The sequence below is a fragment of the Arabidopsis lyrata genome, assembly GCF_000004255.2.
Source record: "Arabidopsis lyrata subsp. lyrata unplaced genomic scaffold ARALYscaffold_4, whole genome shotgun sequence".
In the NCBI taxonomy this organism is placed as follows: domain Eukaryota; kingdom Viridiplantae; phylum Streptophyta; class Magnoliopsida; order Brassicales; family Brassicaceae; genus Arabidopsis; species Arabidopsis lyrata.
The window spans coordinates 23,020,219-23,280,645 of NW_003302552.1; the positions used below are offsets into that span (position 1 = coordinate 23,020,219).

The following is a 260,427-nucleotide window of genomic DNA, read 5'->3' on the forward strand; positions in this document are numbered from 1 at the left end:
ACAAAGTGGAATTATCAATCCAAACAAAACTCTCAAAAATCGCATTCAGATAAATATCTTGCGACTTAAACAATGGTCTAGCTAGTCCAGTCTCAACATCAGCTACCCATACTACTGGCTTACTACTATTTCCGTTCTCATCGACCCGGATGCTGAACGCCAGATGCTTACCGTCATTAGACCATGTAACAAAGTTAATCTTACCACCATCTGGAATGCCAGTGATCTCCTTCTCTGGACTCAATGTACCATCAGGCAATAACTGATGGATTCCTAAACCAGTATAGAAAGACATCCTGCTTCTGGTATTGCAGTGTCCATCAATTCGAACACCAGCAAGCTTTTCCTCTGGTCTAGCTAAATCAGCGAGGGGAGGCAATGCTCTCCGCTTGAGAAACAATATCTTATCCCTATGTGGTGAAAATGACAATGCCGGGACTGGTGGAGCATCTACAATATCTCTGATCTCAGGTGGAGGCAGACGATATCCAGTGCCTAAAGCCAATTCTACATAGTTCAAACACAGACAAATAATCAAAAACGATTTCTCAGATTTCAACTGAATCCTACAAAATCTGAGTGGCGTCAATTGAATCGGCTAAAAAGGATGTATTACCATCATCTTCAGTTGCAGTAGCAGAGGCTGATACTGAGCCATTAGAGGTTCCACCACCGTCTTCAGCACCTCCAGGACAGACAGATGCGAGACAACGAAGCCTAGCAGCAGCACGTGAAGACATGACAGTGGTCAATGGGTTATCGGAGAATCGGCGAACTCTTGCGCAACGGCGTGTACACAACGTAGAGAATCCGGAAAGCTTGGGAAGTAGAAGGAGAGAAGCAGCCGGCGACGGAGACGGTGGAGATAAATGGCAGAGAGGTGAAAGAGAGAAACGATGACAAGCTTTGTGAAAGCGCATCATCTTTTTTTAATACTTGACTTTTTTAACCTTTTTAAAGTGCTATCACGAATGATTCCCTGCCTTTTTCTATTCGACGGTTCACTAAAACAATACGACTACTGTGGGTATTTTTTAACCACGAAACAAAACTCGGGAAATTATCGGCGGCAGTGGTCACTGGTTATGTGGGCCTTATCTATGGCCCAACTAGCGCTTATTTCCTAGAATATGGCCCATTATAAGTCAGTCGTCCTCCATCTCTAGAGAAGTACAAATGTAAATGGGTCATGTCAAAATCAGAAAATTGACCCGAAATTCTGAAATCGGATCTTTGAAATTTTTTTGGAATATAAATTCGAATTAATAATGAAAAATCGAACTAAAATCAAATGTTTGTGGAAATCAAATAAAATTTGATTGTACTTAGAAAAAATTTAGAGATTATAATCTTATATATCATTATATTTATAAATATTATAATTTCATTTATTAAAAGTTTTTCAAACTACCACATGTTGAATAAATTATATTTTTATCAATAAATACTATCATGCGGGTTGATCCGCCAACCCGCGGATGAAAACCGATGACCCACTGCGAATCAATCCATATGGCCCGCTTATTTGCAGGTTTAATATATTTTCCCAATCTGCTTAATAGTGAGATGATTTGGGTTCGACCCGCGGTTTTGGACCTATTTTGACTGCTTTAATTCTCATGATTCGTCTAATTTTTGAATTCTAAAACACAAAATTTCATTTTGTAAATCATAATTAATATGATTGGTTTAATTATAAACAATTTCATATTTTCTTTACAATTTGTTATTAGGAATATTTATAAGTACACTATACGATTCGTTCTATTAAAAACATGCACAATATTAAAATCAACGTATGTATAATCAATATTCTCCCGCGGTGGACCGCGGGTCCGATCCTAGTTTTTCTCAACAAAATGAAATACTCAAAAATAATTATGCTAATTTTTATGAGTAGTTTATGTCTATGAAAATTACAGAAAAGAAAATGAACAGAAACTATGACGGAATACTTTTTGTGAAAAAATCTAAATACACGCGGCAGAATATGGTTGGTTCTTAGAAGATAAGAGGATTGTGTTCACAGAGTTTAATAACGTGAACGAGTATATTTATCTTCTTCATCTCTTTCCATCAAAAAAATCTCTCCTCCTCCATCAAAATCCTCCAACGATGACAACCATAGCTGCAGCTGGTCTCAACGTCGCTACTCCACGAGTGGTCGTTCGACCGGTGGCTCGTGTATCCGGTCCGGTCCGGCTGAATTACCCGTGGAAATTCGGTTCGATGAAGCGGATGGTTGTGGTTAAGGCGACATCGGAAGGAGGGATATCGGATAAGGTGGAGAAGAGTATACAAGAAGCGAAAGAGACATGCGCCGATGATCCGGTGAGCGGCGAGTGTGTGGCGGCGTGGGACGAGGTGGAGGAGCTGAGTGCGGCGGCGAGTCATGCTAGGGACAAGAAGAAAGCTGGTGGCTCCGATCCTTTGGAAGAGTATTGCAGTGATAATCCTGAGACTGATGAGTGTCGTACTTATGATAATTAAAAAAAAAATTTGTTTTTGATGTTCGAATTATGAAAGTTTAGGTATGGTCGTCAGATCGATGTTTGTTCTTCTTGTCCTTGTTGTTGTGTTTGTGTTTTTGGTTTGGTTGATGATTGTAATGTGATAAATGAATATGAATATGAATAGTACAATACACAACATATGTTTCATAATTTGTTTTGTTCGATTACATTTGCAGCTTGTGAAATTGATAATAATCTCAACTATGTTTTGATGAGGCCGGCTGTGATGATCTTAGGCCTCTTGTATTTGCACTCGCATATGTTCCTTTTTTTGTGTGGATGTGGAGAGGTATGTGTCAAAATGATGTGGAGTCGAGGGAAAGATGAAATGATTAGACAGTTTTGATCGATTGTAAAAGAGCTGATATGGGGATTAATCTAGTTTCAACAAGATGGGTAACAACAACAACAAACAAGCGCAGCATGTAATTCTTTTCCTAAAGAAATTATGTTGATGCAGTATAAGCATGGGCCGATGTGCAAATTTGACATATAGAATAGAACCAGTTTATGGCAAGCCTCATGGTGATGACTGATGAGAAACAGTAAATATATTAAGGAAATTACTACCCACTAGATTTTAACCTGCGGTATACCGCGGGATGATTTAATATTAAAGTTAGTATAAAAATATTTTATAAATTGTATCTCCTTATAAAATATTTATTTATATTATAGTTTACAATTGTTATTAAGTAACGGTATACCACGAGTCCACGAGATAATTATTAATAAACTGAGGATTTAATCAGTATTAAAGCGGTATATAAATATTGATTCAAATTCGTCCGCCATATAAATCATTTCCGAAATATAACCCGTTCCGTAATTTCTTAACCCGTCCTGTGATTTGTATTAAAAAAAATAAGGATTAAATCCGTATTGAAGCGGCGGATTAATGATATTTTAATTTTTTTATTATTGTTGATTCAAAAACCCGTCCCGCCAAACCCATCCCGCCAAAAAACTCATTTATTTTATTAATGTTCTTATTTATGATATGATTCTGAATCATTGTCTAAATATTTTAATCGATGTAGAACGTTGAACACACATTTTCGTCAATTGGATAATATATGTCCATTTTTAAAATTTCGAATCACAGTATATGCAGAAAAAAAATTGATTTTTTTTTTACTTTATGTATTATATGATGATTCAAAACAGTTAAAAACAAATCAAACAAAGATGATAGGAGAATCATAATTATAAATCTTAATCAAATCTTCTAAAAATCTAAATTATTAAATATGGAATATCCGGTGTATGAGTTGGGTTAAATATAACCCGACCCAACAAATTTTTTGTGAAGGAAATTTTAAAATGGGTCGGATATCCGATATACCCGAAAGCTTTTTTACCCACCCGTCACAAAAAGTGCTGCGATTATACTAGTATAGATGTGAACTAATTTGACCCAAAAAATAAATAAAAGTGAACTCAAAAAAAAAAAAAACTGAAATATATACAATTTTATTTTCTTGTAACAAAAAACACCAGTGAGAAAAAAAAGTGAAAGGATTCAAAATCGTTTATCTTTTTGCATTAAATTGATTTATAAAAAAAATGAAATAACATGAGTGTGCTTGTTTGATCTTCTGTGTTATTTTGCAATTTTGAATTCGTTCACATATATAATTTTTGGCGGTTCAGAAAAGTAGATTTTAACAAGAAAAATGCATCGGTACGGTATCACCAGTTAAAAGTCTGAAGGTAAAAAAATGATTATTAATAACAAAACGTCATTTATACCCTTACAATTCTCAGGCGGTTTAAAGAAGGTGCAATAACAAGTAAGGGGTATATCTGTCTTGTACATACGTAACGGAGTTTCCTTTTTTCCCTGCTTATTAAAAACTCTCCGTATTGTTGTTTTCTTTTCTCAAATTTGTATTTTCCAAATTTTCCAGAAAAATATCACAGCGGTAAAAAAAAAAAAAAAAAAAAAAAAGAGAGTCACTGGTCTTGTTGTTTCGTTCTTCCTGGCGATGTCGTACCAGGACCAGGAGCGCACACAATTCGCAGAATGTAACGTTGGTTACTCTTCTTCTCTCGTTTTCGTGACCTAAGAATCCTTCGAATTCTCTGCTCCGTCTCTCTGGTTTCGTCCTTCGAAGATCGTTGAATCGAGATTCCTTTCTCTAGCCACCCATCAAGTGAGCTGTATCTTTGTTGACCTAACTAAACCCTAGCTTCTTCGAGGTTTGCTCTTTATTCCCTTGTCTTTCTAGCTGCCTAATTTGCGAGTTTTACTTGATTTTCATTTTTATGTATGATGTGTGTGTTTTCCATGTAATTGGATCTTAGGGGTTTTTGATTCGGGAATTACTCGTTTGAAATCGCATTTAAGATTGCGTCTCAATGCTTTTTTACGATCCAATTCCTTGTGATGTTTATTCCTTGTGATGTTTTGTGGATTCCTTTCAGTCGCTTAGTTAGGGGAAGCTCTCTTTCTGGTGCAGTGTAAGGTTCGATTTCAATACAGATGATCCTCTACTGTGTAGGAAAAACAGATAAAATTACCTCAGATTCCAATTTTAAAAAGAGAACCCTAGTTTCTTATTAAGTAAGTGGGCGATTCTATTTCATATGATATGTCTTGGTGTTCAATATTTCTACTTTCAAAAAAAAAATTATATGTCATCTGTGTTTATCTTGTCGTTGCTACTCTAAAACTGAGTCATTATATTCCATGCTTTAATTGAGGAGACTATCTTTCACTTTCGCAGTGGCATTTTGTTGACGAGTGCTTCTCTTCCACACGCTGCCTTATCATGGACTGGATACACAAATCTACTCCTTTTTTGGAAACTTCGAATTTGGCAAACCTGGTTCAAGGAAATGTTCCTCTTGCGCCACATGAGAGCCATTCTTCGCTAACTGATGTAGATATGGACCTTAGAGAAGTCTATTTCCTCATTTTACATTTTCTTTCTACTGGCCCCTGTGAACGAACCTTTGGCCACTTGAGAGACGAAATTTTGGAAAAAGGCCTTTTGCCCCGTAGATATCATTCCTGGTGGTCAAGAAGTGGCACTTGTAGTGGGCGTGCTGACGATGATGGCATCTCCCTCCCCTTGAGTTATGATAATTTGATAGAGAGGTACTGTTTCTTTTCTTTCTTTTTTTTTGCTTACTCCACTCTTCCGTTGTCGAGTTACTATGGATGCTTATTGAAATGTTCTGTTACTTGTCTCTCAACATGTGTCTTGTTCATTATTTTATTTGAGGGTTCCCACCTCCGTAATTGTGCCCAAGTTTTTTTTTCCTTTCATGACTTCTGTCATCATGTTTCTTTTACTTACAGGTATCCTCATATCGAAAAGGATCACTTGGTGAAGCTTCTCAAACAACTAATTTTAAACCCGTCTTTCCCTTCACACATGAGAGTTGAAGGAAATGGTCCTAATGCTGCTGATGTTCCAACACTATTGGGATCTGGCACCTTTTCACTTGTCGATCGTACGTATAATTCCTATTCATCTACTTTGTCATGCCTGAATTTCAAAAGCTTTTCCATGAATTGATGTTTGGAAATCAGGATATGTTTTTTCTTTTAACTTTTGCATGCTATTCATTTGATTTAATTTCGACCGCACATTGTTTCTAGAATGGATCGCTCTGCAACATTTTCCTTTATATCTGGGACTTGAAAAAATCCCATATATGCATAGAACCTGATAGTGGCTCTAGGGCTGTGCATTTTAGAAATTTGTTTTTCTGGCTTTGGTAATCTTTACTTGGTATCATGACTTGTATTGGGAATTCTGGTGAAGTAGCTCATATAGGAGAGGTTAAGTCCAGGGATGCTTTAACTTGGAAAGTCTCTCTAACCTCTCTAGTTCTTACCCTAGGTCTTTGATTAAGTTGATTCTGAATCGTTAATTTTGTTTTTTTCTCTGTTAAGGTAAAAATATAGTCTCTCAGAAAGCTAAGCATGTTGCGTCATACTTACGCTGGCCGCATATGCATGCCGATCAAGTGCGTGGCCTAAGTCTCAGAGAAATTGGAGGAGGTTTCAGAAAACACCACCGTGCTCCGTCCATTCTTTCAGCATGTCATGCTATTGCAAAACCATCAACAATGGTTCAAAAGATGCAAAATATAAAGAAGCTCAGAGGACATCGTAATGCTGTCTACTGCGGTATGATCTTCACAATACGTCCTTTGTCTTGATTCTCTGGTTTGTGGGAATTCTATACTTTGTTTTGTTACATGTGCAACCTTGGAATTTATACCAGTCTGTTTACATCTTCTGATTAGAGTATCTGGAAGTTGTAATGTAGTATGTCCATCATAGGAGAACTTTTCATTGTCACAGGATGTTTTTGTTGGGTAGAATAGTAACTGTATGGTTATTTATACTTTTGTTGCACAGCTATATTTGATCGTTCTGGAAGATATGTTATCACTGGTTCCGATGACCGGCTTGTCAAAATTTGGTCAATGGAAACTGCGCTTTGCTTGGCTAGCTGCCGCGGACATGAAGTGAGCTATTGTTTTTCCATATTTGTAAGACATAGGTTGTCGACTATTCTATTAAAATTAGCCTCGCCTATGCATGTTTCCTGTAGGGTGACATTACAGACTTGGCTGTTAGTTCAAATAATGCTTTGGTGGCGTCAGCTTCAAACGATTTTGTGATTCGAGTGGTAAGAATACAATTCTAGTCTTTAATGTCTTACTTGTTTTTATTTATTTGTCAGTTAGATAGTGTTGATTCTTATGACAGTGGCGGTTGCCTGATGGAATGCCAATTTCTGTATTGCGGGGCCACACTGGAGCTGTTACCGCAATTGCATTCAGTCCCAGACAGGCGTCTGTTTACCAACTTTTATCGTGAGTTCTGTTCAATATGTTTTCTATTTTAACTAGTTCGTTTCGCTCTATTCAAGACCCCTGGATCTTTAGTTGGGAACTTGGGATGTTTTATACTGCGTCTGGATTGGTAATCAGTTATTTGTTGTTTTTTATAATCTATGTAGGTCATCAGATGATGGAACCTGTCGTATCTGGGATGCTAGGTATTCTCAGTGGCTCCCACGAATCTATGTTCCAAGTCCTTCAGATGCTAGCACTGGTAAGAAGTGGTACATCATCATATTTTGTTCAATGTTAAAATATGTTTGGTTATAGAGCTCATTGGAAGTTTATCTCTTAGGCAAAAGCACTTTTACATCTTCCAACACGGCATCCACAAGCAATGCATCTCAGAGTCATCAAATATTATGTTGTGCATACAATGCCAATGGAACCATTTTCGTCACGGGTAGCTCTGACAGCAATGCAAGGGTCTGTGTTAAACTTTCAACTTTAGTTATCCTCCTCTAATTATGCAGAAACTGTGGGATATGTTATTTGGTTTTGGTTTGCTTGTTAGTCTTGATTGTCAGTGTTTCCATAATCTTGCAGGTTTGGAGTGCCTCAAAACCTAACTTGGATAATGCTGAACAGCCGACTCATGAGCTGGATGTTCTACGTGGCCATGAGAATGATGTCAACTATGTGCAATTTAGGTATTTTCCGGTGAACATGGTGCCTCTCTTAGATTGTGCATTTTGTTGGTTGGAGAACATGAATAGATATCTAAAAGGGTATTTTATATTTTGTTTTAGTGGTTGTGCAGTGGCTCCAAAATCTTCAACAGCTGATACTCTGAAGGAAGATAGCTACCCAAAGTTTAAGAATTCCTGGTTTGTTTCACGTTTTAAGTGTTAGACTTATCGTCATTCCTCTATCTTCCTTTTATTCTTAGTTAAGGATTAATACTTTTGATTACTAGGTTTTGTCATGACAACATAGTAACCTGCTCTCGCGATGGTAGTGCAATTATATGGACTCCAAGATCACGTAAATTCCATGTAAGTAGTTAATCAACCACAGAATGCAATGGTGCTTTGCAAGTTATTGACAGCAAATATCCGATTCTATCATCATTTCCCTCGATTTTATATTTCCAGGGGAAATCTGGACGCTGGATGAAAGGATATCATCTCAAGGTTCCACCTCCTCCACTTCCTCCACAACCTCCTCGAGGAGGCCCACGTCAAAGGTTTCTTCCAACACCACGGGGTGTTAATATGATTATATGGAGCTTGGATAATCGTTTCGTACTTGCCGCTATCATGGGTAAATACTTAATCTTAGAGGAAATCTTATGATGCATAGATTATCATTTTGATGAATATCTCTCAGTCTCACTGTGTTCCAACCATGGATAGTAAAGTACATGAACGTACTACTCTCTTCTGTTTCCCTTAAACTGTCGGTGTATATTCAGATTGCAGGATTTGTGTTTGGAATGCTGCTGATGGTAGCTTAGTGCATTGTTTAACTGGTCACAGTGAATCGGTAACAATCCTCTAAAATTTCTACTCCATCATTTAGTTGGGCCTTATTTCTTTCCCTTTTTTTTTGAGAATTGTGTGCTTCATAGTTCATTGTATATTGCATCTATCTTCAAGTTTTGTTGTTCATCCCCGACTTTCTTTTGGGAGATACTAATATTGATATAAATGATCTGTTTCACTCATCTTCTCTTTGTAGTCCTATGTCTTGGATGTCCATCCTTTCAATCCTCGGATTGCTATGAGCGCTGGCTATGATGGGAAAACAATCATCTGGGATGTGAGTTTCATTTTTCTGGATAGGAATAATCCTTGGATCTTATCAATAGTTGTACTTACATCCTTAGATTTTTTTTCTAGATATGGGAGGGTATACCAATCAAAGTATACGAAATCGGGAGATTTAAGTTGGTTGATGGAAAGTTTTCACAGTAAGTAACCAATGAAATTTCCAGGACAAGATACTCTATATTTTTCTGTTTTGTGTTTTGCAAATGACCTAACTCCAGTTAAACATGCACATGACTATTGAGTCTGAAACTAGAAGAAACAGTCATGTTAATCATATCCAGTTGGGTATACAATTTAATATTTCTTTCAGTAAGACATCTGCTTCTAAAGCAGTTATTTAGTCACATGAAAGCTATGGAATCAATTTTTTATGATACTATTTCCCTGGCACTGTGTAGAGATGGGACATCTATCGTGCTTTCAGATGACGTTGGCCAGATATATTTTCTAAACACAGGACAAGGAGAGTCTCAAAAGAATGCAAAATACGACCAGGTATGGTGGATTTTACATCTCAAACGCATGATCATTTTCTGGTATATGGCTGAAGTCTCTATTGCTTTCTGACCCTTTGTCTTGCTTTCTTTTGTTTAGTTCTTCCTTGGTGATTATCGTCCTCTTATTCGAGATACCAATGGACATGTTCTTGATCAGGTGTGTTTCAAATACTTGTTTCTTCTGTTTTCTTTCTAATTTCTGTTGCGTTCTTTTTAATAGACCTCACCAAACTGTGCATACTTTTTATATCTTTGCACCTGCTATATTGTTAAATTAATTTTAAGCTTTATAATTTTCATGGTGCAGGAGACGCAGCTTCTTCCTCATCGGAGGAACCTTCAGGATCTCCTTTGTGATTCAAGTTTGTTTCCAAAAGCTCATCTTTATTTTAGTTATGCAAGATGTTGGTTATTCAGGAAACATTTCCTGGTGTTTTATTTTAAATTTTCAGGTATGATTCCGTATCCAGAACCTGACCAGACAATGTTTCAGCAACGCAGACTTGGTGCACTAGGAGTTGAATGGCGTCCTTCCTCGATAAAGTTTTCTGTTGGCCCTGATTTCAGTTTAGGTCAAGATTATATAATGCCTCCTTTGGCTGATCTGGATAGATTGATCGAGCCATTGCCTGAGTTTATAGATGCTATGTACTGGGAACCAGAACACGAAGTTCTGAGTGACGACAATGATTCGGAGTATAATGCTGAAGTTTCCTCTGATGGAGCTAGGGCAAGCCCATATTCCGACTCGTCAAATGAACTTGAGTGCAGTTCCGAGGACAGTGAAGTTGAAAATATTCACGAAAATAACTATCATTGGAAAAGAAGAAGAAAACATCCTAGGGTATGTTTTGCTCAACTCATGCGATTTTGTTTGTCATTATCTATTAACTAACTCCCGTTTTCTCAGGCTGAGGTCTCTACTTCATCTGGAAGACGTGATAAGAGGATTTTGGATGAGAATGATAGCTCGAAATCTGGACTTAAGAAAAGTAAGAACCGGAGAATTGTTGTGAAGGCTTCAAAAAGAAAATATTCTGATGTCAAAGCATCACGGCCACAAAGAGCAGCGGCTCAAAATGCTCGATCCTTGCTTTCTAAAATTTCTGGAAGCTCTTCGGATGAAGTTGATGATGATAATGATTCATCCAACAGTGAATCTGATAGAAGCATACCCACTTCGCGACAGTTGGACAACCCATCTCATATGCTGGAATCTCTTTCAAATGACAAACAGAAGAAAAGATTGATTGTAAAGATCTCTGTTAAGAAGGCAGCTGAGTCTGTGGAAAGCAAGGGAGATGTAATAAATCAGGCTGATTTGGAGCAATTATCTTTTAAATCTTTGGAGGAGAATCACAGAGTGATTGGTATATACTCCAGAGAACCCGGGTCAGGTTCTGTAGATGCAAAAGGCGATTCATGGTGTCAGAATATTCCCTACTCTATGAATACGCCACAGAGAGAAAAGGCCGATAATCAGTTGATAAAATCTTCAGATCAAGACCAGAATATGTGCAAGTGGAGGGACGAGATTCCTGTTTGTGAACCTAACGAATTAACTGTGCCTGAGAACGTAGAAGAAGCCCAACCATTTAATGGGTATGGGAAATCAGACTATAATGGGAACGTTTTGTTTGTATTAAATTTCCACAATATCTAATTCATCGTATTCTCTTGCAGGGATGAAGATCTGTCGAGAGTTGAACCCTTGTCTGGTCAGTCAAGACATTGTGATATAGATACTTCTATGGAAGCTGATGAGATTCTTCCAAAGAAAGTTCGACGACTGAGATTAAAGCTTCGGCATCCCAACAGTCCTCTAAAACTAGAACCTGATGAGGTAGCAGATGATTTGGCAGATGGTAGAGATGGATTTGCATCCATAGCTCCCTCTTCTGTGAATCCGATTATGGATTCTGAACCTGTGATAGATAGTGTTAGAGATTCTTCTGCACATGACTTTGAGTTTGGAGAATCTACAGCTGATGTGAGACGTAGGAAAAGATCCGTAAGAAGTGAAACTAGTACAAGAAATAGCGCATTACGCATAAGGTTGGGCTCTGGGTCTGTAGATAAAATAAAGAATCAAGGGATGGCTTCCACAAGCGAGTATGATGGTGCATCACTTGAAGAATGGCCTTCTACCTCAAAAGCTGGGTCCCGGTCTAGATCTGCAAGCACCAGCAAACCAAGTCTGCATACTGGGATAAGGTTGAATAGTGTCTCAAGAAAAATCTCATGGTTATTGTTGTCAGAACACGAGGAAGGCTGCCGTTATATACCCCAGCTAGGAGATGAAGTTATTTACTTCAAGCAGGTAGGTCCTTTTGGCTGGTAATTCGTTGTTCACTTCCATGTATTAATTTGCCAAATGTGGAGTTAATAAACTTTCCTTGACTGTCGTTTTCAGGGTCATCAAGAGTTCCTTGAAACTAGAGAATTAAATGACAGGGACCGGTCAAGGTACCTTCCCCGAAACCTAGGAGCTGTAGAGATTTGCAAAGTCGAGAAACTTAACTACGATACATATCCTGGTTCTGGGGAAAGCTGCTGCAAAATGACCCTCAGGGTTCTGGATTCTTCTTCATCACATGCCTCCCGCAAAGAGTTTCAATTGACACTTCCTGATCTCATTAATTTTCCTGATTTTATTGTGGAGAAGACTCGATACGACGCTGCAATTCAAACAAACTGGGAAATTGGTGATGAGTGCCGTGTATGGTGGAGAAATGCATCCGGTGAAGGCGGGGCTTGGTGGGCAGGTAGGATTGAGTCTTCACAAGTAAAATCCACTGACTTCCCAGAGAGTCCATGGGAAAGATACAGAGTTGACTATGAAACAGGGGACACAAGTCTTCACAGCCCGTGGGAGTTTGACAATCCCCAGTTTCCCTGGGAAAAATCTACCATCGAAGAAAATAGAAGAGAGAAACTGCTTTCATTATTTGCTGGACTAGTAAAATCAATCAGCAAGCATCAGGTTTGTCTTGTCTCCCGAAACTATCATTTCTCATCTTTCTGTTATCCTCTCGTAACTGTTATTTGCTTTTGTTATATATTCTTCAGGATAGTTATGGGATCCAAAAGCTAAACGAAGCTGCTCAAAAGATGGATTTCTGCAATAGGTACGGTACTTCACAACACGTAGCTCTCTGCAGTTGATTGTTTCAAAACCTCCCTAGTCCTATAAACTTAAGAATATTCCCATCTGGATTTGTTCAAAAAAGGAAACCCATCTGGTATACTTGGAAATCAGAAACGATAGTTGAGTGGGTGCTTATTTAAGTAACTCATATGATCAAACTGGTGGATTCTCTTATGTGGCAGTAATGACTCATGCATTGTGTAACTCTGGTTAAAATGGCAGGTTCCCGGTTCCTTTATACCCTGAGCTGATTCACCAGAGACTAGAGAATCAGTACTACAGAAGTATTGAATCGTTTAAACACGACGTGGATGCAATGCTCTCAAATGCGGAGTTGTATTTCGCTAGAAACGCACATATGCTTTCGAAGATGAAGCGACTCCGAGAGAAATTGACAAAAACGTTAAGAAAGCTGATCTGAGGATAAGACTGGTATATGCTTCTTTTGGTCCTTTGCTGAATATGTATCTTGTAGGCTGCGGCAGTGTTTTTTTTTTTAATTATATAGCGAAGAAAGGAAAATTTAAAAGTTTTCACTCTACAAAAGAAGTCGGTTTTGTTTGTAGTCACCCGACACAGGTTTCAATGTTTCATGTATAGTTTTAGTACCACAAGACTAACATGTCTGTAACAGAAATTTCACTCTTTTGTCACAAGAATGACATCATAAGTCTAATTTTATTACAAAAAGATTATTATTATTCATTTGCAACTAAACTTTGTTTTTCTTTTAGTTAACTACTAATATTAACATTATACTTTCGTTTAGAAAAGCATGTGAAATTGAAAACGTTATTTTGAGTAGAAATATTTAAAAAGAAAAAAAAAATGAAACCGGACCAAAAAAGAATAAAAATAATAACAGAATACGTAGTAGGTTAAATAAATAGAAAACGCGGGTGGAAGAAAGTAAGAAGAAAAACCCTAATCATCATATCTTCTGCCGCCGTCGTCTGTTAGAGGGTTTCGAGAGAAGCAAAGTGAGCAAGAATGGCGGGAGGCAAGATGAGGAAGGAGAAGCCCAAGGCTTCGAATCGAGCACCGTCGAACCATTACCAAGGAGGAATATCGTTCCACAAATCGAAAGGGCAACATATCCTTAAGAACCCTCTGCTTGTGGATTCGATCGTTCAGAAAGCTGGGATTAAGAGTACCGATGTGATTCTCGAGATCGGTCCCGGTACTGGAAACTTGACCAAGAAGCTTCTAGAAGCTGGCAAAGAAGTTATCGCCGTCGAACTCGATTCTCGTATGGTTCTCGAGCTTCAGCGCCGTTTTCAAGGAACTCCCTACTCTAACCGCTTGAAGGTACTCTACTGCTTTTTTTGAGATTGTTATTGATTTTGTTCATTTTTCTAAGCTTAAGAAGTATATCTGTTGAGATATATACTGGATTCTAAATTTGAGAACTTGAATTCCAGCATCCTATCTAGCTACTCATTTTGATGATTCATGTTTGGAATATATTGGTTACTGGCACATACATACACATATGCTGATTGTTCTCCTTTGTCTCTTTTAAGGTAATTCAAGGTGATGTGCTCAAGACCGAGCTTCCCCGGTTTGACATATGTGTGGCTAACATTCCCTATCAGATATCATCTCCTCTCACATTCAAACTTCTCTTCCATCCAACAAGCTTCAGATGCGCTGTCATCATGTACCAGAGGGAATTCGCCATGAGACTCGTTGCCCAGCCTGGTGACAATCTCTACTGCCGTCTCTCTGTCAACACTCAGCTTTATGCCAGAGTCTCCCACCTCCTCAAAGTCGGCAAGAACAATTTCCGCCCACCCCCAAAGGTCGATTCTTCGGTTGTCCGCATCGAACCTAGGAGGCCTGGCCCTCAGGTTAACAAGAAGGAGTGGGATGGCTTCTTAAGAGTCTGTTTCATCAGAAAGAACAAAACCTTGGGATCAATTTTCAAGCAAAAGTCTGTTCTTTCCATGCTCGAGAAGAACTACAAGACTCTTCAGGCTGTACTAGCTTCTTTGCAGAACAATGGAGATGCTGCTTTGAACACCTCCATGGATCTTGGTGACCAGAGCATGGGAATGGAAGATGATGACAACGAAATGGATGACGATGATATGGAGATGGATGACGGAGAAGGAGACGGAGGAGAAACATCAGAATTCAAGGAAAAAGTTATGAATGTGTTGAAGGAAGGTGGTTTCGAGGAGAAGAGATCTTCAAAGCTATCACAACAAGAGTTTTTGTATCTTCTCTCCTTGTTCAACAAGTCTGGTATTCACTTCACATAATTGTTTTGTGGTGGGAAAGTTTTGTCCTTTATTATTATTCAAGTTTAACATTTGGATGTGAAAATCAATCAAAGTCTTTGAGGTTATTGACGCTTTCTTCTGCTCATAGTTAAAAATGAATCAGTTTTTTCTGTTAATCTTCTAAACATCTAAGCTCAATGCAGTGTCGTTACCCATAAAAGATGCAATGTTTTGTTTCCTTTGGCTGAACATCTTTTGGGACTTTAGACTAGTTCATCTGTTTTGTGTCTGAAGTGGCATATTCTTCTCAAAAACAACGGGAAGCTTAGAATAAACTGAGAAGTAAACTGCTATAACATGGTACTAGCAAAATGCTGCATACTGTCAACTTATACAATACTAGTGCAGAGTAGTCGTCTTGCTCTCGATTTCTCTAATGACGTTTGCAAGTTGATTCAAGCTTTTATCTAAGAAGGCGTCCATCCCAGCTTGAACGGTTTCTCTTGCTTCTCTTGAACCAGGATCATGACCAGATACCGCTATAACTGGTATACGCACCCCATAACTTTTCTCCACTTTCCTAATCTCTCTAGTTGCTTCATATCCATCCATTTCTGGCATCTGTGCATAACATTAAAACTTATTAGGAGTAAACTATTTGTTTTTGTGTTATGGAAGGTTAGTCAATTAAACTTACTTGGCAGTCCATGAATATGTAGTCAAACGGAAGCTTATTTACTGAACATTGTTCTTCTTTTTGTGTAAGCCCTTCAGTGACTAATCTCAAAGCTTCTTTTCCACTGTCGCATTGTAAGACCTCGGAAACTCCCATCTTCTTCAGCTTTCCTGTTGCAACTTTACGTGTTAAAAAGTTATCATCGACCACAAGAACTCTCTTTCCTCTTAAGAATTCATCGTCACTCGGCTTGGAAGTTCCTTCCTCGTCCTCTGCGTTTCCAATAGGCTTTCGACCACTACTCACTGACTTGATCCTAGTCTCGCTCTCTGAAGCTGTTGGTGCCATTATCGTCTTACCTAACTTTTTGTTAAACATTGAGCATGGTCCTTCTTCTTGGAATTTATGTTTTGGTGATCTCTCTGCAACAAAAGAATGTCTCAGCAGTGATTCCCTTTGCAGCTCAGTAGGTGTTTCTTTTAGCACAGTTCCTCCAAATTCAGGCAACATCTTCAAGACTTCCATAAGACGTGATCCGTGCAAGGGCCTCGAACAACTAATGTCCCCTCTCTCACTTACACGAGTGCTCGATTCGTTAAGCCAAACAACTTTACAGGTTATTCCATGGGGCAAGCCTTTACGAAACTGTTTGACAATATCGTAAAGCTCAAGAAGTGGTCCAGTTTTTGCATCAATCACCAGAAGGACAACTGCAGAGAAACTGGTGCTTCTCCTTTTAGGAAGTTGGCTTCTTGAATCAATACCATCCATGCCAATCAAAGGTAACTCTCTTGAGCTTGGACATGACAAACTACTCTCTGCTCTTCCCATGGAACTCTGAGGTGAAAATCCAAAAAGTCTCTCCAAGGCATAACTCAAATGCTCCCATTTCTCCACCATTGTAACTTTAATCCCAAGATTCTTTATGTATTTCTCGGTAACTCTCCTACGTTCTTCATTTTTCAATAGGAGAACCACTCTAGAACATTCTTGCTTCGGACTTGAGCTGAGACAATTGTTGAATCTAGGACTCAGGTTGCGTATATTCATGCTACCTCCCAGTGAAGTGTTTATAGTTAGCCCGAGGTCTGGCGTGGATATGTAATCGCCTCCTGCTTGAATATCTGGTCTCACTTTCATGTCACTCACTGGAGGAGACTCTAATGTTGTCAATAAAACATTGAATTGGAAACATGTTCCTTTCTCCCCCATGGCCTTGTCTGTGATTCTTATCTCCCCTCCCATTAATCGTACCTATAATAATTGATCAGAAACGAAAACCATTTAGATGCATTGCCATTCACTTGTTAAGAGAATCAACATTTTCAGTTTAGTAGCTTACCAAAGACTGCACAATCCCAAGCCCTAAACCAGTCCCTTGTTGTCCTTGAGCTGTTTCTCTTACTTGAACATAGTTTTCAAACACCGATTTACGCATCTCCATAGGTATCCCTTTACCTGTATCATCCACTTCAAACACAAACTCCATCGTGTTGGCATTGTTTCTTATGGAATTCGAAATTTCTGCTTCGTAGTTTGATGACTGGTCTTTATTCTTGCATAACATACTCTTTAAAAACTTGGACACACCTTGAGGGTCTGATGCAAGGATCACAGAGCTTTTGGAACCTGGCCTCTGAGCCCAAGCTCTGATCAAAATGTGCCCGTCGACTGTGAATTTGACAGCATTGCTGACAAGATTGTTGAGAATCTGCTTCAGTTTGCCACTATCCCCTCTCACATTCGAGAATTTGAAAATTGAGCCATCGTGTGAATCCAAAACTACATCCACCCCTTTCTTCATCGCAACGGGATGGTAAAAATCGGTAACGTCTTCAAGAAGTTTTGACAAGTTGAAATCTTCTTCCACTAACTGCATCTTCCCGCTTTCGATTTTGCTCATGTCCAAAACAGAGTTGAGCAGAACTGTTATTTTAACAACATGAGGAAGACAAATCTGTTAGAGAGACAGTGAAGAAAACGCATAAGAGAAAGCTAAAGAATCAGAGTCTTACCAACCAAATCCTTGGAGCAAGCATTCACTTGCTTGAGAGTGGTGTCTATGTCGGAGCCAGGTTTAACTTCATCACGACATATATCTATCAGACCTTTCATCGCTGCAAGGGCACCTCTAATATCGTGGCTAGCATTTGCAAATGCTTGACTCTTGTTCATGCTCTTTCGCTCAGCCTGTTGTGTTGCTTCCATTTGGTTTATCAGCATTGCACGCATACGCATCTCTCTCCTTGTTGCTTGCATCATAAACCACACAAACCATACAGGCCAACCCAAGCCAAGAAATATCACAACCACAATAAGTTGATACATTGCCTTATCCGCTTGGTGCTTGATTCGTGTTGCTCCTCCTTCGTTGGGAAACATGAGTGTGTATCTCTGGTAAAAAAAAACAAAAAGACCATTGGAAGAAGCTGAGAAACAAATCGATGCATTTTTACATCAAAGTGAAAAAAGTTTCAGTATTTACCAGAGGAACACCCGAAACTTCAAGAACAGAGCAAAAAGCTTGATATGTTGATCTTTTGATCTCCACCTTGTAGCCAATGGTACTGCAATTTTCAGAGATGCATTGAGACCAGACGGATTTAGAATCTCTACCAAAGCATATCGAGCCATTGGAGATGAAGAAAGAAGCATTCAGTGAACCTTCACGAACAAGCACCGTCCCGTCCTTTGTCCACATGTAAAGCTCTTCGCCGTGTAGATTCAAACTGTTCAAAACATCGGTTAAAGTCTTAACCGGAAACCCTAGCGAAACAAGACCTTTCTTGTTGTACAAGCTAACCACGCTCTGAATCAGAGTCTCGTTATCTTTTTCTCCCAAACTCGTTCCTAGAAAGGTGGTAGTGTAATTATTACTTTGTGCTGCTTGGAACCAATCTGTATGGGTTAAATCTAACGGCTGAGATTTCGTTGCGTTCCCGTTGAGACGACCGGTTAATTGATCAATGTTTTGAGTGTACCAAGTGTAGTCTCCACCACTTGAATTTGACGACGAATTGGCAAAAACAGCGACACTTGTGTTTGATTCTGCAATGTAAGAAAAGAAGAGACCGTCCCTACTAATGTAGGAAACTTGTGAGACTTGAGGGATCGTTGAATAAGCTTCAAACAACAATGGTGCAATCTGAAGAACAACAACAACAACATAAAATTATAGTTAATATTATAACTCAAATTAATCCTAAGATAGTGATTAAAAAAAAAGAATTGATGTAAATTACTTTTAACAACCTGTGTTTGAATCTCTGCGAAACCAATGTCGTTGTTGGTGAGATAAGAATCTATAACTCTCGCTAAGCCGATTGTAGATAAGTTTGTCTTGGGATATGTGAATTTTCCGATGTTTTCAATCTCGGAAACTATACTTGTCCGGAGATCTTTGGTAAATGAAGCGACGTCTTTGGCTACGTTATCCGTTGTTGTTCGCCACTCCGAGATCGTTATGCACCCAAAAACAACCACCAAAAATGCCTATATTTATAACATCTAATGGATGATATATACATAAAATAATTATATCATCTAAAAAACAAAAACGAGATGAGTAGACATGTAGAATCATCGTATAATTCAACAGAAAAAAAAAATTACCAGGACGCAAAAGACCACAATTGGACGTGAAGCCACAAGCTTTGTAACTTTCACCATCACTTCAGTAAATTTGTAGATCCACAAAAAGCAAAAAATCAAATTCATTATCTCTTCATCCTTTATAACTTTGATTCTAAAGATCAAGACTCGTCAAAAATGGCAAGATTACCTAGAGCGGCTATCGTTTTCAGAAGAACAGATTTCTGTCTTGATCAGTCTGCGAAGAGAGAAGCTGTTGCAAAGGAAGCCACTAAAAAAAGCTCAGATTCATTTCCCTAAATATGTTGGACTATATATGACCAATAGTCATGTGAATCACGGACCATGAGCTTCAACAAATGTTTATGCAATTCTACGAGGAAGCATATTGTTAACTTATTGTAGGAAGCGATACATATAAAAAAGCAACAAAAAAACAACGATCAAAGTGCCTTACATTTCACGTTTTGTAAAGTCAAGGAGAATGATAAACCCTAAAAAACACTTTTCTTATTCTCACTTCTTCTTCCTCGGAGCAAGTCGATACCCTTTTGAAAAAAAAAAAAAAAAAATTGATTCTCAAGATCCATTTCTATATATTTTATCTAGGATTGAACTATACATATAGGGGTGTATATATATATATATATATACATGCATATATAATATACTATATGGAGATGAAGAAAAGAGTAAAATAATATAGATATAGATACCTATAGATCTTCCACCAAAGAAAATCATAAACTCAAATGCAATAATAAAATTAGGAATATTTATGAATATATTTTATGTATTGCAAAGGGGGAAAGGAAGCTTAGTACAAACAAATCATGGTAATAAATAAAAACAATCATCTCATTTTAGGAAACAATCTCAGCCATTCGGATTTTAGTTTTAACCTAAATCTATTACATCTAATAGATATTCATGAAAATAATTATACATAACAAATTTTAAAATTAAACGTCAATATAACACGAAAATAGTATTTAGATTTCACATAGAAGAAATATAGATTCATCAAGAAAGTCTAGAGAAAGGGCTAGTGAAAACGATATAACCTTTGTGAAATTGAGCGAAAGAATTAATGTGAAATCGAGTTATCCATAAAACAAAAGGCAAAGCTGCGGACATCCTTTACATATTTAGAGATTTCTGTACATAAATGGTCATATGTATATATGTATGTATGTATGTTTTAGGATTTGTATATATATAAAGATAAATTATCTTTAAATTTATGGAGATCCACGAACTAGCTTAGAATTCCATACTGCATGTCTGAGGTAAAAAGAATAGTTTGGCTGAGAAATTTTCTAAATCATGGCAACAATACCACCACTTCACTTAAATCTACAATTTTAGATGTAAATTCACGACTCAAACTTACATCTAAAATTTTGATTAAAAGAATGATTTGACTAACAATTTTTCTAAGAATCTTGGACGATGCACCATTTTCACTTATGCAAATACGGTCATTTAGTCATATATACTACATACACCATATATAGATTAATTAGATTTAAATGGTCACACCATAAATATATAACATTTATGATATAAACTTGTTTGACGATAATCTTTTATAAATGTTGAGATTACATATTAAATACAGTAAAAGTGAAATTTAATCCAAAAATAGTTTTCTTTAAAAGTAACATATGCTTTATTATATATTTAATTTAATATCATTATAATTATAAAAGGAAGTAAAGATTGTGACTTATTAGAAAGAAACTTACAACATATAACCCAAAAAAAAAATGTTAAAGCTTTATCCAAGGAATTAAGTTTAATTATAACACTATTTTTAGTTTTTCAAATTGAATTTTGTTATTTAATTATGATAATTAACATATAGTTTTCAATGTTTGGTTCCTTACAAAAAGATAGGATGAGGTCACCAATATGACGGTTGGGGGAGGCGGACATACTCCATGATATTCAAGTTGTCGATAAAGTTCAGCTTCTTCTTTTTTTCTTTTCTTTTTTGAGCTTTTCCTAGGGTGAATTGCAAAACTAACACTTTTGGATAAAGTTATTAAATATATAGCACTATAATGTAGAGAATTAAACAAGTAACGTAAGAGGGAGATGAAAAGTCCATTCACTCTTTCTCTTTTGTTAGAAGAAACGGACGCGCGCGTGAGCGCTTTGGTATGCAGTGTAACGTGGCAACATTTAAAACAAAGAAATTCTCTAACAACTGACTTCTAATTGTCCAGTGGTTGTTTTAGCGGAGATGGTGGTGGTGGTTGTGGAGGTGATGGTGACGGCCTGGTTGTGGTGGTGCCGTGGTGGTGGGATTGTGGCGGGTTGGTGGTGGTGGAGGTGATGATGATGGTGACGGCATAGTGGTGGTTGTTGCGACAGTGGTGATAGTAACAACAACACAGCATTGTGGTGGTGGTGGTCGTGGATGTGGTGACAACTTTAGCTCTATTAGCTTCATCATCATCATCTACTATTTTCTTCAACGCCAGATTGTTGGATAATGAGAAGAGGCAACCAATTTGAGAATCACTAACTTATATTCTCTAAATATCAAAAAAGCAGAATCAATATCTGCAAATAGTAGATGATTGCTATATAGAAATAGTATACTATTTACATAGAGTCTATACTATTTGATTGAGTTAATGATAAATTCATCTGGAGAGAGAGAGAGTAAGACACGACAGAGGAGCGGTTGGACATCATCTAATGAAAGTGGGGAGGAGAGAGATGAGTGAACGAGAAGTAGAGAATGACGATTGGAGGCTCGAGAGGTAGATTCAATGACAAGAGAATAAATTCTTGGGGATGGGGGATATAAAGAAATCTAGTGAAGGAGAGCTTGGTGGGAAGTGGGAAAGAAGGAAGTCCGGTGGTAGTGGTCACGGTGGGAACTGGGAAAGAAAGAATCGTGAGAAAGAGAAAGAAAAAGAAGATGAAAAGAAGAGTGTGACACATAAGGTAAAATAGGAATTAATATATAAAATATACAGAATATTACTTTTTTTTTTGTGAGGTGTTATAAATTTAATTCCTTCGTTTTTTTGGTTACTCTTGCAAATTTCCCCTTTTCGTAACAAAAAAAAAAAAAAAAATGAACTTCATATGAGCATACAAAGATGTCATTGTTTGGCTTTCAGGTTTAAATTTTCTATAAAAGTAGTAAGGACACAAAAAATCATTTATGTGATTAGTTAATCAAGTTAAAAGACAAATGGTTGTATAATATAATGATAGCGTTAATTGTAGTAAGAAAATAACTTTATTGATTTCATTAGAAAATTAAATTTGGAAAATATTTCATTAGAAAATTAAATTTGGAAAATATTTGATATGGTAATTTCGGTGAAAACATTTCTAAGAATCGTGGAGATGGTCATTTGTTCTGTGTCTGCTGAAATGGGCATATTCTCACCTTTTATATTTTGGTGATGTCTCTGCAACAAGAGAATGTCACAGTAGCTGATTCCCTTCAGAGATGTATAGGTGCTTATCTCTTGACTTAGTTCGTTCCAAATTCATGTAACATCTTCAGCACTTCAACATCTGCAGCATCTTTTTTTCTCTATAGGTTTTTAGAGATCTAAACTATGATACCATATAGGAGATGAAGCTTAAGTTTATTTTTTTTTTTTTTTTGGTAAAAAAGCTTAAGTTTATTGATATGAAGATACGAGTATATATATACATACAGGAAAAAAACCTAAGACTAGCTACTTGTGCAATACTCGTAAGATACAAGAGAATATTCACAAGTAATAGATATGGAATGTTTCTATATAACTAGATATCATATTCATATCCTAACACTTCAAAAAAATATGCTAAGAGACGTCACTTTTTTAAAACTGGAAGGGAATTAACGTCGTTTTTATAACCGACAAAAAAAGATGGCGTCTAAAATAAAATTGAAAGAGGATATTTTTTAGGTTTGCGATTACTCAGAAACTCTTCACTTTGCGTATTGATTCAGATTTTTGGAAAAAAAATTCAGAGATAAGTCTCTCTCGATTTTGTTCTCCATCAACGCTTGCTCTCTCTAAAAACGGAAACGATGTCACGCAGTGGCGGAGCCAGGATTGTTTTTAACTGGGGTTAAAATAAATATTAAAAAAAATTGTTTATAAACTGTAAAAAAAATAATCTATAATTGCATTCTACATTCATTCATACCTTTTCTAAACAAACGAATCATATTACAAAAGTATAAGACATTTTTAAAAACAAAAAAAAAATAGCAAAAAAAGCATTACCTTGATTTAAAGATGCCATAATTTGGAGTTTTTTTTCAAGCGGCAAAATTTTTAATTGTTATTTAATTCATATAAATCATTAAAAGTTGTATTATTGTTTTGGGTTTCGTTTGAACGTGGGTTCAATTTCGAAAAATATTGCACTTTTTATATGTAAATTAGTTTTTTGATTGAATCAATGGGGTCAAGAGATAATTTTAATTGGGTTCATTAGATCTAATGGTAAGACATATGATAGAATTTTAGAAAGTAGTTGGGGTCAGCTGACCCCACTACCTATAGTGTGCCTCCGCCCCTGATGTCACGGGACGAATCAATCCGCCGGAAAACTCATCTTTTGGTCGTTTTTACGGCAATGCAAATTAGTTCGAATCTCCGGCGATTTAATTGGGATGAGTAACATCGAGCTTCTCGCCATCAAGCCTTTGGACCTTCAATTTCCTTGTAAGCTTCTTTACATCCATTACTTCGCTTGTCTTCTATTTCTAGATCTACATATTTTGGAATTTTTCCTCTCCGAGTTTATGTAGTTGAATTGAAATTTTTGTATGGTCAAATTTTCAGACTTTTTTGTAAAATTTATTACATATAATTAATAATTATTTTTTCTAAAGTGTTGTATGAAAAAGAAAATCTCTTACTAATACAGTAAAACCTCTATAAATTAATAATGTTGGGACCAAGAAATTTTATTAATTTAGTGAGGTATTAATTTATCGATAAATTAATAATTATTAATTTATAGAGATATTTTCATAATTTTGTAATTTCTTACAAAAATTTCTATCTAAAAATAAAATTTTACTTTATAAACAATATCTTTTGAAAACTAATTACAAGTGGAGAAACAATTATTAAGTTAAAAAAACAACACAAACTTTTTACAAATAATAGAGTCATATTTCATCAAATATTTTACATATAATATATTAAATATATATTATAGTAATTCATATATTACATATATAAATTTATATAATGTATATATATATATATATTGAGAAGTTAATACAATTATTAATTTATGCTATAGATGGGACCATATGTTTACATGAGATTTTCAAAAAAATTATTATCTTATTAATTTATCGATTTATGTCATATTTTACACTAGTCCCAACTCGGAATCGGAAAAATTTATTAATTTAGAGAGGTTATTAATTTATAGAGTATTAATTTATAGAGGTTTCACTGTACTAATAAAAGGAACTAATTGAAGCCTCTCCAGCCATCCACATCAGCTTTTCTATAAAATCTTCTCATGATGCCACATCAGCACATTTATGTTATTCGTTTGCGTTAAACAATTTGAAAACCCTCCACATAGACAAAAGAAATTATCGGCCAATCAGAAACTCTAGAACCATACACGTCACGGTAACACGCCACATCAAACATGCTCAATCCTATCTCTCTCTCTTCCCTTACTACTTCGTAACGACGACGATCTACATTCCGATGATGTCTTACCAAGATGGCTATCGTTCAATAGGAACAAAAGTCCGATTTCATCTCTACGTACCGTTCAATAGTAAGAAGGTCGATTCTATAACATCGTTTATACAATTTGTTCTACACAATGAGCTTTTTTTTTGCGTTTGTGAAATAAGTCGGATTGCGATTTGACTGAGTAGAAGATGTTTCAGTTTGGTACAGATTCCTTTAACTGGGGATAGCCTCCATTCATCTCTATACCCACTGATTCGACCGACACGCTTCTTCGATATCATCTATGAGGTTTGACCTTTTTCCCACTCACATATCTTGGTAATTAAGAAGAATTGCTCCACTGTTTTTCATTATCTTGAAAATCAAACAGATGGCATTTCCGTTCCGTATTAGAAAGGAAACAGCACTTGGAACTATGGTTTCTTAGGTATTTAGCTGCTTCTTTGATTTCGTTTAGTGAAGCAGAGTTTTTAGAAGATAAGATTACAAAACTGACTCTTACTTTCCTTCAATTTTCTATTAACCTTCTTTTATCTTCCAGACCATAGTGGTTAATGTAAAGAGATATAGATATGGTTAATCAACTAAACAGCGCTCCAATGCATGGGTTTTATCCAATTACTCAAATTTTTAAATTGAGTTTTGGTACATGTTTCAAGCCATTCGATAACACATAGCACAACTCGAGCCATTTTCCCGAGTTTACGGTGCTAGATGGCTAGAGTTCAACGTGTATGTTTGTTTTTTTTCTAAGATTGTTCTTTCGCTAGGTAACTATGTCCAGCAAATGTTGATGTGATTTAAGGAGAATGAAGTGATATTAGGGTTTAAAGTGAACTTCGTTAGTCATTTTATTACCATGGTTATTTAACTACTCACATGAAATATTTTTTATTTGGTTTCCTCAACCACAGGTACAAGAAAAGGTGAATAAATGAAGTTATAGATCATGAGTGATAATATTAATCTCCATCGTTGACCAGATATCACCAAACACTAGAGGAGTAATAAGGAACTAAAGAAATCATCCAGCGATATCAAAAGATGTTCTTGGTAAGACCCATGAACTTTTTTGATGATGTTTTGTGACTTGTGAACACAACTAGAAACTTTAAGGCATTTGAGTTGTCGTCCAACCTTAAAGATCTACTCTTTTTGGTAAGAGTCTTCACATAATATGAATGTCAGACCATCCCTGATGACCAAAAAAAACAATGGCTGCGGAAGGGCAACTAGAAGGGTCACCACCAATGAAATAAAACGTCACATACAGAGCCATACAAATTAAATCAACAAGAGAGTAAAATTCCAAACTTCAAAGAGTTTGCTTGAAGATCGTACGAGTAGTTGGCACATGAATAATTCTGGTGACAAGGGGACAATGGAGTTAGTCTACTGCTATGGTATATGTTCTCAAAGAAGAACAAGGGAATGTATCAATGTAACGAAGCTGGGTCACATGATATATATAACATGACAATCAGAGGCTAATATTTTAGAAACCTTTCATAGTATTTTCTACTTTATTTCATTTGTTTTTGTAGACAAAATTCTAAATAAAATAATTATTTTAATGGTTTCCATAAATCTTGACACAAAAATCTACTTTGATTCTATAGTGTAGCTTTAAATTTTAAATAGAAAAAAATCTAGATGAAAATTATTACTCATATATAGATAGCTACAATTCAAATATAAAATTATAAACTTTACTTTGTTCATATACTCATAAAAATTAGTTTTCATTTGCAAATGTAAACGGCGCGTCGAACCCCTAGTTTGTACTAATAGAATAAAAATGTAGATGCACTACACGTCGGCTATAAAGTCAAATTCAAAGCGTTGTTAAATTGCTGAAAACCGACGTAAATAAAGTGACGTTAAACATGGCGTCATTTGTTTAAGTGACATTAAAAAATTTTACGTCGGCCCATGATAAGACGGATTTCAAACCGACGTGAATATATTTGCTTCGGTCTATAACCGACGTCAAAAGCCTTCTTTCTTGTAGTGGCAAAGTAAATAATAGTTCCTTCCAAATTCATTCAACATCTTCAGCACTTGGTTAAGATTTAAGACGCGAGTCACACGATTTCAACGTTCAACATCTATTTAGTTATATGACCAATGGAATTGATGCAGTTCTTAGAAATTGTAAATTTTAATACGTGAAATACGTGTTTCTTCTTTCTTTTTCTCGTAAACTGATTTTTATTGATGAAATTTTACAAGTCCAACAAGACAGCCCAATTACAACAAAAGCTTACACAGAAGCCCAAGCACAATACCAAAGAAGAAGGTAAGCTTCAAGGGACGTGTCAAAGGATAAAGATGAGTAAATGGACACGTGTTGTTCCAACAACCTCCGCCGGACAAGAGTCCAATTCCCGTGAATTGATCGTCACCGGAAAATCTATCCTAACAACGAAACTTTGTTTGCTCACCGGTGAAATACGTATTTCAAAAGGGACAAAAATTAGTTTAACAAAAAAAAAAAGGTACAGAAATTTGGTCCGTTCACTGTTGTTGTTTTTTTTTCTGTTTGGCCCAATGCCTTTAAATTTGACCTTTTCCTATCCCTCACCAACACAAATTTAACCTTTAAATTAGACCTTTCGACCTACACAATTAGGATTTTAGGTCCACTCTAATTGGATGTCGAATCTTTTTTTTTCGCCCAACCAAAATATTTATAATGTTCATCATTCCATACTTCCGAAATGGATTTTTAGGGAAATATTAATATGTTTGGAATCATACTCGATCCAACAAGACTTTAGTCCCAATCTTTTTATAGACTCTCCCAAGTGGGGCTAATATATGAGTGTACCATGTGAAATAAGTTTTGACATACTCACAAATGTCCTACAAGCAACACATTGAGGACCATCCACTTATGTGATATACATGTGACTGTCTCTATTGTTGTATCTTTGTGCTTTTTACAAGTGTCCCACTCTCGATATATAAAACACACTTCAAAGTAATTCTAAAACGCTAATCGTAACCGCCAAACACAGTGCATATTAGCGGCTGCTACTATTAGATAAGATTCTGTGTCCTGAGAGAGAGAGAAAGCCCATGAAACTATATACTATCAAAGTCTGTGAATTCAGACTTTTATCACATGTTTGCCCAATTATTGTCATTCCCTTTTTATTTTTACTTTCAAGTCCAGAGTACACCTTTGGCTCGATTCTTGTTTCCATAACTAAAATTAAATAATTTCTTGATATTCCTATTCGAATTTCTTTAATACTTGTTTAATTACTTTCGTTCGTTTTTATTGCATTATTCACAACTTTTCAGCAAAGCATTGCCAAGCTGGTGTCTGGCCCTCTTTTTCGATGCTTTCTTTTATTTCTTTTCTTAAAAATATTTATTTTATGATAAATATTACTGACGATTTGGAAAGACGTAGAAACAAATTATCATTCGGTTTATGATTCTTTTTTTTTTTTGAAAGAGGTTTGGTGAGAAGTTTGGTCTTCGTTTTAATATAAATCATTGAACGTCAGAGTCAGAATGTATTTTTTATGAATAATTCTAAATCAAATCTAACAACCTCGTTTTCATAAGCAACTATCTATTTCAAAAAAAATTTAAAAAACGAATAAAACAAGGCATATATTGCATAATGTATAGATCAAAAAGTATAAATAACAGAGTAAAAAGAAGAAACTGGGAATTTAGTATTATTAGTTTCTGAAAAATTAGGGAATTTATTGTGGAATTGCACATGGATAACTCATTCCCACGTGAAATCTAATCCGAGAACACGTGCCTTTCCGCAGAGGTCTCTCTGACTTCGTTGATTAGTTTTCAGTTCCAGCAGATAACAATTAATTTCAAATTTCAAAATGGTCTAAATTGTGTGAATTTGAGCAACTAGCTAGATGCTTGGTTTGATGCCCAACGTTAATATTCTTGGGCATGTGAATTTGAACAAAATCATGACGTTTTTATTTGCTAATTAGTAGGAGTACAATACTTATAATTATTTTATTGACTTTAATATCATTCCTTCGAACACTTATTTTGTTCTATCTAAAACCCATGTATTGGGATATGGTTCCATTTGCCGAGCATTTTGCAGTCAGCACCACTTTAAATAGTACTACTAATTACTAGTACTAATTTAATGTATTTTCTTGTACGCCAACTTACTATGATAAAAGGTTTTAAGTTTTCTTTGGAACCATACAACGAATTATGCCATATGGTATCACCATATATCCTACTAGTATATAGTATGTTGACTATGAGATACTTGGATATTACTTTTGTAAACTTTATCGTTAGAAACTTAGAGTATGATTATCAAGAGGTCTAAGTAAGATCTAAAGCAAAAATGTCTAAAATTTAAATCAAAAACAAAAGAAAACATTAGACTCATGTCTAAAATTAGACTTTTAGAGTGTCTAAATTTCAAATTTTGTATATATAGACTCCTAATGTGAGTCCAACCAATAATCATACTCTTAGAGCCAGATTATATATTATTTTAGTCTTTCGGAGTTTGTGGACTTAAACTTGTATCTATTAGAGTTTTATATAATAGAGAGATTCACGCCGTACGTCCTAACAAGTTAAGGAAAACTAAATTATGACTAATCTATATTGTAGTAACCAATTGTAGTAAGTAGTGACCAATTTTTTTAACTGCTATTGTGTGGAAATATTTATGATACTAATTAAAAATGATTCATCTTTGAATTTTTAGACTAAACTGAACCTGAAAAGAAAGAAATAAAACTCAGATTTCATTTTTTTAATATCCATCGTTACAGAATAGTAACCAAACATAGTAATTGCTCAAAGAACTTAAAAAATATGTTTCGTTTACCATACCAAATCAGAAATGATCTCAGAATAAATATTGGACATATATTCTCGATCGATCTCATATATAAAAAACTTCAACATAATACTATTTCATCTTCCCCCTATATACATATTCAATCATTGCAGAGTTCATATAATGATTGTATAAACTTTGATAAATACTCATTATTTTTCTCTATTAAAAAAGTCTAATAAATACGAGTTTAGATCTACAATATAGATTAGTCACAATTTTGTTCTCCTTAATTTGTTAGCACGGCGTGAATCCTACTAGGGGTTTTTAATTAAACGAGATTTTGTTATGGCAATGTCGTATATATATTCGTGTATACGTATACGTCATTGTGTGCCTCCTCGAATACAAACATGTTTAAAGAATGGGGACCGTTAATCAAACCTAAAGCTAGCTTTAAAAATTTGTACAGTATTTTAAAACATATGTAATGATAATAAACTTAAATTAATATAGTAAAATATCTTCTTGATGTCATTATAATAACAGATAGATTCCCAGTGCTTTAAATTTACTCGAACCATCCTGGCAAAATCTGTGACCACTAGCTTTAAACCTAACGTCTCGATCGATGACAGAGTCTGGTATATCATATATGTATATACATACCCTAATACAATATATATTTATAATTTATTCCCTGTTAACGTTGTGTCTCAATGTAATATAATTACTCTTAGCTCACGTAATGAGTGCAGGATTTAGATTATTGAGATTCGAATTGAATACTACTAATTAAAACTCTATGTTATACATGAATTTTACTTAGATATATTTGAATTCACCCATCTAACATATATAGGTCCAAATAAATGCGGGAGGAAGTTGTATAAAATAATCAATTAATCATTTTCTTCTTTCTTCTTGTTGGATTATAGTGATTTTCCTATCTAGGAAAATAGAGTTCCCAATTATAAGGGTTAACTGTCCCTTGACGGAAGAAATTGAATTATTTGCATCTAATCGTTTGATAAATTCATTTTGATTTTATTAATAGCACCAAATTTATTTGATTTAATTCAAAGGAAGTTGAGGCAGAAGAACATGTGTTTTTTCCACTTCTGCATTTATTTCTTTATGATGAGCCTGTCCTTTTTGTTTTTGCTCTCTTCTTATTTAATGTACCTCAAACTCCATCAAGGATATATTCATATATCACGGGTATTAATTTTTTCTATTGAATTTTTTTTTTATTTTAATGACATTACGATGAAAAATTGACCAGTACTTTTAAGCTAGGAAAAACTATTGTAACTAGCATTATACAAAAAAAACTTTAAAATATATAAATTTTTAAAACCAATAAGTTTTTTCAAATTACTGTTTTAGTGTAATTATAAAATTGTATTGTGTAAAAGGATATTTTATATAACGACTGTTCGTTTCATACCACTTACTTTATTCCTTGATACGAAACCTTTTTCAAGTATAAAAATTATAGACTTAATCCTATGTCAGACTAATAAACACACACATAGTAAAACCTCTATAAATTAATAATGTTGGGACAAGAAAATTTTATTAATTTAGAGATGTATTAATTTATCGATAAATTAATAATTATTAATTTATAGAGAGATTTTCCTAGTTTTGTAATTTCTTAAGAAATTGCTATCTAAAAATATATTTCTTTTCTTTATAAGCAATATTTTTTTAAAAAAATATACCACCTAGTTGTACCACAACGTAGATGTACTAGAATATTCCCGAATATTCCCTACTTGTACCAGTTACAACCCGTATAAAAGGATTCGAAACCTGGAGGCGCGTGCGTGCGCATGGAGCTCGCAACCACTGAGCTATTGTGTTTTTCGTTGAACACTTACCGATTTAATTGTATTTAACCCTTATCACCCGAAATCAACCTTCAATAAGGGTAATTTTGTCTTTCTACCATTGAAGAGTATTTGAGACTAAATTTTGAATCTGAGGAGTATATGAGAATTTGATCGATGGAAGAATTTATTAATTTAAAAAAGTTATTAATTTAAAGAGTATTAATTTATAGAAGTTTTACTGTATATGTGTTTTTTATTCGGAATTAAAAGTTTACTATTCAGTTTAGTTGACTTTTCTATTTTTCTAATATATCTCATGATATAATAATTTTTATCAAAAAATATTATATCAGTGTTAGCTCACTTTAACAAGAAAAAGAAGAGAAAAATTATAGTAAAGGTTTTGTTGTAAGAAATTGTATCAAATAGTAACATATTTGCATTTGCATGTGCTGTTATAAAAGCAAACTTATGACATCTCGTGTTATTATTCTGATTTAATAAACCAAAAACTAAAAAAGAAAACACACGATGATTTGAATATGTAAAATACAAACAAATGAAGCAAAAGAAATTAAGAGAGTTTGGTAATGCCAAATAGGCAATAATTAATTATGTGTGGCAATGAACAAAGCTGAGCTGTACATGTACCACACCTTTCATTCATTGGTTACCCTCTAACTGAAAGTGACACGTGTCTTAAAAATCAACAGGGCTTTTTCTGACGTGGCTGTGCATTTATTTATTGATTTGACAAGTTTAGGCTATCGTTGTCAAACAAATTAACTTAAATTTTTTTTTTGTCATATGAATTTTATTAGTAAATCAAAAAAAGATACAAGATAAAATACATATGTCCGTGGACAAAAAAAATGTCCTTAAAAACATTTGCCCAAATGAAGAAAACAAAGCCTTAAAGTACGAAAACTGATTGAAACCAAACATGAAGACAAATTTCTAAAAATAAAAATTACGACAAATAGAGAAAGCAATCTAAACACTATAATTGAACAAAAGCACGAGAGACTCCCACAATGCTTCCTTATATAACTTGTAAACGCCGGTAGCACCAATAAGACCGGATTGACCTCACACCGAAGATTAACCAGTAGCATACCGACAGAGAGGAAAGCAAGAACCTAACGCGACCAAAAACATAAATATAACTACCAACACTACTCACCAGCCAATCGAAGATAGCAAGAAACACTAGGTTCAAGGCAAAAACCTTGAAATCGACTGGAGACAAACCACGTAAGATCAACAATTCTTACACGCGGACACTCGTCGAACTAATTTCAGCTACCTACAGACATAAAGTTTACGACATCTTTGGAAGAGAAGAACTAGAGAACGATTCCACTGTTTCGACTAGAACCTAACTCCAAAACTTCCAAAGAAAACTCAAAGATAGGCTAGTAGGTGACTCATCAACAAAATCCCATCAAGATGGCTCACACCAAGAACGAACCAAGAGAAAAACGCAACCACTAACCAGCAAGAGGACTCGAAGGAGAGGTAGAACAAAGATCCAAATTCAAACCCACGAACATAGCCATCTCCATCAAATTGAGCCTCACAGACCATAACGAACTTAAAAGTTGCAACCTAAAATGATTCCATCTAACCCATAGAAATAGAAGGCATGCTTACCGGACTAGAGAACTGACAAGACCACGGTCATTGATTCGTGAACCACCAAAACTCGAGATCTGTTTATTAAGTAGAGCCACACAAAAAAAAAAGTAAGATCCGTTTCAAATTTGCTCTCACAGTACGTAATTCTATTTTATGTTTAAAATCAACCGAGACACTAATATCCTATTTAATTATCTCGAAATAAAGACAAAAAAAAAAAAAAAACTTTGTGTTTAGTTGATTAAAAATCAAAAATTAAAGCACGATTCTTGTCTTGCTCCTTACAGCTTACAAGATAATTAAGAACCAAATCACTTTTTTGGTTAAAACAAATCATAATGTTAGAGGCCTTAGATGTTAGAGATACTGGTGATGTTACCAATTTCCCCTTAATAATCTACTTAATTACAGTAAAACCATACTTTGATGTGCCTATTGCGGCATCCATTCTATCCAATGACCTTATGCACTACTTTATTTACAGACAATTTTATAAAATTCCATAATTTTAAGTTTTTATTCCAAAATTTTTTATTCCAAAAATATCATTACTAGTTTTTTCATCAAATTACTGATTTAGTGTAAGTAAATCGACTCAGTTTTTTAAATAATCTTTTGGACACACAGAACACATATATACAGACACACGTCCATTACCCAAGTATCATGTTGGTTTGCATATACTCTAGTTTTATATATATATATAATCCGGGTAAAATTTCAATTTAAGTAAACGCATGCATGAGATACCTAAATGATAGATCATGAAACAGAATTAGGGTATATATATCCATTGTTTATGAAATTCAACGTGTTCGATATTCATCGTTGAACTGGTATAACATGCAAAAAGATAATGTACCCACTATCTAAGCATTATAAAGTGCCACTATTAGCAAAAATATTCACATGGCCAAGACTCAAACGTCGCATTACCAAAACATTACATGCTCAATTGTTGAATTTTCTAGCTAAATTGATAATTAATATCAAGGAGGAAAAATAGAGGTAAAATAATTGGCAATGATCATAATCGATATGGGTGTCTAAAAAAAAACGCAATCAGATCGTGCGACAAGGTTACAGTAATATAGATATGTTTCTTTCAAAAATCAAAACGACTAAAACGTAGAAGTTTACAGAATTAATTAACGAGTAAATAGCATGTTAGCGAATGTTCTTTAATTTATACACTAGCTAGTACTATAAATCACATCTTATTTCATCAATAGTCCAAATTAAATTTATATGGTTTAGATCATAGAGACCCTAAATATCCAAGACTAACAAATTCTAAACCTCCAAAGTTATTTTAATTAATTGGGAGTATATGATAATATAAAGTCTTGACATTGAAACGAAATCTTAGTCTAAATTACTACTTTCCCTTACAAGGAAAAAAATTGTTAGTTATATGAAATGTTGAAAAATACATAGTCACGCATGCTAAAAAAAAAAAAAAAAAAAGTTAAAAAATACATGGTCACGCATGCTAAGTATATTATTGTATTATCAACTACACAAAATAGATGTTATGTACTATACGACATCATGTAGTTAAAACCATAGACATACAATTCCAGTACAACGATCGATTGATAACGGCACCGTTAAAAAAAAAGAAAAAAACTTGTTAATTTTAAATGGTGGATGCATTCATAGGTTAAACCTAGAATGTTGTTAAGAAGACATTATTTGATTAGTTGATTGAAAAATTAGGGAATGACAGTGTGAAACCTAGAATATGGCTATGTAGATATTCATTGAAGAGAGAGAGAGAGAGTAAGAGAGAATATGTGTAAAAGAGAAAATGGTGCCAGCTATGAATTTGAAGGATCAAAGCTTTCTCTTATTAAGCTGTCATCTCTCTCTCTTCCTTATAGGGCTCTGTTTCTCTCCACATTCACGCACACAGTGTCCCTCTCTCTCTCCACATTATTAAATCACTTGTCTTTCCTTTCTTCAAAACTTGGAAGAGAAGAAGCAAGGAATTTCGAGATTTCTTTTTTTTGATGATGATTTAATCGGTGCATCAAATAAAAAGCTTCTTCCTCCAAACAAACAAACAAACAAACATCAATGGCGGACGTTAATGGCGATAAGAAGCACTGGTGGTTCACTCACAGAAAGGTAAAAGGGATCTCTCTAACTAACTTGGAAATAATTTCTCGATTCAAAGATCATCAATCATTTTTCTTCCTTTTGTGTGTGTGTCTCTCTCAGCTTGTTGATAAGTATATCAAGGATGCAACAACTTTAATGGCAAGTGAGGAGGCAAACGACGTCGCTTCAGCTCTTCCTTTACTAGACGCAGCGTTATCCATATCCCCGCGTTTGGAAACTGCGTTAGAGCTTAAGGCTAGATCTCTGCTCTTCCTCCGTCGTTTCAAGGATGTCGCCGATATGCTTCAGGATTATATCCCCAGTCTTAAACTCTCCCTCAACGACGAAGAAGGATCCGCTTCTTCTCAAGGCTCTTCCTCCGACGGACTCAACCTTCTCTCCGACGCCTCTTCGCCGGGCTCGTTTAAATGCTTCTCTGTTTCCGACCTGAAGAAGAAAGTCATGGCAGGGATTTGTAAAAAATGCGACAAACAAGGGCAATGGAGGTCATTTTTCAACTCTTTATTACTTAATTACTTTCTACCAAAACGCGGTCGTTGTTGATTTTAAAACGCTGTTTAATTCAGGTATGTAGTGTTGGGTCAAGCTTGTTGCCATCTAGGACTAATGGAGGATGCCATGGTTCTGCTTCAAACCGGTAAACGCCTCGCCTCCGCCGAGTTTCGTCGCCGGAGTATTTGCTGGTCCGACGATAGCTTCCTTCTCCTCTCCGAATCCTCCTCTGCTTCTTCTCCACCACCCGAGAGCGAGAATTTCACCCATCTCCTCGCTCACATCAAGCTTCTTCTCCGTCGTCGCGCCGCTGCAATCGCCGCTCTCGACGCCGGACTGTTCTCCGAGTCGATCCGTCACTTCTCCAAGATCGTCGATGGTCGTCGCCCTGCGCCTCAAGGATTCCTCGCCGAATGCTATATGCATCGAGCCGCAGCTTATAGATCCGCCGGTAGAATCGCGGAGGCGATCGCCGATTGCAATAAAACCCTAGCTCTTGAACCTTCGTGTATCCAAGCGTTGGAGACGAGAGCCGCGCTCCTGGAAACGGTTAGGTGTTTTCCAGACTCGCTTCACGATCTAGAACACTTGAAGCTTCTCTACAACACCATTTTACGCGATCGGAAGCTTCCAGGCCCGGTGTGGAAGCGGCACAACGTGAAATACAGAGAAATTCCTGGGAAATTGTGCGTTTTGACAACGAAAACACAGAAACTTAAGCAGAAAATCGCAAACGGAGAAACTGGGAATGTCGATTATTACGGCTTGATCGGAGTCAGACGCGGATGCACGAGATCGGAGCTCGATCGAGCTCATTTATTGCTGTGTCTCAGATACAAACCCGATAGAGCCTCGTCTTTCATCGAAAGGTGCGAGTTCACCGATCAAAACGACGGCGATTCTGTTAGAGATCGAGCAAAAATGTCGTCTCTATTACTTTACCGTTTGATTCAGAAAGGATACTCTGCCGTGACAGCGATCATAGCCGAGGAGCAGAGGAAGAACACCATTGCTCAAGCTCAAAAGATTGAAGAACGCAAACCGGTGGAAAAATCAGTTCCCATCAAGATAACCGGAAACGCTGAACCGAAACCGGTAAATTCCAATGCGTACCAAGGAGTTTTCTGTAGAGATCTCGCTGCTGTTGGGAATCTACTAACCAGGGCTGGTTTTAACCATCCAATCCCGGTTAAATACGAAGCTCTCACCTGCTAAAAATGTTCTACCAAGTCAGCGATCGAAAATGACGTTTCCGTAGATTCGTCTTCGTACAGAAAAACAAATCATTCAGCCGTCAAAAATAAGAAATATATATACATTTGATGTATGAATACAAATGAAACAAATGTATTTATGTTTGGAAGATTATTCCACTACAGGAAATTTTTGTCACTTATATCTTCTTCAATGTTCGTCTCTTTGTTTCTTCTTCTTCTTCATGTGCATATATAATGACAGAAGCTTAATTTGTTCACGTAAATTAAAATACTATCAAAACTTTTTTTCTTATTATAATTAAGCCAATGAGCTCTACTTTAGGTTTTTTCTTCTTCTTTTATTATTGAGTTCTCGAGATTTGCCTAGAAAATTAGTCGATGAGTCTGACTCACGTCAGTAATATTCGGAAGAGTCCTTATCTATAAAGTTTGGCTGCCATTTAACGGTATAGGGATGATTAATTAGGCAAATAAAATAAAGATGTCAAAAAGTGAGACTAAATAAAACTATACACTTGCTGTATAATCATATTAATACTCCTATCATGTAAAGCTCTGAATATTTATATAGTGAGATGGGGGTTGGCATTATATGGGGAAAACGATCTATTTCCCCACGAGAACTATTCACATCACACCAGATCCACACCAATCTATGATCTCGTTCTAAATATCCCTAAAAAAATATTTCTCAATCTATATCATTCCGAAACTATAGTTTAAAACTTATATCTCCCCAAAATAAAGAGTTTTCACCTAATTACCCACAAACATCGGTTTTGCTCGGTTTGTTATTTTTTAAACCGACTACTAAAACACTAAACCGAATAAAACCTAATCTAAACCAATTACACCATATTAAACCGGACCAAGAAAATCCACCCAGCCCAACTTTCTTCTTCACCCAAAAAAGACGAAAAAATTCTCTCTTCTCTACACTCATCTTCTTCGACAATCTGTTAATTCCTCTTTTCCCTTCTCATTGGTTCTTTTTAACGTATTTGATATTTCCAACAAAACTTAGAGATTCGTCCATTAATTGGGCATGGATATACTCCATTTTCTCCAGTTTGACAGAGAATTAAAAGCGACTCCAATTCGAAGCGACTCGACAAAACCCAGAAAGTCGTAATCATGCCGGAGATTCTGAGGTGGAGCTTCAGTAGATGACGGAGACGGTGGTGGCGGCGGTGACATTTGATTGGATATACTAGACGGTGGCGGTGGAGCAATTACCTTCGTGAATTGACATGAAGGAAGAGAACATGGTGGTGGCTGTGGTAACGTCTGGATATGCTATTGATGTGGAGAGATGGAGAAGAAGAAGAGGACAATGATGAAGAAGAAGATGATGGAGACGAGGTTATCTAACAATGATGGTGGATGCGATGTATGTTCGATTTTGGAAGATGATGGCAACAATCAAACAAATCTGAGCTCGTAGAGTATCATTCTTTTTCATCTTCATCCGCTGACATTTCAATATTTCATTGTCAATTTCAATCACAGACTCATCGATTTCTTTTTCTTCCTTTCAATTTCATAGATATGTGGTTTGTTTCTAATTAGGTTATGGTTTTTTGGTTCTTAGATGTTTATGAACATGGATGCTTTTTTTTTATGAGAATTTGTTTGAATTTTAGTAAATTTATGAAGTTTTCTTGACTAATTATCATGTTCAAGTTTATGGGTTAGTTTTAATTTGTATGATTTTCTCGTTAATAAACGTTTTGTTGCTTGAAGAATCGGGTGAATAAGAAGAAGATAACAGGTAGGATCATTTTGGGTCTGGTCGGATTTTAATTTGGGTTGATATCAAATTTAGGTAGTTTGGTATTCGGTTTACAAACTAAACCGATTAAATCCACACTTGTGGAGATATAAGTTTTAGACTATAGTTTCGGGGTGATATAGATTGAGAAATATTTTTTCAGAGATATTTAGAACGAGATCGTAGATCGGTGTGGATCTGGTGTGATGTGAATAGTTCTCGTGGGAAAATAGACCGTTTTTCCGCATTATCTGATAGGAACAATTTGACAAAAAAAATATATTTGATACGAACAGTAATTGTATGGTTATAATTTTCACAAAATTTATTTTTTTATTCTTTATAAAACAGTTTTACAACTACTTATTAGTATAAAATACGGAAGATGCAACTGGCCATTGCCGAATACTTTTCACAGTATATTGCTCATCAACCGCATGATGATCATCACTGGATTGCACAAAATATTTTGTGATTTGTGTGAATAATTATTTGATTAATATGTTAACTAGTATAATATCGTGATTGTTTTTATATATTATATGTTAAATATATATTTATCGTATCAAACCAGTTATCATATCAGATAAACCAGTTTTCATGTCGGTGTAGTTACACATGTGCCAAAGGTACTGTATATGATTCTCTAAATCCGGATGAGCAAATTCGTTGGCATAATGTACCACCATTAGCCATTAGGCTTATTACAAGTCCCGGGGGCGCTCTGTTGTATCTATATCGTGACATGCTGAAGGCCTTCGAGGAGACTTTCCCATTGATATTCCTGTATAAAAACATATTTTTGGTTAAAATTTCATATTTCTGTTTTAATTATATACTATACTATTCAGTAATGCTTGGGTCTTGTTCAGTTTTTACTCTTTCAAATTAAATATCCTTTACAAATTTACAAAAAAAGTTTTTTTTCCTTGTAAATTTTTTTTTTTTTTTCAAAAAAAAACTGAACAAATAAATTTGCTGCACCACATTCCACACACACATATATATATATATATATATATTTCCACGGAATTATTTTTTCAAAAATTTCTAGAGGCAGACATCTAAAAAATTTTCGAAAATGATTGGGTGGCTAAGATTTCTTATCCACTAGAAATCCAGTGAGTCTCGATAACTCTCTTCTCTGCTCTAGTCTTGTCTTCTATTATGCAAAAGGTCTTCTTGGCCATGGATACTTGTGCTCTAGTTATCCATCAGTCTCTGTCTCGCATCAAACTTTCTCCTCCCAAATCTTCTCCTTCTGGTTTCTCTCTTGAATCTTTACCGATCAGACGGATCCAGCTGTGTTTCCGAGGAGCTATATGTGCCGCCGTACAAAAAAACTACGAAGAAACGACCTCCTCAGTGGAAGAGGAAGACGATGATGATGAGTCATCGTACGGAGAAGTGAAGAGGATCATTGGAAGCCGAATGGCGGCGGAATTAGAAGCCATGGAGTACCTTATCGAGTGGAAGGACGGCCATTCTCCGTCGTGGGTTCCATCGAGCTACATCGCAGCAGACGTGGTGTCGGAGTACGAGACACCCTGGTGGACGGCAGCTAGGAAAGCCGACGAGCAGGCCCTGTCACAGCTTCTGGAGGACCGAGACGTCAACGCCGTAGACGAGAACGGCAGGACGGCTCTGCTTTTCGTGGCAGGTCTGGGGTCGGACAAGTGCGTAAGGCTTCTGGCGGAGGCTGGAGCTGATCTCGACCACCGAGACATGAGGGGGGGCTTGACGGCGCTGCACATGGCGGCTGGTTACGTGAAGCCGGAGGTGGTGGAGGCGCTGGTGGAGCTAGGCGCTGATATTGAAGTGGAAGACGAGAGAGGGTTAACGGCGTTGGAACTAGCGAGGGAGATTCTGAAGACGACGCCAAAGGGGAATCCGATGCAGTTCGGGAGGAGAATTGGGTTAGAGAAAGTGATCAATGTCCTCGAAGGACAAGTGTTCGAGTACGCGGAGGTGGAGGAGATCGTAGAGAAACGAGGGAAAGGCAAAGACGTTGAATATCTGGTCAGATGGAAGGACGGTGAAGATTGCGAGTGGGTGAAAGGCGTACACGTGGCGGAAGATGTGGCCAAGGACTACGAGGATGGGCTGGAGTACGCTGTAGCGGAGAGGGTGATCGGGAAGAGGGTGGCAGACGATGGGAAGACCATCGAGTATCTTGTCAAATGGACTGATATGTCTGATGCCACTTGGGAGCCTCAAGACAATGTCGACTCTACACTTGTTCTACTCTACCAACAAGAACAACAACAACAACAACCAATGAACGAATGATTGATTTTCATGATGATATTCTTCTCAATTTGCCTTTTTCTCATATGCGTTGGTTCGTCTCACCGGTTCGGTTGGTACGTACCGGTACATTTTCATTTTCTTTTTAGATGTTATGGCTTTTGGGGACATTTATTTGATTTTAAAAGTATACATCGTCTTAGGATTGTCTCATAGCCCATTTACCTTTAATTGGGCCTATAACTATCATATAAGTAGTTATTTGATTTTAAAAGTATACATCGTCTTAGGCTTTTCTTTGTCTCAAAGCCCATTTACCTTTAATTGGGCCTATAACTATCATTACCAACCCTACGAGTACGACGCGGTGATAACGACAACTTCTGAAGAGAGATAATGTATAACTGCACTTTGCGATTAAGGAAATTATAGAAAGATACAAAGTCTGAATAAATGACAAGAAAATATGAGTTAGTAGTATCCATTCTTCTCCACTTTCGACATCAATTTTTTTTTTTTTTTTTGACGATATTCAATGCATTGCGTCTGTATGAGAGAAATTTTGGTTTGTCAGTTAAATGGCTACACTTTTATTATTCTGAGCATCTAGATTTTCAGTGCATGTGATGTTACGTTGATGGACATAAGGAGACAAAAAGGACGGAGATGATTAGTACACAGTTTCGTTTCTTTATGTATACAACGATATATCGCCTATTTTTCCGTTTGTAATTTTCCTCTTAATTCGAGAGGGGCCTCTAGTCATGTGTCACTTACAGTGACATGAACGGATGAGAAAAGTTTCTTTTTGTAAAACGACATACGTAAATCAACTAAATAAATTAACTTAATGTAACAACCAAATAACTTTTGTACAACAGCCAAACAACAGTTATGTATATATAGATTAGAGAAAGAGAAAACAAGGAATTAGGTCGATTAACCGCGACCACCACGGCCACGACGACCACATTCGCCACGTCTTCCATTCGATTAATATACATTGATGCCAAATATATATTTTCACTGGGTTTTATACATACTATCAGACCACAAAAGACATCACGTCACAGTTTACAGTTAACAACACTACATATTCCAGATTTTGTATGAAACGTAGGTTTATATATGAGACCATTTAAACCGACAAAAATGAAGCAATTAAAGGATAGTGATATGGTTTGTAACTTTGTATTGTATGTATTTTAGTTGATGTGTGTAATTGGTTGGTAAGGTATAAATTAGTATTACGATAAATGACTTTTCTTCCTTTTTTCTTTCAAATTGAACGAATCTCTATTTCACTTTTTTAAAAAACAAATTTTAAGTTACTTAAATTACAAAATACCGAGTTTTTATATATATATATTAGAAATTAAATTGGGTTTCAGTCCAAAATTTTCTAGTTATAGCCTTATATGAAAGAAAATGAAAGAGTTGCTTTGAAAATATTGAATCCATTTTTATATTTTTTAATATTGAATAGTATGTACTAAAAGTCTTTCTTTAGTAGTCCAATCTAAATACGAACGGGAAGTACCAAAACTATACGAAATGGCAAATAATGACATGTGGGGAACACGTAGTTAGATGAGCAGTAAATGGGAAACATATTTTGATGGTTGTCCTCATATTTTCGTGTATCGAGTTAGATATGGAAACCTGTGATATTTGATTCTCAAAGATTCCATACGATTCCGTCGAATATAATTGATAGTATTTCAGTATTTTTGACTGGCAGAAAATATGGTAGACGATACAAATTGATCGCCCTAGGGTGTTGTATATATTAACAAATTTAACTTGTTTGCTTAATTAGGACCATCTGATGACTTTATTTTAAGTTCAAATTTAATGGACCTCTCTTTCTTGAACATTTTGTGCATATATACATATTACAAAGTAAAGACTTAGAGTTTTACACGAAGAATAAATTATATCTTTGACAACAAAAAAAATGAAGAATAAGTTATAGAACTTTTTTTTTTTTATTAAAATTTTTATAAGAATTTCCTTTAATTATTTTAGTACAGACCAAAAATTTTATAATATTTCTGGTAAGATCCATAATACATAAATCATCGTTTTATAGAATTTGTTGGTTCAATATTATCCTTTTTGATCTCTCAGAGTGTAATTTTCGTTCTTTAACAAAAATAATGTAATTTGAGCTTTAGAGTTCTTTTGTGTGTGTTAAGAGAATCAATACTTTTTTACTAGTTTGTCACGACATCTCATAACCTAATATCCATCATCAGGTATCAAAAGACAAAATATAATGTGTTTTTGTGACTTTAGTCTCTTTTGTTCAAACTTCAAAGTACTGTATATCGTTTGTGAGTGCACTTAATTCCTTGTGTTCTTGCGATATTTAGATTAGTGAATTTTGTGGGAATCGTTAAGAGTTAAGATGCTAACGAAAATTTACACGTGTTTACGAACGCACACGTGTTTTGTAGCTCGAACAAAAGACCATCTGGTCAACAGACTATGATCCGGCTAATTTATATATAATATCTATATATACATTTTTGGATGACTTTTAGCAAATAAATCCTGGAGTTGGAATGTATTTACGGATGAATGCCATTGGCATTAATTATTTAAATTTGAAAAATATTAATTAAAGATATTACCAACACGATTTCGAGAATCATAAATTCATATCTTCCTTAATTTTCTGAGTCATTAATGTGATAATCTTTAGGAAATATTTCTCTGTAATGGAGCAAATCAAATAGAAAAATATAATATTCGTTAAAACCGAAGCAAATACCAAATACTGTTTTTTTAAAAGTTGGGTATTTTTTCTATATATATTAGAATATATATATATATATATATATATACATATCATAGTATAGTTTGTGTATTTGTATATTTTGGGCTTGTGTTTTTTTTTTTATTTTTTGGGCTTGTGTTTTTTTTTTTGGTGAGCTTATGAGCTTGTGTTTGGGATTTATTTAAAAAATAAAAAATCAGCATCCCTTAAATATTAAATAAATAATAAGAAGTGGACCGTGGACGATTCAGTTTCTCAAATTTTAGCATTTTCTTCCTGGATTTACACAGAGTTATGTTTTGATTAGTGGAATTTTAAATTATCGGGTTTTGGTTTTTGGAATTAGTTTGATGGCATGTTCTTGATCGGTGATATCAACAATGGTTACGTTTGTTTTTTTGGAACTTATTTTGAAAATATGTCAAACAAAACTTTGAATATATGATATTTTGTTATTTTATATAGTCTACAGTTTTTTTTAATATTTAGATGTACCGAAGCGGATATCCGTAAATATCACAAAAAAATCCGGATATTCGAATTTCCGGATATCCAGAAATTTCCGAATCGAAGCAAATCACAAAATCAAGTATTTGGTTGAAACGAATCGAATATCAAATATCACAAAAATTCCGGATATTTGATTCGTGCCCAGGCCTACTACGTATTCACGTGACCATCAACAATTAAAAAAAGTGATGTCAATGATCTCAAACTTAAGCGCTCACGTCAGAGAAGAGAACCTGTGAAAGGCAAAGGAGAAGGAGATAAAGAGAAACATAAAAATATCTAATGTGTTAAAAAAGTGATGTCAATGATCTCGGCACACACTAGAATTAGTGTCTACGAGAACCACGACGAGCCTGCACGGACCGATCACGAGTCTCTCGACGGTGAATAAGCCACGACTTCAGTCTCCTTATAACCCAACGTGGCCCTTCTTACACCGCACACGTGTCATCATCTCCTTCTTCCTCAAACCCGCGAGCTCTTTAATCCTCTTTTAATTAATTAATTGTATGTCTATCGTCTTCCCCTATATATACCTAAATCAGTCGCTTTTTGCTTCTGCTGTCTGTCACTCAGTAACTTCTCTTTCTCACTTACACACTCTCTCTCTCTCTCTTTCCGTTGCTTGACTTTGTGGTCAGCGTAATAAATACATATAACCGCCGTATAAAATGGGAAGAGCGCCGTGTTGCGAGAAGGTCGGTATTAAGAGAGGGCGGTGGACGGCGGAGGAGGACCAGATTCTCTCCAACTACATTCAATCCAACGGCGAAGGATCTTGGAGATCTCTCCCCAAAAATGCCGGTAATAACATTTTACACATTTATTAACAATATCATGCAGCACTAACTTAATTTAAGCTATAACAATGTATTTATGAGAGGCAGAGTGAACTAATCGTGGTTCTTGTCGTAATCTTCATGAAACATGGATTCTTAGTCAGTTTTTTTTTTTTAATAATAAATTTTAGTAAGGTTAGAATATATAGAAGTTAAATTGCAAGCCTAATTAATATTTGTTACCATTTTATTTCAGGTCTTTGGTTTTTTTTTTTTTTTTTTTGTTCTCACAGTCACAGTCACGGTGGGTTGTGAAATGTACGTATATATAAAATGCTGCCAAGTGCATGCTTTAAAGGGTAGGGTTATGTTATAGACTTATAGTATACGGACAAATGTTTAAAATGAAATATAAACAGATGCGTATTTATGTATTTTTGTCCGTTGCATTTCATTTCAAGAATCAGATCAAAACCATATGAGTTGTTTGATTTGATTTCTAACCGCTCTTTTACTACAAGGTTAATTAATGCAGTAGTTGAGAATTTTTTTGTAGTTGTGATATATGCATAAGATATACCAATACAATGATCAAAATGCTAAGAATCTCGTGAGCAGTCACACATCAGACCTGAGTTTAAATTAATAAATACCTTAAAACTATATAAACAGATATTCTTCTTACGTCTGATTCTATATCTAAAATATGACGTGTATTATTATATTGTTTTCTGGAAAAGGATTAAAAAGGTGTGGAAAGAGCTGTAGGTTGAGATGGATAAACTATCTTAGATCCGACCTCAAGCGTGGGAACATAACTCCAGAAGAAGAAGAACTTGTTGTTAAATTGCATTCCACTTTGGGAAACAGGTACTCTATTATTTTACTTTATTTTCCAAACCTCTATTCGTTTAACTTGTTTTCATTTTCCCCCATTTATATTCGTACAAATTGTTTTTATGCAATGTATCATATAATAATAATATCATGTCGACCAAGTAAGTTAAGCTTTGTTATTAAGATGGGTTAATGACAATTATTCTCTCTATTACTTTATAATTTTCCAAAAAAAAAAGCACATTTTTATGGTTGGGAAATTTAATTTAAAGTCGATTACAGAAGTTAGAATGGTAAAAGATTATTTTATCGTAAAAAAAAGAAGAAAAAAAAAAAGATTATTTTATCGTCGTGGGTCTCTCTCTAACCATTGGGGTGTTAGACTTTTTCTCTTTTAGTTGAGACAAACTAAATGTACCCTTATTATTTCACACTTCGTATATTACATAAGCATTAATAGGAACACAGTTGATATTACACATGTGCATCTGTATTACAAGTTACAACACTTCAAATAAATCAAATACAATGACATATATGTGTTGCAAATTTTATTTTTAATAAAAACTACAAAACATAATTAATCTTCATTAAAAAGCGAGGATCTGTGTTTTTTTTCTTTCATTATTACTCAAAACGTTAAACTAGTATAAGTAATCGATAGTAGTGTCCGCTAATATAAATCCAATATTGGAAAGCGGACAAGGAACCCAACGAGAGTAGTACGAATTAGTAGTCATCGTCACTCATTATTGACAATGCTTGAGGGATTTCTAGTATATGTTTTGATTGTAATGAATAGTAATATATTTTCTAGAAAGCATGATTCGGTCAGCAGTCATATCAACATGGCAAATCATATTTAGAACTATTCTAATGATTCCCATTGGGCCACGAGGTTCTCTTATTCCCCGGAAATATATTAAATTCTATTAAAAGCATCTCTAATAGGAGAGTTCTCTCCGTGAGCTTTCCCAAATTTTTTATTATAAATTTTGAGAAAGTGTTAGATAAAAACTTGATTTTTTTAAAAAATTTTTTGTGTCCAATGGTAGGTTCTCTAGTGAGGTTCTTAGGAAAAAAAAATTTATAAAAAATTGTATATCATAAAAATTAATAATTATTGTATTTCATAAAATATTAAACATACATTATTTTCAAACATTTTTTAAAAAAGTGGAATACTACACTTAAACATATAGTTGACCATTGCGATATTTTTGCCATATATGCTCAACCAACTAAGCTTTCAATGCAAACCACGATCACGAATTTGATTTCAAATACCCATCATATTCCCGAGATTTGTAGGCATCTCTGTAGAATACGCTAAATCGACTTATTAAAGAACTAGTTTTTGATGTGATAATTTGATGTCTCCCAAAAAAAAGCTTATTAGCTAGAGAACTAGTTTTTGTGGGAAATTGTTGGAAAAAAAAAGGGAAAAACAAGAATAAGAATAGCAATAGTATTTAGGTGATCGTAAAAAAAGAAAAAAAAAGAACAATGGTATTTTTGGTTGGTGCCTTCTTGTAAATTTTGGAGTAACAATAGAAAAAACAAATAAGAAGAACAATGATAATGGAATTTTGGTGTTCTTTGTAACAAGAAAAAAAAAAGAAATCGCAATAGAGGGGAGAGAAAAGTTCCGAAGAAAACAAAATAAAACGAGACAGCTTTTTTTTTCTCTTTTGTTTTACTGCTCCACCCACTCTTTTGCTGACACGTAGGAGGTTCTCTTCATTTCTCAAAAGCATCCGAAGAGAATCATTCTCTTCTATTTTCCTCCTTTTGAATTATTTTTGGTCAATTATTCAAGAGAACCCCTAATTTTTTTTAGACAACCTCCATTGGAGGTGCTCTAAGGTTGCTTAAAATTGTGAATAGACGATTACTAATTGATTAATGTAATGCATGTAGGTGGTCACTAATTGCTGGTCATCTTCCAGGGAGAACAGACAACGAAATAAAAAATTATTGGAACTCTCATCTCAGCCGTAAACTCCACAACTTTATTAGGCAGCCGTCCATCTCTCAAGACGTCTCCGCCGTAATCATGAACGCTTCTTCAGCGCCACCGCAGCCGCAGGCAAAACGCAGACTCGGGAGAACAAGTAGATCCGCCATGAAACCAAAAATCCACAGAACAAAAACTCGAAAAACAAAGAAAACATCTGCACCGCCGGAGCCTAACGCCGACGTGGCGGTGGCTGAGGAAGGAGCATTAATGGTGGAGTTAAGTGGAGCCGAGGCTGAGCTAGGACCATGTGACTACTATGGAGATGATTGTAATAAAAATCTCATGAGCATTAATGGCGATAATGGAGTTTTAACGTTTGATGATGACATCATCGATCTTTTGTTGGACGAGTCAGATCCTGGCGACTTGTACACAACGTGCGGTGGTGATGGGGAGTTGAATAACATGCGAGACTCTGAAGGAGCCAGAGGGTTCTCGGAGACTTCGAACCAAGGGAATCTCGACTGTCTTCTTCAGTCGTGTCCATCGGTGGAGTCGTTTCTCAACTGTGACCACCAAGTTAACGATGCGTCAACGGATGAGTTTATCGATTGGGATTGTGTTTGGCAAGAAGGTAGTGATAATAATATTTGGCATGAGAAAGAGGGTCCCGACTCAATGGTGTCGTGGCTTTTGGACGGTGATGATGAGGCCACGATCGGGAAAAGTAATTGTCAGAACTTCGGAGAACCGTTGGATCATGACGACGAAAACGCTTTGGTCGCTTGGCTTCTGTCTTGATGATATTGATTGATCCGTTAAGTAATCTTTTTTTTTTTGTGTATTCACAGTTTGAATCTATTCCACGTCGCATCATATCTTCAACTTATGTGCGTATGCCCTTCTCTTCGTTGTTTGGTTTATTTTGGAAAGTTTAGGATCTAAATATTAGTCCATTAGTTAGAATTATATGTATAATGCAATAAAACTCATGGGATGCTTGTATTAGAAGGTTAAAATATTGCATTCGTTGTTTTAGTTGAAGAATTCAATTAATCTGGTATTTTTGTTTGTAACGTATTTACTATTGTCATGTAATCTAATAAAGAAGGTACGAAATGTAGGTGAACATTTGTTTGGGTTGTATATTTCTATTGACATTAAATACGCCAAATTAGAAAAGAAATCCTTTAGTCGGAAGCATAAAGTTGTATGTACCTCTATCGGAAAGTAAAATCACGTGTTCCTGAACTGGTAATCAACCTCATCTCCTTATACCTAATACTACATATCATCGTCAAACAATAGGAGTAACCACGACAACTATCATTGTTTTTCTCTTTTGATTGCCGGCCAAAAATTATTACCTCAATCATTCTGAAGCGAGTAAACATAGTTTTTTTTTCTTGTAAACCAACATAAAGCTGCATCACATGATTCACATCTGCGAATCATCAGTTCATCACGTGCCATTCAAGTGACTATTGGAACGTCAAACGTGACATGATCGAATCTTCACATTGAGTACTGTTCTAACTTCTTTGTACGAAACTCGAAACAAGTAGATATTGAATTAATATGGACGTTGGAACAATAAAATTAGTTCTTGTCCTTCTTATTGTAGAGACATGAAATTAACTTAATTCTGTAAATGAGTAGTAAGTAATCTATATATATATCTATATATATTGACAACAAATAATACTAATAGATACGACCATTCTTTTATAATCCTATATGCGACCTTCTAATGTAAATGTAATCATGGTTTAAGAGTTTAGAATCTTGAACTCCACAATTTTTTTATGAAAAAAAAAAACATTTTCAACCATTTCTAACTAGTGATTAGATGACCACTAGCAAGCATATACATCAACGACTTAATTTTTATAAACGCTATAATATAAAAGGGACCTAGACGTGTTCATTTTGTGGGCAACGGCCTACGCATTAAATTTATGTTTCGAAGATTTATGAACAGAAGGCAACTTGGCATGTAAAAATAAAGGAAAATGTTTTTTTTTTAATAACGCATAATACAGACAATAAGGGAGAAGTAAAAAATTGAAGGAAAAAAAAAGGGTAAAGTAAAAAGATCGCTTTCTCTTAATAAGTCCGACTTGGTTCCACGGTATGTGGAATGCCCACGTGATGTCATGTACTTCTACATCTTGTCTACTCTAATGTTTTTTTTTTTTGAAAAACCTCATAGTGATATCTAAAGTTTTTAAAAAGTTCCTGATATCTCTCTAAAAAAAAAAAGTTTAAACAAAGTTCCTGATATCTCTCTAAGAAAATTATTAGTATGCCTTAGCATATAATTTTCTCGACACGCAAACTGAGGACATTGATAAAAAAATAACTGAATTTATATGGTAATGGCATACTAATATATAGGATATAGTTCATACACAGCCAAACTTTTGTAATTTTATCTGTGTATTAGGAGATCTGTGTATTAGGAGAATCTTCAAAGGGAATGCACCTTAAAGTCATGTTTTTTGAGTTTTGATTTTGGAGAGAAGACTAATTTTACATTCTTTTGATCTTCCGCCGAAGAAATTATTGGCCAGATTTCAAAAACATTTCTTACTATATATCAAACTTTCAAACTTTTAAAAAGAAAATTTCAATCAAAGTCTCTTAAAATAACAATGTCAAAAAAATCTTCCCCATGTCGTTTTTGGGCTTCCTTACTTACCGTAAGCCCATTAATCAGCCTCTTATGAATGCGGATTAGATTGTCAAATTCTTAAAATAAGGGCGTATTAACGCAAGTAAAGAAAACATAGGGACTTCCTTTCTCTATTTAGGAAAAGACTTTTTCAATTGTATTGTCCGTGAAATTATGTGGAGAGCTAAGCCATTCATAGTCCGCCATGTAACCCAGCCACGTAATTAGAACACTCCATCACCGTTCGTTTTAATATGTGATTAAATCGACGATTGAGATCACGCCATGTCATTGTCTTTTTTTTGTTTTCCTTTGTATCTTCTTCTCTAAGAGAAGAACGTTTTTAATAAACAGAGAGAGAGCAGAGAGCACTTGTTTGTTCTAAAGATCAAAGCGAAAAAAAGATAATGGCGAAATCTCAGATCTGGTTTGGCTTTGCGTTACTCGCGTTGCTTCTGGTTTCAGCCATAGCTGACGATGTGGTTGTTTTGACTGACGATAGCTTCGAGAAGGAAGTTGGTAAAGATAAAGGAGCTCTTGTTGAGTTTTACGCTCCCTGGTATGATTCGGATGCGATCCTTTTTGCTCTGTAAATCTTCTGTTCGAGAAATGTTTTGATCTGTGATTGCAGTCTTCTGGATTAATAAGCATGATTTCGATTAGTATCGAGGTTTTGGAATTGAAATCGATTTATATGTTGAGCTGAGAGAGGTTATCGATTTCTCAACTTTTGGAATTGGACATGGTTTTAATTATATAGGTGTGGTCACTGCAAGAAACTTGCTCCAGAGTATGAGAAGCTAGGGGCAAGCTTCAAGAAAGCCAAGTCAGTGTTGATTGCAAAGGTCTGTCTGATTCTGTTTCTCTATTCAGCTCCAAATGTGTACCCTTAAGAGATTGATGAATGATAGATTGTTTCAACTTGTGTACTGTGGTGAAGGTTGATTGTGATGAGCAAAAGAGTGTCTGTACTAAATATGGTGTAAGTGGATACCCGACCATTCAATGGTTTCCTAAAGGATCTCTTGAACCTCAAAAGTATGCTTTTACTGTTTATTCTCTTTAAGCAGATTACTTTATTGGATAAGTTTTTGTTTATAGATAGTGAATGGTTTTGGTTTTTTTCATTCATCTTATTAAATAGGTATGAGGGTCCACGCAATGCTGAAGCATTGGCTGAATACGTGAACAAGGAAGGAGGTATGATAGTAGCTAAGCTTGTATCATTGCGGATTATAGATATTTACTTTTGTGAGAAACTTGTTTTATCATGGTTTTTGACTTAAATTTAGTTGGCGACATGTACCAAAATTTGTTTCTGGTGACTTTTATTCTCTGAGATGCAAGTGCGAAATTGCTGGAAATACACTGATTGACGTCACTTTAGGATACATGCTCGGCATTTGTTTTCTCGTACTTGTTCTCTTTATGATTCTTCTTCGATAAATTTTTCTAGTGTACTTGCCTATGTTGCAAACACCTTACATATTGTTGAACAATTATGTTTTCAGGCACCAACGTAAAATTAGCTGCAGTTCCACAAAACGTGGTTGTTTTGACACCTGACAATTTCGATGAGATTGTTCTGGATCAAAACAAAGATGTTCTAGTCGAATTTTATGCACCATGGTAACAATACTTGTTATCTCTCCCCTCACCGTCATGGTTTTGCTTTCATGCTGCTTTCTTCTAATATCAAGTTTCCATCTTCCAGGTGTGGCCACTGCAAATCACTAGCTCCTGTAAGCTCAACTATCTGTTAACTTTTAATATTAATATATATAGTACTCTTTGCTTCATAACTAATGCTTCTTCTTTATATCATCAGACATACGAAAAGGTAGCCACGGTGTTTAAGCAGGAAGAAGGTGTCGTCATCGCCAATTTGGATGCTGATGCACACAAAGCCCTCGGAGAGAAGTAAGTTGGACAAGCATTTATTTTTCTTACCAAGTTTACTGTTTTAAGTCATTTATGTTTTATAAAACCAAAACATAAAGACAAGTACCTTATATTCAGATATGGAGTGAGTGGATTCCCAACATTGAAATTCTTCCCAAAGGACAACAAAGCTGGTCACGATTATGACGGTGGGAGGGATTTAGATGACTTTGTAAGCTTCATCAACGAGAAATCTGGGACCAGCAGGGACAGTAAAGGGCAGCTTACTTCAAAGGTTCGGTAAAAACATGTCTTCTGCAGAATCACCATTTCCCACTAAATTTGATAACTTATGTTGATTCTATCACTCTCTCAATAGGCTGGTATAGTCGAAAGCTTAGATGCTTTGGTAAAAGAGTTAGTTGCAGCTAGTGAAGATGAGAAGAAGGCAGTGTTGTCTCGCATAGAAGAGGAAGCAAGTAACCTTAAGGGCTCCACCGCGAGGTATGTTAGTAGTAACGCTTAATCGATACAACTACTGAGAGTGTTGAAAGTTGTCTCTTTAATTCTTGGGCTTTCTCTATAGGTATGGCAAGCTCTACTTGAAACTCGCAAAGAGCTACATAGAAAAAGGTTCAGACTATGCTAGCAAAGAAACCGAGAGGCTTGGACGGGTACTTGGGAAGTCGATAAGTCCAGTGAAAGCTGATGAACTCACTCTCAAGAGAAATATCCTAACCACGTTCGTTGCTTCTTCTTAAAAGTCATATAGCTTCAAGAGCGCAAAGAGAATAGGAGTCGAGAGACTGTTTTGAGATTTTAAGTTTGTCAAGATCAACATCTGTGGTTATTTCTGGTTAGTTCTGAAACTCTTTTGGACCAAGTTTCTCTGTCTCTGGTGAACCAGCCATCACGGTAATCATAAATTTAAGTAAACGTTTTAATATTTCGTGCTGGCGTAATGGGCGAGGCTCGTGTTCATAGTAAGTCCGTAATGGGTCATTGAGGTATATGTCATTTTTATTTCTGTTAAGGTAAAATAAAACATTTTTCATTTGTATTATTATTCTATTCTTTCAACATCTTTAAAATCTAAACTATTTTAGTCATTGTCCATGCAAATATTAAAAAGTACATCATCTCCGTTACTGTTTCCGTCTATGAAAAAAGTAACTTGAAAGCAATGTGATATACTAGCTAATCAAATAAATTAAGTACGATTATAACGAAACATAAACAAAACAAAAAACTCTCATATTCATGTTTTTTACCCGACGACCACCGCATGCACCAAGAACAGAACTCGTCGAAAAAAAGTCAAAAACGATGAGAGCATTTGTTCTTAATCCATCGGAATCCATTCTTCACAGTCGATTTAACTTTACCTTCAACCGTATAAGCTTTATACCTCGCGATTCTCTTCTTCCTCTTCATCTCCGCATCGCTTAAACCCCAAGACAGCTTCGTCGTCGACGACGCGTTGCTCTTACGCGCCGCTACTTCTCCCGGCGGCGGCGGCGGCAATGACGGAGGATAATCCTGAGTCCCGTAGATCTGATTACTCTTACCACTCACGATTTCCGTACTCCGATCACGAGTCCCGTAGGTTCTCTGATCCGACCCGTACCCACACCCATCGTGACTATCCATTTCCTTTTACCCCGGAGCTCCGACCGGATTATTTATTTCGACTTGAGAAGAAAAAAAAAAAAAAAAAAAAAAAAGCAAAAAGTGAACAGGTGGTGACTTTATTTCTTTATTTTTTAGTTTTATCTTTGGTAAAGAATACAACTGTACACTTGAACAATGTTTGAAATCGGCAGCTGCTGTTAGTTTGCAAAACAAAATTATTGAAATATGCTAACATGCGCATATAAGAATATTAGGAAAGCAACTACTTTGTACCTCCTGCTTTAATTAACAGTCAGATCAGATCCGATCCCTCTTCTTCTTAAGTGTAGAGATAATAATCACGACATACATAATGGGCCAGGTCAGACATTAGGCCTTTTTCCGAATCACACATATGGGCCAAAGTGGATACTCCGGCATCACATAAATGACGTGAGAGGAAGAAAGAGTAGGTGTTAGTTTGTGAGTCTGTCGTCACTCTTTTTATACTTTTAAACGAACAAAAAATATGCACAAGAAGCAGCGTGAAACATTCAAATTTTGTTGGTCCTTTGTTTCTTAGTCTTAATTAAAGTCTGCATCTATATTTTTACGAAATTGTCTGACTATAGTATGACTTTCATTTCCCAATTAATTACGATTCGAATAGGTCCTAAGAGAGACACACACACACAAATCGTCAATCGTCAATTTAATTTTTTTTAAAAAGAAGAAAAATCCTTATCATGCATGAACATTATGTTTAAATTAAACCTTATAATCACGAAAAGAGATCCAACGGTCAGGATTTGTTGAGGGGTTGATAGTGTTACTGTTACTACATCTTAAACACATCTCGCCATTTATTGCAACAGCAAAAACTCTGTACGCTTCATAAATTTGAGTATTGACTTTCCCATTTTGGATATGATCATTTTGTTGTTGTCGGATGAGAAATTAGTCCGTAGCAATTATTTAATGTTTTCCTACATGGATGATTAATCCTTTCGGAATAAACAAATACAATATAGTAGTATATAACTATCATATATCGAATCGAATGCATATCGATCCGTGCTCTTTATAATGAAACCTAGAGTGTCTCCGTCTCTCTCACTAAAATTCTCCACCGCTCACATTCTCTCTCTAGATCTCTAGACACCAATATATATTAATATATATATATAATAAAACACATTGTGATCGAGCAGAGATTGCGATGGAGATAAGGTATTGGCGGAGGTTAAGAGGATACCAAAGGCTAGATGGGTCTGCCAAGAAGGCGAACTCGGGTCGGAGAAATGTGAAGCGGGTCAAAATGGATCCGACCCGGAAGAGACAGTTTTGGAGGATCAAGATTGTGCCGAAGCTAAGGTTCTTAAAAAAGTCGTCGCCTAAGAAGCTTTTAACGTGGCTTCGAGATGCTTACGTCAACATGATGCTACGCCTCGCGAATTCTCGGGTCGTCGGGTCATCGTACGGGTACGGCGAATATGGGTACGGGTCGGGTTTGGCGTCGAAGGAGTATGACGAGAAGAAGCTGGTGGAGATTTACAAATCGATATTGATGGCACAGGGGAATCTCGTGCACCGCGACGTACCTAAACTTTCCTCCAATTCGATTCTACTTTCACCCCTTAGATAATTTAATTATACACATAATATATAACAAAAACGTTGTCGATGTTAAAGTTGTGATTGTGATCTGTATTAAACTTTTAACTTCTAACGACCTAAATTTTAAATTCTCAGTTCAACGGGACGTGTTGTGCCATTGGGAGATTAATGCGTGTTTTTTTTATAATAAATATAACTTTTTTTGGTTGACTTCTTTTTTTGCTTGACTTGACCATTTATGCTTTTAAATTTTAATTCGTATCTTTACGTATGGTTGTGATTGTAAACCGTAAGTAACGACCAAATTTAAAACATTGTACAAGTTACAAAGTAGTACAATCTCCAAATTAGAAGACATCTTTGGGGCATCAACATCCAATAATCAAATTTTTCAAAGTCTCAACGAACCGTCATTGCTTACATCATAAGCACGTAAATGATAAGAAACCTAATCATCAAGCCTTAATTATGGTTGTCTAATCTTATCGTAATTCACGATTCAACTAAAAAAAAACACATATCGATTGAGAGAAAAAAAAAACAAATGGAATAATAGACATTTCACTGTTCCAGTCTCGTCGTCTTCGTTGGTGATAAGCAAAAAGGCCTCGCTCGTCAATTTTAAAATTGTTATCTGCTTTGTAAAACTATATTAATTCTATAAATTAAAGTGTAAACTTTATAGCCAAACAATGCCAAACTATCAACAGTCTGTCCTACATTCTACTAGTATTAGATTCAGTCTTATGTTGCTCAAGGTTTCCCGCCTTGGCTTCTTGGTGTCTTTAGGGATGAGAGAGTTCTTACCTCTGTGGGCTGAAGTTTGTCCTGCTTTTGGCTTTGTGCTTGTTGGAGTGTAATTCTTTTGTTTTTTCCCCTGGTGTTTTATTCACAGGGCTGGTCTGGTTTGGGTGTTTCTTCTACCCCATGGTATTAATTTTTGGTATGACTTCCCTCAAGTCATTTGTAATGTGGTTCTCAGTAATATATAAAGAAATCTACCTTTGTGTCAAAAAAAAAAAACCCCCACATGGCCACATCGACAGTTGGATTCCACGTGGCCATGTTCTGTAATACCCAATTGAAAAATGTGGGTCTGGGTTATAACTTTCATCAAAAGAGCCAAAGCTTGTAACAACATGCTCAGGTGAGGTCCATTGTGCCAAGCCCGGCTCACACATCCAAAAAGAAAAAAAAGAATATTGCATTTTATTTTATTTTAATTAAAAACGTATCAAGTACAGTAGTACTAAACTACTAATAATATGATGGCAAAAAAAAAAAGAACTACTAATAATCATTAGTTGTTAGTTTGCACGAGTAGATAAAAAGGTTTTACTGCTGACCAATGATCCAACTTGTAACTAGAAAAAATCGAGGGTCTTATTAATACCTTATACCTTGTGCTATAAATATTTATTAAAATTTAGTGATATATGCGTAATAAAGAGTCCATAATAATAAATACTTGTAGCAGAAAATATAAAAGATGATGGAAAAGAAGACTTTTAATAATTTGTGGTAATGTTAATAGGGAAAAATGTCGTTAAAATCCCCAACTTATTCAAAACGTTGATTTAAATCCTCAACTCACGACGAAACGAAATAAATATCAAACTTATGTTGACTTTCCAAATAAATATTAAACTTATGTTGACTTTCCAAATAAACACCAAACTTTCATTGACTTGGCCATATTAGGCATGACATTAAGTGAGTTAACAGACAATGTTAACGGGATTAATTCTCTGTTAACAGACCCGCTAATTAAAAATGACAGTATTGTTGAACTATAATCAAATCTCATCTAAGTCATATAACCTAAATTCGTATTCATATAAATTAGTTATTTACGTAAGAGTCACGAATGTACGTACGTATAATTGTGTCTGTTCGTAAAGTTGTGTCTTTTCGATTAACACATGTACGTACACGTTGTTTCGTGTTGTATAAGTAGATCGAGTCAAACTCAATAACATCATTGTGTGTAATACATTTTATCTTATCAATAAAGATCAAGTTTCTTCATACTCTATTTTTCATTTTGGTTTTGTTCTTCATACTCTGTTAAAACAGAGTTCGTTTGTTGATCAAAACACTAACAAGTATTCCTTCTAAACATAAAACGACGTTGTTTTGTCGTAACTGTTCAATAAAATCCCGAGTTTCAAATCATACTCTATTTAGGGTTAGGGATTTTGCTCGATTTGGGGATCTAAGATTGTCTTTAGGGATTTAATTCAATCGTTACGACAAAACGACGTCGTTTTGTTGTTATCTGAAACAATATCGTTATCAATTAACATATATGTTAACAGAAAATTACCTCCGTTAACGAGATCTATTAACCCACTTAACGTCGTACCTAATATGGCCAGGTCAACAGAAGTTTGATATTTATTTGGAAAGTCAACATAAGTTTGATATTTATTTGGAAAGTCAACATAAGTTTGATATTTATTTCGTTTTGTCATGAGTTGAGGATTTATTAACCCACTTAACGTCGTACCTAATATGGTCAGGTCAACGGAAGTTTGATATTTATTTGGAAAGTCAATGAAAGTTTGGTGTTTGTTTGGAAAGTCAACATAAGTTTAATATTTATTTGGAAAGTCAACATAAGTTTGATATTTATTTCGTTTCATCATGAGTTGAGGATTTAAATCAACGTTTTGAATAAATTGGGGATTTTAATGACATTTTTCCCAATGTTAATATGGCAATTACGGCATGCTGATCAGCTGATGGGACCAGAGTTTGGTTGGTATGATTCGTCTGGCTGAGAAAGAAAGTATAAATATATTTTTTTAGTAAACGAAATTGATTATTAAAAAAATAAGAGCCAAGTAAAAATATTTTAAATCTGTATATATTTAAGAAAAAAACGATTATTATTTATTTTTAGTTGTGATATATTTCTCCCTCTTCCGGTAAACAAAAAAAAAAAAAACAGCTTTGTTCTGTTTCTCTGCGATTTCTTCGATGTTCTTCTTCTTCGTTTTGATTTTCAGATTTGTTTAACTCGGTCGCTGCGTTGACTTAAAATTCTTGAGAGAGAGAGAGAGAGAGAGAGAGAGAGAGAGAGAGAGAAAGGAGAATTAAGAGACTCAGAATCAGTCAGACTCGGGATCTTTCTCGGCAATGCGACGCTTGTTCGCCGCGAAATCCCTCTCCAGAGAGGAACCAACCTTTTTGTCATTCTCTTCTTCTTCGGCGACGCGTTTCCACAAGGCTCTTCTTCTTCGCTCTCGTCTTCCTCTCCGTTCAGATCCAAGACATGTCCGCTAATTCTCATCCTCCTAATTCCAAAAACGTCCTCTGCAATGCAGCCGCCGGTGCTGCAGCCGGTAATTATCTGATCTGCTTCCTTCGAAACTTTTGCTTGATTTTGTTTTGGTTGATTCAAGTTTCAAAATTTCTGACAGGGGTTGTTGCGGCTACGTTTGTGTGTCCTCTTGATGTTATAAAAACGAGGTTTCAGGTTCATGGGCTGCCAAAGCTTGGTGATGCAAACATCAAAGGTTCGTCCTTTTTTTTCTTCCTTTAAATCATCTCGGAAATTGGATTCCATTGCTGATGTTAGTTTTAATCATTTCTCGTTTTTGATCAGGTAGTCTAATCGTTGGCAGTCTTGAGCAGATCTTCAAGAGGGAAGGGATGCGTGGCTTATACCGCGGACTTTCCCCAACTGTGATGGCTCTTCTCTCCAATTGGGCAGTGAGTTTTACTTCTTCTTGGAGCTATCCTCTTTAATTCGTATTTCTTGTATTTGGGGACTTATTTGGACTTTCGCAGATTTATTTTACAATGTATGACCAGCTCAAGAGCTTTCTTTGTTCAAATGGTTAGTGCTTTTGAACTCAAAACCTTCTTAATAGCTGTTTAAGTGGCTGTTTCTGCGTCATTTTTAAATCAAAACTCAAAACTTCTTCTCTGTTTGTAATTAGATCACAAACTCAGCGTTGGAGCTAACGTATTGGCTGCTTCTGGAGCTGGAGCTGCAACTACCATTGCCACAAATCCTCTTTGGGTTGTCAAGACTAGACTTCAGGTCCGTTTTTTCTTTGCTTGATATGTGCAATCATAGAATTGTAGAAAGAAACAAAGGGGAACGTTAATTAGTTAGTATAGACCTGCCTTTCCTTTAGCTATTTGGTATTATGCAATTTAGTCCTGAAGAACCTCACCAAACATTGATGTAAATTCGTGTTACAATAAGAATCTATTTCCAACACCTTTTTGACTCTTCCTCAGACTCAAGGAATGAGAGTGGGTATAGTGCCATACAAAAGCACACTGTCTGCTTTAAGGAGAATAGCTTACGAGGAGGGAATTCGTGGATTGTACAGGTTTTTCATCTGGCCTACACTATTTTCCTGTTAACTGATCAAATGTCTTTATTAAATGTCTTCCTTTCTCTCCCTCTTTGTGCTACAAAACAGTGGTCTTGTGCCTGCACTAGCTGGTATCAGTCATGTTGCCATTCAGTTTCCTACATATGAGATGATCAAAGTCTACTTGGCCAAGAAAGGTAAATTGATCCCATAAATCTTTGTGAATTCGATGAAGTAAACAAAAAAAAAAAAAAAAAAGGTGAAATCTTTGTGGAGATATGATAAGATAAAGATTTGTGAACTCAACAGGTGATAAATCAGTCGATAACCTCAATGCTCGTGACGTAGCAGTTGCCTCTTCGATTGCAAAGATATTTGCATCCACATTAACTTACCCGCACGAGGTATACAAACCTCTACTCCTATAGTTATCAGTTTGGTTTTTGGGTTTATTTGAGACATGTTGATCTCGCGGCGTGCAGGTAGTACGAGCTAGGCTTCAAGAGCAAGGGCACCACAGTGAGAAACGTTACTCAGGAGTAAGAGATTGCATAAAGAAAGTGTTTGAGAAAGATGGGTTCCCGGGTTTTTACAGAGGCTGCGCCACAAATCTCCTGAGAACAACTCCTGCAGCAGTTATAACTTTCACTAGCTTCGAAATGGTGCATCGTTTCCTCGTCTCTCATATACCTTCTGAGCAAAGCTCTATACTTTAAATCTCCTTGGTTTTGGTTTTTTTGATGATGACGATTAAAAGTTACTTTACACAGTTAAAAGAGTTTCCCCAAACCTTTTGGGAAATGATTCAAAATAGAAGTTCTTTTATGGGGGAGAAATCAGAATCTGAAGAATGGATTGAAACCTGAGAGACCCACAAAGAAGAATATTAGTGTAAAAAAAAATAACTGATTCTTTTATTTCTCTCTTTTTGGGCCCTTTTTATGGTCTCTCATCGCCATGATCGTCGAGTGTCTGGGCTTCATGCTACTGAAAGGAAACATATATAGTAGATCTTCAAGGACCAATGATTATATATTATTCCTGGTTTTGTTATGAAATTTTTGGGCCTTATGGATTTGTCTATAGGCCTATAGCTGTTAGATGAGCTTTGGATCCATGATATTATATATATTTAAAATTAAATTAAATGAAAAGGAAAAGGCCAATGAAATCGAATAATAATGAAAATGATGGGTTGTTGTTGCACTTTGCTTTTTCCTTTTTGATATCTATGATCTATCTATCAAAAACATGGGATACATTTTTCTTTTTCTTTCACTGGTCTTAAATTGTTGTAAACTTGTAATGTGATATAAAAATGAATCTCTTACTTACGGTTTCATCCATTTTAAAGGCAAACAAAAAGAACTCATTTCTATGGATGCAAAAGGTGTGTTTGTTTGGTAAATGTATTTTGCGTTGATATTCAACAAATTTGTATGGCTAACTGCACAACCACTTACCCTATGTATGCAAATAGTTGTACTATAAGTTAAGTTTTATCAATTCATACAAAAAATATATATGAAAAAATGTTTTAATTTATAATTTTATATTTATATTTTTGAAATAGATAAAAGTTTTGACTTGCTAATAAATCATCATTTAATGTTCACCAAAAAAAAAAATTCATCATTTAATCACTATTTCGTCCATTCATACTAAGTGCATTTGTTCGAGATCGGTTTTACATTTTTGTTTTCTTGGTTGCACACCACAAAGGAAACATATGAATCGAAGGTACATCTTTTGTGACAACATGTGATGGCAGCAATTTGTAATTCCCCCATACGATTTCAATCATGTTTGTGGGATCGGATTACATGTGATCTCACTGCGGTGAGTTTAATTTCTAATACAAATACTCCTTTTTTTTTTTTTAAGGATGTTTTACAGTAAATAAAGTCAATACTAGTAGTAGTTAGCTAATGCATTAATTAGTAGTATGACTAATCATCTCCCATGTCGTGATTCCAGTTCAAGAGCTTAAGGATGATGGGTAAAATTTAGCTGACGCACGCCGTTATGTTTTACCATAATGCTTTTACTTCAAATTTGCAACAAACCTTTTAACAAACATATAGTATTATTAAAAATTGCAACTCCCATTTCATACAACAACAAAAGATTGCAACTCCTAGTCCTAGCTAGCTATAATAATCTAACATTTGATTATAAGATTTTCAGGTTAGGTCTCATTTTATTTTTGTGCTAATCCCTTTAAAACAATGGAATAAAAGGTAGATAATTAGGGGATAAAAGATGCTTTAGTCACTTAGAAAAAAAAAGCAAAGGTATTGAAACATCAAAAACTGTCATGGAACTATGATTGAATCCCACATGCTCTGTTTTTCATCTTTATTCTTTCTCCTCAATTTTGTTTAATCAAAAGTTTTTTCTAAAGGTAATTAATTACAGTGATTTATAATGTTAGATAATGATGATATATTAATGGTTCTACTATTTCATCACCAAATTAATTATTATGTTTTACATTAGCCGGCTCCTCTGATATGGTTACATTTTGAAATTTCAAATTTTCAATTTGGAGAAAGAAAAACAATCTTTATGCTTATTTTGTTTGGTTTGGTTAGGCGTGAAGGAAGCGTGGGTAAGACACGCGCCAACGTAGGCGAGTGGTCTTTTCTCTTGTTCGTAAAAAAAGAAAATGTAACCGAAGCCACGTGGCAGTTAGCGATTCGTTCGTGTAATTGACTTGGGTGACAGTCGGTCGTAGCACCAACCACATTCGATTTTCTTTGTGAGACGTGGGTCCTCGTCAAAGACGCTCTACGTGGGGTTACAGGCTAGGCTCGGTATTCCGAACCTGATAAGGTCCGGCTCCGAGGCGCTGATTTGAATTTTTTGAACGTTGAAGCTAACCCACTTTGGTTCGTCTCTCTATCTTTACCATATTTTTCCTTTATGTAGCAATTGTTTTCTTAAAGTTGAAATTATTATTATTAATTATGATATGTACATATATAATCTTAGAAAATATCGCCGTCAATGTTTGGTGGTATGGTGATCTCATTTGACACCGTAGGATGTTGACACGTTGCCCATATACATTGTTTATTATCGATCAACATGGAATTCAAAACCGTGATTATATATATAACTCCATGTCCCTAAGTGCGCCAGTTATGTTATGAGAAAACTGATCAATATTAATTACATGATTAATTCTTTTAATATTACTCGAGTTACTTTTTAATGATCTAAAGTCAAGTCTGAAGATGATTATATTTTAACGAGAATATTACGTAACTAGATTTGAACCCGCGGTACACCGCGGGGCTATAATTTTTTTTAAAAAAATCTAAATATAATTAGTTTTGTTTATTAATAGAGAGTATAATATAATATTTCGACCTATTTTATAAATGTATCATCCATATATCTATATTAATAGTTTTGAGTATATTAATTGTGTTTTAGGTTTAAATGGTATATCTATATATACACTTAAACGACATTTGACTTTTTTCTTCTTCTTGCCTCAGTTTAGGAGAAAGATTTTTCTTGCGGTACACCGCGGAGCTATTATTTTTAAAAAATATTTTTCTTCCTTAAACTTCCAAATCTAGATTTTACCCCGCGGTACACCGCTAGTCGATTTTTTTATAACTAAAAAATTATTTTGCAAAATTTTAAGTTGTATTTGTTTTGTTAATATTGTTATTTTGTTTAGTGTTTCTGATTTTATAATTAAATTTTGATTTTTAATTCTAGGATTTCATCCATAGTATATTGTTTAATATTAATATTGATCCAAACCCGTTGCACCATATAACTCCGTCCCGTAAAATTAAACATCATTTGTTATTTTTTTAATAATATTTTTATGCACTACGGGTCGCAGGTTCATGCGGATAAGCCCGTAGAGAGTTACGGGTTTGCGGGTAGACCCGCCAAAAGAGAAGCTATCGTTTGAAACCCTTTGTTTTGTTTAGAGGTTTTAAGAAAATATCCCTAAAAAATAATTTTCATTATATGAAAAAAAAGAAGTAGAAGAAATTGTAGTATCAACATTCCCGATTTTTACATCACTCGTTACAATTAATTTTTTTTTTTGCAGATAAAAATCAGAAGTTAACTAAGTCGAAATTTTCAAAAAGATTGTGTATAGATTTTTGGTAAATTGTTGAGAACATATTTGATTTCAAAATCTTTACTTAAATAGATAAGGAAAGATTTTGTAGAGACTTTTGCTAAATATATGAGAAATAAATTTCAAATAAAAATCTTTACTTAAATAAAACAAATCTAAATAATTAATGCTAATGGCATGTCATTGTAAATACTTCTCAACTTCATGATTTATTTGCTAATTGTGATCCAAAAATGTATATATAGATAAATACAAAGTCATAAATTAAACAACCGTTATATCACATAATTTTGATGGGAAAGAATCCTATGTTAGTGTTTTTTTTTTTTTTTAATGTTAGTTACCAAATAATGAAATGGATCGGATGTTTTATTAGGCAAAAAACGAGAATAAAATAGTAATTGGGTAATGGACCTAATTTCAGTAACTTTTTTAATGTTAGTTGCTAATGTCATTGTAAATACTTCTCAACTAATTTGGAAAGGAATGTCTCGCCTAACATTCTCCTTTTATATAACAACATTATAAAAATAACAAATCATTGTAATTAATTTTCTTATTGTTAAAGGCTTTTATTGTAAGTAATTGTTGTTTCGCTCAATACTAAAGTATCACTTTTATAAATTTTCTTTCTTTGCTTCTAAAGCATTGCAAAGACGCATGGAATCAACTAATTCACAACTACGGTTCTACTAGCTACATCGATTTGTTGCCGGTTTTAACGATCCATCAGTTATCTCATCTTTATAATAACATTACATTAAAAAAGAAGAAGCTTATATTATCTTTTCACGAGCTATGAAAAAAAAAATAGAAAATAAAGTAATAAATGTTTATGTAAATTTGGAGATCCATTCCTACAAATAAGTTTTAAAATACTAATAGAACATACAAATGAATTATTATTTTTTTTTCAGCACAAATGAATTAATTATATAGAAAAATATACAATCTGGAGTGTGAATTAATTATCACACTACAGTTTCCATGGTTACTAATAATACAAACAAAACACGATCCCACTAAATTTTCTTGAAACGGCAAAACTAATTTGACCATCTTCTAAGAAAAGTATGCAATGATCTTGGATTCAATTAAAAATGATACTAGTAATAATGAAATCGTAGTAGTATCATCTAGTAATAAAAGGAACAATTATCATTGATAAGATGATATAATCCAAATTAAGCAACAATAATATCATAAATGGTAACGAACTTAAATAGAGATATAAATAGCAAGGTTTTAATAAAATCCAAACGGTAGAGGCTAACCGAAATAGATTCTCGCGTGATCTCGTGTCAAAAGAGAAAAAAAAATTGGGTTTGGTTAGGGAGGGAAAAAAGAACGAAGCTAGAGGTTCGGAGTAATAGAGAGAGAGAAGGAGGAAGAGTGAAGAAGACAGAGTATAAAGCAGTTAGCTTTACAACCTTGTATTTGTGAGACCATTCATGGAGATTATGAGTTCACAAATTTTTTATATTTTCTTTTAAATCTCTCATTACCTTTTAAAAATCACTCCAAACTTGTTAACGAGGAAACAATAAAACAAAAAAAATCTCTATCTTTTTTTTCTCTATCTCTCTCTGATCTTTTTTGGATCGGACTAGTGTCATTCGCAGTGAAGTTTCCTACTTTGGGGTTTTGTTTTTTGATGCTGTGAGATTATTATTACGGAGTTGATCATGGCGGCTACTGCGACGGAGGATGGAGGATTAAGCTTCACGGTGGCTTCGGTAATGGAGGATGTGTTGCAGCAACATGGAAATGGGCTTAGAGATCATGATCTAGTGTCTCGTCGAGCTGAAGAAGCTGGTATCTAGTCATTTTCTTGTTGCCTTCTTCTTTTCGTGAATTGTGTAAAGCTGCTACTTGAGCATCGATGATTAATTTAACAGAGAATGTTTGAACTTTGATCTGATTTAAATTGTTGTTCTGGGTTTAAAATTTTGTTGTAGAAATTGAACAGCTTTCTTCTTCCTTAGTGTGACTACTAACTAGCTTTTAGCTTTGGATAGTTTTGTTAAATTGTAGAGAATTAAAGAGCTTATGGTTTATCTGCATTTGCGTAGCATCGAGGAGATATGAGGCGGCTAATTGGCTGAGAAAGATGGTTGGAGTTGTTGGAGCTAAGGATTTGCCTGCTGAGCCAACAGAAGAAGGGCTTAGGCTTGGATTAAGAAGTGGAATTATCCTTTGCAAAGTTCTCAATAAGGTTCAACCTGGAGCCGTTTCAAAGGTGAAACCATAATCTTCCTTTTTCCTTAAATCCTTTTTTGAGATATGGTTTTAGCAGCAGGTTTTGAGAAATTTGATCTCTCGTCAGGTTGTGGAAAGTCCTTGTGATGCCGTTCTTGTTGCGGATGGAGCTCCGTTATCAGCATTTCAGTATTTTGAGAACGTTAGGAACTTCCTTGTTGCTATACAGGAAATGGGGTTTCCAACATTTGAAGCATCTGATCTTGAGCAAGTATGTAGCAGGAATTTGACGATTTTTGAGATTTCTCAGAGAATGTTCAAGAGCTGCTCATGAATATGCATCTCTCTTTTTTTGTAGGGAGGAAATGCTTCTCGAGTTGTGAATTGTGTTTTGGCAATCAAATCCTATGATGAATGGAAACAAAGTGGTGGAATTGGAGTTTGGAAATTTGGTGGCAACATAAAGCCTCCTGCACTTGGGAAATCCTCATTTCTGAGAAAAAACTCAGAGCCATTCATGAACTCTTTATCCAGAACCTCCTCTATCAACAATGAGAAATCTCCCTCTGAGAATGATTCTAACAAGCTGGTTGGCCTCTTCAATTGTCTCTGGTTGGTTTTGTGTTCTGAAGTGGAATGTCTGATGTTTATGTGTCTTTGTGCATATGTTTGCAGTCCAGTCCCGGTTCCTTGAGCACACTTGTTCGCGCTGTTCTATCAGATAAAAAGCCCGAGGATGTGCCCAAAGTAAGTTTCAGACTAGTTCACTTAGCTGCTCTGCTATATATAAAGCTTTTTCTGTTTCTTATGATTACTTTAAATCGTCTGGCTTTGTGTCTTGATGTAAGTGCTTAATGTTGTGGTTAACAGCTGATTGAATCTCTGCTGAGCAAAGTAGTCGAAGAGTTTGAAAATCGAGTTACAAATCAGTATGAGTTGGTTAGTCTCTAGTTTCTTCTGTCTCTTGGTTCATTGGTTAGTTCACAAAATATCTTCTTCACTTGTGTCAAAATTCTTCTAATCTAATGAATTCTGTCATGTGAAGGTTAGAGCAGCTCCAAGAGAATCAACTTCGTCACAGAACAACAGATCATTTCTTAGACCTCTTGGAGAAAGAGAGGTAGAGTCTTCAATATTTTCTGTAAAAGATAACTTAAGGGATTTTGCTGATTAATGAAGTGCCTTTGTAGAGGGAAGAGAAGAGTTTCAAAGCAATAAAGAAAGATGAAACCAATCACAAAAGTCAGATTCTTGACGAAGAGATGAAAAATCGACAATTTAAACAACTGACAATCTTCAACCAACAACAAGAAGATATAGAAGTAAGCACTACATTGCTCCAAACTTCTCGCAATTTCTTTGAGTTTAGGATAGAACAGAATCTGAGAGTATCTGCTATTCTTTATGTTTAATAGGGACTAAGACAGACACTCTACACAACAAGGGCTGGTATGCAATATATGCAGAAGAAATTTCAAGAAGAGTTCTCTTCCCTTGGTACTTAGATCTTTCTTCTTACTTTCTCAGATAGTTTTTTGGATATCCAAGAATTTGACACTAATGGATCTATATCTGTCTACAGGTATGCACGTTCATGGCCTTGCTCATGCTGCTTCTGGCTATCACCGAGTTCTTGAAGAAAACCGTAAACTTTATAATCAAGTGCAGGACCTCAAGGGTAGCATCCGTGTTTATTGTCGGGTGCGCCCATTTTTGCCTGGACAATCCAGCTTTTCTAGTACAATTGGGAACATGGAGGATGATACCATAGGGATTAATACTGCATCTAGACATGGAAAATCACTCAAATCCTTCACTTTCAACAAAGTCTTTGGCCCATCTGCAACTCAAGGTAATGGAATTGAAATGCCTTGCTGTTATTCTCCAGTGATTGAATTTAACCTGAAGTATCTATCTTTCTCTTTGTAGAAGAGGTATTTTCTGATATGCAGCCATTGATCCGTTCTGTTCTTGATGGATACAATGTCTGCATATTTGCATATGGTCAAACTGGATCAGGAAAAACATTCACAATGGTAAGATTATAGTTGACGCTATAAATTTTGAATACTGTAACACTTTGAAGCTAGAAATTATAATGTTTCCACTTTTGTAAATTTTCTAGAGTGGACCAAGAGATCTAACGGAGAAGAGCCAGGGAGTTAATTACAGAGCACTTGGTGATCTGTTTCTTCTTGCAGAACAAAGAAAAGACACATTTCGCTACGATATTGCTGTTCAGATGATTGAGATTTACAATGAGCAAGTCAGAGACCTTTTGGTTATTGATGGAAGCAACAAAAGATATCCTTTTTTCATAAATTGTTATACTTCTTAATGTTCTGATTAGAGAGGGAGATCATTTTCATGTGTCAGTTTCATATTCCTTAACACTTTTGGTACGTTAGAGATCAGGAATAGCTCTCAAAAGGGTCTAAGTGTACCGGATGCAAGTCTTGTTCCAGTTTCTTCAACATTTGATGTTATTGATCTAATGAAAACTGGGCATAAGAATCGAGCCGTTGGATCAACAGCCTTGAATGATCGAAGCAGTCGTTCTCATAGGTAAAAGCAAAATATTTTCAAGAGCAGTGAGAACAAATTAGTCTTACTCAGTATAACATTTTTCAATCTAATTTTTTTGCAGCTGCTTGACTGTTCATGTTCAAGGAAGAGACTTGACTTCAGGAGCTGTTCTTCGAGGATGTATGCATCTTGTGGATCTAGCAGGCAGTGAAAGGGTAGACAAATCCGAGGTTACTGGAGACAGACTAAAAGAAGCACAGCACATCAATAGATCTCTCTCTGCTTTAGGAGATGTGATTGCTTCGCTAGCTCACAAGAACCCACATGTTCCTTACAGAAACAGCAAACTCACACAACTCCTTCAGGACTCTCTTGGTAAAAGGATACTAGTAAAAGATTCCCGAATATTTGCAGCTAAATAATTACTCACCTTTTTCTTAACTTGGGATTGCAAATATGTTATATCAGGAGGACAAGCAAAGACATTGATGTTTGTCCACATTAGTCCTGAGGCAGATGCAGTTGGGGAAACAATAAGCACTTTGAAGTTTGCAGAGAGAGTAGCTACGGTTGAGCTCGGTGCTGCACGAGTGAACAATGATACTTCAGATGTTAAGGAACTCAAAGAACAGGTTTTTTCTCTTTTTGCTTTATCTGAATCTGATAGTTTTACTTTCTTGGTTGATAGTATTTGATTGTCTCACACACATGGGCTTTGCTTTGTTTATAGATTGCTACTCTAAAAGCAGCACTCGGGAGAAAAGAAGCAGAGTCACAGCAGAACAACATCTTGACAACTCCTGGTGGCTCTGAGAAACACAAAGCCAAAACTGGTGAAGTAGAGGTGATTCTTCTCTTCTCAAGCACCATCTCTATGATTTGAAATCAGGTCTCAAACTGGACATTGTTTTCTGAGTGATTGCAGATTCATAACAATAACATCATGACAAAGAAATCTGAGAGCTGTGAAGTGGAGGAGATTACAGTGAACTCACCACCTTGGCCACCAGTAGCAAGTCCAGGGCAAGCCTACAGAGAGGATGACCGAAGTTTCGGGTCCAGCGAGTGGGTTGATAAGGTGATGGTGAATAACAGGCAAGACGAGATGAGAAGAGTGGAGAGTCTTTGGGGAGGAGCCACAACAGACAATGGGATTGGTATTCTGCCGGAAGATTTTTACAGGAGAGATTTGGCTTCAGACACTTCAAGAATATTCTCTGAACATTCTTACAACATCTTCATGGGAAACAACAACATCACAGACGATCTAGATGCAGCCACAAGTGACTCATCTGAGCCAGATTTGCTCTGGCAATTTAACCAATCCACCAAGATACCTACAAGAAGCAATATTGAGTCAAAACCGAAGAAACCCGTCTCAAAACCGATAAGAAGTCCTCAATCCAGGTAAGTGTCCTTTACTTGGTATAAAACCATATGAAACAACAATATAGAATCTTTAACAGTTTCTTTTGAATGTCTCCAAAAAAAGCAGGAACAACTCAAACAACACTGTTTCACGCCCTTCAGCTTCACAGAAGGTAGGGAATGGTCCTCGTGGCACGAAACAGTTAGGTCCTACTGATATGAAGCGGAAAGCTACTAACGCCAGACATTGAAAGCCAGTCACTCACACGGATACATACATACACACTCACATGGCTTTTAAATTCGTTTTGATTTGTTTATTTTTCTTCCATTGGTTTTTTATTGTTTCTTCTTCTCTCTTTTGGTTGTGCGAGTTTCTACATACATAACACAGACAAAGACAATAGCTAGACAATGCAACAACAGTTTCTTCTTGTTGCTCTCTTTCTTGGGTTTTGTTTTACTTTCTGTTCTATGTATATTCTTCCACTAGCTGCTGAACATAAAACTATGAAAGATTTGTATGTAAACTATTTGCTTGAGAGTTTTTTTTTTAGTATATTTCTATATGTTTCAAATCAGAGACTTGTTGCATTGCTTCTAATTTAGTTTCAACTTTGGCTATCTTTAGTAGTACAAAAAATGGATATAAAAATATTTTATTGGAAATATGTAAAATCTGTTGTAAAATAATGGAAAGTTATTTGGGAAAAAGCATTGTATTGTTATTCAAAAAAAAAAAAAAAATTCTTTTCAAATATCGACCAACCCAGTTGATTGATTCGTTGAATCGTTTCTCTAATATTATAATTTGTTTTTTTTTTTTTTTTCTTTGTGTTGCCCTATCTCCTCCCTCTCTCTGTGCTCTTCTGCGACTTGATCCGTCGTCTTCTCTCAACTCTCCATCTTCGTCTTCCAAGGTTTTTGTTTTTGCTGTTTACGCTTACAGATTCGTAGTGTTGTTATTCTGGTTTGAGAAATGCGTAATTTGATGATTCTTCGCTCGCCTCTTTGTTGACTGCAGTTTTACAGTCAGGTAGAAGAATCCATGGCGATTTACGTCGCGTCGCGGCGGCTCTCCGGCGGAACAACTGCGACGGCGCTGCGTTATGCCACCTCGCTGAGATCTTATTCGACCTCGTTTAGGGAGGAGAGGGATACCTTCGGGCCGATCCAAGTTCCTTCCGATAAGTTGGGGATCTGATCTTTACCTGAAACGTTGATAAGTTCCTTCCCGAGGTAAAAGTTTCACCGTGTTTGGTTTGTTGTGTGTCAGATTGTGGGGAGCCCAGACGCAGAGGTCGCTGCAGAACTTCGAAATCGGTGGTGAGCGCGAGCGAATGCCTGAACCAATTGTCCGCGCTTTTGGAGTCTTGAAGAAATGCGCTGCCAAGGTAACACTCTAGCTCTAGGTTTTGCGGTTGCCTCTGAATTCTCTCCTTTGCTTTCTCGTTTTTGGTTCGTGATGAATCGAGTTAATATAATTTTATAGGTTAACATGGAGTATGGTCTTGATCCAACTATTGGGAAAGCTATTATGCAAGCTGCTCAGGAAGTAGCTGAGGGACAGCTCAATGATCATTTCCCCCTTGTTGTCTGGCAAACTGGTAGTGGGACTCAGAGTAATATGAATGCTAATGAGGTAATTTCTTTGCAGTTTTTTGAGACTTGTGTTGAGGATCTCATTGTATATAGCTACTTACATGACAAGGCTTTTTGCTCTTCACAGGTCATTGCTAACAGAGCAGCTGAGATTCTTGGTCGCAAACGTGGTGAGAAATGTGTGCACCCAAATGACCATGTCAATAGATCACAATCTTCTAACGACACTTTTCCAACCGTAAGCTTTAATTTTGCATTTCAACTACCAATAGTTTTACATGCTTAAAGTTTTTAAAATTTTTCTTTCCTATATGTTGGCTCGCTGCCCTGTAAACTTCTAATTGATGGTCTTATTGTTTTGGCTTTGTCTAGGTCATGCACATTGCAGCTGCAACCGAGATTAATTCGAGGCTCATCCCTAGTTTAAAAACTTTGCATAGCACTTTGGAATCTAAGGTCTGACTTTTTTTTTGCTCCTTCTCAAGTGACACACTTGATCTAGTCGCTAAATTGCAACACAAGACTCTTTTAAAATAAAACTTGCTCTGACCTCAATAGTATCATGGATCACTTCTGATCTTAGTTCAGTGTGGTACTATTTGTATGTGGGAGTTGCTTTGTAGATGTTGCAATGTTGCGTTTAAGGAACATCTTCTGACCCTGACACTTTGTTATATAATCCTGCTTTTCTAGACCTCTTCACATTCCTGTTGCATTTGCACTTGGGCTTTATGGTCTATCTGCTCTGCGTTCTAATTTTTTCCAAACTTACCTTGTTTCTGGCAGTCCTTCGAGTTCAAAGATATTGTGAAAATTGGAAGAACTCACACCCAAGATGCTACACCTTTGACACTAGGACAAGAATTTGGTGGCTATGCTACTCAGGTAAGTGGTTTGTTCAGAAAACCGTGTTTTGTTTAACAAAGTTGAAAATCACATACAATCTGGAACTCACCTGCAGGTTAAGTATGGACTAAATAGAGTCACCTGCACTCTTCCTCGCCTCTATCAGGTTTGGGAAAAGATTATCTTTGGGGGATCTGATTTCCTGTACTTCTCCAGTTTATACTGAGCTCTAACTTGCTGGAAATGTTTGGCCAGCTTGCACAAGGTGGAACTGCGGTTGGGACAGGATTAAACACTAAGAAAGGGTATATCTCATTTCTAATTTTATTTCCATAATTCCATCCCAAGTTCATCTCCTAAATTTAATGTTTTACTAGTGGGCTTAGTCCACTGTTAGTAACACTAGTAATATCTGTACAGATTTGATGTAAAGATAGCTGCTGCAGTAGCTGAAGAAACAAACTTGCCATTTGTCACCGCAGAAAACAAGTTTGAAGCTCTGGTAGCCTTCAACCTTCCTCTATTATTTATTGACACGAAACACATTCCCAGCTCTGTCTCTGGTGCCAACCAGACAAGATGTTTCTGAACGGTGAAATCAGTTGTTAAATTATTCTGCTTTTTTCAGGCTGCACACGATGCTTGTGTTGAAACCAGTGGGTCACTTAACACAATCGCCGCATCGCTAATGAAAATCGCCAATGATATACGTTTTCTTGGAAGGTATCTATCTAATCTTTAGGGATTATTTTTTTTCTTTCTTCAAAATGCACTATGTTCTTATGGTTTAACATGTCTTTATATAGTGGCCCAAGATGTGGTCTTGGTGAACTTGTTCTACCTGAAAATGAGCCAGGAAGCAGTATCATGCCTGTATGAATGCAATCTTCCTTTGCTCTTCTGTCCTTTTCCTTTTCCCATACTTTCTCCTTTTCATGAGTTTTGATTCAAATGAATTTTTATCTCTTTCTCAGGGGAAGGTAAATCCTACACAGTGTGAGGCCTTGACTATGGTTTGTGCTCAGGTAAGTCCCATGTTGATACACATTCTTAGTACTGACCTATGAATCTAAATGCTAAGGTTGTATTGTTCCTGACTGTTTGGGTTGCAGGTTATGGGAAACCATGTAGCTGTGACAGTTGGTGGGTCAAATGGTCATTTCGAATTGAATGTATTCAAGCCGGTGATCGCAAGCGCTCTTTTGCATGTATGTCAATCATTTTCGTTGTACTTCTGTTTCTTTGATTTTATATAAAATATAACAGTCTTAACCATTTGATCTCGCCTCTTTGACAGTCCGTCAGATTAATAGCAGATGCTTCAGCTTCGTTCGAGAAAAACTGTGTGAGGGGCATTGAGGCCAACAGAGAAAGGATCTCAAAGCTATTGCACGAGGTAGGCTTATTCTCGTTTGTTGGTGTAAAAATTGTCCATGGAGTGAAAATGATTTCTGGGAACTGATTATTTGTTCTATGTATTTCTCTGTAGTCTCTTATGCTCGTGACATCATTGAATCCGGTAAGTCTCCAGATATTGAACTCCGCCTTTACGTCATCCATTTTCCCTTTAAAATTACAAATGAATTTACCTCGTTGCTGAGTTTTCGAATTCTTATCTCCTCTACCAGAAAATCGGCTATGACAATGCTGCAGCAGTTGCCAAGAAAGCTCACAAAGAAGGATGTACATTGAAGGTAATAAACAAACCCTTTCTCATGCTTTGTCACGAAAGAATTGAAATTGATTGGCAACAAGAGAAAGACGTTCATACCTGCATGAGCAGTTTGATAGCAATTATATCTCTGCTGTGCTCTCTCTATATTGGATTTTGAACCTTCTTCAACGAAGATTTCAAAAATTTATTGTGTAAACAGGTTCTTGTTTGTTAAACCTCGAGTTTTAATTTATCCTACAGGACGCGGCTCTGAAGCTAGGCGTTCTTACTGCGGAAGAGTTTGATACTCTTGTTGTTCCTGAGAAGATGATTGGTCCCTCCGATTGATAGTTCTTTTTGGAGCCAAAGCTTCTTCAATTACCAGCTTTATTTAGGTTATAATAAAAATGAGCAAATCCGACAAACTATATAATTCAAATTTTCTTGGGAGGGCAACATCGTAAGGCCAAGCTATCATCTTCTTTATGTATCAATTTTTTTGTGTTGAATAAGAGTAAACTCAGCGAGAAGAATGTCTTTGTCTGTCTCTCTCTCCTCGCTGGGCTCACAATACGAGCTTTTTACGGCTAGGATTTATGACTCTTTGGGCCGATTAAAATTGGATTGGCTTTACTGGGCTTTTGTTAGACCTCAAATTGAACGAGGCTTATGACGTGGCGTAAAGGTGTTGAAAAGAACACACCTTTTGACGATGAAACCATGTGCGGCGTCAAGCCAACAGATTCCGCTCCGCCGCCGCCACAACTCCATAATTACATTTTATTTTATTTTGAATTATTTTCTCTCCATACTTTACATTTTAAATATTAATTATTGAATATTTTTCTTGTTTTTTAAGTGAAAAAAACTTAGAGCAAACCCAACGTTCCGTCTCTTAATTTGAGTTTCTCTTTTCCGAACACAATTTTATGTGTGAACACACATTATATTAATAATTTATTAAAAAGTATTTTAACTAGACTAATTGTAAAAGGACATGTGTAAAAAAAAAATTTTTATGAGTACCTAAAACAAGAAACGCCTCTATCACTCTCTTCTCCTTTTTCTATTTTCCCTATATTTTAATAGTTAGAGACTTGCTAGGTACGACTGTTGCTGATACTCTTAGGTGTTGAAAACAAAACGAGAATCTTAAACTTAAATATGAATTGTTTGTATAATACCATATCTGTTTGAATGTATAATATCATTCATTTAAATCTTGCTCTTTTGAGCTTTTTGTATTCTCTTCTCTGAGGGTAATTGTCTTGGATCCCTCTTTTTTGGGTATGATTGTAAATCTTGCTCTTTTAAGCTATCAATATATTGAATCATTCAGTGAAAAAAAGAAGAAAAAAAGTATAATACCATTCAATATGTTCAAATGAAGGTACATACACTACTACTACCTACAACTTTCATCTTATGTAAACCCAAAAAAAAAAAAAAGGGTGAACACTATAAACGACGGTATTTAGTGTGTTTGTTCTTGCAAAACTATATATATAAAGCACTAGAACTGTTGAAGCTTTACTCTGGAATATTGATGGAAACAAATAAGAGTTGATCGTTAAATAGAAAACAAGTAGATTAGCGTATTAACGAGGAAAAAAGGAAGGTGAGCAAACCGGCCGGTAAATTGAAAGGAAGTAAACCAGGAAATAAGAGATTTAGTTGGAGTCTTGATAGCTCCATAAATTTCCAAGATCAGTCGCCGATTGGTCGTCGGCAAACGGAATCTGATAGCATCTCATATAATCCTCCAACGCCATCAGGTCCTCCGACAAGCTCTCTACTTGGTTTCCTGAGACCAGCTCATTTTGATTCCCTGGTTTTGTATCGGCTTCTTCTACTTGAGTGTTTGGGAAATTCAGTTTGGCTTTCCGGCCACGGATTCTGATGGCTGCAACGTCGTAGGCTCGAGCAGCTTCGTCGGCGGTTTTGAATGTGCCAAGCCAGACACGTACACCTTTCCTCGGGTCACGAATCTCCGCTGCCCATTTGCCCCATGGCCTCTGCCTTATCCCTCTGTACAGATTCTTCCTCTCTCGCTTCCCATCTCTTTGCCCATCAACTGTTCGACGATATTCCCCAATCAGAAACGCATATTCAGTTTTTTTTTTTATAAACAAAACTCGAAACCAAAGTGTTGTACCTGAGACGGGTTTACGCTTCTTGCTGCTGCTAACAGAGCCGACTTGACTCGGCTCTGACTCAGCCAACGAAGAATTCGCCCAGATGAAATCAGAAATGATAGCTCCCCCACACATTTTTTTTAAATGCTTCCAACTCCAAACTAGAACAAGACGTTTTTGTTTTGTACTGAGTCCTAAAAGAGAGAGAGAATTTGGGTTGGGTTTTATACAGACAACGTATTCGTCAGAGTTGTTGCAGTTTTTGCTTGACGACCAAGTTCTTCTAGAAACTTTAACTACTTTTTTTATACATATCCTCTAATTTATTTACTGTGCTCTATAACCTTTTGCAACTACCATTAACAAATACTAATAATATGTTGATTCTATCCGAATTTCGCTTATAATTAATCATAGAATATGCAGTCGTCATTTGAACCAAAACGCTTTCTAAATTTAAGGTACCGACTACCGATATTACTAGAAAACAATTACTTCTACTCCTACATCGAGTCATCGAGATATTATTACATGGCATAATTCCTATCAAATGATGATTCTAAATTCATTTATCTAATCATGCTTGCATATAAATACTTACTTACCTAATTAAAGAATTAACCACAAAAACATTCCCTCCGTTTCAATTCGGATCCTTTGTGGTGTATGTGATGAGTAATAATTATTAAAACATTTCTCGATTAATATTATTAGATTTTGGTGGTGAAATATACATTTAAACGTGCACCCAATTATGTCTCTTCCATCCAACATCTAGTTGACACTTGTCCTATTATCTTAAGATATTTTCTGTCGACATTGTGTTCTACATATATATGGAGGCCATGTCTTGAGATCATACTTTAAACAACCAAACAATACGAAAGAGCACAAGCTATTAACAATGGCATCCACATGCACCGCCGCTAATCTCCTCCTCCTCACGATGGTGGTGGTTGTGGCCACTGCCGATTACTATGCGCCACCAGGCCCACCACCAATTATGTACCCTCCACCACAACCTTACGTTCCCAAACCAACTACCACTTACATGGCCATTGAAGGTTTCATCTTGTGCAAATATGGCTACAAAACCTACCCCATCCAAGGTGCAACTACATTTTCGATTTTATGTGTTACATTCCATGACATGTTACCAAAAACAAAAAATGTTTGTCTACGACTGAGCCAAACCGGTAATGTACTTGACAGGGGCCAAGGTTAAGGTTGTGTGTCCTATGGTGGACTCACACGGAAAGCTAGTGGCTAAGGTTACAATCTCTAGCTACCCAACGGACTTGAAGGGATACTTCTACTTCATCACGTACGGACTCTCCCACAAGGTGAAGAACATCAGTAGCTGCAAAGTGAAGCTCGAGAGCTCTCCGGTCTACACGTGTAAGACTCCGACCAATGTCAACAAAGGTGTCACAGGAGCTCCACTCTCTCCCGAAAACTCCAAGTTCCTTAGCCACGACAACTTGACCCTCTACACCCTTGAACCTTTCTATTTTTCTAGCCCCGTGGCTCCCAAACCCGTTTACTAGGGGATCACAATCAATCATTAGATCGCGGTTTATATATGTTTATTTTCATTTTTTTATTCTTTTTTTTTTTTTTATTTTTTTTTTTTGATAGGAATGTGAATATCATATAAATGAAGTTTGAGGTTTTACAAAAAGTCAACCTAGAGATTGTAGCCTTGCCAAAAAAAGTTTTAAAAAACAAGGGTTACAAAGAGATGTTGGGTGTCAATCAACAAATTATCGGATCCAAAGAGCCATTAGGTTCCTGAAATGCTTCCGGTTCCGTCTGGCAGAGATGGTGTTGCGCAGCTCCTTGTCGATGAGGATAAAGAGTGCATCTGGGCTGATATAGATTTGGTTGTGGAGAGCATTGTTTCTTTGCTTCCAAAGGTGGTACACAGCAGCATGACTCGCAAGCTTCCGGAGAATAGAGGGAGACGAACTGGTACTCATTTTAGTCCAGGAAATCAGCGAGGGCCAAGTGTAGAAAAGACAGGGAGGTAAGTAAAGTCTCAACTGTATTAGGTGCCAAACCTGCTCACTAAAAGCACAACGCAGCAGGAGATGCTCGTGAGTCTCCTCATGTATGGAACAAAGACAGCAGGTCGAGGGTATAGGAAGGCCCCAGGAAGCGAGACGGGCCCTTGTTGGCAGTCGCTGTAGCTGCGCAGTCCACATGGTAAAAGCATGTTTCGGAGTGGCGCCTTTAAACCAAACTGAAGTAGCCCAATCCTTAGTTGTGGTCCTCGGCCTGGTAGATTCCCAAGTGATAGCAGTGGGGAAACGATTGAATTTAATACCTTGGATAACCCAAAAGTAGCTATCTTCCTCAAGAGAGCTGAAGACCGGAGTAACAGAATTAAGAAGATCGATGAGAGGTAAGGCGCGAAGCGATCTTGATGGTGGAAGAATCCAGCCATTGTCATCCCATGCATCAGCGACAGAGCAATGGATTGGTAGTCGCAAGAGTCTTGGGCCATCAACACCAAAGGATTTGATTAGAGGGCCAAGGGGACACCACGAATCAAACCAAAAACTAGCAAGCCGACCATTACCCAATTTACACTGAACAAACCTTTCAGCTAAGGGCCTTAAGTTTAACAATGATCTCCAGTTCCAAGAGTCCTTAGTAGAGGGTTTAAGAGACCAGAAACTCTTGCCTTTTATGTGGTGATGGTGATGCCATGCCACCCAAAGAGATCCACTCCCAGAGAATAGCAACCACACAAGCTTCAAACATAGAGTAGAGTTCCAAATTCCCAGCCGACGCAAACCAAGACCACCTTCAGTCTTTGGATAACAAATATTGGCCCAAGAAACCTTAAACCCTTTTGAAATATCAACGGAACCAGACCAGAGAAACCTGGCGCACAGAGATTCCATCAATTTTATGCAAGCTTTTGGGAGGACAAAGGTAGAAGTCCAGAAATTAATTAGACCATAGATCACTGACTTAATCAGTTGCAGCCTTCCAGCGTAAGACAGAGAAGAGGTAGCCCAACTTTGAAAACGCTTTCTCAGTTTTTCAATGAGTGGAGAGTATTCTGAAATTCTTAGTTTCCTACTCATTAGAGGCAAACCTAAATATCTGATGGGCATAGAACCAATGGGAAATCCGAAGCTAGAGATTGCTAAGGATTCACCAGGGTCTAAGCCAGCAGTAAAGATCTGAGTTTTCTCACAGTTCATTTTCAAACCAGACCAACTTGCAAAGATGTCCATAGCGTCAGAGATACCTGTCAGAGATGAAGAAGAACCATCAAAGAAAACCATTACATCGTCCGCAAACATCAAATGAGTTATATCAAGTTCTTTTGTTTGAGGGTGATGATTAATGAAGCCAGCCGCGAAACTAGAGCTCATAAGTTTGCTGAAGACCTCCATTGCCAAAACGAACAGGTAGGGAGAGATTGGATCTCCCTGCCTTAACCCACGAGAGCTTTGAAAATAACCTGAGGTGACCCCATTAACAGAAACCGAGAATTGAGGAGTTGAGATGCATTGAGAGATCCAGTTTATGAATCTGTCCGGGAAGTGCATGGCTTTCAAGATGGCAGTGATGAATTCCCATTTCATCGAATCAAAAGCCTTCCGGAGGTCAACTTTCAGCATGCCTCTTGGGCCAATATTCTTTCTACTATACCCATTGACCAGTTCTGTGGCCAACAAGACGTTTTCAGCAAGTAGTCTACCTGGGAGGAAAGCAGACTGAGCATTGGAGATAACAGAGGGAAGGAGAGATTGCAGCCTACCCGCCAACAACTTTGAAATCACCTTGTACACTGTATTGCATAGAGAGATTGGCCTGAAATCAGATGTTGAGGAAGCATTTGTGATTTTTGGGATAAGAATGATTGTAGTTGCATTCCATTGCTTCAGCAACTGACCAGACCTGAAAAATTCTGAAACAGCCTCAACCAATTCAGGGCCAACAATGTGCCAACAACTCTTGAAGAACTCAGCTGAGTAGCCATCAGGGCCAGAAGTTTTGTTCCGAGGAAGAGAGAAGACAGCTTGGCGAATCTCTTCAGGAGAAAAGACAGAATCCAAAGCAGCTTGGTGGGCAGGAGAGCATCTGAACTCTAGCAAGCTAGAGAGATGTGCAGGATCAAATTGAGGAGATTCTTTGGGTCCTCCAAGAAGAGATTTATAGTAGCTGACACAATGCTCCTGGATCAGTTGCTGAGATTCAATCCTGCCGCCAGAGTTATCAACAAGGAAATGAATGTGATTCATTGCGAGTCTAGCAGAAGTGATGCGATGAAAATAAGCAGTATTCAAGTCACCCTCTCTAAGCCAGGTAATTCTCGATCTTTGGCAGAGAAAAGATTCTTCAGCCTGGAGGAGAACCTGCCACTTCTCATTTGCTTTCATTTCAAGAAGAACAAGAGCAGGAGTTGGGTTTGAGAGGAGCTGCTGCTGGAGTCGCAGAACAATCAGGTGAGCTTCTTTCACTCTTTTCTCCAGGTTGGAGTAGTTATCTTTGCTAAACTCTCTGATGTACCTTTTCAAGATTTTTAGTTTTTTCGAGAAGCGAAGCATAGCAGATCCCACCAGATTAAAGCTAAACCAATGATATGCAACCAAAGGCACAAAATTTGGATTTTGTAGAAGGAAGTTCTGGAACCTGAAAGCTTTCCTTTGACGTTGCACAAACGGATTTAGAGTGATGCTGCAAGAGGAGTGGTCAGAGAAATCTGGTTCGCCAAAAAACCCAAGAGAAGCAGGAAACAACTGCAACCAATTCTCATTAACCAAGATTCTGTCTAACTTCTTTGCCAGAGGGTTAGCGCTTCTTTTATTCCACCAAGTGAATGAGCAGCCTCTAAAATTGAGATCAGAAAGGTCTGCCTCCAACAAACAGTCACGAAACAACCTGATTGGCAGGTCAACATTTGGATTGAGGGAGGAAGAGTTGTCAGATGGGCTCAGGACTTGATTAAAATCACCAAGAACAGACCAGGCTTTCCCCACCATACGAGGACTAGAGGCAATAGAAACAATTTCAGTCCATAGCTCTCTTCTAGCCGACTCTTCGTTTGCTGCGTACACAAAAGATATAGCAATCTCAGACTGTGAGTCCGGCAGGAGAACCTCACAAGTCATCATCTGGAGAGATTTGGAGATGATGGACACCTTGACACTAGGGTGCCACATGATCCAGATTTTCCCCAAATCTGAGAAAGCATAATTGTCTTCAAAAGACCAGCCTGGCAAAATAGCAGATAAAAGCTTCTTCTGTTTGCACTGCTGCACGTGAGTCTCAATGAGACTCCCAAAAATAGGACGGTTAAGCAAGAACCAATCCTTAAAACCTCTCCGATGACTTAACTTATTAAAACCTCGCACATTCCAGCAAAAAATGTCTTTATACATTAATCAGATATGTTTGGGGCCCTTGCCCCTGGCACCTCTTTGTTGTCTCTGTGAGAACATTTTTAAGAACTGAGATTCATCAATTTCCGGATCGACACCGTCCTCTGAAGACAAAACATCTGAAGAATCAGATTCAAGACTCTTTGCTTCCAAAAGATCTTGATCAGCCTGAATCTTGTCGAGCCCAATGTCAATGCAAATAGTACCTTCTTGAACAGGAGTTGGGGAAGAGGCAGGAATGCTAATACCTTTCTTCGAAACAGATTTAGGCTTAACTTGAATCCACTCTGAAGAGCTCGCAACATTACAGGCAAGAGCCGGTTTAGGAGATGGCAAGACCGAGCCAATCACGATCTCTTTACCTTTTGCACTAGGAGCAAGGAGAACAGAGGTTACGGGAAGATTTAGCAAAAGCTCAGGTGGAGTTACTAACTTCTTCGACCTAGGAACTTTCTTTTTGGGTTTAGCTTTGGCACGCGGACACGCAGCAGCTGAGTGACAAGTAGATTTACAAGCTGAACAAGAGACAGGGGCTAATTTGCAGCGCTTCAAATTATGACCCACTTCCTTACAGAACGAGCAAATAGGCGGCATCCATGGGCTAGACACAAGAACACGACTTATTTCTCCCGAAGGGAACTGGACATTGACAGCCTCCGGCAGCGGCTTCCTTGGGTCTATAAGAGTGAAAACTTTAGCCACTTCTAAGTTTGTCATGTTTGCAGTTGATGGATGAAGCCCTTTAGGTTCGCCAACTAATCCTGCAATAAATTCAAACCCATCCTCATTGAAGAATTGAAGTGGGACGTTCCTCAGTTCTAGCCACACAGGGGCTGAAGAGAGCTCAGGCTTCTGCGGAATGGATCCTGGCTTCCATTTCGCGACAAACATAGTTTGGCCTTCAATCTGCCAGAGACCTTGAGTGAGGATCCGATTCCGGGTCGAAGAATTTGGAACCCGAAACAGAAACGCATTACCCTCCATCTTGGTAACCGAGATGTCCCTGTGAAAACGACTCCAAATACCATTAACAATCGCGTGAACAGTGCCTTGAGCCGGCGGTTCTGAGTAGAATTGACCTAAAATGAAACAATCCCAAGATTTCTGATTTTTTTCAATAACAGAGATGGGAATCTTCACACAGGCTTCCCCCGAAGGAAGGGTAAAGGCTGTTCCTTTTTTGGTTAAGGGTCGAGAAGTTCCCTTAAACAAACTAAGCCACGGCGCGTCAGGAGCTTTGGCGGTGACTGAGGAGACTGGGTCCGCTGGCGGCGCAGCATTCGCAGAGGTTCCGGTGCAGCAAGGTTTTAGGTCGCTTTTAGCCGGATTTGGGGTGACCTTACTTTGCTCACGGGGAGAGGCAAGGACATTGGGTTTTGAAGAAAGAACAGAGGCAGCAACAGCTTTCGCGGGTGACCCTGAGCTTGCTTCAGACGAAGAAAATCGTCCCGAAATCAACAGATCTGAGGACTGGGGCGGTGGAATCGAAGGCTGGGATGGCGAAGTGAAGACTGCGGCGACGGAATTGGGGGTTGAGCACCGGCGGAAGCAGGGAACTCGCGAAGCGGAGGAGACGACAACGGGGCCGCAGGAGGCGACTTCTTCTTTTGGGAGGAGACTTTGTTCCTCATGAGGAGAGGAGGGCCTGAAGGAGAGGAGGAGGCGGCGCTCCGACGTCGAGGCCGACGCCGGACAAGGTGGGAGAACGCCGACACTGTTCCGTTCTTTTGAGAGAACCTTATCGCGTTTTTTTTTTTGCCTTTTTTTTTTTCGCCACCGGCTCCTGTCACTTGTCCAGATATCATTTTTTTATTCTTGGCTATGCTCTTTCCATGTTGATGAATAATAATCCATTAATGAAATCATCATTAGTTTCCTGATAAGAAGAAGCTGTCAACAAGAAAAGAGAATACATATAAGATGTTACTTCGATGATTAATGCACATTGATATAACAAAATCGTTATATTTCGGTAAAAATCTTTCATCCAATAGGTGTTTGATTGAAAAATGACATTAAAAGCGCTAAAATAAGAGGTTTATATGTATATTAGTCATTATGATTACCTTAAAACCTCCTTTAAATAAATACTTGGTAGATCTAATAAATTATTGAAGATGTTTTTTTTTAATCCCAATTGGATCCGCAACATTTTTTGCGTAGATTAGAACTATATTAATGACGGCCATATATCACCGGTTCCATTAGAAAGATTCTTAGAGAGTTTTTTATCAAAAAAAAAAAAAAAAATTTAGAGAGTGGAAAAACGTGTGCAACTGCAAATACATTATTCTGGGACTTTCCTTTTTCGTCTTATATGTTGTCTACAGACTAGCCGTGATGCGGTGATGGTGATGAGTATTTTTTGAGTTTTTCCTTTCAACGTGCTGGTAACTGGTAATAAACGCTTTAATTTAGTATTTTTATGTCAAATCTCAAATAGATAAAGTACAAAGATTACCGTTAGTACGTAAATAAAGGGAAAAGGTATGTAACGATTTTATTTTGATGGTAAAAAGAAGAGATAGACTCGCTTTATCGTCGAACGAAATTGAAACTAAAACTAGGATCGCTTTAACAAAAAAAAAAAAAAAAAAAAAGTGGCTGCACGTCCTCTAATGTATCAAAGTCACTTTTGGATGCAATGATTAGGATCACGAGCTAAAACGTGCGCCCAAGTTAGATCCCTTATTCTCATATAATTTTGGATTTATTAACCTTATCGCTACAACCCTATATAACTCTCATCGTACAACCTATCATTCATCAACAAAAACACACTTAAACATCTATCTATCATACATTTATATACAGAATAAAACAAACAAAAAATGGCCCAAACTTGTTCGATTTTCTTCATTCCCTACATGATGCTTCTCTTGTCTCTGTTGGCCGCCGGAGTAGCCACAATCACCGACGGGGAACTGCTTTCCTCGATGGTTGGAGTCCAAGGTCTCATCTACTGCAAACAAGGATCTAAGCTTACCCCTCTCCAAGGTAAATCTCATCATGTATATAAATATTGTAAACTAGGATCTGAGTTTAAGGTTCTCATCTAAGTCTTTGTTTGATATATGTGGACAGGTGCAGTGGCGAGAGTGACATGTGAGAGAGCTGATGAATATGGTTACGAAGCGGAGGATGTGACGGTGCTTAGCCAAGCGACGGATGCGAAGGGTTATTTCTTGGCTACGCTTTCTTCGTCGGAGGTGAAGGATTATAAGAAGCAGGTGATGAAGATCAAAGAGTGTAGGGCGTTTCTTGAGCTTTCTCCTTCTGACACGTGTTCTTTCCCGACCGAGATCAACCGTGGAATCAGCGGAGCCATTCTCCAAAACTATCGTCTCCTAGAAAACAAGCTTAAGATGAAGCTTTTCACCGTTGGCCCTTTCGTCTTCTCGCCCGAGGAAACTCACGACAAGTCTATCCCCAACGGCTACTAAATTTAACAATATAATGTTTTTTTTTTTTTTTCAGTTTCTAATGCCCTAAATGGGTCCTATTGGCCCATCAAAATATATTTATGTATCTAGTGGCTTTTTGATTGCTTAAATCACACATGCAAAAATTACTGAATCATCTATTAATGCATGTGATTTTTTAACTTTCTTACACACTATAGATAAAGATAAAAAATTGCAATATAATATCTTCTAAATTTGGAATTGTGGTAATATATTGAAGCTCTCCTCTCACTCTCAGTCCCTTAATAAATAAAAAACATATATTAGCTAACCACTACGTCAAAAGCACTTAAACAGAACAAATTTATGCTGCTTAATTATAGTGTTTAATGTTTATACAGTACATATAATTACCTCCGTTAATGTATTAACCAATATGCAAAATATCAAATTATCACATTTTAGTTGGACAAGTGCTTTCGTGTACTTTTTTTTTTTTTGTGTGTGGTGTGCCAGTGAATAGTGATTATTACTACAGAAGGACGCAAGGCAGAATAGAAAGTCAAATAATTCATAAACACAACTCGAAACTTGACTTAAATATGAAGAAGGCACATGCTTTATCCGCGTAATTCGAACAACTAGTACTAGTGGGTTTTGCTTAACTAAATACATTATACAAAAAAATGAAAATTGATTGATTAGAATATACTAATTATCTTAAATATGCTTTGACGTTTTTTTTTTTGGTATGATAAATATGCTTGACTTTACAAAAGTGGTTTAAATTTTCTTGAGTTACGCAAACGGTCCAACTCCTTTGGCATTGCTGAATTTTCTTCACGCGTTATACTTTCTTATCAAATAAACGTCGCCGTTCAGAGACACTCTTTTTATTTTTATTTTTCCCCTCACGAGAGAGAGGCTTTGACTTGGATATGGAATACCGTTTTAGTTGATCAGAAGTCAAACTCATTGTCCTATCTTGCCAAATTTAGGGGAGTTTATTTAGAAATTATTAAATAAATAACGCATGATAATGATAAAAATTTCAGAAGTAATGATTTATAACGCATGATTTTACATAGATTTCTAAATTAATTAAAATGTATTACCCAAAAAATCTCTTTAAGAAAAAAATATAGTTTTGAAGATATAAAAGGAAAATAAAAGTTAGTAGACATTGTTTCCCATCAAAGAACACTAAGTCTCTTAAGTATCAACTATCATCAAGCTAAACATATCAAACATCGAAGATAAACCATTTTTCTTTTTTTGGTCAAAAAAAAAATATCACACAAAACAAAAGATAGGCACTGCCAACGTATTTACCCAAAATTCGATAATGGACAAGCTACATTCAATCTATGCTTATGTTTTCGTTCCGAATTTTGTATTACGTTAATTAGGGTTGTTATCTACGATATATACTCTTCACATGACATGTACACAAATCTACATTGATCATAATACATATATTTGTTAATTTCAAATACAATAGCATTATCACAAATGATTAGGCTATATGTTTTGGTGAATTTTAATTTCCTTAAGTAATTTGTCATCTGCCAATAAATTTTACTTTGTATTGTATAACGAAATTATGGACAAATACGTGTGTAGGTAATGAATTAAGTAAGAATGTAAGATATATATTAATATCATGTCGACAAATAAAAGCATCAATATATTATATTAAACCTGATTCGATCGATTTCATGTGTCACTCGTATACAAACATATCTAAAATACGTATCTCATGGCTGTCCTCTAACTTGATTTTTTTTTTTTTTTATCATACCAGCCAATTTAATGCAACAAGATTAACTAATTAATCAATAACTGGATACGTTTACAACTCTATAAAATTATATACATTTCGTTTTGGGCAATGGCAATCAAAGAAAATCAAAACTTAAATAAATGAATTACCATCTGAAACACTCCAAATTTATATTCGTATCCAAATATTTTTCCAAATGTCCTGTGTATCATTCTAAAGTTATTCACCTTATGCGTGGGACCTTCCTCGTATACAGTTTAAAAACGAATTTTATTTGCAATGGTCTAATTAAAGTCTATCAGAGATTATAATGTCAAGATCTTGACTTTTTTGTTGATGTGTAATGTGCTGTTTTACCAACATGTAATATATATAATCGAAATTTTTCTTGAAATGCCTAACGTTGGTTGACAATTTTAAATTACGAAAACCCTTGCCCTGACTATACAAATTCAAATTGTGGTAACAGAAGTTTGGTCAAAATTTGACTTTTCAAGTAAATTCAAAAAAAAAAAAAAAACACCCATTTATAATCCTCACGGAAGGAATTTACTCCTTAATTACTGTGACTATTTATCTAATTTTTGGTGAGAGACAGATCTATGCGTGTGAATATTATCACAATATGGTATATATGTTGAATTTTTCGACACCGCCACAATTATATATGTAATATGTACACACACATTATCATTGACTTGAACTTGTATGTAATGTATATTCAAATTCAACATTCTCAAAACCCTATATATATAATCCAAGACACTTAACAAAATATCTCCAACCAAAACACAAATTAAGCTAAAAACAAAAAACAAAACCCAAAAGATGTCTCAAAAACTCATGTTCTTGTTCACCCTTGCCTGCCTCTCCTTGTTACCATCTCTTTTTCTCTCCGCCGAAATACCGGCCACTGAAAATGCCGCTTCACCGTCAAATATATGTAGATTTGCGCCGGATCCATCATATTGTAGATCGGTTCTTCCAAACCAGCCCGGAGATATATATTCCTACGGACGTTTCTCTCTCCGAAGGTCCCTCTCACGAGCCCGCCGGTTCATTTCGCTGATCGACGCTCAACTTGACCGGAAAGGCAAAGTGGCTGCTAAATCCACTGTAGGGGCTCTCGAAGACTGCAAATTCCTAGCCAGCCTGACTATGGACTACCTCCTTAGTAGCTCACAGACGGCTGATTCCACCAAAACGCTGTCGTTATCTAGGGCCGAGGATGTTCATACATTTCTGAGTGCTGCCGTCACCAACGAACAGACTTGTCTTGAAGGACTAAAATCAACGGCGTCTGAAAATGGTCTTTCCGGTGAACTTTTCAACGATACAAAACTCTATGGGGTGTCTCTTGCCCTTTTCTCCAAAGGTATAAACAAAAGTTATCCAACATGCACGTAATTCCCATTTTTCGTTCATATATGATAATTTAAATATACACGTAATCGTCTATAATGTTGCACGAAATCTTCTTCATTTAATTCGCTCGCTTTTTATTATTTTGTACTACTCTTGCTTTCGTGAAGAATGTATCATTTTGTTATAGGAAAAATCTTTGACCCACATGACTTGTGGCGTAATTCGTCTGTGGATGTGTGTCAGTTTGTCACCATCCGATTCAAATTAAATATGCCTAATACATGTTAGTTGACAAAAAAGAATCGTTAGAAATAATATTAGAAATAACAACCACAAATTACTAGGAGAAATATGTGTTGTATATTAGTATATATATAAACTAAAATATGAAAATGCATTTTCGCATTTGACTTTGTAGGTTGGGTGCCAAGAAGGCAAAGATCGAGACCGATTTGGCAACCACAAGCCAGCTTCAAAAAGTTTTTTGGTTTCCGTAACGGTAGATTACCGTTAAAGATGACGGAAAAAACACGTGCCATTTACAACACGGTGACTAGGAGAAAGCTTCTCCAATCTGATGTAGACGCTGTTCAGGTGAGCGACATTGTGACGGTGAATCAGAACGGGACGGGAAACTTCACGACCATAAACGACGCCATTGCAGCCGCGCCAAACAAAACTGACGGTAGTAACGGTTACTTCTTGATCTACGTAACGGCGGGATTGTACGAGGAATACGTGGACATTCCCAAGAGCAAGAGATATGTGATGATGATCGGTGACGGCATCAACCAAACGGTTATCACCGGAAACCGGAGCGTCGTTGATGGATGGACCACTTTCAATTCCGCCACATTTAGTAAGTTCGTATTTATTTATATAATCCCACAAAACCAACTTCATATTGAAAATATATAATTTTTTTTTATTTTTAAAAAAATAGTAATTTAGGTAAAGAAATAAAAGTACAACATAATATACGGTTTAAATTTAGCATTCGAGTTTTGTCCACACAATTTTAAAAATTATTAGAAAATACGAAGACATGTGCTTAGCAAAAAAAAAATACGAAGACATGTGCACAAAACATGCCTTCTTCGTGCAAGTGCGATGTAACTATATTGTTTTAGAAACTTTTGTTTATCAAATATATAGATCATTGTTTAAGAAACAATAATTGTTATAAGTTGAACATAAGAATAATTGTAAGTCCACTTAGCTTTTAGTATAGACTTTCCTATGCAGTGGATGGCGACTTGGTCGGATGGTCCACCGAAAGTCTTGACTCCACGTCAATTCGTCGTGTCCTCAACTAACCTAATACCATAGTCCAATAACTAAAATATTTCTCATATTTTTGCTTTTTTTTTTCCAAATATTTTTTTTCATAGTAGTTTTCTTAATCATAACCTCTAACGAAACTAATTTGAATTTTATAGGTTTTTTAGTTGAAATAATTAACTAACTCTACATATTGTTCACAAATTGCAGTTCTATCAGGTCCCAACTTTATTGGTGTAAACATAACAATCCGCAATACGGCAGGACCAACCAAAGGCCAAGCCGTGGCATTGAGGAGTGGTGGAGATTTGTCTGTTTTCTATAGTTGTAGTTTTGAAGCCTATCAAGACACCTTATACACACATTCTCTCAGACAGTTTTATCGTGAATGTGATGTATATGGTACCGTTGATTTTATATTCGGTAATGCTGCAGTGGTATTACAAAGCTGTAATTTGTATCCACGTCAACCTCGCAAAGGTCAAGCGAACGAGGTTACGGCTCAAGGTCGTACCGATCCCAACCAAAACACTGGAACTGCAATTCATGGTTGTACTATAAGACCGGCAGATGATTTGGCTACGAGCAACTATACAGTGAAAACTTATCTTGGTCGACCATGGAAGGAATATTCTAGAACCGTTGTTATGCAAACTTACATAGATGGGTTTCTAGAACCGACTGGTTGGAATGCATGGTCGGGCGATTTCGCATTGAGCACACTTTACTACGCGGAATACAATAATACCGGACCTGGTTCTGACACGACAAACCGAGTCACTTGGCCAGGTTATCACGTCATCAACGCTACTGATGCTTCCAATTTCACGGTGACCAATTTCCTTGTTGGTGAGGGTTGGATCGGACAAACCGGAGTGCCTTTCGTGGGTGGACTGATCGCATAATCAACCAACGTCCTTTTACTATATGACATGTTAATTAGTTATATTAATTAGTATTTAATCATTCATGTGTTGTTTTTTTAGTCAAATAATTATTTAGTGGTGCCTGTTTCAATACGATTTGTGTACAGTAACTTACTTGTGTACAATCGAATCGTTTCTTCAAAATTTAATAATAATGAACGGGTAACAAATACACGTTGCCCAAGTAAATTGGACTATTGATTGGTTCATTGTTCATGCGGTTTTTGAAAAAATAGAAACCCATTTACCCGCCCGTAATCAGATGCTCCATAACCTTTTCAAAGACAAAACCCGATTACCCGGGAATTTGGATCCGTTTTCGATGGGTAGACCCGGGTTTGAGCCTTGAATTTCAAATTCTCTGGGAATCTCCACAATGATTCCGACGAGATCAATTGGTTCTCTCTCGCAAGCCTCCGTCGGAAATCTCAGCGGCGAAGAAGAAGAAGATCCGGTTTCAATGACTTGAACCGGGGGTTGAACCGGAGCTCTGCAAAGCGGGCAAGTGGATCTAGAACGGAACCAAGTATCGATGCAATCGACGTGAAAAGAGTGGCCACATTTAGGGAGAAGACGGCCTTCGTCTTCTTCCTCGAACTCCGACAAGCAGACGGAGCACTCCTCCTTCTCTTCGGGTGGTGGTGGATTCTTGGAGGAGTAAACGAAGATCGGAATCTTGTCGAGAACAACCGGGTCGAGAGCTTGGTCGCGGGGTGAGGCGGAGAGAGTACGGATATGAGCACGAATACGGCGGCGAATGCGACGGTTCTGACGACGGAATAACCATCGGGCGTAGCTGTGGAAACAGAGGATCATAATAACGGCGACGAAGAGGACGATCACGGAGGAGAGCATGATTTTGCCGTTGAGAGCGTAGCCTGAAGGCGCCTGGCTCACACTCCCCCAAATAGGCTTTGTGCTTTCTTCTCCGATTCCCATAATTCTAAAGAGACAAAAGAGAGTGAAGGAGATCTTTTAGGCACAAGGGGAGAGAGTGGGGATGTTCTTAAGTGTTTGGGTTTTAGAGCTCCTTTATTTATAGCTAATCTTTTTATGTTTTATTTTTACCATTTGGTCCCCATTTTTTTTTCATTTTTCAAGTTTTATTTCTCCATAATTAAATAAAGGAAAGGTTAAATGATTTTGTTTCTAAACCCAAAATACTATATGATGTAATTTTTTTTGTTATTTATAGCCTTTTTAAAAAAATTGTCTAGGTTACATAGTTTTGTATAAAATATTTTCGTGGGTACGTCTTTCTTTATTAACATTTTCAGTTTTTATATGAACTTATGTATTTCTGTGTGGCAAGTCATATATATATTTGCTGTATTAATAATTTTTTTTTGAGAAAAAAATGTTGTGTTTTGGACTCTAAAAACATTTCTTTTTACTACAACATTTAATTGTTCATTATCTTAACACAATTTCCTTTATTTGTTTTTTTACTGCGCTTGTAAGTATATTGAAATAAAGTCCTTTTTGGGTCGAAACGGGAAAAATGTTTGCCACTTTCTTCATAAATCAATAAATCATAGAGTTTGTCGTACACCTAAAGAAAGTCTACAAGTTCTTGAACCCACTTGTGACTTCTTATCAGTCTATTGATATGCCTAAAGAAACTCGACAAATTCTTGAACCCACTTGTTATTTCTCCCAGTCTCTTGTCTAATTCTCCCCGAATGTTTTCTATTCTAGATTTTGTTTTGTTTCTTTAAAACGATTGTCATGATTAGTAGCCGGTTAAATTGAACAATGATTAAAAAAAAAAAAAAAAACAATGAACAATGATTATGCAATTGTACATTGTCTTACAATTCAGTCAGTTATATATAGTCAGTCAATCTACCGTTATGCTATTTTTTTTTCTTTTCAATATATGATTATACACACTTCGTTATTTTTGATATATCTCATGATTTGGTGACTTTAATTTGATGTTTAGTCAAGCATAGTCTATATTTATTTTCTTTTAGCTAGATGTGGATGTCAAAACTCAAAAGCAATAATAATTAACACAGTATATGCATGAGACATGCAGAATGATCTAATTATAGATACGAATTAACTGAGAAATTCATAACTAAATAAACAGACACAGACGACTATCATCAAAGTGTTCTTGCTTAGATGCTAAGAGAGACTGTCTCAATCTTAGACGACCCTCCTCAATTTGCTTTGCTTTGATGGATCTAGCACTTGTTTTCTCTGTTTTCAAAATAAATATTTATTTTCTTCTTTTTAAATATATATTCGTCAAATGTAGCTTCTTTTCTTTTGTTTGAGTCGTTTTCAAAATATGGCTTTAAGACCATTTTTACACATCAGAACCTAATAAGTGTTTTGTCGTGAAGAGGATGTAAATTGGGTTTCGTTGGAATTTTCTAGTCTGTTTTACAAATTGATTACGACCTTATTGCTCTACGCCTTTTTTCTGTCTTGTTTCTAGTTTACATAACATTGGTCTACCTCGATAAAATATATATATATATATATATATATATATATATATATATCATTAGTCTACATTATACAAATGACAATGGTTTGTGATTTCCCCCAAAATCACATATACTATATCTTTGTCATCTTATTGTTATATAAAGAAATATTATTTCGCCCATACACAACATATATGGGTCACAAAATATATGCTCTTCTATTATTACTTGCCATCACCTTTTTTAATTTTTCTTTTCACTTTCCCATTTTTCTCACTCATTTTGGCAGTTTTCTTGCTTCTCAATGTTCAACAACATTACAATTAATAAAAATACACAAAAAGTTAACGTAGGTTTAATACAGTGGCCAAGTTTAGTGAAATGTTGTTTAAAATAGTATTTTGATGTACAAGTTGGTTTTTTAAATCACGGGTTTGCTCATACGGCGGCCGCAGAAATAGCGAATCTATGGGTATTTACTTATTAGTTGCATGTTGGGTAACTTTATTTGATTATTGTCTATACCAATTGCAATTAGAGAGAGAGAAGGTTATATTATGATTTGATGAACAAGATAAGACTGTCCATTGGTCAAAACATTCCCCAAGTTGGGATAAAGTTCTATTTTCCTCCTCCTTCCATGTGATGTGCCGTGCGGCAAATCTAGAAAATGTACTATCAAAGTTGTCATAAGAAAAAGGTAAAAAAACTACCAAAATATCAATAACAATCTTTGTTAGTTTGTTTCCTTTTCTATGGAACCAATTTACGACACACCAGAATGAAATGCAATCTACATGTGAAAGGACCATGTTTTGTTGTTTGAATCATTTAGTTAACAAAATAATGATACAAGAAATAATCATTCACTTCTATGAAACTTCAGATGACCACTTTCTCTTTTTAAATTTTATTTGAAAGGATATTGTTAGTCAAGAAAAGGCAAGAGAGAAAAACATTTACAAAAGAGAGTTAGGCTGAAAATAGGGACATTTGTGAAAAAGTAAGAATTGATTTTACAGAAAAAAGAGAGAATGAAATACAATAAAATAAAGAAGGATAGCTACTAGTATTAATTTTTTTTAAAATTCCCTATTTCAGTAAATTATTAATCAAAATCACAATTTATTTCAAAAGTAATTTTATATAAATAGAATTAAGCTCACTTTTATTTAGTAAAATTGTAAAACAATATGTTAAGTATAAATTCTATATAAATCTAAGTAGTTTCGAACTTTCGATAATTATTTTTCAGAATTTTGATATTGTAGGTAATATGATGTAACACCGAGCCAAGGCTTATTATACATTTGGGCCTAGTCATGGCCAGCTCAGTCATGTCCCTGTTTCCCCTTTACTTTCTTTTTTACTTGTAACTTTTTTTCCTCGACTTTTATTTATTTATTTTGGTTTTCTTTCTTTCAAGTCATTTCGAATCCAAAAGATATAAAAAAAAAAAACTGGAACAAGAACATTTAGCAGCTTTACTCATTTAGCAATCAGAGAGAAAGAAAGACAGCGACGCCAATATGTTAGACAAGCTTAAGCATTACAAAGATGAGGAAGAGGCAAAACCTTCTTCACTACACAAACTAATCATAGCGTGAGAAGATCTTTTGGATCAATTAAAGGTATTGTCGTATTGACAAAGAGAGTTACCCAAATATAAAAAGATCAAACATTTGATCTAATCCAAAACCCGATAATGCGCAAAAAAAAAAAAAAGGAAAAGAAAAGTTTTGAAAGCCGAAAGATAACCGATTACTTGAGAAATTAGGAATATTCCTCTAGTTCAAGCCTTTTCTAGATTACCACCACTACAAGGAATCATCATGAATCCAAGTTTCCATTTATGATGCACAAATATAATCAAATACTATAAGGATAAAAAGCAGAGCTAAGAGAGAAAGATTTTCTCCAACTAAGTCTCATATATCTCATTAGAGAAATGTCAAGTATAACCCATAATAGCTTCAAAAGATTGACTCAAGCCATACATAGACTGACCATAATAACTCTCGAAGCAAGTTATGATGTAGCTCTTAGACCTTGAAGTTTGGTAGCTAAGCTTAGACCTTGAAACCTCTGCTCTTTCTTCTTCCTCTTGCTTTCTCAAAATTTTTACCAGTGGAACGTACATAAGGTTTGGTGTGGCTGTGTGGCACACCAGGAGCTGGTCCAAAGTGCTTGACTGCTTCACGTGCGTTCTTAGGACCTCTAAGTAGAACCTGCAATCATTAAGGAAAGCTGCATCAATCGCTACTGCAATAATGGAAAGTGAAAATATAACCCTTGTAAACAAAGTACAAGTGGTCCTAGAGATAGATATAGTCTAATTTTCAGGCAACTAGATTTTGATAGTTAGGACAGCAACCTCGCATTCCAATCATCAAGAAACGAGATGAAAAAATCAGAGTAACTGAACTAAGCAACATACAACCGAACCAAGTAAACGATTAGCAGAAGTGTCCACATTTTGACAACTGAACTATGAGTGCTTTTATTTCATCAGATGGTGAAGCATTAAAAGTGATTAACCAAGAAGTGAACCATTGTTGCTGCTCTGCCTTTGCCCCTCGAGAAGAAACTACTAGTAATAATAATAACATGTTACAATTTAGGGTTTTTGATGGGCTCAAGATAATAATCGGCCCATTAATAGGAATATTGGGCTAATAGATGGGCTTTAGGAGGAACAGAGTTTTGTTCTGGTGAAAAGTAGTAAAACCTGACCCTTGCTTATTTTTCTTCCGCTTTGGCAAAATTCGACGGAGAAATTCGATGGAGATGCAAGAGGCTAATCAAGGAGGAGGATCGGAGGTTTCTCCGAATCAGACGATTTACATCAACAATCTCAACGAAAAAGTGAAGATCGATGGTGATTATTTGCTTCTTCTTCTCCTCCGATTTGAGTTGATTGAGATATTTATCTTCCTTGTTCGTATCGGTAACTTTCTTCTACAGAGCTGAAGAAATCGCTGAATGCTGTGTTCTCTCAGTTCGGGAAGATACTGGAGATATTGGCGTTCAAGACGTTGAAGCACAAAGGACAAGCTTGGGTAGTCTTCGACAACGCCGACTCTGCTTCCACTGCTATTGCTAAAATGAATGATTTTCCTTTCTACGATAAGAACATGGTACGATTCCCTCCACTCCAATTCCTTTGTTGCCCAGCGTTCGTAATTAGGGTTTGAATCTACTAGGTGGATGTTTAATTTCAGTGATTGGAGGAGTCTTATTATATCCGTGAAGCTTTTCTAGTTGAAAGACCAAGTTTTGTGGTTGCTTTTAGGTTATTGAACATGTTTTAGGTTGTGGAAATACTTTTATTTTTCTAGGCTCTGTTTATGAAATTCTTATCAATCACTTTGCTATTATATAATTTAACGATCTGGACAGAGAATACAATATGCCAAAACAAAATCAGATGTTGTTGCCAAGGCCGATGGTACATTTGTTCCTCGCGAGAAGAGAAAGAGACATGAGGAGAAAGGTGATACTTTGATTTTTTACTTCATTGGCTCACTTGAACCATTGCTGCATGTTGATTTCTCATTCCCACGTTCTGCATTTGATCATTAGTTGTCACATCACATGCACATACTATGTTAAGCCGTGTCTCATTCATAGCTTTGGGATATCTTTGTTTTCTCCACAACCTATAATCACTATGTATAAACAGTATGTTGTCGCATCTAAATATTGTCTTTGGGATTGCAGGAGGCAAGAAAAAGAAAGACCACCACCATGATTCTACACAAATGGGCATGGCCACGAACTCAGCATATCCAGGTGTCTATGGAGCTGCACCTCCTGTGAGTTATCTCAACATTTTCTTAACTCTAATCTTGATTCATGCTTTTACGAGACGCTCTTAATTCTTTTCCTGTATTCTGATGATTGTTCTTCTTCCCACTCTTTTCACAGCTTTCGCAAGTACCGTACCCTGGTGGTGTGAAACCCAATCTGCCCGAGGCACCAGCTCCTCCAAATAACATTCTCTTTGTCCAAAACCTTCCTCACGAGACAACTCCAATGGTGCTTCAGATGCTGTTCTACCAGTACCAAGGGTTTAAGGAAGTTAGGATGGTTGAAGCCAAACCGGGAATCGCCTTTGTGGAGTTTGCTGATGAGATGCAGTCAACGGTCGCAATGCAGGGACTTCAAGGTTTCAAGATTCAGCAAAACCAGATGCTCATCACGTACGCCAAGAAATAGACAAATTTCGTTTGATCTGTCAGTGTTACTTCTTCCATGGTTTGCGCAAGAAGGACACTTATCTTTCTTGTGTGTTTGTTGTAGAATTTTCTTAGAATATTACACAATTATCTAACTTACAATTTTTTCATCTAAACAATAAGCGTCTCGATTTGGTGTTTGTCTAGCTAATATTTCGTGACATTCTTTCACTTATGGATATGCCTCTTCTTTGTCTGTAGCTCTTCTTCCATCTCCTCATTGCATAGGTATTTAGTTATATAAGTATATATATAACCTATCTTTAATCAGCGGATATCTGAAGACCTTTAATTTGACTGGTTTAACGAAAAGTGAACTTTGATCTAAAAGGTTTATGGTTGATTGTTTTTTTTTTTTTTAACGAATTCTTGGATATCTAATTAAAGAAAAACAAGAAAGAAGAAGCAATCATTATGTGATGTTGGATTGGTGAAAGAAAAGTCTTTGTAGTGTAGCTGTTTTTCTTTGTTGCTGATGAGGTCAGCGATTATTAGGTCCAAAACTCGTGCGTCAAGGGAATTGAGTGAGCTCTCTCTTTTTTGAGATATTGGACGGAGGACACTCCATGCATTTAAGTTATCAAAGACATTCATTAGACGATATAAATGAGTTAGCATTTAGTGGGAAACACGAGTGTGATACGGACACGTACGTAAAAGCATTAATGTGTTTATATATAGATTTGGTGATGACTTCATTGTCTGACTCTGTCTCCTCTTTTTACAAGACAAAAGATTTGTTGCTGATTCATCTCTGCCTCTCTGGTCTGTGTGACATACACTGCCTAATTAGTTTTATGCTGTATCTCACCTCTTGCTTACTAGCTTATCTTATTTAGTACTTAGTAGTAAAACACTAATGGATCATTATGTTTATGTCCAATGAATCAACATTAATGGATCACTTAGCTAGAATCTCAAATACTATAACCTCATCATATAATTAATGTAAGGAGGAATGATATCAACATAGGGACCTTACACAACCTCATCATATTTTGAATGTTTTTTTCTTCTATGTTAGAGAAAGTTAGGACAACACGCAAAGCCCTACGTGCACTCTTTCATTATTCCTCTCTTCTTTTGCCCCCAACAGTCTTTGACGACCCACCTTGCCCTTTTTGACCCTTCTCTCTCACGCACATGTATGTTATTAATTCAAATGGATCTTCTATGCTTCGGCATTAAAAAAAATAATTGATGTAGTAGAAAATCTGCAGAGATAAAATGTATACTGTATATCAATATTTGAGTTTGAAGAGTTTCAATATTAACTAAAAAAAAAAGTAAAATAGATCATTATTAGTGGGTCCATTTTATTTTGTTATACCCGTAATTCATTCTAATCCAGTAATCCTTCTGAAGTGAAAAAGTACGGATACTGTATTTTTTTTACCATGGCACCATGCCCTAGAGTAGATGCTAGCTAAAGATTAATCGTGAGAGAGGACAGGTCCAAGGTATTGCTTGTCAACGTGTGACCGGCTCCATAGGATCCTAGCAATAACACAAAATATGGTACACCTAGCTAGGACTAATATACGTAGAGTTTATGAAATTTAGAGCAGACAAGCCCTAACATAAAAATAAAAAAAACAATAACATGGAATTAAAAAATGCTTTCAAAACTTAGACCATTTCCAATGTATAGCTCTAAATCTTACTCTAAAATAGAGTTATATTCTTAGAAAAAAGAATATTCTTAGAAATATTCTATTTCTATTTTATATACTAATACCTTTTAATTATATAATTTACAATTTGACTCCATATATTATAGATTTGCAAAATTTCCATAAAATATGATATTAGTTAAATTAAACACTAATTATTTATTAAAAAAACATTACATCATATAACAATAATAAAACATTACAAGTTTTATTTTAAATAACAAGATATTTTAACTATCTTGGCGGACCTACAAGCAATTTACCGGACTATTAAATTACTAGTTTAATGTTTTAGTTTTCTTATGTTGTTTATTTTAAATTTAGTACTTGTTTGCTTTTTAAGTTTATAAAACTATGTGTTGTAATTGTTGTTTGTAAAATGATTATATGTATTAAATAAAAAAGTTTAAATTTGAGGGACTTAAGTATAAATAAAAAAAGTTGAACTCAAAAATAGAGTAGAGAATAGAATTGCTCTATATATAGAGTCAATCTGCAGAAATCTCTATTTTAGAGTCAATTATAGAGTAGGGTTGGAAAATTTTTTTACATTTTTACTCTAAAATAGAATAGAGTTGGAGATGCCCTTAGCAGTTATTAGACAAGGGATTGTTTGGCCCTAGCGATCCTCTCTTCACTCTCTCACTTTTGTAGTTCAACCCTTCTTTTGCGTGAGATGCCATCATGGCATGACATGGTTCTTTTGCCTTACGTAAAACACACTCACGCCAACACACGCCACATAACATAAATAAATTATATATACATATACGTATGTGCGTGTGAGTCTTCCATTAATGCAATCTTTGGGCCTATATATATATACAAACCTTCCATAACCAAAGTTATCATACTACAAAAGCTCTCTCGTACTTGGAAATGCGGGTGAGAATCTCCATGTTGGAGAAGCAGGGCACGTGCAAACCAACAAACACGAAATCCGTCTCATGTGTTTTGCACGTACTCCCCTTCTCCAACATGAGCTCCTGACCCATTGATGTTATCCTTCTTTAAACCTTGTAGATAATAAATTCTAGCAACTCAAGTGTTTTTTGGGTTGTTCTTAATTAAGTAGCTCTTCTTTTTGTGCGTGTGTTAAATCATATGAGTTCGACGGTTGATTGAATTTTTAAGTTCTCATATATATGTAATGTAAATTAAATGTAGGCGTGGGCGTGTGTTTGCTTTTGTTATTTTTGAGCTTCAGTGAGATTTCGTTTTGAATTTTAGTATTGTTTCATATAGATTTCGTTTTCTGCAATTTCTTGGAGTTTCATATATAGCAAGTAGTTCTCTTAATCATGTTAGGGTGTCCATGATGAAGCTAAAAGTTTTCAAGCTCTATCTTTCTCCACATATAGTTGTCATTGAGCTCTTTGACTTGCATCACGAGAGTGTTTTCGAACTTATCTGTTGTATACGATCACTGCATAGATCGTTATTCGTTTCAAATTACCTACAGATCGTTGTACATATTTTGCTTTTGTGATCTGGTTTTTGCAGCATTGAGAAGTTCATTATTCATATACACGAAATGGAAGGAATATATGGAGAGTCCCATGATCTGTAAGATGGAATTTATCTACTGCTCTTTTACTTGTTTGAAGATCAGAAACTGCTTCATCAAGCTTGACTTGTGCATTCTCCCTCTCTTTGTCATTTTCAAAATTTATTATTGTTTTACAATTATGTTAGTTTTATCTTCTTCTTTTTTTTTTTTTTATGTGTAAAAAATGGCAAAATGATAAAACAGAGGAAATGTATAATTGGGACTTTTTATATTTTTAAATAAATTTATTATTCAATTTTTTTTATCTTCAAATTTTATGTTAATTAATTTAATTGACCAAATAAGATTTCAGTGAGAATGTTCAGAACAATAACAGGATTAAAAATGAATATATAAAAATTAAAAAAATTCTTCATTTTTTTTTTGGTAAGATAAAAAATTTCTTCATTAGTAGTAGTGTTAATAGAAAAATCTATTGATAGTTCTAAAGTTGAAAAAAAAAAATAACAGTGCCACCACCAATTTTTAATTATTTGATCTAAACAGAAATTGTGTGGAGAGGTAAGAAAATCGACGAGAGCTTATCATCCATCCTCAATTCATCTTCTTCACTCTTCTGTCTACACACAAAAAATGGATTCGAACCTTGAAGAAAAGAACCTAAACCCAGAAACAAAATCCGCAGAAGAAGAAAACCCACTCGCCATTATCCATTCTTCTCTACCAATCGCATCTCTTTCTCTAACCTTGTTCCCCACATCTACTCAATTCCTCAAATTGTTTTCTCATCATCCAAACAAGGTTAAGATCCCTACGCAGGCCTCTTCTCTCACTCATCTCTCTCTTTCTTCTTCTCCTGTCTCTCCTTTACCTTCCAGAATCTCTTTCAAATCCACCATCGCTGCTAACCCTCTTCACTCCCCTCTCTCTATCGTCCCTCGTCGTCCCGTTGATCCTTCCTCCGCCGCCGCTCTCCGCCGTGCTGCTGTCGTCTGGTTCCGCAATGACCTCCGTGTCCACGACAACGAGTGTCTCAACTCCGCCAACGACGAGTGCGTCTCCGTTTTGCCCGTTTACTGCTTCGACCCTAGGGATTACGGGAAATCGTCTTCCGGGTTCGACAAAACGGGGCCTTTTCGTGCCCAGTTTCTGATTGAGTCCGTCTCGGAGCTCCGGAAGAATCTCCAAGCGAGAGGGTCGAATCTAGTTGTCCGTGTCGGGAAACCTGAAGCTGTTTTGGTGGAACTGGCTAAGGAGATTGGAGCTGACGCGGTTTATGCTCACAGGGAAGTGTCTCACGACGAGGTTAAAGCTGAAGGAAAGATAGAGTCGGCGATGAAAGAGGAAGGCGTTGAAGTCAAGTATTTCTGGGGAAGCACTCTCTATCATTTGGATGATTTGCCCTTCAAAATTGAGGACTTGCCGTCAAATTACGGAGCTTTCAAGGATAAAGTCCACAAACTGGAGATTAGGAAGACAATCGCAGCGCTTGATCAATTGAAAAGCTTGCCCTCTCGAGGAGACGTTGAGCTTGGCGATATTCCTTCTCTCCTTGATCTTGGCATTAGCCCCACTGCTAGAACCAGCCAGGTTTGAGTTTTCTTCATCTTTGCTTAGCTTGATTGATTTCTAGCTATCCAGGTTTAAGCATTTAGATAAGGTGGAAACTTGTGGGATTTATCTTCGTTGAAAGGTTCAAAATTTGCCAATTGATTCCATTTCTATAGGAGAAGAGCTACTTAGCCATAGAGATTAGAGACAGACTCATTTTGATAAATACTACCAAGTGTAAACAGTAGTATTGCTGTTTGAAGGTCCATGGATTCTTCATAGGATTGATGAACGTTTCTCTTTAGATCCAATATGCGTCTGCGGCTCTTACACCTTCTCTTAGGAGTTAACATTTTGTTCGCTCAGGAGGGGAAACCGACAATGGTTGGAGGAGAGACAGAGGCGTTGACTAGACTAAAGAGCTTTGCAGCGGATTGTCAGGCTCGGTTGAGCAAGGGAAACCAGAAAGGAGGCAACAACAGTGTGTTTGGTGCGAACTTCTCTTGCAAGATATCACCTTGGTTAGCCATGGGAAGCATATCTCCTCGTTCCATGTTCGATGAGCTGAAGAAAACAATCTCTGCATCAACCACCACCACAACTCCAAGGTAATGTCTCAGAAACACAACACTTGAGGGGACTCTGGTGAATCAATTTGGTCATGTTAAGTGTATGTGTCTAATTACCATTCTTTGAAATGATTTTCTCAGGAATGGACCGGGAGATACAGGACTCAATTGGTTAATGTATGAGTTGCTATGGAGGGATTTCTTCAGGTGAGCTCTTGCTTTCTTAACTTGTCCCTGAGTAGAATTTGTCTTTTGTCTGAATCTCTCTTTGATGTGTTTTATACTTGGAACAGGTTTATAACCAAGAAATACAGCTCAGCGAAGACGCAGGTCGAGGCTGGTCCGGCTACAGCCTGTACCGGTGCCTTTGTTTAAACCTTTGAAAACTTTCAGGTGACCGGAAAAGTTAGAACCCATCTGTTTTTTGCCCTACTCTTGGTGTATGGTGAATCTATTTACTATCTGGACAGGACTTAACTGCTCACTTTTGAAACTTGAGTGTCTAGAGAATGAATTATAAGCTTCTTTTTTTTTTTGCTCAAACAAGTTGTCCGTTCCCTGTTCTAACATTTCAGATACTCGTTCCATAAAAAGTCTCTAGAATTTTAGATGCTATCCTTTGCGGTTTAAGACTTGAGAATGTATCTTAGAAAATATCTCAACTAGTTGTGTCTATGAATATTAAGTTCCGGAATATCAGAAGAAAATAACTAAAATATGCACTTTGTGGTAGATGGGTATTAGAACTTCTACAACACTATCAAAGTATCGTACTAAACACTAGTTACGTGGATGGAAGTAATATCAAAGTTTTGCATTTTCACTAATTTAAAAAGACTACAAAAATCATTGTACCACCATATATGTACTCCATATACTGCAAATAAATAAAACAAAAATTGCAGGATAAATAAACTGTACTCAATTACTGTATATGTACCACCTCCTAACTAAAGAAAGATGAAGCCTCCAAAATCATTGTCAATATGCTTTATATTTGTAACACATATTTAGCCAACTGCCTTTGAACTTTGATAAATTTATAAAAACCCCTTAACAAGTAAGAAAAACAAAAACTGAGACTTTTCCTTCTACTCAAGGGGTTTTTCCTTTTGTTGCTTCTTCTATATGATGCCTGAAACTTTCAAAGAAGAAAGAACAACGAAGACGACCCAAAGCATCATGAAATAGGCAGAAGTAAGCCAAGCCCATAGCCTTGGACCTCCAAGCTCAGCTCCTATGATCAACCTTCTCAACACAAGCACCACAATACATCCCACTGATGTCGCAAAGAATATCAGCAGCGAAAAGCTTAATCCTTTTGCGTTTTCTATGTATAGAGGCTCTCTGTATGCAAAGTAGTTGTAGACTGTGTTTATCAGCCACGGGACTCCAATCCCCACATAGATGTTCACCGAGTTACTGCAGAATTATCACGAAAAAGATCATGAAAAGATCTTTAATTGTTTGAAAAGAGTTTTGAGATCTTTACCTGCAGGTGATGTTTGCAATGGCTGAATCTGCGGTTAGTTGTCGCTCTGCAGCGATTTTACTTGCTACTAAGTCTGGCCATGAAGTTCCACCTGCGAGTGCTGTGAATGCTATCACATATGGGTTTATTCCTGCAAGATGAAAAGAGTTTCAAATGTTTTAGAGCTAAAATGTTGAATCTTTAAACTTAAGTTTTTGAAAGCAGTGAGTGTGTGTACCAGTGACACAGCTTATAAGGTCGGTAAGTCTTGTGACAACAAAGGCAACTCCACTGATGAAGAGGAGAGAGCAGATGAAAGCGATCCAACCGTGAGCAATGTTGCAAGGAGGCACAAATGCAAAAAGAAGCTTCCAAGGGGCGAGGAGTAATTGCCAGAAAGATTTCGCGATTCGCAGATAAATGCTATCCACTTTCTTTGATTCTGATGTTTCCAACTGTTTGATTAATAATGGGAAGAGAAACAAGTTAAGAAAGATGTGTCCAAAATAGGATATAGAAGCATATAATGATCAAAAGCCCAAAATAGGATATAGAAGCATCTAAAAACACTTGGTAAGTTGAAGATTTTTACCGTTATTGCATCCACGAATTGATGTTTCCAAATGCCGAAAACAGTAGAATTCTTCGCCTTACCCTTCTTAGTCGCTGAATCGGGTGGAGTATCTGCCACTGTATGATAGGTGATCCCTGCAAAAGTGTTTGTTACAGGGAAAGTGTTGATTTATAACAATACCAGAGATAAATATGCGAATCACACGGATTTGGAAATTAGCAAATTACGCTAAAACTGATCTAATATCAATAGAAAGACAACCTACTCATACTTAGTACCTGTATTATTGTTAGCTGAATGAATAGAGAAGATATCAACAATGTTTCTGCTTCCTGATTCAACAGCTTCTTGAGCGGCATCCGAATACACATCATGAACATCATTGTCATTCTCATCTTTGGATGTATCAATCTCCTCTGGAACCCACTCCTCTGGCCTATCACCTCTTGACCTGCAAGCATCAAATACAAATACAAAGATTCAATCTTTAGTAGAAATCTATTTTGCAGAAACTAATATCATTGTCTGGAGAAGAAACCCACATTGGTAAAGACAAGTAAGGCCATCGCTTGTCTTGGGCGTACGCGTGAACTAGAAGTAATCCGTATTGCAATACTGTCAATAATGCCTCCACAAGTGTAATTACGTTTGGTGACCACACCTGTGAGACGTGAAAAGAAACAGATTTTTAGACTTTATCACTATAGATAGACTCAACAGAATCTGTTTAAACCGCTTTTTCACAGTTACCTCGAGGATTATGTATAGCCAGATGTAAGCCCAAAAAGACCACACCAGCTCAACTAGCCAAACGCCTAAGTCGGATATCTTTTTCAGTTCTCCAGCTTTTGGTACAACGACACAAACAGCGTGGATGGGGAAAAGATCAAATGCAGCTGAGCCAACAAGTGTTCCTGGACCAAGACCTATATGACAAAACATGATATCAGAATTCATGAACTTTAAAGTCAAAACTCGACTTTATGGAAAGAAGAACATGGAACAAGAACCAGACCTCCAGCATATCGCTCCCCGATATTCCGTATTGCATCGATGGTAGCCAACGAAATCTGAGGGAAGCTAGTTCCAAACGCCAACAAACTGATGTCTGCAATAGTAAAGTTCCAAACTTTCTTGTATGTGATGACTTCAGCTTTAGTAATGGGATCAACTGCAACCACTTTACGCGAATGTTTCACGACATTCTCCATAGACTTGAAGAACCGTGCAGTGATCGCTGACAACCCGATAAAGCAGTAGGCAAGACCGAGAAAATATAACACACCCCTCAAACCATCTGACAAAGTATTTTCTCCGGGGAATATAAAGAAGTTTTCACATCTTACATGCCCAAGAACCTTAGAAGCTTCTTGCAATTCCTGGGTTTGATTAAGAATTGAGGCCATTGTAGCTTATTCAAACCCCACCTCCTAAAAAGTCAACTGAAAACTTGTCCTTACTGCGGAAAAGAATCTGGCACACCAAAAAGAAGCTTACAACGTTTAGAAACTGATGAAATCTATGGCCTGATCGATGGGACAGTAACAAGAGGATGCGAAACAAACGGAACATGCAAAATAGATTTCTTTCCAGAGAATCCGTAACACAAACTAGGATCCAATGGCATGTATCCGAAATCTAATCTATAACCAAACTCTTAACAAATTGCATGTTCCATAGTATGCGTAATCAAAATCCAAAGGTAACCAGATCAAAGGAACAACAAAAGATTGTAAATTTCATCATGGATCAGATAAAACAAGTTGGGTTCTTTTCACAACATTCGAGAGCCAAAAACCCTAAATTTCTCGAACAAATCTCAACAGAAAAAAAAAAGTAGCTAAAAATAAGAAAAGAAGAGAGCATGAAGAGGAATCTGATGAAACAGAGTAACCCACGGGACGAAATAAATCAATGCGGACGTACCGGAGAAATATCTCGGTGAACGGCATTCACAATCCGCCGATCACGGGATAGATTTTCCGATAAACGGAAATCGAGAGGTGCTGATTGGAATCGATCAAGCTCAAGCGTTGGATTTTGCGGTGGAGACTTGTGAGCCATTTATACACATCTCTAATCTCTGCATGACACACTTCAATTATTGTATCGAACAAGGATTCAATCGTACATTGACGGACACGTGTTGTCATCTAATTGGATGATTTTGTTGACTAACTAGGATTTATTAATGTCGCCTTTATTTGATAAGGTTTAAGAATATGAGACCCGATTTGCAAGATATTTTTTAATTTCTTTTTAGTCCCTGAATTTGGTTTCATATTAAACCTGGTAATTTTGGGTTTTATGACCTCCTCCTCAAGTTTTACCAGGTTTAGGATGATTTTGGGTTTTTGGGTTTTATTTATTTTCTTTGAAAAAGATAAACATGAAATATATGAAGTGTGAAGGCATTATCAAATCAGAATTATTGAGATTTTTTTTTATTTAAAGAGTTATTGAGATATATATTTGAACTATATATACTTTTTAGTTGATGTTGGGCATGTATGATATTGACATAAATCTACCTATTATTGATCACGTGTAATTCGTGTAAAGTGTAAACTAGAAAGTTCAAATACGTATTTGTTCTTGTTCTGTTATATATATATAGGATTGTCATCCAACAAACGTCATAATGGTAAATCTACCATTTACCACAACAACAATGTATAAACAAGCAATGTAATTGGATTAAATCGCTAAACTCTCCTTTTTTTTTTCCGCTAAACTCTTTATGGTCAAGAATAAATTTGGTAAGAAGAAATCTCATACGTCACATATGACATATTAGTAGGAAGTCAAGACTATTAGTTTATTTTTATTCCACCAACTCTTTTTACATTAACTTGACGAAAACAATTGCATCCAAAGGCACAATTGGATAAAAACGAGGTAGAAAGATCACAAAAAGAACACAGATTCGTAAACGTAACCGCTGTCAAGTCAAGAATACAGATCCTCGAAACAACAACTAATGAATTTTGGAAACGAGCTCACCGTATGATTTAGAGTAGCTCAGAGGTGTCGCGCGGTGGCTAGTATTCTAACCATATCATATATAATTATATATACATCAAATAGCAGTTTCATTAACGTTTGGTTCTTTCTTTCGTTTGTAGCTAAAAAGGTTGGTAGTAATAAATAATTCAGTGGAAAATCTTAACCGGTTCAACCAAATGAAAGATAAGTAAGGGTATATTTGTAATTAAGTTGGAGGCAAATTTTTATTTTTGATTTATATTAAAATTAAAAATAAAGAGAAAATAGAGAAGCCCTATCTATCATATCCCTTTGGTACTGGTATATATATATAAAAGGCAAAACCCTAGCAAGGCGATACTCTTCGACTCAGCCGTCCTTTCGCATAAACCATTTGGAGTTGGAACTTAGGAGGAGGAGGACGACGACGACAATGGTATCTCTCTCTCTCTCTCTCTTCCTTGGATCTGTTTCGTTTCGTTTCATTTGGGATCTTTTAGTGTCATCGTAGAATCTTCGAATTAGACTAGTTTTTTTGTCTGGCACGATTCTCGCTTTAACGGTGAACACACTTGGGTTTTGTTAGATTTGGTACTCGATAGCTAATGAATATGCATCTAGAAAATTTGCGTAGAGAGCAATGTCACCCATGTTCTTTGTTTATCTAATTACGCCACGATTTGCTTTTAGGCCCCGAAGAAAGGAGTTAAGGTAGCTGCGAAGAAGAAGACGGTATGTATATGAACCCTTTATTTTGATTTCCACACTCGTATCCTTCTTTTTGATGAAGTTTGTGTTCTGATTTCTCTGTCTTTTTCCAGGAGAAAGTTACAAACCCTCTATTCGAGAGGAGGCCTAAGCAATTCGGTATTGGTGGAGCTTTGCCTCCTAAGAAGGATCTCTCTCGCTACATCAAATGGCCCAAATCCATCCGTCTTCAAAGGCAAAAGAGGATCCTTAAGCAGAGGTTGAAGGTTCCTCCAGCTCTTAACCAATTCACCAAGACTCTTGACAAGAATCTTGGTATGTCTATTTCTTTTTCATTTTACTTTGTTTCTGTTTTTTTGTTCTCTCTCTTAATTCAGTGCCTCACCATATTCTGTATTGATATATGCAGCTACCAGCCTCTTCAAGGTCCTTCTCAAGTACAGGCCAGAAGACAAAGCTGCCAAGAAAGAGCGTCTTGTCAAAAAGGCCCAAGCTGAAGCTGAGGGAAAGCCTTCCGAGTCTAAGAAGCCCATTGTTGTCAAATACGGCCTCAACCATGTGACCTACCTCATTGAGCAGAACAAGGCTCAACTTGTTGTCATCGCTCATGATGTTGACCCAATTGAGTTGGTTGTCTGGTTGCCTGCTCTGTGCAGGAAGATGGAAGTCCCCTACTGCATTGTCAAGGGCAAATCTCGTCTTGGCGCGGTATGTGTTATGTCCATCTTTGGGAGATGTCTCTCTAGTTGGCACTAGCATGGAGAGTTTATCTTTATTTCTGTCTCTTACTTTCAGGTTGTTCACCAAAAGACTGCTGCTTGCTTGTGTTTGACCACTGTCAAGAACGAGGACAAGCTAGAGTTCAGCAAAATCCTAGAGGCTATCAAGGTAAAAGCTTCTTTCTTGTCTTCAATAGATTGTTGTGAAACATATTTTTTGGAGATTGTTATGAATGTGTCTCTGGTTTTGGTGTATAGGCTAACTTCAATGACAAGTACGAGGAGTACAGGAAGAAATGGGGAGGAGGCATAATGGGATCAAAGTCTCAGGCTAAGACCAAGGCCAAGGAAAGAGTTCTTGCAAAGGAGGCTGCCCAAAGGCTGAATTAAGAGAGGCTAGCTTCTTTTGTTTGTGGTTTGCTCGGATTCTTGGAACTTAATAGAGCTTTTTGTTTATCTGTTTCTTGAAGTACTCTTTTTAGTTGAACCCTTGTTTTTGGATGTTTGCACTTTCTTCGGACAGTTTCAATGTTGTTCAAGCTGCTGGATCCTTTTTGGTCTCTCAACCACTTAAAACTTTACATTATGAAATTATTGCCAAAAGCAAATTGCATTCTGAGGAGAGTTATAAGTCTAATTCTCATCTTCTTTAACAGCTTAAATGATAATTTTGCCAGCCTAATGAGTAATTTTTGGTCTTTTGGGTTGGATGTTTGAAATAAATAAAAAAAACAGATTTCTCTGTTGTTAGTCAAACAGATATAACAACTGGAGTTATATAGGTAGATTAGTCGAAATTAGTAGCCGAAGACCAGAAAGTTAAAAATCAATAAGTTGGTTCGACAAATAAGTGGGCTGATTAAGAGAAAAATAAATAAGTGGGCTGATAGAAAATAACAGATTGGGCCTTGGTTTTAATTTTGAATTTATTATATTTGACCCAGTTCAGCAACTATTCGGAATTTGACCTTTTTAACTAATTTTGTGTGTGTGATTTGGATTTTGCGATTTGCGATAGATATAGATATAGAGAGATTCATCTGAGGTTTTGTTTGATATTGGAGGGAATCGGCAACGGGCATGGAAGCCACTGATCCAAGCGCAGAGCTCGAGCTCTACACCATTCCTGCTCAATCCAGTAATGTCTTCTCTTTCTCTCGCCATGCTTTTAGATTTCTAGGGTTTCTTCTTCTTCTTCTTCTTCTTCTTCTTCTACTCTTTACTCTCTCAACTGTTTCCGTATCCACCCAACAATTTATCTCCTAGGTGTCTGCCCTGCTTTCTAGGGTTTGTTTTCTTTGGAATTGATTTGGGGATTTGTCATAGGTTGGTTCTTATGGGATGATATCCACGAAATTGAAAGACGCGAATTTGAGGAGTTCTTCACTGAGAGCTCAATCACTAGAACCCCCAAAGTTTACAAGGAGTACCGAGATTTCATTATCAACAAGTTTAGAGAGGACACTTCTCGGAGGCTCACCTTCACCAGTGTCCGCAAGTTTCTCGTTGGCGATGTCAATTTGCTTCAGAAAGTGTTCCTCTTCCTCCAAAAATGGGGATTGATCAATTTTAGCTCTTCCCTCAAGAAAAGTGATCATCTCTCGTCCGTGGATAATGCTAGAATCGAACAAGGGACTCCCGCTGGAATTCGAGTTACTGCAACCCCTAATTCTCTGAGGCCTATTACCGCACCGCCCCTTGTTGAGGAAACATCTGAGACTGGCATCAAACTACCACCGCTTACCTCTTATTCAGATGTTTTCAGCGATTTGAAGAAGCCGGATGATGTATTGGTTTGTGGACATTGTAGAGAACGTTGTGATTCTCCTTTCTATCGACATAACAAGGTAGTTTTTGCTTGTTTTTTATTAGCATGTTTCATACTCTCTTGTCTGTTTTGTTTATGCTTTTTTCTTTTTCGTTCTGGCATATGATGTTGGCAGAGTATTGTCAACATATGCGAAAACTGTTTCAAGAATGGAAACTATGGGGAGAACAATGCTGCAGATGATTTTAAGTTGATTGGGAATTCAGCTGCAGCTGTGTGGACCGAGGAAGAGACCCTCCTCTTGCTAGAATCTGTGCTGAAACATGGAGATGATTGGGAACTCATAGCACAAAGTGTTTCTACAAAGAGTAGACTCGATTGCATTTCGAAACTCATTGAGCTCCCGTTTGGAGAGTTTTTGATGGGTTCTGCTTCTGGAAGACTCATTTCCTCTATCCCCACCGAGGATGAAAACGCGGAACAGGTGAAAACTGATGATCCAGAACATGAGGAAACCGAGACAAGGGAAGAAAAAGAAGATCACGTGGATGAAGATGAGCCACCAGCAAAAAGGAAACGTGTTGCACTGATATCAGACGGTGATAGTTCACTTATGAAACAGGTGAATGTTGGGTTGAACTATATGCCTTGTGTTCATTATCTTCCATATGAGTGTAACACTCGGGTTCTTCTCTGACCTTTAACTGTAGCAAAGAGTGCCCTTTCAACTCTACGGGAAATTTTTTTTCAAGAGATAACATCTTTACGTATTGCACAACAGGTCGCTGCCATGGCAAGTAAAGTTGGTCCATCTGTCGCAACTGCTGCTGCAAAAGCTGCACTTGCAGCTCTTTGTGATGAAGCCTCATGTCCAAAAGAGATTTTTGACACTGGTGACTACAGCAATTTCACAGTTGACAGGTTCAATTCTCTAAGCCCTCAATTTGCTTGTGGTTTGGCTTCTCATGTCCTTGTATACGCTAATCTCAAAACTTTACTCACAGAGCTGATGGAGACAAAGATACAGATTTGGAGGAACAGCAAGAAGACAAAGGTAACTTGTGTTGTGATCCAGTTCGCATCCCTAGGTTTATAATGAAAGCTCAAGACTTAAGATTTATGATCCTTGTATATTTACAGACGGGCCTCAGGGTCTACCTGTAGCATTAAGGATAAGAGCGTCAGTGGCAACAGCTCTAGGAGCAGCGGCTGCACAAGCGAAAATACTGGCTGATCAAGAAGAAAGAGAAATGGAAGAGTTAGCTGCGACTGTAATAGACCAACAGGTTGGTTCTAACTTGTGACATTAAAACATTTGTGTCTGTTCCACTTGTGTTTGTGTCTTGAACCGGACATGTTTTGCGTCTCTTTATACTCAGCTGAAGAAACTGCAGAGCAAATTGAAGTTTCTGGAGCACTTGGAATCGATAATGGATGCAGAAGAGGAAGTGATAGAGGGTGTAAAGGAAACAATCATCCAAGAGAGGATTAGCGTTTTGCAATGTGCGTTTCGTAGCGGGATTACCAAACGTTGGGATCATACGTACGTGAAATGATCTCCTTTTTTCGCTTGGGGTAGATTTGTTTTCTCCTTATTCGTGAAATGAAAAGATCGATTTGTTTTGTTGACTTTTGTGGATCATTTTAAGTTATCACTTGCTAGTATTAAATGTGCCAATACTAGTATATCTAGAGAAGAAGCTTTTTATTGACTAAACGAAGAGAGTAGGTTTAGGTTACATACATCTTTTGTCGATATGTCTGACCAATGAAAATGGATGGGTCTCTCTCATTCATACGCGCCCAGTGTGATGACAATTAATGAAATTCTGAAAACATTTTCTGAGCTTTCAATTTGTTTTCCATAGTTCGTAAAAAAAATAAACAAAAGAAAAAACAGTGACACTCTTGTTTCTATAAATTGGTGAGACCTGCCCTCAAAACCCCTTCGTCACCTTCATTCTCTCTCTCTCTCTCTCAAGATCTTGCTCCGGTCATGAAGTCATCGGAATTCCAATACCACGAGGTTCTCTCTCTATCCTTGCTTAGAGATTCAGATATAGTAGTAGTAGTAGTAGAAGTTTAACAGGAAATAGCGTGGTGAGATGATAGATTGATAATTGAATAACCAATAATGTGGAGACAGGAATACATAAGAAATTCTCGAGGGGTAGAGTTGTTCGCATGTAGATGGATCCCATCTTCTTCGTCTTCTCCCAAAGCTCTGGTTTTCCTCTGCCATGGTTGTCATTATTTTCTTAATTGTTATTTCTAAAAGCTGCTATTCTTCATTTACATAATAAAAGTTGGTGGTGGATTTTTTGTGCAGGTTATGGAATGGAGTGTAGCGACTCCATGAAAGGTTTTTCATTTTTCTTCTTCCCTCCAACTCCAATTTATGATTTTCACATGCTTCCCTTAATAATATGCATTAGATCTAACGAATCTCCAAAAAATACTGATAGTTTTTTCTCTTGCCTTTACTTGGCGGTGCGATTTTAGATACAATTAGCATGTTTTTTTTGGCGTGTATTAGTTCTCTGAATCAGGAGGTTACGCATGATACTTTGTACTAGAAAATGTTGCAAATCTTCAATTTGGAACTGATAAAAAAAAAAAAAAAAAGGTCATTTGTTTCACTGCATATATCCAAAATTTTATCTATATATTTTACATTTGATGCATTATCCTAGTAAGGATCTGTGTAGTGATAGTAGCAGATCATGGATCTTAAATTCACTGTGGACCTTAGAACATTTATGTGCGAAGTAATACTTCTTAAATGCCTCTAGAAAGCAAGTCATGGAGGGTGTTAGGACCGGTAGGTCAACAATTCTTACTTTATGTGGTTGGTTTTGGTTGGAGAACGACCCTAAATCATTTTTTAATTGTATATCCCTTTATTTTTTGGTCTTTCCTCGTTTAGAGTGTGTATTTGATCCCTTTCAAATTAAATTACCTTCTTTCTATGGCCTTGGTGGTTGAGAAAATTTATTCGGACGTTGATCCATGTTTGAAACTAAACAAACTGATACATGTTTTGATTGTAGAATGCGGAATCAGGCTGGCTTCAGCCGGATACGCGGTTTTTGGTATGGACTATGAAGGTCATGGAAGGTCCATGGGATCTCGTTGCTACATCAAGAAGTTTTCTAATGTTGTGAACGATTGTTATGACTACTACACATCTATTTGTGGTATAACATTTACATATATAACAACAACATTCATATCTCTTCTTCTCCATTTATCAGTAAGAAGAGATTTTCTCAATCAACCCCAAGTTAGTTGTTAATTTTATTTGACACCAGCGCAAGAGGAGTACATGGACAAAGGCAGATTCTTGTATGGAGAATCCATGGGAGGTGCTGTCACTTTATTGCTTCACAAAAAAGATCCTTTGTTTTGGAACGGCGCCGTTCTAGTTGCTCCTATGTGTAAGGTAATAACCAGCAATTTTTAGATTACAGAGTCTTAGGAAATTATACTGGAATGCAAATATGTTGTTATGTATGAATATGCAGATATCTGAGAAGGTGAAGCCACACCCCGTAGTGATTAATCTGTTAACTAGAGTCGAAGAAATCATACCGAAATGGAAAATAGTTCCAACAAAAGATGTGATTGACGCTGCTTTCAAGGACCTCGTCAAGCGAGAAGAGGTATCTGTAGTGTATATGGAGTATATAACAAGCTCTCACCATCTAAATTTGTGATATGTAAATAGTTTGGTGTGTGTAAATGCAGGTAAGGAACAACAAGCTGATATATCAAGACAAGCCTAGGCTCAAAACAGCACTTGAGATGCTCAGGACAAGCATGAACCTCGAAGACACTCTGCACGAGGTTCATGTCTCTTATACATTATTCTTGATCCCATGATATGACATTTTTCTGACAGAATTATTTGACCAAGACAGCAACATGCGATCGGATTTTGCAGATAACAATGCCCTTCTTTGTATTACACGGAGAAGCAGATACAGTGACGGATCCAGAGATAAGCAAAGCTCTGTATGAGAAAGCTAGCACAAGGGACAAGACTCTCAAGTTGTATCCTGGGATGTGGCACGCTCTGACGTCAGGTGAGCCGGACTGTAACGTTGACCTTGTTTTTGCTGACATCATCACTTGGCTCGACCTTCGAACCGCTGACCCAGCCTCTCTCACTGTCACTCCTATACGAGTTGGTAACACTACGACCGTCCAGAGGGTTACTACTGTTAGTAACGGTCAAAGGAGGTCTAAACGTCCCTTCTTCAATCTCCTTTGTTGTTTGAACCGTGGTCGTTTGGTTCCACGATCCACTGTGTAATAAAAATTTAACAAGGCAACAAAAACAAGTTATGGAAAAGAGAGTTATGATCGTTTGGGTTATTAAAGATTGGTCTCTCATGATGGTTAGAAATATATGGCCCAAAGAAGTATGAAACCATTTCCTTTTCAGCTTTTGAAAAATCGTGAAATGAATTGATAAGTTGGGTCATGAAATTAATTGAGTTATGGTTCTGGTTCCATTGTATCTATATACTAGATCCGGACCCGCACATACGTGCGGGATTTTGTTTGTATTTGAATTTTTTGATGTATATAGCATTTAAGGCTGGATACCTGTTACATATATTCAATCCATTTTCCAACTCATACTCGTCTCGAAAAAAGGGTAATCGTGATCTTAGGGTCGGGTAAAAGATATTGTAATTCTATTACCCTTGGCCCGTGGGTAAGAATCGAGTATCGGGTATTTATTTTTAATACTTATTCCGTTATTTGATATGTTTATCGCTTTACTACATGACCGGTAAATGTTTTATTAGTGTTTTATAATATTACTAAAAAATTTATAAATATATTTTATTGTAAAAAATATAGCCTAAGTCTGTAATTTTATACTTTTGGAAATATACTATAGTTTTATGAGTTTTTTTTCTTTTTATAATTTTAATGTATATTTATGTTGGGCCTGTTTTTCGTATTGGCCCAAAAGCATTTTTTTTGTTAAATGACTAACGTCACGTTTCTTCTCCCTGTAGCTCCTCTTCTTCTCATCGAACACTTTTTTTTTCTTCTTCTTGCTTAATCAATGGTATTCTCCATCTTCTTCTTCACATTCTCTTCACCTTCACTTTTTGGGCTTTTCGTTTGAGAGATAAAGACTTTCTAGACGTTTTTTCTTCTCTTATGCAGTACTAAGCAGAAGATCAATTTACAACATACACCAAAAAAAAAAAAATTGGTACTGCAATTCGTTCTCTTTCACAAAACACACAAATCTTATTTTTTTTTTTTAATTCTTTCATTCTTAGGGTTCTTTCGATTAATAGAGTAAATCATTTGCTTACTCACCTATCGCGAGGAAGACAATGCGGTTTCAGAACTGCGAGTTAGAGTGGAAGATGATGTAGTTCAGAAATTAGGCCATTATATTAAACTCAGTGTGGAGTGTGGACTTCGAAGTATTTCTCAAGAAGCAGATCATGAAGAGGAAGAAGATTCATTATCACCGTCTTCTTCTTCTTCTTGTGGACGGGATAGATCTGTGTGGTTATGTTCAAGCTTGGTCTTTTCTTCGCGATTCTAACTGCTTTGGGTCTCGCTGGTTACAAATGGCTCGCTCCTTCAATCATGGATAAGGTTTAAAATTTCCTCCTTCAAAGATAATTCAATGCATGTTCCATTACAATGATACCTTGTTCCTAAAATCCAGTGTTGAATTTGTTCTGTTCTTTAGAAATTTTAGATCTTTATCAATTGGGTTTAATTAGGATTTCATCAATTAATCATCACTCTTGAATAAGATCTTAAGTACTGACCACAAGTCTGTATGAATTCGTCTAGTGTAGAAAAAAGTTCATTTGTAAGATTGGTTCATGTTTCATGTGAATTTGTATATGCCATTACCTTCAGATTCGATTAGCCGAAATAAAGTTTGCAGTTACTGTCCTGTGGCTAATTTTTGATACCTATATAACCAGACCCTCTTAACATATCCAATCCATAACATTTTTGGCTCTGTAACAATTATGTTATTATCCATTTACCTTTGTTTGCAGGAGCTAAACCATCTCGTAAAATGGGATATCAGACACACCCATTAAATATATGCAAGCTCATGCCATTTTTGTCAAAATATGATGCTTTATTTTCCCTTGTCATACTCTTTTTGATATTCATGATGGATGATTCACGTTCATGGTGTTAAAATTTTCTTTCCATTTAGGAAATTTGATTTGACTCACCATTGTTTTCTTGTGATAGGGAAGAATGCTGCTTGATATTAATTTCCGTGAAGGAAGTCTAGAAACAAAGGTTAGTAAGTTTCTTTTACCACATATAGATGATACCTTAACCTTATTTTACTTCATAGAATCAAATATTGTCAATTTTCTTATATAGAATTTAAGTTCATTACTATAACTCAGGGGTATAAGTGAAACAAACCAAGGAAACTTCACATAACTTGAGTATCATGAATGACTTTCTAATATAACTACGACAATGTAGTTGTTTCAATATCCTCAATTAAACACAATAAATATGTATCATGTCAGGAAAATAGTAAAGACAAAACAAAAGCATAAGATTTTTAAGAAAGTTCAAACGAAAATGGATGCAAAGTTCCAACAACTTTTGATACACACCATCACACGCTTCTCTTAACATTCAGGTTTCCATCTAACCTGGAATAAGAAGAACCATATGTTCATACAAAAAAAAAAAAAAAAAAAAACCATATACCAGAATTACATTGTGAATAATAAACAAAACAAAAAAAGTAGAGAAGTTGTTTTTCTGGTTTACATTTTATCTTTGACACTTTGTAGTCACTCAATATTTTTTCTCTTTTGTGTGTATGTTTCGATTTTGGAATAAAAGAGATTTAAGAGGTTTCGGTGAATTGGAAATGATATAGATCACTACAATATTTATACTAAAAAGAAGTCGGCGAATTCATAAATAATTTTATAGGTTTTAAAACAATAAATCTTATACAATCTTGCTAGTTACGTAAAATTTAGTTTCAGTATTGGAATATGCTCTTGAGATTCCGTGTATAATATTAAGAGAATGTCTATATTAATAAATGTAGATACAAACGTTTGTTTGGGAAATATAGATTTTCTTTGTTGATGATTTGATAATCCTTGATATCAGGTTGTAGATTATACTACTATTAAATAGATAGGAACAAATAAGGAAATAAGTTAGTAAGACTTTGAAAAAATGAGTTTAGAATTAGAGCTATTTATTATTGATTTTAAATACAATTAGTGATATAAATATATTAGCAAATTTATAAAAAATGATTGAAATTAACATTTTCAAGTATACAAACCTTGAATTACGTGGTTAACATTATTGCTAGGATTTGAAATTTTAGTAATTGGTATAATTTTTTAGGAAATATTCAATTTGTTTTTTATGCTTAAGATTTTGTTTACTGTTTTGATTTAGTAGTTTTAGTAAGTTCTTAATATATGAGATTTGATTTGAAATTCGAATTAATCTTTTACTTGTCAAGTAGTTATGGCAAGTACAAATAATTAGGGTGAAATATTTGATTATCATTTCCTTATTATCTATGTTTTAATTGATTAATTATTTATTTATTTTATAGAGTAATTGATACTAACATTTTTGGTTTAAGCATTAATTTTTGTACTAATTTTAGGAAATGTCGAATAACAACATTCCTAAATTCCCAACCGAAAAAATCGACCCCAGGATCCACATGATCCACGTGTGTATCCACCCCCATTAGCCCAAAATCCAACCCAGAAGGTCCAAGATCCGCGAGTTTGTACACTGTCAAAATACCAACTTTACCCTTTAAAGAATTTTATTGTTTACTCTTTAAATTCAAAATTTCTAATGGCATCAATTGTAATACTTTACCCTTAATGAGGTTATTTATTCTACAATGATTCCCAATTAATAGTATAGATATATTTTTGGAACACTTTTAGCAAATAAATCCTGGGGTTGGGCAGTATTTACAAAGAATGCCATTGGCTTTAATTCTAACAATTTGAAAAATTTAATAAAAGTTATTAACAATTTAGATCCTAAATTATCTCTTACAACTTATCTTTCCATACCTATATATTCACTCATATCCTAATTGCTATTTAAAAAAAAAAAAATTAATGCTAACGTTCCTAAAAAAAAAGATGCTAATCTTTAAATTCTGTTTATTTATGCTAACGTTTATTTATTTATTTTAATTTTGTTTTTTAGATTCTGTTTTTTTTTTAAGGAGTTTATGTATAGAAATAATTAAACAAACGATGAAATCTGATTTAATATGACTTGGAACTTTGGCTTCTCATTTAAGGGTCTGACTGGTTTAAACGCAGCGGTTGCGGTTGCGGTTGCGGGAGTTTGTGGAAGCGGGCGGTTGCGGCTTTAAGCGTTATCAAGCGTTTTGAACGACTGGTTTAGCGTTTGAAAATTAGTGCGTTTGCGGGAGTTTTATGACTGGTAAACCAGCGGGTGCGATAGCAGTTAAATAAAAAATGACCAAAATAAATAAAAAATATTTCAAAAAAAAAAGAAATAAAAACACCAATATATTATGATGATAATATTAGAAAAATTGAACATGCTTAATAATTAAAACCATAAATAAAGTACTAAATAATTATTCAAAAATAAAGAAATTTTGTAACAAGATAGTACTTTATGCATCTGGTTTAACATCAAAAATTGCATCAAGTAATGGGAAAAACTGTAAATAACGTTGAATTCAATCAAAAAGCAAGTGAGTTTCTATTCGAGAAAACAAATCGAAACATATATTCAATCAAAAAGCTAAGCAATACGTAATGAAAATAAAAAAAACGATGCCATAAAAAATATTCAAAAAGTTACACATGAGGTGATGAATGAATAAAAGAATATATGATACTTACATTTGGTTATTAATTTTCATCAGTTTGGATGGAAAACATTGAGAGAATAGAGTTTCAGAATATTATTAGGGTTTCTGATGAGAACGTAATACAAAGTGATACAAAGATGAAAGATATATATAAAATTAATATATATTATAATAATTATAAGTAAATGTTTAATTTTTTTTTTTTAATCCAACCGCTACCGCCCGCAACCGCAAACGCTTGCGGGAAGGAGCTTTTGAAATTCAGCGATTTCGAGCGGTTCGAAGCATGACGGAGCGGTTTCTATGATTGGTACCAACCGCTAACAACCGCAACCGACCGCTAGCAACCGCTAGGAGGGTGCTAGCGGGATAACCAATCAAGCCCTAAATCAATTTTTAAAGTAAAAAATAAAACAAATCTTACAGATTTAAATGTGTATATACGACTCTTTTTTTCACAAAAAAAAAACTTTTTTGTTCAAAAACTGTGTATATAAAACTTACTTGCATATATATTAGAATTAAATAAAATTTTCTACTAAATCATATTTTAGATTTTCACATAAAAGACAATCTATCTAGAGTATAAAAATCTTTGAGCACGTGAATATTCCAAATGTTGGTGCATTTAAAAGACTTTTTGTTTAATAAACAAAAATAATGATTAAAGTTTCATTTTACAATAATGAAAATTTAAAGATATTTTTAATATTAAAATAAAATCTAAAATTATACTATGTAAAACATTTATGATATCGTAGTATTGGCAATATACAAACCAATTTTTTTTTGAACCGTTTATCTATTAAAAGTACTTATTTATAAGTACATAATAAATAACTTTAATTGGTTGAAACTTTTGAAAATAGAGTATCCTTTTTTTCAATTGTAATAGCTTTTAATAATTGAGAAAGTAAATGACACCAAATATATTTAAACAAACAATATATGATCATCTTTTATTTTAAAAATATTGTATATCATTGAAATAATAAATTATGTTTTTAATATAAAATGTTATTCAGCGGTATATCGTTATGTGGGTTAATTATTATCCACATTTAGACATATAAATAATATTAAATTCTTAAAATAATTTATAATATACATAAATTAATCATCAAAACTTAAGTTTTTTTTAATTAATATTATTTTTATTATAATTATTATTATTATATTATTATTATTAGTTATCATATTATAAATATGAAGAGTGATACCGACAAAACTTAAGTTACCATAAACTTAGGTTTTTTTAATTAATAATAGTTTTTTTAACTTTAAATATATTTTATAAATAAGAAGAGTGATACCAACAAAAATAAATTAGAAAAATGGATTTAGTAAAATGGCCGCAAGTCTTGTGAAATCAAGCAGGGGGATGCAGGGGGATGCAAGCATACTATATACTTTTGCGGGTTTGTAGAATGGTTTTTTGCGGGTTAAAAATCTTTAAACCCGTTGTGGGACAGACCTAGCATAGCGGGTTTGAACTATCAAACCAACAATAAAACTATTAACTTATTGATTTATGTTTTGGATTTGTAATCATGGTGTGGAATTAATTAAGTTACAAATGATATCCATATTTATTCTACAAACTACAATATATTACACAAACTAACACCTTCTTACTTTTAAAACAACTACTTTTAATTGACAAATTTCTAAACAAAAATATTTAATTTGTATATGCATCAAACAAACAAAAATACACTAACCTACCATATATCTCTATATTATTCTACAAAACAGATTAAATCTAGAATTTTATATTTTATCCAATAACAAATTTAATATAATAAAATAAACACATTTTAAGTTATAAACTATAAGTTTAAAACATAAAAAAAACATGTGTTTCGTACCACGGGTCCAAACAAAATGATAAATTAGGTAGACAAAAAATAAATAATTGAAAATTAAAAAACCAAGTAAACTGAAAATCATTATCTAAAATTTTGTCATACGGTGTACTGCCAGTTAAAATTCCGTGATTTTGATGGGTCAGGTCAAAATCTTATTCTATAAATATGTAGCCATATAAAGCTAAATAATACTATCTTTAACTATAAGAGTTACATCTAATTAAAAATCATATACGATCAATAGGTTTTATATATATAAAAATTCACATCAATAATTTTTTTAAAAAATTATAGCCCCGCGGTGTACCGCGGGTTCAACTCTAGTAATAGTATTATAATTGAGTAATGTAACCTTTTAATTTGGTATAAATTTTAACATTAAACCCAAAAAAAAAAAAAAAAACATTGGTGTATAATTCTTCTTGTTTGGAAAACATTAAAGCCCATATAAAATGATAAGGCCCAATAACTTCAAAAGGCCTAACATAATTCTGTTGTAGCGCCGGTCCGCTAAGTAGTTTCGAGTCGTCGTTCTTCTTCTTCTTCTTCTTCTTCTTCCATCTTCCTGTGAGTGAGATCTGTGGAAAACGAAAGCGAGATTTATCAGGTAAGGTAAAACCCTAATTTCTTCGATCTGCCTTGTGTTAAAATCTGTTATTCTGCTTTCCTCAACCTCACTCGTATTCCTTAACATGGATAGGTTTGGTGATTGTTTGTGGAGAAGAAGCTCGCGATAAGTCAACATGAGGTATCTCTTTCTCTCTCGATGGTTCTAAGTTTCGTCTGCGTTTGATGGTTCTCAATTCGAGACTTTCCTAACACTGTTGTGTTTCTCTTTGATTTTAATTTTTTTTCTTCGCAGCAAGCCAATGGAAGAGGATACCAATGTAAGCTTCCCTTTTTAAATTCTCTCGTTACTGCTTTTATCGATTTGCTATTTTGCCCTAATTCATCTAGTGTTTCCAGTTTCGGCAATCTTAGCTATCGCCTTAGTGCTTGAGTTGGACTGAACCACTATGGATTTTCACTAAATTGCGTTTTAATGGGTGTTTTAGTGACTGGCTTCATATTGGTTGTTTTCGTCTCTCATTTCGATCTTGAGTTCGACTTCTGACTTTTGCTGTATTGTCATTTGATTGTTGCTGTTATAAACACGATCTTGCACTAGTTTCCTTCTTGTCTGCTACTCTCCTTAAATGTTGTTTCTAATCATCATGCTTGATACTGTTCTTAGCAGGGAAAGACTGAGGAAGAGGAATTCAACACCGGGCCACTCTCTGTTCTTATGATGAGCGTGAAGAATAACACTCAGGTATAGAGATCTCTATCTAGGAGATATATTGAGTTTCGGTTTCATTTGACAGATTGTTAGATAATGTTGTATATGAAAACTCATTAAGTGGATAGATGTTTTTGAGCTTTGTTTAGTAACACCTTCATGAGCCAGATGTTAGACAATGAAATATTGAAATGTATATGAAGAGTGGTTAACATAGAAGGTTATTAACAAGGTCTACTTTTTATTCAGGTTTTAATCAATTGCCGGAACAACAGGAAACTTCTTGGGCGAGTGAGAGCGTTTGACAGACACTGCAACATGGTTCTTGAAAATGTCAGAGAGATGTGGACTGAGGTAAACAATATTCTTCTGTAATCAGTTTGTCTATATATAACTTGTGTGCCTGAAATGGCCTTGTTTGGTTTAGGTTCCGAAAACTGGGAAAGGAAAGAAGAAAGCACTTCCGGTGAACAGAGATCGGTTCATAAGCAAGATGTTTCTACGTGGAGACTCAGTCATTATCGTCCTCAGGAATCCAAAATGAGAGAGAGTGTCATGTAAAAGACATGTTCCTTGTTTGTGCTAAAAGTGATAAATACTTGTAGGTATTAGCATCTTTTAAGTTTGACATTTATGTGTCTCGTTTTCGTTTATGCCCGAATTGATAAGATCTTTTTAAAGGTGTTTGCCAGCGTAATCTCATTTGTGTTCAGTTTACATGTTCGCATGTCCAAGCTCAATACTACGGTGATAGCATTAAAAATAAAGCTTTTAAATTGGTGAGGTTCAATTCCCAACTACATTGACACGAATAGAAATATCGAAATCAAAATTTAAAAATGAAAAAACGAAAAGAAACGAGATTCTCTCCTGCTACTAGAATTACTCTGTTGATGATGAAGTGGTGGAGGATGCCTGCTTTTGGTCGCCAAAGACACGTTGACGGAAATCTTTGACCATAAGTGGGAGCCCTTGGCGTAGAGCCACCTTTGGTTCCCAACCAAGAAGCTCTTTGGCCTTTGTGATGTCTGGTTTCCTCTTGTGTGGGTCGTCCTCTGTGTTTGGTCTGAACTCTATCTTTGCGTTCGGGTCAATCGTCTCTTGAACCACCTGCTCACCACCATCCACTCCTTTGGGGTCAGATACAAAGATTTTGAGTAATCATATTATATGTACCAACAAGAGAAAAAGGTACCTTAGCGAGCTCGAGCATGGTGAATTCACCGGGGTTACCAAGGTTAAATGGACCGACATGTTCTCCCTCCATCAACCTCATCAGACCCTCCACCTATCTCACATTCAAGTTTACCAGTACACAATAATAAACAACCATGTAAGGAAATGGAGAGACGAAAAGAAGAATGATTTTTTCAGCTGGACATGGTAGGTATATTAAAGATCCGTTGTTGGTCCCATGATATTGATTGATATCCATCCATCCCCAAAGTTATATGTCACACTTTACACAGCTAATCAATTTTAGTATGGCACCAGGTTTGTGAATCCCGGTCACAAAATCATATCATAGAGAGATTGTAAATACAAGTGATTAGACTACCTATCCAAACCCTAAATATAGATTCTGAGCCACTTATTGTATCCTAGTGAGATCAACAATATCTTTGAGTATTATCAAGATACACTGTTTTACCATGTCAAGACTGAAGTATACCCCATGAAAGTAACAGTTGAATAAAAAAAGATGAGGTCATGGCAAAATTTGAAGCAGTAGAGCTACATTGAATTGAACTTTTCCTTGTTTTTATCTAATCATGAATTTGTATAACTTTAGGAGGAAAAAGTAAAAGGGGGATTACCAGATCAGAGACAAACTGGAAACTCCTTGTCTGCTTACCATCACCATAAACAGTCAAAGGCTCTTTTCTTAATGCCTGCACAATCATCAATACCAATTTCATTACGTAAAATTCAATTAATCACTGATTGATTGATTAGTTAAGCCACTTTAATCCCGCACCTGGGCAACGAAGTTGCTAACCACACGACCGTCATCGATACACATCCTTGGGCCATAAGTATTGAAGATCCGAGCAATCCTAACCTGATGAGCAATCAATCAATCAAAATCTGTATCCACATTTTCTATCAGCGAACCAAAATGAAAAAAAGAAAACAGACCTCAACATTAGCGCCTCTATGATAGTCCATGGCCAAAGTCTCAGCGGTACGTTTGCCTTCGTCGTAACAACTCCGAACACCTGTTCCAATTTGCCATATCACACTCTATCAATAATATTCCAGCAACACAAATACGAAAATTTGAATAAAACGGGGTTAAAATTAGGAAGATAAAAAAATATCTCCTGCGGGTGCGTCTGAGAGCCGCACGATTAAAGGAAGGACCCAACAACATGTACGGTTCAAATGGAACTTTGACCAGATCTCAAAACTATTTTTCTCTGCTAACGTGCGCTTTATTGTATTGTTGTTATACCGGACCGGACCGGACCGGACAAAATGAGGAAGAAAGAGAGAGAGAGAGAGGGAGAGAAGAGGAGGAGGTACCGATGGGATTAACGTTGCCCCAGTAAGTCTCAACCTGAGGATGTTGAAGAGGATCTCCGTAGACCTCACTTGTACTCGTCAGCAAGAATCTTGCTCCCACTCTCTTCGCTAGCCCCAACATGTTCAATGTTCCCACCACATTCGTCTTGTATCCACACAGAGTTAAGGACAAGGCAAAAAAGATCCAAACAACAACAATATTGAGAAATTGAAATTCCAAGAAAAAAACAAAGGATATGATAGTCTTGACGGGATTGAATTTGTAGTGGACAGGAGAAGCAGGGCATGCCAAATGGTAGATCTGATCAACCTCAAGGAGGATCGGCTCCACTACATCGTGTCGGATCATTTCGAAATTAGGGTTACTGAAATGGTGCATCACGTTCTCTTTCCTTCCGGTGAAGAAATTGTCCACCACGATCACGTTATCTCCTCTCGCCATCAACCGGTCCACCAGGTGTGACCCGACGAATCCTGCTCCACCTGTCACAACCACCCTTAGCACTTTCCGTTTCAGGCCTAGCGGGATTTTGCCGCCTGCCGATCCGATCCGGCTCATGTACTCGATGCTCGCCTTCTTCTCATACGATCGCATTCCGTATCCGGGAAGCGGATCCACGTCGTACGGAATTGGCTGGTTGGACGGTTTGGAGAAGATTGTGAATCCTAATGTGGCCATGGCAATGCCGACGAGGACGAAGACGAGTCTCTGTTCTCGGAGCATGTAACGGATCGGACGAATCGCTACGAACCACGGCTTTATCGGCTTCGGATAATAAGATTCCGCTTCTGCTTGCTCCATCTCGTGTCGCCGGTATGTCAGCTCAGACGCCATCTTCTTCTTCTTTGATCGGAGGGAGGCTGTTTGATTTTTCCGAGTCGAACTCGCCGGAGACTGGGGAGTGAAAACCGATTTGGGTTTTCTCTGTATTTAAGTAGACCAAGATGCCCTTACTGTTTTAGCCTCATTCTTTCGCTTTTATTACAATTATGCCCCTCTATTTACTTTTTCTCTCCTCTTTGGCGTTTTTCAGATTTGAAAAGTAAACGATTCTTCAAAACCGGAACATTGATTACTATCTCCGTCCATTTGTTGACCAATTACAGTTTTTTGTTTTCTTTTTTAAAATGTTGTCTTTACAAAAATTAAATGATTACTTTCACAAATAAATTTATTTATTTTCATGTATTTATTACTCCCTTGTTATTAAATAACTTTGATGTTTATTTGGCAATTACTGACATTTTTCTTTTGCATAAATTATAGCTTTTGTATTCATTGTCATTAAGGACAAATGGATCTAAGTTTTCTAAAGTTTATGAATTGGAAACTGTCGACAATGTAATACTATGAGTAACGAATTATATAGAGAATACTTCATACTCGATAAATATTATTCTTTCAATAGTATTGTTATCGTTGTTGGTTATGCTGTGCAGGATTCGAACTTCTTATTTCTTTTATGATAAAAAAGGAATTAACAACAAAAATGTTTCATAGAGTTAATTAAGTTGAGTAATGTACCTTAAGAAAGTCAATAAGCGCCTAATTTGTCACGGAAAGCCAAATTTGATGGCAACTTTGAGTGATTTCAACGCTCATTTATTTCTTCTGTTTAATTATTTTTCCCCACTAACAGATATGATAAATTATGTACGTACTAAACGTTCATTGACAGTTTTATAAACTCACATTGATAACGTTTTTACTTTTTGTTGAGAAGAAAACGTGACATAACAACGTTTTAGTTCCCACGGCGGTTTAATTAAAATATGAATTCTGGCCTAGTTGATACAAATTTTGTACTTTCGTACAGGCATATTAATCATGTACGTACACACAAAAAAAAATCATGCACAAACATGTTTTGATGATAACTTTTTCTGTGTTAGGTAATTATATCGTGTCGGTGATAATATTTAGCTAGGTTTAAGTTGGTTATTATTATGCACAACTCAATAGTATGTGGACCAATTTACCTGGATCAATCGCACACAATAAAAAAAAATAGCTCATATATTTATAAAAAAAACAAGGCCTTGAATGGTAGTAGATTCTACAATAGTTTTTAGATTTTGTTTTTCAAAAACCCATTTTTTCTCCATTCAAGATTTTGAACAAAATAAATTATTAACATATTTATATATTGATCGTATAATGGTTATTTCACTCTATTTCGAATTGAAATCGTGCTTTAGAATTGACAACTAGTAATATTGGATCATCTTCCTTAGATCAATAACTAACTGGAGCTCTAGTCACATGTAAGATTCATAAACTTCAATTTAAAACGAAAAACGAATATAAGCTTGTTAATTAAGAGAGAAGAGGAAGAAAAAAATGATATGGTTATAATTACAATGGAATATTAGAGTTTTATAAGCAAGTAGTAGTGAATTAGTGATCAACAGCAATCATATGATCGAACATAGAGATTTGGTGTCGGTCGGTAATGGACAACAAGAGGCACAAATTTTATAATTTTAATTTTTATAATATTTAAAATTAACCCAGGTTGGCTGAATAGTGACAATTCAACACACATTTTACATACATTCATAAGAATGCTTTATCATAATTTTGATTAACTTTCTGCATATAATGAAATACAACCAATATCCTATAAACTCGATTAATACAAATTTGATTCTGGTTTTCATTATCACGTCAAATTCAGTTATGAGTTAGAGTTCATTTTAAAAATTAACTACATTTAAAATTAGTTTTGAGTTCGTTTTGGGGTTAGGTCCATATATATTTTATATTGAAAAATAAGAATATAATTTCAGTCTTACTAGCTTTAGTAGTTAGTGACAAATTTGATATCTGAAATGAAGTTACATATAAAACATATACGATATATATATACATTGTCAAAACGAAAAGAGCAACAACGAGTCATTAAAGACCACTGTATTACTTAAATGCGACTCAAGAAAAACAAACTACACTTTGAATAACACACTAAAGCATGTCTCTAGATATCACCAAGAATACTACAGTATTATTCCATCTTGAAGAATTTATCATAGGTTAAATATATACCAGAGTAATTAAAGTTGCGTGCGTGTTTGGCATTATGAGAAGACAATTTAATGTACTAAACCGAAATTAGAATGAAATTGAAAAGAAATGACGAAGATGACCACGAACGACTACGACTACGAGAGAGAAGGAGGAGGCTCGCACGCACGTCGGGGTGTGAAGGTGACTTAGTCGTGAAGCCACGTTGACACATCATAAATTGCCACGTGTATCTCTATTATTTCTCACGTTTCCTGCACTCTCTAGCTCCTTTAATTTTCCCCATTTTCGACCCAGCGTCGCTTTTTTTTTTTTATATATATTTTGAGTTATATAGTAAAAAGGAAAAACTATGAAATGTACCACATTTCTATGAAATCTTTCCAAATGTCCCACATTTGGAAACTCCTTTCCAATCATACCACATTTGGAAGGTGGAGTTACGATTTTACCCCTCCACGTTGGGCAGTTTTCGTGCCGAAGAGCTGCCACTGATTTGACAACGTTTCGCTTACCTATTAATCTCTCCTCCTCGGTCTTCGTGCGCTTTAATCATCCATCGATATTTCTATTGAGAGGAAACGATTCACTCTCGTCTCTCTCTCTCTTTCCCTTTATCTTCCTTTTCCTTCTGCTCCAAATATAGAACATGTAATTTTCGTTGTCAGACTCTCTGCATGTAACTTCAATCGATTTTGTCCCCCGGTTCTAATCAGTGATTTAGTTCGTTAAATCCGGAAAGTTTATTTATTTGTCCACATCTGAGGTGGATCAATTTTAGTCCCTGTTATATTAGGGTTCTGTCCCTTTCCATCCCTAAAGCGATTTCTTCTTCATTTTTTCCGCGTTGCAGATGAGGTCCTCCGCTGGTAATTTGAATCAAAAGTCGCCGGTTGGCAGATCCAGGCCATCGATTTCGTTTGAAGACGAGGACGACCCTTTCGTCTCCGCCAAACGCAAAAAAAAAGATATTTGAACCGAATATCCCCCTCCTCAGTGTAATCCGTATGAACTGTAGACAACGTACCTGGATTGGTTGTCCTCAATAGATGCAGGTATGTCTGCAAGAACTTATAGCTGTCTTCCTCACTACCACGAGCTCTTTTCATTGTCATCTCTTTCTCGTGCCAAGCTTTCATGTATGATATCGTTACGTTTAGCTCTTCCAATACTATCTCTGGTAGTTCACAAGCCCTCGGTCTCTTCTTCCCATGCGCATATTTTGCTTTTAGCAAATCACCTAGAATCGATTGTGTTGCTTTCATCCCGTACTTAGACCGCGATTTCACATCACAACTATGTTTCAGAGTTGCTGTTCGAATTTCCACATTCTCCGAGTTCTCGTGAAACGTTGCATATATCCTCCAGTGACATTTGGAATTATGGCATATCGCAATTACCCGTCTTTTGTCTGAAGCTTTAATTCAGAAATTGAATAGCCTTTTAATAGAGTACACACACAACGCCTTATGCAACTCGGCTTTGTTCTTGAATATCCTTCCAATATATATTGAATCACCCGCCTTCCTAAGATTCATGTTTGCTGTGTCTTGAGCAACTCCTTTTGCGTTGTCCTAGAATGGTGCGGTATCTCTAATCATCTCAAGATCGTCCCCCACTAGTTCAGTAAACATGTTTTCACCCAATGTAAGTTGCGAACTTCTTTGCCCCATTTGGAATGACATTTCTGCACTTTCCTCTCCACCACTACAACCCATGACCTCCTCCTCTAAATTTTCTTGTCGTTCTCCGTCATCAAAAGCTGAAGCATCTGGTCTTCCTTCCAGAAGCATATGATTTCGTCCAGTCGCGTCCCATGTGGTCCCTCTATAGTCAGTATCAATCGTTTCTGTCCTTAGCGCTTGTCCCTCTTTCTCTCATTCGTCTATCCTCTCCAACCCTACCACCCAAGCCCTCCTCTCTATTTCTTTGTCCTTCTCCGTCATCAAAAGGTGAAGCATCTTCTCTTCTTGGCAATGCTGTAACCGGAACTTCCACTAGCCCTAACGCAGTCTGATTTCGTCCACTGCCTGTATTCCTTCTTCCACAACTACTATCCCAAGAAGGAATTAAACTATCCGACGTTTCTGTTCCCTGCGAATTTGCCCCTATTTGCCTCATTTTTATTTGCCCCATTTGGATTGACATTTCTACACTTCCCTCTCCAACACTACTTTCTCTTCTGCCCATCTCAGCAACCTCAACTTCAACTAGCTGAAGGCCCGATTGTCCCCTCATTAAATAGTCATCTGGTCCCCCACCGCATTGTCATCCACCTGTCCCCGCAATCTTTCATCTTCAGTCGTTATTGTTTTCTCCTTTGAAGTCTTCCAAGGATCCCAATCCGGTGGGTACTCTGTTTCTATCAACTTACTCATGGCATCAAAGTCATAATCTCCAGAATCTTCTTCCTCACTTAACATATTATCTTCTGAGTCGGATTCCCATCCCCCGCAATCGCTACCCGTATCCAATTCTCCAACTAGTTCCTCTTCTCGTCGCTTCTTTGCATTTTCCTTGTCAAGCGAAGCTTTCTTCCTCTTATAAGACTCTTCAAACTCATATATCTCAGCCATAAATTCCTCTTCCTCAAAACTAACTGGGATAAACTGTGTGCTGTCACCAGCACCCACTTCTGCGTTGTCCCCGACAGCATTCGAATCTGGTCCGTTGATTGCGTGTTGTCCCCTGGTGTTTGCACACTCTTCATCGTCTTCTACTAAAGTTAGATACATGTTCATACCTCCTTTATCTACCCTTAACTTTTTGAACTTCGACAATGAACTCTCGCTATCAACAGAGACAGGAGGCATCTTTTGTTGCGTGAAGACAGTGTCTCCTCCTTCGAACCAAAAACTCAGCTCCAATTTTGTCCTTTTCCTGTCTACTCCAAACGCTGTAGCAATTTTCTGTTCAACATCAGTAATTGTGTCTCCTTCTCCTACATCTACACACTTTGCATATTTCTTTGCTGACATCTTGAATCGCCACTCACCACTTTCTTTGCATTCCCAGGATCCGACCAATATCATTACTCCTTCGTCCATTGAAACCTGTCGTCCTCCATTTAATACACCAAATTAGTATGATAGTTGGATGCATTTATCACAAACTAACAATCCTAACCGTTTTTCGAAGGACTACAATTAAATTCATAAATTTACCTTCAAAAACTTTTACTGTCCCTCCTTCTACCCTAACTTCAATTTCGTCCAGCATAAGGGTTTTCTCCCATGAATTCTAGTTTACCCAGATCTACATACAACCTTCTTTTACATGATGTATTAGTAGAGCAATTATGGCCTAACCCTACTCTATTATCATAATATTAAAAAAATTTCCGTACGCACTTGTAAACGTCCAGCATTAAATGCACCTTCTCACTCTTCTCCCGCGACGCCCCATTATGTCTCTTTTACCCTGACACACACATCTGTGCATTAAATGCACACTGCTTCCTTTTCTCCCGCGACGCTCCAAGATGTCCATTGATCTGACACACACATCTGTCTCAATCAGGGGTAATTTGGTCCGGATCTCTGCGTGTGGCATCCAAATGTGGTAGATTTGGCAAGCTTTTTTGAAATGTGGTAGTTTTGGAATGACACATTCTGAAATGTGGTAGATTCAGTCAAATTTCCTAGTAAAAATAGTATAGTAGATAAACACTACTCTAGTTAAGTACAAAGTACGTCTTAACTATTAACAACGCTTTAAAATCATTGCAATTAAGTTATAGTAAGAAATTTCCCAACAAACAAATAGTCTACATATATAGTACTACTCATATTTTCAATTTTATCACGACTCACGTGTTAGTGTTAAGTTTGGCTGCCATTTAATAAATAAATATATTTAATATTTACTAAATATATACACAAGCTGCCAAACTATATATATATATATATATATATATATTAAATATATATACTATTTATTTATTAAATATATACACAAGCAGCCAAACTATATAAATGAATCCTGGGAATTGGGAAATGGCTCAATAGGTATGTAACGTTTTTGAATGTATAAATCTGTCTTAAACAACAGAACTATCTCACGGTATATATTTTATATATGACTTAAAATGAATATACGATTGATCATTTGATATTGCTGTTGTAACGTTTTTGTGAAACGAAAAGAAACATTAGTTTGTGCGGGGGCCTTTGGAGTAGTCACGAGGAGAAATCCAGATCCACATTTTGGGTTAAACGTAGGCCCATAAGTGACCAATGACCATTTCGCTTCCCTTTTGTTATTTATTCGCCTTAATAAAAAAAAAAATTCATATTGAATATATGCCTCAATAATTGAAAATTTCATAATAATTTGTTTTATTCCAAAATTTAATGGACACTTCCACAATAAATTTTGTAAATTACATTTATTAAATATTTTAATAAATTGAAAACCAGATGTAATGACTATATACACTTGTGGAATAAATAACGAATCATTAAATGAATGTTTCTGAAATGTAGTTGAAACAACTTTTATAATGTTTGTCACCAAACTTACGGAATGACAAAATGGTTCGATACAAATCACGATACGTACGATTGATAAAAAAAAATTGTGAAGTTAAATATACGGAAAAAAGAGAGGAGATATTTGCAAGATAGAGATAATTAATAAACCGAGGCCATATGACTGACTTTTAATAACTATGAAATGATGAATTCATGATAATTTGTGTGAGTTAAGAATAACCAGGACAACAATCATATTGTTTATAATTAATACTATAATCTATAACAATAATAGTTCAGAGTAAAATAAAGTGTTTTTTCTTTTTTTATAATGTATGATTTGTATGGTAATAAATATCATAGCGTAGATTACAAGCCGTCAAAAGCAAGCTTGTTGAGGAGAGCCAGAGCATTGCTGCATAATCGCATACACTTGGTAGCCTTCCTCCGAACCATCCTGACCGTCCGTGATCTACTCGACGTCTCTTCAAATCCATCTAGACACGTGTCCTCATCTGTGAGTGCTGCGCTTAGCCACGTGGCGAGATCGCTTATCTGCCGCTGGAACTCATCCGCGTTCAGTGTCCGTAGAACGGCGAGTGACTTGTACAGATTGTCGAGGGAGTCCACGAACAGCTCTCGGCAATCCGACAAGGCGATTCGCTCGCGTTCCCCAACCGCTGAACGCTGCGTTTTGAGCAAGAGTCTCAGCATCCGTTTGGTGTCGGTTATGGTCACCGCGACGCTAGCTCGAGCCCACTTGCTGGTGTTGTTTCGAGCGACGATTGCAAACGGCCATAGCGTTCTGACACAGAGGCGTTGGTATCGCGTTACGTTGCACGCGTTTCTAACGTATGTGCTGTACTGCGTTACGATGTCGTTTGTGTTGTCGTTGCTACTGGTAGAGGCTAACGACGGATTTTGGTTTAGTGCCACAAGAAGAGAGAGAAGCAGAATAGAAAACGTGATAGAAGAAGAAGAAGACATGTTCTTTAGTATTGGATCTAAACTTTAAAGAAATTGGGACGATATTTTTAGATGGAGAGATAGAGACTATATTATATACACAAGACGAAGGAGCCTAAGGGATTAAGGTTTAACCTTTTTAATTAGGGACGTGAAATTGAAGTTTATGAGAGTATTTGGGCAGTTCATTTGTTTGTAGGTAATGTAGTAATCATTGCAAACGGTTAAACATTATATCCATGATTTTCAAGTCTTCTAGCCATTTTGGGTTTTGCTTTATGGTGTTGTTTTGAATTCGGTTTTTCTTTCTTTTACTATTTTAAGTAAAACTACTACCACATCCTAAAACTAGATATATGTGTTAATTTTTTTAAAAAAATTTGCATTGGTTTTGGCTTGTCACAAAAATAATATAAATAAAATGGTCACCAAAAATCATATATGAATTTAAATGAAAATAACAAAATGGAAGGGGTATATCTTTTGTTATTAAACTCCTAAAATAATAAAATGAACTACAAGAAATCGTATATTTTTAAAACTATGAATCTGTGATGATTAAAAATACGCAGAATCATCGGATTGCCAATAAAAACAGTAAAGAAAAGGTGATAATCAAGAGAGAGGAAGCAAGAGAAAGGTGAGAAGCAATAATGAAAGTTAAAAGGGTAATCACTTGGAGTTGGTAATTCTTTAAGCTTAATTTTTGATCCTCTCTAATCATTTAATGTTATGAATTTGATTATTGTTTTTCTTTAAGCAAGAGGGAAATCTTAGAATTTTTTAGAACATATCTGAACGTGGATTTCATTTTACAAAAATAGCTATGTATACCTGGGGGTCTGAATCACTTCATTCAATACCAAGAAAAAGGACCGGTTAACATATCGTTATCCAAACCGGTTGATTCACATTTATTAGGATGTGTGCTCGCATTGAAAATGAGTGAGGCAGTGATGTTAACCCAAATTCACGACCTAACCACATTTTTTTACGTGCGTGAACTTCTGGTATAATATCGTCAAGGTTAGTTATGAGTCTGGTTCGAATAATAAAAGATAACATCAGATAGAATACAAGAGATTGTCACATGAATTGAAAGGTCTAAACATGGTTATGGCCATTCACATGATCGTGATGACTTAGGGACAGAGACAAAACTCAAAAATATCAAAAGGTAGAGTTTTTTTTTTTTTTTGTCTTCTTTTCCACCAAGAGATCATTTGTTGTGCAGAGATTTGTGAAGAAGAGAGGTGTAGTCACCAAACTGGATGTCAGAAGGCGAATGGAGATTAAAGACATAGGAGATTGGTCTGGAGACTTGCATAGGCTTCTGGATTGTTAATGTGTCTTGAAATTCACCAAAGCTTACTGAATTGTGTGGGAAAGACTCTCCAAGGAAGAAGAAGCTGTCTCTGGCTAGCTTCTCAACCTTGTAAAAAAAAACATACACAAATAAATGAATGGAGTGGACAAAACAATGAAGGTACTGATGCAACAAGACTTTTTTTTTTTACCTGTAAGAGTGAGAATCTGACGTTGTTCATTGTGAGAATTACTCGGATTTCGTAAAGATTATCACCGAGTAATCTGATTGCCATGTACTCGAAGAAATTCTGCAGAATAGTTTTCTGTCCCTCAGGAGTATCAGCATAGCTGTCTGGGTTAAGGAACCACAACACACATTTCACTTCGCTCCAAGGGATTGGGTTCTCCCCTCCTGCTTTTGAGATGATTGTCTGGTAGGGATGATTGAGACCCCAGAAGATTCTTGTGTTTGCAAGTGATGAATCACAGAGAAGCGTATCTGAAGATGATGATGTGGCGAGTATTCTCCAGGACGGATAACAATTGGCTATACTTGAGGTGAAACGCATGGCAGAGTCATCAAACACAAGGATACATCCCTCTGAAGAAGTAGGAAACAAATCCAGAAGGGGAGATGTGGAAGAGCCATCTTCTTCTGCAAGGCATTGGGGAGGTAGACGATATGATGTTGCCCGTCTTCGCATGACGTGGGAAAACAAACACGATTCTCCATTTCGGCATCCCTGCAAAACCGACGTATTAGCACAGACACTGAAGATGGCCCAACTAGGATGGTAACTTAATGCACCTGCAATGACGCGAAAAATTTGCAGGCTGGTCCTGTTGACTGAAGAGTATGAGAGAACGTGCACTGGTCACCACGGTTACAAAATCCATTAAGAAAATATACACAGACCGGGGCCTCTCCATCCTCAACGTAATCCTCAGGTTCGATTGCTCCGTGGCCATTATCAGATTCAGATGGTGTGCATTGAGTTCTTATCTATGGCAAATGGAAACAGTAAAAGATCAATACGCTGTAAAGAAGAAACATCGTTTCCAGCTATAGCATCCGCCACACTCTTATCATTGAAAAACTTGGCACAATGAGAAGATTGATAATGCCTGTAAACGCAAGTTCTAAATACACGAAACAAGATCGGCAAATGAATACCTCTTTGATAATACTGGCCATGTTTTCTGCAACAGCATAAGCTTGGAATGCGTTAGGAGGAACAAACGGCATTGATACACATTTTCTTACTTCAGGAGGTGGTTGATTATTATCTTCGTCCTCAGAGTGTAGATATTTATCCTCAGAGAGTTGGCACTCAATATAGCATGTGTGATCAAATTCATATGGATTGTAATAGGTTGGTAGAGAATCAGAAGAACTGATGAATTGAGGTCTGAAACGATGAAATGAGCTAAGTGTATCTTCATCTGTAAAACAGGCGAAAGTTCCAATTAAAAGGCAGAAGAAAATAGAGAAATTAAAAAAAGGGCTATTAGCATGTTAATGTGTCTCTAAAATTGTTTTCCATGAGTAAAATGGAAAGGCTATGAAAAAAGAGTCGATGAAGTGCCATGAACTTACACATCTCAGACACATGATAGAACGATGACTGAAGAATATTGTGGAAATCACACCACTCTTTTTCAATCTCAGGAAACATCAACTTGAGATCTTTGTCTTTCTCTTTTGCCAGAAGTTGTTTCAAGTTTTCAAGACGATGCTTATCCTTCAAGGTGAGAAACATTGGTAAGATCATCAAGAATAGAAGCTAGTATTTCTTGGGAATATGGCGAAACTATATTATTACCTTAAAGACACGCTGCCAAAACTGAAAAGCACAAAAGTTTGCCATGAGTACCATCTCCCTCCGCCCACTACAAATGGTCTTGCTGCCACCAAAATAGTGGTCAAGATACTCTAGAAACTGTAAAAGAAGACATAGGTGAAGTGGATGATTAACATCATGATCAAAAAGACGTGCAGAACTGTAGATAAATCTACCAATAGGACATACCAGTGAATCATCTCCAAAAGGATGATGGATAGGAAGCGGTTGGGTATCCATCAGGACACCTAATAGAATCCCTTCTCTTAGCATTCCCATTTCACCAAACTTGACGACCAGAATACATGCATCAAAGGACAATGGGAAGCTAGCAAGTAACCGTCCATAAAATGTGGGCTCATAACGTCCCCTGGGCGATTTCCGCAATGCTCGTATGCTTAATAGCATCTTTAATGCATCATCAATGACATTTGGGTCTGGTGGATCCATAGCTTTTGCCAGCAACACTATGTTATAGAATATAATAACACTCAGTTCAACTGACGGAATCTGATTAGATAGTGGCAAAAACATTTTGGATACTATCTTGTAGATTGGATCTATTGTATTTCTAAAGCATATATGCATCCACATTTTAAGAATAATGGATGGATACTCCCACCATAAGATACTCCCACCATAAGCATTTAGCTTCATCTAAGGTACCTCATTGTTAACTATATCTACAGAGCAATCTTCATGTCAAACAGGAACATGTAATTAGAACTTACGTGATAAGTACTTATGCAGTAGCAGAAGACCTAGTAAACCCGACTGTCCTTATTAGTTCATAGGTAACCCAAGTTTGACATTGTCTATTATAAAAGAAGTTAAGCATTCTCTACACAATTCTAACATTATTACCATTTGCGTCATTAATGGCTCTGGATTCCGTGCAGCAAATATGGAGAACTTGTTGTCTCAATGACAGCTTAAGTATAGCTGGGGGCTCATGTTCTTCAAGCTTGTTAAAAAATGCACTCGGCACCAGGCGATACACCTCACCATCACATGTTCGACCTGTCCTCCCTCTACGTTGCTCAGCCTATAACTCCACATAAGAAACTAAATTTAGAACATCCACTATTGTTCCATAAATGGTAAATTCTAGCAATACCTGAGATCTAGAGACCCAATCAAGTTGAACTGCGTCTCTTTTTCTGGATGCATCCCAGAACACTTGCAGAGACCGGCATGAGTCAATGACATAGGCTACTTTGGGTATTGTTACAGAAGATTCCGCAATGTTTGTAGCCAATATTACCTGAAAACAGTAATTTGGAAAATATATATAACTATGAAATCACTGAAGTCACAAAATGGCATTGCATTAATACGAATTTGCATATCTCTCAAGGAAGAAGAAACATAGAAAGTTCAAAGAGAAACCTTACGGCGGGATCTGCATATCTTCATAGCTGCCAAGGCTTGCTCAGTGTCAATGCTTCTGTGCAATATGTGAACCTCAAAAGATGCACGAAAGGGTTCCAATTGATGCCACTGCTGCTCAAGTGAGTAGTATGTTGGAAGGAAAACCAAAATACTCTTCTCAATGTCTGGTTCCTTTTCATGAATATATAAGATGAGATCATGAATAAGATTTTGCAGTTCAGGTTTGATTTCAGCATCAGCTGAAGAAGGACTTGGACCAGGACAGTAAGCTGAGAAATCAGAACTCATACCAAGCAATCCTGCAACCTGCTTCACAAACAGTGTCATATTTAATTAGCTTGGAAAGACTTGCCGTCAGGAAAGAAGAAAATCAATTGGATAATTATATAGTTTCATAAAGAGCAAAAAATCTCAAACATAATCTCAAAAAGTTTAACCTGCTCAAGATATAATACTCTTCTCTGGAAAATTGTTCTCTGGTCAGGGCTAGGAATAGCAACTACTTCTACGCGTTCACCCCTGCCTAGTTCTTTAAAGTAGTCTCTGTACCTTGTAATATCAGCAGTTGCAGACATCAAGACCACCCTGTAAAAAATCACATCACCTCTTTAATAACCATGACCTCAATACAAACGTTTTCGGTAATAACATGTATGAAGTAATGAATCGGAATAGTATTAAACTGACTTATCTTCTATCAGCAAACACAACCACACGGAACAGTTTAAGAACCTTAAAGTAATTACGTCATGTTGTAGAAAAGGGTTATAACCTGAGGTCATTGTTCTTCATGAGAAACTGCTTAACACAGACAAGAACAAGATCGGACTCCACAGATCTTTCATGCACTTCATCAAGAATGATAACCTTATACTGAAGTGCATTCAACCCCTTGTCTAGCATTTCATCCAACAGAACTCCAGCTGTTTTAAAGAGAATTTTCGACCTGCATGCAACAAAAAAGCCAAATACCATCAGTTTACATTTGTCCTGAAAACTCGGACACAATAGAAGAAACTGAAAAGGAGATACTGTTCTAGAAGTCAAGAAGATGAAGATTATGATAGTTACCCTTCAGTCAAAATCTTAGAATGTCCAATGTGGTAACCAATTTCTCCACCTAAATCAGAGTTGCGAGATTTAGCAACCATCTTAGCAACAGCTACAACCGCAAATCTCCTAGGCTGTGTACACAAAATGGGAGCCATGTTTGCTTCCAGAAGGAATTGTGGAACTTGTGAACTCTTCCCTGAAGCAAAGAAGGACAAGTAAGTAACCACACTACGGATGAGATGAATCGAAAATCCAGTTATCCATTACAATCAAAACAGTGGCCCTACATGTACTATTTTGGCTTTATGCGTTAAGATAGAAACGAATCGAATGAACTATCCAGTCATAGGAAACGTTCAAAATCTGGTGTCAGACATGAAACCCTAGGAGAGAAACAAAGCGAGTCCAGAATCGACGGAGTATTTCTATAATCAAAATGACGAATACGACAAAAAGAAAAAGAAAAACCCCAACGGAAATGCAGATTACTAGAGTAAGTCGTCGAGTAGTGAAGTAGAATAAGAGAAAGAAGAAGGCGAGCGCACGTACCGCATCCAGGCTCGCCGACGATGAGAGTGACGCGATTCTCGAGGATTTTGTCGATGATTCTCCTCTTCATCGCCATAATCGGAAGCGAAGCGAAGTTCGAGGAGGGTAAAGGTAACGATTCAGAAGAGCTGGAAGTCGAAGTCGGCGAAAAAACCGCCATTGTTGTCGTACTCAGAGGTCTCTCTTCCTCTACACGCAGAGTTTAGTGATCTAGTCTCTGCTGGTACGAATGACTAATACTGCCAATCACCTCCTCCTCTCATTAGCTTTTAGAGGGGGAGGGCGTCGCATCGTTTAGGTCGTTGTTCTCTCAAGTCTGATTAGTTGACTAAGTTTGACTAGTCAAAATGTGTGCGGTGCTTCACACACACTAGAGAGTTTGCCGCGAATTACCTTACCTGGGTGGGTCCCTCTAAGGAAAGGGCATACATATAACATGGGCAAAAAAGTGCCGCCAATCAAAATTATTGAAAAAATAAAATAATGTAACGAAATGAATCGGCCCACTCATAGCCCACTAATATAAAAGTCCATTAACGGGTATCTCGGGTCATCCAAACCCAAACCCGAACCATTTTCGTTGACGAAACGAAACCTGTCTGGTTTTGTTGCGTTCTTCCGATTTGGGTTGGAGAGGAAATGGCGTCGGGATGGGGAATAACGGGAAACAAAGGGAGATGCTACGATTTCTGGATGGATTTCAGTGAATGTATGTCTCACTGCAGAGAGCCCAAAGATTGTACTCTCCTTCGTGAAGATTACCTCGAGTGTCTCCACCATTCCAAAGAGGTACCCACTTCTTTCTTTTTCTTTCCGGTGTTTCATTGGATTTTCCGGTTATATTGTTTGAAGAATTTTCATTAATTTGATGGTTCTGATTTTCAGTCTGATTGTGATGTCTAGATCACTGAGTTGTAGAAATTCCAAAAATCCTTGATCAGGTCGACCAAAAGGGAAATGAGTCCACACCTTTTGTTAATTGGGCATTTTATAGTTAAGATGACATTGGAAGATCATGTTCTCTTGTTTAAGATAGGATGTATCGATCAGGCGTTTCTGGAACTAAATCATCTCTGTGGATGTTACAACTGTTCTTCTGCAATTACATACATGGCTCTCTTACAACATTACTGTAGGAAACTGTGTTACTATTGATTTACACCACTGGTGGTTTCTTTATTTTGTATGAAGATGCTGCAGTGAGCATTGTTTAAGCTTTATGTGTTGTGCACCTGTCGCAGTTTCAAAGAAGGAACAGGATATACAAGGAGGAGCAGCGTAAACTACGAGCAGCTTCGAGGAAAGGTGAAGAAGGCGTGGATGGGACTCATACCCATCACTAGTCTCAACAATCCTCCTCCAAAGAAGAATAAAAAAAGGTTCATGGAAGATTTTGTATCTTGGAATCTCAAAACGCTTTGATTGTTTTTTCAGTTTTCAATTTATCCAATCATGTTCTGCTTCCTTTTCATGTTAAATCGTCTCAACACACCTTGAGACATGTACTTTTTCTCCTGAATTATGGAAATATATTGTGCAACATTTACTTCTTCAGTTTTACTCCATCCAACCAGGATCAATGGTCAACTTTACTGCTCAAATTTTGGTCGGAATCTTCTGTTTAATCAATTATAACAACGGTTCTTAGAAAGCTCACAATGTACATTGGAAACCAGTTATAGTTACATCGTAAACATGTTTGATCGATCAAACAAGTCCCCAGTTTTCTTTTATACATTGATCATTTAGCCTGATAGAATTCTCCCAGGCGACTTTAGAGTACACAACTTCTCTCAGAAGTGTCTGTGCCACAAGCTAGAGATCGTGCGGTGATTCGACAGGACAGGGAAATGTGGAAACCAATCCCTCTCCCAAGCATGAATTTGATCTGTTTCTGGTTCTTGGTGTCCACCTGGATAAATGAAGAATCCAACGTTCTGATCTGGCATTGGTGGCGGTGATAATCCCCTTCTTGTCATGGAGATGAGAGGTGGTGCGAGAGTGGGACCATTGGCATGATGTTGCCTCTGATGATTATAAGCATGATGTTGTGTATGAAGGTGTTCACGCATTTGGGTGCTGCTTCCTTGGTAACTGTTAATTGCTGGTGAGGTCCTTTGATTAGACCTACATTGCCCAAATCCAAAAAAAAATATTGTAAAACACTGCAAGAAGTTGAGAGCAATATGGAGTTCGGGAAGCTAACCGGTGACTAAAAAGAAATGGGTGCGCATAAGGTAGGCCTCGTGCTGCTGAAGAGTCAATTTCACCATCAACCACATGAGCACCGGGTAGTGAAAACGATGGGGAATGATGATGATACTGGGGGGCAACAGCAAGCTGGTGAAAGTGATCGTTAGAGTGGCTGTTCCAGGAATGATCATCTGTGCTGTTGTTGTCGCTAGTTCTCGGGGTAGCAGCTGGGCCCGGTCCAACATATGCAAGATACGAATGATTCACAGCAGCGGCGTGGTGTCCATGGAACTCATTATGATCTAAGGAAGAAAGATGCCTTTTGATATTATAAACGGTTTGCTAGACAAAATGAAATGGTCGTATAGAGAACAATCAGCGTCTAACTTACATGTAGTGGTTGCAGGTTCCAGTTCCCTGAAACACACAGCAAAAGTCAATTCAAGCTTTCGCGTTTGAAGGACCAAAAGCTTTTTAAGGAAAAACATTCTCTTGCCTTAGCAAAGAGAGACAATAGCAAAAACCATGGTAAAGGTGTACGCTTACTCGAAAGAACCTGCTTGAGAGAGTTCACCAAACGGGCACCAATGGACCCGATATTGCTGCAAACACCGTTAAAGTTCAGGATAAACGATTTCACATTAACAGGTTGTTTGATAAAAGCACAGTTCTCATGAACACGAAAAGAAAGCATATATCGTTACACAAAATACTGAGCTTTTACCATTTCCGGATAAGTTAAAGCATACAAGTCTTCTTCAGGGATCCAATCTTCCATAGAAAACTCTGGAAAGGGGCGAGTAGAACCGTTTGCATACAACCACTGACCCTTTTCGACATTCCGACAGTTAGGGCATTGCATGGCTCCTTTCATGTTAAAAGCCGATCCAATGCAATCTGCAAGTGACCAAAGAACAAGCTGCTAAAGGGAAAGCCGTAAATAGCAACAAATTCACCAGCCAGATAATAGAACTAGCAAACGATATTCTACTACATAGAGCAGAACCCGATTCACAAGATACTACACACATTTGTCAGAACTCGACATAGACATCATTTCTTGGATCATCCCACTGTAGAGTCGTGGCAATCTAAGCTTCTAAGTCAAAGCAAGGGGAGAGCTTATACTTAAGGAATCCCTCTATATTCTCACATTGATTCGATTATCGTCTAAATCTACCATTAGATGATTGCAAAAAAGCTCGTAGGCAAGCCTTTAAAGCCATCAGATCATTAAACTTTGATCCTAGGATTACTATACAAGCAGAGACTATATCAAACGAACGCAGATTGGCAATTGTGATCGAGGAAACGCAAAATCGTAAAAGATGGAGGAAGGGGTTGAAATACCCAAATGGAATTCGTGACCACATTGGAGCTTAGCTTTGGATCTGGTACCATCATCGACCACCAATTCGAGGCAAATCGAGCATGATACTTCGACAGGAGACGAGGCATCCTCCTGGTTCCCGCGTTTTCCAGGGCCCCATCCACCGTCCGATTGGCCAGCAATTCGGCGATGATCATCGCAACCAGAATCTTTAGCTCCGGCCATATCTTCACCAGCAGGCCAAATCGGAGGGAAGCCACGAAATTATTTTCGTTTTCAAAAGAACAAAAAAAAACAGAATTGTCAAACAAAAATCAATGAAAAATCATCTCTCGCTATCGCTATCTCTCTTTGTTTCTCTCCGATTTCGTCTGCCTTTTGGAACGCCGATGCGGTAATAATCTTACAAATCTATCCTTCCTCTTCTCTCTCTCTCTCGTCCGACCTGTTAGAGATGACGTGGTTCAAAACCGGACAATGACATTGGACTCTCCCATTTCTTTTCTTTCTCTCCCTTTGTGGATAATTTATTTATTTTATTCAGTTTTTCGATTCGGATAGATCGTCAAACCATTCATCTGAACCAACAACATTCATCTGAACCAACAACATTCATCCAATAACCAACCTAAATATTGTTCATTTAAACTATAAATCAAAATTTATACTATAATTTGTTTTGATAACTTCTTTTTATCACACCCATTATGTAAAGTTTTTGTTTAGCGAGAAAGATTAGAATATTAAACACGAATATATTGTTTAGGGATACCAAAACATTGTATTGTAATAAACAGTTACACATATAAATGCAAATGTATATTGTTGTTTCACATATATTATTTATTATTTCACTTCTTCTTCTGAATTAGACTATGCAGAGACTTTGCTTTGACTGCTACACCGAGTAGCTTTGCTTAGGGTTTCAGACCTTGATCTTAGGCTTCTTCACGATCATGACCGAGCAATGAGCGTGATGGGCGCAATAGTCGCTCGTGCTCCCGAGAACCGCCCTTGTCGAATGATGATTGTCAAGTGAGTTAGAATGGATGCATAGTTAATTATAAGAATTAAGGCTGAATGAAAAATACCTCTTGATAGCTCCATATCCATGGCTTCCCACAACAAGAATAGAAGCATGGTGCTTATCTACAACTTCACATAGGATATTCCTTGCATCACCTTCAAAAACTTCGATCACCGCACCATGAACCTACACAACAAACCAAGGATGATTGAGAAGAAGAAGGTAGTTGCGCCCTCCTAGTAGCTAACTAAAGCTAGATAGTTGCTATAACCACTGCTACTTAGCTTGAAGCTCTTGAATGTGCTAGAGATTCATATTACCAACCTCATCTAACAGTCCAATACAAGACATGATGATAAAATCCAAGAAACACATAAATAAAGGACCAAATGCGAAGTCTATCAAAGAGAATTCGAATTTTGATAAAATTAAGACCGTACCGATTTGCTCTGACAAATTGCTTTGGCTTTCTCGACAACCTTAGCAGCGGTATGCTTCAGATCAGCATCAACATAAGGTACAACCTCCGCAGTTCCTAAACACACAGATTAACAAAACCTAAATGATCTCATCGCTAAAAACAGAAACCTTGACAAGGAGAATCCAGAGGGAATGGGGAAATTAAAGAGCGTACCGGGACCAGCGAGACCAACGGCGGAGACGGCGTTAGGTTTGGCGTGGACGATGAAGAGCTTAAACGGATAATTGGGAGCGTAAGGAGCGAAGAAGCGATCGAGCGTCCACTCCAAGGCGTAAGTGCTCTGCTCGCTGTCGTCGACTCCGACGACCATCACCGATTTCTCATCTCCGGTGGCCATGACTCCTTAACTGTTCGCCGGCGTGAAGACAACGCGCTCTTGTTTTGTGCTTGAAAGAAGGAAAGAAGCCTAGAAGAATCCTCCAAAGTGTTGCACAGAAAAAGAGAGTTTTGGTATTTTCTAATAAAAAGAAAGAGGAATGTGATACTTTGATTTGATGACGTGGATGGTCATCGTTCCTTGATGCTAAATTTCCGAATATTTTATTTTCTGCACCAGAGTTTTTACGATACCCACAGATTTTACACAAATTTGTTCTACTATAGAGAACATGGTAATATTGAATATTACATTTTCAAAAAGTAACAAACACTCGATTTTAGTTGGAAATTAAATAAAATATTAACAAAAATTTCTTTAGATATATTATAGAAAAGTTAACAATAATTCGGCTCCGAGATAACAAGAATGAGACGGCGGCCGCCTGAAATATCCAGACGTGAAGCAAAAGCAGGAATGCGACAAAGACCTTTCTCTAAAATAACCTACCAAATTATTCTTCTTCGTCTTGACGCTACTGCTTTTTATCCGATTTCAGATTTCTCCAGAATCTTCAGATTCCATGGCCACCGTCTCCGCCTCCCCCCCTTGGCCAAACCCCAATCCCACTCCAGGCTCTGCTGCTTCTTTCTCCTCCACGGCTCCGCACTCTGACGATGATTCCGACCGCCAGCTGGATTCCAATCCCAGTTCACCGGCGACGCCTCTTCCTTCCCTGCTCCACATCTCCTTTAACCAGGACTACGGTTGCTTCGCCGTCGGCACCGATTGCGGCTTCCGAATCTTTAACTGTGATCCCTTTAGCGAGATTTTCCGGCGTGATTTCGACCGAGGCGGTGGCGTTGCCGTTGTGGAGATGCTTTTCAGATGCAACATCTTGGCCTTGGTTGGTGGTGGACCCGATCCTCAGCATCCTCCCTGCAAGGTCATGATTTGGGATGATCACCAGAACCGTTGCATCGGAGAACTCTCTTTCAGGTCTGATGTTCGCTCCCTGCGCCTTAGGAGGGATCGGATTATAGTCGTTCTCGAGCAGAAGATATTTGTCTACAACTTCGCCGACCTCAAGCTAATGCATCAGATCGAAACCATTGCAAATCCCAAGGGTCTCTGCGCTGTTTCTCAGGGAGCTGGTTCTTTGGTGTTGGTTTGCCCTGGTCTGCAAAAGGGCCAAGTTCGGGTCGAGCATTACGCATCTAAGAGGACTAAGTTCATCATGGCTCATGACTCCAGGATAGCTTGCTTTGCCCTCACGCAGGACGCCCACTTGTTGGCTACGGCTAGTTTCAAGGGTACTCTCCTTCGGGTCTTCAATACTGCTGACGGCACCTTGTTGCAAGAGGTATTTTCTTACTCCTTTTGATCGAACGAAAGCCTTGGCCTTAGCATTTCTATATGTAAGTACTAACACGAACACAGCTCAGTCTAAGAAGTAACTGCCTTGCTATATTTAGTTGTTTAGGCTAAGCAAACTCTTTTAACTGTAAGTGTTTCTGATTCTAAGATATAATTCTGCAACTCATAGTTTCTGATTCTAAGAATTACTTCTGCCGAGTGCAGTGTGATGATTTCATTTTGAGTTGGTTTTGAATTTGTTTGTATTCGACTTTTTATAGCATTATTCATACTGTTTGCTGTCTCTCTGTTAAGCTATACGGAGGCCCATCTCTTTTGACTGTAATCACCCTTATGTTTCACATGGGTAGCTTCATAGGAAAATGTTTCGCATTGAATCTAACATTCCTCATTTATTCGATTCATAGCTTTTAAATCCACTAGTTTCTTAGCCGCCTCTCTTAGTTTGGTGCAATTGATTATAACTTGTTGTATATAATGTATGCAGGTAAGAAGAGGTGCAGACAGAGCTGAGATCTATAGTTTGGCCTTCTCTTCAGATGCCCAATGGTTAGCTGTCTCAAGTGACAAAGGAACTGTTCATGTTTTCGGTCTGAAAATCAACTCTGGATCTCAAGTGAAGGACACATCCAGAAGGACACATCCAGAATGGTTAGCTGTCTCAAGTGACAAAGGACCTGATGCAACTCACGCTGCTTTATCACCGTCATCATCTCTATCATTACTCAGAGGTACATACCTTAAACCCCAAAACCAGTTTCTCGGTAGCGTTTTGAGACGTCATCATCAACATCAAACCTTGCTCTTTTTCCAAATAGGAGTGTTACCAAAGTATTTCAGCTCGGAGTGGTCAGTGGCTCAATTCAGGTTGGTTGAAGGATCTCAATACATAGTGGCATTTGGACATGAGAAGAACACAGTGGTGATTCTTGGGATGGATGGGAGGTAAGCGAACCAAAGCCTAAACTTAATAATGTCCAACAAGTCGGATCAGCAATTTTGTTTGACATTTGGGTGTTTTGCAGCTTCTACAAATGCCAGTTTGATCCAGTGCAGGGAGGAGAGATGTCTCAGCTCGAGTATCACAACTGTCTGAAGCCGCCTTCTGTGTTATGAAACAACAAGTCATCATTCTCTAACTTCCTTTCTATATATAAAAATCTTGTTGAGTTTCTGGGTTTTAGGCTTGTGTCTCTGGTAGCATATGTGGTTTGCGGTTAGGTATGGAATGGTCGGTCAATCTCGAAGGATCAAGAGAGTATGTGTATATATATGTAAATGTTGAACCACTAATCACTTATTGATTTAATTAATTACGTTGGATCTCATATTGAGAATACAATTTTGCTTTAGTAAAAAAAGAAAAAATCTTTTTTTGTGACAAAACAAGAAAAAGGAAGGTCAACATTACTAGAGAGTGAAATGGTAAATGAAGAGAGTGATAATGAAAGTTGAAGTGTGTGTTTCTGAGTTCTTGACATCTATAACCCATCAGATGAGGAGGGACTAGGGAGATGGTTCTGCTTGCAGCAACCAGATTTGGTTATAACAGAAAGAAGAAGAAGAAGAAGAAGAAGAAGAAGAAGATGAATCTATCTATCTTTTGTAATAATTTGGGTGATATAGGAAAGTAAGGAAGGATTGATTGTTTTTGATCCTTCTTCTGATGTTGAATTTGATTGAGAGTTAGTTGGTCAAAAGGTGTTATTGGGTTTAGAAAATTAAGAAAAACAGGTGGGCGTTGTCGGTACTTGTCCTTTAAATTATTTTTGTTTTGGGACTTGTTTAATATTGAACGATACGTTTACACGTAAAAAGTCTTCTCTTTTGAGTCGTCTTCTCAGGAAAGATGGATCAAGAGATTCGTTTGTACGAGAGGTTGGTTGACTTTTCCGTTCGACGCCTATATAGAGTATAATCAATCTTATGTAATTGATGACGACGTTCTCTACACTTTCGGGAAGAAATGTGTTCACAAAGGAAGGATTACGTTTTAACAGTTTTATGTGGATATGGAAAAAAAAAAAAACAGTTTATGTGGATATGGAAAAAAAAAAAAACAGTTTATGTGATGTTTATATGTACAAATTTTCTGCAAAATAACAAGGGGAATTTTGTTTTTTTTTTTTTTTTTGTGCAAAAGGGGAATTATGTTTTTTTTTTTTGGTAGGCGGGTAGGAGACATTAAAACACTACGTGGAACTGCAACTCCACTAATATCCTCTAACAAAACCGGATAAACATCATCCGGACAAAACTCAAAACTCTGAAAACCAAGCGGGAAAGTAAACGCATAGTTCGCTAATCCATCTGCTAGACGATTAGCTTCCCTATACACATGAGTAACCCGGACTAACCAGTCCCTCGATATAAAGATGTGGCACAATCGTACCAGGAACGCCAGAGGATGGGAATCCCGAACCCCTGACTGCAAAAAACCCACCACCAACATTGAATCCACCTCCAATACCACCCTTCGAAAACCCCGCTCCCAAGCGATAACAAGGCCGTAGTATACTCCCCATAATTCCGCCAACGGGGCCGAACAAATACCTATATTAAGCACAAAACCGCCTCGCCAGCTTCCATGTTCGTCCCGGATAACACCTCCCGCAGTAGCCTTCCCCGGGTTCCCATGAGAGGCCCCATCCGTGTTAATAGTGACCCAGCCCTCAGCCGGTTTCTGCCACGCAACCTGCCTCACCTCCCGACCGACTCTCTGTTCCCCACCATTAACCACCGAATGAGCTTTTATCACCTCCGCAGCCACATTTTTGACAAATCTTGTCCTATCCCGACAGCTCCCAATTTCACCAAAAATGTTACCACATCTCCACTTCCAAGCCCACCATATCCCCATTGCAAATAAGGTTGGCCAGGTTTCATTCCCCACACCCGACGGTCTATGTAAGTTCCCAAACAACCACTCCAATAAAGACATTGAAAAGAATGCTCGTCTCTCCCGTTCTAGTACCAACCGCCACCAAATTCCAGCCATAGCGGGGCAGTCCCGCAACACGTGAAGGATAGATTTCGTCGCACCCTTACAAATCGAGCATACCTCCGTATCCGAAATCCGCCTGCGCACTCTCTCCATGTTTGTTAAGATCACCTGGTTCCCAACTAGCCAGAGGAATGTACGGACCCGTTCCGGTGCCACCACCTTCCATATTCTATCAAAAAAAGCTGCCATAGAAGGCATCGGTCTCTCCTCATACTTGAACAGAGTATATGCAGACCCAACAGTGAATCTTCCATTCTCTGTTCCGGACCAAGAGATTTTATCTTCAACTCCAAGGGTTCCTTTAATCACCACTGCATAAAGCCTCTCTCTTATATTCACCGGAAGATAAGTCTCCAATCTTGTCATGTCCCACCCAAAACCCTTAGTCCAGTACTCCGCCACTCTCTTACCTTCTTCTTTGACGGGTAGATTCACAACCGTACAATCTATGAGTGGTCTCCCTATAAGCCACCTATCTTTCCAAAAATTGATGCTCTTCCCGTCACCAGGTACCCAGCCTAAGCCTCTCGATATCACTTTCCGCAGCCCCACACCTATACTACTCACCGTTGACGACCACGTACTTTTCGGGACAGTCCATGACTTATCTTGTGCCGCCCCTACTTTATATTTACTCCTCAGAATTCGAGCCCATAAGCTCTCCTTATCCTCCATCAATCTCCATCCGACTTTTGCAAGAAGTGCTCTGTTCATATCCCTGGCCATCCGCAGCCCCAGTCCACCTTCTTTTTTCGGTTTATAAACCCTCTTCCACGATACCAAATGCATTTTTCTCTTCTCAGGCGTGCTTCCCCAAACAAACGCCCTTGATAATTTATCCAATCTCTCCAGTGATGATGCGGAAAGGAGAATAGTACTCATCGAGTGTACCGGGATTAATGATAATACCGATTTTGTGAGTGTAATCCGGCCTGCCAAGCTCAAAGTCTTCCAAAAGGGGAATTATGTTTGTGTCAATAAATCGTGATTAAAAAAATGTGAGATGGATAAAAAGAAAAAGAAAAAAAGAGAGACGTGCGTGAGTGTGGGTGGTGGTGAGAAGTTTCTGGAAAAATGGGAGCAATTCAAGCTCGACTTCCCATGTTGTTCATCTCTCCTTCTATAAAACACCATTCCTTCCTTCATTCTTCTTCATCCAATTTCAAAGTCAGATCCAACAAATCTTCTTCTTCGATCATCATGGCCACTATCAAGGTTCACGGAGTTCCCATGTCCACCGCCACCATGCGCGTCCTCGCTGCTCTCTACGAGAAGGATCTCCAGTTCGAGCTCATCCCCGTCGATATGAGAGCCGGTGCCCACAAGCAAGAGCCCCACCTTTCCCTCAACGTAACCCAACGAACAAACTTGTTTTTGGTGTTTTTCCAATTATCTATCTGACGGCGATTTGATTCTGCTCTTTCTTTTGTTTCAGCCCTTCGGTCAAATTCCTGCTCTCGAGGACGGTGATCTGTCGCTTTTCGGTCAGTTTACTATGATTTGACTTTTTAGATTTATAGATTTCATCATTAGGTGGTCTTACTTACTCACTTTGTGTTGTTGGTCTGTTGGATAACGACGATTCATACACATCAATCTGGCCATCAACTTTTTTTTTTTTCTTTTTCTTTTTTGGTAATATTTTGCAGAGTCAAGAGCCATCACACAGTACATAGCTGAGGAATACAGTGAGAAAGGTGAAAAGCTTCTCTGCCCAGGCTGCAAGAAAGTGAAGGCAACCACCAACGTTTGGATTCAAGTCGAAGGTCAACAGTTTGACCCTAACGCCTCTAAGCTTGCCTTCGAGCGTGTCTTTAAAGGCATGTTCGGTATGACCACTGACCCTGCCGCTGTCCAAGAGCTCGAAGGTAAGCTCCAGAAAGTCTTGGATATCTACGAGGCTAGGCTCTCCAAATCTGACTTCTTGGCTTGTGATTGCTTCACTCTTGCTGATCTTCACCACCTCCCAGCCATCCATTACTTGATGGGCACTGACTCCAAGGTGCTCTTTGACTCTCGCCCTAAGGTTAGCGAGTGGGTTAAGAAGATCACTGCCAGGCCTGCTTGGGCTAAGGTTATTGACCTCCAGAAGCAGTAGTGACCCCTCTCTCATTCTTCACTTCTTTTCTTTTCCTTTTGTCTAAATAAACGAGTCCTGTGATTCTCTTTCTTTGCTTATGTACTTTTGTTTTTCAGTATTTGTTATATCATCATCCTCCTCTTTTGTGTGTTATTGTTGGGTTTGTTCATATATGTGAACCACCGTTAGATTTCGTCGCTATTTCTACATTTTACCTGTAAGAGGTTCAATCTCACGAACCAATATTTACTTAATGACTCAAATAGCTGTTAAGCTGAGAATAACCTTATATAATATTACACGTCTTTGTTCAAGAGCCGGACATTAAACTCAATCGGATTCATCAGAAGATATGTTGCTCTGCAATTGCGTGAAGCCTTGGGAACCAAGATAAGTGGTTTTAAAAACCAGAGTACCAATGAGCTGAGAGTTTAGGAGACCTCTCACTGAAATTGACTGAGTACATTCCAAAACTATTCTTGTATCCGCATACAAAGTAGCCTCTCATGTCTAATCCATTCCTAGACGTAGTAGTCATGTATTTTTTTTCTCTTTCATACACCAACAAGAGCAGAGAAGAAGAGAAGATGCATTAAGAAACACTTGACTTACCTAAACGGCTCTAAGCCATCTATGTGTCGGAAAATATGTTAAAACAAATAAAAATGTGCAGAGTGCGCATCCAGGGAATCGAACCCTGGTCAGTACCGTGGGAGGGTACTATGATACCACTACACCAGATGCGCATGTTGTTATTGTAAAGATTATTTCAATTACCTGATTGATGATAGTAAGAAGCAGAGCAACTTGAAATACAATGGCGCGAGGAGGATTTGATGGATATTGGAACCAGAGAAAACCTGCGCCGGAGTTATAAAACGGCGAAGGAAGAAGGAGAAACAGAGTGGAGCAAGTGGTGACGGTGAAGCAACGACTGTCGTTGTAAGTCGATAAAATTACTTAAAACAGCGAATCCGATCGGATGGTTATTACAGTCACAGAGTAATGATTAAAGCTCTTTCTTATAAAAGTCTTGAGGATCACGCGACCCAAGTCGGGTCACGAGGGCTAAAGAAAGAAGCCGTTACGTGTCCGTTCAAGAGCTTGAACGTTGCACTGTTGGACTTAACACATCTGGGCGTTTTATACTGATTAAACGACCCTCCCTGGCTTATAATCAGATCCATCAGTTTCTCGAACGTTCCTGGTTTCACCACTCTGATCTCTAACGCCCCTATCGATCTCTCTTTCGTCCTGCATTGTCTGTATATGTAATCCAGCTCTTCCTCGACCGCAACGCAACACCCTTCCATCAGCTTCGGCTCCAGATGACCTTGGATCTCCCAGAATAGCACGTAGTGGCCTGGCACTGATGACGTGTCCGCGTAGCTCGTGTACTCCGCCAGGAATGCGTTGCTTCCAAGCTTCTTCTTGGCTAACGTTATGCTCCTGTGCAGATCTTCTTCGTTGGTTTTGTCTAAGTCGATGCTTAGAACTACGTTTCTCCGGCAGATGAACCGGAACTGTGGTGCTTCGTTGTAGAAACCCGCCACTTGAAGAACGTCGCCGATTCTGTATCGGTACAATCCTGTTTGAGCATATGAATCAATCATCAACAAATCCAAAACACTAACTAAACACACAAACAACGTTTCTTTACCTGCGAAAGTTGTGACGACCAGTTCATAGTAGCGACCGAGTTTGACATTGACCAAATCAACGACTTTATCACACGGGACTTGTTCATCATCGTCTAGATCAAAAGAGAGTGCCCCGTTTTTCCCGAGAGGGATAAACTCGAAGTAGCACATGTTAGGCAAAAGAGTGAAAACTACGTCGGATGGTTTGGAGAGTGGTTCCACGTTGACTCCAAAGTAAGTCTCAGAGGAGGCATACATTGGACAAACCAATGGAATCTTCCCTTGGCCAAAGAACTCAAGTGCTGGTATGTATTGAGCCATTGAGCCCGTCACTACTGCTTCGATGAACTTTGCTCTAGGCCAGAGATGACACAGAATCCCTTTCCACGACGACCGACTACAGATCTCTTCGATCTCGCTAGCTAACTCTGGATCGGGCGACGTCAGAAGACAAGACATTGCGATTTGGCACCCTGGATCGGTGATCATGGGGTTGAGACGACCGGTGCGGATGTCTTCACAGAGCTGACTCCATTTCTTCTCGAGGTAAGAGATTGCACGGAGAAACGCTGAAGCAAAGACAGCTCCTAAACGCATCACTTTGTGGCGGTGAATCAGACCGGCTAGTAACTGACAGTACATGCTTTGGTTGCTGTCTTCACAAAGGATGGTTTGGATAGGACTGGTTAAGTCGTTGAATGGATCATAAGGTCTGCACTGGAAATGCTTGCTCTTATAGTAACTAGTGAGGACAGCTCTGATTGGTAGACCACAAGGAGTTGATGTTTCAGCCTTTACGAAATTCAGGTACATTGCTTTGCCTTTGTCAAGTCCTGGTATGTACCTGTTGTAAAAAAAGTTAAAAAACAGAGCAAGAAGAAGATGGTAAAAAAGGTAACCTCAATGGATATGAAAGATTCTTGAGGTTTAGTGAGTGCTGTTCAAAATTCTCAGAGAATCTTTGGTGGGGACATCAAAATTGGCGTGTGGATAAAAGATGATGGAAGCAAACTTTATAGTACATGACATGATACCACTAATTGCCCCCTAAAAAATACAAAAACTTCTTTTTCTTCCTTGAGTGAGAAACCCATTGTGATGATTTTATTGGTACCACGGCAAGTACCTCTTATGAGTGTTTATTATATACATATGTATCTAGATCCCATATGTTAGTGGTACAATGATTATGAAACCATATTCACACTGTGGTAAGCATTTTTGTTCTTTCAATATTAATGGATAACATTGAAGAATTTGATGTGATTTCCTTCCACTTCCATAGAGATTGGCTTTTGAGACATATCCATTATCCTACAACTACAGGAACAGTCCTAGTGGTTCTTTTGAGACCAGCCACTTCTTTTTTTTAAGGACATGATGGTCACCTATTGAGTAAATATTTCCATTTTCACTTTAAAGATTTCAGAAAGTAGAGCTTGCCCTTAAGCTTTTAAACTACATCCAGGAGGATGTTAAAGGAGATCATAGAAGATGACAGGATAATTATTAAAAGGAGGAATTCACTGACTTGTTCACGATTGGAATGATAAGATTGTAGAGAAAAGTTCGGCGATCAAGATCTTCAGAAATGGTTGGCATTAGCTTTGGCTCTCCAGCAGAAGTCCCAGAGCTGAAAAATGCAAGAAAACAGTTAATTTTCATTAGCTAAAAGATAACACAGAGAGAGATGTAGCGACTAAAAAAAGTTATAGACAGAAACAGAAACTGACCTGCATAATATTTCAGTAATAGGATGGCCAGTAATGAGAGAAGAGTCTTCTCCATTAGCAATTCTCTGAATGTACGGATAGATATCTTTGTATGTGATGATTGGCACAGATCGTTTAAACTCCACAACGTCTTTAGAGCCTTTCATGTACTTACTCAAGTACTCTGTGTCCTTGTTTCTTTCTAAGATCCCACATAAAATGTTATCTTGAACTTCAGCAGCTTTCGAGGTGATCCTCTCGAGCTCTGTTAATGCATTGCCACCTTTGTAGTTGTAATCAAGCTTCATTACATCCATTTTTTAGCTTTAACCAAAGACAAAAGAATAAAAAGAAGAAGAAGAAGAAGAAGAAGAGGAGGAGAGGTAATGAATGCCTCAGGACTCAAAGGAAGGAGGTGTATTTTATAGTGGGTTTAGCCATATTTACATACCCAGAAATGGATATTAACTTTGTCCTTGCAACATATCAGTTAAAGGGAAAAAAAAAAGATCAGTGCTGATATCATCAATTATGCAAGCTCTCAGTTTCAAGGAAGGACAATACGTATAAGAAAATCATCTACTTAAAGACACTAACAAAATAATATTGCGCAAACACATAGCAGCTTCTTCTCTCTACTTTTTTACTTTAAACTTGACTTTCTGCCGCATAGCAGAACCTTATATAATGGCTATGAATACGATATGTCTACAATAGCCTGAGTCATGTTACAGCTACCAAAGAGTCATTAACATGTTCTCAGTAAAATGAAGAGACTTTGTTCAGCATGAGAATCAGGGAAGCAATCACAACCATCCATTTTTTATCAAAAAAGGGGGCCACATCTTTTGGTGATCAACCACTGTCATGATCATCAAGCTTTAAAACATGATGCGTTTGGTGCTCGCCGCATCTGATAATTGGCGAAAGTCCACCACTAGCTAAACAATTGCTGACGCTGCTCTGTCCCTCAAGAGGAACAACTCTAACAAGACATTGTGGAGGCTGTTGGGGGTGGATTCTTTTTCCATATGCAGAAAGGGTTTAGTGACAAACAAAAAGCTAAACTTGCTTCTCTCTGTTATTTTGGTGACTCGGTTTGGCATATAATGTATCGCACTATTGACCCTTTTCCATGCATGGTGATTCACTTCTCACCATTCCCATAACAAAACAAAAGAGATCTAACAGTCTTTAAACTCAGATACTATTGGTTCGTAGTCTTATCCACAAGCTAGATCTTGTTCCCTCTCCAGATTTCCCTGTTTAAAGCTGAGTTTTAACAGCACAGCATCAATTAAACCTATGTGGGTTTTAAAATGTGAACCAATGTTTTAATTAAGGTGAAAAAGAGAAGTTGTTACACGAAACTACATGGCTGTTCTAGTGTCACAATCAGACTTTCGACTATTTCAGTGACATATTTATTCTTTCTGTGCAAGTTGTAGAAAGGTTAAGAACTTCACTTTTCTTGGCATTTCCGTGTTAATGGAATTCACACTCAACAAGAAAGCAACAGACAAGCTGTAAGAAGAAGTTTTCTATGTAAGGCAAGTCTGAAAGCTGACTATTAACATTTTCATGAGTAAACATTTCCTTTATCTTCTCATGAAAGAAAAAAAAAAACAAACACAACTTTAGATTCAATGGATGCAGAACACTGTATGCCATATGTATCAAGACTATGTAACCACCGAGTCTTATCTTATTTATTAAGAGAAAGAAAAGGAAATAAAGATGACTCATGGGTAAGGAGCAAAAATAAGTAAAAGCAATAAAAATAGATAGACAAGGTGAAGCAAAGGCCTATGAAAATAAGCTCATGTCTTCCTATTTTGGGCGTCAAGCTTTCATTTGCCAGCACCAATCAATGTGTTAACAGAGACACTTCTCTACCAATATATCACGAGACCATAAATTTAACTACAACTGAAAAACTCTTTGTTTACCTTCTTTAGGCAATTATCAACAGAACACGAGGACAGACAGTGACTAATAAACCAAGAACTATAAAGAAAACCACAAGTCTCTTTTCCTAGTCACTGTGGAGGTTAAGGAAACAGTTTTGTATCAAAAATGATGTGTTTTTTTAATAAAAGATTTAATCACAGATGATCATTCAAATATGATCACAAATAACAGTTTGACAACGAAAGGTACTATTTTCAACAAACAAACAAGTGTTGATGGCAAAGTGAAGATGGACAATAGTAATTATTCTTGGTCATCAGTAAATGTATAACAAGAATCATGAAGGGGGCAATAGAAATTTCTTGCTAAAATTTTTTTATAGCTTCGTGGTTTTATTAGACAACATGAATCATGAAGGGTGTACCAGAATGACCTCAAGTCCTTAGTGAGCTGTGGACATCTTTCTATGGCCGGTTTTAATTCGCTTCCTCTAGATTCAGCTTGATCCAGTCCACTCCCATATTGTTTATGACTTGCCTTGACCAATGATCATAGAGTAGCTAGCTTCTATGCTACATGATCAAGTTCAATGCCAATGAAGTTACTAAAAGAATAAAGACAGAACAGTAAAAAGTCTACTTAAGACATAAGTTAGCATATCTGTTGAGGAAGAATTTGCACTTGCAAGGACAGGTTATTACGCAAGAAGGCACATATTCTACACCAAGTCAAATCAAGGAAAAGCTAAGAACCCAGTTTCATAGCATAACTATTATAAACTACGAACTTTAAAATTCTCATCTTTTCTTTTCTTCTTTCTTTTAGTACAGTAAGATTCCCAATGCCGTTGAAAACAAATTCCTTATGTCTAATTCTTATACATTTCGTCCTAAAATAATTGTTATAATTTAGTTGCCCAAAAAAAAGAAAACAATTTATAAATCACCATGATTACAAAACTCATACATTAAAGTTAACAGTTAATTTTATAGCTTATCTCTAAGTTTTGGAAACAAGAAGAAAAAAAAAGAACATCAAAAGGTTCACTTATGCTTTTTGTGTATTTGGGATTTAGGGTCTTCTTTGAGCTGGTAAGGATCGTCTGAAGGAGCTAACCAGAGACCGACTAGAATGATAAAGTGTAGGCACAATAGCAAACCCGAGGAGGCTGGTGTTGATGGATACACGTTCCAACAGAGCTCGATGCCGAGGAACAAGATCAAGCTTTTTCAGTCAAAACAAAAACAAGAAGACGGGTTAGGTTTTGGAGTTTTATAGTGTCGTTACGGGTAAGAAATGCAGAAAATTATTTACCGCAGCCAAGTGGGAAACGGTGTTCTCCATAGCAGATAAGGTAGTGAATAGAAGTACCTGTTATGATCATATGATATGAGTATTGGTTTTGAGGCCAAGAATGTACGAGAAAATTAAGAAATACCCGGGTTTTTTTGGTTACCATGAGTAGAACTGGTAGTGCAGAGAGCGAGCACATACAATGCCGATGAAATTCCCAACAAACATGGTCGTGACGATATCTGCGAATCAAATGAAATGCCTGTAAGTGTGGGCACAGACAAATATAAGCTAAATTGACAGTAAAAGCTTACGTTCTTTCGTAAGAATCCGTGAGGCTGAGACATCACTGATCGAGAGTGAAGACGGAAGCATCAAGAAGAAATGCCTAGAACGCATGAAGCCTATAATCCCACCTTCATGCCTACGAAAACCAACATATTCATTAAAACTGATGCTAAACACACAAGATATGGACTGTAGTGGCAGTACAAAACTGCAACTGCTTTCAAATTGCAGCTGTCTTATGAGAACTAACTCTGTGATTGTACTTACTTGCACCATTTATAATTTGCAAACGCCGCAAGGAGACAAAGGTGAGCAATGAGCAAGCATACTGCAAATTCTTTGGATACAAAAACTCGTTCTGGAACAAATTTGAAGTTAACAGACCTGTTGAGAGCTCACACTAGAGTTAGAGGTCAAAAGATATTTTTAGATCCCATCAACATGTTTATTAGATTTAGCGGGAGAGGAGTGAACAATACCAGAAGTGAATGAAAACACGTCCAAGATCAAAGGCGTTTGCTATGTATGAAACCGGATATGTCATCAGAAAGGGCAATCCCACGAGTATCTGTATAATCATTCATTGACCAGCTGAATGGTACTGCTTCCATAATCAAAACTATAATTCGCTGGATACTGCAACTCACCTATTTACATTGAAGAAACAGTTAACAAGTTTCCAAAATTTCATGGAGAAACAATGCTACGCGGAAAAATTGGTGTATAACGGGACTTATAAGAGATAAAGTGAAACCTGAACAAGAGCTGCACCAGCCAAAGCAGATACCACTCCAATTATATTCATGGCCTGTGAATAGTAAAACTTCACATATGAAGAAACAATGCAAAAAGAATAATAAACAAAACTCATAAACTAATTCTCTTCCTCGAACATATATACCTTTAGCAGCAGAAGTAACAAAGGTGGAGCATACAAAAGTACATTCATCTTTATAGAAACAGCTCCACTGAATAAAAAAGAAGGGTAAGCAGACTAGTCAATCTCAAGAATAGAGAAGCAAAAGCAGCAACCTTACCTAAAAACAAGCATCCCTAGATGCCATTTACGATAGAGAAAGAGGGCCATTGATGAATGTAGGAGAGTCATGGCAAAACAATCATTAAAGAGACGGAGAACAAAGATTGAATGTATCCTCTTGGATAGACATAGTAGACATAGCGCCCACCATGGCACCTGAAATAGGTAAGGATACAAGAAGAGTAAAAGCACTCCCATTACAAATGGACAAGTCAAAACCAAAAATTCTTTCATTAACATCGTAAATGGGACAAGGATAGTCTCAGGGAAGACGTCCACTAGTACTTGAAGAAAAGAGATAAGAAACAAGGCTTCATTAGTACCACATCAGTCTTGACATAGATGAACAAGACGATCCCCAGATTGACAATGTAGAGAACACCAAAAAGAATCTGCAACATGTGAGAGACTAAAATTGAGAAAAATGAAGTGATGGATGAATCAAATTCCGCAGCTAATCCAAAGAGAGGTAAGTCCAAGTACCTGAGCAGGGTAGACTTGCCCACCAGTTAAGTTCTGCACTGCAGAGTAAAGATAGAGGAAACCCGCTGGATAAACCAATGGCCCTGTATCGCCTTTCAAGTTCCCATAGTCTCTCTCTCCCCCTAGAAACCCACTAACCTGCCCCAATACCAAAACTTTCACTTAAAAGACGACGACTACTACTTTGAAGAAACCACAGTTGACCATTGACACGAACCTGTGACATGTAAGCATCCCAATCGATCTTCGTGTCTGTTTAAAGCAAATGAAGAAATTAGGTTAAAGCCCATGTCCAATGCACATTTCGGAAGCAAAAAATGGAGGAAATCAGATCTCACATGGAACATAGGCGATAATAAGTCCGACGAGGATTGCATCAGCAAGAATTAGAGCGAATGCGAATGGAAGTTTAGGGTTTTTCAATAGATCGGGAAGAATCGTCTCCTTCCCGAGCTGACGGTTACGAGAAGCTCTCAAACTCGCCGGTGATGAGGCGCCCGCCATGAAAACAGAGCTAATCGCACCAGTGAAACAGACTACTACTTTCATATTATTATTAGCCCAAATTAAATGTGCCTAATGGGCTTATTGTCTTAGTCGGTGTAAAGCCCAATAAATAGTTAAGCATCGTAATCGTCCAAAAAATGTGTATGCGTCAGACATGAGCATATTAGTAAGCACGTGTCCACTCTTTTTCACTAAGTCGGTCGATTAATATCCAAAAACAAAACAATTATTTAACATTCCACGTGTACACATCACTGGCCACGTGTCTCTCCACCACCAGAGCCTTGGCCTCTTTGCTTCTTCTTCTCTATTAATATCATCATCTCCTGATTATACTCTTCTGACCAAGCTGCTTCTTCAACTTCTTCTCCATCTCAAATTTCAATAATCTTGTTTCTTCGTTCCTGTTTCGGACTTTTGTAATGGATTCTCAGGACATCAGATACCGTGGCGGAGACGACAGAGACGCTGCAACAACGGCTATGGCTGAGACAGAGAGGAAAAACGCTGACGACAACAAAGGAAAACGCGATCAAAAGAGGGCCATGGCGAAGCGCGGTCTGAAATCTCTGACTATAGCGGTTGCGGCTCCTGTGCTCGTGACGCTCTTCGCCACGTATTTCCTCGGCACAAGCGACGGCTACGGAAATCGAGCTCGGTCGTCGTCGTGGATCCCACCTCTGTGGCTCCTACACACCACGTGTCTCGCGTCGAGCGGTCTGATGGGATTGGCTGCGTGGCTTGTATGGGTCGACGGTGGCTTCCACAAGAAGCCCAATGCTCTGTATCTTTACTTGGCTCAGTTTATGCTCTGTTTGGTTTGGGATCCGGTTACGTTCCGGGCCGGGTCGGGAATAGCCGGGCTTGCGCTGTGGTTGGGTCAATCAGCTGCGTTGTTCGGATGTTACAAGGCCTTTAGTGAGATAAGTCCGGTCGCTGGTAATCTGGTAAAGCCGTGTTTGGCTTGGGCTGCGTTTGTAGCCGCTGTTAATGTAAAGCTTGCAGTCGCGTGAGATCTGTAAACGCCACCATGTTTGTAGAGTCATATGAGTGTTTTCTTTCGTTTTTGTGATATATACATAAAGATGTCATTGCCATCCAATGGTCTACTCATTGTAGAGTAATAGACATGAACATGATATACTTGAGAAATAATGTGATATCTCTGCATCTTTTTTTTTTTTTTCACTGAATGATATTGGTATTAGATTCGGAAAGGTTACAATACATGAGAAAGAAGAGAATAAACTATAAAGAGACACAATACTCGACCCATAACCTACGAAGAGGAAGGGAGATTTTGATAATACATTGCAAAAACCAAACTAATCTTATCTCAAGACTAACTAAGCTTTCGAAGCTCACCAAAAGAACTTTTCGCACAACAAACTATGAAGACGGGTTTCAACACTTAAAGCAATAACATGATAGTGGAACTTGGCCTTCTCCGAAAATGATACATCTTTCTCAAATAATGCCTTGTCACGGGTCTCCCGGATGAACCGTAAGATAATCGAGAACCGCAAGACCTTTCAACGCCACAACTAACAAGTATTGAAGCCAACCAAAGCTTAATACTACGGAATAATACCAAAGAGCTCAACCCCAAACTAACATCGAGTAAATTAGTCGAGGAGGAGAAGCATAAGCCCAAAAGAGGGAGACAATAGCCCAAACAAGGGAAGCAGACGACCCCAACACCACAAATGCTAAAACTTTATAAGACATTTGCAATCGATAAGGCCTAACAAACACCAACGAAAACCTACACTAACGGCCTCAAACAGACAAAGCAACTTCAATCAACGACCATGGAGCAAAAAGGCAAAGCAGATGTGGAAACAAACCGAAAAAAGAGACCGAAGAAACCACGTCGCAGATCCGCTCGCTCCAAAGAGAACCAAGCCGCAGAAACAGGAGCAGGCTCACCAAACACAACCTAAGCGTCTGACCACCAAAGGAAAATCAGAACACAGGCCACGACATAAGCCTACAACTCCTCTTAAACACCTAAGCACACCGACGCGTCAAATCCGACTCCATAGCCGACCAGGACCGACCGAAAACCTCAGATCTGAGAGACCACAACCACAAACCCTCCATAGCACGATTGAACCATCCGTTGAGCCGCAAACTATGCCGCAAAGGAAAGAAAAGCTAACGACACGAAGAGGAATCCGACGGCGGCACCAGAGGCACACCAACCGCCGGATTCAACCGGAAACCACCACACCGATCTAGATCTGAAACAATGTCGACTTTATCGCTTGGGGGAAAGGAAACTTCGGGTAAATCCCAAAAAAAAAAAAAAAAAAAAAATCTCTGCATCTATACATACAAGTTTTAAGCGTTGGTTATTTATTTCAGTGTTTATGCTGAAATCAAACAGTGAGATTCTTAAAAGCGGGTCGCTTTTATATGTCTCCAAAACGGAACCAATTCAAACGGTAAAGCCAACTACTCTAGTCAGTTTTGGGTTGCGCCGTTGAAACTGTTTATTGGGCTATTCAATTAACTAAAGTTTATTGGGCTATTCATTTAGGTCCTTGTGCTTTTTGATTTAGCCTCGACACTCGTGCCGACGGAGTGGCCGTGCCTATCGTGTAACAGTCTCGAGCCATACCCCGACACGTGTTAAAAACGGTCCACTAGTAGTGAGACACCTGTCAAAAGGACAGCTGTCCTAGCGGTCACTCGTCTCTAACAATCCAATCCCTTTCGCTTAAAGCCAAAAAAAAGAGCATGTCAGCAACATGCCACGTGGTCCGGTGACATAAGTCTTTTTAAAGACAGAGAGGTTCGTTCGTCTGCAACGGCTCCAAGTTTTTGACAATGGCTGAAGAAGATGAGATAGTAGTCGAAGAAGAGCAATCACAGCCACCGGAGGTTACTCCAGTGCCACCATCTTCTTCGCCCTCGCCTTCGTTAGTGGTGGAAGACGACGATGAGATGAAGCTCAAGCACTTGGAATTCATCCAAGTCGCGGCGGTTTACTTCGCCGCCTGTTTCTCCACGCTCTACGAGTTGGCTAAAGACAACGCTGGTCCCCTCCAACTCGGCGTCGAAAACATCGAAGATTCCGTTCGAACCGTGCTTGCTCCATTATACGACAAATTCCACGACGTTCCTTTCAAGCTTCTCCTCTTCGTCGATCGTAAGGTAAAACAATCAATGCGATTCTTAATTTGAATGTCTCCTCTTTTTCAATGGATGATGATGATAAGTGAGAGGCAAATGATTTGCTTGGTTTTCAGGTGGACGATGTGTTCTTCGATGTTGAGACATACGTTCCTTCGCTGGTGAAGCAAGCTTCTAGCCAAGCACTCACGGTGGCCACAGAGGTGCAACGCGCCGGCGTTGTGGACACCACCAAGAGCATTGCGAGGAGCGTCCGGGACAAGTACGAGCCTGTGGCAGAGTATTACGCAGCGACGCTATGGCGTTTACTGAATCAAGTGCCCTTGTTCCCTGAAGTTGCGCATTTAGTGATCCCCACGGCATTTTACTGGTCAGAGAAGTACAATGATGCGGTTCGTTACGTTGGCGACAGAGACTACTTTGGGGCAGAGTATCTACCCATGATTCCTATTGAGAAGATCTCTGATATTTTGGAACAAGATCAGTGTCGATCTGACTAAGAAGCCAAAGATTCCTTCTTCTTTGGAGCATTACATGTACTCTGTTTTTCTTTCCTTTCTGCAATTTGCTATTTCAAGATTCAATCTTTCTTCAATATTTCATTATAACAACTTTGCCTTTTAAAAACAAGAGACATAAAGAAACTGTCCTCTTCAGTCTCAACTTTTTATAAAAGACACGAGACCCAAAAAGTAGTATTCGTTTACTAGTAAGGAGAGTGTCTGTTTTTCTTGCGGTTCCTTGGCGGCTTAACAACCAACTCACTTGAAGTCCAAGACCGGTTATTCTCTGTAGAATTCTCATCGGAATTCCAGCAACATAGCCGCCCATCTTCACCGCCAGTCCATCCAAATAACCCTGCAGCTCCTCCATACTCACATGGCATCTGCAGAACACTCCTTACTACATCTACGTGACCTCCACCAAGGATAGCTCCAGCGGTACCGATTGATCCAGGCTGTCTATAGTTCACCGGAAAATAACCAATGGTTCCTGCGCAGGTTCCACCAATAACCCATAAATCTTCCCCTCCTGGACAATGGCAATCAACAAAATAATCAACCTGCAAAAGAGTAAATGGGATGTCTCTTTTAATAACCAGAAGGTTTCGCGTTAGTGTTAATGTTTCACTAGAAGGGAAAGAATGAGATTGTTACATTATCCTGAGCCCAACTATCAGATGCGAGTTCCCGAGCTTTCTCTAGGTTGACTTCACAGCTTCCATCTTGCCAGTTCCAAATGCTAGAAAGGAGTAAAGAAATTAGAGACAGCACAATTAACAGACTACAGTTGGAGAGGAGGGCGTGAAAGAGTAGTACCTTAGAGTTTCTATATGAGTGAGACACCAGAGCTTTTTATAGCAATCTCCGAGGAAACCTATTTTGCCAATTGAAGTTCCCACATTGATCACCTAAAGAACGGTCAAGGCAAAAATGGTTCAGTAATCTCATCTACTATCTCGATGCAGCGAAAGAAGGCTGATACCTTAAATCTAAAACTTACAGATTCCAGATGGTCATCGTCATTGATATCACCTTCAGTGTTAAATAGACATATCAATCCATCCACGGAAGCTGAAAGAAGCTTGTTGGGGTTGTTAGGAACAAAGTGTACCTGTAATTTAGAACACCCACACAACAGAGTTGAACTCTATTTAAGTAACAACAAACTAACAACAAACTATTTCGACTCTAGAGATACAAAGGACTACAGTTCCAACTTGAGCAGAAACAATCAGAGAGCAAAACACACCTGAGTGACGTCGTCCATGTGGGATTCCTCTAAACAAGCAACTTGCTTTGAGTTTCTCCAGTCCCACAGAAGAACCTGCACCATTGCTTCAGATTGTGACAAGCTGAAACATAGAAAATGCTCAAAACTGGCCTTTTTTTTTCTCAAAGTGTACTCCTTTAAAAACATTTAGAGATAAAATACACGATTCCACAGCATTGAGATGCCAAACCTGCTCTTTGCATCCACCAGCCAAAAGATGATCTGCAGCACCTCCATAGGAGAAGCTGAAAACCTCCTGATCATCCCCAGCAACAATACATGAAACCTGAAACACCCACCCATGATCAACTTGAAATTCAATGAGATCCGAAAAAGGAATCACATTTTTTAAGACGGAAAAAAAGAAAAGTCACCTGTTGGAAACTTCGCGTGTCCCAAGATCTAATGGTGCCATCGGAGGAACAAGAGTGCAGAACGTGAGGAGAGGCCGCTGAGTCGGAGGAAAACGCAATCTGATTGACGGTATCGGAGTGGCCTTTACATTCGCCGTAGTATTGACCAGTCACCGGAGAGTAAAGCTTGACGGTGTTGGTGGATAACGAAACCGCAATTGCTGTCCAATCGATTCTGTCAAAAAAGGGTTCTCTCTCAGAAGCCTAATAATTTTGTACGGTAATCGAAAAGAGAGAGAACAGAAACCTTACTTTGGGACAATCTGGAAGACGTAGTCAGAGCCGAAGTTGGTCTGAATAGAGTTCTTGAGCCCAACGTTTTGAGCTGAAGAAGAATCCGAAAGCTGGCGATTTTGCACCTCCACTTCCATCTCCGACGACGCTTCTTCCATTGGTTTGAGCGAAATCAAAAAGGGTTTAACGGTTTAGGGTTTGATCGTTACGACCAGTGGAAGAAGCGTCGTCTATAGGTCAAAGTGATATGGCCTGTTTTAACCTTTAGGCCCATTTCTGAGCCAGCCTCACTCACGGTCCATTACGATTATTAAGATTGCTTTGTACCATAAACTATAATTAGCCCAAGCAATTTATGTCTCGTCTATACTAATAGAGAGATTTTCCAGAAAGTAATGTTTCAGTAGTGATCACTGTCAACTTTTAATACAAAATAAAATAATATATGCTGGCCAGAACAAAAACATACTACTAACTAAAATGTGAAAAGAAAAACATTCAAAAAGAATTAAAGCATATAGAAAGGCACGTGATGGCAGCAAACAGATTTAGTGGTTACAACCACAAATATACTACTACTATTGATACTATCGAGATTTATGAAACTGTCTTTTTCCAATGGCCCCGATCGGTCAATGATCGTTCTTCAGATGTAAAGTTGTGTTGACTTTGCAACATATAATATTATTACTACTAATACAGGTAACATGCGGTAATTAATTCTATGTCGATCTTTTTTTCTCTACATATATCATTTTTATGTAATCCTATTTTTATTTTTTTTGTCGTCTAGTTTTATTTCAAAATTAAATGAAGAACATGAAACAGAGTTTGTAAATCACATAGAAAGAAAAAAAGAGCGATACATCTCTAAAACATAAAGATTAATAATAAAATAAAAAAATAAAAAATGAAAATATTATGCATATCTACTATACATTTTTGCAGCAGTTTTTGGGTACCCAAATCAGGTCAAATTTGTTTAATTTTGACCCAGAAATCTTCAATCGGATCTCCTTAAATTTTGGCAAAATTAAAAAACGAAAATAATTAATAAAATCTAAAATATATATACTTTCTCAACTAATTACTATATTTAAACGCTTTATTTATGGTATATTCTACACGATTTTTATAGATAAAGAAATCAAATATGATGATTTAATGCTAATATAACAAATTTGCACTAATTTCCTAAAACCTCTCTACCTAATTTAAACATAAATATATGATTCTTATTTCACTTTTATTTGATCTTATATTTATATTATTTTAAATTATTATAAAATATATAAATAGTTAGTAAATTTTAGTTTTTTTTTTCTGCATATGTTACAATTCAAATTTTTTAAAACGGACATATATTACTCAATCGATGAATAAAAATATGTGTGTAATCTATATTAACATTTTTAAGAACAAATTGAGCATTTGATCATGTCGTTATTTTATTCAGACCCGAAATTGAGTCATTCGGATCTTTTTTTAATTTTTACAATTATCTAAAATGGGACAGTATATCACGGGTGAAATCCTAATTAGTATTTTAAGATACAATTATAAATTGTTTTTACGGGTTGGTTCAAAAACACACATAATTTAGTCATTTTGTACATAAAAGGGGTATTTTTAAAAATGGACATCCAAAGGGGGCATTTTTGAAAAAGGGTATTGAAAAAGGGGCATTTTTGTGAGTCTCCCTTTTAGATTATATGGTTGGACGGGTTTGGGTCAATATTAATACGAGACAATATACCACAGGTGAAATCCTATAAATAACAAATCAAAATACAATTATACAATCTTAAACACTAAACAAAACAAATACAACTTAAAATTTTTTATTTTAGATACAACGCATGTGACCCGTGGTATACAACAAAAAATATTATACACAAATTCATCAATTTATAAAAATAAAAAAATCAAATAATTAACCCGCGGTGTACCGCGGGTCATATCCTAGTAGTATGTTAAGAACGAAATATGGAGTTTGATGTTAAAGGAAAAAACTAAGAAAATGGTACCCAAAGCAAGAATCGTTATATTCCTACACATGGCGCCCATGGAGAAGAAGAAGCAAGCAAGCAGTAGCCTGATTGGAAACTGATATTCGGCCTCTCTCCCACCTTATTAGTACGTAATAAAATGGGAAAAATGCAAATTAAATGCTGAACTTTTTCATTACGTCATTTTTAATCTCAAACTTTTTCTGAAACGATTTAAATGTTGAATTTTTTTTGACTTTCCATTTAAATGCCAAACTTTGTTTGACTTTGCCATTTAAGACCTTGCGTTAAGTCGATTAACGGAGTAATTAAACGCTGATTAAATGCCGTTAACAGCTAAATTGAATTAAAACAATGTTGTTTCTAACATACATCAACGACGTCGTTTTCTCAATTTACAAAACCCAAATTCGATTTCATTTGCCCCAAATCAAAAAATCCCCAAATTCATAACCCTAGAAATTGATTACACTTCGACGGCACACCACGGACTCCGACAACGTTCGATGTTATAGAACTTGAACTCATTATAACAAGTTGAGAGAATCACAAGAATGAATCCAAAAGAGAATAAGTAAATCCCAGAAGAGAATGAAAGAAATCTGAAGCTTTCGATTTCTAGGGTTATGGGTTTGGAGATTTTTCGATTTAGGGCAAATGAGTTTGATTGGGGTTTTGTAAATTCAGAAAACGACGTCGTTTATGTGTATTAAAACGGCATCATTTTAATTTAAGAGGAGCTGTTAACGGTATTTAATCAGCGTTTAATTGTTCCGTTAATCGACTTAACGTCGGATCTTAAATGGCAAAGTCAAACAAAGTTTGACATTTAAATGGAAAGTCAAAGAAAATTTAGTATTTAAATCGTTTCAGGCAAAGTTGGGAATTAAAAACGATGTAATGAAAAAGTTCAGCATTTAATTAACATTTTTCTCGTAATAAAATTGGGAACACCAACTTATATCAAGGGAAGTAAGTCTATGGCTTGTAATCATGACAACGTTCTCATGATGAGGGCACCCAAAGTGTACGTCTCATATTATCTATCTATCACCACTTTTTTGTCTTTGCAGCTGTTTCACATAGTTTTACTTTGGGAAAAATGTCGTTTTATCTCCCAACTTTCAAAAAGTGGCCAATCAATACGTCAACTTCATATGTGGCCATTTAAAACATGAAATAAACGTTGACTAACGTATGAGACATGGAACTTCGTTGACCAGGCCAAAATAGACATGCCGTTATCAGTCGTTAACGGAACTTCTAACGCCCGTTATCACCCGTAACGACTCTGTTAATCAACTTTCAAATTGTGGCCATTTTAAACATCAACTTCATATGTGGCCATTCAAAACATGAACTAATCGTTGACTAACATTTGAAACATTAGAATTCGTTGACCAGGCCAAAGTAGACATGTCGTCATCATTCGTTAACTGAACCTATAACATCCGTTATCACCCGTTAACGACACTGTTAGTATGTCCAAAAAGATTTTTCCCAAATGAAAACACCAAATCCCCAAATCTATTTCTACAACAGCTCAAACAAGATGAATAGTCCTATTATCTCTATCTGCATTTCAGAAAAGCTACATTTAGTCTAGGCCTGGGCATAATACCCGAACTCGAAGAACCGAACCGAACCCGACCCGAAAAATCCGACCCGAACCCGAACCCGAAGTTTTAAAATACCCGAACGGATTCTAAACTTGACAACCCGAAAAACCCGAACCCGACCCGAACTCGAACCCGAACAAGTACCCGAACATACCCAAAATATAAGTACATAGTTATAATATATTAGTAATATTTATACTTGTAATAACCTAAGTGCCAAAATTATTCGGATGTTAAGATATTCGGGTGTTTTAGCTACTTTGGGTTAGATTCGGGTTAAATATTTGGGTTTTATAGATTTTTTGATTATTTTTCAATACTTTGCATAGGTCGGATACAAAATTTCTAATATTTGGATACTTTGGGTAAACCTGAATCCGAACCCGAAATACCCGATCCGAACCCGACCCAAACCCGAAGTTTTAAAATACCCGAATGGATCTTAGTTTTCTAAACCCGAAAAACCCAAACCCAAAAAACCCAACCCGAACCCGACCCGAATATCCGAACGCCCATGCCTATTTTAGTCCTATGATGGGTCTACAAGTTTGCTTCCATGATTCCTTTTTAGATTTAAAACAAATATATAAACAATGTTTGCTTCCAATTACTGGCTCTACGATTGTCTATATATCAAACCATGTCCTTGGATTATGCTTTAAACAAAAAATTTGTCCTGATTTTCTCTTGATTATTTTCAAAACGACGTCGTTTTGGATATACTAACAGAGTCGTTAACGGGTGATAACGGATGTTATAGGTTTTTTTAACGAATGATGACGACATGTCTATTTTGGCCTGGTCAACGAATTCTCATGTTTCAAATGTTAGTCAACGATTAGTTCATGTTTTAAATGGCCACATATAAAGTTGATGTTTAAAATGGCCATAATTTGAAAGTTGATTAACAGAGTCGTTACGGGTGATAACGGGCGTTAGAGGTTCCGTTAACGACTGATAACGGCATGTCTATTTTGGCCTGGTCAACGAATTTCCATGTCTCAAACGTTAGTCAACGTTTATTTTATGTTTTAAATGGCCACATATGAAGTTGACGTATTGATTGGCCACTTTTTGAAAGTTGGGAGATAAAACGACATTTTTCCCGTTTTACTTTAAATACAGTATGAGAACAGGGAACACTTTTTATATGAGTATTCATCATTCCATGATATAAGTTAAGGGTTCCAATACCTGGTCCAACTGTCTTAATAGACTTTTCTACCTCTCGAGTTAATAATGGGGAGCCTTGACTCTTATTCATCTTTCTTAATCATTTCGAGCAACTCTCAATGCAAGACAAATCTCACTCCACTTTTTGTTTGTTACCTTATTATTATTATTATTAATATTATTATGATATTTCTTCTGCTGATCTTGTCAACAAAATACTAAACTTTTCCTGCGCGGCTGTTTATATATTACAGCTGTTATCAAAGGTTTCGGCGTGTCTCTTGTTTAACTAGACTCAAATTATATACATATATATATATATATATCTTAAACTCGATTTTCTCAACCAAATTAAATTTAGAAGATTCTACTTGTTATAACTCATCAGAGATTCGTAGTATCCTGAGGATTTTCTTTCCAATGAATTTTGTCTTTTCTTTGCCCAAAAAAAAGAAGAATTTATCTTTTCTCAACGCATGTATCTTGTGTAAACTGGTGAAGGCCGTGGATACGTCATCAAAATACTTGTGATCGAAGCATATGAACCTACATCAATAATTTCATTTCCAATAAGTCCTAGTCTAACGGATTCTCTATTAAAGATTGAACAACTTTGAGTTTTAAAATAAACTACTTTCAAGAAAACAAAAATAGCAGGGTACGACAGGATGACCATATATTTTACTGCAAGATGTTAGAACAAGCATAATTCACAACGAAAACTGAATATGTCTCTGTAAAAAATAAAACTGTGAAATTTCTATAATTTTGGTCGATTTTCTTGTTTGTTTAACAAAAAAATAAAATGATGTGGATAACTGACATATATTATGTGGTTAGGTGGGAATATTTTAATTATTGTGATATACATATTCAATTGGTTGTATTGTAGGTGTAGGAAATCAACCAATGTAATCTTCCAGAAATACTAGTAGTATGCTTAAAAAGCTGATTTTCGAATGAGCACAAGGATTATTAGTAAATGTAGAAGATATGATAAACACGTGAATCGCAGAGTTTCAATCATATTATATTCATTAGAAATGTAATGATAAAAAGTGGTGGAGATGAGATAGTCAACTTTTCTTTTTGTTTCTTTTTTGTTGCAACGTCATTGTTGTTACACTAGTCAGACGATTGTGTGATAATCGTTACCTTCTAACGACAGAGGTTCTTTCTTATATTTCCAAGTTCAACCGAACCGATAATTCAGAGGAATTTTCTACTCCTCTCTCTCTCTCTCTCTCTCTTATTTTTTTGTTTGTTCTGGGAAAATGTGGTTGCTTTCGTCTTCTTCTTCTTCTTCATGGCTCTCTGAGCTCTCCTGTTCATCGTCGGCGGTTATAGAACCTACATCATCTTCAGTCCCAGTAGCAATCCAATGGCTCAGATTTCTTTTACTCTCTCCTTGCCCCCAACGTGCTCTCTTCTCCGCCGTTGATTTTATTTTCCTCCTCGTCCTCCTCTGCTTCGCTCTTCTCAAGCTCTTCTTTTCTTCTTCTTCTTCCGATGAAATCAACGGAAACGCTGAGATTAGGAAACCTCTTATCGGAATCCGTGGAAGAACCCCAACCAGAACAACCGCCTGGTTCAAAACGACTGTCGTAGTCACCCTTCTATTGTCGTTTTGCTCTGTCGTGCTCTGCGTTTTGGCCTTCACTGGCAAGCGACGGACTCAGAGACCATGGAACCTCATAGACCCGCTCTTTTGGCTTATTCACGCCGTCACACACGTCGCCGTCGCCGTTCTCGTCCTCCACGAGAAGAGATTCGCTGCTCTAAATCATCCCTTATCTCTACGAATCTACTGGATTTCGAGTTTTGTCCTCACCACTCTCTTCGCCGTCTCTGGGATTTTCCATTTTCTCTCCGACGCCGCCGCCACGAGTCTGATTGCAGAAGACGTCGCTTCATTCTTCTCCTTCCCGTTAACCGCCTTTCTGCTCATCGCCTCCGTCAGAGGAATCACCGGCCTTGTCACAACGGAGACCAACAGTCCTACGAAACCATCCGACGCCGTTTCGGAGGAGGACAACGTCTCTCTCTACGCATCTGCTTCGGCTTTCTCCAAAATGTTCTGGTTATGGATGAATCCTTTACTCAGCAAAGGCTACAAATCTCCATTGACGCTCGAAGAGGTTCCGACGCTCTCTCCGGAGCACAAAGCAGAGAGGCTCGCGCGTCTCTTCGAATCGAGTTGGCCCAAACCGTCGGAGAATTCGAGCCACCCAGTCCGTACGACTCTACTCCGATGTTTCTGGAAGGAGATCCTCTACACGGCGATTCTTGCCATCGTCCGTCTCGGTGTCATGTACGTTGGTCCCGTTCTCATCCAGAGCTTCGTCGATTTCACCTCCGGCAAGAGATCCTCGTCGTGGCAAGGTTATTACCTCGTCCTCATCCTCCTTGTTGCGAAATTCGTCGAGGTCTTGACGACTCATCAGTTCAATTTCGATTCCCAGAAGCTTGGGATGCTTATAAGGTCAACTCTAATCACTGCACTCTACAAGAAAGGTTTAAAGCTCACCGGCTCTGCGCGTCAGAACCACGGCGTTGGGCAAATCGTGAATTACATGGCCGTAGACGCGCAACAGCTCTCTGACATGATGCTTCAGCTCCACGCAATCTGGCTCATGCCTTTGCAAGTCACTGTTGCACTCGTGCTTCTTTACGGAAGCCTAGGCGCGTCTGTTATAACTGCGGTTATTGGGCTGACCGGAGTGTTCGTCTTCATCCTCCTGGGGACTCAGAGAAACAACGGATACCAATTCAGCTTGATGGGGAACCGAGATTCTCGGATGAAGGCCACCAACGAGATGCTCAATTACATGCGAGTCATCAAGTTTCAGGCTTGGGAGAATCATTTTAACAAGAGGATCCTCAAATTTAGGGACATGGAGTTTGGTTGGCTATCCAAGTTTCTCTACTCCATTGCTGCCAACATCATTGTCCTCTGGAGCACGCCAGTGCTTATCTCTGCGCTCACATTCGCCACCGCCCTTGCCTTGGGAGTCAAGCTTGATGCTGGGACTGTGTTCACCACCACAACTATCTTCAAGATCTTGCAAGAACCCATCAGGACGTTTCCTCAATCTATGATATCTCTCTCGCAGGCAATGATCTCTCTAGGGAGACTGGACTCATACATGATGAGCAAAGAGCTGTCCGGAGATGCTGTGGAGAGAGCCCTGGGTTGTGATGGTAGTACTGCCGTAGAGGTCAGAGATGGAAGCTTTAGTTGGGATGATGAGGACAACGAACCTGCTCTCAGTGATATCAACTTTAAGGTTAAAAAAGGGGAACTCACTGCGATAGTTGGAACTGTTGGTTCAGGGAAATCTTCCCTGTTAGCTTCGGTTCTCGGCGAAATGCACAGAATCTCAGGCCAGGTGTGGCTTTTCTCATGTAGCTTAAAGTATCAGAGAACTAACATTCGCAAGATCGATTGATTCAATACTAGTTTATTTGTAGGTGAGGGTTTGTGGGAGCACAGGCTATGTAGCGCAGACATCGTGGATCGAAAACGGGACGGTTCAAGACAACATCTTGTTTGGTCTTCCAATGGTTAGAGAAAAGTACACCAAAGTTCTCAATGTCTGTTGTCTTGATAAAGACCTACAAATGATGGAGTTTGGGGATCAGACTGAGATTGGAGAACGTGGAATCAACCTCAGCGGAGGGCAGAAGCAGCGTATACAGCTCGCACGCGCGGTCTATCAGGAATGCGATGTATACTTGCTGGACGATGTTTTTAGCGCTGTGGATGCTCATACCGGTTCAGATATATTCAAGGTAATAAAAGACCTTAAAACTCTTGATGTATTATTATTATTCACTTTAAAATGATACACTTGTTGATTCTTCTTCTTGTGATGTTTTTGCAGAAATGTGTAAGAGGAGCTCTGAAAGGCAAGACCATATTGCTCGTAACCCATCAAGTGGATTTCTTGCACAACGTCGATTGCATCTTGGTATACTAATGATTCAGACATTTATTTTTTATTAAAATCAAGAAATTGGAACTTGTGCTTACGAGATGGAATTTCAGGTGATGCGGGATGGAAGGATTGTTGAATCAGGAAAATACGATGAATTAGTCAGCTCCGGGTTGGATTTTGGGGAACTCGTGGCTGCACATGAGACATCAATGGAGCTAGTTGAAGCCGGTGCAGACTCTGCAGCAGCAGCAACAATCGCGACATCCCCAAGAACACCAATGTCTCCCCATGCAAGCTCTCCTAGAATGTCAATGGACTCTCCTCACTTAAGTGATCTAAACGATGAACATGTCAAGTCATTTCTCGGTTCTCACGCCGTAGAAGATGGCTCGAAGCTCATCAAAGAAGAAGAAAGGGAAACCGGACAGGTCAGCCTGGGAGTTTACAAACAGTACTGCACTGAGGCCTATGGCTGGTGGGGAATTGTCCTTGTTCTGTTCTTCTCTCTGACGTGGCAGGGTTCTCTAATGGCCAGCGATTACTGGCTTGCGTACGAAACATCTGCCAAAAATGCAATTTCATTTGATGCTTCCGTTTTCATTCTCGTATACGTGATTATTGCACTTGTTTCCATCATTTTGGTGAGTCTCCGGTCATACTACGTCACCCACTTGGGACTCAAGACGGCTCAGATCTTTTTCCGACAGATTCTTAACAGTATCTTACACGCTCCCATGTCATTCTTTGACACCACACCATCGGGAAGAATTCTCAGTCGGGTGAGACAACTTTTCGCCATATTAGTTCGTTTAACTAATTTTAGCAGAGATCTTAAAAGGTTTTTCTCTTTGGAACTTTGCAGGCATCGACTGATCAGACCAATGTCGATATCCTTATTCCGTTTATGCTCGGACTTGTGGCCTCAATGTACACCACTTTGCTTAGCATTTTCATAATTACTTGCCAGTACGCTTGGCCAACTGCATTCTTTGTGATTCCCCTTGGCTGGCTTAACATCTGGTACCGGGTATGTATCTCTTTGATTTCATGTTCTGATTTTTTGTTTGTTTATGTATGATGTTCTAAATGTCACTTTGCTTATGATCTTCAGAACTATTACCTCGCTTCTTCCCGGGAATTAACACGCTTGGACTCGATCACTAAGGCTCCCATCATCCACCATTTCTCAGAGAGTATAGCTGGAGTGATGACAATCCGATCATTCAAGAAGCAGGAGTTGTTTAGGCAAGAAAATGTGAAGCGTGTAAATGCCAATCTCAGGATGGACTTCCACAACAATGGCTCCAACGAATGGCTCGGGTTTCGGCTAGAGCTGATTGGGAGCTGGGTGCTCTGCATCTCGGCTTTGTGTATGGTATTGTTACCCAGCAATGTTATCAGACCTGGTACGGATCACTAAACACTCTTTTCAGTAGTTGATATCATTATTCCCTTGAGGCAATTAGTCATATGGAGTTTCTTTGGGTCTGATGCAGAGAATGTAGGGCTGTCCCTTTCGTATGGACTGTCCCTGAACTCGGTTCTGTTCTTTGCCATATACATGAGCTGCTTTGTCGAGAACAAGATGGTTTCTGTTGAAAGGATCAAACAGTTCACTAATATTCCCTCTGAATCCGAGTGGGAGAGAAAAGAAACCCTTCCACCTTCGAATTGGCCCTTCCATGGCGATGTACATCTCGAAGACCTCAAGGTGAGTCAAAGAAACCAAAACAGCTTCCTGATTAAAACTCACCTTTACTGTTCAAACTTGTGAAGGATGATGTGTGTTGTAAACAACAGGTGCGCTACAGACCAAACACTCCACTTGTGCTCAAAGGAATCACTCTTGACATCAAAGGAGGAGAGAAGGTTGGTGTGGTTGGACGAACGGGAAGCGGGAAATCGACTTTGATCCAAGTCTTGTTCAGGCTCGTAGAACCATCAGGAGGGAAGATTATCATAGACGGGATTGATATAAGCACTCTAGGGCTACATGATCTCAGGTCAAGATTCGGAATCATTCCGCAAGAACCTGTCCTCTTTGAAGGAACCGTGAGAAGCAACATCGACCCAACGGAGCAATACTCCGACGAAGAAATCTGGATGGTGATGATAGAACCTAATTTTGCCTCTTGATCTTATAAGCTAGAACCATTGTTTTTTTACATATAACCAACATCTATTTTTCGTTGCTCAGAGCCTCGAACGATGCCAACTCAAGGATGTTGTTGCTACCAAGCCTGAGAAGCTCGATTCTTTGGGTGAGTATTATTGATATGTATCAATGGAGCTAGTGTGATCCTCTGTAGTTACATTTTCTCAATAATGTTTGAGTTTGATATCTATCATCCACAGTGGTTGATAATGGGGAGAACTGGAGCGTAGGGCAGAGGCAGCTTCTGTGTTTAGGCAGGGTTATGTTAAAACGTAGCAGACTTCTCTTCCTAGACGAAGCAACCGCATCCGTTGATTCCCAAACCGATGCCGTGATTCAGAAGATCATTAGAGAAGACTTCGCGTCTTGCACCATAATCAGCATCGCCCACCGGATTCCTACTGTGATGGACGGCGATCGAGTCCTGGTCATTGATGCTGGTAATTAGAGAAACAAACTTGTCATGTTTTCCTCAATTTTACTGTAATTTGAAAATCATGAATAATTATATACAGGAAAAGCGAAAGAGTTCGATAGCCCCGCTCGTTTGCTGGAGAGACAGTCTCTGTTTGCCGCGCTAGTGCAAGAATACGCTCTCCGATCTGCCGGAATATGAAACTTTTACGCCGGCCGGGACTGAAAATATCTCAAAACCTTCACATGAGAATTGTATTAAGGGAAGGAAAATCTTGTAATCGACTCAAAATGTTTTAGATTAAAACGACATCGTTGTTTCAGTGCAGTAACCCTTGTTTGAAAAATCGTTAGGTACTAGTCGGACGTTCGGTATGGGTCTAGCGATTAATCGGAAAATTGGATTAAAATCGGAGATTAGTTTTAGGGTTATTTAATATATTTATCGCAGTAAACACATAAAACTATATTTTGAGATAACTTTTTATGAGTTTTATTACAAATTTATGATCTTTATTAAACTTTGAACATAAATTATTGTAAAACATCACAAACTCCCAATTTAAATGATTAAAAAATAAAAAAAATTTATACTTACAATATAAAAATAATCGGGATATGTAAAATTAGGCGGAGAGTAATCGGATTAGGCGGGAAGTAATCGAATTAGGCGGAGAGTAATCGGGTAACTGATTTCTTTAGGGGATTAGTCATTAATCGAAGCAGATAAAGTGGGCCTACAGATTAAGCGGAAAGTAATCGGTGTAGACGGGGATTTTTAGAACAGGGGCAGCAACACAATAAATTTTTTAACTCGCTAATTAACTACTTAATCAACCAGTCCAGTAGTTCACCAACACGTGGATTTTAACCCTTTTTTTTAGAATACAATTTTTTAAAATAAATATCAAATAAAATGAAACAAAAAAAAACATCTAATTATCTTATAAAATAGACCAATAGAGTGGGCGAGTATATTTTATGTTATTTAATAACTGGTATCAAAGACTTTTTTTTTTTTGGTGCAACAATTAATATCAAAGATTAAATTTCACTTAAGAGCTTTTTTTTTTATCATTCAAAATTAATTAAAATTCAAAAAAGTCATTCTACTTTTTTTTTTTTGCCAGCCTCAGTCATTCTACTTACGAACTCCTATATACTCCCTCTGTTCTTAGATATTTGATGTTCTAGAGTTTTAGTTTGTTCCACAAAGTTTGATTTTTTAGATTTTTATTTTATTTTTTATTGATTAAAATTAATATATCGTAAACTTCAAGACGTAATGATTAACTGTTTTCTAATACTATTGGTTCAAAGTTATTAAAAAATATTTAGTATAAAAAAGTAATTGACAAATAATTAAACAATTATTGCTTATTAATATATGTGAAAACTCTAAAACATCAATTTTTTAGGAACAGAGAGAGTATAAAATTTTATTTTATTTTTTGGTATAAAGGACTTCTATGTATCTTACCGGAGGAAATTTGGTGGATGCACATGTCTACTATTTCTTGAGTAATTGTTAAAATAATAACTTCAGAATTTGCGTGAAACGGGGATATGCGTGAAATTGGAATCTTTGGTTTCTTGAAGGAATAATTTAGTCGTTTTGAGAATTACTATGTGCCTATAATTGGTCGCTCTTCTTCAAACTTTTTTTCGTACTTACTTAACTTACCAAGAAAACAACTACATTTTATATTATAGTGAAAATAATCCAAGTTACATATAATGTAAACATAACGTAACTAGATCAAGATTGATGAGGTGGATTAATGACATGGATAATCAAATTTTTATTTATTATTTTTAATTAAAAGCGAAATAAAAATTATTAATTAAAAAAAACTAATGAAGGATGTTAATTGTAATTACACAAATGTTCAAAACATATGAATAATTTTTAAAAGATATATGATATTCTAATAATAAACATACTTTTCTATAATATCTGAGTAAATTTTTCTTTATATTATAGTGAAAATAATCCAAGTTACATATAATATAAACATAACGTAACTAGATTAAGTGATGGTATATCGTCTTATGTGTCTTCCAAAACTTTTACAAGAACTCACTTAACACGACGTCACTAATACATTCTTTATTTTTTTTACTAGAAACTTTTACAAGACCTTCCATAATTGGATTAACATGACATCACTACTACAAACAGGGCCGGTCCTGGACTAAAGCTAGTAAAACCCTTGCTTTAGGCGCCCAAACATATATATAGATTGAAAGGGCATCAATTTTTTAAGATAACTAGTAGTGCAGTGGTTGACGCTTTATTAATTGTTCCTCTGGTGTCTAGTTCAAACCTCAAAACTGTCTTTGGTTTTGCTTTGGGCAACAATATCTATTAGGCCGGCCCTGACTACGAACGCCCTCTTTATTTATTTTTTTATTTCTTTTTTGAATGTACACTAATTCACTCTTTAACTCGTCACTAACTAGTTCCTAGCTAACTAACACACGAAAACTTGAGATCAACACCATCATGCGGAATCATCCACCGCAAACCACATCACAAAGGAGATGAAAAGGACCACCAGATACAAACTCAGCTTCGTCTTGACTCCTCGTTGGGAGGATTCATACCCGCTTTTTGGTTCATTATGTTCGAATTAATCTCTGAAAACAATTTCAACTGTGGACCTTCTTAAAGTGCCAACTACTTAATTTTCATCTTCTATTTTGCACAGCCCTAACACACAATTTTTTACCTCCGTGTAAAAGCCTCGGTATGATTAATTGATATATATATATATATACCTTTTAACAAAAAGAATCTGTTGAAGACACATTTTCTTTTTCTATCTCATTAGCCAAAACATTTGGCTCTCTCTAAACAGGCAGCCAGTTAAATCTTAAATAACATGATCTCTTTTTATGCATCATAGTCATGTTTACAACGTCGATACCTTACCTTTATGATTTATTATAGGCCAACATTCACAACATTTATAAGAAAAAAAAACATTAACAACATATTTAAGTTAAGATTCTTTGTTTTTTTTAACTTAAGATTCTATCTCAACTTATACATTTTTTTATTTGGTCAAACTTATCAACAAATACATAAATAACATCTTGGGAGTTTAATGGTCGCCAAATTGAAATTTGGAGTAAAAAGTATAGTGAGTCAGACATGTATAAATGTATAACTTTCTTTATTTGGATGGTCCAGGGATCTTGTGCTAATAAAAATCAATAAAAAAACATGTGAGAACTGGTCTGGATTTATGGACCACTCGCTTATCTAATCTAATTTAGCCAATTTTTATTTCTTAGTACTATATACTGCTTAGAAAGTTAATCACGTCCAAAAGTATAAATCTATATCGACATAAGGTTTAAATATCCATCAGGTTTTAAAGAAAACAATACCGAAGTAGTAAATTTATATCTACATGATATGAGTACGGAATAAATTAATTTGAATAATCTATATGCAAATGCCATAATGATTGCTTTCTAAAAATATATCCAAATACTGAATAGTCGACTAATCTTCACTTTTTGTCGAAAAAATATAATTGATTTAACTGAATAGAATTCCACAAAGTACGAAACTTGATTTCATATAGAGGATTAATTAGTCTAGACTAGAGCATAAGGACATGGTAGTATATATCCTCAATGTCGAAATTAATCTAACAAACTTAATGATATTAGTTGGTTCATCTTCATGATTTGACGGTTTTAAAAGTAAGATGGTAAACAGTTAAAACCGGTTTGGTGGGCTGTGGCAAGACCTGTATCATGATGTTCGAGTGCATTTTGTTTTATACCAGTCGAAAACTAATTAAATCTAAACGAATTGTTTGAAAACATTAATGAAGCAAAAAAAACACACACACATATACATCACTATAAGGGTTCATACTAATAATATACACATCGATCTCCACTTTCTAAATTCAATAATTAGAAATTTATCCGATAGTATATATAAATAAATAAAAATCACGAAAAAAATAACAAAGTCAGGAAGAATTAACACAGATTTAATTTGTTCAGTACCTCAAACCACACACATGTTATAATTATTTATATATGTGGAACAATATATGAAAAGATAGAAGAAGCTGGTTGGAGAAGTAAAAAGATGACATGAGAATTAAGGGAAATCAAACCGATGGAAGAATTAATTATCCGGCGAGGATTTAGGTCCTCCTTTGCCATGATGATGATTAGGTTTCTCACCTTCGAGAACTCGGTAACGATGCAAGTACTTCTTGAGCTGGGTGGCGTAATCATCAAACCCTAGATTTGCCATAGCCCAACAGATATCGTCTCCATTGACGGTCTTTCGCTTCTCCTTGTGACATTTATCGGATGCTTCTCCGGTGACGAAGCTAATGAACTCGGAGACACATTCTTGCATAGTCTCTTTGGCTTCTTTGGAGACCTTTGCGTTTGGTGGGAGAATGTTCTTCATGATCCTTCCTACGTTTGCTATCGGAAGTAGCCTGTCTTGTTCTTTTATCATCATGCTTTCTTCTTGTTGTTGATCCTCCACCACCACTAAGCCATCATGTTGATGTTGATGTTGATGATGAGACGAGCTGCTTGCGAAGTTATAATTCTGGTATCGAGGGATTGGATTTTGGAACGAATCCATCAAATTTTATAATTAAAGCAGAGGATAGATTTCGTTTTTTTTTTTAGGGCAGTATGCAATCTGATATAGATTACAACGATTGACATATACTGAAACTTTCAAACGACAATATGTAATTTGCCAAACTATATATATGGCACACACAAAAAGAAAAAAGAAAAAGAGGAGAGGTTTTTTTACATAATGTGTTTATGTATACATCTGAAAAATATTCGTTTTGACAGAGATCTGTGTAGTTAAATTAGCTTCATATATAAGTAGAAAGACAAGAGAGCTAATTAAGGAGTATCTACGTATGTTTGTTTGGTCAGAGAATGCAGGTGACGTGTCATACCACCAATAAGAGTGGTCTAGGTCACTGGGGAGACAATGTGGCAGGTCGAGCTAATTTCTCTTTTTTTTTTCTTTTTTTTTTTAATCATAATTTTCACTAAATATTTTTTCCTAAATCCTTTTTCGGTTAAGCGTTTTTTAAAAAAAAAATTTATTGAGCTTTTGATTTGTTATATAGTCCTTCCGTTTCTTCTTATTTTATTTGTGGAAAACAAAATATGTGTTCACCAAAATAGTTTGGGGTTGATGTTAGCCTAAAAGGGAAAGGTGGCTTTAGAGTTTTGGTCCTGCTTAAGTCAAATACCGTCTATCTATGGATTGACTCTAGGTAGTCTGGATTCTGGAAACTCCTCTTCTCAACCAAAAATTATTCGACATTTCTCTTTAATTAGTAGTTTAGTACCCTATACAAATTATCTTTTGAAATTTGTTTTCCTTCTATTCACTCTTGGTTACAAACTCAAAACGAATCAACCTCATGTAATTCAGTATTGGTTTAAATGTGCAACGTCTAAACATTATTATTCATAATCCCAAACAAAAAAATAACTGAAATTCAAATTAAACGCCATTAGTATTGTGTAACCATGAAACATTTCTTATTTGATATTTAAGATGACATGAAACGTCATATAAACAGTTTAAACAGATAAGAACTAAGAGTCACTTTAATAAACAATAATATCGAACTTGTGGACCATATAAAAGCACGTCTTGTGGTCTATAATTAGTAGTCTGCTTACCAAAATTGAAGAGCCTATATATAGGTAGTTTGTTACTTCTCTTTAAAGCATTGAAATCAAATTAATCTGTTACACCTCTCTTTTTGTTTTAGAAGAAAATGTTGTCCTCTCTCAGTGTTCATCATGTGAATTTTACAGATAAACGACGACCCTTTATTTCCTCTTACGTGCTTTATCTCTCTTGGGTTTTGTTATTCATATACACTTTGACAAATTTGAGTTTCGATGCAAACTCAGTTAAGATTTAGAACTAGTCACTGACATTTTTTGTTAAGTTTATTAGCTATTTTTTGTTAAGTTTATTAGCTTTCAAATTAAAATAAATTAATAATGACCAAATTTAATCATATTTTTATATGTTCTCTTTCCCATATTATATGATGTTTAAAAGATTTATTTTTTGTTTCATTTTATAACAAGTTTCACAAATTTTATGCAGATTTTAATGTTAATTGCTATTTTAACTCTTTGACGGAAAAGAAGAAGAAGATATTTTGACTCTTTTAAATTTTACAGTTCTTTTTATGATTGGCTGATTTATATATTCAACTAATTATGAACTAATGTTATATTAAAAAATATAGATTTTTGATTCTTCGTAAATTTATTTAAAACATTTTTTATTTAAGAAAAAAGAGAATATTTCATTTTACTTTTCACAACATTTTTGAAATACATTAAGTTTTTTTCTTATCCATCTGGAACTCAATTAGAGATAATATCACTCACTTGAATCAAACTACCATTTAAGGGCTTGATTGGTTCTCCCGCTAGCACCCTTCTAGCGGTTGCTAGCGGTCGGTTGCGGTTGTTAGCGGTTGGTACCAATCATAGAAACCGCTCCGTACCGCTTCAAACCGCTCGAAATCGCTGAATTTCAAAAGCTCTTTCCCGCAAGCGTTTGCGGTTGCGGGCGGTAGCGGTTGGATTTTTTAAAAAAAAAAAAAAAAAATCAAACGTTTACTTATAATTATTATAAAATATATTAATCATATATATATCTTTCATCTTTGTATCACGTTCTCATCAGAAACCCTAATCAATATTCTAAAACCTTATTTTCTTATGTCTTCCACCCAAACTGATGAAAATCAATTTGAATATTTTTTTCTTTCATTATATATTGCTTTTCTTTTTGATTGAATATATGTTTCGATTTGTTTTCTCGAATAGAAAATTACTTGCTTTTTGATTGAATTCAACGTTATTTACAGTTTGTCCCATTACTTGATACAATTTTTGGTGTTAACGACCCAACATAAAGTACTATCTTATTATAAAATTTTTTATTTTTGAATAATTATTTAGTACTTTATTTATGGTTTTAATTATTAAGCATGTTCAATTTTTCTAATATTATCATAATAATATATTGGTGTTTTTATTTCTTTTTTTTTGTAATATTTTTTATTTTTTTTGTCATTTTTTATTTAACTGCTACCGCACCCGCTGGTTTAACAGTCATAAAACTTCCGCAAACGCATCCATTTTCAAACGCTAAACCAGTCGTTCAAAACGCTTGGTAACGCTTGAAACCGCAACCGCCCGCTTCCGCAAACTCCCGCAACCGCAACCGCAACCGCTGCGTTTAAACCAGTCAGACCCTAAATTGTATGAAATTTCAAATAAAAATTAATAATATATTTCTTTTTCTCTTATATGTGACTTTATTTTTTAGACGAAAATAAATTATATCCACAAAACTGTTATTTAATTAGTTAACTAACTATTTATATTTTAAAATTAAAATTAATTTCATTCGATAAATTTTGTAAATTCTGCATTATATTGACTATTGAGGCGTAAACATTTACAAGCTTTGTCGCCTTCTTATGGATGAGAATATGAGCTGTTTAACAAAGCATTCCCATTTTTTAATGCATCGGATGTATATCTGGAAAAAAATAAATGTAAAGATAGATTTTTAAATTACATAAAAAATGATTTTACATAATTTTAGAGAGCATGGTGTTCTAGAAGTATGATATTTTGGCTATTATTTTATTTTATTTGTTTTCCCGAAAAACCTAAGTCATTAGTTAAATATTACACAGCTATAAGTATGTAAAATCATTATTAAAGTGAGGACAAGTGTCGGCCGATGGTGGATCGGACCACCTTGAAACGGATAAAATAATTTTGAACGTCTTTAGTTATTAATTATGCATGATGACGTTCATAGCATTTCTATATTATAAGTAGTAATTATTACTTGCTCATTAAATTGGTTAATAACTATATCTACATCCTAATCAAAAAATGAAATTGACTCGTCATAAGTGGTTTCAAACGGTTTAAGGTTGTAAAAGCATTTTGATCGGGTAGAAACTTTGAAAGTTTCTCAAAAAAAAAAAAAATTATTATTTTAAGATTATAATTTTAAAATTTTTTTTTTATTAATTAGCCTATTAGGACTATAACATGTGGCAGTGACATCATAGAACTCTCTTCTTTTTATAATTTTTTATTAATAAATGTCTACTCAAGATATTTTGATGGAGATGGTCTAACTATTTAGTGAAACTAGCTAGCTTGGTTATGATTAAATGGAAGTTTATTTTTCGAATCCTATACCAAAAGTGTGTTTAGTAAAAACCTATTAATGATGTGCCTTACTTAGGTAAGAACCGGGTAAGAATAACAATGTACAGTGTAAGAATAACAATGTACAGTAATTAAGAACGAATAACTGTGTATATAAAGTACGTGTATTTGCTGGAAAGTCATGGAGAAACATATACTAAAGCATTAGTTGTTGAAAACATTAACTCATGTATATATAAATATATAGTACAAATTTTAAGATATTAAATTCTAAAGTTGGTCAATAAAATAACACCTTTGTGAAATGTTCTCTCAAATATGGCTTGAGAAAAAAGCAAACTACTGATTTTTTTAAGTTGTTAAGGAATATATTATCGATTCTCCAATATCTAAAATTAAATCGGAAACGCATATATTTATTCATGTCGAATATAAAAGCTGGTATGGTCATGCAATATTAATCTAATTAACATTAGCATATAAGTAAGCAATAGATGTTTCATGGCATTTTTATTGCCCCCACTTGTGTAAAGATCGAGTTTAGTGAATCTATTAAGCGTGCGAGTAGCTTTGTGGGTGGTCCATGCAATTAAACTTATTGTTTCAGTACAAATTGTTAGTCTGTCTTTTACTTCTTTTAATTAGACTTTTCTTTTTCTTTTTTGTTGTTCTTACTTCTTAGTTTTCTCTCGTTATTCGACAAGAATCCAAACTATACACACAGCACCTCAACTGGCGAAATTGTTTAATACTTGTCAAATATGTTGACTTGACCCAGACCCGGGAATGTATTTGGAGCGTGATCACTGGGCTTCAGCATATGGGCCAGTTGATGATCCACTGAAAGGCCCGTTGGCTAAAAGGATAAACAACTCCATGCCCCATGGGCCTGTCTCCACTACTTACTACTTTTCTTTTGTTATTTTGCCCCAACTTATTAATTTCATAATTACGGTTCATTTTCCCTAAGTAGCACAGTATGCTTAGATAGGAAAATAAACTAGCAACTAATGAGACTCCATTGAAACTTAAAGAAATAGGGTAAGAACTTTGTATAATCCCTTCGTCCTGGGATCCTTGTAAGGATTATAATTTTACATATCCAAAAAGTAGATGTTAGTACCCCATTTTGGACATCAATTCAAACAGACACCCATGAAAGTTTTAATACTAGACTAGTACTTTTGATTAAAGCTTTAATACTAGTATTAAAACTCCATTTTTGCTATGCGTAAAAATATTGTTGGAAATTATTTCTCTATACATATTAAATAAAAAGGTAACAAGAAAAATGAAAAGAATGTTTCAAATCGGTAAATTAAAAAGAAGGACCATCACCATCACAATGCTTTTTGTTAAACAGTCGGGTTATTATTATAAGGGCTTCGATTCAAGTTTGGGCTGTGTTGTGTATATGCCGAGAATGATGATAGGCGCTTATTGGGGCGTTATTTGGACATCGATCGAGGATCGTGCGCTTATTAGCCTCAATTTTGGGCTCCCTTTAATATTATTATGTAGTAATGAAAATAAGTCGTTGAAAGTTTTTAACTATTTTATCTTGCTACCCAAACAAACGTACACCTATAAAGAAGATTATTTACAAAAGGCTTGTACGGAGTTGTTAGACACTATAGTGTTATTAATATATTATTATGACACCTTATAGTGTTATTAATATATTATGACACCTTAATAGAAAGAAGAATATAAATGAAACAGTATAATAACAAAACAACATTTTCTATAGTTGTCATTTCTGTTAGTTTTAAGTCTCATATAAATTTTTTCTAAATAGAAGACGAAATAAAAGATAAAATGATCGTCGTGGGTATAATTAAAGTATCTAAACCAGTTTTACAGATAAAGTCCATTCTTGGGTGTCAACATGCATTGGTCAAAAATTGACAATTGAGTTAAGAAATAAATAAAATTCTCAAGTACTCTCTACATATAACTTGAAAAAGAAGATAGTAATTAGTAAGAGAAGCGTCGTAATTAGGGTTTATAATTTACCGTTTTACAAGAGACAGAAAGTACAAATAGTAAGTAATTAAACACGGACGGAGGCTAAGTGAAGTAGAAGATAGGTAAAATGACGGAAAGAGGTGAAAGGAAGACGAAGAGACAGACGTCAAGACGAGGTTAATTCCGGCATTTCTCTCTCTCTCTAGTAGAGAGAAGAACGCGTGGTCTCACGCTCCTATTACATTTTTCAATTCTTTTTTAAGGATTTTTATTAATTAAAACACAGAAAAAAAGCGTAAGTAAGATCCATATCATATTCATTCATTCAGATAGCAAAAGACACATTTACTACATATATGTTAAATGATTTTCATTTTTTGTTGAGAAAGAAGTCTGCGAGAGAGGAGAATTCGAAAGTATTTTTTTGGTGTTGATGCAAAAAAGCTGTGACAAGAGAGAGAGAGAGAGAGGTAAATCTGAAAGCTCTTTCCTTTCTTTCGACCACGTCTTCTTCTTCTTCTTCTTCCTCTTCTTTCTTCGTCTCCGTCCGTCTTTTAACGCGACTTGTCTTTTCCCTTGATATATAAAATAGACAACTTTATTATTATTATAGTAGAGTAGTAATTTTTATTTTGGTCTGTCTGTTGTTGTTCGTATCGTTAGCTCTTCAGACGCGAAGTTGACATCTAGATTCAATACATATCATCGATAGATTCATTTCTTTTTGATTTTATTGCTCGACGTTGAATGTTCCGACTTCTTCTTGCTCTTCTTCTTCTTCTGTGGAGGTTAGTTGCCAAAGTCTTCCTTTGTAGTATGCATATTACTTACTACTAGGCTCGGGTCTATTCTTCCTTTTGTTTGTTTTCGGTAGCCAAACATAGGCATCCCTGGGTTTTGTTTTTATGAATTGGGTCAGTTTCTGTCTTCCCTTAAGGCTGCTTTCATCATGGTTGTTTATACGGCAGCTTTGCGTTTCATTCAATGTTGGATATGTTGTTGTTCGTGTCTTTAGACTAGATTGAGCTCCTGATTTTCATCTCCATTCTCTTTCAATGCTGTAGATTTATTGGTGATGGAGCCTATTCATTCAGATGACATGGAAGGTTTTCTCCATGATTCCTCTAAGCTACTCAATTCCCCTTATCTCAATGGTATTAACGGAGATCCTGAGCTACTTCCTCGCGTTGGAGATCAGTACCAGGCTGATATACCTGTGCTTCTCACTCACTCTGATCGTTTAAAGCTCATTAGATGCTTTCATTCAGATCCTCCCCTGCATAGTCTCCTTACTTTTCGCTTGCCTATCCCACTTATGTGGACTAGAAGTGAGAAATTCAGAGGTTTCCGCGAAGCCGATATTGAAATAGGCAGTCCACCAATCCATCAATCCTTGCACAAAGCTGCTTCCATCAAACCTAGGAGTATTGTGCTTGCATTGCCATGCCAAAAAAATGCCAAGTTCAAGTTTGACTGGCTCGATAAGAGCCTCTATCCATTCCCTGGGACTTTGGGTCAATCTTGGGAAGATGCTGAGCAAGAGAGGTTTCTTCTTGGCCTCTACTGTCTTGGGAAAAACCTTGTCTTGGTGCAGAGGTTTGTTGGGAGCAAGCACATGGGAGATTTGCTCTCTTACTATTACGGCAGCTTTTACAGGTCTAATGAATACCAGAGATGGGTTGATGGACGCAAGTCGAGAACCAGACGCTCTGTTCAAGGCCACAAGTTATTATCAGGTTGGAGGCAACAAGAATTGCTCTCTCGGATCTCGTCTCATGTCTCTGAGGAATGCAAGAGTACGTTGCTTAAGGTACGTATGCTTCTGGTGGTTGCGGTGTAATCTGAATCAAAATGCAGAATCTTGAAATTTCCATGTGTTGTTTTTGTAGGTATCTAAAGCTTTTAGGGAAGATAAGATTGCACTGGAGGATTATGTGTTCGCTTTAAAGAATACTGTAGGTATTGATATGCTTACACAAGTAATTGGTATAGGCAAAGGGAAAAGAGACCTGACCAACTGCGCGTTAGAGCCAACCAAGTTGAATCATGGAGCCTCTGGTAACTCTGAAGTACAAATACGCAATGATCTTCCGATAGCTGATATAGTCAAATTCCTAACAGGGGAATATAGGATGAGCAAAACACGGTCCAGTGACCTCTTCTGGGAAGCTGTTTGGCCACGTTTGTTGGCAAGAGGGTGGCACTCTGAGCAGCCGAAAGATGGTCCAAAGAATTCTCTTGTTTTTCTCGTTCCGGAAGCGAATAAGTTTTCCAGGAGGAAGATGTCAAAGGGGAATCACTACTTTGACTCTCTCACTGATGTCTTGAACAAAGTTGCTTTAGACCCCTCACTACTTGAGCTTGATGAGGATCTAGAGAACAAGGGGAGCAAAGAAGAGGTAATCAAGAATGACCCTCCCATAAATTTAGAGGAGTTTGATGATTCTTCACCAAACAGCAAGAAGAAGAAAAAGTACCTACAACCACGTAGCAAAACAAGAAAAATTCAGGAGGTCATGATGTTTACGATTATCGATACCAGTGAGACGAATGGTGTGGAAGGATGTACATTGAAAGAGCTCAGATCTCTGCCTGTTGGGACCGGCAGTTCCCAAGTTCACTCCCCAAGTTACTTGAGTGAATCTGAAGATAACCTGTCAGAAGAATCTGAAAACAAGGCAGAGACGACAGCTAAATCAATGGCTTCGAGAGTGTGTGGTGGGGGCAGCATTAATTCTGTTAAGAGCAGCTCTGTAAACATGGACAATGCCACGAGTCGAAGCACCAATTCTCTCAATGAGAGACAGCAGAGGAACCGGAAAGGCGGGAGACCAAGAAATCCAAAGTTGTTACCTGTCTGCACCAAAAGGAGTAGCTTGGCAGATTGTACCTTGAGAGAAGCAGGTTGTTTTGGTGAAACCCAGTCCAGGAAGAAGAAACCAGTGAAGAAGGGGAAACATATGAGACCAAACCCATTAGAAGCTGATCTTAATGTAGTGTTGATGAGAGAGGAACACATCGATCAAGATCAAACACTGAAACTGTCCTCAACCAGTTCCTTTGCAATAGATAGCTCTTGTCGAAGAAACGAAGACCGAGAAATATCGCCAGAACGATCTGAGACCAGAGAAGATTTTGATTTGAACGTTTCACAGATCTCCCTAGAACGTGAAGCTGATAATACTGATACTGTCATCGTAGACATTGTACAGAACAGTGAGAGCTCTTGTGCCGAGCAGTCTTCTGTTCAAGTGGATGTAGAAATGCAGTGTAAGCCTCAGGAGTTGCAAGTAACCGCAGATCTCCTTCCTGGACGGAGGCAGAGTACAAGGACCCGACCGTTAACTACAAAGGCACTGGAAGCTTTTGCTTTTGGGTACCTTGGTAACTCGAATAAGAAGAGAAAGGCTTCAGAGGAGTCAAGAACAAAGTCTACAAAGCGCATCCACCGTCACTCACTTGTGTCCTCCAAGTTCAGAAACGGAACTGTAGAGGATGGTTCAAACACTGACGAGAATGAATAAACTAGCTTCGATCTGAAATTGACATGTCTTCATATACTACAAGAACAAGCGTCAAATTGGGAGGAATTTAGCAGTTAGAGTCAATCTACTATACATTTTTGCAGCAGTTTTTTGGGTACCAAAATCGGGTCAAATTTATTTAATTTTGACCCGGAAATCTTCAATCGGATCTTTCATTAAATTTTGGCAAAATTAAAAAACGAAAATAATTAATAAAATCTAAAATATATATACTTTCTCAACTAATTACTATATTTAAACGCTTTATTTATGGTATATTCTTCACGATTTTTATAGATAAAGAAATCAAATATGATGATTTAATGCTAATATAACAAATTTGCACTAATTTCCTGAAACCTCTTTACCTAATTTAAACATAAATATATGATTCTTATGTCACTGTTATTTGATCTTATATTTATATTATTTTAAATTATTATAAAATATATAAATAGTTAGTAAATTTTAGTTTTTTTTTTTTCTGCATATGTTACAATTCAAATTTTTTAAAACGGACATATATTACTCAATCGATGAATAAAAATATGTGTGTAATCTATATTAACATTTTTAAGAACAAATTGAGCATTTAATCATGTCGTTATTTTATTCAGACCCGAAATTGAGTCATTCGGATCTTTCTTTAATTTTTACAATTATCTAAAATGGGACAGTATATCACGGGTGAAATCCTAATTAGTATTTTAATATACAATTATAAATTGTTTTTACGGGTTGGTCCAAAAACACACACTAATTTAAAAATATACATGGAAACTATTTGAAAGCAACTTTCAAATTAACTCGAATTATATGATATTTAAATAAAAGTGTTATTAAGAAAATAACAAAATGATGTTTAATTTCATTTTAGATTATATGGTTGGACGGGTTTGGGTCAATATTAATACGAGACAATATACCACAGGTGAAATCCTATAAATAACAAATCAAAATACAATTATACAATCTTAAACACTAAACAAAACAAATACAACTTAAATTTTTTTATTTTAGATACAACGCATGTTACCCGCGGTATACAACAAAAAATATTATACACAATAAATTCATCAATTTATAAAAATAAAAAATCAAATAATTAACCCGCGGTGTACCGCGGGTCATATCCTAGTATAGCAACATAGTTATAGTAAATGTTTTGCCTTTTGTTTCTGTCACCCTCATCGTAGCACTGCCAAGGCTGAAAGAAGCTATGGAAAGGTGTAATGTTATTTTACTTTCATCGTATCCAATGCAGCAGAATCAGTGCTCAACAATTTTACATTCCCAAAACTTTTCTCAGCTTTGGACTCATCAAGTTGCAAATTTTCGAGATTAAATTGCTCATCAAAAAGAAACAACTTTGATAAGCAGTGTAAAGAATGCCAGAAATATCAACAAAACATCGACATGAGTATGAACATAGTTAGCTCGTTGTGTATTTTTAAAAAAATTTAGTTGTTGCAGCCATTGCATAGCGGTTTTCTCTTGTTACTTCAAAGTTATTCGGAGTTAAGACTAAGCTGAATGCTGACACGAGCCACATTTGGGGCTGCCTTCAGAATCTCTTTCTCTGCATGTTCAGCGGCTCTCATGACGTCCCTGCAGCGAAGCCAAATACTTGTCGGATGGTTACAAGAGAGTGGCCAAATGGCCTAAAGGTACAGACATGTAAGAGCTTTACTGTATTGTCATGGTCGATGGCATGGCGACTACGATTTGGAGCAAGATCTTGCTATGCAGCAAGTGGGTTGTAATTCGTTTGATCGTCATTTTCTGCAGATTTGCGAAAGATTCCATTGTTCTTGAAACTAATAAACAGGAGTAACCAGAGGTTGGGTTTGGTCTGGATTATAGACAAATGAGTACCTCAGAAAACTGTGACGAAAAAATGTCTGAGACAGTGGCTTCAACATGTTTAATCTCTTGGCAGATGTTACTTTCTTGATTACTTTTCGTTATACTGTCATGATCCATCGTGCTACAAGAAAACTGTAAAAAGGCTGGATCTGCAAGGAAAATTTGAGATGATAGCTAAGACCGAGAAGCAGTGAATAAGTTGATTAGACATCCATGCAGCATGCTGCATACCTATATGAATAAAAACTTCGGACACTTCAGGATGGTTCATATTAATCTGTCTCCGTACATATTCTCCTACCTCATGGGCAACACTCACACTGGAAAAAGGATCTACCTGTAAGGAAAAGGTGATAATGATTTATTTTATTGAGATAATTCTTTCTACTCTGAGGCAGAAGGAAGCAGCACTCACCACAATGTGTACATCAAGATACAACGATGAACCAGCTCTCCTACCCCTTAGCCGATGACATCCCTATGGATAAAGATTATCATGAAAGTCTTGATACTCGTTAGCAATTATTAAGAAAAAACATTAAAGGATGCTTTCTAATTACAGATAGACTGATAATAGAAAAGAACACCATATCGTTATATAGCAAGGTCGAATGCCTATCATAGGAAATGTACAAAGAATTACAATCTGTACCTTGACTCCTTCAACCTGTAATATGGTTTGTCTTATTGGCTCTAATTGCTGAGCTGGTATAGCAGCATCCACGAGTTCCAAGATACTAAACAAAGAAATGAGGTTTCAGCAATGGACATAGTGTTGGAACCAAAAAGACATATTTGTAACCATTATTCCATGTTCAAGCTATTACAACTTTTGTGTGGAGAAAAATAATCGAAAAAGCAACATATATAGCGTGAGTACCTTTGGTGTCCTGTTTTCAGCCCGGCATTGAAAATCATTGTCGAGACAACGAGGCCAGCTAGAGGATCTAAAAAGTGAACTCCGAACATAGAACCTCCTGCACAGAAGTAGTAATATTTGATGATTTTTTCAGAACCTGATGTCTCCCTTTCTCAATAGTTGCCTATAAAGGTATATGTTACAAAAGCTGGACCCATGAGAGACTTCATTGTCTCCCTTTCTTTATTAGTAGGCATATGCGTGACCAGGTCAGGGATAATGAAACAAAGGATATAGTTGATTTACATATTAACTCATTGGAAAGAAATGCTTACCAACTCCAACAAGTGCAACTAGAGAAGAAATAGCATCTGATCGATGATGCCAAGCATTTGCAATCATCAATCCACTCCCTTGTTTTTCTCCTGCTCGTTTTGTGATCCAATAAAGCCTGAGAAACATAAGATTCAGGCAGAGTGATCAAGGGGCAGGGATGAAGGAATAGCACAATCTCTTTGTGTTTCAGACATACAAAAGAAAAGGGGCAGTAGGTCCTGAGAAGCAAGTCTAACTAAAGTGAAAAGTTACAATTGTCTAGTTAGAACTAAAGGACGGTAGAGCAAAAGCTGTAGACGTGAAGCTATGGGGTATGATAAAGTTGATGGGATTAAAAAGAGTGATGTAATTGTACCCTTCTTTGATAGAAATGGAAGCAATAGTAACAGTCAAAGCGAGAATGGGATGATTCATATCAATTCCGTGATGATGTCCACCGTGATGATGAAGGACCTCAGGAGCTGCGGACAGTGCAATCTGCAAATGAGGAAAGAAGAGAGAAGAAGAAGAAATCTCTAAATAGAATTTCTTATTTCCCAATAAAGCAAACAGTGTCAACTGGAGAGATGTCAGTTGATAATAGATTAGCAGTATCTGAAGCAGGTGGGGATGAGTAAGTAAAAGAAAGAGGGAAAAAATCAGAAATGGGCAGAGAGAGAGAGAGGTCATACAGATAAAAGGTCTAAAGCATGCCAGGCAATACCAGAGCCAGTAGCCAAAAGCATGGCAGAGATGCCAAGGGCTCCAAGTGTTTCAAATTTACCATGACCTATGGTTCCCCACAAGAGGAAATGTTTGTATCGGGAATTCAAATTCATTCTTATTATAGTATGAAAGAGAAGAGCAAAAGGTAGGTAACCATATGGATGTTCTTTGTCCTTGGGAACATTTGCGGCTCTGTAAGACACTAGAGCAACACCACTTAGAACCTGACATCAGATGATGATGAATGTGAGAAACAAAACAAACGGATCATCATCTGATCTCTCCCCAAAAACAAAGCAAATGAGAATTACCACATCGGAAACGGAATGAGCAGCGTCGGCGATAATGGCGGTGCTGCCGCAGAGATACCCGGTGAGAGCTTTTGCGACAGATAAACCTATATCTGCGGTGAGACCTAGCCGGAAAATCTTCTCCCCTTCTTCTCCAGGCAGGTGACCAAAATGCCACCTTCTCGAGAAATCGAAATCGAAACTAGGGTTTTGCGAAGAAGAAGAAGATAGTCGGAGTGGTGATGATGGGAGATCACGGCAAGACAAAAGTCTGGACCTACAACAAATCCTCGGATTCACCATTTGAAATCTGATACCCATTTTTTGATCGTTTTCAGCTGATCAGGAACGCAACTACTCGATCAAACTCCCAAATTGACTTCTCTTTGACTGCGCGGTAACATCATTTTTTTACCGTTTCCTTTATTACCTTTTCACCCACAATTTATATTTTATACTCACTGAATGACAGCTTCATTTAATTTAAGGCCCCCATACTACATACATACTCTATGTTGTCACTATTTCATTTTGGGCCTAATCAAATCTTCTATAACTAACAAACAAACAGTAGAATGTTTAAATTTATTAAACAAAAACCGGTATGGTTATTTTTGGATTCAATTAACAAAACACTAATTGATTGGTCTTCTTCTTGTCTTCTTACAAACCAGAAAGAACCGGTTCTAGAATCGAACACTACTGAGTGATAGCAGATTTAAAAACATTGGTCGCCGGAATTAGAGTTGTCTACCGGCGGCATCAGCCACAAACGGAATGTAGGGCGTTTTGCCGAGTAAGCAGCTGACGACTCCGTACACAAAACACATAGAGCTGAAGACGAACACACCCGTGTGTCCCCACATCATCGCCTTCATTCCAAACCCGCCTCCTTGACCCGGATCCAGTATTCGGGTCAGCAGCACCGGCACTGCCAGCAGCACATCCAGCGTCACCGCCTGCATCGCGTTGAACCTCACGTACCTACTCAAACTCGTGTTCCTCACCACGCCCAGGTACAGCCCGAAGAATGCCACGAAGCTCGCGTACGGCACCGACCTGTACAGGTTCAGGATTGGGAATATTGGCTCGAACAGCAATCCCAGCCTAGGGTACTGCGCGAACAGGAATCGCCCGTACTGCAGCGAATTGAAGAAAGGCAGCGCGTACGACGCTATCGAAATCACGCGCTCCGTCGCCGGCGTCGGGGTGTAGGAGGCGCGTGTCGTCACGGCGGTTGCGCGTCTGCCTGAGGGGCGGATGGAGACGGTGGAGGATCCGGGGAAGGAGAGGCTGAGTGGTCTGCCTCTGAGAGCCGCCAGGGGATTAGTATTTAGGGTTTGGTGGAGAGAGAGGCACAGAGACGCCATTTTTGTCTGTGTTGATTCGTTGTTTGTTGACAAGAAGAGCAAAATAGTAGTTCAAAATGCTGCGTTTTCGAATCTATAAGTTTTGACCTTTATTGGGCCGACCTATCTATATAAATGGGCTTATATATTGGTATTAGCGGGCTTCATGAACAGAAGGTTCTGGCGCCGACAAATGAGAAGCGGAAACGAAGAAATGTGATGGCATTGATTGAAGTGAGTCGACTCGTCGGACCCAGTCAGAGCGAGTTGAGATAGAGCAGTTAAGAAACAGTAGAAGGTGAAAATGACGGATGTGACCCCACTTTCGGACCAGACCACTCCCCGAGTTAGCAAGAAGTGAGAAAAAACTGCCTGTTGGCCACTCGCGCGCTATCCCCGACCAAGGGCCTTACCGTCATTTTGTTTGGAAACTAGTAGTAAAAATTTATTTGTTGTTTTCTCAAGTATTTTTTTCTTGGAAATATCTTCCCTTTTCTGGGATGCTTTTACTTGGCGACTCATGGACCAAGAGAGAACCAAAAAAATAAATCACAAAAAATATATTACAACCTATATAAAAAAAACGAAAAAAAAAAAAGAAATTGAAAGCTAAAAAAAGAAACACAAGTGCAGAGGGCAGACCGTACGGTAGTATTCCTGAAGAGCGAAAGAAGAGAGAGAGAGAGAGACCGACCAAAGAAGCTCCTCTCAGTCACTGTCGAAGCATCTCTTCTTCTTCTTTTTTTCTCTCTCAGGCTCTCTAATCGGCTTCTCCGGTAAATCTCCGTCGATCCACCGATGAGCTTTTTGACATTAGTTCTCTAGTTTGGTGAGGAGTTTTGACTAACTTTTTTACTGTACACCAAATCCCTAAAAATAAGGACATGTATGCTCGCAATCCTCCCATCAATGGCTCACAATCTGCTCAAGCTCCCGACTGGACCACCCCCGGAGATGCCGATACTACTGGACTCGAAGGTCTCTTCTGCTTCTTCTTCTTTTTACTCGCATGCGCTTTGATTCTCAGCAACTGTCCGGTCTCTTTAGGGTTTCTGTGCTCAATTTGTGTTTTGCAGAATCGATGTGGCGATTAGGGTTGGGTTGCGAGTCGTACCCTGAGCGACCAGGTGCCCCTGACTGTGCCTACTACATGCGAACTGGTGTCTGTGGTTACGGTAATAGATGTCGTTACAATCACCCTCGCGATCGTGCCTCGGTAACTTTCTTCTTTCTCAGTATTGTATTGTTGCTTCTCTCTGAAACCATCCATACTAGGAAACAAATCAAATGCTCCTCTCTCTCCTTTTTCCGTAATGTGGCTCATCACTGCCCTTATAGAGTCTCTCAAAACCCAAAACTGGGGAAAGTGTTAAGCTTGACTGGTTTCAGTTGTTGTGCTTAAGTCAGGTTTTTTGTCTTATGCATCTTCACTCTGCGTTTCTTATCTATATTTGCTGAGAGTCTTGTTAGTAGTATTGCTGAGAGTCTTGTTTGATTTTCGCTTACCTTTTTATGCTCCCTTATCATTTTGTCGTTTGGCTTGGCCAGAGTTTCTTTACTATTTTCTTAGCAATGTCTTCTTTGCATTGATTGTTGTATAGGTTGAAGCAGCTGTTAGAGCTACAGGGCAGTATCCAGAACGTTTAGGTGAACCCCCATGCCAGGTAGGTATCCCCGACCAGTCTTTTTTTATGATCCAAGTGATGATACAAGGTTTTTAGTGATATTATTGATCCTACATTCCGGTTATGTTCCTAGTTTTACTTGAAAACTGGAACCTGTAAATTTGGGGCGTCATGCAAATTCCACCATCCAAAGAATGCTGGTGGATCCATGACCCACGTTCCACTAAATATATATGGATACCCAGTACGAGAGGTAAGCTTTGTTTCCACTCTTTTCTACATGTCAAATCAAGGCTAGTGTCGAGTTTGCATCATCTTTTAAAAACTCTTTGTAGGGTGATAACGAATGCTCCTACTATTTGAAAACGGGGCAATGCAAATTTGGTATAACCTGTAAATTTCATCATCCTCAGCCTGCTGGTACAACTGTCCCACCACCACCACCAGCATCTGCACCTCAGTTTTATCCATCGGTGCAGTCACTTATGCCTGACCAGTATGGAGGTCCATCTTCTAGCTTGAGAGTTGCAAGAACTCTTCTTCCCGGTTCTTATATGCAAGGCGCCTATGGTCCAATGCTATTAACCCCCGGGGTCGTTCCTATTCCAGGCTGGAGTCCTTATTCGGTAACCTTTTTTTGATTGTTGTATCATCAATACATTTATTATTCACCACAGTCTCTTTCTGACTCACTTTTGCTTCAGGCACCTGTGAGCCCTGCTCTATCTCCTGGTGCGCAGCACGCTGTTGGGGCAACTTCTTTATATGGAGTTACACAGCTCTCTTCCACCACTCCTTCGCTTCCCGGGGTTTATCCATCTCTGTCCTCTCCTACAGGTGTTATACAGAAAGAACAGGCCTTTCCAGAGAGACCTGGTGAACCAGAGTGCCAATACTATTTGAAAACAGGAGATTGTAAGTTTGGAACATCTTGTAAGTTTCATCATCCTCGAGATCGGGTTCCACCAAGAGCTAATTGCATCCTCAGCCCCATTGGTCTTCCTCTACGCCCGGTATGCTCTCTCTAAAATAATGAAGGTTGTTGATCATAGTAACAATTCTCTCTAAATCCGTTGTTTATCTTGGGTTGAAAACAGGGTGTGCAACGCTGCACTTTCTACGTACAAAACGGCTTCTGTAAGTTTGGATCAACATGTAAATTTGATCATCCAATGGGAACAATCAGATACAATCCTTCTGCATCGTCTCTAGCTGATGCACCGGTGGCTCCTTACCCAGTGAGCTCTCTCTTGGGTGCTCTCGCAGCCGCACCTTCTTCTTCATCGACTGAGCTCATAACAGGCGGTGCAAAAGATCCGTACTTGACCGGTGTGCCTACATCAAGAAGCACATCAAACATCTCGGCAGGTTTGATTTTATCCCAGAGTGGTGGCTCAATTCCATTCTCTGACCTGCAACTCTCGAGCCAGACATCTCTTCCTCTAACAGGTAGCAGAATCACAAGACAAGGGCGAGAAATTCGTCGATCCTTTTGAACTGATCACCTCAGAAAAGGGTACGCATACGCAGTCCTCTGGATCACCTTTAGCAATTCTTAATCTATATGATTATTATATAGAATTATGTGATGTGAATTTATATATATATATATATATATATATAATCTTCGTACCTTAGAAGAAAAAAAAGCCTATCAGAGTAGAAGACCTAAGTGAGAATCACATATATATGAGAGGAAATCTATATGTGCATATATCAAAAGACAAAAACAAAACAAAAAAAAGGCTTCTTTTTAAAAAAAAATTTGTGTATAATGTTTGTATAGAGACAGACAAGGTTTCTTTGTCTTGTCCGTACTTCTACTTCAGATCCATTGCGGCTGAGAAAAAAAAACAGAGGCAAAGAGCTCAATTCTCTTTTTCTTTTAGATTATTTTTTCCTTTTAGTCTACCAATTGGTGAACTTCTCATGTTAAGGTTTGTTTTTTTTTTTTGTAGTTGAATGATGTGTGTTGTTAATTTTGTTATGTTACTGCTTCACACATTATATATGTTACGGTGAGGAAGCAACCAAACATTTAAAGACTATTTTTGAAGATTGGCACCATTATCTTGAATTTATTTATTTCTTAAAAAAAAGGTTTTGAAATGTAGATGTGGGGAAGCACACACTGATCCTAGAATCGATCAATAGCATTGGGAAAGTGGTGCAAAAAAAGAGACAAGAGAAATGATGGAAACAAGTTAAAAAAAAAATAATAATAAGGAGACGGAAGTAATCTTAGAGAAAACCCTACCTGAGAAAAGAAACCATCATGCTCAATTAAATATGCTTCGCCATCATTTGCTCTTATTTGCCTCGCCCACTTGTCTCTCTCTTTCTCTACTCGTACTTTTCTTTTTGTCAAAGCCATTGTAATTTGAGAGCATCCAGCTTAAGCTATTAAACTTGGACATCCGGCTTTGGATTTACCAAAATTTAACTTTGATTGAGTGAGATAACATTGTAATGAATCGCGTATTACAGTATGATTTTTTGAGTAGGTTAGGAGTAGTAAACTTTTTGTTTTTCTTGTTTTCTCGTTTAAGCTACTTTTCCCTCTTTCCGGTTTTGAAAAAAAAAAAAAAAAGAAGAAGAAGAGAGACATAGAGGTATGATTACAACCCCCAAAAGCAATGCAACCATTCACATTTCCTGCAGTATAGTTTTTCTATTAAAAAATATATAAATAACCCGGTGTAAAATAAATTAAAAAAGACACGATAAGAAACCTTTTAAACTTTTCACCGAAAAGCATAAGTAATAAACAGCACACTTAATTGACTTTTTACGCTAATCAACATACACATATATTGCTTTTCAATTAAAAAATAAAATGTGAAACATACAGAGCAAACTACCTATATATTGATATCTTGTAAGAAAATCTAAATATTAATACCACCTTGATTAAAAAAAAGAAGAGAAAAGCATTTTGTATAACCTGACGTGTGGACTGTGGGATGAGATCATGTAATCATACAAGCACTCTCACACTACCTATAGAAAGCGAGATTAGTGTCCTAATTCCCGGAGGATAAAGTTATATACATTCACCTAATTTTTTATTATATGATATGCACATAAAGAAGAAGAAGAAGAAGAAAAAACTGTTTGTTTTAAAGAAGAAAGTCATAATTCCGCTTTAATTCTGCATGAATTCATGTGTGTTTTTAACTCTCACTCCATGGCACAATCTTTCATATTTGAAAGGCAGAGAGAGAGAGAGAGAGCATATGCAGCCGACAGTAAGGAACATTTTTGGTAGAAACACAAAAACATATTTGCAATAACACAAAAAAAGGTTTGCAACTTTATTTGGGGGGAAGAGAGATCTAAATCTAATGGGTGTTGTTACTGTTCCTGAGTCTAAGCAAAGTGTTGCTGCTAAAAGAGCGTTTCGTCCAAGTTCCAGCATCAGACACACTCCTCAATGGTACTCATCACTAACTCATCTTTTCTTTCCTTTGTGACAGTTTTTTTTCCCTTTGGTTTTCTCTTCCTGCTGATATCTCTGTTCCAGGCCTGTCTCGGACGTTACGAGTGACTTAACCATCGAAGTCGGCTCTGCCAGCTTTTCCCTTCACAAGGTAAAGAAATTCAAGCTAGCTAATAAGCTCGTGAACTCGAAACTGCTTTACACAAACTCGTTGTCTCTTGTTTTTTTTTTTGTTTTCAGTTTCCCCTCGTCTCTCGGAGTGGAAGAATCCGGAAACTTGTTCTGGAATCAAAAGACAAGAACCTTAACCTAGCCGTAGTTCCAGGCGGCTCAGAATCGTTCGAGCTCGCTGCAAAGTTCTGCTACGGCGTTGGCGTCCAATTCAACTCGTCCAACATTGCGGCTTTGCGGTGCGTGGCTCATTACCTTGAGATGACAGAAGAGTTGTCGGAGAAGAACCTGGAGGCGAGAACAGAGGCCTACCTCAAAGACTCCATCTTTAATGACATTTCGAATTCGATCACTGTTCTTCACTCCAGCGAGAGGCTACTGCCTGTAGCTGAAGAGATCAACCTCGTCGGGAGGCTGGTCAACGCAATCGCTGTAAACGCCTGCAAAGAACAGCTAGCCTCTGGTTTGCTCAAGCTTGATCAGAATTTCAGCTGCGGCGTGCCGGAGACTGAGAAACCTTGTGACTGGTGGGGGCGCTCTCTTCCCATCCTCAAGCTCGATTTCTTCCAGAGAGTTCTCTCCGCCATGAAATCCAAAGGTCTCAATCACGACATTATCAGTGACATCCTCATGAGCTACGCTCGCAAGTCACTGCAAATCATCAGAGAACCGAGTCTCGTCAAATCAGATTCCGATCTGCAGAGGAAACAGCGAATCGTCCTTGAAGCGGTCGTGGGGCTCCTCCCAACGCAAGCGAACAAAAGCTCAATTCCGATATCGTTCCTCTCTAGCTTGTTGAAGACCGCTATAGGATCTGGAACCTCCGTCTCTTGCAGATCGGATCTGGAGAGACGGATCAGCCACCAGCTCGACCAGGCGATCCTGGAAGACATCCTTATTCCGGCGAACATGGGCGCCATGTACGACACCGACTCGGTGCAGAGAATCTTCTCCATGTTCCTGAACCTTGACGAGTGCGACTACAGAGATGATGACGACGACGAGGACGCTGGAGATGCGGTGGACGAGAGCGAGATGGCGATTTACGATTTCGAGGGGGCTGAGTCTCCGAAACAGAGCTCCATCTTCAAGGTGTCGAAGCTGATGGATAGTTATCTCGCTGAGGTGGCTCTCGACTCGAGCCTCCCTCCCTCCAAATTCATAGCTCTCGCAGAGCTTCTCCCTGACCATGCTCGCGTCCTCTGCGATGGTCTCTACCGAGCCGTTGATATCTTCCTCAAGGTAGTCCAATCCAAAATATCATAAAAGAATCTGCTTTTTCACTTGACTAAATTATTGCTCACTGTGTTATGGTTTTGGATTAGGTTCATCCCCACATGAAAGATTCAGAACGTTACCGTCTCTGCAAGACAGTCAGCTGTAAGAAACTGTCGCAGGACGCAAGCAGCCATGCGGCGCAAAATGAGAGGCTTCCGGTTCAGATTGCTGTTCAAGTCCTGTTCTACGAACAGACACGGCTCAAGAACGCCATGACCAGCGGCGGTGGCACGAGCCAAAGCCAGTTCTTCTTGTTCACAAACCGCTCGGGAAGCGGGATGGCAAGCGGAGCGATCTCGCCGCGGGACAACTATGCGTCAGTGAGAAGAGAGAACAGAGAGCTGAGACTGGAAGTGGCCAGGATGAGGATGAGGCTAACGGACCTCGAGAAGGATCATGTTTCGATGAAGAAAGACTTCGTGAAGCCGCAGAGCAGGAGGAGGCGTTATGGAATGTTGAGGAAGCTCTCAAGAGGTCTGAACAAGTTGAACGCAATCGTTTTGAGATTTAGGAGCAGCCAAAGTACTCCCAAGAACGGTAAGCATACGGAGGAGAAAACGAATTCGGAAAGACGATTCATGTTTCAGAAGAGAAGATGTCACTCTGTTTCTTGAGTTTCTTCTTCTTCGAGTCTTTCTAATGCTTTTGTGCATGTAATCTTTTTAAAAAAGAAAAAAAAAATGGAGAGTGAATTTGGGTGTGTAGATTTGTAATTTACAGATTCTAGGGTTGCATTACCTTCCCAAGATTGTATATAGCCGTAGTTGATAATAAGGATCAAGTTTGAGAGTGCTGCTTGATTGCTTGGTCAGTTAAAAGAGGAAAAACAATTAAAAAAATTAAAATGAATGTATATCAAAGATAGTTACTAAAAGGCCTTTTCTAGGAAGTAGGCCTAAATATTATTTATTGGGCTCAACGGCCCATAAAACTTCTGCGTGGATAAAGTGGTTTCAAATTAGACGAGCAAAAAAAAAGAATTTTTGAGTCACGGGCCTAATCTTTCCTTTATAGGTAGAGAGAATTTGCAGTATGTCAACGCGTTGTGATGAATGATTCTGATCATAAGGAAAAAAAGAATAGAATCTACGACCTATACAAAGCCCATGGACGGTCGAGATTAGAACTAATAGAATAAATAATAAATATGACTGGTCCTATGTTTGCCACGTCGTTTGATCCCCCACGACAAGGTAATTTATCTGTCTTACCTAAATTTCGTGAAGATATTTACAATTGAATATATATCAAGATATTTCTAATTATAAGTAAAAAAGTTTGAAAACAGAGATTAACCAAACACACAGTCTCTTATCTCACGTATAAAACCAAACAAACAATTGCTGTGACTCTTCAAAGTGTTTGTTAGTCTCACTAGAAAAGTATTTTTGTCTCCCTCTGTAACAGGTTGGCCAAAACCTAGATGTAAGGAAAATTAACTATATAATTTATCTGTAACAAAAAAAGCCTATGATAACTTGTGATGACACACTGCACCACACGAATCCCTTTTTCGTTTTACTTTTACCATCCTTCCAAACAAATGTTTTTTTTTTTTTTGGTTATACGACACTTTTACACACACCACACCAGTCAACACCAGATTTTTGCTTTTTACAGATTCTTTTGACTTTGTTGTATACTATCATTATTTTTAAATTAACCGTTTGATGAATGACTAATTCACTACATAAAAAAAAAAAAAAAGAAATATCACCTTTTGGCCATATTCCAAACAAAAACTAGTGTATTATTATTATTATTTTTTTTTTTTTCATCAACTAGTGTATTATGGTGTATAGACAAATGTCAAGGGTATGTGATGCTGCTGCCTGTCGCAGACCGAAAGCGACCAAACTTATCTTTTTGATTACACACCAAAATATTTAATTGATCGCGTTATTCATTATCCGAAAATATATCTCAAATCCAGCACATGCGGGGCTATAAATAATAGTTTGATCGATCGGCTTGTTCGTCATCATTACACTCAAGGCTTCGAATTAACATCTCTTCGTCTTTATCGATGGAACGAGTAAGAGATTTGGCATCGAAGAAGGCGGCAGTGATATTCACGAAGAGCTCGTGTTGCATGTGTCATAGCATTAAGACACTCTTCTACGAGCTCGGGGCAAGTCCTGCGATCCATGAGCTTGACAAGGACCCACAAGGCCGTGACATGGAACGGGCCCTCTTCCGGGTATTTGGGTCCAACCCTGCTGTCCCAGCGGTTTTCGTAGGAGGGAGGTACGTCGGCTCAGCTAAAGACGTCATCTCCTTCCACGTGGATGGCTCCCTCAAGCAGATGTTAAAGGATTCTAAAGCCATATGGTTGTGAGTTGTGACTAGTCATCATGCTGCTTACTATAATTAATTCGCCACTAATTCATATTAATTATCATTTATTTTCGTGAATGATATATTATAATTTACATATATTTATCTAAGTTTTTGATGAGCTATATACATCACACATTCTGCGTGAATTATAATGTTAGAAATCGTAGAAGATTATGCTCGTAGAGTCATATTAGTTAATTATCAGTTGATACGAAGAAACTTTAATGTAAAATCAATTAACACATAAAGGTAGTTAATTAATATCGGAAAATAACCTGGATTTAGCATAATATCTTCCGATAATGGGGAAACAAATGTATGTATAACTAACCGATATACAGATGAATATCGAACTGTAACAAATATGATCGGTTTCGAATCAAACATAAAAGATAATCCCCCTCATGGAAAGCTATACTACACTCACAAATGACAAAACAATCGGAAAAGTAAACCAAGAATGACACAGATGATGGTTAACATATGCGTGTGATTCACGCGTGCGTCCGGCAAGAAAGACATTTCGAAAGAAATGAATCAAACATTAGTGTAAGTGTGAAAGAAGAATATATAAAAAGAAAGATGGAATAATTTTCTTTGGCAAGTTGGTGTTGGCGGAATCACCATGTACTATGCATATTGTTGATACATAGATATACATGTTTATCACCGAAAGGTCCAATCTTTTTCATTTATCCTCACCTTGAAGCAATGTGACTCAATCAAAGGAGATATGTTAAGAGAATCCGTTAGATTATAAATTGACAAGCCTCTTTTCTTTTTCTAGGGGTAGGCTAGTATCATGCTATATTTCTTTTCACATTAGTTTGAATATCAGTTTAAAGAAATCGATTAGCCAAAAAAATTAATAAGAAATCGTTTGATATCTACCATTGTTGTAATCAATGGTTGCATGCATGCATAGCGTGTAATTTAGGGTGCAGAGATGGTTGTATAATTAGAAGCATGGGTTATGGTGAATGAATACAAGTGTTTTTTCTAAATTTTCAATACAACACATGGTAAAAGTTAACTAATTTCGGTAGAATAAAAAAAAAGTTTATAAAATTATTTTTCCTATCATCTCCATTCCATTCATTTTTTTATTCTTTCTAAACTGTAAATATCATATAAATGAAAATTGGGTATTACAACAAGCTAACCCATGCTTTTGTAACCATGGCAAAAAAAAAGAAATGGAAAAAACATGGCAACAAATGATTTTAGTGAAGATATAAACCAACAATTAACGCATCCATAGAAGCATTACTTATTCTTATATATTTCACATTCATAATTATTCTTGTGCTTACCATTTAGATGTTTATATCGATGTCACGGCCGGCAATGCGTATATACTAATATTTACGATTAACCCGCAAAAAGGTGAAATTTTACGAATACGATTCGGAAAAAGGTAAATTTTTGACGCATTAATTTTCGAATCGTATTCAGAAATTACTAATCAGCATGTTATATGACGATCGAAACAGCTGCAGCGTAAATAAAAATAAATCGAATAATTTAGAAGTGAGAGAAATGTCTGCAATTTGTGCAGTCAAACAGAATATAAATACGAAGAAAAATACTCAAATAGCCATCTTTTTTGAGCATCTGATATTTATCTTTCCTTTTTGATATTTTCTTATACTTTTTAAATGTGCCTTTCTTTCTAATTAACAAGGAAAAAAATAAAATAAAAACACTCGAAAGACACACTCCCTTCCTATAAATAGCCAAGCAGATGTCAAGCTTTTTACATACTCAAAACAAAACATACATCAAAACGCTAAAGTTTAAACCCTAGCCATCATCAGATCTTCAGATTTCTGAGGATCATGGACAAGGTGATGAGAATGTCGTCAGAGAAAGGAGTGGTGATCTTCACGAAGAGCTCATGTTGTCTCTGCTACGCCGTTCAGATCCTGTTCCGTGACCTTAGGGTTCAACCAACCATCCACGAGATCGACAACGACCCGGACTGCCGTGAGATCGAGAAGGCTCTTCTCCGGCTCGGCTGTTCCACGGCGGTTCCAGCTGTCTTTGTCGGAGGCAAGCTTGTTGGCTCCACCAATGAAGTCATGTCCCTTCACCTTAGTGGCTCTCTCGTCCCCTTGATCAAACCCTATCAGTCCATCCTTTACTAGCAAATCAAACCAACTCAATATATATTAGCTAGTGAGAATAAACACAGTTAAAGCTAGAGTGTGAGCTAGCTAGATATTCAGTGAGGACTTCGTCTGAAATGTTTATCTTATGTATGTTCTATTGTTTAGCTTCTCTCGTGTTTCAGTTTAGTTAATCAACTGGTGTATGTTGATGTATAACTCTCTGTTCATGCTAATGAAAAATAGTATTCAAACTCTGATGTTATTTTCTTTGAAAAACTTTTTCACATATCATATTATATTATACACAATTGTGTATATTATTAAGCAGTTTAGGGCTTTCCATTTAATAAGGCAAAAAACTGTTTATATACTTCTTAATTTGTTTTTAACATGGTACCAAGAAGATGAAACGGACTTTTATTCGTGAAATATTTCTGATTATATATGTTAATTAAGTAGGCGGTTAGGGTTTTATAATTAAAAAAATGAAAACTTGCAAATAACATTTTGAAAATATAAAAGCTGCATTTTTTTTTTAACTTTGTAGCTAAAATAAAATGTGACATTAAGTATGAATGGACTTGCTAACACATATGCATATGCATGAACTCGTCTTCTGATTATTAAGATACTAATTAATAAGTCGGCGTCATCATTATTAGTAAGACCTATTGATATGTAAGATTATGTCGGGAGATATGCAGGTTTAATTAGCCTAGCTAGGATGTTGTGTTTAGAGCGTAATTTTATTCACGGATGATTTTTCTTAGCCATTGCCCATTAGAGCATACATCCATATATGTGAAAGTATTAGAATAGACTTGAGTCTTCACCATAGAAATTCGGTATATAAAAAAAACAATGATATGATACCAATGGCCAAATGCAACTAAAGCAGTTTGAGGAAAAGAATGGAAGATCTTTGGCGGTCCAAAGTATATCATGGCTACACAAAATTTATCATTGCTTTTTTTTTTTTCCTTTCTTTTATTCTTGTATCCTAGAGAAAAATTGTATTAATGAACTTTTTATATATATGAAACTCTTTGTTTTTTTGTTAGCTACTCGTGTTGCAGACATATTCTCATAATCAATAAAAACATGCAATGATTTTTTTTGTTCTTGCAAAGAAACATGCAATGTATTTATAAGGAAAAAATTACTAACGTATCATGAAATAGTTGTTATATACTGGACATTAACGATCCTCTCAGCGATATAGATAACGAAGCATATAATTATTCTTTGTTCCACTTTTTGTCACTTGAGATTGAATGTAACTGCTTTGTAGATATAAAAATTTAAAATTTATTACGTACAGATTTAACCACGTTAATTAATTAATAAATAATGGATTTGAGCTTCACATGCATGATGCATTATATAAGTATATAACCATGCATCATTATTTATTTCCCTTTAGTTACTCAAAGTAGTTACCCAAATCAACTACTTCAAAATTCTCTAATCAAGCGAGTAAAAGCCTCTATAGTTATAGTCCCTATATAGACCTTGAAGTTTTGTTTTTGAAAAAAATATTATTACACTGAGTTCATAAAGGTGGAAGGAAATAATAAAGGTAGAATCCCTTTACATGATGTGCGGAACAACTTTCTTAACCTCCAACTTCTTGGGATCGTGGGAATTGGGAGAATCTAATCGGAAGTTGTATAGAACGTGTAAGAACTAAGAACCACATTCACTTTGTTGTCATTGTTATGAGATTCAAGATTCTTTGACCGGCGCGTGATAAAAGCATCCACCTATAGGCTTAAGATTCGTATCCAAGAAAATATCGAGAACCTCGATGATTACTTAGAAAATGGACCATTTAAAAAAAAATTAAAAAGGAACGAAGCTCATACGAATATTGAAATCCACCAAAGCGAAATGGTACAACATTCGGTTTCAGTTTAGTTTCTATTTGTGTTTTTATTTTTATTTTTTATGTTTGCTTTAGACTCTGCTAATTCATATTCAAATTGATTCTTGGTTAGTTAATTTGAATCGGAAAACTCTCAAGGTGTTTAAATGAAGTAATATTTTGTTTGGTAACTTGTCTTTAAATACGTTCATATATATATATATACACACTGATACATACTAAACCTGATTCACCGATAACTAATTGGATCTAGTAATCCAATGGCTCCAAATTCAATTTCGATTTTTTAAAAATCAATTGTTATAGCCATGTTACGACTTAGACGAGGATGCAAAAGCAACCCTAGCTAGACTATCTAGTGATATGTGTTACTTTTCAAGAGCAGTAGCCAGTAGTTGTCGAGATCATGTTTCCAACAGAGTATCTCAAAAAATGTCTAAAAAATTAAAAAAAATAATAATAATTAAAAGTAAAAGAGAGAAACTGTGAGACATTGTGTATAACACTTAGCATCATTTAGTTAAAGTTTTTTCAAATTAATTAAAATTTAAACAAATAATTTATTTATTATAAAAATATTAAATTATTATATTTGAGAAACTTCTATAGTTTCTCACCATTGGAAATGCTCTTAGTGTCTCTGGGATGTTCGAACAACAGCCCACTAATAATTTATTTGGTGATAAAATGTGAATTATATTACCAAAAGGAACAAGGTTATTTACAACAGCTTGGGGCAGGGAGCTTCTATGGTCAAAAAAATTAAAAAGCCTTAGATTACTATTACATAGAACAGCCCACTAATATTACCCAGCATGTCTCTTTTTTCGGTTTTCCATCGTGTCCTATAAGTCAAAACTATGGTTTTAGTTAATCTTGAATAGGTTTAAGTCAGTACGGTTCGAGATAACTCTAATTGACAACTACCTTCATGGAGTAATAGTTATTGAGGAAAGATGATGAGATTTTAGTGGAGATAAGCAATTTTGGACTCAATAATCTTCAATTAATTGTGGGATCCATTTTCCATTTTATCTATATATATATATATATATATTTGCAAACAAACAAAAAAATTGGATAAAAAAGAAGAAAAATTCACTATCGAGCATTCTAGCTATGTCGGTAACGTGACAAAGTCCTTTTTTTTTTTTTGTTTGTCTGTTTTTTAAAAGTTAATCAAATCGGCCAACGCTGCCTCAACAACGAGCTTCCTTTTTCTAACGTCCCTAATTTGCCACGTCCATTTTCTGGACTAGTCTCGGTTTAAAAATCTTAGCTTATACTATATTTTTGTGGCCAACTTCAACTACTCTTTCTCTTACTCCCTTCTTTAGTTGTCTTAGTTTTGTCATTATTTTGTAATAACCTATAACAAAGTATTGTATATACGGTATTGGTAGCCAAAATGTGTTATGTTAAATTCTAGGCTAATCTGGTATAATATATATATGCATGTCAAGAAAAGTGATTAATTTGTTTGCTTGTCTATTCCATATATAGTGTGTAGAAGTGGCTTTGTCTTTATCACCTACTATATCAGAATTATTTGACTTATGGGCATTAATGCTATTTATTTATACGGTGAAAAAATCTTCAAAATTTTACGAATTCACTTGTATCACGTTCACTACTGACAGTTTTACTACTGGTTGGACGACAAACTGTAGTAATTCAGTAAATCCGTCCACTAATTTCTATTAAACATTTTTACTTTTTTAAATTTAAAACAAAGTATGTTTATACCAATTAATTGTATCATTATTCGAATTCAAATCCTTTGTAAGCAAAATAACTATATTTCACGAGTTAAGGAACAAAATAAAGAAAGGCACGGGAAGGTGAAGAGAGTACTAGCTAGTGTGTTTCCAGCTTCTTCCCCAAGAAATAAGAATTGACTTTGTCTAAGCAAATGGCGTCACTTTAACGTCATTACCTAGAATGCAATTAAGATATGGCTTTTACATAAGCCACCAAAATTGGTTCAAAATATCCCAAGAAAACAACAATTGTACCTTGATTTTCTTTCTTCTTCTTACCAAATCTGTCGGCATCGTCTCTAATCTAAGCTCCTCCTATGGAAGAAGAAGAAGGTCATCAGCAGCGTCGCCGCCTCTGCGACTATTGCGACTCCTCCGTGGCTCTTGTCTACTGCAAAGCTGACTCCGCCAAGCTCTGTCTCGCCTGCGACAAGCAAGTCCACGTCACCAACCAACTCTTCGCCAAACACTTCAGGTCACTTCTCTGCGACTCCTGCCACGACTCTCCCTCTTCCCTCTTCTGCGAGACGGAAAGGTCTGTTCTTTGCCAGAACTGCGACTGGCAACACCACACCGCCTCTTCCTCCCTTCATAGCCGCAGACCCTTTGAAGGTTTTACCGGCTGTCCCTCCGTGCCTGAGTTGTTGGCAATCGTTGGCCTCGATGACCTCACTCTCGATTCCGGTTTGCTTTGGGAGTCACCGGAGATCGCTAGCCTCAACGACCTTGTTGTGTCGGGCGGGTCGGGTACTCATAACTTCCGGGCCACGGATGTTCCTCCTCTGCCTAAGGTATAATAACTTGCTCTGTTTTCTTCGAGCCAATTGCTCTGTTTTTTTCTTTCTCTGAAATGCTTTGAAAATCTCCAGAACCGTCACGCCACCTGCGGTAAATACAAAGACGAGATGATCCGACAGCTCCGTGGACTAGCGAGATCCGAGCGGACTTGTCTGAAATTCGAAACCCGGGAAGCTGAGATGGATGCCGGATTCCAGTTCCTGGCGCCGGATTTGTTTTCTACAAGCGAGCTGGTAAGATAGATAGTCACTAGTCAGTCTGCTTTTGGTTGTTTTTGTGCTTATTTGTCAATTGATTTTCCAACGCATAAATCAAATATGAAGGAGAGTGGACTGAAATGGTTCGATCAGCAAGATCATGAGGACTTTCCATATTGCTCTCTGCTAAAGAACTCGTCAGAGTCAGATGAGAAACCTGAGAATGTAGACCGAGAGTCTTCTTCGGTGATGGAGGAGGAGATTGTGATGGTGCCCGTTTGCACTAGTACAAGGTCGACGACACATGAGATCAACAGTCTTGAGAGGAACTCTGCTCTCTCTCGCTACAAAGAAAAGAAGAAATCTCGAAGGTTAACTCTCATCTCTAATTTTAAAACCATTAGGATTGGGATTCATTCATCAATCATGTCTTGATGAAACAGGTACGAGAAACACATCAGGTATGAATCACGCAAGGTTCGTGCAGAAAGCAGGACAAGAATCAGGGGACGTTTCGCCAAGGCAGCAGATCCATGAATGATGTGTCCAATTACTTTGATAACCAAAAAGAACTTTTGTATTATTAATGGAATCATATAATAATGTCTATGATCAGATAAGTTTTTGTTATTCTAAGCTTAGGAGTTTACCACTGTATATCGACCACACTCTCAAATAGTCACTTAAGAAACCGTCTGTTTTTTTTTTGTTTTGCCTACGATTCCTAATTTGCCTAAGGCAACATGGAGGATCACAGAACAAAACATGGATCACACTTATATACAACTACACAAGCAAGCAGCAAAAGATGCAGCTTCTTGTTTATGAACCACGGAGAGATAGACTTGTTGTAATGTTAAAAAGTGAGATTGGACCCATAAGAATACGAGATCCATCGAGCTGTAATTAATATTATGGACCAATGGAAATCTGAGATGTAATGTGAGTTTTGGTTGAACAAGGAATCTGGAGAGGTTTTTCTTGTTTAGCAATCAGTAAACACTAAATCGTTTATCAGACTTGTGGTTCTAATTCTCTGTCTTCTTGTTACTACTCAACTTGGACTTTTTTATTTGTTGATGGTTTACATTTTCGGATTTGAACATTTGGTGAAGATTGGTGGAGATGAGAGGAAGAGTGGCTACAGCTTTAAGCAATCTTGCATCTCTCAGTCTTCGTCTACTGTTTGTTGACGTTGAAGATTAGGCTCCAACAAACTTATATTTAACCCAGCCTTCCTCTGTTAATTCTCCTGTCTTCTACGCACAAGACTGCTGATTCCCGTAGAGACATCTTCACCACACTGTTGAGAGATCTCTGACATGGGACCTGGAGGACCTGGAGGACCCGGAGGACCTGGTGGACCAGGAGGACCAGGGTTTTTGCCACCTGGAGGACCAGGGTTCTTGCCACCGGGAGGACCCGGCTTCTTCCCACCCATTGGTGGTTTCTTTTCTGGGTTCTCAGACATGATATGTTCCTGGTAAAGACATTTTCTGTTTTGCTATGTGTTTTGTAAAGTGTTAAGTTGTTAGTTTGACTATGGTATCTTGCAGTCTATCTTGCCTGTGCTGCTGCTGGCTGCTACGAGATTGCTTTGGCGGCTCACCACCACAAGGACCGCCACTTCTTCCTCCCTATAATTGATCACATCTAGCTCTTTTGGTCACAAGCATAATATTAAAGCGATCTCTGTATATGATATTGCTGATGCTTGTCAAATTCAATCTTATATATGACTCAGATACTTCAAATATCTGGATTACTGCTCTGTCTGGATATATATTCTCCAAAAAAACGATCAAATTAATTATCAGAGAAATGAAATCATAGTCTGGAACTACAATCACTAGCAACACAACGCAACAACAACAACAAACACAATCTACAGTCTTCGATTCTTGACTCTCTCTTTTTGTATGGACTTTGCCAAGACTTTTGAAACTATGTACACACACTTCTAAGACGAGGCCAAACCAGTCTTCTCTTTCAACATGATACAACTAAATAAACCCGGAGTCACACGGTTTGTTGGAAATCATTCACATGCTATCTTGGTGTCGAAACTGCTAAGGCAAATGGTGAAGGCCTGGAAGGCAGAGATTGGGTACTGATAATCCATTGTGAACACATCTTTTCCGACTTTCCCGAACTGGAGAATCACGTTTTCGTGCTCAGGTCCTGCAGGTCCATTCTCAGGAGCAGCTACCAGCTGAAAGTTTTTGACCGAAGCAACAGTGACTCTCCCATTGAAGTTTAGGCACCAGCACTGGAGCTGTTCGTGCCATCTGGGCGCTTTGTTCTTCAGGACAAGCAGTCCTTCCTTCTGAGCAGCAGACGCTGGACCAGAAGAAAGACTCTCTGCACGAATTGATTTCGACCTGAAGAAGGAGAAAGACGGGAAATTTTCAAGATTGCTGTGGATAAGTTCCGTCTGAGTTGGAGCTGTTCCTCCAGGTTCAACAGCTGATGCAGGGATGGCATCCATGACACACTGCATCCTCCTCGGTCCTCTGGTTTGATACGACAATGTTCACAATTAGCAAAAGCCATAAAAGCAACCACCGTTTTCTCTCACAATGTATCTGTAAGCAAGGAGATAAATCACCTGGAACCCAAGACGTTAAGCTCATATGAGATGTGTGCTACAGGATAGTTGCCAGATGGAATTCTTGGGCTCACTTGTTTCAGACTGAGAAGTCTGCTTGAACGGGTTCTGGTAACCTGAGTTCCAGGATTCGTCGGCTGAGCGTCAAATACAGTGAACTTGGTCCCCAGAAAGTTAGATCTGAAAGAAAGTTAAGATAAAAGAGAAGGGTTATGTCAAATATATGAAAAAGCAGGTATTTAAAACCATGGGGTCAATCGGTAGCTAAGTACCTTAGCTTTCCGATGTAGGTATTGCTTCCTCTGGAGACATCATCGCAGTTTAAGGAGATGATGTAGTCAGTGCAAGTTGGCCTCCGAAACCTCTTGGCAGCAAGAAGGAACTTTCCATCATCATTTGAAGCTGCTGCTGAAACAGAAAAAGTAAACTTTTCACTGTTATTCACAAACACATAAGGTATGCAAAGAGAAAAGAAGTAGCATCTGTGAGTGTTCACCTTGGTTTAACCCGAGGTACAGGTAGTAGGTTTGATTGCTGCGGTTTCTCATAATATAGCACTGAACAAGTGATCCCCTTGGACCGGGCTAAAAGAAAGTCAGGAAAAAGATGAGCCTGGATAAGCACACAAGTCAGATATAAAGTAAAAAAAGAGAAAGTGAACCTGTTTGAGGGAGATAGGAAAAGTCAATTTGCTAGAAACCTCAGGAACTTTGACAATCTCCTTGACGATCTCACGCCAGTTCCTGCAGACACCAGCGCAAGAAACAACATTCTTTCTAGAGGGCCAAGTGTCTTCGGATAGCTCAATCCTCATGAGAACATCCCTGAGGAGCTCCGGAGGCATGTTAGCCCAGCAGCTCTGCTTGAAAGCATCAACAGGAACAGAAGTATCCTGAACAACACGTTGAGACCTGGATCTACCATAGCCGAATCTGACATCGAATCCCTTTCTAGAAATACTCCCAAGCTCTCCTCTCATGTCCTGAATGAGACTCTTGAAGGACATGGCTCTGGATTCTAACTAATAGCAAGCTTTAAGCAGACTCTATATCTTGGAAACGCATCTAATTCAAAGTTGCAGACTTTGTAAAGAACCCTAATAAACCCACATTCTGACTGAATGAGATCTCATCACAAGATCTGTTCCCCACCCAATCTATACCAATTAAAACACAGGGTCCTCCTTATCACATTCAGATCGAGAGTAAGAAGCACACACAAGATCCGATTAGATGGAGATCCGGAAATAAAGAATAAATACCTAAAAATCCGATTAGCGGCTACGTTAGGAAGAAGCTAAAAACCACAAGTTATCGGAGCTTTCACATCAATGGCTTCCGCGACGGAAAAGAATCCGGGTGGAGCTTGGGAACAGTACCCAGGTCCCAGATTGGGGCATCGAAATCGACAACCAACACTCGAAAGACAACAGAAGAAGAAGAAGAAGAAGCGGTCAGAGGAATATAGATTTAGGGTTTGGGCATTTTGACGGGGGGAGTGTGTACAATGAATGTGTATGTATGTATGTGTGTCTCTGTGTTATCCAATCGCTTCCTTCCCTCTCTCATTTTTTTTATTGTTGTCAGTCAGTCATCGTTTTTTTTTTTAATTTTTAACACTACCAAATTAATACATTTTATTTATTTATATATCAATTGAAACTGATTAACGGAAATAAAGAACAAAAAGTGATGACATTTCTCTTTCTCGTTGTTATCTGGAAATGTTGGAACTTCACCGTAATAAATATGGTATCTTGTTCAATGGAAAAGACATTTGAAGATAAGAAGACTTTGGTTTAATGGAAACTTTCTTTCCGTTTTTCCTCTTTTTACGCAAATTGTATTTGACAAAACAAATTAACCAGTAGGCTTTTTGTTGCCGTGATCACCGCACTTTCGCCGCTTTGAAGGTCCAAAAGGTGTTTTAACGTTTTACTTTGAGACTTTCTTTTTCTTTATAATTAAGATGGATGAAATCTTCCATCTTTGGATAAATAAAAATAATAATTTGGACTACTATTGATTTGGTCAAATCCAAAGACGTAAAGAAACGTCAATGAAAAAATTTATTGGGCCGTAAGAATCCTTTTTACCGCCGATATTTTGGGCCGAATTGAAGTGGGTCTCGATCCTAACTATGCCTACACACCATAAAGAAAGAAGTTAACAACGGCAATAAAATCATCATCATTTGGCCTTTTCTTTCAAACCTGTAATACTAATAGAGATATCCTTTCTCGGGCACTCTCTACACACTGTGAAGTGGCTCTTTTGATGATTTTTGATTGCATAGGTGAGTTTTTTCCCTCCAATCATTATCTCTGCTACTGCTATACCTTGGGGACTTATCTTTGCCCAGAATGTTCCATTGCATAGCTGTTTAAATGAGCAGTATTCTCAGTCTTCCTCTGTTGAATAGCATAACGCGACTGGAAAATGATGAGCAGGAATATCGAGAAGTGAGTGATTGTTAGCCCATCGTGCTGCAACTAGTCATGCCTTTCTCTTCTGGAATGTTGTTAGGCTATTTGCTGCTTCACCTCATTCTTCCTTCCCTGAATTCACATCCCAGGAACATCGGCAGGTGTTAGTTCAATGTTGCTCGGGCTTGTGATGCTAGGAAGAGCTAATTCTGTTTTCTCTCTGTCTGCACTGTCCAACTTAACCAAAAAAATCACAAGCAGAGAAGATCAGCTTCAGAAAACAGGTAATTATTAATAAGTTAACACTGAGCCTCCTCAAGCTGTAAGATTGTAAAAACCAATGGTACAAGGCAGATACAGTAGGGTGGTGGGTGCGAGGCGCAGTCTCTATAGCACTTGCGTATAACAAGGTACATGCCGAACATAACATTTGTAATATCTTTCACCTGATAGAATTGTGTGCAGTTTAAGCGTTCGGGGCATAGCTAGTTCCAGGGAAATGCTATAATGATCACAAGCACCATCAGAGCACAGCGGTAAGGAAACGGGAGGAGATTCGACAATTTTTGGTGGCTACTAAACGGTTGGTTAATAGAAATGCAATGTATTTGTGCGGTGAAGGAAAAGGATAAAACGGAAAGAAATGAAGAAAAGGCCAAAAGAAGAGATAAAAAGAAGACTAAGACACAGAGAAAGAGAGATACTTGGTTGGTAAGCGTCTGTGAATGGCAACAAAGGCAGGTCTCCTCCCGTGGCTTATCCCATCGCCGAGACACGTGTCGCTGTTCCCAGTGGTTCAATTGCCGGCCGGATGGTGTGTAAGCAAGAGGAGAGCAGCAGACGTAGCAGTCTCCGTCGCCTTCAATCCTTCTGGCAATTTCGACATCTCTGACGAAGGTGCCTACTTGGTCTTCCTTTTTCTTACCCAATTGATTGACTCGAATAAAAGGCTGCTAACGAATTTCATTGTCAAAGGAAGCAGATCCTTCAGATAAAGTAGAACCTCCGATGCCTCCGACGACGGGACGGTACGAAGTAGTGATCGACAACGACTCAATTGGGCGGCTTGACCTATCCCCGTTTCAGAGAGCCACCGGCATAAGCTCACCTTCCTCAGGTAGGTATACATATTTATTTATCCCTCACGTGAATGTGATTGATTCGTTGACTGTGTGTGTAGCTGAACCAAAACGGTATTTGGATCGAACCATCGGATTCACCATCAAGTACAGGAGAGAAGATCCCGGGGATCCGCGGGAGCTGTCAGAGTACCCAGACATAAGACTGTGGTTCGTGAGGCTGGACGCGATGTACCCGTGGCTGCCTCTGCTGCTGGACTGGCGAGCTGGAGAGCTTGCTCGATATGCGGCCATGTTAGTGCCGCACCAGATGAGCTTGAGAATGGGCGTCGTTTTCAATCCGGAGGCGTTGGAGCTATTCGTGATGAACAAAGTGTTTGTGGTTTATCCGTGGCTGAAACGGCACGGCGTCCCCAAACCCAGGTTGAAGACAAGCGACATGGCCAGAATGCTCGGCTTCGGCATCGGCGATGAGCTCTTCGACTTGATCGATCATCATCAATAAATGAATTGTGTGTGTTGTCTCAATCAAAGCCCTCATTTACATAAGTGGGCCTCATTATGGGCTTCTGATGAAGATTCTTGATATTAAATACACACGTGGCGACTAGCCATTGGACAAGGCGTATTAATAGCCGTAAAATCTGGGAAAATAAATTCAAATCGAGAAGCGATAATATTCAAAATTTGAAAAAACAACAAAAATCTACGCTCCGTTAATTCTCTTTTCTCTAGTCTACATTATTATATCGCTCGCTCTTCCAGGTTGAAAAAAGAAAAGGTATGATGATTCTTCTTCCAGGTTGCGTTCCAGTTTCTAGAATTTTTTTTTTTGTTGTTGTTGAAATGGGATATATTGTTGTGTTAGGGAAGACAACTCCAAAAACAAAAATGGTGAGAGAAGAGGAGAAATCGAGATGGTGGTGGTTCGAGAGTCACAAGAGCTCCAAACACTCTCAGTGGCTTCAATCAACACTCGCTGGTTACTTTTTGTTCACTCAGATCCATTTTATTATAAACAATCTGATGTTTTTTTTTTTTTACAAATTTGGTGGGTGGGTGCAGAGCTTGATGCCAAGACAAAGGCAATGTTGAAGCTGATTGAAGGCAACGCAGACTCTTTTGCGCAGCGTGCTGAAACTTACTACAAGAAACGTCCTGAGCTTATCTGCTTTGTCGAAGACTTTTATCGAGCTCACCGTTCCTTAGCCGAGAAGTTTGACCACCTCAAATCTTCCGACTACGGATCTCGCTCCTCTAAGTTTCCCCAACAATCCATGGACTCCGTTTCTGACAGCAATTCTCACTTTCAAGATGCCCATTCTGAGATCGCAGACCCTGAAGATGACGAACTTGACTCTCCCTTTGCTAGTCACAAAGAAGATGAGACTTGGAATTTGGAGCAAGAAAGGTCGAAACTCATCGAAGAGAGTGATGCTCTGAGGAAACAGCTGCTAGACAAGGACGAAGAGAAGAGAGAGGTCATCAGACAGCTTTCTCTAACCCTTGAGACCCTCAAAGACGAGAACTTGACCCTCAAGAGACGCCTTGCCCACCATTCTCTCAAGCGACGCACCTTTTTGGAGTTCAAGCCGCTCGACAAGTTCTTCGGGAAGCTGTTCTACATTGTGTGCGATGGCAACAAGGTCGTTTAGCTGGCTCATCTACCTCATGAGCTTAGCTTCGCTAGTTTCTGTGTTTGATTTCACTGTTTATTAAGACATATCCTGTCGTTTCCGTGCTGTATTATAACCGGTAATTATCCTACTTAACGCTTGCTGTTCTGATTTGTTCAATCACAAGAATCCAGTTTCAGACAAGGTCGTGTGATGAGGGATACATAATTGGATGATGATCAATCAATTTTGACTTTGAGGCACAAAAAAACACATACACTATCACTGTTACAAAGTACAACAACTGCGCACCAGCCCCAACTGCAGACTGCTTTATGAGCAAATCTCACACGAACACTCGACGAAGCTATACTATATTAATATTACATGAAAAAAATTCAGAAGAAACAGAGAGTAAAGTAAGAATACATTGTGAATCTTTTTCTTTTTTCTTTTTTTTTTTTGCAGAAGAAAAAGAGTGCTTACTCGCTGTTTCTATATGCTTACTAGAAGATACTGCAGAAAGCTAGTAGCAACATGAGGAGGACAAGAAGCAGAGATGAGAGTTGTGATGAGACCAAACAAACAGAGGAAGAAGCAGGAAGAGGTGACCCAACTGGAGAAAATTCGAGCAGAGGATCATGAGAGACAGCATCTGGGTTTGGTGGACTAAGGCTTGAGGGGATTGTTGGCATGATAGAAGATTCTGACGGGGAAGGTGACATTTCCCTTGAACCTGGAGTTGGGAACAGGGGAGAGGTATCTGGAGATATGGCCGGAGGAGAAGCTGAGAAACTCGATGGAGCTTCTGGCAAAAACGAAGGTGCAGCTGATATGGTGGACAGCTGAAGCTCTAGGAACTCGGATGTTGAAGTGTGTAAACAGAGTGAGAGAACGGTGAAGGCGGTGAACAGAGAGACCTTCATGGTTACTGTATGTGTCTCTCTGCTTCTCTGAGAATGTTTGTGAGAGACCTTAAGAGGTGAAAAAAGATGAGAAATTGGAGAAGAAAAAGGTATACAGCTATAGAGGAGGTAAAAGACAAGATTTGTGGGTTTGGTTGTGGACCTCTGGTTTAGGGCAGAGCACATGAAATATGGATTTGTCGGGTTTTGATTTGTGTCGAAGTGTTTGTATGTTTTGATATTGTGAATAAAAATTAAAGAAGTAATTAAAAAAAACAGAGTAGAGTCCCGTGAAGCTCTCCCCTGATATATAGAAATGAGTGCCAGCTTTTAACTTGTTATGCTTTTTCCTGATCTGCAACAATCTTAGGTTTATTGTCAGTTGATGAAGACAATAGAATTGGTAAAAAGGAAGCAGTGATTCACCGATATATATTACACAAGACATTGCTGGATTTCATTTCTCATAAAAAATCAGACATTGCATAATTTGTTGACTTTTTGTCAAGATTCTGGCAATGCTTTTAGCAGTACATTCATCTGCACACAATGGTCAAGCATTCTCATGGCAAACTTTCTATTAAACTCAATCCCTAGAGGTTTTGAAGAAAGAATTCACTAAACTTGGAGCAGCTCAAGACCTTCTGAATGAGGATAAAGCTGAAAGCTTTCCCATAAATTCGGGGAAGCTGTATGAGCTTTCTGTGGCTTCCATCTGCGGACGCCTTTTTTGAACATTTATGCCCACACCAGTCCATCAAAGCCGATTTCCAGATTTGACACAGGGCTGTCTCCAATACCTTGGTCAAGCGCTTGGGTGTCATCTATTGGATCTACATATGGCTCGAGCAGATCAGCAGATCTTTCCGAGGGAATTCCATAATCTTTGAGGATGCACAAGGAAGCAGAATTTGAAGCTTCTCTCTCCAACACAGCAACATAGTTGTCTTCAAACTCAAAAACGAGATACTTATCTTTGCACATGTCAATGAGATGTGCCAAGTGATGGATGTTTCTTATAGGAATTCCATTGAACTTCAGGACCTGTTGGTTATTCATGTCCTCATAGCCGATGTTTACTTCATTTGCCAAGACCTACAGATATACTCGTCGAGTGAGTGAATTATCAAATTATTGTTGCACTCACCAAAATGCACATTGAATTAAGAACTCATTATCCTCTGAGGCCTTACCTGTGATAGGATGACGATTTGTTCTCCTCTGAACCTTGCCACAGAGTAGCGTGCCTTTGTTAACAATTTCAACTGCAAATTGGAAGGAAAAGACTCAAGCTGAGAATGCGAAAACTGTTATAGTGGATTCACAAATTAAACTAACAGATAGTTTAGTAGAGTGAGCTTACGCCTATGGTATCCTCACACTCCTCCCTGTTTATACATAAGGAAAAAAAAAAAGCAGAAAACAGTTAGGCATTTGGAAAATAAAGAAGAAAGTTTCGGTTTACTTCTGCATCTCAGCAAGCTGAGAAGAACTTACTCTATCAGGGGTTCTGAGAGCGGAGTAAACACCAAACCAGCAACAATAATGTATGATGGTTGACCTCCATCAATATGATACGGTACCTATTTAAAAGCACAAAAAAGCAATGAAGTATTGGTAATTAGCTTACTAGGCATGACGCGCAAAATGCTTAAAATGGTAGATGCAGATAGTTGTACCAGGTGCACTCGTGGTCTTAGAACTACTTGAACTTTCTTATGTTCTCCTGCTCTAATGATACCAAGCTCAGCGATATCACCTGCAAATCTGCTCAGTGAAATAAAAGCCAAGTATGAGAATAGGTAGAGGAAGTTAATACATCTGTGGACAAGAAGAGGTATTTACTTTTGACTGATGAGATAACGGAATGCAATGCGTTCACTGGATCGGAAGGGTACAGTTCCTTCACATCCCACATGTAGATCATCAAAACTTACAATCACATCTCCCTGAATTAACAATCAGTACTCGTCAGGTATACCAGAAATCAAGGATGAGAAGTTTTGATTGTAGAAATTCTAGAGCAACAATCCTATGATCCACGCTCTTTACCTCTTTCAGGACTTTACTTGCATCAGATGTAGGTTCAACTCTTCGCACCAGTACCCCCTACAAAATTAAGGTTACATCATCACCTTGAATTGACTCAAACTGCTAACAAGAAAGACTCAATATCCTCCACCATTATGTTGGCAAATCCTTAGACAAAAGACAGATGAACTAACAAAGCAAGCCTACCTCATTTGTAGGAACTTTGAGGCACTCCCGCAGAGCTGGATTTTCTAATTTCTGCAGCAACACTCCAAGGCAAGGGTAACCTGCAAGAGAAATATCTTTTAAGTATTAACAAAAGAAAGGCTCAACTAGAAATGGTCTTGCAGTGGAACATATGAACATCAAGAGAAAACTATTACCAGTGTACTTTCCGTTCCTCTCATAATCAGTCAAAAAGTGAGAAACAACGGTTGTTGGAATTACATATCCAATATTTTCAGTTTCTTCGGATCTGTAAACCTAGAGGAAGTCTCTTGTGAGGCATACGTTTTGGAATGAGAATGAGAAAAAGGTATTATATTCCTGAAAATCCCAAAGCAAATACCTGGAATGCTACTCCAATACATTCCCCCTGGTCGTTGAATGCAGGGCCACCACTATTCCCTACAATCTAACAAGTATAAGAAGTGGCTATCACAATAATACTGATGAAGGTTCTCAGAAGCAATTTTAGTGAAAAGTACGCTACAGAAAAGAACAAGTCATATGCAAGTTTTAGAGTAAAGTGAAAGATACTAGGATCAAATGGAAAATAGTTTATAAGAAAGGATCCACTGACCTGGATTTATTGCAGCGTCGATTTGAATTCCAAGCAAGTCAGATGATCCATGAGCATATGATGTTACCTGCATTTCCAACATTTCAACGAGGAAAAGTTCTTAAAATCAACACAACAATGGCGGCATAAAAGCAAAGCCAAAGATATCGGGAAACCTCTATACGTGATACAACCCCTTTTGTAACAGAGATTGTATCTCCTCCAAGAGGATATCCCACGACAGTTACTGAATCCTGCATATCAAAGCCAACATGGGAACTCTATAAAGAACAGCTGTATTTAGATAGATAATGAGAACTAAAGAAACAGGGAAGAACATCTTAAGCCTTTTACTTAATAATGCAGAAAAAAGGAATGGAGTACGGATAACAATTTTAGGTGGACGCTTCAATAAGACCACATACTGACTTAATTTCCTATACTGCACACCACATGAATGGACAGCATATCCAATACTGTAATATTATGATTTGATAGTATAAGATCTGTTTTTTTTTTTGTTTTTGGTATTGTTCATGCCTCACTTAGCCGTCAATGTGTTCTTTAAATATTTGAAGAGGACGGGACTTGAAGAAAACTGAAAGTGGACTAAGAAATACATCAGTATCTGATGAGATGATGAAACCTGAAGGCGGGGTAAATGGCCCAGCCGCAGTGGTTCAGCTCCTTTCCAGAAATCCTCGCTTTCTACGGAAAGCAAAGCTATGTCACAGTCCACACCCCTTACTAAAACCTGTGCAGCATAAGTGAGAGGGAAGTTATCTTCGATTGTATAGAGATAGGTACATGTTTAGTTTTAAACTTATCAGAGAAATAAACAAATTCTATTGTAAGGAGCTATAATCAGCATATCGATGAATACATGCACATGCTACTTAATTCAAAGCAGAAGTAATAATCGCAGGTGCAAAACAAACCTTAGCCACATACTTTCGATCATCTCCCCTTCTCTTAACTTTAACCTGATCAGGAGATATGTGATCAAAGTGAACAAAATGAGAAGAGAATAATAAGAAAATGAAGTCCGAGAAGGAAAGTAAACCTGTGTATCATGTTCGACACAATGGGCATTAGTCAAGAGCTTGCCATCTCCAATCATAAAAGCACTGCAATTGAAGAAGATGCGATGGACACATGAAACAGCCTATAAGCGAGAAAAGTGGAAGAACATGTGAATAAAAAAAACATGCCTTCCAGTGCTAGTAAATTGTCTTTGCTTCTGCCATGGGAGGGAGTAATCAGGCGCAGTATGAGTGCAATAAACCTGGAAAGAAGCACGTAGTTCAAAGAAGGAAGAAGCAAGCAGAGTAATTGAAGAAGAAGAAAGCAATTCATTACGAAACTAACATAAGAGAAGTGAAAGTTTAAACCTTGACAACAGCGTTGAGAAAAGATGCATCGTGAATCTTGCCAGGATCAGTCTGCAGAAGGAAATGGCATTAGACCGTTTATTTATTATTAAACACGAAATACAGAATGCCCCGACGAAAATCAGTTAGGAGAAGAAGGAGATATAGCAAACCTGTTGGTCTCGACTAAAATCAGAGAGAGGCTCTTTTTTCTCCTTTTTTGGTGACCCAAAGGCCTTGAAAGCCATTTTTTGAGGAGGATTGGGACTATCATCTCGAACTCTACCTGGGTAATTCTTCTGGGTCTGTGAGATTCACAAAACAACATAGGAGCGAATGCGTAACCACACATAATCAATTATTAGAAGAAAAAACAAAATGGGGAGAGTTTTGGAGGGGAATGTACCTCTGGGTTTAATATAGGAGATGATGAATCAGACCTCGACGATTTCCTCTTAAGATTCAACGACTTCTTCTGAGATGCGGCTACGAAACACCACGGTGAGGAGACGCATGAAGATTGAAGTTTAACGGAGGCATTGAGGACGGAGAAGCTGCAGTTTGCTACGGAGACGGCCATATCGGCCGGCGAGAGAGAAGAGATGAGAGAAAGAAAGCCAAAGCCAAAGCCTTTTTGATTTTCTTATCCACTCACTTCTTTGGCGCCTCCATGTTGACTTGACCCTCCTTCTTCCCCATATTTTCCTAATTACCACTGGATCCTCATGGGCCCTCTTTTAAACATTAATGGGCCTCTTTCCTTTTATTCTATGGACCTGCCCATTTCACAACCAGATGAAAATCTCAAGCCATGACAAATGAATATGATATGCTTTCCACATACATTGCCTTTTTTATAAGTATAATTTATACTATTACTTTTTAATTTATAAACTGAATTTGTACATTTTAGGTGGTATTATTGTATTATACTTATTAAAAAAAATATCTCTATTAAAAGTAATAGAAATGAATATGATATGCTTTCCACATACATATATAGCCTTTTTTATAAGTATAAATTAAATTATACAATAATATCTCTATTACTTTTTTTTTTTTTACGTATAAATCTTTTTCACGTTAAAACAAAATACACACCCTTTACGTATCTGCACTTATATGCAATGATCGTTCTCGTTCCAAAACCTTAATGATTGCTTATATGAATCTTTTTGTGTTTTTTTTTTTTTTTCGGATAAATGATTAGATCCGGATCTTTAATTCTTTTAATCAAAGCCTGATTTAATGTAAAACTATACTAGTACTACTTTTCTTAAATAACCTAGGCAACTTGTTCATGTGGGTCTATTCGTTAGGTGATTCATTTTGAATGATCATGTCTAATTGCGTAAAGCGATAAGTAACTGATTAATTGTTTGTGTGATAAACATCAAATTTTAACTTTGATTAAAGAAAGAGGCGGCATCCCCAAAGTCAACAATTAAATCAAGATTTCTGGTTTAATCCACGCGTTCGCGTTCCCCATCAACATTACCAACGCCATTTATTTTGTCTCAGTAGCACCAAAATTATGACCATCTTAGGTGGTATATACACAAGCACAATATCATTTAAATATGCAACACAAACATATAAGTATGCAGCACAATTATATAAATATGCAACACTAATTAAACACTATTGATATGCAATGGTAATTTAGATTTAAGATCTAATAGAGTAACATGATAGAACAATTAATACGTGTATAGTACGTGATAATATATGAATTAGTAGATGAAATGATTTCGACTTGAATCTTATGTTGTTGAGTGAGAAGTTGAATAGCCTGAGACAACAAATTAAAGACTAATAGCTTTGACACTATAGCTAGCTAGGACTTGTGTCTGAATTTTGGAATTGATGTTTGGTCTTTCTAGAAGACCTGTTGAAAAAAGCATAATACGCTCCATTTTCAAATTTGGCAATTGCTTTTGTTTTGGGTCTATATGTTAGGGCTGGCAAAATATCCGTTAGATTCGTTTCGATCCGCTATTCGATTCGATTCGATTTGAAAAATTCGGATATCCGTAATTATTCGAAGCAAATCAAATAGATATTCGTAAAAATCGGAGCAAATATCAAATACTATAATTCAAATTAGCGGATATCTGATTCGCTCCGGAATACATACATATATATAGATTATTACATATATAAATTATAATTTTATTATTCTTGTAAGCGTTTTATAATTTTAACTAGAATTTAACCCGCGGTATACCGCGGGGCTATATTTTTAAAAAAAATGTAATGTTATTTTTTAAAAGACTAACTGAAGATATATCATATTAATTTGTATTTTAAAATGTAGATATCTATTTATCAATTTTTGAAGTATAAATACGAAAACATACATTTTTTTTAAGTAACGATGTATGGTGAATTTTAAAATTTTGAATATTTTACTCTGCAGTATACCGTGGGTCGGGTTTTTTATAACTGAAAATTTTAAATTTAAGTTGGATTTGTTTTGTTAATATTGTTTCTTTTGTTTTGTGTTTAAGATTGTATAATTGTATTTTGATTGTTAATTTTAGGATTTCATCCGTGATATACCGTTATTTATTAATATCGACCCAAACCCGTCATCCCATATAAACCCGTCTATATTATCTCGTTAGCTAAATTATTAGTATTATAAAATCCAAGAAAATAAATTATTATTGTTATAAAATCTAATAATTTTAGGATCTCACCCGTAGTATACCGTTATTTGAACGATTTTAAATTTATACTACTAATATATATTTTAAATTTATCATATAAAGTATATGATTTCAAGTTTTTTGTGTTTTTTTTTATTTAAATAAAAAAACGGCTTAAATGATGATAGATATAGTTCTTTTCCTGTATGTGTATTTGATTTTTCTATGTGAATATTTTGATTATTATAAAATAGTATTTTTATTGCTATGCAAAATGTTAATATAAATATTTGCTATAAATTTTTTTGAAGATATATAGAAAGATTGTGTAAATATTTTTAGAAACAAATTAGGCAAGATATTGTTTGGTTAATATCTTTTATTTAAATTTTGTAAAATTAATAATAAATGCCAATGGCATTCTTTGTAAATACTGCCCAACCCTAGGATTTATTTGCTAAAAGTCATCCAAAAATGTATATATAGATCTCTGAATTAATTATTTGAACTACTAGTTTGAACAATTAAAGGAGTAATATATATATTTTTGATAAAATATTACTATTTTTAATAAAATTTTACAATATTTGGATTAGATTTTTTTATTAATTTTTTTTGTTTAATTTTAAACAAATACTTAACGGATCGAATATCCGGCAAATAGTTTGGATTTTAACGGATATTCGAACAGCCGGATATCCGGTCACTAACGAAGCAAATACGAATCGAAAAACTTAGTATTCGGAATAAACGAATCGAATAACAAATACCACTAAAAACCCGGATATCCGCTCCGTGCCCACCCCTACATGTAATGGATTATCACTATTTTATTTTTGGTAAAGAACGCACGTTTTTTTGTACACCGCCCTTCTAGAAGCCCAACCCCACACACACATACTCTTACGTCATTTGCATACAAACTCCCGTCTTCTGGAACCAATGAAATCACTATTACAAAAGTTGCTCTTAAAAGAAAAACAAATTACAAAGAAACCATTTTTATATTGTCGTCAATAATAATGGCCACTTTCTGATTACATATATATGAATGTATATACTACTATAATACGTAGCTGCTCGTGTTTCTTGTCTCAGTTCTCTGTTATAGCCACTAGCCAGGGCATATAAAGATAAGAGAAGAGAAGAACAAAAAGGGAAAGATGAACAACGTGTTTGATGTGTCACCGTTCTTGCTATTAGAAGCATCTGCAGATTCCGAAGCCGGCCACGACAGCGTTGACGATGATAAATGCGTTAAGGATTGCGATATTGATGAGTCTTGCAGTGCCAGTTCGTGCGAGACGTCTTGTCAGAGACCGATCAGTGACCTGGACGATACGGTGAATGAAGAAAGAGACGCCGGAGAGGAATAAGACGACGACGGAGAAGGAGAGGTGAATAGCTACATAAGATGTGGAAGAAGCCAACGTGAAAATCTGGCCGTAGATTCTGGTGCGGTGGTGAGTGAGATGGATCAAAATCGAATGTTCTGGGAAGCTTGCCTCGCATCTTGATCTCTGTGTTTCTTGTCTCATCAAAAGAGAAAACAAATATCTAGCTTAGCGTGTTCTTGTCTGGGGTTTCTTGTCGCCTTTAATGCACAACTATGAATGATATAGAAGAATTCATCATCAAACTATACAAAAAAAGCCTTCACTTCCCTTTCAACAACAAAAAAATGTTTCCAGCTGTATCCAAACCATCCAACATCTAACTAACGTTTAGAAATTTTCTAAAAAATTAAAGTTTTGATTTTATCTTCGTGTGTATATTGAATGATTTTACATATAGAGAAATGGGAGCCAAATATAATCATTAGGCTCAATAGCTAGCTGGTAAATGATAAATGGAACCGAATAATTATAAGAAATGAAATTAAACGGAACAAGTATAATAAGAGAAATGAAAAAAAAAAGAAAAAAAAAAGATATTATGTATATATTTTTTTCTCTTGTTAAGGTTACACCCTTTATTTCTCTTGCAATAGACTCTCAACAAAATATTGTCCACTATGAAAACGGCAGCACAACCATCGTTTAATTAAACCACGAGAAGGCATGACGACGTGTAAAAAGGGACTGGTTGGAGAAGAATCTGTATAAAATCTGTTAAAGGAGAAACAACTAGGCATGCAGCATAATAGTGGTCTTTCCTCGTAAAGGTTGTTCTAAAATTACTAATAATGCTCACCCAATTTAAATAAAATAAAACCAATACTTTTTGGTTTGCAATAAACACCAATTTCCGAAATTAAAGATTCCATGGCTTAACAAAGCTAAAAGAACAAGAACAAACACAAGAAGAGATTGGTATAGTTTTACTATATTCATCTTTGTCTTTATTGACCACTTAAAGTAAATTCTCCCTTTATATATTTTTTATTTGATAGTGGTATACTTTTTCTTGCTTTTATTTTGTTTTATTAATGGTGTGCAATTATATTGGACTCACCAACAAGAATGTGCTTGTTTGTTATTCTTGTTTTTATTTCATTAGTCTGTCAAGCGATGATCACTCTTTCACCTTCACACATGGAAGCTGAATTAATCACAAAGATAATCAATGCTAGTCGAATCTACACTTGTTATTTTAAGTGGGGTTATTCTATTAAAACAAACAGTTGATCGATGACAGTAAAATAAATAAATCAGCCAGAACGACATTTCATGGGCCAATGATATGAGGCCCAGTAAAGAAACAAAGAGCGGCCCATGATACTGTAAAAACATGGAGTACTATATGTAGTACAAGGAGGAAAAGAAGGGGTAAAAAGGGAACATGGAGAAAGAAAAAATGAGCGCGACGCATGGACCGCACTCGCTGGCCTTCAGGGTGATGCGACTCTGCAAACCGTCTTTCCATGTCGATCCTCCCCTCCGCATTGACCCTTTCGATCTTCTCGCCGGCGAGGATTTCTCCGACGATCCCTCTTCCGCCTCCTTGTTCCGCCGCCACGTTTCTTCTGCCGACGCTGTCGACTCCGATCTCAGCTACCGAAATAGATTCCTCCTCAACCATCCTACCGATCCAATCGGTCTCTCTGGTCTCCTGCTTCTTCCTCAGTCCTTCGGGTTCTCTCTCTCTCTCTCTCTCGTTTCTCCTGCCGATTTGTTGTCGATAGATATATCAGCAGCAGCTGTCTGATTCTGATTTGTGTTGCGCAGAGCGATCTATCTCGGAGAAACATTCTGTAGCTATATCAGCGTCAACAATAGTTCCACTTCAGAAGTTCGGGATGTTACCATTAAGGTTCTTCTTCACCTGCTTGCTACATTTTGTTTTCCCTCCTTTTGTATTGCAATCTGAAATCTCTGCTAATAGTTGATTGATTATCACTAAGATTCGTCACCTGCGTAGTTCATATTCATATCTTTCGTTTTTTCTTTGGGTTTGCCCTTATTTCACTGTTTAACTTCAATCTCTGCTGTGGAATACTTCTAAGGATCAAAACCAGAACGATGCTAAGCTATGTATCTCCCATTTCTTATTATTGTAGGCAGAAATTCAGACAGAGAGGCAGAGGATTCTACTTCTGGATACATCCAAGTCACCTGTTGAATCGATACGGACAGGGGGTCGCTATGATTTCATAGTTGAACATGATGTCAAAGAGCTTGGAGCTCACACGTGGGTTTACTCTGACTTTCTTATCTCTCTCTTCTCTTTCTTCTTCTTGTCCTTTTTTATATTTCTCCATGGCCATGACCCTCATTCTTCTCTTAGGTTGGTTTGCTCTGCATTGTACAATGACGCTGATGGTGAGCGTAAATATCTTCCCCAGTTTTTCAAGTTTGTCGTTGCAAACCCACTTTCAGTCAGGACCAAGGTCATACTACTTACTAGTCACTTACGTATGAGCATTTTATTTGTCACTTGTTTGAGTCCTCTCTTTACGCTTGTCTAATTGTTGCTATTTCTGATTTGCAGGTTCGAGTTGTAAAGGTAGGTTCGAGAATGTTCACTTCACTCTGTGAGTGCTTCTTTAGAAGCTTTAGTTTTTTCTTGTACCTCTTATTTTGGTGTTTTACATGGATCATAAATGGAAGGTTTTTCTAAATATCATGATGATGTTTTTGGCAATTATATCGCCATGTCATTAGAATTGGATCCCCTGGAAAAGTTATTTCATCATGTACTTGAACTACTTCTGTTCTGGTCCTCACTAAGTAAACTTATAATCCTCGTCCCCAATATCTTGAACAAGTGGTTTTGTGAGACTAAACAAGTATTCACTGCTCCGCCCTTATCAACCTGTATTTATTTGTTTCTATTGGTTGTAAAATCAATATACAAGCTCATGTGCTGTTGATGTTTGGGATATCGTTTTATCTTTTACACCAGGAGACTACATTTTTAGAGGCTTGCATTGAGAACCATACAAAAGCAAACCTCTTTATGGACCAAGTTGATTTTGAACCTGCTAAGCAATGGAGTGCTGTAAGATTACAGAATGAAGACTCAACAGAAGATCCTCCAACCAGGTCTGTCAGATTTTCCCAAAATCGTTATGTGCATCATAAGCCACTTACTCTATCAAATCGTCCTAATTTGCTGTTCCATCTCTGTGTATCAGTGGTCTTAGTGGACTGATACCTAAACCGCCAGTTATAATCCGATCTGGCGGGGGTATCCACAACTATCTCTACAAGTTAAACCCATCTGCAGATGTTTCCGGGCAAACCAAATTCCAGGGAAGTAATATCCTGGGTAAATTTCAAATAACATGGCGCACAAATTTGGGTGAACCTGGTCGCTTACAAACACAACAAATTCTCGGTGCTGTAAGTTTACAATTTCTACTCTGTGACAACATGACGTGAATTTGTGCCTATTTGTTGATTGTTTGTTGTTAGGATTATGTTCTAAGTCAGAGTGTATTTGGTTTCCTTAGGGCTTTGAGATATTGCAGCCATTTTTTTCTGGCACCAAGTAATTGATTCATATATATAACTAATAGTTACGTGAACAGATAACCTGAGAAACTAATGCAGGGTATCAGTATGGTCGAGTTAGTCTTAGATTTGGTGGCAGTTAGAACAACTAGGAAAACTCAGGTTGCACCAATATCTTTATTTAGCAGTCTTATGCTCACTACCTTGCATTATAGAACTGACAAAAGCTTGCTTAATTTAAAATTTTCTGTATCTCCTTGTATGCTTCCTATGAGATGCTCATCTCATCGTCTAACAAACTTCCCTTTAATATATATATTTTTTTTCAGCCAGTCAGCCGTAAAGAGATTAATATGCGAGTTGCAGAGGTTCCAGCTGTTATACACTTAAATAGACCCTTTCCGGTAATACAACTGTTTTCTCTCTCTAATGTTTGTGATACCCAAAGATTTAATTGAATTTACACTGGCTTCAAACTGAGTGTAAACTGTTTTCCATAGGCATACTTGAATCTCACAAACCAAACCGATAGGCAACTGGGACCCTTTGAGGTCTCACTGTCACAAGATGAATCACAAATGGAGAAGCCGGTTGGTATTAATGGTCTCCAGACTCTGGTAAGTGGTAACATATCTGAACTTTATGTTTTCCTATTTTGAATCTTCTGTGGTATAAGGTCATCACAATTAAGCATACACGGAGGCAGAATAGTAAAACCATGTAGTTAGAACTTTGCACACACATACACGGTGGCAGAATGTTGTGAATCATGGGTAGGCAATGCGTATGGCATCAAAATTTTACAATGCTAGTTGAAGCCGATTCATCACTAAACCGTTTTTATTATACGAGGAACTGACACCATTGAAACTCTTGCAGATGTTACCCAGGATTGAGGCATTTGGCTCCAATGATTTCCAATTGGTATGACAAACTGACCACCTCCAAAGTGCTCTCATCCTTTTTAGATTGTAAAATCTAACCTATATATATATTTGCAGAATCTTATTGCCTCCAAGCTGGGAGTCCAGAAAATATCTGGGATCACAGCCTTGGACACGAGAGAGAAAAAAACCTACGAACTTGTTCCAGAGATGGAGGTCAGTGTACTATTTTTTTTTTCTTCTGGGTTCTAGGTCCCCCTATCTTTAATTAAAACGGGAAATTGGTTCACCATAATCGATATTGTACTGCAGATATTTGTAGAGTCAGGCTAAGTTTTAAGGCAGCCTCCCCGAGTGGTGTTCTTCCTCCACAGGTTTTGTTATTGCACCTCCTGTGTTCAATTTTTTTTTGTCTCTTAGTAAAAAACAATTTGGCTCTTTGTAGAAGAAGGAAAAAACTAAACGGCTTTAACATGTGTAATACGCCGTTTGTATGCGAAACATTTAATTTTACTGTTTGATCAAATGTTAATTGAAAACTGTTTGGTTTAAAGAAGAACTATTGAAGTCTTTACTTGCTAACTATGGAATCATTACAGAGGTACAACTTACAATCTTTTGCTTTGTCTGAGATGCAAATAAAAGCCGTCGAACACAGTCAAGTTAGCAAAGATTGGTACGAAGGAAAAGAAATGGGTGCATAAAAGAATGTTGTGCTCAGCCTGGAATAATCATTAGAATCTTGGTCCGTATGTCAAATGGGGAGTATTCCCAGCTTTCTCCAATTCCCTTAACAAAATCAGCAAACGACCCGGCCCGTCAAAATAATAAAAATTGGGGGACAAGACAGACCATGAAATAAAAGGAGAAGTGTTAGAAAATATTTGGGGGAAAGAAGAAAGGAGGAGGAAGACGATGATGCTCAGAATCCGAAGCAGAGATGGACTGGAGCGAGTCACAGCCGAGGGAGCGAATATAACTGTTTCCCAGCTCAAAACCTTAATCGAGGATCAGCTTCAGATCCCTCTCCATAAGCAGACCTTATCCACCAATCGTGATCTCCTCCTCGCCAAAACTCCCGCTGATCTACTCGCCTTCACCGACCTCACCGACCCAAACCTCCCTCTCTCCTCTCTCAATCTCGGCCATGGCTCTATGCTCTTCCTCGCCTACGATGGGGAGCGCTCCATTCCTGGAGCTCCTCCCGTCACTCCTGCCGGATCCTTCGGCAGGAAGATGACCGTCGATGACTTGATCGCCCGCCAGATGCGCGTTACTCGTCAGGAGACGTCTCACTGCGACTCCGTCTCCTTCGATCGCGATTGCGCCAACGCCTTCCAGCACTACGTCAACGATTCTCTAGCTTTTGCCGTCAAGCGCGGCGGCTTTATGTACGGCACTGTCACGGAGGGAGGACAGGTGGAAGTTGATTTCATCTACGAGCCGCCGCAGCAAGGCACGGAGGCTAATCTTATTCTGATGAGAGATGCCGATGAAGAGAAGCGCGTGGACGCAATCGCCATGGGCCTGGGGGTGAGGAAGGTTGGTTTCATTTTTAACCAGACCGTGGTGCAGGACAAGACTGGATACACTCTGTCCAACGCCGAGGTTCTACAGGCGGCGGAGCTTCATGCCGAGGGCGAGCTGCAGGAGTGGGTCACGGCGGTTGTGAAGCTTGAGGTGAATGAGGATGGTGGCGCCGATGTCCATTTCGAGGCGTTTCAGATGAGTGATATGTGCATCAGGCTTTTCAAGGAAGAGTGGTTCGAGACGGAGATTATGCCGGAAGATGATCCAAAGCTCTCTAAGATGAAGAAGGAGGTGGTTGTTGGTGTCAAGGATCTTAAGGAGGTGGATAACGATTTCTTCCTCGTTCTCGTCAGGATCTTGGATCACCAGGTTCGTTTTTCTCTCTACCCTTTGAATCATTATTGTTCTTTGTACTAATGCTCTGCTTGGGCAAGCTTGTTGTGAGCTCAGTCAGTGTTTGTTCTTCTTCTGTATAACAGACAATGAGATGATTGAATTTGCACTTTGTTAATGGTCCACGTGTTTTAACATTAGCTGCTCTTGTCAGGGACCTCTGTCATCAACATTCCCAATAGAGAACCGGAGCAGTCGAGCAACGATGAGGGATCTGAAAACACATCTGGACCGGGCAAAGAGCTTGCCGTTGGTGAAGAAGATGTCAGATTTTCATCTGCTTCTCTTTGTGGCCCAGTTTCTGGACGTGTCATCGGACGTCCCTGCCTTAGCTGAGTGTGTGCGTCTGCAGTCGCCTGTTCCAGAGGGCTATGCGTTGCTCATCGAATCAATGGCCAATACTTGTTAACTTTTTTTTTTTTTTTTGTTTCTTGATGTATCATGTTCGTTTAGTTCCCAGAAAAACTGTTATACTAGTTGACAAATGAAAAATCTAGTGTCGAGATGTATTTGATAAAAAGTTTGGTGGTTAATTTATGTATGTATCAACAACTTTTAGATAAATAGGTATTAGTTCAGGGGCGAATTGGCAAAAAAGGAGAGCTTCTAAAAATTTCGAGCGAAAGCGAAAAAGTAAAATTTAATTCGAGCGAAAACTGAAATTTAATTCGAGCGAAATGTTAAAAAGCTAAAAATTGGGAAGAGCTTCTTCGTCGTCCCATTTGATTAGATTAGAATCGTCCGTCGGTCGTCACAGAATCAATAGATAGAGTCAATTGGCGGGAGAGGTTAGTGTGGAAGCCCTAGAGGGGAATCACACCATGGAAGACAGTCCTCAAGGCCTAGTGAGTCTCTCTCTCTCTCTCTCTCTCTTGCTTGTTTGGGAATTTTGGATTACTCTTTTTAAGTTTGTCTGCTGTGGGCGTGTAGAAAAGGAGTAGAGATCGGGATCAGGATGACGGCAGCGGCGGAGAGAATCAGGAGCGCAGCAGCGACCAGATAGAGCTCGATTTCCAGGAAACGCGTCCCAAGCCCAAGCGTAGTCGCACCCATCCTCCTCCTCAACAGAATCTCATTGGTACTGTTTCCTAAATTGATTGACTGTGTTTCTTAGAGCTTCATGTTGATCCTGCTCTCAGCTTTCCTTTTCATTTTATTTCTCTAACAGAGGTTGTCAAAGGCAACGGGGATCTTATTTCTAAATCCGTCAAGATTTGGGTTGAAAGATATGAACACTCTCCCAGACTTGCCACCACTGAGCTCTTGTCAATGCTCTTTGAGGTACTCCTAACCTTCTTATATATATGTGTATTTGCCCTCATATATAACAAGTCTGGACACGAGGATTGGGGTTGCTAGATCCGGCCATCTCTTGTTGCTGATTGAACCACACCATGGATTCTGTAGGCTTGCGGTGCTAAATACTCCATCAAGGAAGATCTGCTTGATGAGACTGATGTCGATGATGTTGTCGTTGCCCTTGTTCATCTTGCTAGAACCGTAATTATTTGCTCTCTTTTTCATTCTTTTATTTACATTTTGTTTCTCAAGAAACTTTCATAACTTTCTTTTCCTTGCGGTTGGCCTATAGGGGGATATTGAAGATTATCAGAGTTCGAGAAAGAAGGAACTCAAGAACTTCAAAGAAAATCTTGTTTCATTCTGGAATGACCTGATTATCGAATGCCAAAACGGACCATTGTTCGATAAAGTCTTGTTCGACAAGTGCATGGACTACATTATCGCACTCTCATGGTTTGTGTTCAAACATTACAAACTTATGTGGTTATATGCCTCATACTATTCTATTCATGTTTGTCGTTTCTTTTTCTATTGCAGTACTCCACCTAGAGTTTACCGTCAAACTGCCACGCTAATGGGCCTCCAACTAGTCACATCTTTCATTTCTGTTGCAAACACACTCGGTTCACAGCGAGAAACCACCCAAAGACAATTGAATGCTGAGAGCAAGAAGAGAGCTGACGGCCCTCGTGTGGAGTCCCTCAACAAAAGGTTGTCTGTTACTCATGAACAGATAACTACACTGGAGGACATGATGCGCAAAATTTTCACTGGGTAAGATTGGATAATGATTATACTATAAGCCAAGTATTACACCCACTTAAAAAAGACAAAGAGTAGAAAAGAAATGGCTAGTTTTTTTTATGCGAGTGTTGCTGACTGTTATCATTATTACATCTTTATTTTGAAGGTTGTTTGTACACCGATATCGAGATATTGATAACGATATTCGGATGTCATGCATTCAGTCTCTGGGCATTTGGATTTTGTCTTATCCTTCTCTCTTCTTACAAGATCTGTACTTAAAATATCTTGGATGGACCCTTAATGACAAAGTAAGCTCCTTTTCTCTCTCTCATATGTTATCAAATATATGTTCGTAATAGTCACTGATCTTGTCTGTGTATTGAATTATCCGAAGAATGCTGGAGTGAGGAAAGCTTCTCTATTGGCATTGCGAAATCTTTATGAAACGGATGAAAACGTCCCCACGCTTGGTCTATTCACTGAGAGATTTTCCAATCGAATGATCGAGATGGCTGATGATGTTGATATGTCTGCAGCTGTATGTGCTATAGGGCTTGTAAAGCAACTGCTAAGGTATTTCCCCTCAAGATAATTTTCTCAACCAAAGCTTCACCACAAATATGTTGAACTGCCATGAGTTAAAACTTGAGCTTTTTTTGTTGCGCAGACACCAGCTGATACCTGATGATGACCTAGGCCCTTTGTACGATTTGCTTATTGATCAACCTCAAGAAATCAGACGTGCGATAGGAGAGTTAGTGTATGACCACTTGATCGCACAGAAGTTTAACAGTTCTCCGTCCAGTCTTACAGGTTTCACTCTGAGATAGTCCATGTCCTGGGCACTAGAGTTTTTTACTCTTAGAACTTGGTTCAGAGTTATTATATCCTTTTTCAGGTCATGATGATTCTTCCTCTGAGATCCATATCTTCAGAATGTTACAAATATTACGGGAGTTTTCCACAGATCCGATTCTAAGTGTTTATGTAATTGATGATGTTTGGGAGTACATGAAGGCCATGAAGGTAGAGTCTAAGAGAAATTACTTTTCACTGTTGCACGTTCATTATATAGCTGTGACGTGTACCTTCTACAGTTTTTTTATCATTATTATGATGCTGCTTTTCTTGCAGGACTGGAAGTGTATCATCTCTATGCTTTTGGATCAGAATCCTCGAACTGGGTCTACTACTGAGGAGGACTCGACAAACTTGATCAGACTTCTGTTTGCGTCAATCAGAAAGGCTGTCGGGGAGAAGATAATTCCTTCAACGGATAATCGAAAGCAGTATCACAGTAAAGCTCAGCGAGTAAGATTTTTTCTTTGCTCTTTCTGAGAAAATCTTCATGTTGTTACTTTGATATAACGTTGCAGAAGCAAGAGGACATCAATTAATTTTTTTCTTTTTCCTTGAAAGAAACTAGGAAGGACAAAATACATTTAAATGACCTTATAAGGCACTATACTCTGTTTATATTTTCTTATACTCTTGTTTCCTTTCAGTTATGAAGATAATGACTTTGATGTTTCATTCTTGTGAATAATAGGAAATGTTTGAAAACAACAAGAAAGACATAACGGTGGCCATGATGAAGAATTATCCACAGCTTCTACGTAAATTCATGGCTGACAAAGCAAAAGTGTCGTCTTTGGTTGAGATTATTATGTTTATGAAACTTGAGCTCTATTCTCTTAAAAGACAGGAGCAGGTGGCTAAAATCATTTTATTTCTTAAAGGGCACCTTTTTTTTCTTCTTGTTATTCACCTTTCTCAGTGAAAGTTACATTTTGTCCCCCGTGTCAGAGTTTTAAGGCTGCCGTCCGACTCATAAAGGATGCTTTTTTCAAACACGGGGAGAAGGAAGCACTAAGATCTTGCGTCAAGGCTATAACATTTTGTGCATCAGAGAGTAAAGGGGAGCTTCAAGATTTTTCCCGTGGGAAGCTTAAAGATCTTGAAGATGAGCTTTTAGATAAGCTCACTTCTGCAATTAGAGAAGTCAAGGTACACTTTACTTCCTTTGCCCTCTATCTTCATGCTCATCTTATGGATGCCATTTTACATCTGTTTTCTGTGCAGGATGGAAATGATGAATACTCCCTCCTTGTCAATCTGAAAAGATTGTATGAGCTTCAATTGTCAAAGCCTGTGCTTGTTGAGAGCATGTTCGATGAGATTGCTTTGACGCTCCATAATTTCAGAAATTTGGACGAAGAGGTGCTCAAGGAATTAGTTTAAAGCTCTTACTATTTTTTTTTTTTGTGTCTCTCACATCTTAATGGAACAATTATTCATGGTTGCTTAGGTTATCTGTTTCCTGCTTATCAATATGTACATGTATTTGGCGTGGTCTCTGCACTCCATCATAAATTGTGAAGCTATCTCCGAAGCTTCCTTATCTTCCCTTATATCAAAGCGTGATACCCTGTTTGAGGAGCTTTCGTACTTCCTGAATGGAATTGAGGAATCGAGGAAATATGGTAATCAGCTATCGCTCAGGGTAAGACTATTTGACATTCCAATTTAACTTACACATTTCATTCCGTATATGTGCTTGTGTTATCAAGGAATGAGTCACATTTCACCTAAAAAGTGAAAACTTCAATGCTGCAGATCTGTGCTATACTTGCCGAAACATGGTGTTTGTTTAGAAAGTCAAATTATGACTCGAGTAAACTTGAAAGATTAGGATACTGTCCCGACAGTGTCTTTCTTGAGAAATTTTGGAAACTCTGTGCAGAAATTTTTAACACTTCAGGTAACTCTTTGTTTTGCTTTTCTACAAAGCCCTGTCATTTCTTGATTTTCCAAATTACGTATTATTTCTGCGGGACTTTGACACAGATGAGACTGATGAGGAGGATGAAAATAAGGAATACATTGAAGAGACAAACAGAGATGTTGCGGTCATTGGTGCCTGCAAGTTGGTTACCAGTGATGTAGTGCCAAAGGTACTCACCAAGTCCATTTTACATTGCTGTTATTATTTTAGAAATGTTCTGACACCAATATTGATTGATGCTCACATATTAATTTTTTATATGGATTATTTTCTGTTGCAGGATTATCTAGGACCAGAGATAATATCGCATTTTGGTATGCATGGACCTGGTGTGACAGGCATCATAAAGAATCTTATTACATGCTTAAGGAAAAAAGAAGATGACATCTCTAATATCTATCTGGAATCCTTGAAAAGGGTAAGCTTTTGGCAAAGATTTTCAGAAGATGCAAAGTTTCGTAGTCCAAGAAAATTGCTGACACTATGTGATTGGCAGGCCTATCACCGATATTCAAGTGAAGTTTCTAGTGGCTCTGAAGAATCCAGAGTAGAGAAATGTCTTGAAGTGTGCCGGGAGCTTGCAGGTGGGCTCTCAGGAATGTATATCGGGGCTGCGCGCAACAAATACAGATTGGAGATTTTAAGTGTGGTCAAGGAAGGTGTTGAGTTTGCTTTTAGGGACGCCCCAAAGCAACTGTTGTTTCTGGAAGTTGCTATCCTTCCATTTGCAACCAGACTTTCAGTGCCTGACATCATTGACATGTAAGACTGATGACTCTGTGAGCAAGTAGGAAGCTCTCTGCTAATAAATAACTTTATATATGCTCTTGTTTGCTTGCTGAACAGTAAGAAGGACGTTCAAGGGCGTATAGTGCATGTTAATACAGACGAAGATCCCAGCGGATGGCGTCCTTGCTTCACCTTCTTGGAAACCTTGGAGGAGAAATGCTTGAAAAACGAGGATTTACAAGGTATGTAATGTGCACTCGCACAACATCTGATTTGGTTTAATCAAAGCCGGTAGATATGTATTATATGTCTGCATACTTAGTCTTCACTTGTGATGATCCGTCTGTCACAGACGACAAGGAAGCAGCAACTGTAAGACGCAGGGGACGGCCAAGAAAACGTCCGGAAACAGAGCGAAAGAGACTGTTTGATGAGCAAAGTGGAAGCGATGAGGATGAGTCTATTAGTGGCGGGTCAGACAGAGAAGATAAGCTAGACGAGGATGCTCCTCTAATCGAGACGATTAGATCGGCTGCCAGACGGAAAGCGCTCAGGGGCGAACGGTCCAAGGGACACTGACGGGTAAAACATTTATCAATCGATATGTTTGTGGACATAATTAATGTGTTTAAAGTTTGTTTCTAGTTGATACAGTTAAGGAACCCAACAAAACTGCTCTTTGTTATATAATTCCATCATTTCAAGTTAAGACATTACCATGAAATATCTATCATTAGCAGAACAAAATTGAAAGCATCAAAAACAGAAACAAACAAAACTTGAATTGATTTGATCAACTTCTACCAGCAATTCTCATCAAAGGAGCAATAACACCCTGAATCTCTAGAAGAGACTGTTGTATCCTAATCTCCTGATTAACCTCCCTCTTCAAGTTCCTGAGAAGACCTGTGAACTCGTTCTTACCCTTAATGTCCTCAGCTCTTGTCTCCAAAACCTTCTTCGTCAATCCCATCAACAATCCTGAATACCTCTGCACAGTGCAGTACCTTTGTAAGAAACCTAGCAGCATTCCCAACTCGCCTTCCTCCATATTCGACACGCACTTCATCAGCTTCCTCCTCGCCACTAATTCTTCCATCACTGCAACAACATTGGCCGGTTTCTTCTCCTCCAACACGGAGACCAGAGCTTCCTTATGCCTGAACTTCTTCAAGAGCTTGTCGTGTCTTGTCAGCTTCAATCCTTTCTTCTCCTTGACCAAGAAATCCTCTTCGGATGGCTTCTCGCTCTGCCCTCTCTGGAAGTACCTGAAATACGTCGGCCTCAGTGCCCTTCTCCTAGTCTCATCCACTTGGCTCCTCACACTCCAAAGACTCAAACTTTTCTTCTCTCCAACAACATCTCTCAGCTTCTTCTTACCGGCAAAGACCATGCCATTAGACCCTCCGATCACCCGAGTGGAACCATCGGGCGAAAGGCCAAGAGACATAAGAGGAGCTGGAAACCTCATGGAGAAAGTAACCTTTGCTCTCCCGTAATCAAACACTTTCATGTATCCGTCCAAAGCAACGCTAACAAGTCGCGTCTCAGCGGATTCCATTCTACCGACGCAGAGAGACGTGACCGTCTTGTTGTGACTCTCCATTGAGCAAACCATCTTCCCGCCTCCGATCAAGTCCCAAACCTTGACGGTGTTCCCACCGGCGGTTGCAATCATTCCACCAGAAGGCAGGTATACGACGTCCTCCACTGGGAGTCCGTGGTTGATCTCGGCAATCCATTTGGACTTGTCGACTCTGGTGTCCCACAGCTTCACCGTGTGATCGTAAGAGCCAGTTACCAACATGGAATCGTTGACGGGGGAGCAATCACCGCAGCGGACATAGTCCTTGTGGCCTAACAGATCTGAGATGACGGTTGCTCCGGCGACATCCCAGTACTTGACCACTCCATCGTCGCCGGCGGATACCAAGTGGAGCTTGTCCTGAAAGGGATACTTGACGAATCGAGCGGGTGCGCTGTGGGAGCGGAGGGTACGGAGAGCCATTCGCTCCTTGATGTCGAAGACCTGGACGACACCGGAGAGATCGCATGCGGCGAAAAGAGCTCCGTCGGAACGGAAGCAGACGGAGGAGACAACATCACGGAAGGAGAAACGGCGGGAGGAGGAAAGCGAATGCGAGGAAAAGAGGGAGACGGTGGCGGAGTGAGCGACGGCCAAGGAGTGGGGGTGGACCGGAGAGAAAGCCAAGGCGGACACGGAGGAGACGAGATCAGGTATGGAATGATTTTTGAAAGAGGACCAGTATCTGGATTCCGGAGTCTCCGATTTGGAAACAGGTTTCGCCGTTGATTTTGGTTTCACAGGGAAAACCTTTGACACTTGATGGTCATTCAGCCGAACACGAAGCTCTTCCTCCATTCTTCTACAGTAGGGAGAGCTTGAAGAGTAGAGGGAGGGAGGGGGAACAAGGAAGAAGGAGGCTGGTTTTAGGGTTTAAGCAATGGCACGACGGGGATTGATGAAGAAGACACTTTTCTCTTGAAATGAAAACCCATTATATATTTTTATTTAACTCTCGTTAGAGCCCATTATGTAAGAGCCCAATCAATACTCCGTTTTGTTCTCCACAAGGCTTTGTTTCGTAAGAGCCGAACCATATAATAGTAAAATCCAATTCCAACCATTACGAATGTTTGTTTGATGTGATTTTTTTTTTTTTTTTTAACATACTCTAGAGGATAATATGATGATGATAATTTAGGGGAATGACCTTCTATTCGTCTACAAGCTTTCTAAGAAGAGCAACGCTAGCTTCTAGATGCTCCTTATAGAGAATTTCCCAGCGCTTAAAGTAATCAACGTTTTCTGTCACAGACCAGATAGCGATTGCTGCAGTTTCCTTGGCTAGACCAGAATTTCTTGTAACAACACATCAGAACGAGTGAGGGAAGCAAAAAACTCGAGGATTCAAGGTTTCGTTTGTTAATAGCACCTTCTCCAGCTACTTTCAAGGAAAAAGTGAATATCTGTTCCACTGCGTTTCCTTCTGTTCCACTCTCTAGTGCAAGGGCTACTTCTTTCAACAAGGGATAAACTTTCTCAAACCTCTTTGTTACCTGTACACATACATACAGAGACCATGCCTATGATCAGAATTTACAAACGCATCAAACGTTTTTTTTTCTTTGATAAACTCCAATACTAGTGGCTTACCTTTACTCTAGCGGATGAAGGAGGGAACGTAAGCCGCACCAAGATCTCAAATGAAGAAGGTGGAATCAGCCGCTCTCCGTCCCTAATAGCTCGATTTACAAGTATGGTCCGAGCCTCTGGATTGGACAAAATGCTGATAAGAAGAATACAAGCCAGCAAATAAATCACCTTGGGAGGCCTGCCACCATTTTTATAGTTGAAAAACTTTTTTAACAAAAACTGAAAAAAAAGTAAACGAAAAAACCTGAGCCATCATCCAAACTAAAAGCGGAAGCTTGTCCAGGCCTTGATAGATGGGTCTGTCCCTCAGCTTTGGCAAAACAGCAGTCAAAGGCTCAAAGTAGCAGGCTTACTACGCAATATCATGGCTAATCCAATAAGTAATGCCACCAGCTAATGGTAAAACAAGATGGAGTTTGACAGACAAAGGTAACTGAGTAATAAGACGCATTCAATCACACATGCATATCTTAAATCCCAAAATGACTTGATAGGTAGGTTTGGCATCTGCAAGGGATTTACAGGCCCAAAGTAGAAAGGCTCTGAGTGTCAGAAATGGAAGTTTGTTGATCCAATCGACTGATGTAGAAATATGAGACAATGGAAACTGCAAGCAAGGAAGAAAGATATATCAGCTTCTTCACCAAAAAAAAAAGAAAACGTAAAAGAAAGAAAGAAAGAAAGAAAGAAAGAAATAGCTGCTCACATGGATCAGCGTGGATAAAGGAGACTCCTTGAACATGTTGACCCATGGAAACGATTCTTGGGAGATTTTAATCTCAAAGTAATTGATAAATCTCAATACCTGGTCCTCCGGAAGACTCCAAAACTTGTCCTATTACAGTATTAACATTAATTATGGGTTATCGAATTCGCATGTCATCATTATTATTCACTTACCAATAATTGTTCGAGGAAAGCCGCAAGATCTGATGGATCAATCTTTGCCGCGGCTTCAGAAAAACAAGCTATCGCCTTTTCAGTTTCCTCCGCCTTCGAATTCTCATACCTCGCCGCACCGTTCGATTCATCTTCCACAGCAACTTCCATCCTTGGGTTTTCCACCAGAGCAACTTCCCACAAATTTTTTGTATTAAGTTTTATTTATATATACCCACAAATTTTCAAATTTAAGAATATATTGCCTTTTTGTATAATTTAGTTCTCTCATCAACTTTGACAAAAATACCCCTCGCATCTTTATAATATTCATCCTATAAAAAGGTGGGTGTTTCACCATCTTGTGCTTCAAGCACAACAGATTAAGCATGTGGATGGATTTACATCAGGCAAATTGGAGAATGATCATCAAGTAAGGATTCTCATAAACAAGTTTTGTATACTGATCAAGAACCACAGCACGAAACTATTCATCATGTCTATCAACAGAAGCAATGGCAAAAGAGCAACTTACAATCTACAATCAAGATACATGCTCGATGCTATCTTCCTTCTTCAATTCAATGGTTTGATTCCTAGCTGCTATTCATTCCTTCCAACAAAATGCTGTGTCTCTCTTCTATAACATTTCAATCTTGTTGTATCCTATTTTCCCACAACTCTTTCACTCTACTGCCTATTCTTATCGGTTCACTATTATAGTCCATCATTATACTGCCCCAACTAAGCTATGTGAAGTCAACCATGAGTTTCTGAAAAAACCAAGGGATATTTATAGCTTCAGGTAGTCCTCCCGTCTCCAAAGGTCATGTCCATCCTTTAACATCATTCCTGCGACTTGATTGACCTTATGTTCCTGTCCATGTGCTGCTACGTATACTCTATGCAGAATGCAAAAAGTCTTCTTGGACCGGCTTATGTTAAATCTTTCCATTTCAGAGAGGACGTCTTCCATCTCTTTAAAACGCTTTTGAGATCCATACATGATCATTAAGCCATGGAACATAGACCTGCTCATTTTCCATCCAGCAGAGATTGCACGCTGCATGAATTTGGCAAGCTTATCAGCCGCATTGCACCTGAAGTAACTAGCCACAATTGATCTCATAGTACCATCAGTCTCTATCTGGAGTCCTTTTGTAATAGCCTGGTCTATGAAATTCTCCATGGCATGTAGATTATCATCCTGAGCATAGACCTGTATCACGGCCATAAAGAGAAATGAGGATGTTGTAAGTAGAGACAGAAGGAGTAGAGGAGTGCCCTCGTTGTTGAGCATTGAAGTCAAGGAAGAGCTGCTTGCAATCATCTGCCAAACCGTTGCACATGTAAGCACCCATCAAAGCATTGTAGAGGGAGGTGGTCTTCTTTGGGGACTCGTTAAACAAGGAAAGCGCCAAATCGACATTCTTCAATCTACCAGAAATTGTAATGCCCTTAGCAGTCATGGGCACACCATCGCATAGTGCCTTGTTTCTTCTCCAGTCGAAGACCTGCAGCAACAAATCGAACATCAGCAAAAAAAGAAGAAGAAAGCTTTGTTGTGAAAAAAAAATGAATACCAACCACTAGGGACAAAACGGGCCAAGGACGTAACTGCCTAAGGAGCTCAAGAAAAGCAGCTCCTTGGATTTCGTCGTGACTCTCCAAAACAGAGGCAACTTTATCGGAATCATTACAGAAGCGCAACAATTGGGTTTTCAAAGCCGAAGCGGATTTGAAGGGAGGGTGTATAGGAGACCTGAAGAGGGTAAAGCAGAAGGGGGTCAGAGTCTTCAAGGTTGAAGAAGACCCACGAGAAAGGCAGAGCAGATCAGAGAAATTTGGGAAATCAGTGAGATTCTCCAGATGCGCTTCTTCATGGAGATTCTTCGAGCTTCAAACCACCCCACCATCAATCAATCAATCATCGCGATGATTCGGCCCTTTCCGTTCCTCAAAAATTGGGTTTCAAACTGCTCGTTTTGGGCTTTTCAGTCTTCTTCGTTTCTCGGCCCATTCGAAAGTAAAGACCTTTTCAGGATCCAATCCAATGGAGCATTTTTAATATTATCATCAGATTACCACTAACGACCATTGATTGAATATAATACAGAGGTGAAAGGAAAGTTGTCATGCAATTTCTTTTACCCTTTCATGAAAATCAGTGGTGTTCTTCTTCAAGTAATTAACACAATCAATAATACACATAAATAAATAAAGAGTATATATTTAACTAATGACCGAAATAATAGTGGTTACTCACTTATCATTTTGGGTCAATGAATAAATAAAAGAAACAAAGAACCAAGATTAAGAGTTGTTGTTGTTTGAGTCGTCGTGTCAATTAGTAAATATCTGGTCTCTTGTCCATGCCGGCGCGCCAGATTAGATGCTGTTTCTCCGTGGAATCGCCGTCGTCTTCATTCTCCTCACCTCTTTCTCCGCCGCTCAGAACTCCACGTGTCCTCTGGACTTTTCCGTCCTCCAACCTTTCCGGCGTCCGAAACCCGATGGCGCCACCACCTGCCAGTACCTCCTCCAAGGGCTACGCCTCCTTTACTCTCACCATCTCCGTCAGACGGGTTCCTTTCTCCCGCCACCTGATTCTGCTCCCTCCTGCTGGGCTGCTCTCCAGTCTTCCATCGCCGGATTCCTCCCTCGCTTCGACGTCCGCTCCACCTGTGGTTTCCAGACGCCGTGGATTTCGCAGGGGTGCATGAACATCACCACCCGGTCTCAATTCGAATCCCTAATCCCTAATCCCTCCCTCACCACCACCGCCATGCGCTGTAACACCTCTCTCGAGAGCAATACCCCTTGCGCCTCCTGCACTCAGAGCCTCTCCGCGTTTCAGCCCTTTCTCACCGGACCTTCCCTCGGCAACGTCTCCGACTGTGCTTCTTTTCCCTCTATCTACGCCGCTGCTTTCGCCAATTCCTTCGGTCCCACCGACCAAGGCACCGCCAAATGCTTGTTTCAGCTCGATTTGGCTTCTCCTAGCTCCGGTAATGGCAAACTCATCACAATTCTTGTTTCTTTATCTGTCTTGCTCGTTGCCTCTGCTCTGGTTACCACCGCTTGCTTCTGGTACTGCCGGAGGAAAAAGAACAAGCCTCGGGATACCAGTTTAGAAGCTGGCACGCAATCTAGACTTGATTCCATGAGCGAGAGCACCACTCTTGTCAAATTCAGCTTCGACGAGATCAAGAAAGCCACCAACAATTTCTCGCGCCACAACATCATTGGCAGGGGAGGTTACGGAAACGTCTTCAAGGGCGTCTTGCCCGACGGCACCCAGGTTGCCTTCAAGAGGTTCAAGAACTGTTCTGCTGGAGGGGACGCCAACTTCGCTCATGAGGTCGAGGTCATCGCCAGCATCCGCCACGTCAATCTCCTTGCCCTCAGAGGCTACTGTACAGCAACCACTCCCTATGAAGGTCACCAGAGGATCATAGTCTGTGATCTTGTCAGTAACGGTAGCCTTCATGACCATCTCTTTGGGGACTTGGAGGCTCAGCTTCCCTGGCCTCTTAGGCAGCGGATCGCACTTGGCATGGCCAGAGGGCTTGCTTATCTACACTACGGCGCACAACCCTCCATCATCCACAGGGATATCAAGGCCAGCAACATTCTCTTGGACGAGAGGTTTGAGGCCAAGGTTGCGGATTTCGGGCTGGCCAAGTTCAACCCCGAAGGAATGACGCATATGAGCACGCGGGTCGCAGGCACAATGGGGTACGTGGCTCCAGAGTACGCACTGTACGGGCAACTGACTGAGAAAAGCGACGTTTACAGCTTTGGGGTGGTGCTTCTAGAGCTTCTGAGCAGGAGAAAGGCGATTGTGACAGACGAGGAGGGGCAGCCTGTGTCGGTGGCAGACTGGGCGTGGTCGCTGGTGAGGGAAGGCCAGACACTGGATGTGGTGGAAGACGGGATGCCAGAAAAGGGACCCCCGGAGGTTCTGGAGAAGTATGTGCTGATAGCAGTGCTGTGCTCTCACCCTCAGCTCCACGCAAGGCCAACAATGGATCAAGTGGTGAAAATGCTGGAGAGTAATGAGTTCACTGTTATATCCATACCTCAACGCCCAATCCCTCTGGTTGCTTGTAGGGAAGAGATTGACCGCTCTGTTAGTAGCAGCAGCGGCTCCGGAAAGCTCACTAGCCCCACGGGATATCAGGCCTTCTCCTTCGGAGGTGATGGACCCTCAGGGAACACAAATACCACATAGATGAGATATGGATGTTGTAGATATTAATTTAGTGTGCATTCATTTCATTCTTTGATGCTTCTTCTGTCACTTATGTAGGAGTATTTACTTTTTCCAATAAACTCATCTTGTTGTAACATCTGAAAAATATACATACATGTGTATGATACTATGATGTATCAAATGTCAGACGACGACAAGAGCTTGTTGGAAAAAGACACGAAAGATACGGAGGTCCATAAAGATATCCATGTGTGCAACACTCCGCTCCGGTGATCCCTCCGCTAACGTCATTAATCAACGTTGCAATCACATTTTGGTGGTGGGTTATCTTAGATTCTTTTCTTTTATTTTTACTTGGAGTCTCTGCAAATCTTTCTGAAAGAACTAACGATCGAGTTGCATAAGCAAGATCGGTGGTCACGTGCTCTGATGTTAACAAGAAGAATAAAGACAGATCTGACTCTCTAATTGGTCTGCGTGAATTTTCTGTCTTTCTTGGATGATTAATGAATGATTCACAGCCTCACAGGAATATCAGAAAAACTGAGATCAAGTTTTTGACAAGAGGCCAAAGACAGACATCACGTGATGTCTGTCTCTGTCCAATTCACGCCAGCCACTAGCATATGTGTGCGTATTCAATTTTACTTGGTACATCTTTTTTTTTCTTTAATGTGAATTTTCTTAGATGTTAGTATACACACATATAGTGGATAAATAGTTTATAAACTCAATTCCCCCAAGTGGCTCAACGTTGTCATTAGCTATATTCTAATTTAATGATTATCATCACAAACTGATACCCAATTTTTGGAATGTAATCCATGGCTGCTCTTGGTAAAGGACATAAAACAGCTTTCATCTCTTGGTAACAAACCCCACAAAGATTTCTTGCCTAAAGGGTCATTCTTACCTGTAAAAAGTTTTCATCTTTAATTCTTGTCCTCCGCTTTTCCGGTTTTCTCATTTTGTATGTTTCTGTCTTCTTACTCAACTTTTGCTTCAGGCTTCGTCTCTTTTGCAATTTTGAGTTAGCCAAGTGCTCAAGGGAGATACATAATACCTGAAGATGTCAAAGGCAAAAAGTGATGCCGTCAGAGAACCATTGGTGGACAAGAATATGGCTGGATCAAAACCAGACCAGCCGTGGATGGTTTATCTCAGCACATTTGTTGCGGTCTGTGGTTCTTTTGCGTTTGGTTCTTGTGTAAGTGAAATTTAGATCCCATGGAAAGTCACAAACTTTGTTTCTGGTCTAAAAATGTCTCTTTGATGAACGTTATCCTAAAAATTGGTTTTGATGCAGGCGGGATACTCTTCACCTGCTCAGGCTGCAATTAGGAATGACCTTTCACTGACTATAGCTGAGGTACATAATCCTTCAAGGAAAGACTGTTCATCAATTGATCATTGAAGGTTGCTTACCTCTACCTTGGATTCTGCAGTTTTCACTCTTTGGCTCTTTGCTAACTTTTGGCGCAATGATTGGCGCTATAACAAGCGGGCCTATAGCTGATTTGGTTGGAAGAAAGGGGGTAAGGAAAAGTTTGAAACTTTCCATCTATTTAGTTGCCTTTCTGTTGACAACGCCTACTTACTTGTGGTGGATCTGTATTCAGGCGATGAGAGTTTCCTCTGCATTTTGTGTAGTCGGGTGGCTAGCAATCTTCTTTGCCAAGGTATTACTCAGGATCCCAAACACTTGTGCCTAATGTATCTCGCTTTTGTGTTAAATTTGTGTATCATCAATCAAAGGGAGTAGTGCCTCTGGACCTCGGAAGACTGGCAACGGGATATGGAATGGGAGCATTCTCCTATGTGGTGAGCCCATCGAGTTAATATATTTTCTGTTTAACATCTCGTTATCCAGTGTTAATGATACGTTGATGGGTAGGTACCAATCTTTATAGCAGAAATTGCACCTAAAACTTTCCGAGGGGCTCTAACCACACTGAACCAGGTAATTAAGATCTTTTGTCTCCCTTACTACTGTGTTAGGGAACTCTGAAAATAACCTTTTTTTGCCACAGATTCTGATCTGCACTGGAGTGTCGGTTTCCTTCATCATAGGCACACTAGTGACGTGGAGAGTCTTAGCATTGATAGGTAAGGAATGTATGTGCTCTCTAAGTAGAACTAGGACTCCATCGAAGTCAGAATACTTATGTGTAATGTGGCTTCAGGAATCATACCATGCGCTGCCTCCTTTCTTGGCCTCTTTTTTATCCCTGAGTCTCCAAGATGGTTGGTAAGACCAGAAGAAGCACCATAAAAGCTCATACATGTATATCTTCTTGTGAATAATTAGTCGTACTACATGTGTTTGTAGGCAAAGATGGGGCGTGATACGGAGTTTGAAGCTGCACTGAGGAAGCTCCGTGGGAAGAAGGCTGATATTTCGCAGGAGGCAGCAGAGATTCAGGTTTTGGAATCTCTTTTTTTTTGAATGAATGTAAATTAGGTTTTGGAATCTTACAATCTTCTTCTGAAAACATAACCATCTCATGATCTCAAAACATATCACTATCATTCTTGACAGGATTATATCGAAACTCTGGAAAGGCTACCGAAAGCCAAGATGCTGGATTTGTTTCAGAGGAGATACATACGCTCTGTTCTTGTAACATCCTGTTACCATAATTACCAATCTTCTTAGTCATGTTGCAGATGCAAACTCATCACCAATTGCATGCTTTGTTGGAACAGATAGCTTTTGGGTTGATGGTGTTTCAGCAGTTTGGAGGAATCAACGGAATATGTTTCTACACAAGCTCGATATTTGAGCAAGCAGGTAATAGATATAGAGATTCTTGAATACTGCACCTTATAACTTGTATCTATATAATCACCCATCTTTTTGTGTCAGGTTTTCCCACAAGACTTGGGATGATAATATATGCTGTTCTTCAGGTTCCAGCTTTATTTATCTTCTAGTAGGCAGCAGTCCAAATTCAAAAGATTCTTCTTAATCTCTCTAGTTATGTTCACAATATATCAGGTGGTAATCACTGCGCTTAATGCACCCATAGTTGACAGAGCCGGAAGAAAACCGTTGCTACTGGTAAACAAAATGAGAGCCTTGAAAAGATTTTGACAGGCAGGATTATATATAACAAAAAAACTAACTCGAAGGAGTTGTGGCAGGTTTCTGCAACAGGGTTAGTGATAGGCTGTTTGATAGCAGCGGTCTCTTTTTATCTCAAGGTTCACGACATGGCACCCGAAGCAGTCCCAGTCCTGGCTGTTGTTGGTATAATGGTAAGTGATTTTCAGCAACGTAAGTCATCTTTGTTAGCACCAAAAAAAAAAAAAAAACTAAGATGCAATGCCGTGTACATAGGTGTACATAGGATCGTTTTCAGCAGGAATGGGGGCAATGCCGTGGGTGGTCATGTCTGAGGTAAATTCCATCCCTGAGGGACAATTACTTGTTGTTACTTGACAACTTAAATTCGAATTATTTTGCAGATATTTCCCATAAACATAAAAGGAGTAGCAGGAGGCATGGCGACGCTGGTGAACTGGTTTGGAGCGTGGGCTGTTTCTTACACTTTCAACTTCCTCATGTCCTGGAGCTCTTACGGTAGGTGTAACTCAAATAATCATTCCCTTTTGTCTGAGATTTCCCTGCCAGTCCTAAAAAAGAAAACACTGCTGCATGCAGGTACTTTCCTCATTTACGCTGCCATCAACGCGCTGGCCATTGTCTTCGTCATTGCCATCGTACCTGAAACGAAAGGGAAGACATTGGAGCAGATCCAAGCCGTTGTCAATCCATAGCTCAAACAGATGTTATTATTTCATAGATGTTTCGTGTCTATTCACTTGGGACATTAAGTAGCAATCTTGAATCTCTTTGCTTTTAAGATTCTTTACTTGGATTGTTATCAATCTCTCTATTTCTAATGTCTTCTTATTGAGCTTTGGACTTCTAATGTTTTTCCATAGTCCAGCCTCTTTCCTCCTCTGTCATATTTGCAGAGTCTTCAAATAAAGAGAGAACGCAGATTCATACAAACCAAACCTTACCTCTGCTCTGCCTCTGAGAAAGAATGCAGATTCATTATTACTTTTCTATTTCAGATATTCATTTTTATGTGGGTCAGTAGTATTCATTGGTAATTTTATCTTTTCACTAATAAAACTACATCGTTTGAGATTTTGTATATCCATTTTGCCTCTACAAATAAAGACATATATCTATAAAATCATGTTACAAGTGTATAGCTTGGAAATGAAGTTATCTTAGCTCGAGGCAGTATAGAAACCCGAGTCCTAGCTATGGGTAAGGACTTGGCTTCAAAGTCAGAGCTTATCCAACTTGGACTGTTGCTTCTTCCTTTTCCGTCGTCCATTTTAATTAATACAGTAAGTGCTAACGTTTTCAAGAAAGCTAGTTAATCTCATTTTGAGAAACTACAAAAATATAAAGAAGAGTGCTACTGACTCTATAGGTTTTCGGTTAAACAAGCCACGATGTCTACATAAAATTAAAAGCGCAGACCAAAATAATTACTCTCTCTCTTTCACAATATTAGATGTTTTAGATAAAAAACACAAAGTTTAAGAAAGTCATTAATTGTGAGTTTTTAACATTAAAAATACAAATTAATATCTGTTAAAAATAATTTGACCAATGGTATAATTTACTGCAGAATATAAATAGTAAAAAAATTGTTTAAATTAATGTTTTGCATAGAACTTGAATTGTTTTTTTAAAACATCATATATTATGAAACAAAAAAAAAAAATTCGAAAGTATGTAATATTAAAATGTAATTAAAAAAAAAATGAGGAAATCTAGGCGAAAGTATATCAGACTTGACGTTCAGCACAGAGACTAGCACGATTATTAATTATACACAGATCTCAAATTGTGTTAATCAACAGTCCAAAAAAAAACTGTAACATACATTTTGTAATATATAGAGATTGTTCACGCTTTATAGTAATGTGTCTTCCACGAGGCCTTTGTGAGAGACGAGTTATTATTATACGTAGTCGTCGCTGCAGTAACTCTCTGCAGCTTGTGTCTTATCGGTCGCTGCTCGTCGACGTTGATCGCTCTAGCTTTTACAACATCGACTTTGACTATGTGATGGTCCGAGGTCCCTTTGGAAGACAACACCGAATACGACCCTGGTACGAACCGGTACGGTGAATCCGAGGAAGCCAGTATGTAGTCCACGCGTGTCCCGTACTTGCATGTTCCCTGCACACCTGTATATATCGTGATCACTAAATTAAAACTCTAATGAACCTCGAAGAAACAGCTAGCTAGCTGCAGGCGTTGTTTGACGGTGCTCACTTTGGCCTTTGGCGACAACAACCACAGATTCGCATTCTCCAGCAAAGTCCTTAGCGTCAGTGTATTCTTTGCTCTTTAAGAATCTCATCACTTGTGCTTTTGGTATCGGCTTGCCCATCTCTTCGTAATACTATATAGCAACGTCCGTTAATTACATACTACTAGATTGATTGATTACTTGTATATGCATTTGTTTGGATAATATACCTTGACGATGTCGGTCCATCTCTCAGGAGAATAATCGGATTCGTCTAGAGAATTGAGAGCACCAGCGAGTATGTGCGGTACGTTGGTAGATCGGATAATGGCATCGACTTGCTTCATTCTCCACTTCTCGTCCAAGTGATCAAGATGAGTGCAGTGAAACTCCACTTCCCCGCTCCCCGGAACTTCTATGCTCGCCTTCAACACGTTCCTATAACTCAATCATATATAGTAAACCCCTAATTAATTAATATGATCTCTGTGTTTGATTATCAAAATATTTCTAACATAAAACCACATGCACCTATATAGGGACCTTCGTTATTAGAATGCTTACGAGAACAACAAGAGTACTATACCACGACCTTTTTCTATGTCTGCCACCAATTTGATAAAAAAAAAAAAGAAAAACATTTAATTATTGTGAATTTGGTAGAAAAAAGAAAAAAGAAAAAAAGATGTTTCACAAGAACCCCATGAGATATTTATTTTTATACGAATAATAATAATAATAATTCAGACAAAAGTATATTGACGAGTTTGAAGCTGTCCCTAAGAATATACAGCTGGAGTAGTTCTTCACAGAAAAACTTAAGTGGGCAATGTATATACATGTTTGTGCATATGTGTTTGTATGTATATGTACACACATTTGATACTCTCACGAGACGACCATGACGACTAGCTAGGATCTTAATTAATTGGCACATACATAATTCATTTATTGTTTGATTTAATAAAAGGAAAGGACAATTTGTATCCTTAAGCTAGCTGTAGGGTTTTGGTAACTAAACAATACTTGAGAAAAAGAAAAACAGAGGAGCTAGTGTTAATTAAACCTGAAATCAGTGTCGTCGAAGATTCTTAGAACATCGGAGCTTTTGATGGGCCACTTAGAGAGAATGGCGTTACCGTACTCGGGCGCCCAGCTCTCAGCGAAGACGTAATTCATCCCCAACGCGGCAGCGAGATCGGAGAGCGGTCGCATTTGGTCAGCCTCGTCAGCCTTGACGTCTTGCAGAGCCAGCACGTCTGCGTCTAGCTCCCTCAGCACTTCCAGAGCCGTTCTGGTGCTCCGGAGACCGACCTCGCCGGAGAAAGAGAGAGCAGGCCTGAGAGGAGAGTGCTGTGGATCCTCCCGGAAGCTGAGCTGGCGGCTGATCTCGTTGTCGGGGAGATTGATGGAGACCCTAGGCCTTGATTTGGCAAACCTCTCTTGTTTTCTGGAGTCATGAGTAGGAGTGGCGGCGGCGTTCATGGGCTTGAGAATGCTCTTGGGGCGGTCAACGGTTGACTTGGACCGGAATGGCAAACCCTTGTTGTTTGGGACGGCGGGAGCCATGGAGAACATAGCAGCGTTAAAGGTGGCCACTGTGATGGTTTTCTCCGGGTTTGGGTGAATAGCGGCTGCCGATGGAAACCCATTGGTACCACTCTGATGTTGATGATGAGTCTCAGGAGAAGTATCACCTGAGCGGTGGTGGTTGACGGAGATTCTGGCTTTCCGGGGACGGCGGAGACGACGGCGGAGGAAAGCAATGAGGTTCAACATATCAAAGGGCGATCGCATTTATTAAGCTTAATGTCTAAACTAGTAAGTATATATATATATTTTTGACAATGAGAGAGAGATATAGATTTCCTTTAATAATAATAAAAAAAGATTCATAGAAGAAATTAGAGAAATGTGGAATTTGGAGTTTGCACTTTGCACAAAGAAGGCCATATCAAAAGAGAGCAAGTAAAATGGTATTGGCTTACGTGGCATATATATTATAAACTTATCGATGTAAATGTACATAAATCCCTTTTCCTTGTCTTGTATTTTTTTTTTTAATAAAAGCCCACCAATCATTTGGTTTCAGTCTTTTATTTTGCAATACAAAAATCATGAAATACAGTATGGTACTGTATTTTTTGTTTAGGTTATAAGTGTCGAACTAAAAGTATACAATTATTAAACAACTACTAGGAAGGAAGGTTAGAGCATGATTATTAGTAGTATTTTAGAAATAAATCTTAGGAATATTTAAGTAATATATTTGTAAAAGTGATAGGTAAGAGATAGTATTTTTGAGTTAAGATTTTTGTGTGATTAATGGTAGGTTCTTAACATGTGATTCTTAGAAAAACAAATATTAATATAAAAATAAAATTTATAATTATAGAAAATTTAATAATAGTTGTAAATTAAAAAAATTAAAACATAATTGAGATACAATTTATCAACATCTTTTTTTTTGAACCTGTTACAGAAGAAAAAAATTCTGCTCTAAGGACATACAGAAAAAAAAAAATTTAAAACATACAGAAGAAAAAAATTCTCCTTTTGATTGTTTTTTGAACCTGTTACACAGTGACACGTATCAACATCTTAAGCTAACAAAAACATCCTAACTAAGATACAAATCTTAGATTAATTTTGTTGGTATAATTATTTTTAATCAATTTTAATCCTAAGATATCTCTAAGATATCACCGTTAATGCTGCTCTTAGAGCATGATTATAGGTAGTCTCTTAGAAATACTTCTTAGCAATATTTAAGTAATTTATTTATAAAATTTATTGTTAAGATATAGTATTTTTGAGTTAAAATTTTTGTGTGATTAATGGTAGGCTCTTAACATGTGGTTCTTATAAGAAAAAAATATTAATATAAAAATAAAATTTATAATTATTGAAAATTTAATAATTATTGCAAATTAAAAAAATTAAAACATACATGAGATACAATTTATTACATAAATAACATAAAGCACAAATGTTTTAAACTTAATTTCTGGAATATTTTGTCCATATATACTCGACCAAATCATTCTTCAATTGTTGATGCATTTTTCATACGGTTAGTTTGCTAAGGATATTTTCTGATATTTCAGTTATTTTTGAGTATTTTTAGATATTTTTCGGTTATGTTCGAGTATTTTTATTATTTTTATATATTTTCAAGTATTTTTGATTATTTAGTCTATAAATAAATAATTATTTTAGAATGTATTTTGGGTATTTTCGGTTATTCGAAATATATCGGTTCGGTTTATTTATCCATGCCTAATTTAACTCATCAACCACTCATACACGGACACGTGGGCGTCTCTTAGCTTCAGTTTTGGCTCTTAGCTAAAAGACGTCTCTTAACTATAAATTTAATTTTTGAATTAAATTAAATCAATTAATATCTAAGATCCACCTAAGAATTTGTTAAGAGCTTCTATAAAGATGCTCTTATGAACCATCGTCAGAGAAGAGAAAGGGAACATATTTAATAATATAATTAATGAAAAGGAAATTAACAACTCCCAAAAGTTATGAGATTTTTTTTAGTAGCTGGTGGGTCACTCAGGCCTATTTGACATGGACATCCTCATTATTAAAACTAATTAGACTATCTGTCGCAGTATCAATTTCAAGCATATGTGGACCAACTGCTCTGTTATTTAAAAGTAGTACGTAAATCCTCCTACACAGAAGAACACATTGTAGTAGTATTTAAATAAGGAATTTGATATCAGTCAGAATCAGTATTATTATTATTTTATGGAGGGGATATGAAAGATTGAATAATTTATCTAATACAACAAAAAGAAGAAGAAAAAAGAGTCAAAAGGAAAAGAACAAATTAGGATGGAATAGAGAGAGCGTTGCAAGTTAGGTGAAGTGTTAATTGTTTATTTGTTTTGTTATTGAAGTCTAATAATAATCTCTCTTAGCTGGATTTTGTAATAATACTAGTAGTAATACAAAAGAGTTGCCATAAAAAAAACTGCATGCTGTTTCCATCCTACCAAAACGGCATTACATACTCTGTCTTTTTCCTATTATTCATCCAAATCCTTTTTCTGCCACATTCCCACTCAAATGTATATGCTATGGCCTATGGCTATGCTGTTGTCTTCCAATGAATGATACTTGTATATTGATATATAACAACAACACACTAGAAAACGACGATGATATGCATGTTTGATGGAAGCTCATCTCGCATACTACATAATTATCATCGCTTATAGTTATGGGCATAACGGGGATAGACTGTTTTGAATAATTAATTATTAAATGGATGATTATTTAATAGTGGGCCGCGGCCCATTATTCAATTATTTTAGGCCCATCGTCTCGGATGGGTCCGGCGGGTGATGCACTAAACGTGTCAAGCGTACAAAATGGTCTGTCACACTCTTACAATGGCACAGCCTGTGTGATAGAAAAAAAGAAACAAAGAAGAAAAGACAAGGTCTGTGTGGCTGCTGCTGTCATCGGAAAGAAAGAAGAAAGATCCACTCTACCAGCTAAGCTTCACCGGGAATATGGACGAGGACCAGCAGACCCTAGAATCAACCACTAATAATAAGGTTAAAAAAAAAAAAGTAACCTAACCAATCCACATTAATTACTCACTCTAATTTGAGCTTCTAGGTAGGAGAACTCTTGTTGCATCTATAGGTAAAAGTTTATTAGCCAAGGATTTTAGTATATAACCTATGTTTTAGTTAAACTCCCCTCTTTGCCATTGTTTTATTGGTTTACCTTGTCTAAACATGGGGGCTACGTACATCTTTGATCCTGGTTGTCTATTTGGTGCTTCCATCTGTATAATTAAGTCTAATTTCCTCCCAAATTTTGGCTATTGAAAAAACCTGCTACTCCTGGGAGGTCGATAGATATCTATGCTGCACAGTGTGAAAAGTGCTTCAAGTGGAGGAAGATCCAAGAAGACTATGAGGAGATCAGAAGTAGAGTACAAGAGGACCCCTTCGTCTGCGAGAAGAATGAAGGTATGTCCTGTCGAGATGCTGGAGACCTAGACTATGATTCCACCAGAACTTGGGTCATCGACAAGCCTGGCTTGCCAAGGACACCAAGAGGGTTCAAGAGGACCTTAGTTCTCAGGAAGGACTACTCAAAAATGGATGCCTACTACATATCTCCTACTGGCAAGAAGATGAGGACTCGCAATGAAATTGCAGCCTTCATCCATGCCAATCATGATTACAAGGATGTACTGCTTGGAGATTTCAATTTCACTGTCCTAAAGGTGATGGAAGACACTGTCCCTTGTGGTATATCTCGGAAATGATCAGGGTATCTCTAGGATCTAGCTGGTTTAGTCTTTTAGGAGGTTGGACTTCTGAATGTGGAATGCTTATGAACCCATCTTTCTTTCTAGTGAAAGATGACATTTCTCCTCTTTTCATTATGTCACAACTACAATAATCAACTACAAGATGATGAAAAAAAATATATCCCTCAGAATATTCCGCGCAGTATGTACAAATATGACAAAGTGTTTCTACAGTGTGAGAGACTGGTTGGACCTAAGCATCATAGTCTAGCTTTGTATACTCGAGCAGCATGTGTGGGGATCTATAGATCTTCACAAGCGTCCAGTATAGAACTTCTTCTACTCCAAGCTCACCCTCTGCTCTCGCCGCGTACAAGTCCTCGCATATGGCTATTAATCTACATTCAACAGTGAGTGGTCATAATCTCTTAAGAGGTTGAGAGTATCATGGAACAGTAAAACTCTGGGACAATGT

The 260,427-nt window shown here is 37.6% G+C and overlaps 66 protein-coding genes, 4 long non-coding RNA genes and 1 other non-coding gene across 94 annotated transcripts in view; 44 read left to right on the plus strand and 27 right to left on the minus strand.

Annotated features, from left to right (window-relative positions):
- Positions 1 to 1,030, minus strand: part of LOC9316366 (probable glutamyl endopeptidase, chloroplastic) — a 4,394-nt gene extending 3,364 nt beyond the window's left edge. Inside the window, exons 1-2 of the mRNA XM_002882072.2 lie at positions 617 to 1,030; positions 1 to 507 (exon numbers count right to left, since the gene is read on the minus strand). The exon at positions 1 to 507 is cut by the window's left edge and continues 475 nt beyond it. Coding sequence (XP_002882118.2) covers positions 1 to 507; positions 617 to 923 — 814 coding nt within the window. The 5' untranslated portion in view covers positions 924 to 1,030. The remainder of the gene's footprint in view (positions 508 to 616) is intronic.
- Positions 1,031 to 1,960: 930 nt separating this feature from the next.
- On the plus strand, positions 1,961 to 2,663 carry LOC9318185 (calvin cycle protein CP12-1, chloroplastic). The gene has a single exon (XM_002880253.2). It carries the CDS (start codon positions 2,116 to 2,118, stop codon positions 2,488 to 2,490), a length of 375 nt encoding a protein of 124 aa, XP_002880299.1. The 5' UTR covers positions 1,961 to 2,115; the 3' UTR covers positions 2,491 to 2,663.
- Positions 2,664 to 4,397: 1,734 nt separating this feature from the next.
- LOC9316367 (PH-interacting protein) lies at positions 4,398 to 13,497 on the plus strand. 3 transcript variants are annotated; one of them, XM_021028764.1, is made up of 26 exons: positions 4,441 to 4,715; positions 4,941 to 5,079; positions 5,243 to 5,616; positions 5,821 to 5,975; positions 6,421 to 6,657; positions 6,892 to 7,001; positions 7,088 to 7,165; positions 7,246 to 7,352; positions 7,499 to 7,593; positions 7,675 to 7,805; positions 7,926 to 8,029; positions 8,129 to 8,206; positions 8,296 to 8,374; positions 8,474 to 8,642; positions 8,794 to 8,864; positions 9,060 to 9,140; positions 9,221 to 9,291; positions 9,550 to 9,646; positions 9,746 to 9,805; positions 9,956 to 10,010; positions 10,101 to 10,492; positions 10,559 to 11,250; positions 11,332 to 11,968; positions 12,062 to 12,631; positions 12,718 to 12,776; positions 13,019 to 13,497. In XM_021028764.1, the coding sequence occupies exons 3-26, from the start codon at positions 5,288 to 5,290 to the stop codon at positions 13,215 to 13,217; spliced, it is 4,656 nt and encodes a 1,551-aa protein (XP_020884423.1). In that variant the 5' UTR covers positions 4,441 to 4,715; positions 4,941 to 5,079; positions 5,243 to 5,287; the 3' UTR covers positions 13,218 to 13,497. The 3 variants fall into 3 exon arrangements, with proteins under 3 accessions (XP_020884422.1, XP_020884424.1, XP_020884423.1); XM_021028763.1 differs by lacking the exon at positions 4,941 to 5,079 and having other exon boundaries at positions 4,398 to 4,715; XM_021028765.1 differs by lacking the exon at positions 4,941 to 5,079 and having other exon boundaries at positions 4,398 to 4,715; positions 6,433 to 6,657.
- A 91-nt stretch (positions 13,498 to 13,588) lies between these two features.
- On the plus strand, positions 13,589 to 15,156 carry LOC9316368 (ribosomal RNA small subunit methyltransferase). Its single transcript, XM_002880255.2, has 2 exons — positions 13,589 to 14,104; positions 14,320 to 15,156. The coding sequence occupies exons 1-2, from the start codon at positions 13,787 to 13,789 to the stop codon at positions 15,058 to 15,060; spliced, it is 1,059 nt and encodes a 352-aa protein (XP_002880301.1). The 5' UTR covers positions 13,589 to 13,786; the 3' UTR covers positions 15,061 to 15,156.
- Positions 15,157 to 15,301: 145 nt separating this feature from the next.
- Positions 15,302 to 21,592, minus strand: LOC9316369 (histidine kinase CKI1). 3 transcript variants are annotated; one of them, XM_021028766.1, is made up of 10 exons: positions 20,682 to 21,592; positions 19,746 to 19,836; positions 19,479 to 19,541; positions 19,310 to 19,368; positions 18,950 to 19,189; positions 18,183 to 18,842; positions 17,713 to 18,091; positions 17,040 to 17,623; positions 15,719 to 16,951; positions 15,302 to 15,642 (listed from the first exon to the last, which is right to left on the minus strand). In XM_021028766.1, exons 4-10 carry the CDS (start codon positions 19,364 to 19,366, stop codon positions 15,421 to 15,423), a joined length of 3,375 nt encoding a protein of 1,124 aa, XP_020884425.1. In that variant the 5' UTR covers positions 19,367 to 19,368; positions 19,479 to 19,541; positions 19,746 to 19,836; positions 20,682 to 21,592; the 3' UTR covers positions 15,302 to 15,420. The 3 variants fall into 3 exon arrangements, with proteins under 3 accessions (XP_020884425.1, XP_020884426.1, XP_020884427.1); XM_021028767.1 differs by having other exon boundaries at positions 19,479 to 19,559; XM_021028768.1 differs by lacking the exons at positions 19,479 to 19,541; positions 19,746 to 19,836; positions 20,682 to 21,592 and having other exon boundaries at positions 19,310 to 19,405.
- Positions 21,593 to 34,998: 13,406 nt separating this feature from the next.
- LOC9318186 lies at positions 34,999 to 37,352 on the plus strand. The gene is made up of 3 exons (XM_021027233.1): positions 34,999 to 35,394; positions 35,488 to 35,873; positions 35,955 to 37,352. The coding sequence occupies exons 1-3, from the start codon at positions 35,344 to 35,346 to the stop codon at positions 37,093 to 37,095; spliced, it is 1,578 nt and encodes a 525-aa protein (XP_020882892.1). The 5' UTR covers positions 34,999 to 35,343; the 3' UTR covers positions 37,096 to 37,352.
- A 2,577-nt stretch (positions 37,353 to 39,929) lies between these two features.
- LOC9316370 (signal recognition particle 43 kDa protein, chloroplastic) lies at positions 39,930 to 41,366 on the plus strand. The gene has a single exon (XM_002880257.2). The coding sequence runs from the start codon at positions 40,036 to 40,038 to the stop codon at positions 41,155 to 41,157; it is 1,122 nt and encodes a 373-aa protein (XP_002880303.2). The 5' UTR covers positions 39,930 to 40,035; the 3' UTR covers positions 41,158 to 41,366.
- Positions 41,367 to 44,678: 3,312 nt separating this feature from the next.
- On the plus strand, positions 44,679 to 49,129 carry LOC9316371 (transcription factor MYB12). Its single transcript, XM_021027234.1, has 3 exons — positions 44,679 to 45,211; positions 45,927 to 46,056; positions 47,944 to 49,129. The coding sequence occupies exons 1-3, from the start codon at positions 45,079 to 45,081 to the stop codon at positions 48,782 to 48,784; spliced, it is 1,104 nt and encodes a 367-aa protein (XP_020882893.1). The 5' UTR covers positions 44,679 to 45,078; the 3' UTR covers positions 48,785 to 49,129.
- Positions 49,130 to 50,833: 1,704 nt separating this feature from the next.
- Positions 50,834 to 53,484, plus strand: LOC9316372 (protein disulfide-isomerase like 2-1). The gene is made up of 10 exons (XM_002880259.2): positions 50,834 to 51,216; positions 51,418 to 51,502; positions 51,598 to 51,695; positions 51,802 to 51,857; positions 52,169 to 52,286; positions 52,372 to 52,399; positions 52,486 to 52,577; positions 52,677 to 52,833; positions 52,918 to 53,042; positions 53,125 to 53,484. The coding sequence occupies exons 1-10, from the start codon at positions 51,065 to 51,067 to the stop codon at positions 53,297 to 53,299; spliced, it is 1,086 nt and encodes a 361-aa protein (XP_002880305.1). The 5' UTR covers positions 50,834 to 51,064; the 3' UTR covers positions 53,300 to 53,484.
- An 89-nt stretch (positions 53,485 to 53,573) lies between these two features.
- On the minus strand, positions 53,574 to 54,428 carry LOC9316373. The gene has a single exon (XM_002882074.2). It carries the CDS (start codon positions 54,186 to 54,188, stop codon positions 53,856 to 53,858), a length of 333 nt encoding a protein of 110 aa, XP_002882120.1. The 5' UTR covers positions 54,189 to 54,428; the 3' UTR covers positions 53,574 to 53,855.
- A 760-nt stretch (positions 54,429 to 55,188) lies between these two features.
- Positions 55,189 to 55,847, plus strand: LOC9318187. The gene has a single exon (XM_021028324.1). It carries the CDS (start codon positions 55,369 to 55,371, stop codon positions 55,792 to 55,794), a length of 426 nt encoding a protein of 141 aa, XP_020883983.1. The 5' UTR covers positions 55,189 to 55,368; the 3' UTR covers positions 55,795 to 55,847.
- Positions 55,848 to 58,686: 2,839 nt separating this feature from the next.
- LOC9316374 (nicotinamide adenine dinucleotide transporter 1, chloroplastic) lies at positions 58,687 to 61,027 on the plus strand. Its single transcript, XM_021029873.1, has 9 exons — positions 58,687 to 59,113; positions 59,192 to 59,287; positions 59,377 to 59,483; positions 59,562 to 59,610; positions 59,714 to 59,817; positions 60,021 to 60,115; positions 60,209 to 60,297; positions 60,410 to 60,504; positions 60,583 to 61,027. Exons 1-9 carry the CDS (start codon positions 59,044 to 59,046, stop codon positions 60,814 to 60,816), a joined length of 939 nt encoding a protein of 312 aa, XP_020885532.1. The 5' UTR covers positions 58,687 to 59,043; the 3' UTR covers positions 60,817 to 61,027.
- Positions 61,028 to 65,561: 4,534 nt separating this feature from the next.
- LOC9316375 (kinesin-like protein KIN-14I) lies at positions 65,562 to 70,888 on the plus strand. The gene is made up of 18 exons (XM_002880262.2): positions 65,562 to 66,029; positions 66,287 to 66,453; positions 66,541 to 66,684; positions 66,772 to 67,002; positions 67,089 to 67,160; positions 67,284 to 67,352; positions 67,459 to 67,533; positions 67,604 to 67,735; positions 67,829 to 67,910; positions 67,996 to 68,265; positions 68,343 to 68,449; positions 68,539 to 68,717; positions 68,817 to 68,978; positions 69,061 to 69,314; positions 69,408 to 69,571; positions 69,670 to 69,783; positions 69,865 to 70,346; positions 70,435 to 70,888. The coding sequence occupies exons 1-18, from the start codon at positions 65,900 to 65,902 to the stop codon at positions 70,556 to 70,558; spliced, it is 2,958 nt and encodes a 985-aa protein (XP_002880308.1). The 5' UTR covers positions 65,562 to 65,899; the 3' UTR covers positions 70,559 to 70,888.
- A 211-nt stretch (positions 70,889 to 71,099) lies between these two features.
- Positions 71,100 to 75,042, plus strand: LOC9316376 (fumarate hydratase 1, mitochondrial). Its single transcript, XM_021028450.1, has 18 exons — positions 71,100 to 71,227; positions 71,332 to 71,498; positions 71,584 to 71,701; positions 71,800 to 71,949; positions 72,037 to 72,147; positions 72,282 to 72,365; positions 72,696 to 72,794; positions 72,871 to 72,921; positions 73,011 to 73,060; positions 73,176 to 73,257; positions 73,384 to 73,478; positions 73,562 to 73,628; positions 73,730 to 73,780; positions 73,868 to 73,963; positions 74,053 to 74,151; positions 74,245 to 74,274; positions 74,384 to 74,449; positions 74,671 to 75,042. Exons 2-18 carry the CDS (start codon positions 71,356 to 71,358, stop codon positions 74,755 to 74,757), a joined length of 1,479 nt encoding a protein of 492 aa, XP_020884109.1. The 5' UTR covers positions 71,100 to 71,227; positions 71,332 to 71,355; the 3' UTR covers positions 74,758 to 75,042.
- An 808-nt stretch (positions 75,043 to 75,850) lies between these two features.
- Positions 75,851 to 76,873, minus strand: LOC9316377 (ethylene-responsive transcription factor ERF071). Its single transcript, XM_002882075.2, has 2 exons — positions 76,565 to 76,873; positions 75,851 to 76,483 (listed from the first exon to the last, which is right to left on the minus strand). Exons 1-2 carry the CDS (start codon positions 76,677 to 76,679, stop codon positions 76,080 to 76,082), a joined length of 519 nt encoding a protein of 172 aa, XP_002882121.1. The 5' UTR covers positions 76,680 to 76,873; the 3' UTR covers positions 75,851 to 76,079.
- A 56-nt stretch (positions 76,874 to 76,929) lies between these two features.
- Positions 76,930 to 78,149, plus strand: LOC9318188 (proline-rich protein 1). The gene is made up of 2 exons (XM_021028451.1): positions 76,930 to 77,653; positions 77,757 to 78,149. The coding sequence occupies exons 1-2, from the start codon at positions 77,449 to 77,451 to the stop codon at positions 78,089 to 78,091; spliced, it is 540 nt and encodes a 179-aa protein (XP_020884110.1). The 5' UTR covers positions 76,930 to 77,448; the 3' UTR covers positions 78,092 to 78,149.
- Positions 78,150 to 84,558: 6,409 nt separating this feature from the next.
- On the plus strand, positions 84,559 to 85,556 carry LOC9318189 (proline-rich protein 3). Its single transcript, XM_002880265.2, has 2 exons — positions 84,559 to 84,943; positions 85,031 to 85,556. The coding sequence occupies exons 1-2, from the start codon at positions 84,778 to 84,780 to the stop codon at positions 85,387 to 85,389; spliced, it is 525 nt and encodes a 174-aa protein (XP_002880311.1). The 5' UTR covers positions 84,559 to 84,777; the 3' UTR covers positions 85,390 to 85,556.
- A 2,123-nt stretch (positions 85,557 to 87,679) lies between these two features.
- On the plus strand, positions 87,680 to 90,902 carry LOC9316379 (probable pectinesterase/pectinesterase inhibitor 20). Its single transcript, XM_021029586.1, has 3 exons — positions 87,680 to 88,508; positions 88,917 to 89,357; positions 89,990 to 90,902. The coding sequence occupies exons 1-3, from the start codon at positions 87,962 to 87,964 to the stop codon at positions 90,682 to 90,684; spliced, it is 1,683 nt and encodes a 560-aa protein (XP_020885245.1). The 5' UTR covers positions 87,680 to 87,961; the 3' UTR covers positions 90,685 to 90,902.
- On the minus strand, positions 90,836 to 92,054 carry LOC9316380 (RING-H2 finger protein ATL64). The gene has a single exon (XM_021029587.1). The coding sequence runs from the start codon at positions 91,642 to 91,644 to the stop codon at positions 90,964 to 90,966; it is 681 nt and encodes a 226-aa protein (XP_020885246.1). The 5' UTR covers positions 91,645 to 92,054; the 3' UTR covers positions 90,836 to 90,963.
- Positions 92,055 to 95,878: 3,824 nt separating this feature from the next.
- LOC9318190 (U1 small nuclear ribonucleoprotein A) lies at positions 95,879 to 97,518 on the plus strand. Its single transcript, XM_002880267.2, has 5 exons — positions 95,879 to 96,024; positions 96,111 to 96,283; positions 96,546 to 96,639; positions 96,867 to 96,961; positions 97,074 to 97,518. Exons 1-5 carry the CDS (start codon positions 95,928 to 95,930, stop codon positions 97,362 to 97,364), a joined length of 750 nt encoding a protein of 249 aa, XP_002880313.1. The 5' UTR covers positions 95,879 to 95,927; the 3' UTR covers positions 97,365 to 97,518.
- A 3,585-nt stretch (positions 97,519 to 101,103) lies between these two features.
- Positions 101,104 to 103,302, plus strand: LOC9316381 (blue-light photoreceptor PHR2). Its single transcript, XM_021027342.1, has 4 exons — positions 101,104 to 102,157; positions 102,485 to 102,726; positions 102,829 to 102,894; positions 102,981 to 103,302. Exons 1-4 carry the CDS (start codon positions 101,201 to 101,203, stop codon positions 103,060 to 103,062), a joined length of 1,347 nt encoding a protein of 448 aa, XP_020883001.1. The 5' UTR covers positions 101,104 to 101,200; the 3' UTR covers positions 103,063 to 103,302.
- A 231-nt stretch (positions 103,303 to 103,533) lies between these two features.
- Positions 103,534 to 106,926, minus strand: LOC9316382 (magnesium/proton exchanger). Of its 2 annotated transcripts, none has more exons than XM_002882078.2 (9): positions 106,659 to 106,926; positions 105,748 to 106,205; positions 105,483 to 105,658; positions 105,275 to 105,393; positions 105,011 to 105,183; positions 104,751 to 104,866; positions 104,397 to 104,613; positions 104,180 to 104,309; positions 103,534 to 104,109 (listed from the first exon to the last, which is right to left on the minus strand). In XM_002882078.2, the coding sequence occupies exons 2-9, from the start codon at positions 106,136 to 106,138 to the stop codon at positions 103,812 to 103,814; spliced, it is 1,620 nt and encodes a 539-aa protein (XP_002882124.1). In that variant the 5' UTR covers positions 106,139 to 106,205; positions 106,659 to 106,926; the 3' UTR covers positions 103,534 to 103,811. The 2 variants fall into 2 exon arrangements, with proteins under 2 accessions (XP_002882124.1, XP_020883000.1); XM_021027341.1 differs by having other exon boundaries at positions 104,751 to 104,848; positions 106,659 to 106,801.
- A 1,114-nt stretch (positions 106,927 to 108,040) lies between these two features.
- Positions 108,041 to 109,730, plus strand: LOC9318191 (60S ribosomal protein L7a-1). The gene is made up of 6 exons (XM_021027737.1): positions 108,041 to 108,153; positions 108,408 to 108,449; positions 108,539 to 108,740; positions 108,835 to 109,133; positions 109,221 to 109,313; positions 109,403 to 109,730. Exons 1-6 carry the CDS (start codon positions 108,151 to 108,153, stop codon positions 109,532 to 109,534), a joined length of 771 nt encoding a protein of 256 aa, XP_020883396.1. The 5' UTR covers positions 108,041 to 108,150; the 3' UTR covers positions 109,535 to 109,730.
- A 394-nt stretch (positions 109,731 to 110,124) lies between these two features.
- LOC9316383 (SWI/SNF complex subunit SWI3A) lies at positions 110,125 to 112,604 on the plus strand. The gene is made up of 7 exons (XM_002880270.2): positions 110,125 to 110,282; positions 110,471 to 110,991; positions 111,088 to 111,534; positions 111,694 to 111,833; positions 111,917 to 111,966; positions 112,053 to 112,198; positions 112,292 to 112,604. The coding sequence occupies exons 1-7, from the start codon at positions 110,225 to 110,227 to the stop codon at positions 112,466 to 112,468; spliced, it is 1,539 nt and encodes a 512-aa protein (XP_002880316.1). The 5' UTR covers positions 110,125 to 110,224; the 3' UTR covers positions 112,469 to 112,604.
- A 124-nt stretch (positions 112,605 to 112,728) lies between these two features.
- Positions 112,729 to 115,319, plus strand: LOC9316384 (caffeoylshikimate esterase). Its single transcript, XM_002880271.2, has 8 exons — positions 112,729 to 112,938; positions 113,059 to 113,155; positions 113,242 to 113,274; positions 113,963 to 114,109; positions 114,224 to 114,354; positions 114,437 to 114,574; positions 114,660 to 114,758; positions 114,856 to 115,319. The coding sequence occupies exons 1-8, from the start codon at positions 112,909 to 112,911 to the stop codon at positions 115,225 to 115,227; spliced, it is 1,047 nt and encodes a 348-aa protein (XP_002880317.1). The 5' UTR covers positions 112,729 to 112,908; the 3' UTR covers positions 115,228 to 115,319.
- A 608-nt stretch (positions 115,320 to 115,927) lies between these two features.
- On the plus strand, positions 115,928 to 117,643 carry LOC110228978. Its single transcript, XR_002332500.1, has 2 exons — positions 115,928 to 116,546; positions 117,171 to 117,643. It is a non-coding gene; the product is annotated as an uncharacterized LOC110228978 (long non-coding RNA).
- LOC110228979 lies at positions 117,496 to 118,321 on the minus strand. Its single transcript, XR_002332501.1, has 2 exons — positions 117,714 to 118,321; positions 117,496 to 117,592 (listed from the first exon to the last, which is right to left on the minus strand). It is a non-coding gene; the product is annotated as an uncharacterized LOC110228979 (long non-coding RNA).
- A 3,757-nt stretch (positions 118,322 to 122,078) lies between these two features.
- LOC9316385 (small nuclear ribonucleoprotein Sm D2) lies at positions 122,079 to 123,657 on the plus strand. Of its 4 annotated transcripts, none has more exons than XM_021027510.1 (6): positions 122,079 to 122,268; positions 122,362 to 122,409; positions 122,524 to 122,548; positions 122,896 to 122,973; positions 123,190 to 123,294; positions 123,368 to 123,657. In XM_021027510.1, the coding sequence occupies exons 2-6, from the start codon at positions 122,405 to 122,407 to the stop codon at positions 123,482 to 123,484; spliced, it is 330 nt and encodes a 109-aa protein (XP_020883169.1). In that variant the 5' UTR covers positions 122,079 to 122,268; positions 122,362 to 122,404; the 3' UTR covers positions 123,485 to 123,657. The 4 variants fall into 4 exon arrangements, with proteins under 4 accessions (XP_020883169.1, XP_020883170.1, XP_020883172.1 ...); XM_021027511.1 differs by having other exon boundaries at positions 122,162 to 122,273; XM_021027513.1 differs by having other exon boundaries at positions 122,162 to 122,273; positions 122,899 to 122,973.
- Positions 123,658 to 123,691: 34 nt separating this feature from the next.
- On the minus strand, positions 123,692 to 126,476 carry LOC9316386 (UDP-glucuronic acid decarboxylase 4). The gene is made up of 7 exons (XM_021027509.1): positions 125,705 to 126,476; positions 125,467 to 125,614; positions 125,080 to 125,159; positions 124,919 to 125,002; positions 124,758 to 124,832; positions 124,136 to 124,228; positions 123,692 to 124,050 (listed from the first exon to the last, which is right to left on the minus strand). The coding sequence occupies exons 1-7, from the start codon at positions 126,299 to 126,301 to the stop codon at positions 123,823 to 123,825; spliced, it is 1,305 nt and encodes a 434-aa protein (XP_020883168.1). The 5' UTR covers positions 126,302 to 126,476; the 3' UTR covers positions 123,692 to 123,822.
- A 6,673-nt stretch (positions 126,477 to 133,149) lies between these two features.
- LOC9318192 (pectinesterase inhibitor 6) lies at positions 133,150 to 134,178 on the minus strand. Its single transcript, XM_002882080.2, has one exon. It carries the CDS (start codon positions 133,948 to 133,950, stop codon positions 133,333 to 133,335), a length of 618 nt encoding a protein of 205 aa, XP_002882126.1. The 5' UTR covers positions 133,951 to 134,178; the 3' UTR covers positions 133,150 to 133,332.
- Positions 134,179 to 134,956: 778 nt separating this feature from the next.
- Positions 134,957 to 140,516, minus strand: LOC9318193 (DExH-box ATP-dependent RNA helicase DExH8). The gene is made up of 14 exons (XM_002882081.2): positions 140,073 to 140,516; positions 139,542 to 139,719; positions 139,243 to 139,416; positions 138,908 to 139,055; positions 138,468 to 138,776; positions 138,196 to 138,342; positions 137,943 to 138,123; positions 137,268 to 137,545; positions 137,061 to 137,177; positions 136,835 to 136,979; positions 136,412 to 136,680; positions 136,046 to 136,240; positions 135,447 to 135,980; positions 134,957 to 135,361 (listed from the first exon to the last, which is right to left on the minus strand). The coding sequence occupies exons 1-14, from the start codon at positions 140,230 to 140,232 to the stop codon at positions 135,149 to 135,151; spliced, it is 3,048 nt and encodes a 1,015-aa protein (XP_002882127.1). The 5' UTR covers positions 140,233 to 140,516; the 3' UTR covers positions 134,957 to 135,148.
- A 31-nt stretch (positions 140,517 to 140,547) lies between these two features.
- On the plus strand, positions 140,548 to 141,626 carry LOC9318194 (NADH dehydrogenase [ubiquinone] iron-sulfur protein 5-B). Its single transcript, XM_002880273.2, has 2 exons — positions 140,548 to 140,861; positions 141,314 to 141,626. Exons 1-2 carry the CDS (start codon positions 140,712 to 140,714, stop codon positions 141,413 to 141,415), a joined length of 252 nt encoding a protein of 83 aa, XP_002880319.1. The 5' UTR covers positions 140,548 to 140,711; the 3' UTR covers positions 141,416 to 141,626.
- A 61-nt stretch (positions 141,627 to 141,687) lies between these two features.
- Positions 141,688 to 144,112, minus strand: LOC9316387. Its single transcript, XM_021028194.1, has 6 exons — positions 143,616 to 144,112; positions 142,990 to 143,162; positions 142,812 to 142,867; positions 142,657 to 142,682; positions 142,279 to 142,567; positions 141,688 to 142,199 (listed from the first exon to the last, which is right to left on the minus strand). The coding sequence occupies exons 1-6, from the start codon at positions 143,818 to 143,820 to the stop codon at positions 141,866 to 141,868; spliced, it is 1,083 nt and encodes a 360-aa protein (XP_020883853.1). The 5' UTR covers positions 143,821 to 144,112; the 3' UTR covers positions 141,688 to 141,865.
- A 218-nt stretch (positions 144,113 to 144,330) lies between these two features.
- On the minus strand, positions 144,331 to 145,587 carry LOC9318195 (universal stress protein PHOS34). The gene is made up of 4 exons (XM_002882083.2): positions 145,257 to 145,587; positions 145,063 to 145,157; positions 144,687 to 144,808; positions 144,331 to 144,608 (listed from the first exon to the last, which is right to left on the minus strand). The coding sequence occupies exons 1-4, from the start codon at positions 145,438 to 145,440 to the stop codon at positions 144,521 to 144,523; spliced, it is 489 nt and encodes a 162-aa protein (XP_002882129.1). The 5' UTR covers positions 145,441 to 145,587; the 3' UTR covers positions 144,331 to 144,520.
- A 204-nt stretch (positions 145,588 to 145,791) lies between these two features.
- LOC9318196 (autophagy-related protein 18a) lies at positions 145,792 to 148,157 on the plus strand. Its single transcript, XM_002880274.2, has 4 exons — positions 145,792 to 146,782; positions 147,284 to 147,527; positions 147,615 to 147,741; positions 147,822 to 148,157. The coding sequence occupies exons 1-4, from the start codon at positions 146,003 to 146,005 to the stop codon at positions 147,910 to 147,912; spliced, it is 1,242 nt and encodes a 413-aa protein (XP_002880320.1). The 5' UTR covers positions 145,792 to 146,002; the 3' UTR covers positions 147,913 to 148,157.
- A 2,664-nt stretch (positions 148,158 to 150,821) lies between these two features.
- LOC9316388 (glutathione S-transferase F8, chloroplastic) lies at positions 150,822 to 152,021 on the plus strand. Its single transcript, XM_002880275.2, has 3 exons — positions 150,822 to 151,150; positions 151,236 to 151,284; positions 151,450 to 152,021. The coding sequence occupies exons 1-3, from the start codon at positions 150,875 to 150,877 to the stop codon at positions 151,896 to 151,898; spliced, it is 774 nt and encodes a 257-aa protein (XP_002880321.2). The 5' UTR covers positions 150,822 to 150,874; the 3' UTR covers positions 151,899 to 152,021.
- A 534-nt stretch (positions 152,022 to 152,555) lies between these two features.
- Positions 152,556 to 152,626, minus strand: TRNAG-CCC. Its single transcript has one exon. It is a non-coding gene; the product is annotated as a tRNA-Gly (tRNA).
- A 171-nt stretch (positions 152,627 to 152,797) lies between these two features.
- LOC9316389 (putative indole-3-acetic acid-amido synthetase GH3.9) lies at positions 152,798 to 156,218 on the minus strand. Its single transcript, XM_021028195.1, has 4 exons — positions 155,254 to 156,218; positions 155,052 to 155,153; positions 153,541 to 154,364; positions 152,798 to 153,468 (listed from the first exon to the last, which is right to left on the minus strand). The coding sequence occupies exons 1-4, from the start codon at positions 155,547 to 155,549 to the stop codon at positions 152,921 to 152,923; spliced, it is 1,770 nt and encodes a 589-aa protein (XP_020883854.1). The 5' UTR covers positions 155,550 to 156,218; the 3' UTR covers positions 152,798 to 152,920.
- Positions 156,219 to 158,055: 1,837 nt separating this feature from the next.
- On the minus strand, positions 158,056 to 160,799 carry LOC9318197 (dol-P-Man:Man(5)GlcNAc(2)-PP-Dol alpha-1,3-mannosyltransferase). Of its 2 annotated transcripts, none has more exons than XM_002882085.2 (13): positions 160,585 to 160,799; positions 160,464 to 160,498; positions 160,247 to 160,384; positions 160,087 to 160,155; positions 159,762 to 159,919; positions 159,626 to 159,692; positions 159,479 to 159,532; positions 159,204 to 159,292; positions 158,992 to 159,108; positions 158,751 to 158,860; positions 158,600 to 158,678; positions 158,458 to 158,514; positions 158,056 to 158,367 (listed from the first exon to the last, which is right to left on the minus strand). In XM_002882085.2, exons 1-13 carry the CDS (start codon positions 160,793 to 160,795, stop codon positions 158,187 to 158,189), a joined length of 1,365 nt encoding a protein of 454 aa, XP_002882131.2. In that variant the 5' UTR covers positions 160,796 to 160,799; the 3' UTR covers positions 158,056 to 158,186. The 2 variants fall into 2 exon arrangements, with proteins under 2 accessions (XP_002882131.2, XP_020883153.1); XM_021027494.1 differs by having other exon boundaries at positions 160,247 to 160,379; positions 160,585 to 160,642.
- Positions 160,800 to 160,929: 130 nt separating this feature from the next.
- LOC9318198 (translocator protein homolog) lies at positions 160,930 to 161,934 on the plus strand. The gene has a single exon (XM_021027495.1). The coding sequence runs from the start codon at positions 161,176 to 161,178 to the stop codon at positions 161,764 to 161,766; it is 591 nt and encodes a 196-aa protein (XP_020883154.1). The 5' UTR covers positions 160,930 to 161,175; the 3' UTR covers positions 161,767 to 161,934.
- Positions 161,935 to 163,320: 1,386 nt separating this feature from the next.
- On the plus strand, positions 163,321 to 164,517 carry LOC9316390 (REF/SRPP-like protein At2g47780). The gene is made up of 2 exons (XM_002880277.2): positions 163,321 to 163,912; positions 164,008 to 164,517. The coding sequence occupies exons 1-2, from the start codon at positions 163,586 to 163,588 to the stop codon at positions 164,389 to 164,391; spliced, it is 711 nt and encodes a 236-aa protein (XP_002880323.1). The 5' UTR covers positions 163,321 to 163,585; the 3' UTR covers positions 164,392 to 164,517.
- On the minus strand, positions 164,478 to 166,523 carry LOC9316391 (WD repeat-containing protein 89 homolog). The gene is made up of 8 exons (XM_002882086.2): positions 166,330 to 166,523; positions 166,039 to 166,252; positions 165,855 to 165,950; positions 165,644 to 165,718; positions 165,395 to 165,505; positions 165,211 to 165,302; positions 165,049 to 165,133; positions 164,478 to 164,954 (listed from the first exon to the last, which is right to left on the minus strand). Exons 1-8 carry the CDS (start codon positions 166,467 to 166,469, stop codon positions 164,598 to 164,600), a joined length of 1,170 nt encoding a protein of 389 aa, XP_002882132.1. The 5' UTR covers positions 166,470 to 166,523; the 3' UTR covers positions 164,478 to 164,597.
- A 5,777-nt stretch (positions 166,524 to 172,300) lies between these two features.
- On the plus strand, positions 172,301 to 178,440 carry LOC9318199 (ABC transporter C family member 4). 2 transcript variants are annotated; one of them, XR_002332323.1, is made up of 12 exons: positions 172,301 to 174,501; positions 174,584 to 174,904; positions 174,997 to 175,083; positions 175,161 to 175,829; positions 175,913 to 176,077; positions 176,162 to 176,456; positions 176,547 to 176,761; positions 176,851 to 177,156; positions 177,248 to 177,311; positions 177,406 to 177,645; positions 177,721 to 177,942; positions 178,407 to 178,440. XR_002332323.1 is itself a non-coding variant. In XM_021027032.1 (11 exons), exons 1-11 carry the CDS (start codon positions 172,387 to 172,389, stop codon positions 177,819 to 177,821), a joined length of 4,578 nt encoding a protein of 1,525 aa, XP_020882691.1. In that variant the 5' UTR covers positions 172,301 to 172,386; the 3' UTR covers positions 177,822 to 177,951. The 2 variants fall into 2 exon arrangements, 1 of the variants encoding a protein (XP_020882691.1); XM_021027032.1 differs by lacking the exon at positions 178,407 to 178,440 and having other exon boundaries at positions 177,721 to 177,951.
- Positions 178,441 to 181,616: 3,176 nt separating this feature from the next.
- On the minus strand, positions 181,617 to 182,597 carry LOC9316392 (nuclear transcription factor Y subunit B-5). Its single transcript, XM_021027033.1, has one exon. The coding sequence runs from the start codon at positions 182,250 to 182,252 to the stop codon at positions 181,776 to 181,778; it is 477 nt and encodes a 158-aa protein (XP_020882692.1). The 5' UTR covers positions 182,253 to 182,597; the 3' UTR covers positions 181,617 to 181,775.
- A 5,554-nt stretch (positions 182,598 to 188,151) lies between these two features.
- Positions 188,152 to 191,382, plus strand: LOC9318200. Of its 2 annotated transcripts, none has more exons than XM_021027253.1 (3): positions 188,152 to 188,310; positions 188,905 to 189,650; positions 189,730 to 191,382. In XM_021027253.1, the coding sequence occupies exons 1-3, from the start codon at positions 188,274 to 188,276 to the stop codon at positions 191,362 to 191,364; spliced, it is 2,418 nt and encodes an 805-aa protein (XP_020882912.1). In that variant the 5' UTR covers positions 188,152 to 188,273; the 3' UTR covers positions 191,365 to 191,382. The 2 variants fall into 2 exon arrangements, with proteins under 2 accessions (XP_020882912.1, XP_020882913.1); XM_021027254.1 differs by lacking the exon at positions 188,152 to 188,310 and adding an exon at positions 188,326 to 188,628.
- Positions 191,383 to 192,582: 1,200 nt separating this feature from the next.
- On the minus strand, positions 192,583 to 195,842 carry LOC9316393 (metal tolerance protein C1). The gene is made up of 12 exons (XM_002882088.2): positions 195,442 to 195,842; positions 195,285 to 195,354; positions 195,097 to 195,194; positions 194,781 to 194,902; positions 194,425 to 194,540; positions 194,111 to 194,207; positions 193,883 to 193,967; positions 193,646 to 193,708; positions 193,462 to 193,567; positions 193,240 to 193,379; positions 193,055 to 193,146; positions 192,583 to 192,972 (listed from the first exon to the last, which is right to left on the minus strand). Exons 1-12 carry the CDS (start codon positions 195,739 to 195,741, stop codon positions 192,873 to 192,875), a joined length of 1,389 nt encoding a protein of 462 aa, XP_002882134.1. The 5' UTR covers positions 195,742 to 195,842; the 3' UTR covers positions 192,583 to 192,872.
- Positions 195,843 to 195,988: 146 nt separating this feature from the next.
- LOC9318201 (protein TIC 20-II, chloroplastic) lies at positions 195,989 to 196,843 on the minus strand. The gene has a single exon (XM_021027256.1). It carries the CDS (start codon positions 196,788 to 196,790, stop codon positions 196,161 to 196,163), a length of 630 nt encoding a protein of 209 aa, XP_020882915.1. The 5' UTR covers positions 196,791 to 196,843; the 3' UTR covers positions 195,989 to 196,160.
- Positions 196,844 to 196,925: 82 nt separating this feature from the next.
- Positions 196,926 to 197,341, plus strand: LOC110228922. The gene is given in 2 exon segments (XM_021027257.1): positions 196,926 to 197,119; positions 197,122 to 197,341. Coding segments are annotated over 2 exon segments (129 nt in total). The 5' UTR covers positions 196,926 to 197,073; the 3' UTR covers positions 197,205 to 197,341.
- An 89-nt stretch (positions 197,342 to 197,430) lies between these two features.
- Positions 197,431 to 200,461, plus strand: LOC9318202 (zinc finger CCCH domain-containing protein 32). 2 transcript variants are annotated; one of them, XM_002880280.2, is made up of 8 exons: positions 197,431 to 197,545; positions 197,651 to 197,747; positions 197,846 to 197,985; positions 198,371 to 198,433; positions 198,528 to 198,647; positions 198,730 to 199,020; positions 199,099 to 199,407; positions 199,492 to 200,461. In XM_002880280.2, the coding sequence occupies exons 2-8, from the start codon at positions 197,654 to 197,656 to the stop codon at positions 199,888 to 199,890; spliced, it is 1,416 nt and encodes a 471-aa protein (XP_002880326.1). In that variant the 5' UTR covers positions 197,431 to 197,545; positions 197,651 to 197,653; the 3' UTR covers positions 199,891 to 200,461. The 2 variants fall into 2 exon arrangements, with proteins under 2 accessions (XP_002880326.1, XP_020882914.1); XM_021027255.1 differs by having other exon boundaries at positions 198,808 to 199,020.
- Positions 200,462 to 201,328: 867 nt separating this feature from the next.
- LOC9316394 (BTB/POZ domain-containing protein SETH6) lies at positions 201,329 to 204,073 on the plus strand. Its single transcript, XM_021030032.1, has 4 exons — positions 201,329 to 201,830; positions 201,918 to 201,984; positions 202,074 to 203,246; positions 203,330 to 204,073. Exons 1-4 carry the CDS (start codon positions 201,739 to 201,741, stop codon positions 203,894 to 203,896), a joined length of 1,899 nt encoding a protein of 632 aa, XP_020885691.1. The 5' UTR covers positions 201,329 to 201,738; the 3' UTR covers positions 203,897 to 204,073.
- Positions 204,074 to 205,083: 1,010 nt separating this feature from the next.
- On the plus strand, positions 205,084 to 205,635 carry LOC9316395 (putative glutaredoxin-C12). Its single transcript, XM_002880282.2, has one exon. It carries the CDS (start codon positions 205,309 to 205,311, stop codon positions 205,618 to 205,620), a length of 312 nt encoding a protein of 103 aa, XP_002880328.1. The 5' UTR covers positions 205,084 to 205,308; the 3' UTR covers positions 205,621 to 205,635.
- Positions 205,636 to 207,374: 1,739 nt separating this feature from the next.
- Positions 207,375 to 207,990, plus strand: LOC9316396 (glutaredoxin-C13). The gene has a single exon (XM_002880283.2). The coding sequence runs from the start codon at positions 207,461 to 207,463 to the stop codon at positions 207,767 to 207,769; it is 309 nt and encodes a 102-aa protein (XP_002880329.1). The 5' UTR covers positions 207,375 to 207,460; the 3' UTR covers positions 207,770 to 207,990.
- A 3,493-nt stretch (positions 207,991 to 211,483) lies between these two features.
- Positions 211,484 to 213,319, plus strand: LOC9316397 (zinc finger protein CONSTANS-LIKE 13). Its single transcript, XM_021028747.1, has 4 exons — positions 211,484 to 212,169; positions 212,248 to 212,409; positions 212,500 to 212,744; positions 212,817 to 213,319. Exons 1-4 carry the CDS (start codon positions 211,696 to 211,698, stop codon positions 212,908 to 212,910), a joined length of 975 nt encoding a protein of 324 aa, XP_020884406.1. The 5' UTR covers positions 211,484 to 211,695; the 3' UTR covers positions 212,911 to 213,319.
- A 443-nt stretch (positions 213,320 to 213,762) lies between these two features.
- LOC9316398 lies at positions 213,763 to 214,203 on the plus strand. Its single transcript, XR_002332662.1, has 2 exons — positions 213,763 to 213,856; positions 213,930 to 214,203. It is a non-coding gene; the product is annotated as an uncharacterized LOC9316398 (long non-coding RNA).
- Positions 214,159 to 216,567, minus strand: LOC9316399 (tubby-like F-box protein 3). 3 transcript variants are annotated; one of them, XM_021028745.1, is made up of 6 exons: positions 216,243 to 216,567; positions 215,643 to 216,137; positions 215,478 to 215,565; positions 215,254 to 215,389; positions 214,982 to 215,161; positions 214,159 to 214,886 (listed from the first exon to the last, which is right to left on the minus strand). In XM_021028745.1, the coding sequence occupies exons 2-6, from the start codon at positions 215,985 to 215,987 to the stop codon at positions 214,412 to 214,414; spliced, it is 1,224 nt and encodes a 407-aa protein (XP_020884404.1). In that variant the 5' UTR covers positions 215,988 to 216,137; positions 216,243 to 216,567; the 3' UTR covers positions 214,159 to 214,411. The 3 variants fall into 3 exon arrangements, with proteins under 3 accessions (XP_020884404.1, XP_020884405.1, XP_002882136.1); XM_021028746.1 differs by having other exon boundaries at positions 215,254 to 215,386; positions 215,643 to 216,567; XM_002882090.2 differs by having other exon boundaries at positions 215,643 to 216,567.
- A 460-nt stretch (positions 216,568 to 217,027) lies between these two features.
- Positions 217,028 to 218,198, minus strand: LOC110229199. Of its 2 annotated transcripts, none has more exons than XR_002332663.1 (2): positions 218,111 to 218,198; positions 217,028 to 217,643 (listed from the first exon to the last, which is right to left on the minus strand). It is a non-coding gene; the product is annotated as an uncharacterized LOC110229199 (long non-coding RNA). The 2 variants fall into 2 exon arrangements; XR_002332664.1 differs by lacking the exon at positions 218,111 to 218,198 and adding an exon at positions 217,853 to 217,943.
- LOC9316400 (protein CHLORORESPIRATORY REDUCTION 6, chloroplastic) lies at positions 218,117 to 219,107 on the plus strand. 2 transcript variants are annotated; one of them, XM_021028750.1, is made up of 3 exons: positions 218,117 to 218,303; positions 218,389 to 218,523; positions 218,587 to 219,107. In XM_021028750.1, exons 1-3 carry the CDS (start codon positions 218,132 to 218,134, stop codon positions 218,988 to 218,990), a joined length of 711 nt encoding a protein of 236 aa, XP_020884409.1. In that variant the 5' UTR covers positions 218,117 to 218,131; the 3' UTR covers positions 218,991 to 219,107. The 2 variants fall into 2 exon arrangements, with proteins under 2 accessions (XP_020884409.1, XP_020884408.1); XM_021028749.1 differs by having other exon boundaries at positions 218,389 to 219,107.
- Positions 219,108 to 219,176: 69 nt separating this feature from the next.
- Positions 219,177 to 220,281, plus strand: LOC9316401 (protein NETWORKED 3C). 3 transcript variants are annotated; one of them, XM_021028751.1, is made up of 3 exons: positions 219,177 to 219,266; positions 219,354 to 219,467; positions 219,551 to 220,281. In XM_021028751.1, exons 2-3 carry the CDS (start codon positions 219,377 to 219,379, stop codon positions 220,138 to 220,140), a joined length of 681 nt encoding a protein of 226 aa, XP_020884410.1. In that variant the 5' UTR covers positions 219,177 to 219,266; positions 219,354 to 219,376; the 3' UTR covers positions 220,141 to 220,281. The 3 variants fall into 3 exon arrangements, with proteins under 3 accessions (XP_020884410.1, XP_020884411.1, XP_002880334.2); XM_021028752.1 differs by having other exon boundaries at positions 219,178 to 219,266; positions 219,359 to 219,467; XM_002880288.2 differs by lacking the exon at positions 219,177 to 219,266 and having other exon boundaries at positions 219,277 to 219,467.
- Positions 220,282 to 220,334: 53 nt separating this feature from the next.
- Positions 220,335 to 221,322, minus strand: LOC9316402 (classical arabinogalactan protein 26). Its single transcript, XM_002882091.2, has one exon. It carries the CDS (start codon positions 221,190 to 221,192, stop codon positions 220,608 to 220,610), a length of 585 nt encoding a protein of 194 aa, XP_002882137.2. The 5' UTR covers positions 221,193 to 221,322; the 3' UTR covers positions 220,335 to 220,607.
- A 90-nt stretch (positions 221,323 to 221,412) lies between these two features.
- LOC9318204 (protease Do-like 2, chloroplastic) lies at positions 221,413 to 225,816 on the minus strand. Its single transcript, XM_021028748.1, has 19 exons — positions 225,595 to 225,816; positions 225,362 to 225,493; positions 225,210 to 225,260; positions 225,030 to 225,103; positions 224,882 to 224,945; positions 224,757 to 224,801; positions 224,465 to 224,572; positions 223,995 to 224,072; positions 223,840 to 223,906; positions 223,606 to 223,664; positions 223,421 to 223,520; positions 223,245 to 223,324; positions 223,059 to 223,115; positions 222,852 to 222,955; positions 222,686 to 222,773; positions 222,504 to 222,589; positions 222,370 to 222,394; positions 222,200 to 222,271; positions 221,413 to 222,101 (listed from the first exon to the last, which is right to left on the minus strand). The coding sequence occupies exons 1-19, from the start codon at positions 225,766 to 225,768 to the stop codon at positions 221,745 to 221,747; spliced, it is 1,821 nt and encodes a 606-aa protein (XP_020884407.1). The 5' UTR covers positions 225,769 to 225,816; the 3' UTR covers positions 221,413 to 221,744.
- Positions 225,817 to 228,830: 3,014 nt separating this feature from the next.
- Positions 228,831 to 229,735, plus strand: LOC9318205. Its single transcript, XM_021028819.1, is given in 1 exon segment — positions 228,831 to 229,735. A coding segment is annotated over 1 exon segment (354 nt). The 5' UTR covers positions 228,831 to 229,002; the 3' UTR covers positions 229,357 to 229,735.
- A 767-nt stretch (positions 229,736 to 230,502) lies between these two features.
- Positions 230,503 to 234,200, plus strand: LOC9316403 (trafficking protein particle complex subunit 13). The gene is made up of 12 exons (XM_021027503.1): positions 230,503 to 230,913; positions 231,007 to 231,091; positions 231,339 to 231,469; positions 231,566 to 231,668; positions 231,770 to 231,784; positions 232,184 to 232,323; positions 232,416 to 232,623; positions 233,064 to 233,138; positions 233,235 to 233,351; positions 233,614 to 233,658; positions 233,736 to 233,834; positions 233,931 to 234,200. Exons 1-12 carry the CDS (start codon positions 230,621 to 230,623, stop codon positions 233,949 to 233,951), a joined length of 1,332 nt encoding a protein of 443 aa, XP_020883162.1. The 5' UTR covers positions 230,503 to 230,620; the 3' UTR covers positions 233,952 to 234,200.
- Positions 234,201 to 234,293: 93 nt separating this feature from the next.
- Positions 234,294 to 236,101, plus strand: LOC9316404 (NPL4-like protein 2). Its single transcript, XM_021027504.1, has 2 exons — positions 234,294 to 235,517; positions 235,696 to 236,101. The coding sequence occupies exons 1-2, from the start codon at positions 234,534 to 234,536 to the stop codon at positions 235,948 to 235,950; spliced, it is 1,239 nt and encodes a 412-aa protein (XP_020883163.1). The 5' UTR covers positions 234,294 to 234,533; the 3' UTR covers positions 235,951 to 236,101.
- A 101-nt stretch (positions 236,102 to 236,202) lies between these two features.
- LOC9316405 (sister-chromatid cohesion protein 3) lies at positions 236,203 to 241,813 on the plus strand. The gene is made up of 21 exons (XM_002880292.2): positions 236,203 to 236,386; positions 236,472 to 236,619; positions 236,710 to 236,822; positions 236,949 to 237,041; positions 237,133 to 237,296; positions 237,381 to 237,617; positions 237,754 to 237,898; positions 237,985 to 238,163; positions 238,258 to 238,403; positions 238,489 to 238,616; positions 238,725 to 238,901; positions 239,140 to 239,301; positions 239,397 to 239,597; positions 239,673 to 239,810; positions 239,899 to 240,093; positions 240,207 to 240,351; positions 240,438 to 240,544; positions 240,656 to 240,793; positions 240,872 to 241,137; positions 241,222 to 241,346; positions 241,457 to 241,813. Exons 1-21 carry the CDS (start codon positions 236,363 to 236,365, stop codon positions 241,681 to 241,683), a joined length of 3,258 nt encoding a protein of 1,085 aa, XP_002880338.1. The 5' UTR covers positions 236,203 to 236,362; the 3' UTR covers positions 241,684 to 241,813.
- A 4-nt stretch (positions 241,814 to 241,817) lies between these two features.
- LOC9316406 (protein SLOW WALKER 1) lies at positions 241,818 to 243,604 on the minus strand. The gene has a single exon (XM_002882093.2). The coding sequence runs from the start codon at positions 243,485 to 243,487 to the stop codon at positions 241,898 to 241,900; it is 1,590 nt and encodes a 529-aa protein (XP_002882139.1). The 5' UTR covers positions 243,488 to 243,604; the 3' UTR covers positions 241,818 to 241,897.
- A 197-nt stretch (positions 243,605 to 243,801) lies between these two features.
- Positions 243,802 to 247,059, minus strand: LOC9318206 (pentatricopeptide repeat-containing protein At2g48000). Its single transcript, XM_021027505.1, is given in 9 exon segments — positions 243,802 to 244,185; positions 244,283 to 244,460; positions 244,527 to 244,889; positions 244,989 to 245,117; positions 245,183 to 245,355; positions 245,697 to 246,390; positions 246,392 to 246,675; positions 246,749 to 247,000; positions 247,003 to 247,059. Coding segments are annotated over 4 exon segments (1,014 nt in total). The 5' UTR covers positions 247,045 to 247,059; the 3' UTR covers positions 243,802 to 244,185; positions 244,283 to 244,460; positions 244,527 to 244,889; positions 244,989 to 245,117; positions 245,183 to 245,355; positions 245,697 to 245,954.
- Positions 247,060 to 247,360: 301 nt separating this feature from the next.
- Positions 247,361 to 249,993, plus strand: LOC9318208 (probable LRR receptor-like serine/threonine-protein kinase RKF3). 3 transcript variants are annotated; one of them, XR_002332493.1, is made up of 3 exons: positions 247,361 to 249,404; positions 249,565 to 249,696; positions 249,899 to 249,993. XR_002332493.1 is itself a non-coding variant. In XM_002880293.2 (2 exons), the coding sequence occupies exon 1, from the start codon at positions 247,554 to 247,556 to the stop codon at positions 249,393 to 249,395; it is 1,842 nt and encodes a 613-aa protein (XP_002880339.1). In that variant the 5' UTR covers positions 247,361 to 247,553; the 3' UTR covers positions 249,396 to 249,404; positions 249,565 to 249,920. The 3 variants fall into 3 exon arrangements, 1 of the variants encoding a protein (XP_002880339.1); XR_002332494.1 differs by having other exon boundaries at positions 249,907 to 249,966; XM_002880293.2 differs by having other exon boundaries at positions 249,565 to 249,920.
- LOC9316407 (sugar transporter ERD6-like 7) lies at positions 249,940 to 253,395 on the plus strand. 4 transcript variants are annotated; one of them, XM_021027502.1, is made up of 18 exons: positions 249,940 to 250,007; positions 250,384 to 250,584; positions 250,684 to 250,746; positions 250,823 to 250,912; positions 250,997 to 251,056; positions 251,133 to 251,198; positions 251,272 to 251,337; positions 251,408 to 251,483; positions 251,561 to 251,625; positions 251,707 to 251,799; positions 251,917 to 251,997; positions 252,084 to 252,168; positions 252,244 to 252,287; positions 252,376 to 252,438; positions 252,522 to 252,635; positions 252,718 to 252,777; positions 252,846 to 252,960; positions 253,042 to 253,343. In XM_021027502.1, the coding sequence occupies exons 2-18, from the start codon at positions 250,447 to 250,449 to the stop codon at positions 253,155 to 253,157; spliced, it is 1,395 nt and encodes a 464-aa protein (XP_020883161.1). In that variant the 5' UTR covers positions 249,940 to 250,007; positions 250,384 to 250,446; the 3' UTR covers positions 253,158 to 253,343. The 4 variants fall into 4 exon arrangements, with proteins under 4 accessions (XP_020883161.1, XP_020883159.1, XP_020883158.1 ...); XM_021027500.1 differs by lacking the exon at positions 249,940 to 250,007 and adding an exon at positions 250,054 to 250,245 and having other exon boundaries at positions 253,042 to 253,395; XM_021027499.1 differs by lacking the exon at positions 249,940 to 250,007 and adding an exon at positions 250,114 to 250,292 and having other exon boundaries at positions 253,042 to 253,395.
- Positions 253,396 to 254,153: 758 nt separating this feature from the next.
- On the minus strand, positions 254,154 to 256,710 carry LOC9316408. The gene is made up of 4 exons (XM_002882096.2): positions 255,729 to 256,710; positions 254,893 to 255,100; positions 254,686 to 254,815; positions 254,154 to 254,597 (listed from the first exon to the last, which is right to left on the minus strand). Exons 1-4 carry the CDS (start codon positions 256,457 to 256,459, stop codon positions 254,314 to 254,316), a joined length of 1,353 nt encoding a protein of 450 aa, XP_002882142.2. The 5' UTR covers positions 256,460 to 256,710; the 3' UTR covers positions 254,154 to 254,313.
- A 2,798-nt stretch (positions 256,711 to 259,508) lies between these two features.
- LOC110229326 (methyl-CpG-binding domain-containing protein 1-like) lies at positions 259,509 to 260,062 on the plus strand (the record flags this gene model as incomplete). Its single annotated transcript, XM_021029125.1, has 1 exon — positions 259,509 to 260,062. A coding segment is annotated over one exon (459 nt), but the record flags the coding sequence as incomplete, so codon positions are not given.
- The window catches only part of LOC9318211 (piezo-type mechanosensitive ion channel homolog), an 11,080-nt gene continuing 10,686 nt past the window's right edge, over positions 260,034 to 260,427 (minus strand). Inside the window, exon 21 of the mRNA XM_021029438.1 lies at positions 260,034 to 260,350. Coding sequence (XP_020885097.1) covers positions 260,206 to 260,350 — 145 coding nt within the window. The 3' untranslated portion in view covers positions 260,034 to 260,205. The remainder of the gene's footprint in view (positions 260,351 to 260,427) is intronic.

Bases quoted from the DNA above. Each gene is read 5' to 3' on its own strand.
- LOC9318185 (XM_002880253.2), top strand. From the start codon at position 2,116: ATGACAACCATAGCTGCAGCTGGTCTCAACGTCGCTACTCCACGAGTG.
- LOC9316367 (XM_021028763.1), top strand. From the start codon at position 5,288: ATGGACTGGATACACAAATCTACTCCTTTTTTGGAAACTTCGAATTTG. The intron at 8,643-8,793 runs GTAAATACTTAA...GTGTATATTCAG, and splicing joins CGTACTTGCCGCTATCATGG to ATTGCAGGATTTGTGTTTGG. The intron at 9,647-9,745 runs GTATGGTGGATT...TCTTTTGTTTAG, and splicing joins AGAATGCAAAATACGACCAG to TTCTTCCTTGGTGATTATCG.
- LOC9316368 (XM_002880255.2), top strand. From the start codon at position 13,787: ATGGCGGGAGGCAAGATGAGGAAGGAGAAGCCCAAGGCTTCGAATCGA. The intron at 14,105-14,319 runs GTACTCTACTGC...GTCTCTTTTAAG, and splicing joins CCTACTCTAACCGCTTGAAG to GTAATTCAAGGTGATGTGCT.
- LOC9316369 (XM_021028766.1), bottom strand. From the start codon at position 19,366: ATGGTGAAAGTTACAAAGCTTGTGGCTTCACGTCCAATTGTGGTCTTT. The intron at 18,092-18,182 runs GTAAATACTGAA...TTTTTTTACCAG, and splicing joins AAGTTTCGGGTGTTCCTCTG to AGATACACACTCATGTTTCC. The intron at 15,643-15,718 runs GTAAGTTTAATT...TGTTATGCACAG, and splicing joins ACATATTCATGGACTGCCAA to ATGCCAGAAATGGATGGATA.
- LOC9318186 (XM_021027233.1), top strand. From the start codon at position 35,344: ATGGCGGACGTTAATGGCGATAAGAAGCACTGGTGGTTCACTCACAGA. The intron at 35,395-35,487 runs GTAAAAGGGATC...TGTCTCTCTCAG, and splicing joins GGTGGTTCACTCACAGAAAG to CTTGTTGATAAGTATATCAA. The intron at 35,874-35,954 runs GTCATTTTTCAA...TGTTTAATTCAG, and splicing joins GACAAACAAGGGCAATGGAG to GTATGTAGTGTTGGGTCAAG.
- LOC9316370 (XM_002880257.2), top strand. From the start codon at position 40,036: ATGCAAAAGGTCTTCTTGGCCATGGATACTTGTGCTCTAGTTATCCAT.
- LOC9316371 (XM_021027234.1), top strand. From the start codon at position 45,079: ATGGGAAGAGCGCCGTGTTGCGAGAAGGTCGGTATTAAGAGAGGGCGG. The intron at 45,212-45,926 runs GTAATAACATTT...TTTCTGGAAAAG, and splicing joins ATCTCTCCCCAAAAATGCCG to GATTAAAAAGGTGTGGAAAG. The intron at 46,057-47,943 runs GTACTCTATTAT...TAATGCATGTAG, and splicing joins CATTCCACTTTGGGAAACAG to GTGGTCACTAATTGCTGGTC.
- LOC9316372 (XM_002880259.2), top strand. From the start codon at position 51,065: ATGGCGAAATCTCAGATCTGGTTTGGCTTTGCGTTACTCGCGTTGCTT. The intron at 51,696-51,801 runs GTATGCTTTTAC...CTTATTAAATAG, and splicing joins GGATCTCTTGAACCTCAAAA to GTATGAGGGTCCACGCAATG. The intron at 51,858-52,168 runs GTATGATAGTAG...TTATGTTTTCAG, and splicing joins ATACGTGAACAAGGAAGGAG to GCACCAACGTAAAATTAGCT.
- LOC9316373 (XM_002882074.2), bottom strand. From the start codon at position 54,188: ATGGATAGTCACGATGGGTGTGGGTACGGGTCGGATCAGAGAACCTAC.
- LOC9318187 (XM_021028324.1), top strand. From the start codon at position 55,369: ATGGAGATAAGGTATTGGCGGAGGTTAAGAGGATACCAAAGGCTAGAT.
- LOC9316374 (XM_021029873.1), top strand. From the start codon at position 59,044: ATGTCCGCTAATTCTCATCCTCCTAATTCCAAAAACGTCCTCTGCAAT. The intron at 59,818-60,020 runs GTCCGTTTTTTC...ACTCTTCCTCAG, and splicing joins TTGTCAAGACTAGACTTCAG to ACTCAAGGAATGAGAGTGGG. The intron at 60,298-60,409 runs GTAAATTGATCC...TGAACTCAACAG, and splicing joins AGTCTACTTGGCCAAGAAAG to GTGATAAATCAGTCGATAAC.
- LOC9316375 (XM_002880262.2), top strand. From the start codon at position 65,900: ATGGCGGCTACTGCGACGGAGGATGGAGGATTAAGCTTCACGGTGGCT. The intron at 67,911-67,995 runs GTACTTAGATCT...ATCTGTCTACAG, and splicing joins AGAAGAGTTCTCTTCCCTTG to GTATGCACGTTCATGGCCTT. The intron at 70,347-70,434 runs GTAAGTGTCCTT...CAAAAAAAGCAG, and splicing joins ATAAGAAGTCCTCAATCCAG to GAACAACTCAAACAACACTG.
- LOC9316376 (XM_021028450.1), top strand. From the start codon at position 71,356: ATGGCGATTTACGTCGCGTCGCGGCGGCTCTCCGGCGGAACAACTGCG. The intron at 71,499-71,583 runs GTTGGGGATCTG...GTTGTGTGTCAG, and splicing joins ATCCAAGTTCCTTCCGATAA to ATTGTGGGGAGCCCAGACGC. The intron at 72,922-73,010 runs GTTTGGGAAAAG...ATGTTTGGCCAG, and splicing joins CTCTTCCTCGCCTCTATCAG to CTTGCACAAGGTGGAACTGC.
- LOC9316377 (XM_002882075.2), bottom strand. From the start codon at position 76,679: ATGTGTGGGGGAGCTATCATTTCTGATTTCATCTGGGCGAATTCTTCG. The intron at 76,484-76,564 runs GTACAACACTTT...ATCGTCGAACAG, and splicing joins GAAGCGTAAACCCGTCTCAG to TTGATGGGCAAAGAGATGGG.
- LOC9318188 (XM_021028451.1), top strand. From the start codon at position 77,449: ATGGCATCCACATGCACCGCCGCTAATCTCCTCCTCCTCACGATGGTG. The intron at 77,654-77,756 runs GTGCAACTACAT...TGTACTTGACAG, and splicing joins CAAAACCTACCCCATCCAAG to GGGCCAAGGTTAAGGTTGTG.
- LOC9318189 (XM_002880265.2), top strand. From the start codon at position 84,778: ATGGCCCAAACTTGTTCGATTTTCTTCATTCCCTACATGATGCTTCTC. The intron at 84,944-85,030 runs GTAAATCTCATC...ATATGTGGACAG, and splicing joins TAAGCTTACCCCTCTCCAAG to GTGCAGTGGCGAGAGTGACA.
- LOC9316379 (XM_021029586.1), top strand. From the start codon at position 87,962: ATGTCTCAAAAACTCATGTTCTTGTTCACCCTTGCCTGCCTCTCCTTG. The intron at 88,509-88,916 runs GTATAAACAAAA...TTGACTTTGTAG, and splicing joins TCTTGCCCTTTTCTCCAAAG to GTTGGGTGCCAAGAAGGCAA. The intron at 89,358-89,989 runs GTAAGTTCGTAT...CACAAATTGCAG, and splicing joins TTTCAATTCCGCCACATTTA to TTCTATCAGGTCCCAACTTT.
- LOC9316380 (XM_021029587.1), bottom strand. From the start codon at position 91,644: ATGGGAATCGGAGAAGAAAGCACAAAGCCTATTTGGGGGAGTGTGAGC.
- LOC9318190 (XM_002880267.2), top strand. From the start codon at position 95,928: ATGGAGATGCAAGAGGCTAATCAAGGAGGAGGATCGGAGGTTTCTCCG. The intron at 96,025-96,110 runs GTGATTATTTGC...TTTCTTCTACAG, and splicing joins CGAAAAAGTGAAGATCGATG to AGCTGAAGAAATCGCTGAAT. The intron at 96,284-96,545 runs GTACGATTCCCT...CGATCTGGACAG, and splicing joins CTTTCTACGATAAGAACATG to AGAATACAATATGCCAAAAC.
- LOC9316381 (XM_021027342.1), top strand. From the start codon at position 101,201: ATGGATTCGAACCTTGAAGAAAAGAACCTAAACCCAGAAACAAAATCC. The intron at 102,727-102,828 runs GTAATGTCTCAG...TGATTTTCTCAG, and splicing joins ACCACCACCACAACTCCAAG to GAATGGACCGGGAGATACAG. The intron at 102,895-102,980 runs GTGAGCTCTTGC...TACTTGGAACAG, and splicing joins CTATGGAGGGATTTCTTCAG to GTTTATAACCAAGAAATACA.
- LOC9316382 (XM_002882078.2), bottom strand. From the start codon at position 106,138: ATGGCCTCAATTCTTAATCAAACCCAGGAATTGCAAGAAGCTTCTAAG. The intron at 104,867-105,010 runs GTACTAAGTATG...ACACTTTTGCAG, and splicing joins TTCAGCTAACAATAATACAG to GGATCACCTATCATACAGTG. The intron at 104,310-104,396 runs GTACACACACTC...TTCATCTTGCAG, and splicing joins CCTTATAAGCTGTGTCACTG to GAATAAACCCATATGTGATA.
- LOC9318191 (XM_021027737.1), top strand. The intron at 109,134-109,220 runs GTATGTGTTATG...TCTTACTTTCAG, and splicing joins GCAAATCTCGTCTTGGCGCG to GTTGTTCACCAAAAGACTGC. The intron at 109,314-109,402 runs GTAAAAGCTTCT...TTTGGTGTATAG, and splicing joins AAATCCTAGAGGCTATCAAG to GCTAACTTCAATGACAAGTA.
- LOC9316383 (XM_002880270.2), top strand. From the start codon at position 110,225: ATGGAAGCCACTGATCCAAGCGCAGAGCTCGAGCTCTACACCATTCCT. The intron at 110,283-110,470 runs GTAATGTCTTCT...GATTTGTCATAG, and splicing joins CACCATTCCTGCTCAATCCA to GTTGGTTCTTATGGGATGAT. The intron at 111,967-112,052 runs GTAACTTGTGTT...GTATATTTACAG, and splicing joins GGAACAGCAAGAAGACAAAG to ACGGGCCTCAGGGTCTACCT.
- LOC9316384 (XM_002880271.2), top strand. From the start codon at position 112,909: ATGAAGTCATCGGAATTCCAATACCACGAG. The intron at 112,939-113,058 runs GTTCTCTCTCTA...ATGTGGAGACAG, and splicing joins CGGAATTCCAATACCACGAG to GAATACATAAGAAATTCTCG. The intron at 113,156-113,241 runs GTTGTCATTATT...TTTTTTGTGCAG, and splicing joins TCTGGTTTTCCTCTGCCATG to GTTATGGAATGGAGTGTAGC.
- LOC9316385 (XM_021027510.1), top strand. The intron at 122,549-122,895 runs GTAAGCTTCCCT...TACTGTTCTTAG, and splicing joins CAATGGAAGAGGATACCAAT to CAGGGAAAGACTGAGGAAGA. The intron at 122,974-123,189 runs GTATAGAGATCT...CTTTTTATTCAG, and splicing joins GCGTGAAGAATAACACTCAG to GTTTTAATCAATTGCCGGAA.
- LOC9316386 (XM_021027509.1), bottom strand. From the start codon at position 126,301: ATGGCGTCTGAGCTGACATACCGGCGACACGAGATGGAGCAAGCAGAA. The intron at 125,160-125,466 runs GTACCTCCTCCT...AAATTGGAACAG, and splicing joins GGGCAACGTTAATCCCATCG to GTGTTCGGAGTTGTTACGAC. The intron at 124,051-124,135 runs GTACCTTTTTCT...GGTGGTGAGCAG, and splicing joins CCATGCTCGAGCTCGCTAAG to GTGGTTCAAGAGACGATTGA.
- LOC9318192 (XM_002882080.2), bottom strand. From the start codon at position 133,950: ATGTCTTCTTCTTCTTCTATCACGTTTTCTATTCTGCTTCTCTCTCTT.
- LOC9318193 (XM_002882081.2), bottom strand. From the start codon at position 140,232: ATGGCGGTTTTTTCGCCGACTTCGACTTCCAGCTCTTCTGAATCGTTA. The intron at 138,124-138,195 runs GTATTGCTAGAA...GTGGAGTTATAG, and splicing joins ATTGGGTCTCTAGATCTCAG to GCTGAGCAACGTAGAGGGAG. The intron at 135,362-135,446 runs GTAAAAAAAAAA...TTTTTTTACAAG, and splicing joins TCAGATTCTCACTCTTACAG to GTTGAGAAGCTAGCCAGAGA.
- LOC9318194 (XM_002880273.2), top strand. From the start codon at position 140,712: ATGGCGTCGGGATGGGGAATAACGGGAAACAAAGGGAGATGCTACGAT. The intron at 140,862-141,313 runs GTACCCACTTCT...CACCTGTCGCAG, and splicing joins GTCTCCACCATTCCAAAGAG to TTTCAAAGAAGGAACAGGAT.
- LOC9316387 (XM_021028194.1), bottom strand. From the start codon at position 143,820: ATGGCCGGAGCTAAAGATTCTGGTTGCGATGATCATCGCCGAATTGCT. The intron at 143,163-143,615 runs GTATTTCAACCC...GGTCACTTGCAG, and splicing joins TGGTCACGAATTCCATTTGG to ATTGCATTGGATCGGCTTTT. The intron at 142,683-142,811 runs GTAAGCGTACAC...TGTGTGTTTCAG, and splicing joins TCTCAAGCAGGTTCTTTCGA to GGAACTGGAACCTGCAACCA.
- LOC9318195 (XM_002882083.2), bottom strand. From the start codon at position 145,440: ATGGCCACCGGAGATGAGAAATCGGTGATGGTCGTCGGAGTCGACGAC. The intron at 145,158-145,256 runs GTACGCTCTTTA...CTGTGTGTTTAG, and splicing joins CGTTGGTCTCGCTGGTCCCG to GAACTGCGGAGGTTGTACCT. The intron at 144,809-145,062 runs GTACGGTCTTAA...TTTGTTGTGTAG, and splicing joins CAATTTGTCAGAGCAAATCG to GTTCATGGTGCGGTGATCGA.
- LOC9318196 (XM_002880274.2), top strand. From the start codon at position 146,003: ATGGCCACCGTCTCCGCCTCCCCCCCTTGGCCAAACCCCAATCCCACT. The intron at 146,783-147,283 runs GTATTTTCTTAC...TAATGTATGCAG, and splicing joins ACGGCACCTTGTTGCAAGAG to GTAAGAAGAGGTGCAGACAG. The intron at 147,742-147,821 runs GTAAGCGAACCA...GGTGTTTTGCAG, and splicing joins ATTCTTGGGATGGATGGGAG to CTTCTACAAATGCCAGTTTG.
- LOC9316388 (XM_002880275.2), top strand. From the start codon at position 150,875: ATGGGAGCAATTCAAGCTCGACTTCCCATGTTGTTCATCTCTCCTTCT. The intron at 151,151-151,235 runs GTAACCCAACGA...CTTTTGTTTCAG, and splicing joins AGCCCCACCTTTCCCTCAAC to CCCTTCGGTCAAATTCCTGC. The intron at 151,285-151,449 runs GTCAGTTTACTA...AATATTTTGCAG, and splicing joins CGGTGATCTGTCGCTTTTCG to AGTCAAGAGCCATCACACAG.
- LOC9316389 (XM_021028195.1), bottom strand. From the start codon at position 155,549: ATGGATGTAATGAAGCTTGATTACAACTACAAAGGTGGCAATGCATTA. The intron at 155,154-155,253 runs GTCAGTTTCTGT...TGCATTTTTCAG, and splicing joins ATTACTGAAATATTATGCAG to CTCTGGGACTTCTGCTGGAG. The intron at 154,365-155,051 runs GTCAGTGAATTC...TTTTTACAACAG, and splicing joins ATCATTCCAATCGTGAACAA to GTACATACCAGGACTTGACA.
- LOC9318197 (XM_002882085.2), bottom strand. From the start codon at position 160,795: ATGAAAGTAGTAGTCTGTTTCACTGGTGCGATTAGCTCTGTTTTCATG. The intron at 159,693-159,761 runs GTAAGGTTGCTG...TTTTTTATTCAG, and splicing joins CTAGGGATGCTTGTTTTTAG to TGGAGCTGTTTCTATAAAGA. The intron at 158,861-158,991 runs GTAAGTACAATC...TGGTTTTCGTAG, and splicing joins GCAAATTATAAATGGTGCAA to GCATGAAGGTGGGATTATAG.
- LOC9318198 (XM_021027495.1), top strand. From the start codon at position 161,176: ATGGATTCTCAGGACATCAGATACCGTGGCGGAGACGACAGAGACGCT.
- LOC9316390 (XM_002880277.2), top strand. From the start codon at position 163,586: ATGGCTGAAGAAGATGAGATAGTAGTCGAAGAAGAGCAATCACAGCCA. The intron at 163,913-164,007 runs GTAAAACAATCA...CTTGGTTTTCAG, and splicing joins TCCTCTTCGTCGATCGTAAG to GTGGACGATGTGTTCTTCGA.
- LOC9316391 (XM_002882086.2), bottom strand. From the start codon at position 166,469: ATGGAAGAAGCGTCGTCGGAGATGGAAGTGGAGGTGCAAAATCGCCAG. The intron at 165,951-166,038 runs GTGACTTTTCTT...TGGGTGTTTCAG, and splicing joins ACACGCGAAGTTTCCAACAG to GTTTCATGTATTGTTGCTGG. The intron at 165,719-165,854 runs GTTTGGCATCTC...GCAATGGTGCAG, and splicing joins CTGGTGGATGCAAAGAGCAG to GTTCTTCTGTGGGACTGGAG.
- LOC9318199 (XM_021027032.1), top strand. From the start codon at position 172,387: ATGTGGTTGCTTTCGTCTTCTTCTTCTTCTTCATGGCTCTCTGAGCTC. The intron at 174,905-174,996 runs GTAATAAAAGAC...ATGTTTTTGCAG, and splicing joins CCGGTTCAGATATATTCAAG to AAATGTGTAAGAGGAGCTCT. The intron at 176,762-176,850 runs GTGAGTCAAAGA...TGTAAACAACAG, and splicing joins TACATCTCGAAGACCTCAAG to GTGCGCTACAGACCAAACAC.
- LOC9316392 (XM_021027033.1), bottom strand. From the start codon at position 182,252: ATGGATTCGTTCCAAAATCCAATCCCTCGATACCAGAATTATAACTTC.
- LOC9318200 (XM_021027253.1), top strand. From the start codon at position 188,274: ATGCAAAAAAGCTGTGACAAGAGAGAGAGAGAGAGAG. The intron at 188,311-188,904 runs GTAAATCTGAAA...TCAATGCTGTAG, and splicing joins CAAGAGAGAGAGAGAGAGAG to ATTTATTGGTGATGGAGCCT. The intron at 189,651-189,729 runs GTACGTATGCTT...TTGTTTTTGTAG, and splicing joins GCAAGAGTACGTTGCTTAAG to GTATCTAAAGCTTTTAGGGA.
- LOC9316393 (XM_002882088.2), bottom strand. From the start codon at position 195,741: ATGGGTATCAGATTTCAAATGGTGAATCCGAGGATTTGTTGTAGGTCC. The intron at 195,195-195,284 runs GTTACCTACCTT...GGGGAACCATAG, and splicing joins GGACAAAGAACATCCATATG to GTCATGGTAAATTTGAAACA. The intron at 193,147-193,239 runs GTACTCATTTGT...GCAAATCTGCAG, and splicing joins TTTCGTCACAGTTTTCTGAG to AAAATGACGATCAAACGAAT.
- LOC9318201 (XM_021027256.1), bottom strand. From the start codon at position 196,790: ATGGCGTCTCTGTGCCTCTCTCTCCACCAAACCCTAAATACTAATCCC.
- LOC9318202 (XM_002880280.2), top strand. From the start codon at position 197,654: ATGTATGCTCGCAATCCTCCCATCAATGGCTCACAATCTGCTCAAGCT. The intron at 198,648-198,729 runs GTAAGCTTTGTT...AACTCTTTGTAG, and splicing joins ATGGATACCCAGTACGAGAG to GGTGATAACGAATGCTCCTA. The intron at 199,408-199,491 runs GTATGCTCTCTC...GGTTGAAAACAG, and splicing joins TTGGTCTTCCTCTACGCCCG to GGTGTGCAACGCTGCACTTT.
- LOC9316394 (XM_021030032.1), top strand. From the start codon at position 201,739: ATGGGTGTTGTTACTGTTCCTGAGTCTAAGCAAAGTGTTGCTGCTAAA. The intron at 201,831-201,917 runs GTACTCATCACT...TCTCTGTTCCAG, and splicing joins ATCAGACACACTCCTCAATG to GCCTGTCTCGGACGTTACGA. The intron at 203,247-203,329 runs GTAGTCCAATCC...GTTTTGGATTAG, and splicing joins CCGTTGATATCTTCCTCAAG to GTTCATCCCCACATGAAAGA.
- LOC9316395 (XM_002880282.2), top strand. From the start codon at position 205,309: ATGGAACGAGTAAGAGATTTGGCATCGAAGAAGGCGGCAGTGATATTC.
- LOC9316396 (XM_002880283.2), top strand. From the start codon at position 207,461: ATGGACAAGGTGATGAGAATGTCGTCAGAGAAAGGAGTGGTGATCTTC.
- LOC9316397 (XM_021028747.1), top strand. From the start codon at position 211,696: ATGGAAGAAGAAGAAGGTCATCAGCAGCGTCGCCGCCTCTGCGACTAT. The intron at 212,410-212,499 runs GTAAGATAGATA...TCAAATATGAAG, and splicing joins TGTTTTCTACAAGCGAGCTG to GAGAGTGGACTGAAATGGTT. The intron at 212,745-212,816 runs GTTAACTCTCAT...TTGATGAAACAG, and splicing joins GAAAAGAAGAAATCTCGAAG to GTACGAGAAACACATCAGGT.
- LOC9316399 (XM_021028745.1), bottom strand. From the start codon at position 215,987: ATGTCCTTCAAGAGTCTCATTCAGGACATGAGAGGAGAGCTTGGGAGT. The intron at 215,390-215,477 runs GTGAACACTCAC...TTTCTGTTTCAG, and splicing joins GTACCTCGGGTTAAACCAAG to CAGCAGCTTCAAATGATGAT. The intron at 214,887-214,981 runs GTGATTTATCTC...GTATCAAACCAG, and splicing joins CTTAACGTCTTGGGTTCCAG to AGGACCGAGGAGGATGCAGT.
- LOC9316400 (XM_021028749.1), top strand. From the start codon at position 218,132: ATGGCAACAAAGGCAGGTCTCCTCCCGTGGCTTATCCCATCGCCGAGA. The intron at 218,304-218,388 runs GTGCCTACTTGG...CAAAGGAAGCAG, and splicing joins TTTCGACATCTCTGACGAAG to ATCCTTCAGATAAAGTAGAA.
- LOC9316401 (XM_002880288.2), top strand. From the start codon at position 219,332: ATGGGATATATTGTTGTGTTAGGGAAGACAACTCCAAAAACAAAAATG. The intron at 219,468-219,550 runs GTTACTTTTTGT...GGGTGGGTGCAG, and splicing joins GCTTCAATCAACACTCGCTG to AGCTTGATGCCAAGACAAAG.
- LOC9316402 (XM_002882091.2), bottom strand. From the start codon at position 221,192: ATGTGCTCTGCCCTAAACCAGAGGTCCACAACCAAACCCACAAATCTT.
- LOC9318204 (XM_021028748.1), bottom strand. From the start codon at position 225,768: ATGGCCGTCTCCGTAGCAAACTGCAGCTTCTCCGTCCTCAATGCCTCC. The intron at 225,494-225,594 runs GTACATTCCCCT...TGAATCTCACAG, and splicing joins CTCCTATATTAAACCCAGAG to ACCCAGAAGAATTACCCAGG. The intron at 225,261-225,361 runs GTTTGCTATATC...TTCCTTCTGCAG, and splicing joins ATTTTAGTCGAGACCAACAG to ACTGATCCTGGCAAGATTCA.
- LOC9316403 (XM_021027503.1), top strand. From the start codon at position 230,621: ATGGAGAAAGAAAAAATGAGCGCGACGCATGGACCGCACTCGCTGGCC. The intron at 231,470-231,565 runs GTGGGTTTACTC...TTCTTCTCTTAG, and splicing joins AAAGAGCTTGGAGCTCACAC to GTTGGTTTGCTCTGCATTGT. The intron at 233,659-233,735 runs GTATGACAAACT...ATATATTTGCAG, and splicing joins GCTCCAATGATTTCCAATTG to AATCTTATTGCCTCCAAGCT.
- LOC9316404 (XM_021027504.1), top strand. From the start codon at position 234,534: ATGATGCTCAGAATCCGAAGCAGAGATGGACTGGAGCGAGTCACAGCC. The intron at 235,518-235,695 runs GTTCGTTTTTCT...TGCTCTTGTCAG, and splicing joins TCAGGATCTTGGATCACCAG to GGACCTCTGTCATCAACATT.
- LOC9316405 (XM_002880292.2), top strand. From the start codon at position 236,363: ATGGAAGACAGTCCTCAAGGCCTA. The intron at 237,618-237,753 runs GTAAGATTGGAT...TTTATTTTGAAG, and splicing joins ATGCGCAAAATTTTCACTGG to GTTGTTTGTACACCGATATC. The intron at 238,404-238,488 runs GTTTCACTCTGA...ATCCTTTTTCAG, and splicing joins TTCTCCGTCCAGTCTTACAG to GTCATGATGATTCTTCCTCT.
- LOC9316406 (XM_002882093.2), bottom strand. From the start codon at position 243,487: ATGGAGGAAGAGCTTCGTGTTCGGCTGAATGACCATCAAGTGTCAAAG.
- LOC9318208 (XM_002880293.2), top strand. From the start codon at position 247,554: ATGCTGTTTCTCCGTGGAATCGCCGTCGTCTTCATTCTCCTCACCTCT.
- LOC9316407 (XM_021027502.1), top strand. From the start codon at position 250,447: ATGTCAAAGGCAAAAAGTGATGCCGTCAGAGAACCATTGGTGGACAAG. The intron at 250,747-250,822 runs GTACATAATCCT...TGGATTCTGCAG, and splicing joins TTTCACTGACTATAGCTGAG to TTTTCACTCTTTGGCTCTTT. The intron at 252,778-252,845 runs GTAAATTCCATC...ATTATTTTGCAG, and splicing joins CGTGGGTGGTCATGTCTGAG to ATATTTCCCATAAACATAAA.
- LOC9316408 (XM_002882096.2), bottom strand. From the start codon at position 256,459: ATGCGATCGCCCTTTGATATGTTGAACCTCATTGCTTTCCTCCGCCGT. The intron at 255,101-255,728 runs GTTTAATTAACA...ATTGAGTTATAG, and splicing joins TTCGACGACACTGATTTCAG to GAACGTGTTGAAGGCGAGCA. The intron at 254,598-254,685 runs GTGAGCACCGTC...CGATATATACAG, and splicing joins TGTTGTCGCCAAAGGCCAAA to GTGTGCAGGGAACATGCAAG.